General features: G+C 44.1%; 1 protein-coding gene across 1 annotated transcript; it reads left to right on the forward strand.

Annotated features, from left to right (window-relative positions):
- The first annotated feature begins 910 nt into the window (after positions 1 to 910).
- On the forward strand, positions 911 to 240,595 carry PCSK2 (proprotein convertase subtilisin/kexin type 2). Its single transcript, XM_061436282.1, has 12 exons — positions 911 to 1,469; positions 30,043 to 30,147; positions 131,737 to 131,850; positions 134,029 to 134,137; positions 139,052 to 139,089; positions 186,144 to 186,220; positions 200,452 to 200,540; positions 210,894 to 211,069; positions 224,653 to 224,868; positions 226,809 to 226,909; positions 234,101 to 234,328; positions 237,930 to 240,595. The coding sequence occupies exons 1-12, from the start codon at positions 1,293 to 1,295 to the stop codon at positions 238,414 to 238,416; spliced, it is 1,917 nt and encodes a 638-aa protein (XP_061292266.1). The 5' UTR covers positions 911 to 1,292; the 3' UTR covers positions 238,417 to 240,595.
- Positions 240,596 to 250,219: the final 9,624 nt, after the last annotated feature.

Consider the following 250,219-nt stretch of genomic DNA (forward strand, 5'->3'; position numbering starts at 1 on the left):
CAGTCGAGGACACTCAGACAGTGTCATCCCAGTGCCTGGATCTGTGGCTGTGCCTTCCCCAAGACGCACCCTCCCTGTCCTTGGGCCATGTCCCCAAGCCTGAGAAGGCACCTCCAGGCGTCAGTCCTTGCCGAGGCGTCTTGAAGGCGGTCTCCGCGGAGCAGCCCAGACTTCTGGAGGAGTCTCATCTGATCCCACTTGCTGGTGGGGGCGAGCCTGGTCTCCTGCCAGGCTGCCCAGCTGTTTCGTTCCAGATCCGCCTGGAGCCTACAAAAAAATTAAAAAATAGCTCGCTCCTGCACTCTCGCCCCCAAGAGTCACCCCAAGAAGGCTACGTTCCCCCGCTCCCCCACTCCTTGCCTGTAAGGGAAGCTAAGCCTGCCCAAAGTGGCGGGAGGAGAGTTAATGTTCGCTTTGTTATTGAGAGAAGGGGAAGCGAGTAGGATTTCAGTGTGTGTGTGTGTGTGTGTGTGTGTGTTTGTGCGCGCGCGCGTGAGTGTGTGTGAGAGAGAGAGGGAGGGAAAGAGACCGAGAGAGTTGTTTTGCAGCAGAAAATAAACAGGGAAGCAGAGAAGGGAGAGGCCGGTGCCCCAGCTGTCCTCGGGGCCTCGGGAGCGGCGCACACCGTAATTCCCTTTACAGAGCCCCACAGATTTCCACCAACAATGACATCACTCCGGCGCCACCGACCGGATTACAGCTGGGGGGATTTTCCCGGGAGCGCGCGGCCCGGGCGGAGATGGGGGCGCTCTCCAGGGTGCTGAAAGGGGCGGGGGCGCGGGCTCGCCTCACGGCGCCCCCAGCGGGCGGAGGCGGACCGGCCCGGCCGGGGGCGGGCAGAGGCGGGCCCCGGGCGGCCCGGGGCGAGGCCCGCCGTCTCTGCAGCCCTCATTGGCTGCCGGAGGGCGCACGTCACTCAGGCTGGTGCTTTCCTCCCTCCCCGATGGAACTGGAGCCGAGGAGGAGCTGAAAATGCAGATTTAGCATCAAGCACAGATACACTCGCTCTTTCTCTGAGATACACACAGCTCTGCACGTTAGCACCGCTGCGAGCGAGCCGGGCTGCCAGACCACACGGCTTCCCCGCCGGCCAGAGGCTGGAGAACACACACTGATTTGCTGCTTTCCAAACCCCTAATCAGTGTTTTCCTCTACACAAAGATTTTTCAAAAAACAAACACCAACAACAAAAACTACATCTTTTTTTTTTTTTTTAATTTGAACCTTCCTTGTGGGACCCTGCTCCGCCATCCTGCGCGCCTCCTGATACCACTTTTCACTCCCAAAGAAAGATGAGAGGTGGTTGTATCTCCCAGGGGAAGGCGGCCGCGGGGCTCCTCTTCTGTGTCATGGTTTTTGCATCTGCTGAGAGACCGGTCTTCACGAATCATTTTCTTGTGGAGTTGCACAGAGGGGGAGAAGAAGAAGCTCGCCAAGTTGCAGCAGAGCACGGTTTTGGAGTCCGAAAGGTAAGCATCTCCCTTGCATTTCGCATGTTTGTTTCTAAACGGTGGCAGCCCTGCGCAATCTCATTGCAGATTCGCAAGTTTTCTTTCTTGTGCGATGCAGATATTCTGCCATCGGCTCTTCACACGACATCGCCTCCGGTGATCTTTCACGGGTTATGTAATTAAAATGCCCTTCAAATGCTACTCGGAAGGTCATGAAAACAATTGATCTCCCTTTGACTTGGTGGAGAAAACAGGATAACACCTTTCAAACAATGCGGTGCGCCCGGGCTGCTGTCCGAGCGACCAAGTTCTCAAGGCTGCCTGGGGGTGAGGCAAGAAGTGCCCGCCGTCTGGGCTTGGCGTGGCAGACCCGTCGGGGATGTGCCCCCCGCCCCTATCTCCCAGAGAAAGGCTAGTTTCCGAGGGACAGGGCTGGAAGCTTGGACATCGCAGTTCATCTGCTTGCTATTCGAACCCCGCGCCAGGAGGACTTCCCTTGCCTGACTCTGGTCCCGGCTCTTTTCCAGGGAAGACAGCCCCCAGCTCCAGGAGACTTGGAAACAGAAATGGTTTGTCTTTTCAAAATCGAGGGCTGAAACTTGCCCACCTCGCCCCTGCCCACCCACCTCGAAGCGCACTCAGTCGGCTCCCCAGTTTTCAACTTGCAGCGGTAGACGCTGGGGAGGTAGATTTTAATGGGATTTCCCCTCGGAGAAGTCGGGGTATCTCTCCCTGTATGTGGGCAGCCGGCTTGGCTTTCCCACCAGAAAGCGGGGATCCCCATCCAAGAAGTTGTCAGAGTTCAGCCGTTTCCCAGCCGGGATGCCACGGAACTGCTTCGGAGACTCCAGGGTCCCCAGTCTGCAAGGGCGAGGGAGCGGAGAGCACTGAATGGGGGTCGCGGCTGATCTACTTGCTTCCTGCGAACTGTCCTGCCAGGGATCTGAAGTGTCCTTAGGGGACCTGACGAGGGGTGGGGTGGGGTGAGAGGGCAGAGAGAAACCGGGGCGAGCGGAATCTGGAGGACTGAGGGCTGCGTGCGATCTAGCGACCGGAGGGCTGGCCGGGTGGAAAGTCTGTGGGATTCCGGTCCCAGTCCTCCCTCCTGACCCCAGGAAAGACTCTTGAGCGGTGGGCGCTTCGGGTGATGCTTGTGCGTCGCCAGGGCAGCGCGAGCTGGGGACTCGGTCCCGACTTCCCACGCGTGGCGCCTCCTTCCCAGCCGCGGCTCAGGCTCCTTCCACCTGCTGCGGGTTCTCTTGCCTCGGTAGGGCGTTGGCCACCGCGGTTCTGACCCCCAAATGGGTCTGCCAGGGAGTTGGACGGAAGTCCGGGAAACACCAGGGCTGCCGGAGGCGCGCGGGCGGCTCCTGCGGGGGAACTTGTTGCTCTAGGAGGAAGCGTGGGTGGAGCGGGGAGAGGAGACGCGGACCGCGGCATCCCGCGCTGCTGGGGCCCGGGGTATGGGGGCTGTTTCCAGAGTGCCGCCAACACAACAAACAAGCATCCCCTCCTTCTTCCCACCCTCACGCCCCCAAACTTGGCAAGATCCAGGAACCAGGCGCATAAATATAGTACTGATTATTACTAGCTGACAGTCACGGGGGGTTGGGAGGGTGATGGAGTCTCTATACACACTTTTATTTAATACTTTCAACAACTCTGGGAAACTGCTGTTATTATGAAGCCTATGGTTCTGATAAGGAAATTGCCTCAGATAAGGGTCCACGATGAAAACTGTCAAGAATTTAAACCCAGATATTTGCAGGGCAGGAATAGAGACGCAGACGTAGAAAACGGACTTGGGGACACAAGGGAAGAAACAGAGATGAACTTAAGCTCTTCAACCTGTTAGTGTATACCACTCCAAGCTACCTGCTCTGCAGGGCATGCTCGCCTTTAGGGTATGAAAAGAGATGTGGCAGCAAGCTCTTTAAAAACCCCACCTTTGTAAAAGAGCTGCAGTTGGAGGGGAAAATCTAACCCTCTCCCCGCCCTCCGCGCCCGGGCTACCCAGGTGACTCCGTGGTAAAGAGTCCTGCCTACAATGCAAGAAACACTGGGGACTCGGGTTCTATCCCTGGGTGGGGAACATCCCCTGGAGAAGGAAATGGCAACCCACTCCAGTACTTTTGCCTGGGAAATCCCATGGACAGAGGAGTATGACTGGCTACAGTCTGTGAGGTTGCAAAAGAGTGGGACTCAACTGAGCGACTAAACACCAACTCACCCCCTACCAGGCCCTTTCCATGGGATGGGCAGACATCATTATCCTGTTAACTTCTCCTTTTTGAAACTGTGCCCTTAGCATTTGATCTCAGCAATGTAAGCAAACCCAGGTGTAGCTGAGACAGATCATGGCTTAACATATTAATTTTCTAAGAAAGTTATTTCTTTTTTGTATGGTGGTGAACAGCTCAACAAGGGATTTACAGTTTTGGTGATGGGAATTGAGCAACGAGGTGTAGAAAACAATTCTCATAAAAGAATCTGAATCCTCTGCATACACTTACCTTAGAATCTCAAGGAACTCCTACTTTGGGGCGAAATCAGACACCTCAGCCTCTTTCCCATCCTTTGCATTACAGCCTCAAACTTGCAATTCCCATCTAGGAAAGATGGGTTTTTACCTTGCCACATCCTCCTTACTTTTCCACGATCTCTCAGAAGTACTCTTATCCAATGATTTTGTTCTGAGACATGTTTAAGTAAAAGTCAGTGACACTTCCGATGAATTGTTGCATGAAACTACACTTGTTGAGAATAAACGTTCTTCTCCTTCTTTGGATCCATGCCCACCCATCCTCCTAGACTGAGTCCCCAAGCTTCCCTGATGCTATGAGCTTTCCCGTCTCCAAATTCCTGTGGGATGAAAAAGCAAAGACTACGTGACTTAAGCTGTAATGTTTCATTACTTGTTCTCTAGTCAGTTCATGAAACTTTTTGCCATCCTATGGACTATAGCCCCCAGGCTTCTGTGTCTGTGGAATTCTCCAGGCAAGAACACTGGAGTGGGTTGCCATGCTTTCCTCCAAGGGATCTTCCTGGCCCAGGGATCAAACCCATAGTCTCTTACATCTCCTACATTGGCAGTTGAGTTTTTTTTTTTACTGGTAGTGCCCCCTGGGAAGCCCAGTCAGTTCATACATGTAAGTAAACATGGGTGTTAGTGTCTTCCCACTTGAAAAGGTAAATATTCAGGGATGGAATCTTCTGTATTTCTGGTTTTCTTACCAATTCCAGCTATTACTGGATTTGCCAGCCTGTAAGAAAACTTCTTTCCTTACTCCTCTGGGTTTCCCAAACACTGTTCAGTCTTATTTTCATCATGCTGTAATGTACTTTGGTCAACATTTCTTATCTATTTTTCATTTTAAACCCTCAACACTTCCTCTCCCTATCACCCCATCCTTCTAGATGCTCAGTGTAAGACAGCAGAGACTCTCAGCAGTTATTCATCTGAAGGATGGGGGAGGGCCTGCTATTTTACTAAGTTATTTCATCTCATGCATTGGTGAGATAGAAATTATTGGCATCAGCTCTAATTCTCAGATGAAAATCTTTAAAGCTCCAAGAGGTTAAAAGTACCCTCAGATTTAAAGCCCAATGGAAAATAATTTTGTTTTTCTATCATGCTGCCTCCAGGAAGCTTTCCCTGACTGCCAAATACTTTGCCTTTTGGGCACCATTTTAGAATTCAGTTATTTTTTCTTTTCTTTTTTCTATATTTAACACTTATTTGGTATTATATGAGCATATGTCATTAGTATGCTTGAGTATGCACTTCTTCAGGTAGGCTGTAAATCTTCCAAAAGACAATATACTATGTCTTTTTATCATGTCTATATTGAGCACAGTAGCCTATGTCTAAGAGCCTCAATGAATATTTGTCAATTATTTTGCCTAACTCCACAAGACCATGAGCAAACAGTTATATTTCCTCTTGAAAATGGAATAAAAGTACCTATAACTTTACCCTCAGGAAGGTGTGTTGAAACTAAAGTTTTCTATTTTATCATGATGTGGCCCAGATCTGTGAGAGAGATGTATATGTACTTAAAGTTTACAACAATGACAAAGACATTATTCTAAAGATTGCTTTAAAATTTTCAATGCGCTGCCAATTTTAATTCCTTTTAAAAATAAGATGATGGTATGGGGAGCGGGGTGGGAGGGGCGTTCAGGATGGGGAGCACGTGTACAACCATGGCAGATTCATGTTGATGTATGGCAAAACCAATACAATATTGTAAAGTAATTAGCCTCCAATTAAAATAAATAAATTTAAATTTTAAATAAATAAATAAAAATAAAGAATAAATAAAAACTTAAAAAAATAAGATGAAAATTATTTATCAAAGTAATGTGTTGAGGGTTGACTAAAAAGCATGTGAGAATTAAAGTAGAAATCCAAACAGCTGACAATTAAGTTTTTTTCTTTTACTATAATGTTTTATTTTTTGCTCATGAAGGACTGAGGCTAGGATGATTACACAAGTAAAATCATGTGACCACTTTTATATGTATAATTGTTAAAAAATTTTCTAGTCCAGTAGTAATTATACTATTAGGTAATGAAAGAGTAAATTTCTGGTCATTTTAATTTTATTGAAGTATAATTTAGGAAAGATTTCTTTCCCAGATGCTGGGAAAGATTAAAGGCAGGAGAAGAAGGGGATGACAGAGGATGACATGGTTGGATGGCATCCCCGACTCGATGGACATAAGTTTGAGCCAACTCCAGGAGTTGGTGATGGACAGGGAAGCCTGGTGTGCTGCTTCCATGGGGTCGCAAAGAATTGGACACAACTGAGCAACTGAACTGAATTTAGGAAAGAGCACAGCTTGAAAATTTTTTGTTAAATGGGCACACATATGTACCCAGCCTCTAAATCGAGAGATAAACTATCATCAGCATTCCAAAAGTCCCCTTTATGCTCACCTGGATAGTTTTTAGCTTTAGGCTAAATTGCTTAAAAAATATTGCTTCTGTGAATATTGTAGTATATGTATGTTGGTGAATACATTTATACCTTTCTGTTGGGAATATTCTTAGGAATATCTGTTTTCCTTTGTTGTATAACAAACCAGTACAAATTTAGTGACCTAAAACCACACAATTTGGTTATTTCTTTTTCTTGCATAAAGAATCTGGCACGTGTTAGTTGGTTAGTGAAGCTTCTGCTTAAAGCCTCACAGACTGAGCTCTGGATATTGACCAGCTGTGTCCACATCCAGAGGCACAACTAAGGGAAAATCCTCTTCCAAGCACATTCAGATTTTAATGAGAGTTCAACTCATTGTAGTTGCAGACCTGGAATCTTTATTTTCTTGCTGGCTGTAAGACCAGGACTACTCCCAGCTTCTAGAGGTGACCCTCATGGCCTTGCCACATGGCCTCCTCCATAAGCTTTCATATAATCTCACCCTTCAGATCTCTGCTTTCTGGAAGGGACAGTCCCTGGTTTACGTTAACCTGATTAAGTCAGGCCCACCCAGGAAAATTTCTCTTTTGATTCTTTTGAATCAGACTAAACTGATCTGGGGCCTTAACTACATTTGATAAACCTCTTCACCTCTGCCATGTGATGGAATATAATCACAGAAGGAAAATTGTCATAGACACCATCCTGCTCTTACTCAAGGGGAGGGGATTATTTGGGGCACAAGGACACAGGGAGCAGAAACACTGGGGGCCCTCCCAGAATTCTGCTGACCACGGACAAACTGGCAAACAGTTTTCCAAAGTAGTTGTGCCAGTTTGCATGCCTGCCAGCCGTGTGTGAAGATTCCATTTGCTCCACATCCCCACCAACATTTGATATTTTATCCCTTTTTCCTTTTAGCTGTTTTGACGGGTACATAGTGTGTCTAGTTGTGATTTGTACTCTGTGTTTCCCTGATGATCCTCTGAAGCTGAATGCCTCTTCACATGCTTATTTGTGTTTTGGATTTTTTTTTATGCAGTATCTGTTCAGGTGTTTTGCCCTTAAAATATTTTCTTTTGGGTTATCTGTCTCAATTTTTGGTTTGTAGGGGTTCTTTACCTATTATGGATAGGACTCTTTTGGCAGATATATGTATTTTGAATATTTATTTTCACCATTTTAATAGTGTCTTAATACCCCAATGATATTGAATCCATATTGTATAACTTTACTTTCACTTCCAATGCAAGTAATTTTGTCAGTCAAAAGAATTCTCTGGCCATCTTCCTCTGTTTGGGGGATGAAGACAGAAACAATAGGAAATAGATTTGATCCTAAGTGTTTCCAAAAGGATTCCTATTTAAGAAGCCCTTAAGGGATAGTTTTTCTGACTACAAGATCTACTCCCATGCTAGCTAAAGGAAAAGACCCCAGAACCCTACTTCTCCAACATGGCTGCCATGAATTCTTTTCAGACTCCAACTTAATACATTATGACTTAGGTCAAGTCCAAGTTCTTCCCTCACACCTTCTCTGATTGTTCTAGAACAGAGCATTTATCTTTTGGGAATTTCCATTGCACATAATTTGTTCCTTTCCTTGGACCAGTCACCAGTCACATCTGTCACAGATATCACCATGCCCAATGCCCCTCTTGTAGTTGAAGGAAACCAAGATCAGTAATGTCGAAAGGAAAAGATGATGTGATTTGGATTAGACAGCACTGGAGACTTGGCTCAATAATGAAATCCCTCAGAGGCTCATTTTATTTGAAATGGTTAATAAAATATGGGGGTTGTGAAAGATCAATAATATAGTGTGTGTCAAGTTCTGGACACAGTGCTGAGTGCATAGAATAAAGGTCTATTATTGGTGGTAGCAATAGTAATAAGATGATGACCTAGCCATATTTTTTACTCAAGAAAGCTTTTGTGGGTTGTACCTTCTCAGGAGTGACAATCTAATTAAGTGAAGAATTAGACACTCAACCCAATGGCAACCCACCCATGAATCAGCCATGGTCCATGAGATGGCCTGGCCCAGATAGTTCAGTGATCTATAATTCATTATAGACCATGGTAATTATCTCCACCAATCATACCGGCTTCCTTAGGAAATTTGACTCACTAGTTGCTATAGAATGGAGAATAGAGTATAGTTAGCATGAGAGCACCCACCCAGGTCTTGGGAGATGCAAATATTTCATCTGAGTTTCTAATAACTTCCTGCTCAACTTCTCAGCCAAAGAACTCTGTGACAGAGACTTAAAGCTAATCATCAAACTCACTTCCTCTTCTACATGAGCTACCTCATGTAGAAAGATCTCATTTCCCAGACTGCCTTGAAGGTAGATGTGATCATATGATAATCCCAAACAAGGTATTGTAAACAGAAGCGATGTGCATTTCTTCTATGCTTGATGCATAAAAACTACATACAGGTTGATTTTCCACACTCTTTTCTGCTCTGAGTCTTGATGTGATCGAGAACAGTAACTTTGAAAGCAAAAGCTAAAGATGTCAGAGTCAAAAGATGAGAGGAGCCCACATCCCTGACTCTTGACTTAGATGACCTTATGTGAATGAAAAATTATTATATTAAGGCACTGAGATTCAGGATTTTATCTTTAGAACAACCAGCATTACTCAAACCCATACATTCTCAATAAATGTCCCTTTATTGCTAAAATGATTCTCCAAGCCTTGCAACCAAACCAAGCCAAATTATAGCAACAATAGTATTTTTAAAAGACTTATACATATGTATGTCTTCTTTGGAGAAATGTCTATTTAGTTCTTTGGCCCATTTTTTGATTGGGTCATTTCTCCAAAGAAGACATACAAATGGCTAACAAACACATGAAAAGATGCTCAACATCACTCATTATCAGAGAAATGCAAATCAAAACCACTATGAGGTACCATTTCACGCCAGTCAGAATGGCTGCAATCCAAAAGTCTACAAGCAATAAATGCTGGAGAGGGTGTGGAGAAAAGGGAACCCTCTTACACTGTTGGTGGGAATGCAAACTAGTACAGCCACTATGGAGAACAGTGTGGAGATTCCTGAAAAAACTGGAAATAGAACTGCCTTATGATCCAGCAATCCCACTGCTGGGCATACACACTGAGGAAACCAGAAGGGAAAGAGACACGTGTACCCCAATGTTCATTGCAGCACTGTTTATAATAGCCAGGACATGGAAGCAACCTAGATGTCCATCAGCAGATGAATGGATAAGAAAGCTGTGGTACATATACACAATGGAGTATTACTCAGCCATTAAAAAGAATACAGTTGAATCAGTTCTAATGAGGTGGATGAAACTGGAGCTTATACAGAGTGAAGTAAGCCAGAAAGAAAAACACCAATACAGTATACTAACTCATATATATGGAATTTAGAAAGATGGTAACAATAACCCTGTATACGAGACAGCAAAAGAGACACTGATGTATAGAACAGTCTTTTGGACCCTGTGGGAGAGGGCAAGGGTGGGATGATTTGGGAGAATCGCATTGAAACATGTATAATATCATATATGAAATGAGTCACCAGTCCAGGTTCGATGCACGATATTGGATGCTTGGGGCTGGTGCACTGGGACGACCCAGAGGGATGGTATGGAGAGGAAGGAGGGAAGAGGGTTCAGGATGGGGAACACATGTATACCTGTGGTGGATTCATGTTGATATATGGCAAAACCAATACAATATTGTAAAGTTAAAAAATAAAATAAAATAAATAAATAAAATTTTAAATTAAAAAAAAAAAAGACTTATAAAAGAGTTCTTAGATTTTCATCTCATAATGTCAACCAATTTTTCAGGTCCTTGTAACTTGTCTTCTCCAAGAATATAAAATCTACTCAACACTATGTCCCTCCTACTGACAACCAGTATGCCCTACTCATAGTAGATACTCATTATGTGATTCTTGACTGATACAGGCACTTGGGTCACAAAACAATGATTTAGTCACCAACTCAGAGAGAAGGTACTTGAAGAACTAGACTTTAAGAAATTATTCCTATAGTACCCATTTATTTATAGGCAGAAATTTAGAAAATAGAAGTTGTTAACAACCAGCAAATCACTGACTGACAGACTCCAGTGTTTCCCTGAAATTCCCAACTTAGAAATTATCAATACTAGAATAGATGAGTTCTTTGAGCAGAGAAAATAAAGCCTGCAGTTAAAACCTAATAAATATAAAAGAAGGGGGAAATTATACCTCTTTTTCTCAAGTGAGTGAATATCTAGAAATCAGTTTCTATTTCAAAAGGTCTTATTAGCTGTAGATCATAATGTTATAGTACATCAGAGAGTGATGCTGATAGTTAAGTTTGCAATAATTGTATATTCAAGTGTAACTACTCAAAGAAGTCAAGCTTTAAAAATAAATTATGAAACCTGATGTTTAAATGATTTCCCCCGACTACAGCAGAAACTTTATTTTACATTAGAGCTCAGATTCATCATTTTGATAGAAACCCTGTACAAAATTTCTGGAATATATTATTTGAGATTCAAATAACCACAGGGCAGTTGAAAAACAATAATTTTAGTTTGTCTTTTTCTACTAAAATGTATCTGTTATAGCTAAAGATGATTTGGTGGCTAAAATCCTCTGATGGTCAGGGAATCAAAAAATTACATCTGAGTTAACTCTTCTAACCTAAATATAATGATTGGGTATTAGTTGATGGCTTCTACATGGCTTTCTACATATAGAAAAAGTAATAAACTCTCTTGACAAGTTATTTTTGTCCCTAAAGCTATTTGACCATGATTTTTTGGATATTGTTGTGATATGCTATGGTCCTCTGATGAGAATAATTGGAAATAATAAGTTCTTAGGTTGCAAATGAAACATTGACACAAACCCTTAATTTTCTGACATAGAATGAAATAAACTTAAGAATGTTACAGCATGTTAACACTTTCTCCCATTATAAAGTTGATAAGAAAATGAAGAAAATTGTAGGATCCTAGAATGGCCCTTCATTTATAACTTTAAATGTGGCGTTGACTCCCCTAAACATCCAATTCTTCTAGTTTTTCCTAAAATCTAATTTCATCACAAGTCCTTTTACCAGAACTTCTTCAATCCCGAGCTCTTCATTTTCGAGCATCTCCTGGTTAGCTGGGTTTTATTTAAAAGTGAAGGGATGAGCCAGCACATGAAAAAGGAACTCTCCTTTCTTTGATATAACAAAGAGAAGAGTGGGCAGATGAAGTTCAGTTTTTAGGTCACAGAGGAAGATATGGGAAGAATATCCACTTAGGAGTCACAGTTATTTCAAAGATGTAGGAGGCAAGGTCAATGTTTAGAGTGAAGAAAGCAGGGCTGGGATGGGGGCTTCAAAAGAGATAAAGTCTTGTGCTCTGAAAATGAGAATGGGAGAAGATGCTGACAGAGGGCCAGCAATGACTTCTGGCCAGTACCAAGGGGCCAAGCAGGATATAGTATTACCAACTGAGTCATTTTCGTAAATAGCACTCAAATGGGGATGATGGAAGTGGGAAGAAAAAGAAATGGGGTTTTTTAAAAAATGGAATATCAATAAAGTAGAAGAAAAGGTTAATTGAGTTTAGTAGTGAGAGAGCTGAAAGGAAGAAAGATATGGTGAGTAGGGTGTTAAACTCAAGACTCCCCAAATTGAGCACTTTCAGACAATGATAAGGTCTATGGAGGTAAGTTACCAAAGCCAAGAAGAGGTGAAGGTGATCAACTAGCTGAAAGTCAAATGTACAAGCATCCATCCACATGCTCCTCAGTCATGCCATAGCTAAATAGCCATCACCAAGGAAGAGTGTTGAGAGAAAATGAAATGAAGAGGTTTTAGCACAAAATTTCAGGGGACTTTGGACGCGGAGGGAGAAAGAGGAGCCAGAACTTGGACTGTTAGGGATATGGAAGGATAATTGAGAGAGTGCAGAACTGTGAACAGAATGCAGTTGAGGATTAGGAAAGGAGGGATGGGGCAACAGAGGCCACTGGCTTTAGAGATGAGGTCATTATTAAAATTGGAGGAGCCACCTTAGCACATGGGAAGAAAAGTATGTTGGTTTGGGTCCCCAGGAGTAGTCCTTGGGATAAGGATTAAATACAAGTTGTTTATTCGAAGAGTGATTCTAGTAAATATTGGCAGGGGAGTGGGCAATTGAGAAAGGGAAGGGAAGGCAGGAATTAAAGGTATATCGTATAACAAGTTGTCACTATGAGTAACTGGGACTCAGTCCCACTAGGAAACTCTGGGAGCTGGTTTAGAATCATGTCCCAGAGTCATACTGCCTGAGTGGGGAGGGAACTGGGGTATTTATACACCAATTGCAATCGGACACTGATTCATGATTGATAGTTTCTTCTGGGTGACATGGACTCTGCAGCATTTTGACTTGGCAAATGTTCAAACAAAGCATAATTTGGTCGCCAGAGAAAATTCTCAGACAAGTAGATCCAGAGGCTTGCACGCACTAAATGCTGAGGCCCAAAGGGATTTGAACAGGAAATGGATAGTGTCTGCTACAGGAAGGAAGCCAAACTGTGAGGCTGCAGTCAGTAAGATGCAGTAGAAGTATCAAGTGTTGACAATTCCTTTATATAAAGGGGGGACAAGAAGAAAAGTTTTGCTGCTCTCCCAATTTGTCTCACCCTCCACCCACCCCGGAGCACAGCCACACATCTGTTCTCTAAGTCTCTGTCTCTATTCCTGCCTTGGAAATAGGGTCATCTGTACTATTTTTCTAGATTTCATTTGTATGTGTTAATACGTGATATTTGTTTTTCTCTTTCTGACTCTACTCTGTATGACAGGGTCTATCTAGGTCCATCCACATCACCACAAATGACAAAATTTCATTCCTTTTTATGGCTGAGTAATATTCTGTTATATACATGTATCATATCTTCTTTATCTATGCATCTGTCGGTGGACATTTCGGGTGCACTGAGAGAACAGCATTGACATATATATATATTGCCTATAAAATAGGCAGCTAGTGGAAGCTGCTGTGCAGCACAGGGAGCTCAGCTTGGTGCTCTGTGATGACCTAGAGGGGATGGGGTGGGAGGGAGGCTAAAGAAGGAGGGCATATATGTTCACATATAGCTGATTCACATTGTTATACAGCAGAAACTAATATTGTAAAGCACTTATACTCCAATAATAAAATTTTTTTAAAAACTCAAGAAAGAGGAAAAGTATTATTATGGTGACTTAAACGTCTATGCTTCTAATGACTTTTATGATAATGATTTCTAAACACTTGTCAGACCACTCACCAATTGGTACCCCACCAAAATATTGTGAGATACCTGCTGGTTATTCTAGCTGGTTTATCCAGACTCATTTAAATTTTGACAACCAATAACTTAAGTTATGGAATTACAGCTTGTCAGAGCAGGAAGAGATCTTGGAAAGGCATTAGATTAACCCCAAATTTTACACATGAAGAAAAGGAGATGAAATGTGATGTTTATGTTCCCAGAAATTTGCTATGAGCATTGGAACCCTTTTGCTTCCTGCTGTGGTTCAAACGATGCATTCACACTAGACAAGAGAGAGAACCAGACTGAACAAGATTTCTTTGAGTGATTAGGCATGTAAAGCAACTTGTTTGCCAGTTCATTTCAGGTCTTCCTGGTCTGCTTTTCAGTTTTGCTCCTACATTTTTTATGGATTCCATGTTCCCAAACAAAACTGCTCATAGATGCAGAGATTAAAACAATGATCTATTGGATTTATACTTGATAAAAGGTAGAATAAGAATTTTGTATTTCTTTGACTGCCTCCTTAGTGTCTAACACAGTGCTGTACATTTAGCAAGCACTCAATAAATATCAAAATATGTGGTTAGAAAAAATTCAAAAATTTCACAATAGCATTAGATACTCAGTAAATGATAAACAGATGTGTTATGCGATACTGTAATCAGGAAAATCAAGCATGTTAGGAACAGTTATAAGAATATCCTAATTTGTGCCTGTGTTAAATGACTTCAATTAATTAATTAACATTAATAGTCTAAAATCTTGGGACTTAAGGAGAAATTAAGAAGCCAGCAGCAGAAAACAGCAAGGAGATCCACAAATTCTGTTTCCTCGCCCTTAGCTTGTTCTCCACGTCTCTGAGGGCAGGGGTTGGGGATGGGGGGAGCAATGTCAGTTTCATCAGGACGCTATCAGTTCTCTTAAAAAATGATGGAGTTTGCATGTAAAAAGGTAGTTGGCATGAAACAGTTTATTCTAGTCAGTTCTTGTTGCCTGTGTCAACCAAGAATAGGAGACCAAGTAAGACCTTGCAGAGCCCAAGATGTGGGGAAGAGTTTGGGAAACAAGCCACTGTTGGTCTCTTGGAGTCCAGGAGCAGTACCATCAGGGAGTGGGATGCAGAATCAGGCCAAGGGAACCTTGGAGAGTTGTGTCTGCAATGAGGCAAGGTGTGAGCCAAATTTGGACCCAGAAGCTGAAGCCTGAAACAAGCCATTCTGGCCATGAACTTAGAAAGGAGGAAAGGACCAAAAAAAAGTTATGGGAGTTTGAAACCAATGGACAAAGAAAGTAACAGGAGCCACAGCCTTAGCAGGGTAAGCATACAAGCAGAAGGTTTAGTCCATTCAATAAACATGTGCCTAGCATACTCAGGCAAGTGTGATATCAGACCCCAAGACATGGACTTGGGGACAAGTAAGAAAGGTTTCAGATATAGAGAAGAGGTCAAACTCTTGTGTGCAAACACTTTTTGAATCTTTGGTTGTGTTACATTTATTAAGTCCCATTGGCCAAAGAAAGCCATCTGGTCAGGCTCAAAGTCAGTGTGGGAGGGAACCATCCAAAGGAACTGATACAGAGAGACATGAGCAAAATGAGGGGGACTTCCTCGGTGGTCCAATGGTTGGGACTTCACCTTCTGATACGGGCAGTGCCAGTTCAGTCCCTGGTTGGGGGACTGTGGTCCCACATGCCTTGTGGTCAAGAGACCAAGGCATAGCACAGAGGCAGTGTTGTAACAAATTCAATAAAGACTTTTAAAAAATGGTCCACATTAAAAAAAAAATGAGGACCACTTCTGCAACATTCTCCTATAGGACACTCTGGGAGCTATAGCAACTCTGAGTTATCCCATCCAAGGAGGAGGAAGCCAGAAAATGTAGCCACCAGCCCCTATTCTTCATCAGATTACACCTGAGGGGCAGCAAATCCCTTGTACTTCTGCCCACCCCAAGCAGACCAAGCATGCATCCACAGTCAGAGAACCCCCTCAGCAGAGAGATGCATGAAGACTTTGGCACAGAGAGACACGGTCTACAGTGATCTCCAGGGCAAGGAGAGGGGATATAGGAAGGGCATTAAAACAGTGTCTACTGCACAAGCAGTGGAGACACAGACATTGAAAACAGACTTATGGACACAGCTGCAGGGGGGTGGAAGGAGAGGATGGGATGTATGGAGAGAGTCACATGGAAACATACATTACCATATGTAAAATAGAGAGCCAATGGGAATTTGCTGTATGACTCAGGGAACTCAAACCAGGCTTAGGTAACAACCTAGAAGGGTGGGATGGGGAGGGAGGTGGGAGAGATGTGCAGGTAAAAGGGGACATGGGTAAACCTATGCCTGATTCATGTTGATGTTTAGTAGAAACCAACACAATACTGTAAAGCAATTATCTTTCAACTAAAACTAAATAAATTAAAAAGAAAAAAAAATTGTCTGCTGCACAGAGGGCATAAATGAAATACAGAAATAGAGAAATCCCGGATAAATTGGAGTGTCTGTCATAGGCAACCAGAGTCCTGACCGTGTATTTTGTGATGGATCTGTGATATCCGACATGTAAAGCAGAAGGGGAGTCTTCACAAGGCAGGCAAGGTCAGGTTGAGGTGATTTTCAGTGAGGCTCAAAATTTCAGCAAGTAAAAGGGAGTTTATAAATGTTCAAGCTGGTTTTAGAAAAGGCAGAGGAACCAGAGACCGAATTGCCAACATCCGCTGGATCGCCGAAAAAGCAAGAGAGTTCCAGAAAAAACATCTATTTCTGCTTTATTGACTATGCCAAAGCCTTTGACTGTGTGGATCACAATAAACTGTGGGAAATTATGAAAGAGATGGGAATACGAGACCACCTGACCTGCCTGTTGAGAAACCTATATGCAGGTCAGGAAGCAACAGTTAGAACTGGACATGGAACAACAGACTGGTTCCAAATAGGAAAAGGAGTATGTCAAGGCTGTATATTGTCACCCTGCTTATTTAACTTATATGCAGAGTACATTATGAGAAATGCTGGGCTGGAAGAAGCACAAGCTGGAATCAAGATTGCTGGGAGAAATATCAATAACCTCAGATATGCAGATGACACCAACCTTGTGGCAGAAAGTGAAGAAGAACTAAAGAGCCTCTTGATGAAAGTGAAAGTGGAGAGTGAAAAAGTTGGCTTAAAGCTCAACATTCAGAAAACGAAGATCATGGCATCTGGTCCCATCACTTCATGGGAAATAGACGGGGAAACAGTGGAAACAGTGTCAGATTTTATTTTTGGGGGGCTCCAAAATCACTGCAGATGGTGACTGCAGCCATGAAATTAAAAGATGCTTACTCCTTGGAAAGAAAGTTATGACCAACCTAGATAGCATATTGAAAAGCAGAGACATTACTTTGCCTACAAAGGTTCATCTAGTCAAGGCTATGGTTTTTCCTGTGGTCATGTATGGATGTGAGAGTTGGACTGGGAAGAAGGCTGAGTGCCGAAGAATTGATGCTTTTGAACTGTGGTGTTGGAGAAGACTCTTGAGAGTCCCTTGGACTGCAAGGAGATCCAACCAGTCCATTCTAAAGGAGATTAGCCCTGGGATTTCTTTGGAAGGAATGATGCTAAAGCTGAAACTCCAGTACTTTGGCCACCTCATGCTAAGAGTTGACTCATTGGAAAAGACCCTGATGCTGGGAGGGATTGGGGGCAGGAGGAGAAGGCGACGACAGAGGATGAGATGGCTGGATGGCATCACCGACTCAATGGACGTGAGTTTGAGTGAACTCCGGGAGTTGGTGATGGACAGGGAGGCCTGGCATGCTGCAATTCATGGGGTCGCAAAGAGTTGGACACGACTGAGTGACTGAACTGAACTGAACTGAAGAGAGGATGGTGTAGCAGGTGAAACAAAATGCACTGGAATTGTATAAGGTTTGCTATTAGTATCACCTGACTAGATGCTAAGAAAGAGGGGAGATGAAGCCACAGAAGTGGACTGAGGACAGTTCATGAGGGGTCACCCACACCATGTTAGGCATTGGAATTTTGTGCCTAAATAGAAAGGGGCATTGAAAGATTCTTGAAAAGTGTAATCAAGTGGCCACATACAGGAAACCCTAGGATAACAAGTTGAGCTGATAGTGAAGTTGGGGGTAGAGGCTGCCTTGTTCCTTTGTCCTAAGAAACCATTCATATCCTGGAAGCAGGTAGCACCATCCCTTTTGACAGATGTTGCTATTAGGGAATCAGGTTACCTGTCTTTTATCCCATTGCCACTGGATCATGACATCAGAGATGCTAATAGCCACAGTGAATGGCTCGTAGAGGTGGCCAGTTCCATCCATGAAATTTATTCCAGCTAAGAACAAAATGATTCAATGCATCCCACTTCCTCTTAAATACACAAATACATGAATCTAAAACTAGCCCCCTAACTTACAAATCAAACAGAAAAGCCAGGACAGAAATGTCATCTCAGCACACCGGATAAGCCCCTTATTCCCTGATGTTCCAAAGGAACAGTGCCTATACTAGATTTTTATTTCTGAGATGATACATGGAAATTTTTCCTTAGTCTAGAAAGGAACTGTCTGTGTGAGTAAGGCTGAGACTCAGCTATTCTTCACCTGTCTCATTGTCTGTCATTTTAGATTTGATATAAATTAGTTGTGTAGTTCTTGGGGATAAATCAGAGTTTGAATCCCACTGTGGACTAGTAGCTCAGTCCTACAGAAATAAACAATCATGGGCATCCCAAGCTGTTTTGCCTTTTGGTGCTCCTAGTTGTAGGCAAGAGAAGCTCTTAGCATGACAGAAGAGAATTGAGTGTTGTCCATGGAGAACAATGCTTAGGACAAGCTTAGAAATGAGCTGGGTGGGTTTAGAACCAGCTGTCCTGAGTGCTAGATCAAGGATTTTCCCCTTTCTCATTTATCTTCCTCTCAAAGAGCTGATCCCCTCCTCTTACAAATAGCTAATTCCAAAGGAACATCCATCCATATAGTTATATTCTATTGACAAGTTTTTATTGAGACCTGCAGAGACAAAGTGCTTTAAAAGGGCTAGGTTCTACAGACAGCAATGTGACATACTCAGATTTATGTGCAAAGAAAAGCATATTATAGTTCTCTAGCTTATAAGACTTCACTTGATCTGATGGCTTCATCCAGCTCTTACAAATACCTATTTTAAGTGTTGAAGTGTGGAAAACTCTGTTTAGCAATTGGCTTCTGGTTCTACACACAAAGGGCTTTCTCAGATCAGGTGACCCTTACAATATGCCCTGATAAGTTCGGGCTGAGTAAGATTTTCTGTCACATCTGGTTACTGAAAGACATGACATCCTCACACCACAGGCTTCCTCCTGTTGACAGAGGAGCTGAAGGCACAAATAAATAATTAGGCTCCTCTTCTGTTTGAGCGGCATCTGTTCAAAGGAGCTGTCAAGCCTTCCATTTCTCTAGTGAAATCATATTTACTTTATTCATCTAAATAATGTGGCTTATTTGCCTTCAGTATGAAATTGTCTTGGTCTGTTTCTTGTTGATTGATTTTTATGAGATAGCCTGTCATTTGCTGTGCATCCCTATGCCAGTCTGCTAAGAGTGGAATGACTTCTTATTGAATAGTTCCAATTATTATCTCCTTTTATAGTTTTAGAATCACTGGATTTATTCAAAGTGCCCAAGTCCTCATCTCCATGCTATTCACTGCCCAAACATGCCCCTCAAACAAATAAAAGGAAAAGAATGATCAAGAGAAATAAAAATAATAAATAAAAATTGAAAAAAAGAAAGATACATACTCTATATTCCTGGAGAAGGAAATGGCAACCCACTCCAGTATTCTTGCCTGGAGAATCCCATGGACGGAGGAGCCTGGGGGCTACAGTCCACCGGGTCGCAAAGAATCGGACACAACTGAGCGACTTTACTCACTCACTCACTCACTCTATATTCCATTTCCAACACGCTGCTTTGTTTGGGTAATTATAGCAATTGAAATCCACTGAAATGAGCGTCTTTCCTGGTGGCTCAGATGGTAAAGAATCTGCCTGCAATGTGGGAGACCCAAGTTTGATCCCTGAATCAGGAAGATCCCTTGGAGAAGGAAATGACAACCCACTCTAGTATTTTTGCCTGGAGAATTCCGTGGACAGAGGTGCCTGGCGGACTACAGTCCATGGAGTCACAAAGAGCCAGATAGGACTGAACAACTAACACTTTCTTTCTTAAATGGATTATATTATTTTTAAGACTATTTTTAAGATTATTTCTTTTAATTGGAGGATAATTACTTTATGATATTGTGATTTTTTTTGCCATACATCAATATGATTTGGCGATAGGAACATGTGTCCCCTCCATCATGAACCCCCTCTCATCTCCTTCCCCACCCTATCCCTCCAGGTAGTCACAGAGCACCAGCTTTGTGTGCCCTGCTTCACACATCAAACTCGCACTGGTTATCCATTTTACATACAGTAATGTATATGCTTCATTACATACAGTAATGTATATCCATTTTACATACAGAAATGTATATACATCAAACTCACACTGGTTATCCATTTTACATAAGTAATGTATATGCTTCAATTTGAGCTATTCTCTCAAATCATCCCGCCCTCTACTTCTGTCACTGAGCCCAAAAGTCTATTTTTAAGACTATTTTTTAAAAGCAACTTTAAGGCACTTCCCTGGCAGTCCAGTGGTTAAGACTCTGCACTTCCAATGAAGGAAGTACAGGCTCAGTCCCTGCTTGGGGAGCTAAGATCCTACACGCCACATGGCCAAAAAATCAAAACAAAAAACAGAAGCAATATTGTAACAAAATCAACAAAGACTTTTAAAAAGGTCCACATCAAAAAATCTTTAAAACAAAAGTATACTGCTCTTTTTTAAAAAAAGCAATTTGAAGTGTACAACAAAACTGAGAGAAAGGTACAGATAGTTCTCATATATGCCTGCCCCTACACACATAAGCTGTCTACTTTTATCAACATTTTTCCTCATTACTCACCAGAATGGCACCTTTTTTTACCAAGGATGAACCTATATTGCCACGTCATAATGCCAGAAATTCATAGTTTACCTTAGGGTTCACTCTTGGTGCAAATTCTGTAGGTTTGGACCTGAGTATAGTGACATATCTATCATCATAATATCATACAAAATATTTGGACTTCCCCCATATTCTCTGTGCTCTACCTGTTCTTCTCAGCCCCCACCACCTCTGGCAGACACTGAACTTTTTTTATTCTCTGCAGAGTTTTGCCTTTTCAAGAATTTCAGATAGTTGGAATCATACAGTATGCAGACTTTTCAAACTGGGTTCCTTTGCTTTAGTAATATGTCTTTTCGTGATTTGATAGGTCATTTCTTTTTAGCAGTGCATAATAGTCCATTTAGAGAAGGCAATGGCACCCCACTCCAGTACTCTTGCCTGGAAAATCCCATGGATGGAGGAGCCTAGTAGGCTGCAGTCCATGGGGTCGATAAGAGTTGGACACGACTGAGCGACTTCACTTTCACTTTTCACTTTCATGCATTGGAGAAGGAAATGGCAACCCACTCCAGTGTTCTTGCCTGGAGAATCCCAGGGACAGGGGAGCCTGGTGGGCTGCCGTCTATGGGGTCGCACAGAGTCGGACACGACTGAAGTGGCTTAGCAGCAGCAGCAGCAATAGTCTGTTATCTAGATATACCACAGTTTATTTATCCATTTACCTACTGAAGGACATCTCGAAAGCTTCCAAATATTGACAGTTATGAATAAAGCTGCTCTAGACATCTGTGCGCAGGTTTTTGTCTGAACATGAGTTTTCTACTCATTTGGGTAAATACCAAGAAGTGCAGTTGCTGGATTATATGGAAATAGTATGTTTAGCTTCTTAAGGTGCCAGACCATCTTTCAGAGTGGCTATGCCGTTTTGCATCCTCACCAACAATGGATAAGACACCCTGTTGCTCCACCTTCTCACCAGCCTTTGATGCAGTCCGTGTTCTAGATTTGGGTCATTCTAATAGATGTGTAGTGATATGCCACTGTGGTTTTCATTGGCAATTCCTTATGACATATGATGTGGAGTATCTCTTCATCTGCCTGTTTGCCACTTGTGTGTCTTCATTGCCAAGGGATCTGTTATGGTCCTTGATCCATTTACTTTTTAACAATTAAAAGAATATATATACACTTAAATTTATTTGGCTGCATGGGGTCCTAGCTGAAGCTGCAAGATCTTTGATCTTTCGTTGTAGCATGCATTATCCCTCTTGCTCTCTCTCTTTTTTTGTTTTTGCAGGAAAAATAATACTAGTTTTTGGTTTTGTTTTTAACAACAGGGAATCCTGCTTAATGCACTCTGGTAAGCTGAATGGGAAGGGAGTCCAAAAGGGAGGGAATATATGGATATGTATGGTTGATTCATTTTGCTATACAGTATAAGCTCTTTGTACACAACATTGTAAAGCAACTATACTCCAAAAAAATTAATTTAAAAATTTACACGTGTGAACTCTTTTAGTTGTGGCATGCAAACTCTCAGTTGCACCATGTGGGATCTAGTTTCTTGACCAGGGATTGAACCCAGGCCCCCTGCATTGAGGAGCGTGGAGTCTTAGTCACTGGATCACCAGGGAAGTCCCCTTGGACCACTTTTAAATCAAGTTCTTTATTTTCTGATTGTTGAATTTTAAAAGCTCTTCGTGTATGTTGGATAGCAATCTTTTATGTATCCTTTGCAAATATTTTCTCCCAGTCTGTCACGTGCTCTAAATTCTCTTGATATATGAAGTCAGTACCTGAGAGGCCACTCAGTAAGCTTAAATTTTTGATCCAGGAAACTGAGCTAAATAATCGGTTTCTGTTTGGAGCTACTAAGATTTCAGAGAAGGAAGTAGCAACCCACTCCAGTAATCCTGCCTGGGAAATCCCAGGGACAGAGCAGCCTGGTGGGCTACAGTCCCTGGGGTTGCAAAGGGTCAGACACGACTTAGCAAAACAACAGCAATAAGACTTTCTGTGGTTTGTAACACACATTATCATGATACATGACTGAAACCCCTGTGCCTGAGAGGCTTTCTCTAAGATCAGAGAAGCTTAATGAGGACTCCAGGGTCTCCTCAGCCATCAGAGCCACAGACTACCTCCCTGGGTTTGCTGCTGTCTCCATGCTTAGCCACTCATCATGCTCTCTGAGCTTCTTTGTTAATCACCCAAGAGCCTGACAAGAGCTACAATTTATGTTGGTCCTGGGGAAGTGGAAGACAGAGAAGGAGTCTCATGCAGGAGAGGTGGTGGTCTTTACTGATATCCCTCCATACCCACTTTCTGCCCATCTCTTTTCCCAAAACAAGACAGAAAGAGGTGAGAGTATTCAGATGGCTGAGGTGTGTGACCCTAGGTCCAGACTTGAAGGAGGAGGAACCTTGATTGGGGGATAAGATACAGGTTAGCACAGATGAGCCATGAGAACCTATTAAACAAGAGATTATTCAGGCTGAAGCATGGGTATAACATAGGCAGGAATACACTTTGGTACCGACCCTGCCCCAGCCCCTGCCCCTTGTCCCCCATCCCCATAAATTCTCCTCTCTTCCTTTCTGGACCTCTGACCCTCCATCCCATCAGCAAATTTCAGTGAGGCCTTTAGCTGACCATGGCTTAGGGTGTCATCCTTCCCAGAGATAATTGGATTTTCACTCAAGTGTTTGATATGAAAAAAGAATTAAATTTAGGATGGAGTTGAGAGGGAAACTTTGGTGGCAAGGAGAGGCCTTTTAATGCTAAATCATATCAACTGAGCTTGCCTCTCTCCAAAATGTTCTCGGGGTACCCCTTCCTCTCTCTTTCTCTTTTTTTCCTTACCTTCTAATTGTGGCTGTAAAGCTGCAATCTCCCTATTTCTGTCCATCTCTGTTTCTATAATATTATATGTTTTTGTCAATTGAACATTGTAATTTTCCTGTGTGTTTCTTCATTGGCCTGTAAGTGCCAGTAGGGCAGAGTCTGGGACCATGTCCCTGCCCCCGCCCCCCCAGTTCCCTTTCTCCCTCCTCCTTACTGCAAAGTGAAATCCCCCACCCCTAAGAGAGTGCATGCAATCCAGGGAAATTAACCATGGTCTCAGGAAATGTCAGTAAAATGAAGAACTAGGCCCCCTTGTGAAATGCAGAATTCCTCACCCCCCCACCCCATGGAACTGTTATCAGATGGGCCAGTTTTCAATCCTTGATGTTTTATTTCCCAGATTTTACTCCTTGAACCCCGTACAGGAGCTCCCCTTGCCAATAGAATTATAAAATTCTTTATATGTGGAACGAAGTCCAATATTCCACCAAGCTTGACTCTCAAATAAACATGACTAAGCATCATGAAAATCAGCATAAGGGAAAAACCTGCCAAAGGAAAAGTGATGGGTCAGGACCAGAGACCTCCCACCACCACCATGTTTGGGAGTTCCAGACCCATTTGAGAGCCTGTGAGAAGCAGTGGTCATTCCTAAAACAGCAAATGCACAGAAGCACAAAATTTGAGGTGGAGACTGTTTTCGCAGACCAGCGTCCCAGTGGGTGCCTAAGGGGAAGGGACCCTGGTCTAAAGGGAGACAGGTGTGGGCTCCAGGAGGATTTAGCATGCCTTTTTATCTGTTCACAATCAGGAGCCAGTTCTTGCTGTTGAGGAAAGTGAGCGTGTGGGTTCAAAGAGGAGCTTTAGCTCAGAGCCATGGTTATCCATGGGAAAAGGAGGCAAGAGAGACAGAAGAGAGGCAATGAGAAGCGTTGCTGGGATCCATAACATTCCGTGGCATAATGAGAATTTCTAAAAACTGCAAGTCTGAGTTAGCAGCGTTATTATACTGTCACCCAGCCTGAACCTTCAAGCTGACAATTTGCTGTGAATTCTTCGTTCACTTCTGTTTTCTCCTTCCTTCTGGAACCATGCATAGTTTGCCTTAAGAGACAAAGGTGATGGTGTAAAAGAAGAATAGAAGGGTATGTGTGTGTGTATGTGTGTTTAAATGAAGATAACATTGGTCCGGAAGATCCCTGGATGAGGGCATGCAACCCGCTCCAGTATTCTTGCCTGGAGAATCCCCCTGGAAAGAGGAGCCTGCTGGGCTACAGTCCATGGGGTTGCAGAGTCAAAAACAACTGATGCGACTAAGCATGCAAACAAGAGTTGAGATATATGAGAAGTTTCTTACTGGGAAACAAGTGAAGCTTTGAGGACTTAAGATTGCTTTTAATATATCATTCCTATTTGGAAGATCAGCATCTACTTAAGAAATGGAGGAATGTACTGAGGTCTCTATGGACAGCAGGTACCTTGCACTACTGAAATGGGCATGGCATCTGTCTTTCCCTGCCTGACGTAGGCTCAAACTTGCTCATAATCTCCTCAGTCACTTCTCAGAGGCTCGGAGGCCTGTGGATTTGGAGTCTACACTCCAAAGACAAGAGGCAAAAAGGGCTCAGAAAAATAGCCAATGCCTGCAGGTTAATCTTCTGTTTAATCTGTGATCAGTCAATTTACCTCTATATTGCCCAAGTTTCCAATATCAGCTCTATGAGACCAAGTATTAGTAACTCCAGGTCTTCTCTATGAGACCAAGTATTAGTAACTCCATGTCTTCTATAACCACGATAGTGCTTCTAGTCAAAGAATCTGGGGTCATGGGTCCCCAGGAGGTCACTCACCAGCTTGGCTGTGCTTGAGTCACACTCCTCTTTGTCAGGAAGTCCAGCCTTCAATCTCATGAATTCATAGCACTTGTTACCAAGGGGATGGGACGTACATAGCAAGAGATTGCAGTGAAAGCTGTGTGGTGTGGAGGGTCTGGAGGAACAGTCCAGAGACCGAGGATTTCCTTTAAAAGCTCCCCCCCTCAACTAGGAAGTCCTGCTCCTCCGTAAGCCACAGTGTCTTTTTCTATAAAATGAGGCAGTTAGACCAAGCCAGGGTGCCACTCAACTGCCCTCGGTTATAATCATGTGGAAGGACTTCAGGATGTGATAATGGGAAGTGGTGGGACCTCCAGCTTGAACTTTTTAAACATATGATCCTCTTAAGGCCATCCAAATGTAATTTTAGAAAAATATTTTTACATTGTAAACACTTTCAATTTGGGGATCATTTTAGACTTAAAAATTTTGCAAAAAATTGCACACAGGTACACCCATGTTCACAGCAGCATGATTCACAATAGCCAAGAGGCGGAAGGTGTCCATCAGCTGGTGAATGGATGGACACAACATGGTACATACAAGCAATGGAATATTATTCAGCCAGAAAAAGGGGACGGGAATTCGGGCAATGCTTCACACAGATGAACCTTGAAGCTATTCAGCTGAGTGAAATAAGTCAGTCACAAAAGGATAAATATTGTATGAGTCCACTTACATGAGATACCTAGAGTACTGAAATTCTTAGAGACAGAGAGTAGAATGGTGGCATCCAGGACCTTGGGGAGAAGATATGAGGGGTTACTTAATGAACATAGAGTTAAATGTGCAGGATGGAAAGAGCTCTGGGTATCAATAGTAGTGAGGGTTACACAACAGTGGAGAGATACTTAGTGTCGCTAAACTGTGCACTGAATACTTTAAAATGAAAAGTTTTATATTATGTATATTTTACCACAATAAAAACTACTCTTTTTTAAATAGCAGAAAGTTCCCATATACCCCTTATCCAGCTTTTCCAAAGTCAACGTGGACAAAACCATAGGACAATTATCAAAGCCAGGAAAAACATTGCTACAACACTGATAATTAATCTACAGGTTTGGTTCACATTATTCCAGTTGTTCCACTAATGTTCTTATTTCTGATTTAGGACCCAATCCAAGATAGGAATTGATTTTTTTCCCTGTATCGTTAGTCTCCTCCAGTTTTGAACATTTCTACTGTCCTGATTTGACTTTCATGAACTTGAAGGTTTGGAAGGGTAGTAGCCAGCTAAGGGCTTCCTCTGACTGAACACAGATTACCTTTTTTGGCAAGAAAATCATATAAGTGTTGTCTCCTTCTCAGCGTATCGTATCAGGAGGCACGTGATTTTGATGTGTTTCATCTGTGGTGAGATTAACTTGGATAGCTTGGTTGAGGGGGTCTCTGCCAGATTTCTCCACCATAAAGGTATTATTTCTCTTTGTTTATCATTAGATGTGACCCACTATTTTAGCATCCTTTGGTGACACTGGCCAACCACAATTATTTGTGTTTTTTTTAGTGGAGTGTAATTGCTTTACAATGTTATGTTAGTTTCTGCTGTACAACAACATGAATCAGCTATAAGTATGCACATATCCCCTCCCTCTTGAGCCTTCTTTCCCCCACTCCACCATCCCACACCTCTAGGTCATCACAGAGCAACCGAGCCGAGCTCCCTGTGCTATACAGCAGCTTCCCACTAACCACTGTTTTACAATGGTAGTGTATATATGTGTCAGTGCTACTCTCTCAATTCCTCCCACCCTCCTCTACCACTGACCGTGCATGTCCACAAGTCCATGCCCCATGTCTGCGTCTACAATCATAATTACTCATGGTGCTTCCAAATGGTGATATTCAGTTTCCTTTCATGACTTCTACTTTTGTTAATTGGAATTCTACTGTAAGAAAGAGTTTTCCAGTTGCCTCTATTCAAATTTAATTTAAAAAAAATCAGTAAAACAGAGCCAGAACAATGTCTGTCCAAAGCTCAATGGTGCTTGATAACCCCAAATTTCCTTTCTTGTTAAAAATTCACAGATTCTTCATGCCTTCCAGAATAGGAAATAAAATTCCCAAGTTTTTACCACCTGATTGTGGTCACAGGCACAAGTCTTTAGAGAGCAAAAGATGAGCACACCTACATTTTTTTTCCCCTTCTCCATCTTCCCTCTTCCTTTCTGATAAATCTTAACATTTCCCTGAGTGCATCAGCAGGGTTAAGTAGAGAAAACATTCAAGAACCTTTGAGCCTGGAAAGATGCACATGAAATATTTATGTTTAATTTGCCCTGAAGAAGGTGGTTTTAATGAACAGAAACTAAATCACAAATGCTACAGTGTTCTAAAAAATTTTCATTCGCACACCCCTAGCCAAAGTTGCTATGCCCTTGAAGTTCATCCAGTATCTGCTTCCTTGGCCTCAGATCCCCTCCTCCAGTGCCAGGAACATCCCTTGAAGGCCCTTATCTGGGCTGCTCCAGGCTGGTGTCACCAACTGACAGACAGAGCCAATACTATTGTAGAGTTTCAAATACGCACAGTCCTAAAAATGGAAGGAATATAAAACTTTTCTTTTCAGCTACCCATTTGTTCCTGTATTCCATTGCTGAGTAACAAACCAACCCCAAACTTATTAGTATAAAGCAACAACTATTTTTTAAACTTTTTATTTAATAATGGACTATAGCCAATGATTACCACACAACTGCACTCATCTCACATGCTAGTAAAGTAATGCTCAAAATTCTCCAAGCCAGGCTTCAACAATACATGAACCATGAAATTCCAGAGGTTCAAGCTGGTTTTAGAAAAGGCAGAGGAACCAGAGATCAAATTGCCAACACCTGCTGGATCATCGAAAAAGCAAGAGAGTTCCAGAGAAACATCTATGTCTGCTTTATTGACTATGCCAAAGCCTTTGACTGTGTGGATCACAATAAACTCTGGAAAATTCTTCAAGAGATGGGAATACCAGACCACCTGACCTACCTCTTGAGAAATCTATATGCAGGTCAGGAAGCAACAGTTAGAACTGGACATGGAACAACAGACTGGTTCCAAATAGGAAGAGGGGTCGTCAAAGCTATATATTGTCACCCTGCTTATTTAACTTATATGCAGTGTATATCAGGAGAAACGCTGGACTGGATGAAGCACAAGCTGGAATCAAGATTGCCGGGAGAAATATCAATAACCTCAGATATGCAGATGACACCACCCTTAATGCAGAAAGTGAAGAACTAAAGAGCCTCTTGATGAAAGTGAAAGAGGAGAGTGAAAGTTGGCTTAAAGCTCAACATTCAGAAAACAAAGATCATGGCATCTGGTCCCATCACTTCATGGCAAATAGATGGAGAAACAGTGGCAGACTTTATTTTTGGGGGCTCCAAAATCACTGCAGATGGTGATTGGAACCATGAAATTAAAAGACGCTTACTTCTTGGAAGAGAAGTTATGACCAACCTAGACAACATATTAAAAAGCAGAGACATGCCAACAAAGGTCCTTCCAGTAAAGGCTATAGTTTTTCCAGTAGTCATGAATGGATGTGAGAGTTGGAATATAAAGAAAGCTGAGCGCAGAAGAATTGATGCTTTTGAACTGTGGTGTTGGAGAAGACTCTTGAGAGTCCCTGGGACTGCGAGGAGATCCAACCAGTCCATCCTAAAGGAAATCAGTCCTGAATATTCATTGGAAGGACTGATGTTCAAGCTGAAACTCCAACACTTTGGCCACCTGATGCGAAGAGCTGACTCATTTGAAAAGACCCTGATGCTGGGAAAGATTGAGGGCAGGAGGAGAAGGAGACAACAGAGGATGAGATGGTTGGATGGCATCACTGACTCAATGGACATGAGTTTGAGTAAACTCTGGGATTTGGTGATGGACAGGGAGACCTGGCGTGCTGCAGTCCATGGGGTCGCAAAGAGTCAGACACGACTGAGTGACTGAACTGAACTGAACTGATAGCCAATGAACAATGTTGTGGTAGTTTCAGGTGGACAACAAAGGGACTCAGCCATACATTTACATGTATCCATTCTCCCTCAAACTTCCCTCCCACCCAGGCTGTCACATAACATTGAGCAGAGCTCCCTGTGTTATACAATAGTAGGTCCTTGTTGGTTATCCATTTTAAATATGGCACTGTGTACATGTCCATCCCAAACTCCCTCTCTTTTCCTCCCATCCTTCCCCTCTGGGAACTTGAGTTTGTTCTCCAAGTCTGTGAATCTATTAATAAAACAACAACTACTTTATTATGTTCACGGACTTGGGATCAAAGATTTATACAGGCACAATGGGGGGACCTGGGGATGGTCCACATGGGATCCATTTTAATGGCTAATGGCCTGCAGTTTCCTTTTCTTGTGATTGCTAAGAGAAGAGACTAGAGAAGTTGGTGTGGGGATGGACATAAAGGGAAGTCCCTATGGATGAGAAGAGAAGATGAAAAGATAGACGAAAACTACAATAGTGGAAGAAAGAATGGGTTTGGGGGAGAAGGGAGGTGAACATATTACATCAGAGAAGTGGGGAGATGGGGAAGAGAACAGTGACAGAGAACCAGAGGGTCACATGTGGAGTCCCATCCCAGGAGTCCCAGCATGCACCCCGGCTCTGACATCCCTGTCCAGGGGCACCCCCAGAAGCTAACCTTGCCTGTGTCTGTCTGACTTTTTGCAGCTCCCCTTTGCTGAAGGCCTGTACCATTTTTATCACAATGGCCTGGCCAAGGCCAAGAGAAGACGCAGCCTACAGCATCAGCAGCAGCTGGAGAGAGACCCCAGGGTGAGTCTTCCTAGAAATCTGCCTTCTAACGTCTGCGGCCACAGATGAGCCTGTGGAGGGAGTGTGCAAGGGTGGGGCTGGGGGCAGGACTGTGGAGTAAAGGCACTCAGTGGTGTGTTGCAATCACCCACATGGACCCTTTACAGAGTGGTCCTGGGGACTCTGCTCCTCTGTCTTATACATAATACTTTTACCCTCAAGAGGCCAAGGGAAGGGAGTAAACAGGGATACCACCCCTTTTCTGGCCTTTCCTCTTGCATTGTTATGTGAGGATTTCAGGTTGCCAGGGGATGTGTTTTGGCCTCTGATGGATGGGAAGACACCAGCAGTTTAATGAGTCGTTTTATGGGAGGTTTCTCCTGGTGAATCCACATGCCCTGAGGAGACTGCCATGCCCCATGTGGTGAATGGGAACATGAGAGGGCCAGCAAGCCATCAGCTTGCAGGAGACAGCTGGCTTCTCCTGTCCACACATGACTGAGTCCACGGCCTCCTCTGCCCATCTGCCCATCATGGCACTTTCTGGTCTATGTCACCCAGGCCCCCTGTCTTCCTGATGCTTAGGACTCCCACTCTGAACTCCAATCTTTACCTTCTCTTGGACTCTAGGTCTCAATTTCTACTCCCTTCCCCTCCCTGGAAATTTAAATCCATTTACTTACAACCAAACTCATCACCCTGTCCAAAAGCATCCTTCTCCAGTGTTCCCACTTCTTGTTTTCTCAGAATAGAAACTTTGGGCATCGTTGAACCCTCCCCCTCTAACCCCTTCTGCTTTCCCCACTCATTCAACTGGGAGGTTCTGATTTCTTATAGACAGTTCACCAAGAGGGAAAGTCATCATCCAGGCAGCCTGCTATCTGTACACTGAAGGCTTCATGCCCTCTTGCCCAGGACATGGGGGACACAGATGTAAAGAGGACAGATGTTTGAATTAGACATTTACATATGAGACTCCTTTTGAGCTGGTGGAATCTAGAATCATTCTGGTGGGGCTTTTCATGGAAACATGTGACTGTGCTGAATGTGGACTTTAATTAGGAATACAGATGAAGCAGATTCCCCCAGCCGATCACCAGCTGACATGCCACAGGCAATTTTCCTGGAACTCCTCAACCCAGGGGATCCCACATTCCCTAGAACGGAAACACTGCTTTGAGAATCCACTTTATCTTTGCTTTTGCAGTAGGTTTAAAGATGTCTGTACTGTCATCCTAGGCCAAGCATTCTTAAAGGGTCTGTTGTAGAAGCTGGCACCCTTACTTAAGAGAGAAACTCTTTTCTGTCATCACATCCTTGACCTTGACTGTACTAGTTCAGTGTCTGGGGATGTCCTTGAGAAGCCCATGGGCAGGGAATCCTGCCTGTCTCACCTGTGTACCCAGAGAATGTACCAGTGGACCATGACCACCCTGGTACATGTGACACTGGTTTTCCTTATGCTTCATGCCTGCCCCATGGTCTTACCCTTTATGGTCAATTATTTACTTTTATTTATATAATTCTTAAAAGTCCCTTATGTGTCTCTCCTCTTCCATGATTAAAGACAGTGCCCCGAGATCATTCAGAGAGAAACAATAAAAGAAACTGGGAAAGAAGAAAAATGATGCCTAAGAGGTTTGGATGGGGAAAGAGAACCAAGAAATAGTGAAACTAAGAAGCCATCGTTTGGTTCAGAGAGACACCTTGAGCCCATTAGATTAAGATTGTTTTATTCTTGCACTTACTTGAAACGGTCTTTGAAATGTTGATTCTTGAAGTGTACAGAGATGTTTCTGAAAGAGAAGACAATATGATGGGATGGGGAATAAAGAAGGAAATCCTGCATTGGTGATTCCAGTCACTTGTCTTTCATCTCAAAGTAGTATCTATTTTATCCAAACGGAGCATCCATTCTCTCTCCATTGCCCATTATAAGGGTCCTGGTAGCCACTTTCCTCTGCCTGCTGGGGGTATCCATCTGCCCTATCCACAGAGAACAAGAGAAGATAACAGTGAAATTGAAGATCATAAATCTCCTGTATCTTTTATCTGCCTTCTCATACAGGTTAGGTGTCAGGGCTGCTGTCATTAATACAATCATTTTAGGAAAAGAAATAAAGCATAAAATCTCATAACTGTTTGCAAAATGAAAAAAAAAAAAAACCCTGCTAGTAATGATTGCCTTGTTCCCAAATGTGAGATTAAGGCCTGAGTCTTTTCTGCATGACATGCTTGGGGTCATCTAGTTTTGGCATCAGCTGATGCCAAACATGAGGATGACTGCTCTTAAACAAAAAAACGTTGACCATGCAGAGTACAAAAGCCGTATCATAAGGCTGCTGTGAGGCCTGTGGACTTATAGACTTCAACAAAAGACAAATACATTGAGTTAGGATACCTCAGTTTGGGGGTTCCCAAGCACATTCAAACAAGGTGCAGAAAGAGAAGAAACTGGAAGAATAGGAGAGGGGAAGGACTGGGTAGATGAAAAGGATGTTTCTGTCTCTTGCACAGATGTTGCAAGTTACTTTTCATGAATCAAGATCTTAAGAGCAAGTTGTTTTAGCAACTATATTCCAATTAAAAAATAAGTAAATAATAATAATAAAGAATAACAGAGCCACAATATGGAGAAAGCTTGGGTCCCTAAATTACCACATGGAGGGGAAACAAGGCACTGGCCTGAGTTCCTTACCAGGACTGTTTTAGAAACAAGAATAAATATTCTATGGTTGGAATCATAAAATATTAATAAATAAATGAAATAAAATTTTATAGTTATTTGAACACTAGAACAAAATATCTATTTCATCGCTTTTCTACACCAAAAATGAGTCTCACCAAGAAAAAAGGCTTGATTATTTAAAATACTTGGTGATATTTCAGTGAAAAAGGGCACAGGTAAAATAAAAGGGCTTAATGAAAGGGAAAAGAAGACCAAGTTATTTCATCCTTCTCTGAAACATGTTATCTCATAGACCAATCGACTTGAATCATGTTTACTGCCCCAGCTTGCTTCTTATCCCGTCTCTGCAATATTTCCTGGCCACCCTCACTTGCTATTCTCAGGCTTGTTAAGGCAAATACAGAGTCCGAGGAGCCATGTACATATTCCCAGGATGGTTTTAGCTTCTACAGGCTCTCAGGGCTCAATCTACCTAAGTAGATTTTTAGCGAAAGAAACCACCAAGCTCTCCTATCAACCCAAGAAATAAAGAAGACAAAGATAGAGGACCAAACTTCTGATCAGAAATTTCAAGGATGTTTGTCCTTCATTTCACTACTAAATTTTTTGTTAAAGGAAAAGAAGAAAAAGACTAGAAAGGGATAACATGGGCTTTTGCCCACACCAACACAGTGCTACTTTCAGTATGCTTACCTTTGTTCATCAATATGGAGGGAAGTAGCTAAGACAAATATTCGGATGCAGGACTGTTTTAAAGGTGCTCCCTTGTCTTTCCGCTTCTTTCTGCTAAGAGGATTAGCATAATGCTGTGTAACATCATTTAGATGCTAAAAAGCAAAAATTGCGTCTTTATTTCTAGGTATCTTTCTATAGTACCATTCTGAGTACACAGTAGATGCTTGATAAATGACTGTCAGATGAATAGATGGATGGTTAATATTTTTTCTTCAGGGTTTTAATCCATGAAATAATATTGTTCTTCTCATCTTATGTTTTCATTATTATTCTAAAGTGGAAACAGAAATATTGCTGTCTTTCCCGGGCCTCCTTTAAATACATTCTTAATTGTGGATGAAAGAAACCACTTCATTTCATCATTTTCAAGTATTGTCACTGAGAATCCCATGAACAGCCAGCTTTTAATTTCCAAAGTCACTCTGTGTTCCTGCTCATATTCAAAGTCACAGTGCAACCACTGAAGCAAGAACAATGTGTTTGGAAAGTACGAATAGCTAAAATAATTTGAAAATGTAATAAATAAACCCAAAGCTAGAATGAAATAAGAAAATTGAAAATTCCTTCTCAGCATCAAGGTCAAGAACAATTAATCCACGTTCAAAGCCTCTGTGACATTAGTCAAACTTCAGCTAAGAGCACCATCAACAAATCTTAAAGTCAAACTAAACTGTGGTCCACAGTTTACATATCAAACCCCATACATTCAACAAGTGCTTGAAAAGCCGCTGGGAAATACATTTATTTAAAACATTTGTTTCACAGTCCTTCACATCTGCTCATCTGACATAGCATTGAAATGAAATATGTTCAAAAATTTAAATACTCAGTTACTCAATGAGAAACTCCCACTAGTCATATGGAAGCCAGATAATTTACCAAAAAAAAATAATAATAATAACCTGAATGTCATTTGTTGAGAAAGTTATATTTGATTTAAGAATTTCAAGCATTTATTTCCTTTTCTCAGCAATGATACTAGACCATCCAATTATCTCTTGGGGTTCTCTTTAAACCTGTTTCAAGTCAGAAACTCCTATCAGTCCACTGAAACCTTTTCTTATTTCCCCTGGTCTCAAAGAATATTACATGTTTCCTCTGCATTCTTTACATTGGAGCTGCTTCTTCCTAGCTTGTTCCACATCCAAGAGTTTTGACAAGTCTTATAACCACAGGTGTCAGCACATGACCCCATAGTGAGTCAGTTTTGTTCTTTAAGGATCTATTCGGAGCATATGTGTGAGTTTTTAGGGCACTCCAAAAACCTACAAAAGTTAGTTTCACTGGATAGTACTTCAAAAATCTCACAGACCATGCAACCTGAAAAAAAAAGAGAACTTTGTCTATTCTTTAAAACTAACTGGACATGTCTGGTGTGATCTGTTTGTAAAAATCTGAATAATGAGTGAATCAGGCTTTCTTTGTTTGTGGGACTTCATAATACCATAATTGATAATGCTTTTTTAATAGAGTCATTATGGTAACTGAAACTCAGGTGGTTGACAGAAGCTGGAAATGGCTTGCAAGTGCCATTTGGGTCCTTCAGCAATTCAAACAAGCAGAGAAATTCATCTACCCTCTTCCTCCACGAGTTACATGAAATTTTGTCATAATCACTAAGCTCTTAGCTTCCAAGCATTTTCAAACACCTGGCATCACTCACAGTAATTTGTAATGATAATGACAACCCACCAGTATGTTTCATGTCTTTCCTTTAATTAATATAACTATTTGATCACAGCCATCCCTCAGTTTCCATAAGGAACTGGTCCCTGGACCCCCGCAGATACCAAATTCCAGATGCTCAAACCCTTTATGTAAGCAGCATCGAGAAGCTGGCCATCCATATCCGTGGGTTCTGCAAGGGCGGATAGAGAAGACTGACAGTACGTAGATTAAAAGTTGGAGAAGAGAAGAATAAAACACAATTATCTTCTGGAAAATTTACTTTCAAATTGAAAATGTCGTGGAGAAAAATGCCTTCCCTCACTTTTCATTTTGGTTTTGACGAAGCCTTCCCCCAGTGGGTATGTTCTGTCCTTATGTCACAGGGACACCTGAGAACATCCCAGCCCACGGGGCTGGTGAAAACAAAAAATCCATCTTGTTAGTGCCTTTTAAAAAGAATTTTTAACAATAGGTTGATTTATTTGGTTGGTTGATTTTTATACCCTAGAAAAATTGTTTCCATTTTGTACATTTCTTTTTTTAATAGGTTGTTTTTTATCTTCATCAGTTCAGTTCATTTCAGTTGCTCAGTTATCTCGGACTCTTTGTGACCCGATGAACTGCAGCACGCCAGGCCTCCCTGTCCATCACCAACTCCCGAAGTTCACTCAGACTCACGTCCATTGAGTCTGTGATGCCATCCAGCCATCTCATCCTCTGTCATCCCCTTCTTCTCCTGTCCCCAATTCCTCCCAGCATCCGAGTCTTTTCCAATGAGTCAACTCTTCACATGAGGTGGCCAAAGTATTGGAGTTTCAGCTTTAGCATCATTCCTTCCAAAGAAATCCCAGGACTGATCTCCTTTAGAATGGACTGGTCGGATCTCCTTGCAGTCCAAGGGACTCTCAAGAGTCTTCTCCAACATCACAGTTCAAAAGCATCAATTCTTCAGCACTCAGCTTTCTTCACAGTCCAACTCTCACATCCTTACATGACCACAGGAAAACCATAGCCTTGACTAGACGGACATTTGTTGGCTAAGTAATGTCTCTGCTTTTTAATACATTATCTAGGTTGGTTATAACTTTTCTTCCAAGGAGTAAGTGTCTTTTAATTTCATGGCTGAAATCACCATCTGCAGTGATTTTGGAGCCAAAAAAAATAAAGTCTGACACTGTTTCCACTGTTTCCCCATCTATTTCCCATGAAGTGATGGGACAAGATGCCATGATCTTTGTTTTCTGAATGTTGAGCTTTAAGCCAACTTTTTCACTCTCCTCTTTCACTTTCATCAAGAGACTTTTTAGTTCCTCTTCACTTTCTGCTGTAAGGGTGGTATCATCAGCATATCTGAGGTAATTATATTTCTCCCGGCAATCTTGATTCCAGCTTGTGTTTCTTCCAGCCCAGCGTTTCTCATGATGTACTCTGCATATAGGTTAAATAAGCAGGGTGACAAAATACAGCCTTGACATACTCCTTTTCCTATTTGGAACCAGTCTGTTGTTCCATGTCCAGTTCTAACTGTTGCTTCCTGACCTGCATATAGGTTTCTCAAGAGACAGGTCAGGTGGTCTGGTATTCCCATCTCTTGAAGAATTTTCCACAGTTTATTGTGATCCACACAGTCAAAGGCTTTGGCATAGTCAATAAAGCAGAAATAGATGTTTTTGTGGAACTCTCTTGCTTTTTCCATGATCCAGTGGATGTTGGCAATTTGATCTCTGGTTCCTCTGCCTTTTCTAAAACCAGCTTGAACATCTGGAAGTTCATGGTTCACATATTGCTGAAGCCTGGCTTGGAGAATTTTGAGTATTACTTGACTAGCATGTGAGATGAGTGCAATTGTGTGGTAGTTTGAGCATTCTTTGGCATTGCCTTTCTTTGGGATTAGAATGAAAACTGACCTTTTCCAGTCCTGTGGCAACTGCTGAGTTTTCCAAATTTGCTGGCATATTGACTGCAGCACTTCCACAGCATCATCTTCCAGGATTTGAAATAGCTCAGCTGGATTTCCATCACCTCCACTAGCTTTGTTCTTAGTGATGCTTTCTAAGGCCCACTTGACTTCACATTCCAGGATGTCTGGCTCTAGGTGAGTGATCACACCATCGTGATTATCTGGGTCACGAAGATCTTTTTTGTACAGTTCTTCTGTGTATTCTTGCCACGTCTTCTTAATATCTTCTGCTTCTGTTAGGTCCATACCATTTCTGTCCTTTATCGAGCCCATCTTTGCATGAAATGTTTCCTTGGTATCTCTAATTTTCTTGAAGAGATCTCTAGTCTTTCCCATTTATCTTCATACTTGACTCTAAATTGGTGAGATTTGTGGTGCTGAGATCCTGCTCTAAGAAATGGATAGGAATTCCTTGGTTTCTCTTCTGAATGTCTTCTTGAGGGAAAGAATTAAAGCTGATAGATTTAATCATTTTACTTATTTAGAAACACAGACACAGTGAGTTTATTATAAATAGTACAGCAAGTACAATAGTATTTTGAATTGCTTTCATGCTTTTATTCCAGAGGGCCTTCATGGCTGCTTCTCTTCATCTTCTCATTACCTTGGAACATGAGTTGGACCAACAGTTGTTATTCCTTCTTGAAATAAAGGTAACAAACAGGTGGGTGTGCGCTTGAGTCACACACGAGTTTGAAAGCCAAAAACTGACTCAGGTCCCCAATATTGGCCCCATCTTTTCCACCCTGGATTTAGGTCTCTTGGTCAGCAAGGGAGCAACCTATTTGGAATTGAGATTCTTACAAGGAAAGGACCATCCAGGATGCATGATTATAAGAGCTCTGGGGTCCACGGATATGATTGTGTCCGACTCTTTGCCACCCTATGGACTCTAGCTCGCCAGGCTCCTCTGTTTCTGGTGATTCTCCAGGCAAGAATACTGGAGTGGGTTGCCATGTCTTCTCCAGGGGATATTCCCAACCCAGGGATAAAACCCAAGTCTCCTGCATGGCAGGCAGATTCTTCACCATCTGAGCCACCAGAGAAGCCCAGGAATACTGGAGTGGTAGCCTATTCCTCCTCCAGGAATCAAACCGGGGTTTCCTGTATTACAGGTGAATTCTTTACCAGCTGAGCTACCAGGGAAGCCCATGGTCCATTGATAAAGTCATGCAAGTAGAGAGTTAGCCAGTGGTGAGGTTTGAAATTCCTTTAACTCTTGAGGCCTCGGAGACACAGATTAGCTGGAATTCCCAAGAGACACTCCTGAGCAGGATAACAGGATTCATGGGTGCCTCTGGCATGTCTACTGCAAACAGAATAGTAAACTGGGGACATGGGGAATTGAAACAAAGTGAAGATGATGCCAGAGGAAGATAGAGAAGGTGAGACGAGGCCCAGAAAACACATTTTTTAATTATTGGTGAAAATTGGATGAGACCCAGCCCCAAACCCACCCCTCAAGGATTGTCTCAATAACACTTGAACCATGTGACCCCTTCAGTGACCTGGACCTTTCTTGCTCTGTTATCGGCTCAATTTTCTATCATGAAAAAAGGAACCACATTGACCACTTTGAAGAGGCAAATCACTTCTCAAGGAGTGCACAGAAAAACTTCGCATCGTTTCTCCCTTTTTCCTCGGGTTTTTCCTCCCTGCTTCTATGCACGTTTCCTCTCCTCGAGAACCCTGAAGTAGCAAACACACACTTTTAGAATGTGGGTCTCAGGGTTCGAAAGCAAAGCTCCTTTACAAAAAATGAACCAAAAATGCAAGGGAACCACTACAGCAACATCTAGTAGGAAGGCATTTGGGCTTATACCTCTCCACACCCAACCAGCCAGCCAGCGACCTTGTGGACGTAAGTGGGGAGAAAGCACTATACACGGTCTTTACACAGTCCTTCAAGATCCTGCTCATGACACTTCTGTAGGACTCAGATGGCTGAGGAAGAAGAGCCCAGAGGGGAGTCTCTCCAGGGCCTCCTCTCAGTTTAATTTCATAACGGTTGTTAAGATTGGTTCGTGTCTGTTGAAGGCTGCTGTCTTAGTTTGGGTTCCTGCAAAAAGCAAACCCTGGGACAAGGACCTGGAAGAGGGTCACTTATTTGGGAGGTTGATCCTCAGATGCACAAGAGGAAGAGTAAATTGATGGAGGGAAGTGACAAAAGTAAGCAGAGGCTGAGATTTACAGCAGGTCTGCATTTAGACAGCTGAGCCTCGGTTTCACGGGCACGCTTCAGAGCTGTCCCACCAGAAAGACAGTTGCCCTTTCTGGTGTCTCTTGTTTCCGAGCTGTCTGTTTCTGAGCTGATCTGAATGTTAAACCCCTGGTACATCCTGTGCATGAGCCTCAGAATGCGGGAGAGAGTCCCCAAGCAGAGGTAGAAATGGAGATGCTTCATGGAAGAAGCTGTCGGCAGTGGCTGATGATCTCTCGCTACAAATCCTGCTGTCCAACCCATGCTAAGGATTAGCAGGCACCATCTCATTAATCCTCAGAGATCTCCTGTGCATTAAGTGGCATTGGATACTGAGTCTACAGGCGAGGAAACAGGGGCTTAGGGAGGCTCATGACGTACTGACCATCCCGTGGTTTGTGAGGGGTCCCCACGCTGCATGGTGCTGCTGTGTCACTGACTTAGATTTCATAATTTCCCTGGTCCTCTGCACAAAGAGAATTGTAGAACAGGAAGATTCCATAGGAAACATTGATTCAACACTCTGCCTTCCAGCTTTAAAATATCATTGAGATAAAATAAACCTAAGAGGGTGACTTCTCTGGGGTCACACAGTCATGATTGATGGGGAAGAAATAATAAAACTGATGACGCCTCTCAATACCAGAGATGATTTAGATAGCAAGCTAAATGAGGATTGATACTGCTTATGAACTTGTGATTCTTTAAGAACTCGTTCTCACTCACGAGTAATTGGATTCCCTCAATCAAAAGTAGTGTAATGGGAAACTATGAAGATATATCATCAGCTTATGTGATTTATGTGAATTCAACGCCTGAGTTATAAATGGAAATGTGAAAAAGGAAGGGAAATAACAACAAAGTGGGCACTTCTGCTCAGGAGTCTGCTTAACCCATGTGTGCCCTCCAGGGGCCAGAATAAGCAGAGTCATCTGAGGATGCAGCCCACATCCTTCCCTCCCAGGTCATAGTGGGAGCGATTCACCTTTCTGGGTGAGAGCCTTTAGCATTTATAGATAATACTTCTTACGTCAGAAAGAGAAAAACAAATGTCGTATATTAATACATATATATGGAATCTAGAAAAATGATACTGATGAACCTATTTGCAGGACAGGAATAGAGCCTCAGACATAGAGAACAGACTTATGGACACAGCAGGGGCAGGAGAGGGTGGGACAAATTGAGATAGTAACATGGAAACATGTACGTTACCATATGTAAAAGAGATAGCTAATGGAAAGTTGCCACATAACACAGGAAGCTCAATGTGATGCTCTGCAACAACCTAGGAGGTGGAAAGGGATAGGAGATGGGATGCAGGTTCAAGAGGGAGGGAAACACATGTATATCTATGGCTGGTTCCTGTTGTTGTATGGCAGAAACCAACACAACATTGTAAAGCAATTATCCTCAGTTAAAAATAAATTAAAAGATAATGATAAAGATAATACTTCTGACGCAAAATATTTCCTAAGTACAAGCTAGCTTGTTCATCTGCTGTGTGAACAATGAGACAGGATTGGGTTCCTTGTGGAAGGAAATTCCACACATTTGTGATGCATTGAGACGCAGTATATTGATTTTTAACTTTCCTAAGAAATGTCCGAAGTTCATTTTGACCATGCATAGTTTACATGTTACCTACTTCAGAGCTCTGTCCCTACAGCGGGATTTCTCTACAAAAGAGTAAACAAAGATCGGGCTTTAGCTTGCATTCTGTGGAAACAGACTCTGAGGCGGGGAGTTGAGTGTATAAAAGATGTTTCTGAGAACGGGGTTGCAGTGTCTTCTCCCGTGACTCCTTCATTCTCAGATCAACAACACACATCTGATCCTTCTTGTCTTCACATCCCTCTGCTTCTCTTCTGCTTCAGGCTTCTGGGACTCCATTGGACCCACCCAGATAACCTAACATAATCCCCCTCTCTACATCTTAGCAGATTAGTCACCTTAATTCCATCCCCAAAGTCCCTTTTACCATGTGATATATCACATAGTCATGAGAGTGACACCAGGGTCTGGAGACCATGGGGACCAACATTCTGCCCTAAGCCTTGCCTTTCTGGCAATGTTGGCATGCCTCTAGGGTTGGCAACTTTCTCTAGGCAGCCCAGCTTCCCTCACTGCCCTCCTCCCAGGACTGCATGAGCTCAGAGGGAAAAGTAAATCTGTAGACACGCAACTTTGACCACACTTGGAGCCCAAAGGTTGAGCCTGAGAAACCCACATGGAGCAGATACTGATTTAGCTTCCCAACTAGTGACCAGATTAATTTTCTAGACCCCTCGTTAAGAGATAGGCTCAGCAAGTATAAACCTTCATGGGGTGCACATTTTTGAGAGTGATGAGAGCATCTGGAGAAGGAACAATGTGTTGGGGGAGGAAGCAAAAGAGAACCACCTTTAGTGATGTTCTAACCCAAGGGAAACTGAATCTGCCCTAATCTGCTGGCTTCACGATTCAGCAGGGAGCACTTTCTGTGTCTCTTCTGGGCGCTGCAGATGTACCTGGCTTCCTGCCGCAAAGAGCTGCTGAGAGAGCTATAATTAACTCTTTGTGGGGAACAGGGGAGCTGTGTTTACTATGGATTCAGAAAGGCACAGGGAAAGTTGCTAAGGAGTAAGTCAGGCTTTTTCTAGATGTTGTGAGCTTATTTTAAATGATCACTTATGCTGACACTGCCTCACGGCCAAAAGAGAAAGAAGAACACTGGAAGACACCATTCTGGTAGACTTCTGGGGAGGCATAACTTTCTTTCTAAGAGGTTCTAAGGCAGAGAAAAGCAACATGGAAAGAAGAAAGTGCTTTTGTATCATCTTAGTAATTCACAAGATGATAACTCTCAGAAGGCGAGCTGGCAAACTTTTAGGACTTTCCATCAAAATCTTCAGTGTTTTTAAGGTGAATTTCCCCTGACCTGCCTCCCATCCAGGGCATGTTTGATGTGTTCTGTGAACAACAAGGATGCCAGTAAGACTGGGAAGATGTGTGCCGAGGAGAACAGGAAAAGAAATGAAGTCAGCAAGGAAGCAAGATCACATAAGACATTATAGGTCAGGATAAGGACTGAATCGACTGACTGAATGAATGAGATGGGATTGCTCTACTTTGGGATGAATGATAGACTATGAGGTAGGCATGGGGCTGCACACTGGAAATTAGGAGATCAGTGCAAGGTGATGTCATCTTTTAAGAATGTTGGTGGGGAAAGGATGGCAGCTTAAACCAGGGTAGAAGCTGGTCAAGGTGGTAAGAAACAAGTCTGATGTAGGGATGTTTCGTGAAGGTAGAGTCTTCATATTTGCTGATTCATTGGAGAAGGAAATGGCAACCCACTCCAGTACTCTTGCCTGGAAAATTCCATGCACTGAGGAACCTGGTAGGCTACAGTCCATGGGATCGCAAAAAGAGTCAAACACGACTGAGCAACTTCACTTTGTTGATGGATTAGATCAGGAATGGGAGAGGAACAGAGAACGCCAGGGTAACTAAGGCAGTTGGCCTGAGTTACTCGGGCACAGAGTAGATAGACTTTTATGTAGATGGACAGATGGGAGGAAAAGCACATTGATTGGGAGTGGGTAGGGAATCAAGAGACAAGTTTTAAGCATGTTAACATCTGAGAGTTGCTTGGAGCATCCAAGTAAAATAAGCAAGTACATTTAAAAGTTTAGGATTGAGGTTGGAGTTGATGACATAATTTGGGAGCCACCATCTACTAATAGCATTCAATGCCATGAGACAAGTTGAAATTATCTGAGAAATGAGTGCAAATAGAGAAGATAATTTGTGTGGGACTGAGCCCGGGGCATTCTATTAATGAAAGTTAGAAATCTGGAAGATGACTGGGAGCCAGCAGAGGAAATAGAGAAGTGACAGATACCAGAGAAAAAGGGTCAGAGGTCAAGCAAAGACCCATGTAGTCAATGTGTCCTACTCATTCACTTTTACCAGAGTATCAAGATATAATTATATTTGTATATAATTCCCTATAATTATTTCTTGCTAAAACCACCTAGAAATACCAATGGAATATGAGTTTCTTCAGTTTTTCCATCTCTAACCTATTTTTTATGAAAGAGTATTGAAATTCATGGCACATGCATGAGATTATGAAATAAAAATGGTGGCATGAATTTTAACTCAACCGGACACTGCTGTATCTGGGATGGATGGTGTATTTTTAAGCAGGGAGTCACATTTGACTCAGAATGGATAAGAACCAATCTAAAATCTCAAGGCCAACGAGGCAATATCTCAGAGCCAAGCCAGTTCTGTGAGTTACTAGGCGGAGTTACCCAGAAATAGCCTCTGTTTGACATGGCAAGAGGGACATCTGAGTTGGGCACTTATTTTTAATTTTGCTGCTGCTGCTGCTAAGTCACTTCAGTCGTGTCCGACTCTGTGCGACCCCATAGACGGCAGCCCACCAGGCTCTGGGATTCTCCAGGCAAGAACACTGGAGTGGGTTGCCATTTCCTTCTCCAATGCATGAAAGTGAAAAGTGAAAGTGAAGTCCCTCAGTCGTGTCGGACTCAGCGACCCAATGGACTGCAGCCTACCAGGCTCCTCTGTCCATGGGATTTTCCAGGCAAGAGTACTGGAGTGGGTTACCATTGCCTTCTCCGTCTTTTTAATTTTAAGAAACTATAAAAGCTATGAGACAGATCAAGTTGGACTGTAGACCCACAGGTAAGAACCTTAATCACCAATTCAGAAATGCAAAATCCAAGCTCTGTTGATTCTGCCTTGATCACATTTTCATGTATTTCAGAAAGGTAGAGTTCTTAAAATAATTCCCTGTTAAGATATAAAAATCTGTCTAGAAGGTAGACAGATCTGAGCGGTTTCCTCACTCTGGAAACCACTGCTCCAGAGTGAGCTGTATTCAATGCTTAGTTGAAGGAGGTTCTCTGTGCTCCTTCATGATGACACAAACAAATGGTTAAAATAAGTATGTCTATCTGGCTATGGGTTTTCCTAAGATCATGATTCATGGATAAGCCTAAGAAAGGTTTAAAAAAAAAACAACCCACTCTGAAACTCTCTTGGAGTATTTTGAAACTGGTTTAGCCATTTTGCTTTTATGATGTCCATTGACGTGTTTGTGATCACATCTTCATCCATAAGCAAGCTTGTGCTCTTCAGTCCAAGTCAAAGGAATTTAGAAAAATGAGAGGAAATGAATTCCTACCATTTCCAGTAGCTTCAAACCCTTGTGAGTGGAGTAGAGGAAATGACTGAAGCAGCTAGACAAAGAGATTCACTTCTGAATAACAGTCCAATTCCTAGAGATTATCCAATTGGTTTCCCATTATCTGTACTGAAAATATTGTGTTTCCCATCTTTTCTACGGCAAGTGTGTCCCAGTCAGCAATAAAGAGCTAATTGCCTGAGAGAAAACAGGTAAGACAAAACAATTTTCTGCTTTCCATTCCCCTTGAAAAAGCAGAGCAGGCCCCCTCATATAAAGGACTGCTTAATGGATGTCAGTTTGTAAGGACACCTTGGAGAAATGACAGGGGAAAGCCCTCCCAGAGAACAGGAGTCATGCCCAACTCTTTGTGACCCCAGGGACTGTAGCCTGCCAGGCTCCTCTGTCCGTAGAATTCTTCAGGCAAGAATACTGGAGTGGGTTGCCATTTCCTTCTCCAAAACCAGAGTGGTTCACAAATCCATTGTGTGCAAACAGAATCAAAGAACTGCCAAGCGAGGAGCAAAAGGAGCATGATGGAGGGTGTGCCACCCAAGGTCATTCTTGGGTTCTGACACCAGCTCTGATAATAATTAGCCATGTTTCCTTGTCAAATCATTTTATCCCCCTGTCTTCAGTTCCTTGTCTACGAAGTGAGGAGTGTAGACTGGTTAGCCTTCGAAGGTCCCTTCTGATGTTTATATCTGAGGTTCCTCCATCTGGTTGATGTGCAAGTAGTGAAAGTATTAATCGCTCAGTCACTTCTGACTCTTTGCGACCTCATAGACTGTAACCCACCAGGCTCCTCTGTCCATGGGATTCTCCAAGCAAGGGTAGTCATTCCCTTCTCCAGGGGATCTTCCAGACCCAGGGATCGAACCCAGGTCTCCCACATTGAAGGCAGATTCTTCACCATCTGAGCCCTGGTTGATGTGAAGCCAGAACCAAAACCCAGATTTCCTGCTAGTTTGTGATCCTTCCTTTGCATATCTTTATTTTCATATGAGAAATGGGAATTTTCTTTAAATGACTACTATAAAGCAGGGGTCCCCAATCTCCAAGACCTAAGGCCTGATGATCTGAGGTGGAGCTGATGTAATAATAATAGAAATAAAGTGCCCAGTAAGTGTCATGTGCTTGAATCATCCTGAAACCTTCCCTCTCTCCAGTCCGTGGAAGGATTATCTTCCGTGAAACCGGTCCCTGGTGCCAAAAAGTTGGGGACTGCTACTGCAAAGTGTTTGGAAGAACTACTGCTTATGTTAGTATCCCCAGCTTTTAGAAGAAAATTTCACATCATGTGTTGTTCAAACCAGGTCATCAGAGCCCTAAAATTCCATTTCTTGCCTCAAGGGAAACAAGAGATGATGAGATAGAGGCTTTTCATTCACTTCAAAGATAATAGATTTTCCTCCTGTTTTTTTTTTTTTAATTCATTTTTTAATTGGAGGAAAATTGCTTTACAATGTTATGTTGGTTTCTGCTGTACAACAATAGAAATCATCCATAATTATACATACATCCCTTCCCTCTTGGACCTCCCTCTCCTCCCCCGTCTCACCCTTCTAGGTCATCACAGAGCACCAGGTTGGGCTCCCTGTGTTACACAGCAGCTTCCCACTAGCGATCTGTTTTACACATGATAGTGTATATATGTCGATGCTACTTTCTCCATTCATCCCACTCTCTCCTTTCCCCACTGTGTCTGCAAGTCCCTTCTCTACATCTGTGGATTTGGTGTGAGATTTCATTTGTCAAACTGGGTGGCAACGAGCAGAAGTATTGTTATTTCAACTAAAAAAAAAAGTTTGAAAACCAGTGATTTATAACTAAATTCTATTCTCCAACACAGTCAATCAGATCAGGATAACAAACAGAAGGCCTTGAGAGGCTAGGCAAATAAGTCACCAGTTGAGATGGGTTGGGTGTAAGCAGAGCAGTAACTCAAGCAAGTGGACACATGATCACTTCTTCTTCTGCCTCTAGGTGGGGACACAACAGGGAGTGGTGGGGAGTGTGGAGAACCAGGGAGCATAATCCTTTCACAGGAGGAAGCAGAACAGCTTCCTCAGATGGTTGTTATCTCACAAAAATGGAGATCCATGACTACCAGATATGCCAATGTTTCAAGAAAATCAGAAAATGCCAACCTTAGTACAAAATCTTTGTGCTTCTTAAATATATCAGTGGCTTAGTCAAGGATTCTTAACACATGAAAAAATAAGTCAGCAGAGCAAATTTGTCCATGGGGCTCCATTTTTCAATCCCTCCTCTTCAACTTCCCCAAACAGGATGACTCAGTATCGGACAAGTCACCTCTGTGCAAGCTTCCCCAACCTCTCCAACCCCTCACTGACCTCACAGTTTGCAAAGGTGGTCCACATAAAAGTTCTTCCTTGGGATTTCCCTGGTAGTCCAGTGGTTAGGAATCTGCCTTCCTAGGTGGGGATACATGTTTGATCCCTGGTCAGAGAACTAAGATCCCACATGCCATGGGGCAATGATAGAGCCCAGGCACTGCAATGAAGATCCTATGTACTGCAATGAAGACCAGATGCAGCACCCCACCCCCCCCAAAAAAAAATCTCCCAGGAAAATGAAAGCTTAAAAAAAAAATTCTTCCTTAAGGCAATCCCAATGCATTGGGACACATCCAGGTTCTGCTTTCCGGGGCTAAATGATCTCTTCCTCCATGTGAGAACACTTTAAACATTTGAATATACTTATTATGACTCTGGACCTGCTTCAGAATAAACATTCCTGGTTCTTGAAGACACTTTAATTTGGTTTGACTTCCTGTCCTTCCTCATCCCACCTCTCTGAACATTGAGAACTAAACACACAATCCAGCTATGATCTGATGTCAGAGTAGCCCTGGAGTCTCATTCCTCATACTTTGAAGGCTGTTCTATGAACACACCATTGGATCACTTTATCCTTCTTTAGAGGTCACAGATCTTATGTTGACTAATACTGACCTTTCAACTAGTCAGAACTTCTAGTGTCTTCTCGGATGTGCTGCAAATCAATCCATCCTTGGAAGATTGGTGTATTGGTCCTAAAGCAAAGACTTAGGTTTAATTTTTGAACTTTTCATCTTATTTATATTTATCTTTTCATCTTATTCATATTTCAGTTTATTATGACCTGTTAAGTTTGTCTTGGATCCTGATTCAGTATCTTTCCCACCTTCCTGTCATTCCTTCCCACAGAACTTCCTGTCCGATTTTGATCAACATCAATATCCTCAACCAGTTCTTAATAAAAAGGTTGAATAGAACAGAAAAAAAAAAAAGACAAAGCTCAAAAGCCTTTGTCCAGGATGATATAAATCTATTAATATAAACTCCACGGAATATCTCACACTGACTTCATATTGAAAGGAAATTATAAAGTACCCACAACCCACAAACATCATTCAGGTTAAATGAAAAACAGGGTCTTGCCAGCGAGGCTATTTGAAGACTGGGTTTATATAGCTTAACAGCATCACTTTGAATCTAGTTGATTTGTTTGTGTGCACTGCTCTCTGAGCAATCAGTTTCTTTCCCAGGGAGCAATCTAATTCAGCTGTTCACATGACCAAAATCACCAGACCAACCAGTTTGCAATCTGGTCTTTAGAGGTAATTTGAATTCAGTTGATAATTTGTCCACACATCTGCAAATGGTTGATGTTTAATCATGAAAATTTTTAATCAAAAAACCAAAATCAATGAGTAATCATCAATGCTAATCATGAGAGTATACCAGGTGGCACTCAAGTGTAGACCAAATCAGATTCTTCTAAAACTTAATACAGTGATTCCTTTTTAATGAGTAAGTTAAACCATCTCAGAAAAAAAATAACTTGGCCAAGGGTCATATTCTCCATGGCTAAAATATAACTTGTCATTTGACTTCTTCAGAGCATTAAAAAAAAACTCATCTCCTACTTAGTCATGCAACATGGACAAGTCACTTAACCCTTACTAATTGCTTCTATTTTACCATCCGTAGCATTAAATAACAATGAAAGTCCAAATATCTGAAATAAATTGTCTCAATTTGTCATCTCTATCATGGAGTCACAATGCAAGTGCAAATGGCTACAAATGAATGCTCAAGCATTTCAAAGCTATGAGGGTGACTTCATCTTTAAAAATACATATTAGTTTCACAAATAACAATGACTTTTGCCAGAGCAGAAAAGCTAACATTACCATCTACTACTTTTGTGTTTTCTCCCTCTTAATTCTCCATTTATTCTCCTTGCTTGCCTCTACTCCATGAAAAATTTTAGTGTGAATTAGAACAATGTTCCTGAAAGTGTATTATGTTGGGATTCTCGCATTTCCTACCAGAATGTTATGAATAATAAAAATATTAGTTAAGATAAGCTGGATCATGTTGCCCCTAAGTTCCAACAGTTTGATGTACAAATGTTTACTGTTCCTTCATACTGCATGTCCAGCATGGGTCCATGGGGGCTTTGATTCACATAATCTTTCAGCAACTGATGCTGTTGAAGATTCCAGCATCTTGAGATGCCTCTGCTCTAATATGGAAGAGGAAGGGGAAGAGGAAGCATGATGAAATCAACCCACTCTTAAATGCTTTGTTTTGAGAAGGACACATATCATATCTCCTCATCACCTATGGGCCAGAAGGTGTGTGACTCAGTTTGAAGAAGCTGAGATGGATACAGCGCCCACGTGCTCCTGAAGGAGAGAAAAACTGGACATGGGCACAGTAGAAATGCCCTTATATGGTACATTTTTACTCAAAACAGTAATAAAAATACAAATAAAAGCATGCTCTAACTTTATGGGGGACTCCTTGGGACAGATCAGGAGCCGTGAGTTCTGACCACAACTCTGTCATTGTCGTCTTGGGCTACAGAAAGCCGCTTGGCTTCGTGGTCCTCATACCCCATCTGTGATATGATGAATGAACACCCTGCTCATTTTGTGTGTTCCTGTGGCAATCAGAGATGAAAGATGGGAGATGTTGATATTGTTCACAGAGATTCAGGGTAGCATTTTAAGTTTCATGCTGAAAAATCTAAAAATAACTTGATGAAAAACGTGTAGGAAGTGAGCTTAAAAGAATGTCAAAATTATTTTTTTTAATGCAAACCAGTGCCTTATCAAATAGCAAATTACATTGGATTTGAATGCTCTTTGAAGTACAAAGAAATTTGCCCTCTGCTGGGATGCTTGGTCTGGAATAGAGGGTGAATCTAGAGTTCTGGCCATTCTAGAAATTCCTATATCCTCCTAGTCTGTCTGGAATGTAGACTCGTGGCCAAGTTTAGGAACTTCGGTAGGTTCAGATTTTAATCACAGGTCCACTAGTTCATTTTCCAGCTGCATAAATTCACATAAGTTGTTTAGCCTCTCATAAGCTCCTCTATGAAATGTGGTTAATATTAACAGCACCTATCTCAAGGGTTGGTGTGAGCATATGATGAGATGGTGCTAATTTGTGATCAAAAGATGATAGCTGTGATTAGCAATATTTCATTCTGTAGTATATAATTACAAAGTGACTGATACTGATTTCTGAAAATTACCTGTTTTAGCTCTTTTATTCACTGTTGTCCTTTAACAATTTTATACATACGTCATGAACACATTTAGTTGAGTAGGTGATTTTGTTTTCCCTGTAATTTTGCCAAAACAATACAGTTTTAAAAATTAAATGCAAGCCCTAACATTATCGATGGCCCCCCTCTGAGGGGCCCAAGTCTCAGCCCCTCAGAGGCATTATTCATCAATGCTTAGCTGTTCCTGTGTTAACTCCATATTTTAAAATAATCTATGTATGCTGGAATGTGCTGTTTCATCTCAGATGTAGTCTATTGGCTTTCTTCTATGGAGGATGAGAATTTAACTTCTTCAGATTCAACACACACACACACACACACACACACACACGTTTGTATTCCAGTCTTTGAATACCACAGTCCCCATTATACCTGGGGAATACAATCCAACATCCTTAGTAGATGCCAGAAACCACAGATAGTACCAAATCCTACAGATACTATGTTTTTTCCTATACATACATACCTATGATAAAGTTTATTAGGCACAGTAAATTAACAATAATAATAAAACAGAACAATTATAACAATGTACTTTAATAAAAGTTAAGTGGCCTCTCTTCTCTATCTTACTCAAAAGATCTTACTGTACAAATTCAATGCCTTTTCTATCTTAACAAAGCTTTTATCAGTCACTCTGGGCATAACCTTTATAGTTTGAGGTGCCACAGCAAAACCAGCACAGATTTTTTTTTTCTTCACAGTTTCATAGATAGAAGATTTGTTCTTACTGGAAATCCTAGCAACTGCATATGATTTTTTTTCTTTCCTTATTAAGTATATAGCTTTCATCTTTTCACTTAAGGGAAGCACTTCGTGGCTTCTCCTTGGCTTATTCAAATTGCCAGCATCACTACTCATGTGATTTGGGGCCTTATTAAATAAAACAAAAATTACTTAAACATAACCACCAGGATACCTTGACAGTCAGTTTGATAACTGAATGACTGAGGGATAGACCCGGGATAGAGTGAGATGTTGTGAGATTATTATTGCTACTGATGTTATGTATTATTATGATAATGATATTATTATTTTAATAATTTCTTTCTCTGTTTTCTGGAGACCTATCAGTTAGCTGCTGAGCAAATTATAGGATTAATCTTTATGGTTTTGTTATTTTTCCTTGTTTCCTTTCCATATTCTTTGTCTTTTTGTTCTACTTTTTGAGAAGATTTGTGTGTGTCCATATATCCACCTGGGCTTCCCTGGTGGTTCAGTGGTAAAGAATCCACCTGCCAGTGCAGAAGATGCAGGTTAGATCCCTAGGTTGGGAAGATCCCCTGGAGAAGGAAATGCCAACTCACTCCAGTATTCCTGCCTGGGAATCTCATGGACAGAGGAGCCTGGTGGGCTACAGTCCATGGGGTTGCAAAAGAATCAGACACGACTTAACTAAACAACAACAACAAATATATCCATGTATATGTTATCTGTATGCATACATACATGTAACTGAAGCAACTTATCATGCATGTATGCATATAGATAACATGTATATGGATATATATGTTGTTGCTGTTTGTTAAGCTGTGTCTGACTCTTTTGCAACCCCATGGACTGTAGCCCACCAAGTTCCTCTGTCCATGGGATCTCCAGGCAAGAATACTGGAGTGGGTTGCCATTTCCTCCTCCAGGGGATCTTCCCAACCCAGGCATCGAACCCTCGTCTTCTGCACTGGCAGGCAGGTTCTTTACCACACTAGCGCCACCTGGGAAGCCCATGTTGTGTGTATATATCTATATTCACACATTATTTTTTTTAAGCAAGATTTCTTCCTGTTCCTTTTGTATGGCATCATGCTCTTGTTTCATTGATGAGACTTCTATTCCCTGTAGAGTTTTCCTCCTAGTTCTTTTAAACTTTTGTTCTATACCCTGCATTTTCTCTTTCCCCTGAATTCACTATTTTATGGTTTTACTTAGTATATATTTGCTTAAACTTTTAGATTACTTTTTCAAATGCCTGATTATCTTTAACTGTCCATTCATTTTTAAAAATTGATTTGAACCTCTACGTGCCCTAGTGGAGACAACAGCCATTTGTGAGGAGTAACTCCCAAAGAACTACAGGTCCCATCTCTTGATCATACCAGTTTCCCAAAGAGGCATACACCTACATCCAGCCTGGAGAGCAGCATCTTGCTGCTTGCACTCTGGGGTCTGGTCATGGAAAGGGAATGTTATGGTACAGTGATGAGATCATTTTAGTGAATCCCCACTTTTAATATGACACCTCTTCCCAACTCTTTATATGTTTGTTATCTCCAATATGGAAACTTTCTGGCTCAATAACCAGAAGAGTAACCCCAGTCGTTCTTCATGCAGACTTTCAATCCCTCCCCTCACCATTGACATAGCCGGTGCCTATGATTGTGGAATCTTCCTGGGATGCCACAGTGTGAGTCAGCTTCATCTTCTTGGCTCTCCCTCAGCGCTCACTTGAGTTCCAGCTTCTCAATTCAGCTACATCAGTGATACATTCTGTACGTGGCAAATAACACGTCACATGAAGTTGACCCTATTAACAAACATTTAGGTGTGCAGTACAGTGCCAGTAACTATGAGCAGATCTCTATAATGTTTTCGTATTGTGTGGCTTAAACTCTCACAGAACAGCAACTCTCCTTTCCCTCTTCCCCAAGCCTCTGACCACCACCATTTGACTTTCTGCTTCTATGAGTCTGGCTACTTTAGATGCCTCCTATGAGTGGAATCGGGCAGCCTTTGTTCTTCTGTAAGTGGCTTATTTCTCTTAGCGTAATGTCCTCAAGATTCACCCATGTTGTAGCACATGACAGGATTTCCTCCTTTTTTAAATTTGTTTTAGACTTTTCACTATGTGTTTTATGCCGCTATGTGCACACCCACTGTTACTTCTTTGGGGTAGCCACCAGAAACAGAACTAATGGGTCAGAGCTGTATTTTGGCCCTGGACTGAGAGTGAGGCTTCATCCTACAGGAAGTGGATGTGGGTCCTTTGTGTTTCAGAAAGTGTGACAGAGCCTTCCTCTCACCCTCGGAATCACCCGAAGGAAGTTCGCTGGTGGCCTTACTCATTACAACGTGTCCTCATTTCCCCTCCTTTTTTCTTGTTTGTCCCCATTTAACTTTATCCCATTTTGCAATGAACTCACACCCCAGCTGTTGAGATACTTGGTCTCCAATGTCCCCAGCATATCACCTGTTACCGCTGTCCATTAGGCTGAACACCACACCCGCTACACCCAGCGTCGTGAGCAATAGAATAGAGTAATGAGTCATAAAAGTCACAGGGGACCCACGCCTGAATGTTGTGGAGCATATATAATAAGTAGATGACTTTGCTCCAGAATCCTTTGGTTGGGGAAATACTCCAACATCTTAGATCTATCCAAGACAAACAGAGGATTCTTCATTTATTCATTCCTCCCTTCAGGAGGTGATAATGAGGTACACTTAGTGTCAGGTATTTAAGGTGAAAAATATAACTAAATAATTGCCCTTCTCCATGTCCATGAGGCTGTCTAGTCATCCAAATAGTTGTAAGTAAGGCATAGCAAATAAACTCCCAAGTCAACAGTTGGGAGACCCTGTGTCTCCTGCAAAAATCAACTGTTTTCTCATTTGCTTCTAAGTAATCTGGCCAGATTATTCCTCTCTACACACTGAACTTTAACTTGCTCACACCTAGCAAGTGATGCAAACGCTACTTGGAGTCAACTCCGATATTCTGCCACCTTTGCCTTCTCTCTGTCTTCCCCGGAGACTTTCTTTATAGCCTTTTTAAACCATTTCACTTGAATGTGAAGTGGCCCTGGTGAAGCTCACCATCAAGCCTCTTGATTTGGGTCCAACCCCTGCAGCTGATTGACCACCATGTTGATGACCCATCTGCTAGGCAGACTTTGGGGAAAACCTCTTTATCCTCCTAACTGTGCAATAGAATTAGACATCTCCCCAGCCTGCAATAGATCTACACCCAATGTCAGTCCTCCTGGAGTACCCTTCTTGTCTAGACACTTCCCTGGGCCCTGATGATGAGGGAAGGCCAGAAGAAAAGCCAATGAACTTTGAAGTCAGGTGCACATGTCCCCTTGGAGGAAAACCTTAGTAAGGTCAGAATCCCAGACTTGGGTGCTTTTATAGAACTAGTTCCAGCCTTTGCTGCAGCTGCGTCCCCACCATGATGCTGAGAACGTCTCAAAGACTTCCCATCTAGTTTGTTATTCTTCCAGGTGGGGCAGCTGGTCCAGGCATGTAAGTGACCCTATGCAATGTTCCTCTTTGTTCTAATTCATCTGCCCATTTAACATGGCTGGGATGGCTTCTTATCTTTGGACAGTCTTTATCATATACGCAGTTTTAAATCAGCTACTTCCTGCAGGTCACTGTGAATCCCGATGCCTACTGCATCTGTTGGCCAAGCAGGGTATTTAAATACCTTTTCTTCAGTTCAGTTCAGTTCAGTCACTCAGTCATGTCCCACTCTTTCCAACCCCATGGACTGCAGCACTCCAGGCTTCCCTGTCCATCACCAACTCCCAGAGCTCGCTTAAACTCGTGTCCATCAAGTCGGTGATGCTATCCAGCCATCTCATCCTCGGTTGTCCCCTTCTCCTCCTGTCTTCAATCTTTCCCGGCATCAGGGTCTTTTCCAAGGAGTCACTTCTTCGCATCAGGTCACCAAAGTATTGGAGCTGCAGCTTCAGCATCAGTCCTTCCAATGAATATTCAGGATTGATTTGCTTTAGGAAGGACTGGTTGGATCTCCTTGCAGTCCAAGGGACTCTCAAGAGTCTTCTCCTACACCACAGTTCAAAACCATCAGTTCTTCGGTGCTCAGCTTTCTTTATAGTTCAACTCTCACATCCATACATGACCACTGGAAAAAACCATAGCTTGGACTAGATGGACCTTTGTTGGCAAAGTAATGTCTTTGCTTTTTAATGTGCTTTCTAGGTTGGTCATAGCTTTTCTTTTTTTTTTAAATTTTATTTTATTTTTAAACTTTACATAATTGTATTAGTTTTGCCAAATATCAAAATGAATCCGCCACAGGTATACATGTGTTCCCCATCCTGAACATAGCTTTTCTTACAAGAAGCAAGAGTCTTAATTTTACGGCTGCAGTCACCATCTGCAGTGATTTTGGAGCCCCCAAAAATAAATCTGTCATTGTTTCCCCATCGATTTGCCATGAAGTGATGGGACCAGATGCCATGATCTTAGTTTTTTGAATACTGAAATGTCTCTGAACCTTGAACCTTGTCCTGCCACTCTTACCTGACTCCCACATATGCTGTTCCTGCCAATGGACAGAGGCTTTCTCTGGGAATTGTAGGCAAATTCTCCATGATCCTGCTTGACTGTTATTATTATGATGCCCCAAATCAACCACTTGACTACTGTCCTTGGATGAACTTCCCTATCCCTGTATCCGTTCTTGAACTCTGAGCTTCCCTGTGTTGTGTGCACAGCCCATAACAGTACTCTCCTGCCCTGTAATATTCTTTATTACTTTGGCTTCATCTTTCAGAAATTTCCCATGGTATATGCTCTATCAAGGGAAGGGAATATTTTCTTATTTTCCAATGTAGTTAAGGGTTTTTAAAAATTATTTATTTATCTATCTATCTATCATCCTATAATACTTAAGAACTTGAAGGAGGCGGGAAGGAAGTGGCTCTCAGATTGGTATTTGTGCTGATTCCTAAGTGACATTAAATATGGAACATTGATTTCTTCCCTTGGCTTGCTTGCCTTTGGCCCAAATATAATCTCCAGGATATGGCAAGCTTGCTCAAGGAAAGAAAAAGGGACGTGACCCGTTGTTGAATCAAATGCAGATAAGTGCACACCAGATAATACCTCCGCCTCATCTTTTTTATGTAGCTCAGGATAAAAAGAAAATCTCCAAAGGAGGCCTAGAGAACAGCCACATTAATTAAAGGAAAAAAATTTTTTTTTTCCTAAGAAGGGTCTAATAATGAATGGACCAGCAAAAGAGACTCATTAGAGGAAATATTTCCTTTGAAAGGGCATACATGCTGTGAAAAAGTGTCATGCCAGTTTTTGTTTGTTTGTTTGTTTTAATGAAGTAAGACCTTTTGCCTTTTTCCTGTTTATCACACAGGCTGGAGAAAATTAATCTGTGTGAGTCTCGTAGATATAGATAAGCTACCATGACTTGAATATTATTCACATCCCAGGTTACTTATTTCTCCCTATTCTTAGGGAAATTTTTTCTTCACTGTTCATGGCCTTGCCTGAAGGATGGTTAGAACAGGGAAACCCCTTTAGGGAGTCAAATCTAAGTGTGGGGGCTTTGACTCCATCATCCCTGTTAACTGATCCACCACTTGCCAATAGTGTCTTTTGTGGGTCTTGCCCCACTGAGCAACTGGGTGGGAACCTGATCTCATCGCTCAAGATGCTACAGTCAAACAGGAAAGGAAAAGATGCTACAACAGAAAAATGTATGAATGTATGTATAGATAGATACAGAGATACAGATACATAGATAAAGAGACTAAAGAATAATTGGAGAATAAACTCTGTAGAGGACCTATAATTTTAAAAAAGATATTCACAGGTAAGGGAGCTTAGAATGAGTGAATCCTTAAGGAGCTTTCAAGGAGGTAGGGAATAATGTCTAGTATTTGCAGGGTAAATGGAGATTGCATTTGGATTTCATTTTACCACCCCACTCCCATCATGATGGTTACACTCAGAAACAGCCCTGGAATCTCCAGAAGAAACTGGCCAGTTCAATGAGCACAGTTACTACTTGACCAAAGAAAGAGATGCCTCACATTGAATACCTAGGCATGAGATCAAGCCTAATTTCTATTTCTCTACCAAGCCAGAGGATGACCACTGTATGATTTTAAGGATGAGCAATTTTTGACAGGTGTTTAAGCCTTCAGTTTCTTGGGCTGAAGAACGAAGTCTATAGTGATCTTGTCACACTAAGGAAAAAGGCAGAGGACAATTAGATTTCAGGTGTAGCTCTTCCAGCTGCTGTGCATACTATGCTAAGTCGCTTCAGTTGTGTCCAACTCTGTGCGACCCCATGGACTGTAGCCCTCCAGGATCCTCCGTCCATGGGATTTTCCAGGCGAAAGTACTGGGGTGGGTTGCCATTACCTTCTCCGTTCCAGCTGCTACCGCTCCCTAAATTAAATTAGCAGCTATACCCGGACCAGGATCAGCAGGCTGAGAAATTACTAATCTACTTTAGTTCTATGCAAGTCTTTCTTTATGGGCACAAATGAGCAAAATGAGCCTCAGAGAAATTTCGTGACTTTCCTGAGATGATCCAGTTTGCCATTGCTGGTTCCATAGCTAGAACCCACATCTCCCATCTCCAGTGTGTATGGCTCCTCTGGTGTTCTCAGTTGGTATTTAGATCTTTGGCAGGCATCCATGTATATCCATGGCGCATCCATGGTACATTGACGGAGTATCCATGAAGCAGCCACATAGTCCTACCTCTCTTGGGCGTTCCATAGTATTAGCTCTACCCCCAGCCCCATCACCATCTCGGTGAGTTTAGGAGTTTATAGAGCTCTTCATCTCCCTGAGCACTGTGTGAGATGAGCCAGGAGGTATCATTGTCCCCACTTTGGGAACATTGTTCCCACTAGACAGAGACTGAGGTTTGTGGAACCAGCAAGTCAAGGAGTAAGAATAGCATGCAGGTTTTCTGTGATACCAGTCTTGGCCTCTGACTACTTCTTAGCTAACAGGACTGACTCTAATCTCCTGAGACTGCCCCTCATACTTGGCTAACTATAAGGTCCAGCATGCTCTTATTGGCAATAGTTTTCATCCTATCCATGAAAGCGTTTCTCAGTTTTCCCTGAGCCATTTCCTAATTGCTACCAAGGCCATTTGATTCTTCATTCCAGGAATTACATCCTCTGCCTTTTCCCTGTCATTTCCTCATGGGAAAGAGCAGGCTCACGCAAGCTCTAAGTCTGTCCACAGGGCTGAATTCTTGAGGAGACTGTGTTCTGAGCTCCCCCTTCAGAAAGAGTGGACAGAGTGGACCCATGAGAAGAGTAACCTTTCAGACCAACACTTTGGGGAAGTTCCAAAGCCTGGCGCAAATGCTGGACCTCTTTGGTCCCTGGCAGCTATGACCCATCATTACAATGAAAGAATTAGGAGTGGAATTTTCCTTCTTCCCAATCTAGAAGTCAGGCTGTGGTGTCCATCATCCAGGCTCAAGCACATCACAGACCCACCTGAAGCTCAGCACTGGGTCCTCAGAGGACACTTGAAAAATAATCTTACTACCAGAACCCATAGGAACTGCTGCAAATATTCCCATATGACAGCAGCTGCAGATTTATCATTGGTCTTTTCAGTTAAATTATATTTTATATAAATTTTAATTGATAGAAAATATAATTTTCAAACCCTGCAGAAAACGCATACATATAAGCAAAGATGGTCGAGACTTTGTTCCCAAAAAAATCTCCACTCCATCATTCCTGTTTTCTCCACTGTGAACAAGCTTTGCATAATGAGGGAACGGTGCTTGCTGGAGCCCCGCTGCCAAAAATTAGCAATAAAAGAAGACCTCACTACCTGGCACATGCGGCTACTCAAAAATTATCTGAAATAAAAACAAGCCAGAATCAGGATAATAGTGTATAACAAAACCCAGACGTCTCTTGAATAAAAGGTTAATCAAATGCTAATGTTAAATGAAAGAGCTTCAAAGGCAGGAGGAAGAATGTTGAAGATAAATGGGAAAATTAAGTGCAGCCTCCATGCACTGGAGAGCAAGCTCTCTGCACAGAATATTTTTTTTTTTAAAGGAAATTAACCTTTTCTTTAACACCTAGGATGTGTCAGATGCTTTATAAGAAATGTACTAAATACCATTCCCGGAGTTTAGGCTTAAAAAAGAAAAGCCACTAAGATGCATTTGAAGGGAGAAAAATGTAACAGTTGCTGCAATGCTTTGAATATTACCCTTCAGCCATATCTCAGATGTTAACATATAAATCCTGGTTTTGTCAAAAATTCAATAGGAGTTTGCAGTGTCTTTAAGCCCACCTGTTCTACTTCCTGGATTGCAGACTCGTCCTGGCCTCACTTCCTAGCACTCCCAGCCTTTGTCCCCACCTTGCTGGAGAGGTCATGTACATAGTGTATATGTCAGTATTCTCCAGAGAAACAGAGCCAACAGGCTGCATATGTAAAGAGACAGAGATTTATCTTAAGGCATTGGCTCACGTGACTGTGGGGATGCAGGGGGCTCACAGTCTTAAATCTGAAGGGCAGGATGGCAGGCTGGAAGTTCCAGCAAGAGTTGATGGTGCAATCTTGAGTCTGAAGGCACCCTGGAGGCAGAATTTCCTCTTCTTCACGAGACCTCAGTCTTTGCTTTTAAAACTTTCAACTGATTGGACGAGGCCCACCCACATTATGGAGAGTAATACACTTTACTCAAAGTCTACTGATTTAAGTGTGAATCACATTTAAAATATACTCTCACAGCAGCATCTAGACTGGTGTTTGACCAAATATCCGAGGACCTTAACGTAGCCAAGTTGACGTATAAAATTAAAACCGTGACGTGGTCCAGTGGGCAAGGTCAGCAAACCAAAATAGCAATTGATGTGTGGGAGTGTTTGGGAGGGTAGCCAAGAAAGGGTGATGAACTGGAGAGTAAACCACAGCAGAAAGGGGGTCAAGAAGGGCATTTCAAGGATTTTCAGGTTCAGAATGTTTTTTTCTATTGCAGTATAATTGTTTAACAATGCTGTGTTAGTTTCTCTTGTAGGACAAAGTGAATCAGCTTTACATATGTATATATCCCCTCCCTCTTGGACCGCCCTTCCCTACTCCACTCTACCCAGCTAGGTCATCACAGAACACCTGAGCTGAGCTCCCTGTGCTATATAGCAGCTTCCCACTAGCTATCTATTTTACACTTGGTAACGTATTTATGTCACAGAGTGTGTGTGTGTGTGTGTGTACATGTGCGCTTGCACATGCTGAAGTGGGAAATGGACTCCTGTGATACAAATGACCCGGAAGAAGTAACAGGCCAAGAGGAGGAGGGTTATCCTTTTGTGTCCACTGTGATTTGCTCCTCAGGCATAGAAGCAAACGTGGGTGGATATTTTTTAACAAATGGATTAGGAATCTCCATACTTACTGGAAGTGAAAGAGTGAAAGTGTTAGTTGCTCAGTCATGACTGACTCTTAGTGACCCCATGGACTGTAGCCCACCAGGCTCCTCTGTCCTTGGGATTCTCCTGGCAAGAATGCTGGAGTGGGTAGCCACTCCCTTCACCGGAGCAAGAAGACCTCAATTCTCCAAGAACCAGGAGCTTCAGGAGCAGCAGTACCACTAGCAGCCATAGTTGGGCAAGCCATGGTAGAGTGAAAGTGAAAGTCATTCAGTCGAGTTGGACTCTTTGTGACCCAATGAACTATACAGTTCATGGAATTCACTAGGCCAGAATACTGCAGTGGGTAGCCTTTCCCTTCTCCAGGGAATCTTCCCAACCCAGGGATCGAACCCAGGTCTCCTGCATTGCTGGTGGATTCTTTACCAGCTGAGCCACAAGGGAAGCATGTTCCATGGTAGCCAGGCACCAAACCCACAGCTCCTTGTAGGTAAAATTCCTGTCTGTAGCCACCCAGTGTTTCTCAAGACACCCTGTGGGGAGGCCTGGAAGGCTTAAGGAGGCCTAGGGAAACCAGGGGAGGCTCAGCAGCCTCTCCACTACCCCCCACTCTCCCCCACACAGGCCACAACATGTGCCTGTGTTATGGGCTAAACTGTGTCCTGCCAAAATCTAATGGTTCCTTGGTAAAGAATCTGCCCACAATGCAGTTAACCCAGGTTCCACTCCTTGGGTCAGGAAGATCTCCTGGAGAAGGAAATGACAACCCACTCCAGTATTCTTGCCTGGAAAATCCTATGGACAGAGGCTGGACGACTATAGTCCATGGGGCCAGAGTCCTATACAACTTAGTGACTTAAACAACAACAGCAGCAGAATCTAATGAAGCAGTCCAAACTCCAGTATATCGGAATATAACTCTTATTTAAAGATAAGGTCTTCAAAGTTCTACTTAAGTTAAAATGAGGTCATTGGGATGGACCCTACTCCCATATGAATAGTGTCCTTATAAATGGAGGCCATTAGGACACAGACACACCCAGATATAAGACTATGTAGAAGGAATCTATGAACAGCCATCTACGAACCAAGGAGGAAGACCTTAGAAGAAACCAACTCTGCCACCACCCTGACCTCAGACTTCTGACTTCCAGAACGGCAGGAAATTAAATTCTGTTATTAAGACACCCCAACCCATGGTATTTTGTTATGGCATATGGCATATGCTGGGTAATGTCCAACTCTTTGCGACCCTATGGACTGTAAACTGCCAAGCTCCTTTGTCCACAGGATTTTCCAGGCAAGAATACTGAAGTGGGTTGCCATTTTCTACTTCAGGGCATCTTCCCGATCCAGGGATCAAACCTGTGTCTCTTGTGTCTCCTGCATTGGCAGGCGGATTCTTTACTACTGAGCCAGCTGGGAAGCAACCCTAGCAAACCAACACACCCAGCTTTACTCTAAATAAGATTACAGTTAGCAGTTGAAGAAGAATGCAGGAAGCTGTCCTAAAAGGCTACAAGAAATAAAAAGCTGGGTTCTTGGGCTGTGCTATTGGATCATAGAAGGATTATTTCCTTCTATGAAAGGAAAACATACACGTATTTCCACAGAGCACCTTGTGCCTAGAAGGAGACGTCTCATTTCCTGCAACAGAAGAACAGCAGCAGAGTCCCAGGCGGTGCTGAACAGACAGTGATCAGATTCTTTGCCATTTTGAAGATAAATTTATGCAGTGCTATTGCCTTTCAACTTTGCTTGATCTTATGAGCTGGTTGGCTTAATCAATATTTAGGTTGAAGAGCAAAATAGGTGGTGGAGTTGGTCTTTTGAAACCCAAATTTGTACACCTAAAATGAGCCTAATTAATTTTGTGTACAAGAAGTACAAGACCCTGATTCTGGGAAATATTGAAGGAAAAAGGAGATGGGGACAGCAGAAAATGAAATGGTTAGATAACATCACTGACTTAGTGGACATGAATTTAAGCAAATTCCAGGAGATAGTGGAGGACAGAGGAGGCTGGCAATGAGAGTCACGAGTCAGGCTCAACTTAGAGAATGAAAAACAATACAAGAGGTAGTAGATGCATATTGGAGGGTCTATATGACCCTCTCTTAAAGAGTAACACCCTGATTATAAGAAATGTTCTGCCGATTGTTAATAGTTGGGGAAGTTGTACATGTGTGTGGTGTGAGTGGGGATACATGGAGCCCTCTGAACTTTCCACTCTGTTTGCCTAAAACCTCTCTAAATAATAAAGTTTACTAATTTTTTAAAAAGTACCAAAATAGTAACAATTTAAAAATACTTTCACTATCAAAAAAGGAACCCTTTTATTTATTTATAAATCAATACGTATTTTTTAAAAGTCTAACTTTTGTCTTGATTAGCACAGGCTGTTGTAATAAAATACCAGACTCGGTGGGTTAACCAACAGACACTTATTTTTCATGGTTCTAGAGGTTGAAAGCAGCTTGGGTTCTTGATGAGGGTCCTCCTCCCAAAGCAGCTTGGGTTCTTGATGAGGGTCCTCCACCTGCCCATAGCATCCACAAGGGCTCCTGTGTCCCCTACCTTTGGTCTCCAGCACTTGTCAGTCACGCTAAAGCTCTGCCAGTACCAGGTCTTCCCAGGCTGAACCCTACCTTCTGTCTCCATCAATGTGCTCTATCCACAAGAGGTCCTCCCCAAGGCTCAGATCTAGAAATGCGATGCTCCAAAGACCTGGACCTTTCATCCAGTCTCCTACAATGCAGACAAAGACACTCGGTGGAAGAGACTGGCCCAGGACCCTCTGCAGTTAGGGATGTCTGGTCCCACGGCTGTTTCTGCATAGACCCAGGACTGTGTGCGTGCATGCTAAGTCACTTCAGTCGTGTCCGACTCTGCGACCCCATGGACTGTAGCCTGCCAGGTTCCTCTGTCCATGGGATTCTCCAGGCAAGAATATTCGAGTGGGTAGCCATTCCTTCCTCCAGGGGATCTTCCAACCCAGGGATGGAACCCATATCTCCTGCATTGGCAGGCAGATTTTTTAACACTAGTACCACCTGGGCTTCCCTGGTAGCTCAGCTGGTAAAGAATCCACCTGCAATGCAGGAGACCTGGGTTCGGCTCCAGGGTCAGGAAGATCCCCTGGCGAAGGAATAGGCTACCCACTCCAGTATTGATGGGTTTTCCTGGTGACTCAGATGGTAAAGAATCTGCCTGCAATGCGGGAGACCGGCTTTGATCTCTGGGTGGGGAAGATCCCCTGGAGGAGAGCATGGCAACTCACTCGTGTTCTTGCCTAGAGAATCTCTATGGACAGAGGAGCCCACAGTCCATAGGTTTGCAAGGAGTCAGACACGACTGAGCAACTAAGCATGCAAAGCGCCACCTGGGAAGCCCAGACCTAGGACTAGCCACATGCTTTCCAGGGCCTCTTATTCAAAAATTATTAAGAATTTCAATGATAGTGACACAGAACCAATTAAACCATGGGCAGGGTCCTGTGTGAACATACGAGTCACACAGGGGGCACAAAACCCACCTGTGTAGACCCCTCCTCTCCCAAAGCAATCCCAGAGAGGCAGGTGGGTGCTTTTGAATCAAGGGCGTTTCGGATATAGGAGCTCGAGTTGGACCCCAGCTCTGCTTCCCACATTCTATGTGCCTCACAGGAAGTGCTCACCCCTCTGGCCTGAGTGTCTTCACCTGCAGAATGTGGGTGAGATGGCAGGAGCGTGGCATGTGAAAGGCGCTGACCGAGAGGGGTTCTTTGCCCTCCCCTGACCTTCCTCCACCATATCAGTTACCAGTTTCTTCCCCTCAGGCTAGAAGAACCAGGACATTAAGCTTATCCATTACTGGGAAAAGTTGAAATTCATAGCCTTAAAATATTGGGTCTTCCCCTTCAAGATCACACTATGTTTCCCAATTTATTTACATCTTTTTGTGGGTTCTTCAGTAAAATGTCATACTTTTAGGTTTTTACATATTTCCTTTATTCCCAGGGCTTTTATCATTTGGATTGCTAGTATGAATACTTTCTTTTTACTATTTTTTCTCAAAGACTACAGTCGGAGGAGCTTGGTAGGCTGCAGTCCATGGGGTCGCTAAGAATCAGGCACGACTGAGCGACTTCACTTTCACTTTTCACTTTCATGCATTGGAGAAGGAAATGGCAACCCACTCCAGTGTTCTTGCCTGGAGAATCCCAGGGACAGGGGAGCCTGGTGGACTGCCGTCTATGGGGTCTCACAGAGTCGGACACGACTGAAGCAACTTAGCAGCAGCACCAGTGTGCAGGAGAGCTATGAAGTTCTTAAATGTCGACTTTCTCCAGTTTGCTGAAGCTTACTATGATAGCCTGTGAAATGGTTCTCTTGAATTTTTTAGGAAGAAACTCAGATGAAGTATATAGATAATGATCATTTGACATATCTTTTGTAATATTTATATCTCATACGTTTTTCTTGACATTTTGGTTACAACCTCCAGAGAGAAATGAACAAGAACTGTCAGTAGGGACGTCCCTGTGTTGTTCATGATTTTAATCAGAGTGCCTCTGTTTTGTTTTTTTATATCCTTTGGTAGTGGTTTCGTCACTAAGTCGTGTCCAACTCTTGCGACTCCATGGAATGTAGCCTGCAAGGCTCCTCTGTCCCTGGGATTCTCCAGGCAAGAATACTGGAGTGGATTGCCATTTCCTTCTCCAGTGGATCTTCTCCACCCAGTAATTGAACCTGAGTCTCCTGCATTGCAGGCAGATTCTTTACCAATTGAACTACTAGGAAAGCCCTTACATCCTTTGAACCTTATCAAATATATCAAATATACTTGAAATATTTATCTATATGATTACAGTGTTTGTTTTTCTTTTAAACAATTAATTTAATATTTCCTAAATATAAAAGCACACCCAAATTGCTAGATTAAATTTTACTTTGTCATGAGATATTATGTTTATTATGCTCTGGATTTAATTTATCGATATTTTATTTAGAATTTTTGAAATCTGTATATTCCTAAAAGGTATTTGTCTGTGGTTTCCCTTTTTGTCAATCTTTTTCTTAAGAACTGTTAAGTCTATAAAATGAACTGGAAGCTTTCTGTTTTGTAATGCTTCTTAACAAAAGAACAACATGCTCTTTGAAATTTAATGTAACTCATTTTAAAATAGGGTTATTCTTGTCAGTCTTTAGAAATGTATCTTTGACAACTTTTCTGCTTCTTTTTAAATGCATATTGCCTATTCAGACTTTCTACCACTTCCTGAGCCCATTTTGGTAATTTATATATTTCTTGAAGAGTACTTATTCATCTCAATTATCAAATTTGTTGCTGTAAACCTGTGTATTTTATCATTTAAAAATCCTTTTAGTATCTATAATTATATGCTTTTATTTCTAATGTACTGTATTGCTACTTTTTCTCTTTCATTTTCTTTTTTATTATACTTTCAAAAGGTTTGTCGAATTACATTAGCCATTACAGAAAACCAAAGCTTGGGTTTATTTATCAATACAACTCTGAGGGGGGAAGGATTTGGTTTCTGCTTTTATCTTGATAATGTTTTATATTATTATTTTATCTTAATATTTCTTATTTCTCTTGAAATTATTGCTCTTGTTTTTTGAGCTAGTGCTATTTTGTTTTATTTGTTATTTTATTTGCAGTAAAAGGTGTATATTTCCTATTTATATATATACTTTATTAAAATGTTTTCCTTTGAATCAAGATTTGGATTCATCTCACAGACTTTGTAAAGTGATCTTCCATCATTATTCCCTTCTCCGTAGCCTACAATTATTTTGAAAGTGATATTTGAAGAAAATTTGCAGTAACTCCTTGACAATTGCAGTTTTCCACATAGTAAAATATAATAGTATAATAAAATCTGATGTGTTCCTTGTGATACATAAGTTCTCTGTATCCTTATGGTTCTTAGCTCTTCCTAGATTGCCAGTGTTTGAAGGAAGTATGTAAAGTCTCCACAGTAACCGAGGTCCAGGTGACCCTTCGTTTTATTGCTAGGAATGTTGATTTGCAATCCCAAAGCTATGATGATTGTGTAAAAGTTTTTGATTGTTGTAGCTTTTAGATCAGGGTTCCTTTTAATATGAAATATCTCCTCTCGTCCCTTTTAGTCCTTTTCACATAGTTTCTCTTCTGATATTAACATCACCAGCTCTGTGTTTTGAGAAGGTCATCATTTTGCATTTGTTTGGCAAATCTTTCATCATCTGTTTTCAGATTTTCTTATATAGATGTGTCTGTTGCTGAGAGTATATAACTGGCATTCCCTTTGTTTTATTCAGCTGGACAAACTTGTCTTTTATTAGGTATCTAAATCGTTCATATTTATGATGATCACTGATTTACATGTATCTTATTCCTCTCATACTAAGTCATCTGTATATTATACTTTTCTATTATTTCCTTTTTTCCCTTTCTAATCTTATGCTAGAAAACCAACTTTAATGTTATTGCTTCTACCCTCACACACAAAGCTTAGTTCCAAATTAAATTTAGGGGTGGTTTTTGTTCTTCAGTTGCTGAGTTCTGTCTAGCTCTTTGCGACCCCATGCACCACATGCAGCATGCCAGGCTCCTCTTTCCTCCACTCTTTCCCAAAGTTTGCTCAAATTTATGTCCATTGAGTTGGTGATGCTATCTAACCATGTCATCCTCTGCCATCCGCTTCTCCTTTCGCCTTCAGTCTTTCCCAGCATCAGGGTCTTTTCCAATGATCGGCTCTTTGCATCAAGCAGCCAAAGTATCCTATCGGAGCTTCAGCTTCAGCATCAGGCCCTCCAGTGAATATTCAGGGTTGATTTCTTTTAGGATTGACTGGTTTGATCTCTTTGCAACCCCAGGCAGGAACTCTCAAGTCTTCAACACATAATTCAAAAGCATCAATTTATTGGCACTGAGCCCTCTTTATGGTCCAACTCTCAAATCCATACACGACTACTGGAAAAACCATAGCTTTGACTGTATGGACTTTTGTCAGCAAAGTGATGTCTCTGCTTTTTAATACACTGTCTAGGTTTGTCATAGCTTTCTTTCCAAGGAGTAAACGTCTTTTAATTTCATGGTTGCAGTCACTGTCTGCAGTGATTTTGGAGCCCAAGAAAATAAAATCTGTCACTGCTTTCAGTTTTTCTATTTGCCATGAAATGATAGGGCCAGATGCCATGATCTTAGTTTTTTGGATGTTGAGTTTCAAGCCAGCTTTTTCACTCTCCTCTTTCACTTTCATCAAGAGACTTTAGTTCCTCTTCACTTTCTGCCATTAAAGTGGTATCATCTGCATATAAGAGGTTGTTGATTTCTCCCAGTAATCTTGATTCTAGCATTTGAGTCATCCAACCTGGCATTTCACATGATGACTTCTGCATAGAAGTTAAATAAGTGGGGTGACAATATAAAACTTTGTTGTACTCCTTTCCCAGTCTGGAACCAGCCAGTTGCTCCAGGTCCAGTTCCATCTGTTGCTTCTTGACCCACATACAGGTTTCTCAGGAGACAGATAAGGTGGATAAAGTGGTCTAGTACTCCCATCTCTTTAAGAGCTTTCCTCAGTTTGTTGTGATCCACACAGTCAGGGTGGCACAGTGGTGAAGAATCCTCCTGCCAACGCGAGAGACGCGGGAGACCCCAGGGACATGTGTTTGATCCCTGAGTCAGGAAGATCCCCTGGAGTAGGAATGGCAACCCACTCTAGTATTTTTGCCTGGAGAATCCCATGAACAGAGGAGCCTGGAAGGCTACAGTCCATGGAGTCACAAAAGAGTCAGACATGACTGAGTGCACATGTACTCACACCAAGGCTTTAGCATAGGCAGTGAAGCAGAAACAGATATTTTTTGGAACTCCCTTGCTTTCTCCATGATCCAATGAATGTTGGCAATTGGATCTCTGGTTCCTCTACCTCTTCGAAACCCAGCTTGTACATCTGGAAGTTGTCGGTTCACGTACTGCCAAAGCCCAGCTGGAAAGATTTTGAGTATAACCTTACTAGCATGGGAAATAAGCACAACTACACAGTAGTTTGAGCATTCTTTGGCATTGCCCTTTTTGGGGATTGGAATGAAAACTGACCTTTTCCAGTCCTGCAGCCACTGCTGAGTTTTCCAAATTTGCTGACATATTGAATGAATCCAAGGTACACAATCTCTTTTCCTCTGAATTCTGTAAACCTTATTCTGTCTTGTCCTAGCATTTAATATTTCAAATAAAAAATCCTAGAATCTAAGACTGTCTAGGTCCATACTGATTCTCCCTCCTTGGCATAATTTCTGTCTAAAAGTTTACATAAGTTTATCTTTACCCTGAAACTTTAGAAATTTCCCATGGCATGATTTATTTCCGGTAACCTGTCTATCATTCAGTGAGATTTCATTCTGTGAAACAAAGTTTCTGAGATCAAAAATATTTTGCTTACTGTACTCCATTACCTCTGTTTTCTCCTTCTCAGTGACATGTTACAGATGTGAGATACTCTGGGTCCATGTCTCTTACCCCTACTTTCTTTCTTTCTTTCTCTCTCTTTGCACTCTTCTCTGAGAGAGTTCCTTCAGTTCATCTACTTATTTATTAACTTGGCTTTTAGCAATGTCTATTTTATTCCTGAATTAAATCAGGAACAGTAATTGTTTCAATTTTTTTTAAAAGGTTCTCTTTTTCCTGTTCCTTCTTTTCTCATAGCAAATGGTTCTTGTCATTTTGATAGAAATACGCCTCAGATTTCACTGAGGTTATGAATTCAAAATTGGGATGACCTCCCCTGCTTTTGCATTTGTTTCAGTGAGGTTCACACTTATATTCAGGTAACATTTATGGAGAGCTTAATGTACTCCAGTATTCTTGTCTGGAGAATCCCAGGGACAGAGGAGCCTAGTGGGCTGCTATCTATAGGGTCGCACAGAGTTGGACACGACTGAAGGGACTTAGCAGCAGCAGCAGCAGCAATGTGTTCCAGAGGACTCCCCAGGTGACTCACTGGTAAAGAATCCAACTGCCAAGGCAGGAGAAGTGGGTTTGATCCCTGGGTCTGGAAGATCTCCTGGAGGAGGAAATGGCCACCCACTTCAGTATTCTTGCCTGGGAAATCCCATGGACAGAGAAGCCTGGTGAGCTGCAGTCCATGGGGTCACAAAGAATGGGACAACAGCAATGTGTACCAGATGTTGTTTGAAATGCTTTACATGTGTTAACGCATTTAATCCCAACAACCCTTGCAGTTATTATTACCAAACTTTCACAAGCAAGGAGAGCAGGGTAGAGCCTGGGTGCCAACCTGGCCATCTGGCTCCGGAGCCCTGAAAGCCCCACCACCCACCGAGAAAAGCTGGTTTGCTCTTTATGCTCAGGTAGGTGTCTTTTTTCAAGCTGCTGCTTTTATAGACATATGTCCATGGTTTTCCTGTTATCTGCCTTGTTTTCTTAAATAAAATGTAAAATGTATTCAGATCCATAAGCAGTGTGACCTGCATGCCTGCCCCTCCCTGAGTGAGATAAAATGACCCCAGAGAATCTGGGAGGTGCTTGTTCCAAGGATGTTGAGCCCCAGGGCAAAGCTGTGCAGCTTCCAGGGTGCAGGGCTCAGAGCCCGTCCAGAGCATACTGCCCCCCCACCCCGGAATCTGTTGTCTGTCCGATTCACGGCTCCTGCCCTTGATGCCTGCTGGCAGAAATGCACCTGTTAATGCAAAGCAGCAAGGCTGCCTGAACAAAGCAACAACTCCCTTGGGGCAGAGACACAGTGTGAGGAGGGTTAGTGCCGGGGGCAATAAGTAGGACAGCACCAGAGTCCGCTGCATCTCACACCAGACTCCCAACATCCCAGAGCAAGACAGGGCAGATCTCTGATTCACAGAAATCATGAAACCTAAACCACAGGGTCATTTTTATCTAAAAGTATAAAAAATATTACCAATTTTTAAAGATAGATAATAAATTCAGAGGCCCCTAGATATGACAGTTTGTTGACACCCCACCCTTGAGGCAGACAAACCATATGTGCCCATCACCCTTCACCTGGCCTCACCTTGATGCCATCTGTTTCCCGTCTCCCAGAAATTCTTCCGACCTGGCCTATCAAGTTTGTCCTTCTGGATTTTCAGCTCTGCTGCATATTTAATTTTACATTTACATTCATTTGGTTATTTCAATAGAATTTTTTGTAGGGGGGAAAAAGAACTCCTGAGCTCAAATCATTGCTTTGAAAGTGGGTCTTGTTGTATTTCTGGCATGTTTTGTGTTGCATATTTTTAAATTAATTATCATAATTTTTCTAATCAGAAGGAGAAAGTGTGGGAGGGATTTCGTTACACAAAATCAGTCAGTCAGTCAGTTCAGTCGCTCAGTCATGTCCATCTCTTTGTGACCCCATGGACTGCAGCACACCAGGCCTCCCTGTCCATCACCAACTCCCAGAGTTTACTCAAATGCATGTCCATTGAGTTGGTGATGTCATCCAACCATCTCATCCTCTGTCATCCCCCTCTCCTCCTGCCTTCACTCTTGCCCAGCATCAGGATCTTTTCAGTTCTTCGCATCAGGTGGCCCAAGTATTGGAGTTTCAGCTTCAACATCAGTCTTTCCCATGAGTATTCAGGACTGATTTCCTTTAGGATGGACTGGTTAGTTCTCCTCACAGCCCAAGGGACTCTCAAGAGTCTTCTCCAACACCACAGTTTAAAGGCATCAATTCTTCAGTGCTCAGCTTTCTTTATAGTCCAACTCTCACATCCATACGTGACTACTGGAAAACCCATAGCCTTGACTAGACGGACCTTTTTTGGCAAAGTAATGTCTCTGCTTTTTAATATGCTGTCTAGCTTGGTCATAACTTTTCTTCCAGGGAATAAAAGTCTTTTAATTTATTGGCTGCAGTCACCATCTGCGGTAATTTGGGAGCCCCCAAAACTTAAGTCTGTCACTGTTTCCACTGTTTGCCCATCTATTTGCCATGAAGTGATGGGACCAGATGCCATGATCTTCGTTTTCTGAATGTTGAGCTTTAAGCCAACTTTTTCACTCTCCTCTTTCACTTTCATCAAGAGGCTCTTTAGTTCTTCTTCACGTTCTGCCATATGGGTAGTGTCATCTGCATATCTGAGGTTATTGATATTTCTCCCAGCAATCTTGATTCCAGCTTGTGCTTCATTCAGCCCAGCATTTCTCATGATGTACTCTGTATATAAGTTATATATAAGCATGGTGACAATATATAGCCTTGACGTACTCCTTTCCCTATTTGGAACCAGTCTGTTGTTCCATGTCCAGTTTCTTCTTGACCTGCATACATATTTCTCAAAAGGCAGGTCAGGTGGTCTGATATTCCCATCTGTTTAAGAATTTTCTAGAGTTTGTGGTGATCCACACAGTCAAAGGCTTTGGCATAGTCAATAAAGCAGAAATAGATGTTTTTCTGGAACTCTCTTGTTTTTTCGATAATCCAACGGATGTTGACAATTTGATCTCTGGTTCCTCTGCCTTTTCTAAAACCAGCTTGAACGTCTGGAAGTTCACGGTTCACGCAGTGTTGAAGCCTGGCTCGGAGAATTTTGAGCATTACTTTACTAGTGTGTGAGATGAGTACAGTTGTGCAAACTACCACACAAATGCAAAATCACCTCAACCCTAATAGTTTTGGTGAATTCACTTCTACTTTAAATGGTAGACAGGAGGCCCATTGGTGATAGCTTCTAACACGTTCACGTGTGTTTCAAAAAGCTCTGTTCATTGGCCCAAAGGTGCTGTGTGAGAGTAAAATATATTTTGTTGCAGATCATGCAGTAATATACTGAGAGAATGACCTTAGCTTAAATGATACTTGAAGTGGCTCCTTTGTATTTGTATATTTATTTTTAAGAGTATTTTAGAGGATCAATGTCTTCATGACAGTGGAATTTAATTACAATTGCATATGTCCCTGGTAGCTCAGATGGTAAAGAATCTGCCTGCAATGCAGGAGACCTGGGTTAAATCCCTGGGTCGGGAAGATCCCCTGTAGAAAGGAATGGCAACCCATTCCAGTATTCTTGCCTGGAGCATTCCATGGACAGAGAAGCCTGACAGGCTATAGTCCATATGGTCACAAACAGTCGAAAACGACCAAGCGACTAACACACACACAAGCTATAGTAACTAAGCATTGGCATTTGAGCAGAGAATTTAGTGAACGCACAGAGTTGCAGAGTACACGCTGAGTGTTGTACACAATGGGACAGTCAAGTTCAAAGTCAAAAAGATCTGTTTATGTTAGAGACATAGGAAGAGCCAGGCTGGCAGGAGTAGAGGGAGCAAAGGACGACAGGGGACTGAGTGTCTAGTAGAGACCTGGGATCTTGGAAGCCATGGCAGTGAGCTGTGATTTACTTTGGAGAAGGAAGTGAGAAGAGATGGGATTTGGAAGACTAGATCATTGACTCCCCTGAGACTTAAGAAGAGGGTGGAAATCACAGGAAGATACTGGTGTGTGGCAGGTGCTGTGGTTGTCTTTCTGGGAAGAGAGGACAGGGAGATTGTTCAGTGAGAGAGCATTCTCTGGACAGCTGGGACCAGATTTGTCAGGAGAAGGCCAGACCCAGGGCCACCATATCTCCAGTGCTAGCTGGCAGTGAGCCTGAGGTGGGTGGCTGGGTGCTTCAGCCTGTGGGCTGGGTTCAAGTCCATCCGTGAGTCCCTCTTTCCCAGACTAGTGGCTCCCTGGAGCCTCCCTTTTCATGGTGCTTCATCAGCTGAGGCTCCTATAACAGAAATACCACAGACTGGGTGTCTTAAACAACAGACATTTCTTTTTTTTTTCTTTTTTCTTTCTTTTAGTCTCAATTGACTTTTATTTATTTATTTATTAAACTTTTTATTTTGTATTGCAGTATACCCGATCAACAATCACAGACATTTATTTCCCACAATCTGGGGGACTGGAAAGTCTGAGATCATGGTGCCACACAAGTCAGTCTCTCTAGGGTCAGCTTCCTGTTTCATAAATGACTGTCCTCTGTGTCCTCACTTGCCAGGAGAGCGAAGAACCCTGTGGGCACTAATGCCATTCCCAACGGCCACACCCTCATAACCCAAGCACCTCCCAAAGCCCCGCCTCCAAACACCATTGCATCACACTGAGGGTTAGGATTTCTGCATATGAATTTGGAGGGGAGACAAACGTTTAGTCTATCACACATGTCAAATGCCAAGAGTGGACTGTGTACTTTGACACAGTATTATTTGGCTCATGCTTACCATTCTCATATCATCACTGTGAACATAATGCCTTAACAATAGAAAGTCACATCATTCAATGCTTTTTGCCTTCAAGTCTACTTTGTCCAACATTAATATATCACCACCCTTGCTCATATGAGTACATGAACCAGATTTGTCTTTGCTAATCTCTTTATTTTTTGCCTACCTGAGTCAATTTCTTTTTTGGGTAATTTTTTTAAATAACGCATAATTCAATTGGGGGTTTCAGTCTCAACTGAAAGCATTTTTCTTTTAGTAAAGCACTCTAAGGCATTTTTATTATTAGAACGAATACATTTATTCTTTTGACTTTTAGACAGCTCTTTTTTTTTCCATTTTTAATTGTATGGGTTTTATTTGTATTGTTCCTTTTTCTTCCTCTTGTGCTTTAAAAGCTACAATCCATCTTTATTCTCCTCATGGTTACTGTAAAAAAGTTTAAGTATATAGATCCATTTTATCCTAATTATAACATATAGGACTTCGCTGGCAGTCCAGTGGTTAAGACTCCACACTTAGAATACAGGGGGTACCAGTTCGATCCCTAGTGGAGAAACTAAGATCCTACATACTTCATGGCCAAACAAACAAACAAAAATATCTAATTATAAAAAGTCTACATCTAACCCATATTTATTAAAATCATTCCTGAGGCAGATAACAGGTTTCTGCCTGCTGTTACTTCCTCTCTATTTGGCTACCTTCCAATTTAAATTGATGTTGATGGGGGGCAGGGGGTTAGACTTAGCTAAAATCCACCCCATCCCTCGCTGAATCATGGACATTTTATAATTTAGCTTTAGACCAATTGGTCTCACCAGCAGGCGAGGTGATGTGGGCCCCGAGGAGACAGTCGGCAATGCCTACAGACAGTTCAGATTGTCCAGTCGCTCCTGACATCCAGGAGTAGAGACCAGGGATGTTGTTCAGCCTTGTCTAGTGCCCAGGACACAGCCCACAGCAGAGAGTTACCCAAACCCCAAAGGCCAATAGTATTGAGCTTGAGAAACTGGGCTCTAGAGGTTTTGTTCCTGTGATGGTTATTTTAAGTTAATATTACATACCATACTTAGATTACTTTTACTGCCAGTATTTTAATGCCCTCATTCTGAAAGTTTTTAATTGCTGTTTATCCCGTGACTGGCTAGAAAATGTTTTCAAGTCATGTTTTTTCAGAGACCTTAGAGAAGAGCTGTATTTTCTGAGGCTCATAGTGCTGGAGTGTTTCCCACAGACAAGCTCTCCTGAAGGAGTGTGAATCGTGCCACTATGAACACAGGGATACATGCACCTTTTCAAATCAGAGTTTTTGTCTTTTCTGGATGCTTGCCCATCTGTTGTCTCTTATGCAATTATATTCTCTATGGGTAGTAGCCTGAGGTCTGACATATGTATTAATACCACAAATATTTAAACTATGATGTTTAAGATATCATTGACACCTTAGTTGTATTTCAGACTTTTTATGTACAGAACGTTTATTTTTTAATTTACAATCTCTTCCTTTACTTTCTTTTTTTATATAAAGGTTATTTATTTTTGGTTGTGTGGGCTTTTCTCTGGTTTCGGTGAGCAGGGACTACTCTCTAGTTGCAGCATGCAGGCCTCTCATTTCAATGGCCCCTCTTATTGCAGAGCACAAGCTATAGGGAGAGCAGGCTTCAAGAGATGCAGCACGCAGGCTTCAGTGGCTGTGGCTCCCAAGCTCTAGGGCTCAATAGTTGTGGCACACAGGCTTAGTTGCTCCAGGGCATGTAGGATCATCCCGGACCAGATATGGAACCTGCATTGGCGGGAGGATTCTTTACCACTAGACCACCAGGGAAACCCTCCTCCTCCTCCTTTACTTTCTTCCCAGAATGCCCTTCTTCATCCTGAGAAGATATTTTCCTAGTTGTCTCGAGTTACATGTTCATATGCAATAATTTTCAGCTAACAGGATTCATCTGGGTGTTTGTTACAAAATGATCTCAAACAGTTCGCAGTTCTCACAATATAATCTAGTAAACAATCCATCCTTGCCCCTCTGATTTGAAATGCCACGTTTATGACATGCTAAACACAAAGGCCAGTTTCTGGAGTTTATGTTTTGTTTCATCAAATCTAACTTTTCTTGCGCTAATCTCTGTTTTAATTATTTTGGCCGTATAATGTTTTCATAGCTGCCAGTCGTTCTTCACTACAATCACTGCTAGCAACCGTCCTTTTTAGCTTTTCCAACTCATTTATTCTTCCAGAAGAATGCCTGTAATTTTATCCAATTCCGAAAAATATCCCTTGGAACTTTAATTAGAATTGCATTAAATTTTGGAATTAATGTGTGAAGCATTGACCCCTTTTGCAATACTGGTTTATCTTCCATTTCTCTTTTCTACCTTCATTTTTATATCTTCATCATTTCCTCTGAGTTCAGAAAGAATTTTTCAAATTTACCTTCTCTCTGTCTAATCCGATTTTCTACATTATCTGCCCTTCTCCTGGCATGGCAGTGTTGAATTTAATAATCCTGTTCTGCTCTTCATGCAATCTTTCCTGATATCAGAGCAGTCCCTTTTGAGGACTGTCAGCTCTTTCATAAACCTGGTTGGGAATTAGAAACACTTCACTCTCCCATCCCTTGCCATGGATGTGTTTTGGCAGAGAGCATCAGCTCTAAGTCTGTCATGAATGACCCAGGCTTCCTGGGGCCTGCGGAAGCAGGTGTATCGTCCTCCCTGGCTCACACCAAATGCCTCCCCGAGAGACTGCGGTCCATGTACCTCAGGCCTTAGGGAAGGAAGGAGTGAAAAGCTGAGATTCACTCTGGTTTGATCCTACCTGTTCAGAGACCCAGGGGAAGATGCCGAAGCTGGAGGCACAGTCATTCAGCCAACCCCCTGTCCCCTTGGCGGAGCAGCCACGAATTAGCCCCAGCAGGGTCTTCCAGGCTCCTGGAGGCAGCTGTCCTCATTACAAGTCTGCAGGCCTGTCCTCCCAGCAGGGCCATCTGCGCCCATCTGGCTCAGAATCTGCACTGCTGTGGGCGCCTGCTCCCAAGTGGGTGGCATTGATGGGATTAAAGTGCATCTCCCAGGGCCTGGCTGGGGGAGCCCTCCCTGAGGGCTGCTGCCCGGCCCATCCACAGTGAACCTGCCAGAAACGCCCGGCAGCTTCTGGAACATTCCTTAGTTTACAGCCTATGCATTGGTTTCTCTGTTAACATCCCTTCTAGTGATCTCCCCAGCAGTTGGGGAGGATGAGATTTTGGTCTCTATGTCCAACCCAGTCTGTGGACACTTGAGAAGTTCAGCGGTGGTCAGGGGGAAGTTGAGCTTTTACTTGTGTTTCAATGGTTATATATATATAAAAATTAACATATTATCATTCTTTTCATTTCTTATTTTCATACTTTTTTGATTAATAATGAAATATTTCAATAATATTTTCAAAATAATTCATAAAATATTGCAGTTATCCTAATGTAAGTTCTGATTTTACTTACTTATAAACAAACCTTTGAAAATCAATTTAAAAAGAAAATGAAGTAAGTCCGAAAGAGAAAAACAAATACCATACATTAACACATGTATATAGAATCTAGAAAGATGGTACTGATGAACGTATTTGCAGGGCAGCAATAGAGACACGACATAGAAAACAGACTTGTAGACACAATGGGCCAAAGAGAGGGAGGGATGAATTGAGAGAGTAACATTGAAACTTATATGCTACCATATGTAAAATAGATAGCAGTGGGCATTTGCTATATGACTCAGGGAGCTCAAACCCAGTGCTCTGAGACAACCTAGAGGGGTAGAATGGGGTGGGAAGTGGGAGGAAGGCTCAAGAGGGAGGAGACATTTATATACTGTTAGTCTCTCAGTTGTGTCCAACTCATTGCAACTCCATGGACTCCTCTGTCCATGGATTTCTCCAGGCAAGAATAATGGTGTGGGTAGCCCTTCCCTTCTCCTGGGGATCTTCCACACCCAGGGATCAAACCTGGGTCTTCTGCATTGCAGGCAGATTCTTAACCATCTGAGCCACCAGGGAAGCCCAGACGTATGTATACGTTCTGGCTGACTCATGTTGTATGGCAGAAACCAACACGATATTGTAAAGCCATTATCCATTATCCTCCAAATAAAAATATATTAAAAAAAAAAAAAAAAAGGAAGACATTGAGTGTGGAGATAGTGGCCTACAGGATAAATGAAAAGAAGAAGGCTGTTTGATGTAGTATGAATAGGAATGGGGACTTGGGATAAAAATTCCGACACTGGCATCTTATGTGGATTCAAAAGTGCTGTATCTCAGATACTCGCAGGGGCAATGGAGATGTTAGAAGCCCTGCCTGACACTGTGATGACTCAGAAAGCATCTGGAGGAGGAGGGTCAGGGTCAGAATCTGCTGTCCGAGGCACTTGCAAAGAGTTTGGAAAAAACAGGGTGACAGACAATGGGAGTGAAAAAGCAATGGTTTTAAATCAATACTCCATAGGTGTCATTTTAAACATGAGTAAACAAATAATCTGATTACCCCACGGAGACATTTGACTGATTCATCTATAGTTCAAAAAGCTTTTAAAGTCACATTGCCCTTAAAACATTTTTGGAGATTCTTCTAGGGAAAATGAGGCCTCGCCTTAGATTTGAGGTCACCTTTTATTTGGACAGATTCAGTATAAACACTGTCATAAAACCTAAAATATTGCAAGGCAGAAGTGGCCCTTTCATTTCATTTTACAACCCAATTCTGTTCATGACCTTATAAAATACCAAGGTTATGAACAATATATAGTTGGCTGTGTCATCCTCTTCACTTATTAGCAAGTTGCAGTATATTCCCAATGTGCAATATGTCTTGATGATTTTAATTTCAATTAAGGAGTTTGAAAGATGATGGTTATTTGGTGCTGGCCACAAAAAAAAAAAAAAATTGCTGATGATGAAGTTGTTTGGAATCCTCAAGCTGAAAGATACCCAACATTTTCCAACAACCAGGAGCCAAGAGATCAAAAATAAATATGCGTCCAGATTTCTCCTCTTTCACTCACATACTGGGTACTGCAGCTTTGACCTTCACATCCAAGTCAATGTCTGTGAAAGCAAAAAAAAAAAAAAATCACACATCTATCTGACTTCTCTCCATAAGCCATCTCTGCTTAGCCCAGAACTGCAGGCAACCCAGGCCTTGAGGAAACCAAGAACTTTCCTGTTGGAGTCCAACAGAGGCTCCCTGCTCATGTCAGCACAGCTCTCTGATATTAAATTTTCTTAAATCCTAGAATTTCATGACCCAATACCTACTCCTCAGCTCCCCTCCAATCCATGTCAATTTCCATCAATTATTTTTTATCATTCACACCTGGGCGTGATTAAACTGACTTAGGCTAAGATTAAGTCAACTTAGATTGTTGACTTAGATTGCAACTAAGATTGTTCATTCCTGCTGTTCATTCTGGCTTCTTGTGCTTCATTCTTTCTCTCCAGACCTTTATTTCTTGCTTTAAATTCCAACTTGGCCACTTTCTAGCCATGTGGTCGAAGCTAGTCACTGTTTTCTCATCTTTTTTTTTTTAATCGAAATATAAGAGTCTGCCTGCAATCCAGGAGACCCGGGTGGATCCCTGGGTCAGGAAAATCCCCTGGAGAAGAGAATGGCAACCCACACCAGTAGTCTTGCCTGGTGAATCCCATGGACAGAGGAGCCTGGAGGGCTACAGTCCATGGGGTCGAAAAGAGTTGAACACAACTGACCAACTAACATTTTCACTTTCACTTTTCATAGTTGATTTACAATATTGTATTTCGTTTCAGGTGTATAGCATAATGATTTAATATTTTTATAGATTATGCTCCACTTAAAGTTATTCAAAGTTACTGGCTGTATTCCATTTGCTGTGCAATATTTCCTTGTAGCCAATTTATTTCAAGCATAATAATCTATGTCTCTTAATCCCTTACCCCTATCTCTTCCTCCCTTCTTCCATCTCCCCACTGGTAACCACTAGTTTGTTCTATCTGTGAGCTTTTGGTTGCTGTTGTTGTTGTTGTTATATACATTTTTAAAACATTTTTTAGATTCTACCTTTAAGTAAAGTCATGCAGTATTTATCTTATTTTACCTATCATAATACCCTCCGGGTCCATCCATGCTACTGCAAATGACAACATTTCATTCACTTTTATGGCTGAGTAATATTCCATTGTATATATGTACCACATCTTCTTTATTCATTTCTCTGTTGAAATGGCAACCCACTCCAATATTCTTGCCTGGAAAATCCCATGGACAGAGGAGCCTAGCGGGCTACAGTCCATGGGGTCACAGAATTGGACCCAACTTACAGACTTCACTTCTCTCTAGGTTGCTTCCGTATCATGGCAATTGTAAATAGTGCTGCTATGAACATCAAGGTGCATGTATCTTTTCAAATTACTGTCTCCATTTTTTTCTGGATATATATCCATTAGTAGAATTGCTGGGTCATCTGGTAGTTCTATTTTTAGTTTTTTGAGGAAGTTCCATACTGTGTTCCACAGTGGCTGTACTAACTTATATTTCCACTAACAGTGTATGAGGGTTCCCTTTTCTCCACGTCCTCACCAACATTTGTTATCTATAGATCTCTACTAATAGCCATTTTGACAAGTGTGAGGTGATATCCCATTGTGGTTTTAATTTGCGCTTATCCGATAATTACAATGTTGAGCATCTTTCCACGTGCCTTTAGGCCATCTCTCTATCTTCCTTGGAAAAATGTCTATTCAAGTTCTCTGATCAATTTTTAATCTGGTTATTTGTTTTTTTGATATTGAGTTGTGTGAGGTAGTTACATATTTTGAATATTGTTCTCTTATTGGCCACATCATTTGCAAATATTTTCTCCCATTCAGTAGTTTGCCTTTTTGTTTTGTTGATGGTTTCCTTTGCTGTGCAAAAGCTTTTAAGTTTAATTAGGTTTCGTTTATTTTTGCTTTTGTTTCCTTTGCTTTAGGAGACAGATCCAAAAAAATATTGCCACAATTTATGTCAAAGTGTGCTTTTCCTATGTTTTCTTCTAGGAGTTTTATGGTTTCCAGTCTTAGATTTAGGTATTTAATCCACTTTGAGTTTATTTTTGTGTGTGATGTGAGAAAATGTTCTAATTTCATTCTTTTACATGTAGCTGCTCAGTTTTCCCAGCCCTACGTGTTAAAGAGACTGTCTTTTCTCCATCATACATTCTTTCCTTCTTTGTTGCAGATTAATTGACCATAACTCCAGGTATATTATTTCTGGTTTCTCTGTTCTGTTCCATTGATGTATAAGTCTGTTTTTGTGCCAGTACCATCCTGTCTTGATTACTGTGTATTTATAACATAGTCTGAAGTTAGGGAATGTGATACCACCAGCTTTGTTCCTTTTTTCTCAACACCTATGGTACAAGATCCTTCAAGGATCATTATAAGAACCTAATCAGAAAAAGATGAAGCATACAGCCTATTAAATGTGCATTCAGGACAAGAAAGAACACTGAAAACATAAAATAAGTACAGAAAGCTGTCTTATTTACTTATTGTTTGCATTTTTAGCACTTGACATGGCATCTATAATAGTAGACATTTATTAAATCTTTGTCAAAATAAATAAATGAACAGAAAAGCTTTATTAATTCACTGAATGGGTAATTCATCAAACCTTTGTAAGTTTAGCAGGATGCCATATACACAAACATTGAAAAGAATATTACCATTGTCATTAAACTGAACATGATGCATTCCATTACTGTTAGACATTCCTGTTGTAACTGCCACAGTATTGTCCTAGCCAGACATTTTTCTGCAAAAGTGTCATTTCCAAAATAAAAGCAGAATTTGCATGAATAGTGTTTTAGTACTAAACATTAGATTTTGAAGATGAACTATTTTTATAGAGCTTTCTAAAACATAGTGACTGGACATAAAGATGGACAATACAATCTCATCCCCCTTTAGCTAAGAGGATAGTCAATACCATTTCTCCAGAGTTGACATGAACTTCTAGTCCCACTGTTCTTTCTTAATTTGCAGTTAAATTATTCATGTGAAACAGATGATTTGCTATCAACTTGGCACTGACACTAAATGAGTGAAGTGCCATGACTAAGTGACTAAGCACACACACACACACACACACACACACACGTGCCAAAATAAATAAATTAATTAAAATGAGCCCTTTGGTGAGTAACCCACATACGGGCTGATTATGAAAGGTGGGAGCTTCCTGAAGAGAACTATTTGAATCCTCAAACAGACAGCCCCATACTGGTGATGACTTACTGTGTCTACAGGGCATTGGATTTTGAAAGTGAACCTGCTTTCCTCTAAATTTGAATGTATGTTCCATGGGAACAATGTCCTCCTTCCCCATCAGTGTTTCTCATTAATACTCCATCTATACAAGGCCCAGCTGGACCATTGGATTCATTAACAGAAACTTCAGTGACTTCAGAATCCTTAAGTCCCATGTAAAGAGCTCAGAGCAATATGTAGTGAGTGGCATACAAGCTTTCTAAGTCTTGATACCTTACCTGGAGAAATTGCTGTCAGAATAATTATAACTCTGCCATAAGTCTTAGAGCAAAGTCTCTCTTAAAACTGTATTGATACTTAGAAAAAACTTTGAAATCTAAATGTGAGGTGTCACTCATTTAGATAGCTAATTTGGAAGTAAAAGTGTTCTAAATGTGGCTCACTCATTCATTACATTAAGACTGCTGTGAGATGTTAATTTTTAAAATATTTTTACCCAGCTAGGTCAGCCCTAGAAACAGCCACGTTAAATTGTATGACTACAGTCCCCTCTGCCATGCCGAGTTATTTCACAGATTGTATATTGTTTAATTTGGCAAATGCATATTTTGGGACAGCCTTCTTGCCAAGCACTGGGAATGCAAAGTTAAATAAGTAACAGTCTCTAACTTAAGTGAATTTTCAGGCTATTGGAGAAAATTATCATAGAAACATTTGTGATGAGCTCTAAAAATGTAAAAGAATAATTAATTCTCCTTGGTGACAAGAGATGAGTAAAGGAAGAAACTGAAAGGTGAGCCAAGATCCTTGAGGGTTGGATGGGAGTGTGTCAAAGGCCATTCTGGAGTGGAGGCCTGGTCAGGAGTAATGAGCCATTAGGGAAAGTGACACAGGGCCCAGTGTGGCCAATGGATGGTGGTGTACAAAGAGTGAAGTGTACAGAGAGAAGTGAAGGACTGTGGCCGGTTTCACACAGTATCCCCTAAAATTGAAAAGATTGGCCTGAGACAGATCACAAAGGGTTTAGCAACCTCTGCTGCTCAACTCATGACCAGCAGAGAAGACAGTCAATGAACAGAGAGACTCTTTGCATTTATTGCATAAAATGAAAGTTAAGACTATGGAAAGGAAGAGACAGAAGCCTTAATGATGATCATGATATAATTGTCAAGCTGGAAGAGGCTTTGTTGATCCGAATGCAATTTTTTCCTCCTCACTAAGCTCCAAAGAGTTAACAGATGAGCTGACATTGAAAAGCAGGTCCCCTAATTTCCATCCAGGACTCATTCCATCCACCGTTCTGTCTGCTTAATTAGACACTCTGCAGTGTTTGCTGCCACCTAATAGGCTGGGAAATGTGGAAGCGACGTCTAAAGTTTGACCTTCTTCCCCCTGGGCACTATGTCCGGAAGTTTGGTTGCTATCAGAAAATGGAAAACATTAATGGTAATAAACAAGCTTGATAATATTTCCTTTATGTGGAAATTTTATCATCTGATATCCTCACCATTTAAAAGAGCTAATGAAATAATAACATGATGATTGCTAACACTGCTTGAGAATTTGCCTTGTTCGTCTTACCTTGACCTCTAAAATGCCAAAAATAAATGCTAATCCATGCATGTGGGATTGTTCAAACCAGATTTTCTTTTATCGAAACATAATTCTCAAAATTGGTCTGTTTCCTCACTGCGTCTCAACTTCCTTGAGGTCGGGGACTAGGTCTCATCCATCTTCATGTGCCCAGTTGGGTCCTCAGAAAATGTTTGTAGAATAAATGAATGAAGTTTCCCTAAAGAACAGGCGAGATAAAAATAAAAAGCCATCTGCACTCCAATGTTCATAGCAGTGCTTTTCTTAACAGCCAAGACACGGAAGCAACTTAAATGTCCATCAACTGATGAATGGAAAAAGAAGATATGGCACATATACACAATGGAATAGTACTCAGCCATCAGACAGAATGAAATAATGCCATTTGCAGCAATAGGGATGAACCTAGAAATTATCATACTAAGTGAAGTAAGCCAGAGAAAGACAAATATCATGATATCACTCATATGTGGAGTCTAAAAATACAACACAAATGAACTTATTTACAAAACAGAAGAAGGCTCACAGACATAGAAAACAAACATAGTTACCAAAGGAAAAAGATGGGGAGGGATAAATTTGGAATTTGGGATTAACAGATACAGACTACTGTGCATAAAATAAACAACCAGGACCTACTGTATAGCACAGGGAACTATATTCATTATCTCGCAGTAACCTATAACAGAACAGAATCTGAAAAAGGTTCACTGAATCACTTTGCTATATATCTGAAACATCATAAATCAGCCATAACTCAATTTTAAAAATTAATTTAAAAAATTTTAAGCCATCAGAAAGATTCAACAATCAGAGTAATTTGAGGTCATTAAGTGCAGGGCAAATATCCTTGGAGAAACTGCGATTTCATCACTGTGTATTATTTGAGCATCTTAATGGGATATAAAAGGTAGGTATTTTTCAGTGGAAATCTTTCCAAAATCTGTTAGAATGCAAAATGGACGCTAAGGCCATGTCTTCATGAAGACAGTCTACCTTTAAGAAAGGTAAGAAAAAGCCTTAGCACCCATTTTGCATTCTAACAGATTTTGGAAAGATTTCCACTGAAAAATACCTACCTTTTATATCCCATTAACAATAAGTAGATAAGTTTCAGTTCCTGGAGAAGTCACTTATGTGGAATAATCTATTTCCTGATAAATATTACAGAAATATCTCATGTGTATGTATTCATTAAAGAGCTTAAACATAAATAACCAGATTGTTATTCCAACAGGAGCAGTGAAGGGCTGGGTGGTGTCAGTACCATTTAACTTGATGCTGTAAGCTCCTGGTCTTCGCAAGGTGACCCAGAAAGTAGATGACGGAATCTAAAAGTGGGTGATTTATCATTTCATTCTGGGGGAATGAGAAGAAGTTCTTGGCTCTTTGGATGCACCTTGGGTCATTAAAGAGCACGTTGACAGTGATGGATGGTCCTTCAACTGTGTGGTTTATATGGATAGATCAGGTCTGGGACAAGAACCCAGGACTTTGGGGTCTGATAGAATCTCTTTTTAGGAAGCATCACTCCCATCGATGATCCTGCAAGGAATCTGGACTGGAGTGAAACAGGCTGTGGGGTTACAAGACAGAAAACAATGGCCCCAAACCTGGTTTTATAGGTTTAGCAATATCTCTAGGAAATAATTCTCTTTCTCTCTCCCTGATCTGTAATTGGCATATACTCCAAATGCCATTAGAACCAGCTTGCTCAAAAGATCTGTGGAGATAGCATTTTTTCTGGTTCTTTATTCAGTACTCACCCACGGCTAACTAAACAGAGGGACCCAGATAAATAAAAGACGTTTCATTCAGATGTTATAACCTGGCTGCTTTTCTCTGCAACCTCTTTTTCTTGAGAATTATCTATTTCGACTACAAACACATCATTTCAACAAAGCAGTTGACATTGAAATGCCGTCTCTCCTTTTTCCATTTTAGAGATTAGGTTTTATGAACTTCAAATTCAGACGTCAGCTCTCCAACTGGGCCAGTCCTCTGGCCAAGCGTAAATTCTGAAATCAGAGTGATGACAACCTCAAAGCAGGGAAACGGAGAACTTCTGATTTCCCGTAATTTCTCAGGGAGTAAATTCTCTCTCCTTCTGGACCATCACTCATTAAGAACCATTTATTACTTGCCAAAATACTTCCAAAACTAGGAACTCCTTTGATCAGTTTTATAAGGTCAGTAGGGCAAATACTAACACTTAGTGAATGAGTAAATGAGACACAGTGTTTAAGGGATTAAGCCAAAAATGAATAGAAAAACCAGAGCATCTCTAGAACAACAAAACTCTGACCTGACCCCTGACCAGGAGGTTTTCCACTTTCCCGAAAACAGTTTCTCTTCAAGACTGTGAGGGGGGAGGCGCAGTCTTATGACTGTTTCAATATAGCAATGTCTCAGCAATGGCCATCAACTTGCCCTGAAGAATTGCATCTCAACTAGAGAATGGAGCAGGTACAACTGTGTGTCTGGGCTTCTGACTCTGTTAGATTTATTGGTCCCAAATTTAGGTCTTTCCCCCCCTCCCATCAGACTCTTCCCACAAGCACTAACTTTATTTCCTAAAGGAGCATTTGGGTCCCCTGCTCTAGTCAAAGCATTTTCCCGAATTCACCAGTATAACAAATACTGTCCCTGAGTAAAGTAAAGGGAGCCACAAAGAGGGTCTTAAACTTGCCAGCAGGCACATTTTAAAAGGGGAGACAAAACAAGATGTAATTTTAATAATAGGTTTTATTTAACCCAATACACCCAAAGTACAATCATGTCACCATGCACTCCATCTTTTCAAATATATTCATGAAATATTTACGCTATCATTTTTCATCTTGAGTCTGAATAAGCAGGTACTCCACACTCAGAGCATAGCTCAGTAGGGGCCGAAACATCTCAAGTACCGGAAGCCTCAGATGACATGGTCCGTGGTCGACAGCAACAGCTCAAGAGCTCTCGTGAGCCATTCCTCATCTCTTTGGGGCTGTGCCCACCCTGCCCCTATCACCCCGACTGCTTCATCATCAGAGAGGACCCCAGATGGTCTCATACTGTTGTTTCTAAGGAGACCACGGGTAGCACTAAGCCCAGAGGTGGGGGGACAGTTAGCATTAGACCTCAGAGCGGTGTCTTTGTGGGGAGGGCAAAGAGAGGCTGGTGAGCAAGGCAGCCCCTCACCCTCACCCACCACGTCCACAGCCTCTGTTCCCCCTGGAGGGGGGAGGCCTTCATAGCCCCTTTCTGGGTCACTGCTGGTTGAGCCAAACAGTGGACTGTAATTTACAACGCCTCTCTCTGCAAGTCAACTGTGGCTAATGGTGGTTCAACATTAATGTTGATGCTGACAGACTGGAAAATAAAAAGGTGCGTGTTTGTTCCGTTGAGAAACCAGGACCCAAAGCCATTAAAATTTCCTAACAGATAAATGAGACACAAATCATGTGTACCTGATGGTCAATGAATAGCTCACATGCACAAAGTAAACTCTGAAAACTCCATTTTTCAGCCAAGAGAGCATGGATGAGTGACTCGTTTTTGTTTTTACCAAAGATTGAGGGCTTCTCTTGGGGAAAACAGACCTGTGTTTCCACCCCACCCAGAAAGGCCAGTGACTTTGAGCTCTAACATATGTTTCCAAACAAAATGCAGGTGACCAAACACCCAACAATTGTAGCCATTTAAATTGTCTTAAAACAGCACCTCACCAGATAGATAGACCTCCCACTTAGCAATTTCCAGGATTTCAAATCACTTTAATTTCCTTCCTGTGTAGCTTTAAAAAAGAAAGAAAGAAAGAAACTATTTATTTGGCTGCACCGGGTCTTAGCTGCGCCTTGTTGAATCTACTTCTCCGACTAGGGATCAAATCGGGGCCCCCTTCATTGGGAGCACAGACTGAACCACCAGGGAAGTCCCATCTACATAGCTTTTTGATTTTGTGTTCCATCGAGCACCAACTTTGAAATATCAAGGGAAAACTGGGTTTGAGAACAAGGCCAGGACGTTGAGATTCAAACCTAGAGCACAAGTGGGCAGAGGTTTCCACATCCACAGGCAGTGAAATACTTCAGTTCTGACTGTTCACCGCCCCTGTAGACTAACAGGGTGTTTGTCCCTGTTCTCCAGCGCTTAGTCTCTGCCTCAGGTGTGACTGCCTTGGGGAGGGAACGAGTTCATGTGTGTGACCTATGGGGAATACAGGAGGGTTTCTAGCTGGGCTGCACAGGTGGGCTTGTTTTTTTACTGCACACTAAACCAGATAAACTCAAAGATGATGGTTTTTGCTTTTTGTATGATTTTTGAAACAATTCCTCTAATAGAAGATATTGATTTACTCTAGATTTTTTAAAAAATCTCTTCCAGTTATCTAGTCTATGCTAGTCATTGGTCTCAAGAATTAAATTTTCCTGTGTTGCCTTTGGGCTTCCTAGATGGTGCAGGGGTAAAGAATCTGCCTGCCAATGCCAGAGATGCGGGTTCGATCCCAGGGTTGGGAGGATCCCCTGGAGAAGGAAATGGCAACTCACTCCAGTATTCTTGCCTGGAGAATTCCATGGACAGAGGAGGCTGGTGGGCTACAGTCCATGGGGTCGCAAAGAGTCAGTACGAACTGAGCATGCACACACGTTGCCTTTGCCACTAACGTTATCAGATGTTTCTTAAACATTTACTGATCTAAATATGACTCTTTTCATGTTTGCTGTGTCTGAGTTTCTTTTGTGTTTGCAAATTTGTTCTCTGGGGATATGCTGATTGTTAAATTGCAGCAAGAGAGATTTAGAGTAGACGTAAGGAAGAACTCCTTTACAGCAAGAGGTATTATATGCTGAAAAGCTTCTCAAATCCTTTCTAAAGTAAGCAATGGGACCACTCTACTGAGGCTCCCTGAGAAGTCCCCATGGTGCTCTCTGTGTATCCCCCAAGTTGGGAATGCCAGCTTGAAACCTGGGAGTACCCCAGGAGTAGTTCTTGACACAACTGCCAGCCTCTCAAAATGAGGCCTGATCCTGCTGGTGATGGTGATCATCTATGAATGTGAAGGGGAAGGTGGGAAGGGCCAAGGAAAGGAGTTAAGTTGGAGAAGTGGAGGAAGGAAGAGAGCTGGAAATTAGTCTTTTCAGAACCTAGGAAAACACAATAAAGGTTGGTCTTAGCAAAGTCATTTACTTAAGTGAGCTGTGAACTTGGTTAACAGTTGACCCTTCTCCCTGCCGGGCAGGTCCCTCTTAGAGAAGCAGGTTCATGCCTCCAGACAGGGCTGCTCCTCGGCGGCAGCGCTGGGGGGCAGGCTTCATGTCCCTGTGGCCAAAGCAAACGTGCTGTGAGACCCCAGTGATGCTGCTACCTTTCCTTCCCTTCCCTGTGTCTCCACCCTTCCTGCCCCATCCATGCTTCGGACACAGCACTGCAGGCTCCAACAGGCTAGAGAACCAGAGCGGTGCTGCTAGCCTTCCTCGAAGCACACCCTAGACATCTATTTGGTGAATAATTGAGAAGAAGAAAAACCAAGCATTAAGGTAGACAGGGAGCTGCTGAAAGTAAACTGACCTCAGGGCCTCTTGTTGGGCCTCCGGCTCCCCTGATGGCCTTGCAGTCCTGTGGGTTCACCTCATGGCCAGTTACCTCTCCAGTATGAACCCAGGCCTGCGGACACAGCAGAGGCAGGTAGCTGGGGGTTCTCTAGACACGAAAGCCATGTCCATTCCAGGAATTAAAGATTAACCACAGGGCTTTCCCTGGGTCTCTTTTAACAGCTCCATCATTCTTGCTGAACAGCCCGGCTCCACTTCTTAGCCTTCTTTCCCTGGGAGCAGGTGCCTCATGGGGTTCAAGGACTCAGCCTCTGACGTCTGACTGCCTGAGTGTCACCCCTAAATCCCATCCTCTCGCAGCTGGTTTATCAGCAACCAGGTGGGAACCCTGACTTCACAGGGTCACTACAGCACCCAAAACACTGGGCACCATGGTAGGCAAGCTACTTTTCTTCCCCCTTCCCCTGTGTCTCCCATCCCCATCTTAGCTCCCATTCCTGCAGCCTGCTCTCTGCTACCATCACTCGTTTCCATTCCCACTTCCAGCTGAACTGTTCCTGACCCATAGTTAGGCTGTTGGAAGCAAAAAACATCAGGAGGGCAAAGTACTGTATCCAAGTCATTCAAGGGTTTTGAAATTATTGGGGGTGTATGGATATGTCTGCACACACATAAACATGTATGTTTGTATATATCAGCCTCTGTGTTTCAGTCACCGTACAAGTGTGTGTAGGGGTGAAATAGCAGTTCAGCAAGGCTTTGCACAGTTTTCTATGATCCCAGACTTGGAAACACACCCTCCCTTGCTTTCCCTGCCTTCCCTGGCCCTTCCTTACTCCCCTCCCTGAGTTGCCTTGACTTCCTCCAAATAAGCTCCTTCCTCTGGAACCCCAGGTCAGGGTCTGATTCCATGGGAGTCTAGAGGCTGGCAACATAGCATCCTTTCCCATACTCTAGGATGATAGAAAACCTGCATCTGTGCGGGAGAAAGGGGGTCTTAAGACAGCGTGAACCTACATTGACCATTCAAGGAAGAATAGCCCTCCGTTGTCTCTGTGTTTCTGATATTATGATGTGTGATGTGCAGTGTGCGATGTGACAGCTGGGCTCTAAGAGTGGAGCCAGGAGGTTTTCTGTTACATAAGTAGCTCTCAGGCTCCACACAGTCCAGTCTCAGCCAGCACTGCATGCCCAATCCAGTTTAGCTTCTTTCCAGTCTTTCCTGATCTCTCACGAAGAATGTCAGTGGGGGCATTTCCACAGTCTGCTTTTCTCTCCTCTCTACTTTCCTCCACTTTGTCAGGGTGTCACATCCTCTCCCCTTGCCCTGATGCCTCCTAGCACCCTGAACACCATACCCCAAAGGCTTTTTTTTCCCTCTCTCGACAAACTCTTTCTCCAGCCAGCTCTCAGGTAAATCACTTAGGCTCTCCACAGGCATTAATTTTTCTCTCAGTTCCCAAAGTCTCTGTAATAATGAAGACCTTGGGAGCTGACTTGACTGATCCTCAGAAGAATATGGTGAGCACATAAATGGAGAAATGTTAATATTTACACATTAATAACTTTTGCCCCATCAAACTTTCCTCCCTGGAGCATCCTTGCTGGTTCTGTGCATCAGGGTCCAGTGGTCACATGAATTCTTCAGAAGCTCCATCCGTTCCTTTGAGTGTCTCTCTCTGACATTTCTGGGCATCATTTCTCGTAGTTTCCTGCTTTGTTGCCTGGCTGATTCTGACTGTGTGCATTCATGCCCCTACTGGCAAACTTGAGTTCAGAAAATGGGTAACTAAATATTCATTTATTAGAGGTGTTTTTCTTTCACTAGCAGCTGCCATCTGTTCCTCTCCACCTCAACATAATCCCCACCGTTCCCTCCAACATCCTCTTGAGACATTTCTGTTCATTGTTCTTTATTCATTTGTGCATTCAATAGGCAGCCAATTTTTGAAAGAAGAGAAATAAGTAATTCAAAAATAGAAATAATAATAAAAATATTACCCTTAAGTAAAAGAGACATGGAAAGAGGTTTTTATTTTTTAAGAACATATAGACAATACATGAAATATTGGGAAGTAACAAAGAAAGTGAATGTTTAAAAAAAAATTATCTAGATGCAGGAAGGACAATTAGGGCATGGCTGGGAAGATGAATAATTACTAAAGAGCTGGAGGACAGCCCATGACAAAGATGAAGGGTATAAATCAGAAGCGGAAAAAAATGTTTGCCTGATTCTATTTTACAGACAGTCCTTTAAAGCATGACATGTCACTCGAATTTGTTTTGATGTGCCAGACTTCTCTGGCGTCCGTTCTGGGCTTCAGATACAACTTGCGTGCTCAATTGCTCAGTCGTGTCCGACTCTTTTGCAACCGCATGGACTGTACCCCTCCAGGTTCCTCTGTCCATGGAATTTTCCAGACAAGAATACAGGAGTGGGTTGCCATTTCTTCCTCCAGGGGAGCTTCCTGACCCAGGAATTGAACCTGGGTGGATTCTTTACGCACTGGGCCACGGGAGAGCTGCTTGGATGCGACTTAGGATATGTCTTAAGAGCTGCCATTCAGGTTACCTCCTGACTTACTGGCAGACAGTGAGTTCCCAGAAGGAACATAGTTCCAAATGCCGAAGAGAGCTGAAGACCCAGAACACGTCCAGTTCCACTTCTATCCACCACGTGGAAACTTAAAAACACGGTCCTCGGAACGGCACTCTGGTCTGTTATTTGCCATTTAGAGTTTCTGCAGGGATGTGGCTTCATGCCTGCCTCTGCAGAGACGAGGGAAGAGCCTGGACCATAATGAATAGTAGGCATTTGAGATTCAAAATGCACTGAAGTTGATGTGTTTGTCATCATGTTTTCCCTTTGTCCAGGTCCCATATAGACAGAAAACAACATTACCAGCCCCTGTTTCAAAGGCAAAATGCATTCTACATTGTATATGAGCCGTGTGATGTCAAGTAGCTATGATTGCAGCGTGGGAGTTGTTTTCGTTTGCTTTGTTTTGACTTAAGTCAGGAAACAATGAGTACGCTTGTCATTTTCTAAACATTATAGCCCCAAACCACTTTGGGCTGGTGGTCTTTCATCTCTATGGGGCATTCCACCCAACAGCCACCTCTGCAGGGATGCCTACAAATGTCAGAGTTCTGCTGGCTTTCTCTGAAGCCCGCCTCTGCTTTCAGAGCTCTGAATAAGCTGCAGGGCCACAATTTACTTCTATTGTCATCTCTTCAGAGAGACAGAGAGAAATACAGCTGCCACTTTAGACGAGGAGCCCATGGGAAGAGTACACACACAATCAGAAAGGCCCAGTGCAGGATCATTCAATTCAGCTGCAATCAAAAGGAAGGAGGGAAAAAAGAGAAAATCCCCGTCTCATTATTTCTGCACCAGTGTTTGAGGAAGGAGCATGCTGCTAACTCTGTGAGGGGAAAAAAAAACTACTTTCTTTTTTCATTTAAATAGAGTATGGTCAAGGAAGAATCCATCGTTAGAGTGGGCTGTTAAAGGGTCAGTTGTAAAGGGCAGGGCACTAATTTCTAATGATAAAAATGACATATTTTATCTCCATTGTAAATAACTTTCAACCCCATTGAAGAAGTTGTAATAGAGAATTCAAGATAAAGAAGCCATACCAAACCGTCTTTTGCTGTGTAACCAACCATCAAGGTGCAGTAGCTTACAACCAGCTTTTTTATTCAAGGTTTGTTTTTTTTTTTTTTGATGTGGCCCTTTTTAATGTCTGTGTTAAATCTGTTGCAATATTGCTTCTATTTTATGTTTGGGGTTGTTTTGGCCAGGAGGCATGTGGGTTCTTAGCTCCCCAACCAGGGATCAAACTTGCACCCCCTGCATTGGAAGGGGGAGTCTTAACCACTGGACTGCCAGGGAAGTCCTGACAACCAGCTTTTATAACCTCCTGATTATCTGGCAACCTGGGATGGTTCAGCTGTGCAGATGTGCTCCCCTGGACTGGGGTTACTCAAGAGGGTGCCATCAGATGGGGGCATGGCTGGGAGCTGATCTGTCTTAGAAGGCCTCACTCACATGTCTGGTATTTAATGCTGGCTGTTAGCTGAGCTGGTGAAGGTGACTCGGCCCTGCACCTCCAAGAGTCTAGCTGAGTTTGTTCACGGGTTGCTGGCCACACGGCTCCCAAGTGCAAACCCCAAGATACAAGCACTTTTCAAGCCTCGCTTGTGGGATATTTGTTGTACCCCACTGACCAAAACCTGTTGTGCAGCCATGCCCATGATCAGGGTCAGGCAGGCAGGAAACACTCAGTGCTGTGTTTATAGAGAGGGATGAATTGGGACTGTCACTCTGACAATCGACCGTGAAAGTATTCTTGGGAATATTTTTATCTGTTTCTATCAGACTGAAATTAGGGGACTTAGAATCATGCAGTCATGGTACAGAAAGGATCTTAGGTGTCTCTGAGTCTAAACCCTTCCTTTGACAGATAAGGCAACTTAAATTCAGATAGATCACCTTTACGCCTAAGATCACATGATGAACTTGATAATCCACTTGTTATGAAGACACGGGAAAGCATATGGAATCACTGAGACAGTAGTTGATTTAGTGTGTAGAATAAGTTAAAATGGTTTTTACTGGTTAAAAAAAAAAAAAAGAAAAACATTTCCTCAGGACTAGACAGTCTGGAAAATATTTTAGGAAAGAAAAGATGGAGCTCAGGTCAGCAGGTGAATAGTTAGATGTAATAAGAGAAAACCAACTGAAAGCTCAAGGTATCATGTTTTCCTCTTATTCTTTTAGATTCACAAGGTAGTGTTTCTCAAATTGTTTGCATATGAATCACCTGGAATCTTGTTAAAATGCCAATTCTGATTCAGGAGACAGAGCCTGAGGTAGCAACAGTAACCAGTTCCCAGGCCAGAGCTGATGCTGCTGGTCTAAGGACCAAGATAGTCCAGAAGCTGGGCTCCTCTATCCAGTTCCTCACCTCTCATCTCTATTTGGGCTTCCCAGGTGGTGCTCGTGGTAAAGAACCCACCTGCCAATGCAGGAGATGCAAGGGACTCAGCTTCGAGTCCTGGGTTCGAAAGATCCCCTGGAGGAGGGCACAGCAACCAACTCTTGCCTGGAGAATCCCATGGATATAGGAGCCTATAGTCCATGGCATTTGGAGTTTCCAGTAGAAAGAATTCTCCAGCACATTTGGCTTTTGGAGGCAGGAAACTAGCATTTGAGAAAGGCCTTCAAGTAGTGAGTCACTGGAGACTGTTTACAGAGGCAGCTCCCTACTGTGGAGGAGAGAGCAGAAGGCGGTGGGCAAGCCTCAAGTCCTCTGCCTCAACTGTCCTGGGCGAACTAACCAGAAAGGCAGGAGGAACTTAAATGTATGAAAGCTGGGACTAAAACCTAGGGAAGTGCAGGAAAACAAAACAGTATTAAAATGAGCTGACTCTTAAAACCATTCGGGTTATTTTTATTTTTTTCCCTCTTGGAATTGACAGCGGTTTATGTTGGTTGGTTAATTGGTTCCGTCTATTTTGTTGTCAACATCATTGTTTTTATGTGAACTAAGAATGCCTGACTGCCTTAAATACATGCTTGGTTGGCTTTCAACTTGATCTACCTAAATCACTCAACAGGCAAGCAAAGATTTCTTTTCACTGCTTTCTATTGGAAAACGATAGTAGACCTGCATTTCATTCTATCCTAGTCATTTGCCTAACCGATGACCTGGGCCAGGTTACCCTCTCCAAAGCTTCAGTTTTCTCATCTATTAAAAGAGAAGAGCAATTCTGCCTGCACAAAATGGTGGTTAAGGACTAAAAGAAAAGATATATTTGAACCAGTTCACCCTCCTCCTGCTTTACTCTCTAAGACTCTCCTCATTGCTAAAGACTAAATTCTATTCTATTCCATCAATTCATATTGAAGTTTCACTATATGCAAAAAAAAAAAAAAAAATCAACGAAGATTCCAGGGGAAATATAGAGCTAGTAAAACATAAGGTGGTCATATAAAGAACTCTAATAAAATCAGATAGTGGTAGGTATTACTTGCAATATAAAGCATGCTATGTTCTGATTTTACACAGAGAAATTACTCCCTATTTTCCTGTAATTTACATAACAGAAGTTGGTCCCATAATTCACACTCAACTGCTGAAGTGTGCAAAATTCCCAGCAACTGCCACATTTGATGGAATTGTATTACACGCTGGAAAAAAAAAAAAAAAAACTTTGAATAAGCTCTAATTGAGTCTGACATTCTGAAGATTACAAGAAAGAGTTGGAAATAATTTGGAAACTGCCGATTTGTATTAGGCATCAGATCAGATCAGATCAGTCGCTCAGTCGTGTCCGACTCTTTGCGACCCCATGAATCGCAGCACACCAGGCCTCCCTGTCCATCACCAACTCCAGGAGTTCACTCAGACTCATGTCCATCGAGTCAGTGATGCCATCCAACCATCTCATCCTCTGTCGTCCCCTTCTCCTCTTGCCCCCAATCCCTCCCAGCATCAGAGTCTTTTCCAAAGAGTCAACTCTTCGCATGAGGTGGCCAAAGTACTGGAGTTTCAGCTTTAGCATCATTCCTTCCAAAGAAATCCCAGGGCTGATCTCCTTTAGAACGGACTGATTGGTTCTCCTTGCAGTCCAAGGGACTCTCAAGAGTCTTCTCCAACACCACAGTTCAAAAGCATCAATTCTTCGGCGCTCAGCCTTAACAGTCCAACTCTCACATCCATACATGACCATAGGAAAAACCATAGCCTTGACTAGACGAACCTTTGTTGGCAAAGTAATGTCTCTGGTTTTGAATATGCTACCTAGGTTGGTCATAACTTTCTTTCCAAGGAGTAAGCATCTTTTAATTTCATGGCTGCAGTTACCATCTGCAGTGATTTTGCAGCCCAGAAAAATAAAGTCTGACACTGTTTCCACTGTTTCCTCATCTATTTCCCATGAAGTGATGGGACCAGATGCCATGATCTTTGTTTTCTGAATATTGAGCTTTAAGCCAACTTTTTCACTCTCTACTTTCACCTTCATCAAGAGGCTTTTTAGTTCCTCTTCACTTTCTGCCATAAGGGTGGTGTCATCTGCATATCTCAGGTTATTGATATTTCTCCCAGCAATCTTGATTCCAGCTTGTGTTTCTTCCAGTCCAGCGTTTCTCATGATGTACTCTGCATATAAGTTAAATAAACAGGGTGACAAAATACAGCCTCGACGTACTCCTTTTCCTATTTGGAACCAGTCTGTTGTTCCATGTCCAGTTCTAAATGGTGCTTCCTGACCTGCATACAAATTTCTCAAGAGACAGATCAGGTGGTCTGGTATTCCCATCTCTTTCAGAATTTTCCACAGTTTATTGTGATCCACACAGTCAAAGGCTTTGGCATGGTCAATAAAGCAGAAATAGATGTTTTTCTGGAACTCTCTCGCTTTTTCGATGATCCAGCGGATGTTGGCAATTTGATCTCTGGTTCCTCTGCCTTTTCTAAAACCAGCTTGAACATCAGGAAGTTCACAGTTCACATGAAACAGAGATTAAAAGTTTTCAAAGTGAGATTATTTTGTCAATTGGACATGACAAAAGAAGAAAATATAAATTATTTTTCCAAGCTTTGAAAATCCCGTTCTGTTGTGATGAGATTGCACTAGGAGAAAAAAAATAACATTTATTGAACATCTCGAAGTTCCAAATATTAGGACGGAGTCTTCATTTATCATTTTATTTGATCCTGTTGATGTCCCAAAGAACCCGAGAAAGCTATTGATCAGCAAAGGAACACCCATTAGACTTGCTGCAGTAAGGAAGAACTCAGTCTTGAGAAAGAATGGTTTTAGAGCTGAGCTGGTGACTTTGAAGAGGATCTTGCAAGAGAAAGGATTTGTTGGAATTGGGCAAAATTTACGATTTATTATTATTTACTTCAGATTAGTAAGCACACTAAGGGGAAAATTCTGATGGGAATTGCAACAAGCAGGCTGTTTTTTCCCTTTTCCCTGAGTCTCCTCCTCACCCCTAGTGTCTCAGGATGAGACCGTATTTGGAGGTGGGGACACCTTTGAATAAGACATCGAGAGGGTAAGCGAGGTCATATGGGTGGGCCTTCATCCCATTTGACTGATGTCCTCATAAGAAGAGAATACTGGAACACAGACACACACAACAGGGAAGTCCACGTGAAGACAAAGGGGAAGACAACCATCCACAAGCCAACGAGAGAAGCTTCAGAAGAAACCAAACCTGCCACAACTTGACCTTGGACTCTAGCGTCCAGAACTGTAAGAAAATAATTTCCTGCTGTCTAAGCCACCCGGGCTGTGGTACTTTGCTATGGCAGCCCTCGAAAACGCATACAGCAGGTTCAGAGTCTTTTCTAGATGTGGGCACTTCCAAAGAAGAAGGTTAAGTAACACACCCAAGATGACATAGCTATGAAGGTGACCCAAGAATCCTAACTTCAGTCAACCGGACCTCAAAACCAAGTTCTCATCTATGCTGAACTTTAAAGCAGAAATAATTATAAATACGGACTAAATAGAAAGTACTGGGGCTTTGCTGTACCTTTTATCAGATGGTCGGTTTCATGGGGCAGGAAAACAGCACTGGATGCCCATGGGTTTTTTTCCCTACATCCTCCAGGCTAGGTTAGCACTGACTGTTCACAGGATATAAGGACCAGAAAGAGAGAATACTCTTGTGTCTCCTGCCCTCCCCCACCCCAACCCCAACACCTCTTCAGCCCTGACCTTTTGTGAGTGCAGAGACTCTGAAACTTCCAACTGCCAGTACCTGCAACTCATCACCTGAGTGGGTTCCCAGGGCCCTGGAGCCCATCTGGCCTGTGTTCAGGGCAGACAGGAGGCTCTGGGCAGTGAGTAACCCTGTCTTCCTGAAGCAGCTCTTAACCAATGACCCATGGAGTTGGTGGATAAATTCCCCAGCACTGTCCTCCCTCAAGCAGAATAACCCTATTCCCACAGCTCCCAGTAGGACTGACCCCTAGAGGTGTCATGCCCATGGAGGTAACTGGCTTGATGATTCCCTCTTTATGGCTGCCATCCCTCCCCTACTGGTGCTTCCAGGATCACCTCCCAAATTAGCTGTTTGCACTCAACTCCTTGTTTTCGTGTTACCAAGCCCAAGCTCGTTCTGTTCACCATGCAAAAGGCCAATAAATCAGAAGACAAGTTGTTGGAGCAAGGAATGATGACTTTAATCAGAAGGCCGACAGACCAGGGAGATGACAGACTGGCGTCTCCAAGAACCATCTCATCTCGGGATTCAGGGCTTCCCTGGTGGCTCAGACCATAAAGAATCTGCCTGCAATTCAGGAGAACCAGGTTCGATCCCTGGGTCAGGAAGATCTCCTAGAAAAGGGAATGGCAAACCGCTCCAGTATTCTTGCCTGGAGAATCCCATAGACAGAGGACTGAGCAACTAACACTTTCACTTTCTCACTTTATATACAATAGAGAGAGGGGGAAGGGGCATTCAGTGGCCCCTATCAATGGTAGAGCAGAACTATTAACTGGTTTCTGGTTGACAGTTGCTCACTTGGGAGGAGGAGGGGCCCATACAGGTGCCCAACCCATAGCTGAGTAGTACTGTTATAGCCAGGGTCTCTCTCTCAATGGAGCTGCAGGCCAGAGCCAGGGAGGGAAAGGCCCCTTACACCTTGGGTCCCATCTGGGACCACAGCTACATTAGGATGTGAATTAGAGACTTGAAGCTCTAACTCCTGCTCCAGTACCTCTGTGGACCTCTAGTTCTCTTAGGCTAAAGGCACATTCCTCAGGCTGACCTTGAAGACCCAGCATGACCCAGTCCTTATCAGGGTTCTCACCTTTAGCAACAGAAATAGACCCTGAGTAACTAAAGCAGAAAAGTCATTTATTAGAAGGGCTTCCCGTACAAAATCAGCTGGAAGGCAGGGGACCAGGCTTGTTCAGAGCTAAGCAGCCAAGGCACTGCTGAAAGGAGCACCATGTAGGACACCCCTGGGGACCCTGTGGCTACCTTGGTCCTGATCATTCTCCTGGGGCCAGATTCTGCGGCCAGACACCCCTCCCCCCCAACAACTGAATGCTTGGCTATCAGCAGCCCCCATGGGAAAGTCCCCATCCAGCACGTGCCTTCTTGGCCCGTACTCGAGTTATGGCCTGTGAAAGAGCTTTAGGCCTGCATGCAAGCATGGTGCCAGGATGTACACATCATTCTCCCTGCTCCAGGGGCACGGGCAGTGAGAGTGTGTGTCAGTCGCTCAGTCATGTCCAACTCTTTGCAACCTTATGGACTATAGCCCGCCAGGCTCCTCTGTCCATGGGATTCTCCAGGCAAGAATACTGGAGTGGGTTGCCACGCCTTCCTCCAGGGGATCCTCAGAGCCAGGGATTGAACCCAGGTCTCTTATTTCTCCTGCACTGGCAGGTGGGTTCTTTATCACTATCGTTACCTGGGAAGCCCACAGTGGGAGTGGGGACACCCCAAATAGGCAGCTTGTGCTCAGATAGTGGGTGATCCAGAGCCAGTGCCCTCCTATCCCCCAGACCCCTCCTTGCCCTGAAGTCCAGCCCACACCTCCTTCTGCCATAAAAAGTGATATTCTCTGTTCCCCTCTTCGGTCCCGTCAATGCCCAGTGCTTCAGAATTGAGGTCAGCCTTCCTCTCTGGGAAGCTTTTCCTGAGACTGCGAACAGGTCAGATCCCCCACAAATGTAGGCACAACAGCTGTCCTCTGAGAACCACAACCCTTGTCCTCGCATCCATACTCAGCCCTTCCTTGAGGTCAGCTCCTTGGGGACGGGGGCCGTGGCCATCACCTTTGCTCACCTCCTGTGATCAACGCCAAGCAGAAGTCCCAGCACAGATTAGGCACCAACTAGATAGCTGCTGAAGAAATGCACGAGCACATTCTTCAACAGTTCAGTTTAGATTCTACTCAAATCACAGCTTGTCAGTAGCTGAAAGCATTGCCCTTTGGGCTTGGAGGTGAGGCAGCTCAGATTTTGCTCCCCCCCTTTTTTTTTTAAAGCCACTGGTAATTTTTCAAAAAATGGTTACTAATTTATTTGTTCATTCATCTCTGTAGTTTATTTGGCTGTGCCAGGTCTGAACTGCTACATGTGGGATATTCAGTCTTCATTGTGGCATGAGGGATATTTAGTTGAAGCATGTGAACTCTTAGTTGCAGCATGTGGGATCTAGTTCCCTGACCCAGGATCGAACCCCAGGCACCCTGCCTTGGGAGCGTGGAGTCAGCCACTGGACCACCAGGGAAGTCCCGAGGCAGTTCAGATTTTCAGTGACATACCTGTCCTTGTGACAGACACTAAAATAATCCAATGAAACCTGTGGCCCTCCTGATTGCTGCTGCTGCTAAGTCACTTCAGTAGTGTCTGACTCTGTGCGACCCATAGACGGCAGCCCACCAGGCTCCCCTGTCCCTGGGATTCTCAAGGCAAGAACACTGGAGTGGGTTGCCATTTCCTTCCCCAACGACTGCTGCATAACAAATCTCCCCAAAGCCCAGAGGCTAAAAATACCAACTGATGAATATAGTCCATTCATCTGTGAGCTGGGTGGGGTAAGCTGTTCTAAGCCGGGCACTGATGAAGGTGGCACTGCTCCTGCCAGCAGTGGGCGATCCTGGACACATGCTCCTAGTGACAACGACCAAAGCAGAGGAGTCCGGGCCCCCTTGAAGCCGCAGCTCAGTTTGGTCCCCGGTCACATCTGCCCACTTGCCTTCGATGATCAAACCCAAAGTCAAGAGGTGGGGAAATATATTGTATTTACAGTGAGGGGTGAAAAATCACGGCCACCAAGGCAGTCAATCACAAGATCAGAGGTCAAGTACCCGATGAGATGCACTTAGAACAACAAATGGCCAGTTGACATTCATCTTCTCAGTCAGAAAGTAGGTTAGATTTCCTTTGAAAAGCAATATCCTTCAAAACTGTCAAAGAGTCAAAAGTAAGAAAAGTTTATAAATTGTCATAGCCAAGAAAGAATAAGGAAACATGAAGACAAAAAAACATAAAATGTGGAATTCTAGATGGGATTATGGGACAGAAAAAGGACATTAGATAAAATCTAAGAAAATTCAATTAACTTCCCAGGTGGCACAGTGGTAAAGGATCTGCCTGCCAATGCAGGAGACACAAGAGACTCGGGTTTGATCCCTGGGTCAGGATGATCTCCTGTAGGAAGCAATGGCAACCCACTCTAGTATTCTTGCCTGGAGAATCCCATGAACAGAGGAGCCTGGTGGGCTAAAGTCTACGGGGTCACAAAAGTCGGACATGACTGAGCACACACGTACAAGTATGTGTGTGTACAAGGGCAGATTATTATTGTCAGTTAATAAAAATGCTTAGTTGTGAGAAATGTACCAAACTAATGTGAGATGCTAATAGGAAAGAGAGTGTGGGGAACATGGGCATTCTCTGTACTTCCAACTTTTCTAAAACTGTTTAAACAAAAAAGCAGTCAGGTATGGAATATGGTTTGTGATAGCAAGAAAAATCTGTCCCTCAGAGTCATCAAATACATGGCCTTACTACTGTTTTACAAATGTCAGATTTGCTGCCTAATGGGAGGATGGTGGAGGTGGGGACCCCCTTTTCTGGGACGCTATGACCAGTGATTACTTTCACCTGAGAGGCACTGGACCTATGGGAGTAGGGAGTAGGGAGGGCTCCCATCTGCCAGAAGGAAACAGCTTCCTGCAGTTGCCCGGGAGGTCATGAAGCTGCCTGCCCTGCCCTGCCCTTAATCCTATCCCTAAAGTGAAGTGATTCTGCATCCAGATTATTCAAGAGACCCCTGCCTCTATTTTCTCAACTTTTAAAAAACTACTCTCTAAAACCTGTAGTAGCTTTCAGTTGCTGCCAAATTATAAAGACCTTTTGGTTACTCTTGCCTGGAAAATCCCATGGACAGAGGAGCCTGGTAGGCTGCAGTCCACGGGGTCGAGAAGAGTCGGACATGACTGAGTGACTTCACTTTCACTTTTCACTTTCCTGCATTGGAGAAGGAAATGGCAACCCACTCCAGTGTTCTTGCCTGGAGAATCCCAGGGACGGGGGAGCCTGGTGGGCTGCCATCTATGGGGTCGCACAGAGTCGGACACGACTGAAGTGACTTAACCTAACCTTAAAGTGAAGAGAAACTCACTCAGTTGTGTCTGACCCTTTGTGACCCCATGGACAGAAGCCTGCCAGGTTCCTCTGTCTGTGGGATTCTCCAGGCAAGATTACTGGAGGGTGCTGCCATTTCCTTCTCCAGGGGATCTTCCCAACCCTAGGATTAAACCCTGGCCTCTTGCACTGCAGGCAGATTCTTTACTCTCTGAACCACCAGGGATTTGAGGACCCTAACCCTAATCTTAATCCCGGCCCCGGGGCCTTCCTTTGGGCTCCCTCGAGCCTTGTCCCGCTGCAGTCTTGCTCCTCTGGGCACCGGCACCCTCTGGTCATTCCTCTTCTTCTCCTGTTTCCTCAGCTCTACATGAAGTCAGACTGGATAAGTTCTAGACCCAGCACCAAACTTTGAAGATTTTGGAATAACACAATGCAAACAGGCTGACTTAAAAATCCACACCTACAATGTGATCAGGGGGGCCACTTCAGTTTCATGTATTCCTCAGAATCTAATTTAAATCCTACCTCCTTCTGAGATGGCTTCCTTGACTGCCCCAGCCTTCATCATATGTGCTTCCTCTGGACACATGACATCCTTACATTACAGGATAATATACCTGTGTTAGGGCATCTCAGCCTGACTGTGAGCTCCTTGGAGGAAGGGACCAACTTGAATGCAATATATATCCTCCAAAGATTAATGGGAAGCTAGGTCCTCTGCCCCCAACCTCCACCTGCCAAACACCCAAGGAAGACCCATGCTCTGTACCCCTTCCCTGGGGCAAAACCAGCTGTCTGAGGCTGCAGGCAGCTCACTGGCATTGCTGCTGCCATGGCAACCAGCGTCCCTCAAGCAGACCATGCTCCATGGAGTCCTGGAGCAGCTGCTACCACTGGTCTCCACCAGTGCCATTTCTGCTTCCCTGAATTTGATATTTTCTGGGATAATAATACAAATTAAGGTATTTGCTGGTTTCTATTACCAGTTTTTGGTAAATTGCTTTTTCCATATAAATGCATGGGAAAGAAATTGTCAGCAAACATACCATTTATTTTACTGAGAAAAAGCTTTAAATGCTCAGTCATATTTTTCTAATACAATTCAGCGCTTCCAAATTTATTTACTGCCGCCTCAGTAAGTCCAAGTAAATCATTCTTTTATACACACACGCCATGCCCTTGTTGAGAAGAGATTTGTTAATAGTCTGTTTGTTGGGTCCTGACTATACACCTAGAACAATTGTAATGAAATTCTAGTTTATAGTGGAATGAATGCTAGCAAAGAATTCTTCCTTCATCCTTCAAGGAGTTCTAGTTTAGAGATGCTGGGGAAATGGAAAAACAAAGCAGGCTAAAGGGAATTTAAGCTGACCATCCAGTCCCTAAAATTCAGTTTCCAAACAACAGTTATAAAACATTTTAAAACTTAGGTTTTATTGCATATTTAGAAATATAATTAATTTAATAGTTTTTTCTTTGACTTCTCCCAGAGAAATTTTTGGAGCCTGGGAGTTTGTGCATGTTTTCCACAATTAAGTTTCTTCCTCATGTGTGTCTTTTTAGTAAACATATGCTTATATTTACATATAGCATATGATTATATGTAATTATATATAATATATGCTTTTATACACAATATAAGATATATAAAATATATTTTTAAGGTAAATGTTTATATTTTGCTTATATTTATATATAATTTATATTATTACATATTTGATAAATCATATTATTAAAATGTAATACAAGATATAATATTTTGTACATACTTATATATAATTTAAATGTTAGTCTATGACTTAACATATAATGTAAATATAGAGTGTGTGTAACTAAATAAATAGTTCATACAAATTAATATACATTAAAAGAGAAAAGTGAAAGTCACTCATTCATGTCCAACTCTTTGCCATCCCATGGACTATACAGTCCATAGAATTCTCCAGATCAGAATACTGGAGGGGGTAGTCTTTCCCTTCTCCAGTGGATCTTCCTGACCCAGGAATCAAACCAGGGTCTCCTGCGTTGCAGGTGGACTCTACCAACTGAGCTATCAGGGCTTCCATTGTGGATCAGCTGGTAAAGAATCCTCCTGCAACGTGGGAAACCTGGGTCCGATCCCTGGGTTTGGAAGATCCCCTGGAGAAGGAAACAGCTACCCACTCCAGTATTCTGTCCTGGAGAATTCTATAGACTGTATAGTCCATGGGGTCACAGAGTCAGACACAACTGAGGGACTTTCACTTAATATACATAATGCATATATTTTAGTAGTGAGGACATCTCTAATGTAGACAATTAACTGGCTTTAAATGTCAGAAAAAGCACTTGTTTTACTAATTACATTTGGAGAAAGAGGGTGATACAGAGGGGAAGGAAGAGGAGAGTAGGAAAGGCCAATTCAAAGCTGGAAATGGTTTTTGAGATTATGTTTTAATGGCCTGGAAGATGAGGTCCAAAGCAGGTATCACTATCATCCAGCTTGCCTGTGACTGAGCTGTAGTAAACAATGAATGATTCTTACCTTTTTTTTTTTTCTTTTTTTTGGCATGCCGTACGGCTTACGGGATCTTGGTTCCCCAGTTCAGTTCAGTTCAGTCGCTCAGTCGTGTCCAACTCTGCGACCCCATGAATCACAGCACGCCAGGCCTCCCTGTCCATCACCAACTCCTGGAGTTCACTCAGACTCATGTCCATCGAGTCAGTGATGCCATCCAGCCATCTCATCCTCTGTCGTCCCCTTCTCCTCTTGCCCCCAATCCCTCCCAGCATCAGAGTCTTTTCCAATGAGTCAACTCTTCCCATGAGGTGGCCAAAGTACTGGAGTTTCAGCTTTAGCATCATTCCTTCCAAAGAAATCCCAGGGCTGATCTCCTTCAGAATGGACTGGTTGGATCTCCTTGCAGTCCAAGGGACTCTCAAGAGTCTTCTCCAACACCACAGTTCAAAAGCATCAATTCTTCGGCGCTCAGCCTTCTTCACAATCCAACACTCACATCCATACATGACCACAGGAAAAACCATAGCTTTGACTAGACGGACCTTTGTTGGCAAAGTAATGTCTCTGCTTTTGAATATGCTATCTAGGTTGGTCATTACTTTCCTTCCAAGGAGCAAGCGTCTTTTAATTTCATGGCTGCAGTCACCATCTGCAGTGATTTTGGAGGCCAGAAAAATAAAGTCTGACACTGTTTCCACTGTTTCCTCATCTATTTGCCATGAAGTGATGGGACCAGATGCCATGATCTTTGTTTTCTGAATGCTGAGCTTTAAGCCTACTTTTTCACTCTCCTCTTTCACTTTCATCAAGAGACTTTTTAGTTCCTCTTCACTTTCTGCCATAAGTGTGGTGTCATCTGCATATCTGAGGTTATTGATATTTCTCCCAGCAATCTTGATTCCAGCTTGTGTTTCTTTCAGTCCAGCGGTTCTCATGATGTACTCTGCATATAAGTTAAATAAGCAGGGTGACAATATACAGCCTCGACGTACTCCTTTTCCTATTTGGAACCAGTCTGTTGTTCCATGTCCAGTTCTAACTGTTGCTTCCTGACCTGCATACAGATTTCTCAAGAGGCAGGTCAGGTGGTCTGGTATTCCCATTTCTTTCAGAATTTTCCACAGTTTATTGTGATCCACACAGTCAAAGGCTTTGGCATAGTCAATAAAGCAGAAATAGATGTTTTTGTGGAACTCTCTTGCTTTTTCCCAACCAGGGATCAAATCCGTGTCTCCTGTGTTGGAAGTGCAGTCTTAACCACTGGAGCACCAGAGAAATCCCCAAACCATTTATATCTCTACTTGAATTGTGAGAAACCAGGAAAACACTCAAAATCTCCACTGTACACACCCAAAGTCAATTACCAGAGCTTTGGCGGTACCCAGCAATCAGCAGCCAGGCTGCCCACAGGCCCTCCTCTCTTCCCCCAGCCAGCCAGGGGGCTGTCCACCACTGGTTTCCAGAATCCTCGATGTTACTTTCTCCTCTAGCTCCATGAGCAGATTGAAAATCGTGTGCTGACTTTTTAATTAAAAATAATAATAATTAAAGGACTAAACACAGAGTTGACTAGAAACAAACCATTATTCTTCCTTAATCACTTAAGGCTGAGCAATTTATCTTTCTATTTGGCAAACTCTCAAAAAGAATAAATCAATGTTATTCTGAAATTCAATGACTCGGAGGTTTTGGAGAAAAATAAACCTCCCAAGGCATCACAAAAAGGCAAGAACCAGGATGAGTTCCACCAGTGAAAACAGATCATCAATTTTACTAGATATATACGAGCTAACCCCAAAGCACCTTAACTTCTTTATGCCATCTTTTACATTTTTGATATTGATTTCATAAAAATGTCCCCAATTATTCAAAAGCAAGCTCACTTTACATATAAAGTTTTCTGATAAAAAGCAGATACATTCTGTTTCATCACCATATTGTCTAACATTTCAAGTTGTAGAGATTTAAAATGCCTGGTACCAATATTCAAGCACAAGTAATGTTACAAAACAGGTGATTATCAGCTTGGAAGTCTTTCAACTTGCATATGCGTGACTTCACAACTGACATAGCATGATCAAAAGTGTTAATTCATTTGTTTTTATCATGTCCTATATTCCTAAAACTCACAGAAGTAACCTACAAAGTATTGCTCATTGTAGAAAATTCAAGAAATATATGTAGGAAGAAAACCCTCCATATCAAGCCCATCTTTCACTTTTACCTCCAGGGGTGACCACTATGATAAGTTTGTTATCTCTCCTTCTGAAAGCATGCTGCCCTAGAGGATATAATGTTAGCTATAAAGGGCTACATGATATTAAATAGCCACATTTTTTAAAAGTAAAAGTGAAATTAATAGTATATTTGGTATAATCCATTATATCCCAAATATTATAATTTTATCATGCGGTCAGTATAAAACTATAGTGGAATGTTTTGCATTCTTTGCTGGTACTGGGTCTTCAGAACCCAGTGTATGTTTTATACTTGCAGAATATCTCACTTCAAACTGATCACATTTCAAGCACTCAGTAGCTACATGGGACAGTGGCTATCTACTGGACCATTTGGCCCCACAAGTTTCTTCCTATATAGATCGAGAGTATGGTGTGTGTGTGTGCGGGCATGCGCGAAAAAGAAAGAAAGAGAGAGAGGTATGGGATGGTAGATCAGTTAAGAGGTCTTTGCTGCCAGTAACAGAACTAATAATAGCTTAAATAATAAAAGCCCTAATTAGCCTGTGTAACAGAAATCAAGATTTCCAAAGCTATCATTTCCAAGTCTGGGCCAACAACTAATAGTCAAGGCTCTGGTTTGGTGTCTCTGAAGGTCTCTCAACCTTTCTCATGGTTGCAGGATGGCTGCTGTCAGTTCAGAGAATGCATCTTCATCTACCAGCCTCCAAAGACAGGAAGCAGGATGGCTGGGGAAGTGAGAATCGGCCCTCCCTTTATTCATGGAAGGAAAAGCCTCTCCTAGATTCCCACTTGATAGCTCATGGGCCAGAACACATCACATAGCCTTCCCTAATCACAGGAAAACTGAGTAAACAGGTGTCAAGGAGAGTGGGGTCAAGAAGGTAGCAGGTAGGCCCCCATAGATCAAGTACAGCTCTAGGAGTGGAGTTCCCAGCTAAAACGGCACATTCGCTGTAAAGTCAGACAGACTTTAAACACACAACCCACATGGGCTGTGCCAATTTACACTTCCTCCAAAAATAGATTTAAAAAAAAACTATGTTTCACCACATCTGCAGCAGCACTGGCGTGATTGGATTTTCAAATATCCCTTTACAGTTTACGCTTTTATGAGCACAGCCTTCATTCTGCCCAGAAGTTAGATGACTTCCCCAGGTCATAGCAAGCAGAGACTGACCCAAGAACCACATCTTAAATCCAGGTCTTCTGTTGACATACTGCTTCTTCTATTCTCAGCTGAGATCTGCCTGACAAGAATCGTTTATGGAAACTGAATGCATAATTACAGAACCTTAAACTTAATTTTATGACCAGTCTGAACACCCAGTGTAAGTTTCAGTCCCTTTCTAGCATAATCTCTGGCCTTTGTGAAAACCTATACACCGAATCCTCTTCTGAGCACCAGGCAGACAGATCCTGGGACCCTGAATGACCTTTCTGTTGTGATCTGCTCAGGATAATTTTTATTCTTAAATAAACAATAAAAATCTCACAGTGCTTTGTGCTCATCATCTAATGTGATTTGAAAAACAGAAAAAAAAATGTAAAAACCTGTAAGATTGGCATAAATGTCCAAATTTACTTAAGTCATCATCACTGAGACTTAGAGAAGTAGAGTGATCAAGATCAAATATGTGAGCAGGAACCCAAGTCTTAGATTCTTGAGCATGAAAGAAAGGCTTAGATGCTAGTGGTGAGGAGAGGATTCCATTTCTCATATTATCAAAACCTTCCCAATGGTCTAGGCACTGGATGTAGTAATAATTACAGCTCACACCTACACAGCGTCTACTATGTGCTCATCACCATTCTGAGCCCTTTGTATTTGTTATCATACTGAATTTTCACAGTAGTTTTATAAGGTTGTGTATCAGTCAGCTATTTCTCATAACAAAGAGACTTTCAGAAGCCTACAGTAGGTGTTCAGTTCTCATTAATGTGTATGTAGCTGGGCTGCCGTTGAGTTGATTAGAGGAGGCTCAACTATATGTGGCTCTAAGCCAAGGACTGGGTTCAAGTTTGTTCTGATTATCTTATCACTTAATGACCAATGGGTTATCTGACAGAAATCAAAAATTTCCAAAGGAAAAACAGAAACACCTGATTCCTTATATATGTAGGTTTCCTATGGTCCCCATAATTATACTCACATCCTATTGGCCTAAGCAAGTTACATGACCAAGCCCAAACTCAATAGAATGGGAAATATGTTCCACCCATAAAGGCTGACGAGGACAGAGGGTAACTATCTGCTGTACAATAATTTACTTTAGGAGAATTTTATTATTATTCCTTGTCTTTAAGGTGCAGAAACTAAAGAGAGATTAAGAAACATTCTGAAAGTTTCTGTGCAGCTAAAAAGTTCTAGAGTTGAGATGAAGTAATTGTAAGATGAGTAAGACTCACTCTGTCTAGAACATGCTTCTCTTTCTTAACTCTCACATTCATCGGCACAACAAAAAAATTCTGGTGCACCATCTCAATTTCCAGCTTTACTTAATCTTTTCAGCCACATCTGTTGTCATGTCAACAAATTCACAGAAACCAACCCCCATCGTGTGTCTGTCTGTCTAACTCAAAGGGTTCACACTCATTGGATTGCACATAGAAATCGTATTTTCTCAGTGTTCCTAAATAGGAACTGTAGTCACTCCAGTGTCTGGGCAGAAATGGGAGGTCTCCAAAAAGCAGAGAAATTCCACAATGTCCATCTGTATCACAGGATAGAATGGAATTGAGAATAGGTCACTAGATTTGATACATAGGCGGTTGCTGATTGAGCTGTCCTGTGAAATTCCTGGGTGAGGGCATCACCTGACGTGGGTTTCTTTAGAGCAATATGTGTCAAATTGTGGTCCGCTGGATCAGCACCAGGAGCACTACTTGGGAACTTGATAGAAATACACAGTCTCAGGCCCCACCCCAGACCCACAGAATCAGAATCCGGAGGCGGGAACCAGCAATTTGTGTTTTATCAAGCTCTCAGAGGCTTCTGATGCTGCTTCTAAATTTAAGAACCACTGCTCTAAGGGATTCTGAGCACACAGAGAAACACAGCTGCTACAGTGTTACAGGCGCTGACCTGCTAAAAAGGTTAACAGCTTTCTACTCTACTGTAGCTTTCACACTCTTGGTTCCCTGAGCTCCGCCTTCACTTTACAGCATATACAATGGATGGGTTTGCTTCCAGTCTTAGCCAGTGCCTGCAAGGAGGACCCCACTCTGTGTTAACTTGGGGTTTGGCTTCTCTAGAGATGGAAAGTTGGCAACATTTTCCTTTTTGAAAATTATGTAAATCATCTTGGATTGGATCTGAATCATTTTTTTTTCTTTTGCCATAAAGAATTTCAGTAGGATAATTGATGAAACTTGAATAAAATGTGCAGATTAGATGATAGTGGTGTTTCAATGTTAATTTCCTGATTTCCGCAATTGAAATGTGGTTATGTCAGAGAATGTAATCGTTTTTAGGAAACACATGCTGACATATTTAAACTTAAAGGGGCATACTATTTACAACTTACTCTCAGATGGTTCAGGAAGAAAAATTGTGTGTATCTGGGTATGTGTGGAGACAGAAAAAATAATGATAAAGCAAATGTGGTAAATATAAGTATTTGGCATGTCTAAGTGAAGAATATGTGGGAATTCAATTTTGCCAACTTTTTCTATTGTTTCAAAGTAAAAGTTTAAAACGGAAAAGCAAATAGAATCACCATGACAGTATGCATGCAACCAATTTCACAGGCTCTCAAGTTATTATTACCAAACGTGTCCTCATTATAAGCCACTTCATATACTTGTGGCTTCAAGTCCAGACAGTTGTGAATCCATAGTGAGTTCACAGCATGTTCAGATTTATCTGGTTCACTCTCTCATTTTACACCTATTGAAAAGGAAACCCGACAGGTTAAGTCTCTCCCCGCAGGGGAACAGAGCCTGTCAGGATGACCTACCAGTTCAAGTCATCTGTGCCTGGAATTGCCTCTGCCAACACACTCTCAAGGTTAGGGGTGTGGAAGAGCATGGTAAGGGCGCTCTTTGGTTTCCAGAGAAGGTTTTCAGGCAGGAAACAGCTTTGTCTTAGTATGAGGCACCCCTTGAAGTGAAAATACTATTTCTCAACAGAGTCATCAGAATAAGAAAGGGCCGGGTACTTCAGGAACACTGAATTCATGTTTTTAATGTTTAGTATTTTTGAGGACTATGGGAAGGAGCACAGTACAATTAGAGTCAGAAAACTGTGGGTTAAAATTTACTAATTAGCTTGAGCAAACGGCTTCATTTCTCTAAGCCCCAATCTCTGCATCCACAAGAGATGGGTGGCAGTACTTCTCTCAGTGCAGTGACTTAAATCAAATGAAAGGATCCTGGGGGGATGTGTCTGGGGCCATGGTGATCGATGAGTTCTTTGCTCCCAAAAAGAGGATGGCTGACTTTGGGGCAGAGAAGCTGATGGCAAAGATCCAGCTTGCAAGGGTCAAGAGGAAGATGCCTGGGCGGAGGGTGGGGGTGGGACAGGTAGGGAGCAGTTCCTAAAAGGAAGCTTCCGAGGTTTCTGACCTAAGACCTAGGATCGCAGGACAAGGACTTTTCATTCACACACTCATGGGTGTGGGATGAAGACCCTCTCCACCACCTGGATCTTCAGTAAAGCATATAGAATAGTGAGATTTCATTTTTAATTCATACATCCTCAGTGGTGTTGGGTTTCCCCCTGCAATTCCCTGACTAATTAGAAAGGCATTACAGTATAGTCAAGTGCCTTGGTTTCAAACTAGGACAAATCTGACCAAAAAAAAAAAAAAAAGGCAATTTGAAATTGTGTGATGTGGGGCAAGTTCCTGAAATTTTGTGAGGTTCAATATCTTCTACTCATAAAATGGTGGGTAATTGTTCCGGTTACCAATGCTGTGTCATAAGTCACCCCTGAACTAGAGATGTGAAACAATCACAATTTCACTTTGGCTCATTGTTTCGTGGGTCAAGAATTTGGAAAAGGCTCAGCAGTTCCCATCAACAGGGTCCCTTGTGGTCCCACATGGCCATAGTCAGATGGGCCCCTCCCACATCCACGGGGCCACAGGACCCATGCATGACCTTCAAGCACAGCAGCCTTAGGGTGGTTGGACCTCCTTATGTGCAACTGGCTTCCTAGGTCTATAGGACCAAGTGAGCTTTCTGACCACCTGGTGATACTGGAAGTCAGGGAGCATTTCTTCCTCCACGTTCTACTGGTCGTATTGGTTTACAAGTCCATTCAGAGCACAGGGAGGATGTGGGTTCTACCTGTTGCTGAGAGGACCACTGAGGAACTTAACAGATGTGTTTTAAAGCTGCCACTGCCCTGGTGGCTCAGATGGTAAAGAATCTGGCTGCAATGCAGAAAGACCTGGGTTCAATCCCTGAGTCTGGAAGATCCTCTGGAGAAGGGAATGGCAACCCACTTCAGTATTCTTGCCTGGAGAATCCCATGGACAGAGGAGTCTGACAGGCGACAGTCCATGGGGTCACAAAGAGTCATACACGACTGAATGACTAGCTTTTTTTTTTTTTTTTTAATAAGATTACTGAAATCACTAGACATCCAATAATTGTATTCTACACATTGAGTTATTTTTGAGATTTTTATAGTTACCGGGTTATAGCAGAATAACAGGGTGCTACTTCTCATCAGTCAGAGAAACGTATGTTATGAGAGAAACATGGGTAGATCGTATCATTTCATCAAGCCACAGTTTAATAAAAACCTAGTCACTTGAAACCAGGCTAGTGACTAGCTGAATGCCGTCGATTGCTCAGATAACCAGACTGAATGACTTCTCCAGGTCCTTACAATGCATGGATCGCTAGTGTCCCTCCCCGGCGCTGTGTGAATGTCACTGAATGGTGAGAGGCTGTCTAAATGGGCAGAGATATTGATTTTCTTTTCTACCTTTTCTGAAAGCTCTTTGCTTACCAGGTGCTGAGCAAACATCAGGCAAATAGCAGACCATGTAGAAACAGATCAAGTAAGCAGCAACGAAGGCATCCATGGCTTTCTGACCATGAGGCTGGTTAAGTTCAGGAGCCCAAAACTCTGGTTTTCTATTGGAAAGTACACACCTTTATTCACACTCTGCTCTCTGCCAATTGATAATACAACTCACCTAGTTGGTACTAAGTATCATCATGGAAAATGTTCCCAACCAACCCACAGAAATGAAGAGAGGTGAACATCTGTTCAGAGTGTGAAGGACAGGGTGTGCTGTGCGTTTCAGAGGATAGGGTGTGCATGCCAGGTGTTGGGGCAAAATTGCTTATAACCTTGGACATGGTAAGAAAGGTATGTCTTAGTCTATCTCAGTGGTGACAGATAAACCAGGATTTCTTTAATATAGAGGACATTGGAGAAACCACCCATAGACTCTATATTGTCATTGTCACCCAGGGAAATTGAGTTGTGGTCATCTATTCTCAGGAAGAAAAGTCATCGTTTCCCCAGGGAAGCCAAGGGGAAGCAGATTAGAAGTCACCTGCTACTCACACCATCGAAAGGAAACCAGTGACTAGGATGGAGAAGGGTCCCTCTGGATTCTAATTGGCTCTGTTTCCAATGTGAATTCCTAGAGAACCACAAAAGGGAATCTGCAAAGAGTGATACTTTTTAGTGATTTCACCAGATTTTCTATGGACTATAACTTTCCACAATATGGTAAAAAGCATAATGGCCCATTCAAGGGCTTGGTGTTAGGTTTTTGCAACATTCTTTAAGGAAAATTCCATAAAAAGACAGGTGTGCTAGGCTCCTCCTTTGGAGCACATTTTTGGCACTTGGTTTGAAGATCATCAATTTTGCCCTCAACTGTAGATAAGAACAGGATGCAGTGATTTCATTTCAAGCCCGAAAACAAAGTTTGCATTTTCTGCCCAGTTGCTAGAAGGAGCAAAAGAAGAAAGCCACCTTGTCTGACCTTACGAAGATGGCAGTCTTGCCTTCCCTGAAATGAATGGTAAAGTTATTTAAAAGTGTTGAGAGAGAAAAAAGAATAAGGTCTAAATGTCTCCATTCTGTATGTTATTCCTTGGCTTCAAGGACAGAAAACCAGAGATCAGGCAGGCACAGGACCTCTCCCTGAACCCATACACTTCTGCACCTGCCATCTCTCTGCACTCAGGCTTATTCTGCTGAAGATAAACTTGATTTCTTCATGCTATTCTTGTTGCTGTTTGGGTTGTTTTTTTTTTCTTTTTAAATTTTATTATTTGTTGGAAAACAATTGCTTTACAATATTGTGTTAGTGTCTGCTGTACCATGAAGTGAATCAGCTATACATATATCCCCTCCCTCTTGACCTTTCTCCCACCCACCCCCATCCTACCCCACTAGGTCATCACAGAGCACCGAGCTGAACTCCCTGTGCGGTACATCAGTTTCCCACCAGGTATTTCACACATGATAGTGTATATATATCAGTGCTACTCTCCCAAGTCGTCCCACCCTCTTCCCTCATCCCATGTCTGCACATCTGTTCTCTGTGTCTGCATCTCTATTTTTGCCTTGGAAATAGGTTCATCTGTACCATCTTTCCAGACTTCATAAAGTGACCTATTTGCTTTTTCTGTGGAATCATTTCGGAGCATAGCAACCCTGAATAAGATTCCCTTTCTCTTCAATAAATCTTTCATTTTAAAAAATCAAATAAATACTTAATGATTTCCTACTGTGCACCTGCTACATCTGAGAACTGAGAAACAAAGGGGATCAGGGTTCATATCTTCCAGGGCTTTGTCTGCCACTGGGAGGCACAAGTGTACCTTATTCGTAGAGCAATTAATAGATGATGTTGCAGTGGTAAAGAATCCACCTGCCAATGTGGGAGATGCAAGAGACCCAGTTTCAATCCCTGAGTTGGGAAGATCCCTTGGAGAAGGAAATGGCACCCCACTTTAGTATTCTTGCTTGGAAAATTCTATGGATGGAGGAGCCTGGCAGGCTATAGTCTATGGTGTCGCAAAAGTCAGACACAACTGATCACACAGGCACATATGTTGAAATTCAAAGAGAAAACAGTCTCAAAACTCTAGGAGTCTGCTGCTGCTGCTGCTAAGTCGCTTCAGTCGTGTCCGACTCTGTGCGACCCCATAGATGGCAGCCCACTAGGCTCCCCCGTCCCTGGGATTCTCCAGGCAAGAACACTGGAGTGGGTTGCCATTTCCTTCTCCAATGCATAAAAGTGAAAAGTGAAAGTCTAGACTCACCTAGAAGTCTAGGTGAGTCCAAATTGACAATAAAAACTTTGAGCAAACTGCCCTTCCTTCAAATTCAAGATAGTAGTCCCAGAAAGGCTGTGACAGTGTTCACACAGCATCTTGCTTTTGGGGTGATTTTGCAGAACACATCAACATGCCATGTGTTTTTTGCCAAGAGATCTATTTTTCAGGAGATCTATTCAACAATTAAATAATAAGAACTTACTCTAAAGACACCTTAAGGGTACATAGAACTTTTCAGTTTTCATATAAATTGAATGTGTAAAAGTGATTGAGAGACTTCACTGGTGGTCCAATGATTAAGATTCTGTGCTTCCAATGCAGGAGGCATGTCTTTCAGCCTGCAAACTTCTTGGAAAGGGGTCAAAGTCCAAATTCTTTTATGTGAAATAAAACATGATGGAGCTCATCATGGGCTTCCCCGGGTGGCTCAGTGGTGAAGAATCCGCCTACAATGTGGGAGACACAGGAGACTCAGGTTCGATCCCTAGGTCAGGAAAATCCCCTGGAGGAGAGCATGGCAACTCACTCCAGGATTCATGCCTGGAGAATCCCATGGACAGAGGAGCCTAGCCAGTTACAGTCCATGGGGTTGCATTCATGTTTGGAAGTAAAAAAAAACCAAAAAAGTGAATAGAAATCATGACCTGTCAGATAACGTCAGGCTCCCAGTGCAGACGAGGTGGTGGTGGAGCTGGTAACAGAGCTCTCACAGGCCCACTGCTCCATAAATGCAAAACTGTCATACGGAAAGGGCAGACTATTTGTTCTCTGAAAGTGAAACAAAATGTACTTTTACAATTGGTTTTGTCTGCCCCTAAGAAATTACAGTTTAACAGCGGGTACCATACCCAAGTTCAAGAACTGTGTGATGGTGCTAAATGACTATTCAAGTCCCAGCTGTATGGTTTAAACAACTTGTTTTCCGGGGGGTTACCAAAAATGCCAATGGCTGTGATCAGGAAACACAGCAGACATCACAGAATGGGGAGGGTATGGGCAATGGGATGTGTGTGGATTTTCTGACACACGAACGTTGAGGCACGAGTGCCTGCGCCCTAGATAGGAGGCCTGTGAGGACACGTGCAGATTTATAGGGAAACCAGCCTGGCTGGGTCATGGCAGAGGGACTGCAGGCTGGGCAGAAGGGGTGAGAACGCTCTGGCTCCTCGAGTCCCAAACTAAAGCACCTCTGCATTCCCCAGAAGTGGTGCTGGTGACTACAGAGAAAAGTATAGAATGTAGACATGTGACAGGGTGACAGCAACTTCCCTAGCTGACCCTCTGCCTTCCCACAAATCTCTGGCTAGAGAGGAAACAAGCCAGGCTGCCAGGAAATGACGTGTTCTTCTGGCCGGATCTGCCTGAGCGCCTAACCCAGGAAGGACCATCTTCACACCTGAGGCAGCCCCAGCCCTCTAATCACACCCAGCATTGGAGTCATTGCAGCTGAGGCCCCAGAAATAATGTCACAAACACAAGTCCCATCCCTCTGTGCCATCTCCAAATTCCTGACCCACAGCATCCATAAATTAATGGTTGCTTGAAGCCCCTACACCTCAGGGTAATTAGTCAGCTGAACACAAACACTGACCTCTTGACCTGTCTCCATTCCCTTCTTGGCTTCTGGCATTTTTTATTGCAGCCCAGTTTGATTTTTCATACCTTTGTGGTTAATACGGTTATTTTTTTTTCCTGCTTAGATGCTTCTGAGACTTTGTCTCTATTGCTGCAATGCAAATATTCCCTGGAATATGACTAAGTATATATAGATCTCACATTATGACTCTTGCTGAGAATGTGGTGAGCCTTTCCAATTATAAAATCAAGTGTTTTGCTTTGTGTCTCTTCCAGTGGCTCCGAACAGTTTCTCCCGGCAGGAGTACTGTTAGCAGCACTGCCAAGCTGAGGAGCCAGCTCCCTGGTAAATTGGGAACCTTCAGTCTGAGTAACTCCCCACTACTGCGTTCCTCCTGTTACTGCCCTAGGTCTAAGGGCCAGCAGCAGGAGACAGTCAAGCAGCTTCTGAGCTGGACTGAAGGCTCAGTTTACTCTTCATCACAGTGAACACAAGCAGTGGAAGGGTCACCAGTTAACATTCAGATCTCTCAGGACTGGAGGTTCAACCTTCGTCCTTTCTAATGTCCACGTAACCCACCCCTACAGGATGCTGCCTGTTATACAGTCCGTCCGTTAGATCTCAGAAATGATGCCTCACTGGCTATAAACTCTAAGCAAGATAATCCATCCAGAATGCTGGCATCAATACACACAAATAAGACAAAAAAGTCTGGGATCCCCCTGGTGGTCCTGTGGTTAAGACTTTGCTTCCAATACAGGGGGTGAGTGCAGGTTCAATCCCTGGTCAGTGAGTTAAGATCACACATGCCTTGCAACCAAAAAACAAGAACATAAAACAAAAGCAATATTGTAACAAATTCAATAAAAACTTTAAAAATGGTCCACATCAAAAAAAAATCTTTAAAAATTAAAAAAAAAAAGATAAGAAAGCCCACCCTTATCACCTCCTTTTGAGGCTTTTTAGTAAGGAGTTGAAGCTTCTGAAGTAAAAACACACAGGCAGCTTGAAGATGGAGATTTCCAGGGCACCAAGAACTGGTTATTTGACCTTAAATTACTCCCATTAGATATCAGTTGTGTTTGCTACTGAGCAGGCATTCAGGAATGTTCCCATCCCCCCATTAACTAGAACTTTTATGTTGAATCTGTTTCTCTGTTGTATTTCCTGTGTGCGTGCTTAGTTGTTCAGTCATGTCTGACTCTTTGCAACCCCATGGATTGCAGAGTCTCTCACACTGCAGGCGGATTCTTTACCATCTGAGCCCCAAGGGAAGCCCTATATCCCATGACATACACATCGACAATTTTCTCTTCACTATTTTTATCTCTTTCTGATAAAACTGTGAAAATTTACCTTTATCATGACCAATCTGTTTCTGCATTGTCAATTCTGCTCTTTGCTGCTTTCAGAAAAATGTTCATTTTGCTTTTGTGCTTGGTATCCTCTTATTTGTGCTAGTTGTGTGACTCTGCGACCCCATGGACTGCAACCCACCAGGCTCCTCTGTCCTTGGGGATTCTCCAGGCAGGAATACTGGCGTGGGTTGCCATGCCCTCCTCCAGGGGATCTTCCCAACCCAGGGATTGAACCCATTGCAGGAGGATTCTTTACCAGCTGAGCCAGTAGGGAAACCTGCTGGCTCATGTTTGAGTTGTTCTATGTTTCATCAATTCACTTTTTGTTTTCGTCCTGATGTGTTTTTTCCTCTCAGTCTTACAAATTTGTAGCATTAAAATCCTGATTTATGTCCTAATCAATATATCGAAGAATATCCTTCTGGCTCTGATGTTGAATCACTTTTTTGTACAATGCTTCTGCCTGAGTCTTCAGCATGACCTGCCTACCTTGTTCCTAGTATTTTTCTTTCCAGTTCTCCTATATGGGTTCCTTTTCCTCTGGGTCTTTTGTTTGTTTGTTTGTTTGTTTACTGCTATTTCTGAATGAAATAAGCTCTATCCAGATCCAGCATTTGCCCTCTGACTCACTGTTGGTTTGCACTTGGTCCTACCTAGCAGTTATACTACCTTCTCAGACACAGTGCTGGGAGCACATAGTTTGCCAAATTTCCAATGTCTAAAGGACTTTCAGGATTGAGATGGAATCTTCTCTTACACTCCCTGCATACTTCCCTGACACTCTGAACAAATGTCATGGCTAAAAATAGTGTGAACTGCCACCAGGGCTCTTCCTGGAAGTTTCTACTCACACAGATGGCACTCGGCTTTTGGGATTGACAGTTTCCAAAGTGAAATGCCCACCCTGGGCATTATTCTTCTCATGGCCATGACTGGAAGGCAAGAAATCTCACAGTGGACAAGGATATTTGTTCCAGCATAAGTCCAAAGCAATACACATGGCCAAACCCATATCAGTGGAACAGAGAAATACCCCTCCTTTAAGTGAGGTGGGAGGTCAGAGGCGGGTAAATAAATAAAAATTGTATAGTTCAACCAGTGGACATTTCTGAATCAGGCCTTGGAAGATTGTGCCCAACTGGGTCACTGTCAGGATACTCAGTAGCCCCTCCCCATCTGAGTGCCCCCCCACCACTGCAGTCTACCCTATGAACTGAGTTTCTATAACCATCTCCACTTGCCTAATGTGATGTTTCTAAGATTTGTCTTCACACTAGTTCCTTTCCTCTGGACACCAAATCTGCAAAATGCCCTGTTGAAAGTGGACTCCAGAACCAGACCAGATGTCTCAAAAACATCTGCTCTATCCTTTACCTAGGACCCTATTTCTCCTAAAGCATCCAGAGTTTGACTTTTCTTTTTTAGCTATTGCTCATTAACTATTATTCTTCTTTCATGTTAAGCTATGTGCATGTATGCTCAGTCATGTCTGACTCTTTGCAACCCATGGACTGTGGCTCCTCTGTCTATGGGATTCTCCAGCAAGAATACTGGAGTGGGTTGCCATTTCCTCCTCCAGGGGATCTTCCCAACCCAGGGATCGAACCTGAGTATCCTGGATTGGCAGGCACTTTCTTTATCAGTGAGTCACCACGGAGACATCTGAAACCCTCCCCTCCCACCAAGACACTCTTCTCTTCCCTGTAATTGTACAATGGATTATTTTTAACCTAAGAATAGCATTGGATGTCCATTTGCACTGTCATATTTTATTTAGTCCATATAAGCCAATCACTTCAATATGCTAATGTCCTTTGGTGTGAAGATCCTCGTCCATGAACTGGACCATTCCTCCTGAATTAGAATCATGCCTCAGCTGTTGATAGAAATAGTTCCAGTTACCCCACTATGGTCCTTCTACTACTAGATAAGTTTCATCGGCACCTTGATTCATCCAATAATATAGCTGCTTTGTTTCTTTTTCCAAAGAATTCTGGGTGCTCAGTTTCTCCATCAAACATCCTTCTTTCCTGTATGGGTATCTTCAGTAGAATTGGTCTACACACAGCCTCACTTTGCCACCATAGATGTTAGCTCCTGTCCTGCATGTGGTAGGAAAAATACTGGCCCCCAAAGATGTCCATGACCTAAACCTTAGGTCATGAATCCTTAGGTCATTCATGAGAGCCCATGAATATGTTATGGTACATGGTGAGAGCTAAGTAAAGTTTCTAATCAGCTGGCTTTAAGATAGGGAGATTATCCTGGGTTATCCAGAGCTCGATCATCACAAATACTTCATCAGATGGAAGCAGAAGAGGACGTGGTGCCATGTAAGAAGACTTTGATCCACTGTTGCTACCTTAGAAGTTGGAAGAAGGGTTTGTTGTTTAGTCCCTAAGTCGTGTCTGACTCTTTTGCAACTCCAAGGACTGTAGCCCGCCAGGCTCCTCTATCCATGGGATTTCCCAGGCAAGAATATTGAAGTGGGTTGCCATTTCCTTCTCCAGGGGATCTTCCCAACCTAGGGATTGAACCCATATCTCCAGCACTGGCAGGTGGATTCCTTACCACCGAGCCACCAGGGAAGACCTAGAGGAGGGGGACCATGAACCAATGAATGCATGCAGCCTGTAGCAGCAAAAAAAGGCAAGGAAATAGGGCCTTTGGAAGGAATACAGCCCTGCTCACAGCTCAATTGTAGACTTCTAGCCTTCAGGACTGTAAGAAAATAAATTCATGTTGCTTTAAGCTACTGAGTTTGGAGATGTGTTAGAGCAAGCATAGGAAAGGAGACTTCAGAATGAGAGGCTGTTCCCTCCTGGCATTTCTCAGAGTGCAGATCTAAGCACATGATGGTTTCTGTACCTTCCAGGAGCACAACTGCAAAGTCGGTGCGTGACTTTCTTCATTTGTTCTGCATTGCTGGGCTGGGGCTCGTTAATGCCGCGCACTGGGTGCTCTGTGCATTAAGTAGAAGAATCGATCACTCTGACCTTTATTCTTTGTTGGTGTTTCGTCATTCGTGGGCTGCTTGGCTTGACATATGAATTACTCTCCAGCCTCCTGGTGCGGGGGATGCACAGTCACCAGCCCCCGTGTATTTTAGACATATGCCAGTTGTCATTTCTACACACATCTCCTTTTCCACTCTTTCAATCTGGGATTGTTCCACTGGCAATTAATGAAATATGGATAAGAGGAAAGAACCGACAGGGCATTGCTATTGACAAAGAGGTTAGCCTTTGAGGAAGATGAAAAATACATGCCCTTTAGGAAGAACCCACGGAGAAATGGAATATTCAGTCCCCCCTTGCCAGGACTGAACCCTGTTCCTTAATTCATTGGTCTGTGGTCCTAACCCCCAAAAACCAAACTTCAGTGTGTGTGAGTTTAAGAAAAGGAGATTGTAAATTTTCAAGACTCCACTTATGTTCTGTAGCAGACTACTTTTTGGCTTGTTCGCCAACTGAAAACGTATAAAGAAACAATGCAACCTATATTATAGCCAATCAACAGTCAGCATATCCTTCCACGCTGAAGACATACCAGGCGTAAAGAATGTCTCAGGAAGCAAACAAGTCTAGAGGGTTTTCACTGCCCTCTCACCTCCTTTGTCTTAATCCTCCCTCTTCCAGGGCCTCCCGGTTCTAAGCCCTGCATCCTTTGTTATTGCTTTCAGTAAGCACTTCTCCCCGACTTGCAAGAAACTGCCCGAGAATTTGAAAATGACCTTTTCCATAAACTCCCATTCCTTCCTTGCACCAATCTCAATCAGCATCGTCAAGAAAAGCCGTCTCACTAATGAGCTCCTGCACACGTGTTGCTAAGTGGTAACACCTGGATGTGTTGCCGTCCCCAGAGGACTTGTTCTCCAAATCTTTTCAAGCAGAGACATAATCTGGATGCTGAAGGCTTAACTCTTCATGGCTGGAACCCAGTCAGTGTGCCCGTGTTCAGGGGAGGTGATCTGAATCATCCCCGGAAGCTTTCTTTGTGCCCCTCACATCCCACCATTTGCACCGCTGCTCAGAATTCTGCCCCTGCTTCCACACTCATAGATGAGGTGGATCCCATAGACACGTTATCCATCCTCTGATAGACAGGAACATGTAACGTGTGCCACATGGTGTCCACCAAGGAACGGTCATTCCATATGATCCTCACCATCAGCCTGTCTGGTCAAGAATTCTACCATCTCGGTGCTATACACTGGGGGGTCCACAAACTTTCTGTAAAGGGCCAGAGAGCACCTACTTCAGACTTGTGAGCCCCATGGCCTCAGTTGTTTGCACTTGCTCAGTCTCCAAGCAAGGAGATTGGAGTGGATCGCCATTGCCTTCTCCAGGGAATCTTCCCGACCCAGGGATCAAAGCTAGGACTCCTGCATTGCAGGTGGATTCTTTACCATCTGAGCCACCAGGGAAGCCCATGGCCTCAGTTACAACCACTCAAATCTGCCATTGCAGTGAAGGAAGCCAGAGGCAGGAGATAAACTAATGAGCACAGCAGCATTTGACAAACTTTATTTACAAAACACCCCTGACCTAGATGAGGAAATCGTGACTCAGAGACCTGAGGGAGCTACTCAGAACACCTAAATAAGAAGCTAACCCCTTCCGCCAGGACTGAACCCGTTCTTTTCGGTTCTGAGTCCTAGGGCTGGTTCACTGCACCACAGTGCACGGTCTTTCGCACTCAGGTAGAGCCATGACTTGAACCGAACCACCCACCCTCCCCACCCATCCTCTTTTTCCCCACACACATTTGTGGGGCAGCATCTGGGCTGGGATATCATCAGTACCCTGTGATCATGGAAGCAAAGCGAAGGCAACAAACCCATAGGACCAAGCCAGGTGCCCCTGACACTGCAGTTCTGCCTAAAGAGGCGACCGGCAGTAGACATAATTCATGAGACTTGCATTGTACCTGATATCAGATTCATCTGTTCCTTCCAGAAGCACACTCTTGAACCCCCAGTCAAGTGTAGAACGGGGACTAGGGATCCTAGGGACATCCTTCCCAGCATCCTCTGTTTGGCCCATTAGCAGAAGTGGACCAGGTACCATCATCACTATGGAGGCTGTGCAGGGGAGGAAGTTTCTGGAAGCTGTGTGTCTAGGTTCAGCTGCAGCCACTCCCTCCCAGCTGGGTGCCACGAGCACCTTCTCTGTGGGCCCTGCTGGCTTCTCTTCACTTCTTACCTCTGTACCTTTCCAGGAAGACGGAGCACTGAGTGGGCGAGTCATGTGTGAGGACACTTGGAGGGGCCGCAGCTGGCGTGGACAGGGCAGAGCCTTCGCCTCACTCCTCCTCCTCCCCGCTTATGACCTCCTGGGAGCCTTCTGTGTTAGCCTGAGGTCCTTCTGCCCTTCTGCAGTGGGAATCAGAGCCGACCACCTGGCCAGCAGACTCTGCATCAAGTCATTATGTGTGTAGCCAAAAACTATTAATATGCTAAAGCCACTGAGCCTTGCTTTGCTTCTTTTCCACATTTCTCAGGAGAACCTCATTGAAAGGGTCACATCATTGTGATCCCAGACAGCATTTAGGGGTTCCTGGCATCCTCAGAAAGTCATCTTCTCAAGTGTACCTCAGTCTAACCAGCCCTGCCCCAACACCTGGCACAGCTCCTACCATCTTTTAATGTTATTTTTTGTAATAAAATCCCCGAAACCCAACTTGTGACATTCTCTGTGGAAAGAGAACGTCAAGAGGAAGATTGAGATCAAGACGTTACACACACCTTCCAGCTGTAGTTTACCTCCTACAGGCATTCCCATCTCTGGTCTCTGTCCTTGGCTCTGCTAGAAGCATCTTTTGATCCCTCCCTAATTACACTGACTTAGCTCAAAGTATATCTTGTATACACAGCTTTAGATGATAGATAGCAATTTGTTAATATCTTGTCACTGAGAGGCAGTGACTGGAACTGTGGCCGGAGGCACACAACCGTATCCTCTCTTCTCAATTGATCGCCTTCATTCTTGAAAGATGGGCAAACCTCTCTAAATGAGGGAAATCAATACCGTGCATTCAACCATCGTTATGGCTTAACTCCCTGTTCTTTGAAAAGTTAAGCCCTGTGATTTGCCTATAATTGGACTTGCAGAAAAGTCATACCTGCCTACTCAAGGAGGAAATTAAGCCGCCAGACTCTCTGAATGTTCTCTGCCAGCTCCCTGCCCCCACCTCGGGTGAAGGACACCCGTGGGTCAAGTCTTCCCTCCACAGTCCTCTGCCTCCAGATCTTGACAGCTAAGGCCAATGATGGGTGGAAAGCGATGAATTGGAATATCTGAATTTATGTGGCCTCCCTCTTCCCTAATCTCCCACCTCATCCAGCAGTGATGGCCTTTCTGGGTTTCTTGTTTGATGAACTGTCTTCAGCTCCTTGGTTCAAACACAGAGCTAACATGCTGCCTTGGAAATTTACCGGGAGAGAGGTGGTTATGTGCTTTTCCTGCAGGGGGTCTTCTGCAGTTAAGACACCCATGAGAATGACTTCAACTGGTTACTCTCGCCATGTTGAACTTGATTTGTCTTCCACTAGCTAAGAGCAGGAAGAGTGAATTAAAGACACGCTGAGCTGCTTTGAGGGGCTTCTCTGGTGGCTCACATGGTGAAGAATCTGCTTTCATTGCGGGAGACCTAGGTTCGACCCCTGGGTCAGGAAGATGCCCGGGAGAAAGGAATGGCAAACCACTCCAGTATTCTTGCGTGGAGAATTCCATGGACAGAGGAGCCAGGCAGCTACAGTCCATAGAGTTGCAAAGAGTTGGAGGTGGCCATCTTCATCCTATCCCTTTGTATCATTCCTCCATGGGTCCTTGTTCAGATTTCCTCTTCTTATAAAGGACACCAGCCATACTGGATAAAGGCTCACCTTAGTGACCTCATTTTAACAGAATTATCTAAGACATTGCCTCAAAAAAAAACAAAAACAAAAACCCAATCACATTCTGACACACTGGGGGTTAGAGCACTGACATGTGACTTTTTTCAGGGGGTCATAATTCAACCTGTAACAGATCTGACTCATGGCTCCTCCTTTGGCTCCCTGCATGACTTTTCGTGCCTTCACTCCTAATCCCTCTTCTGCCCCAAGATTGTTGTGAAAATTATCTGAGATGATGTATGTAAAGGTCTGAAACACCTCCTGGCACACAGTCAGCTCAATCAGTGTGAGTGGGTACTAGATCTCACGTCCATTTTACAGGTGAAAAAAACAGCCTCAAATATTTTCTGTAGCTTGCTTGAGATCTCATGATAGTGAACAGTAGGTATATCAGAGTCTCTAATTCACACCTGTCTGTCCCAAAGACCAGCTCTTGTCCACAATGCCACACAGCCTGTTCTTCCACGTTTTATATTCAATAAAAGTCAAGCTATATCGTTCTTCCCATAAGATGAAGACCAACTCAATACATTTCAATTCTCCCCAGCAGCTCAAAACTTAAAAGGACAGCCCCCCAGCATGGCTCTGGCATCTCATGCACCAGAAAGGAGGGTCCTTTCCCCACCCCAGGAGAGTCATGACAGATAATCAGGCCAGGGGCCAGAGGCTGGGAAGGGGTGGGGAGTGGGAAGAATATCCAGAATGCAGCAAATTGTCCAAAGAACACAGCTCTTAAAAATAAAAATTAAAACTCTCTTAATTTGTACAGTAAATTACCTAGCCTGTATCAGCTGATGATTGGGCACAATGTTTCTGGAAGAGCTATTTTTGTTTTGTCTGAACCTATCAGAAAAAGAAAGTCCTCAGCCTCCGCTCCCCCGCCTCCCAGCAAGCAACCTGAGATGAATAAGGAGAGATTTAATTTTTTGTAAGCAAATACAATGTATGTTCTTATGGGTTTGGGTTTGGTCTCCTCCAGAGAGCACACCCTTGAAGTTGCTTAGTATAGATGCACTTTGTCCCTCTCTCATCCGTAGTTCGATTTCGTTTCTCTGTGATGTGTCAGAACGGGGTCAAGAGACAAGAAGCGGGGGGTAGAGGAGTCTAGCACACAGCTGCTCAAGCCCCGGGCTCTTAGGAATCACCTGGAAAGTTCAAGAGACATGGAGGCCAGGGCTGAGTCTACTGCTCTGTTCATCCAGGCTCGGAACCTCTGCTTCCTGCATCACTGATGCACCAGAGAATCAGGAGGGGATCTTGGAGTTTGGAGTCTCCCAGAGACCTCAGTCCAGGACACACGGCGTGGCCCTCTAGGAGTTCTTCAAGAACAGGTTCCCAGGCGGCACCCCAGGCCCCCAAAACAGAATAGCCATGTTAGGGTGTCTGAGGGCCACACATGCTCAGGTTCCCCACACTCTCATGCACTGTCAGTGAGCATGCAATTCAGTATAAGCTTTCTGGGGGTCGTTTGGCAGTAACTGCCTGATGAGAATTTAAAGTCCTACCCAGCGATGAGTTTATCCTGATGACATAGTCCATAAACATCACCACAGTGTGTGTGTGTGTGTGTGTGTGTCTCCATCCTCTTCATATGAGGACACCAGCTGTACTCTATTAGGACCCAGGCTGCCCTCACCTGAACTAATCACATCTACAATGGCCCCGTCCCCAAACTCGATCACTTTCGGAGCTACCAGGGATGACAACTTCAACATGTCTTCTAGGGGACATAGGTCAACCTGTAATAGGCTCATTGGTAAAGAATCTGCCTGCCAGTGCAGAAGACACCAGAGACTTGAGTTCAGTTCCTGGGTCGGGAAGTTCCCCTGGAGGAGGGCATGGCAACCCACTCCAGTATTCATGCCTGGAGAATCCCATGGACAGAGGAGCCTGGTGGGCTATGGTCCATGGGGTCACAACATGTCGGACACAACTGAGCAACTGAGCATGCCCATGACACAGAAAAGCGTAGTGTGACACAATCAATAGCATCACAGATCACAAACCAAGTGCCCTCAGCCCCACGTTAGTTCCGTGTTTTATGGTTTTTCTTCACAGGCTCACTGCAAGCCTAGATGTTCTCCTACTCTTTGGAGGCAGATTCCTAGATTGCCCCCTTTCTCCTGGCCTCTCCCTTGCCCAGCACAGTCAGTGCTAATTATCAGCTATTTAATTATCAGCACAGCAGGGAAGTGATCCCCGCCCTGATCCTTAGGAAGTTATAGGCGGTGAAGGTCAGTCGTGTCTGACTCTCTGCGACCCCAGGGACTGTAGCCTACCAGGCTCTTCCGTCCATGGGATTTTCCAGGCAAGAGTGCTGGAATGGATTGCCATTTCCTTCTCCAGGGGATCTTCCCGACCCAGGGATCGAACCTGGGTCTCCCACAGTGCAGGCAGACGCTTTACCGTCTGAGCCACCAGGGAAGCCCATTTAATTATCAGCCCGGCAGGGAAGTGATCCCCGCCCCGATCCTTGGGAAGTTATACTCGGTGAAGGTCGACTATGTTCCATGCCTCAGGGAGAGGCTGTGTGCTTTAGCGGAAAGTTCACAGCATTTAGAACTGATCAACTTGGGTGACTGCCATGTTTTCAATTTTTGGCCAGTGGTCTCTGAACCTTTGTTTCCTCAAGTTCCTTTGAAACTGAAAGTGTTAGTTGCTCAGTTGTGTCGGACTCTTTACAACCCCATGGACTGTAGCCCACCAGACTCCTTTCTCCATGGGATTCTCCAGGCAAGAATACCAAAGTGGTTTGCCATCCCTTCTCCAAGAGGTCTTTCCTACCCAGGGATCAAACCCTGGTCTCCTGCATAACAGGCAGATTCTTTGCCATCTGAGCCACCAGGGAAGATTAAATGTAGTGAAAGTACCTTGTTAATGCAACTTGTAAAAGAGTATGCCAACATGCAGGGATGTCTGCCTCACCCTAGTACCGTCTGTAACTAGCATATTGTAGATTCACAAAAATGTTTGTGGACTGAAAATCTCTTCATTGAGGGGAGACACAAGGAAGGGAAGGCAGTAGGTGGAGTTGTTCCAGCAAAATCTGTGTTTGTACATGTTTCCAATTAAGGTTTAAAACCTGAACCTGAATCGTAGAATATCCATCTGTTCATTTGTAATAAAATAATACCCAGTAACACATACACCTGCTTTCTCATATTTTTTTATTTGTATAAATGTTTAAGTCAATGAACCAACTTGGGGGAGCATTCTAAAACTAAATACCGAAGCTAACTGTATGTTTTATATATATATATATTTTTTTTTTTTTGAAAAGGCGAGAAGCCATGGTTAAGTTTTATGCGTGTCATTGGTCCTACATCTAAGTGGTAATGAAAGGAATCATCTGTGAAAGGTTACAGTTCATAGGAGGAAGAAAAGAGAATAAAACTGGTCTTTTAGTTATAATGTGAGGGAAGATTATAGATGCTAGGAAATACTTCTCTGACATTAAGAGCTTTATCACACGTAGAATTGTAACACTGAAACCTTCCCCAGAGGTCTTTAAAAATAGTTTATAACCTCATCTCTCTGCTCATGGCAATTTCACTTATAATAGAAAACAATTAAATGACCACTAAGAGGGAACTCGTTGTATAAGTTATGGTACATTCCCCTATGGAATGTTTAGGAAGCCATTAAAAATTGAAAGATGAGAGCTATGTAGCAATGTATTAAAATTCTTATGGTCAGATACTCAACAAAGAAAGAGTGCTCTCTTTTTTTTTTTTTTATCAATTTTATCAATGATGTGATTACTATTATGTAAAAATTAGGTTTAAATGCAAGTTAGGATTGGACAAGAACCAAAACGCAAAAGTGACTGATGGCAGTATATGGTACCATTGTAGGGGAAACGCTGTTGTCTAGTTTTTTGTGTAATAAGTGAAAATATATGTCTTAAAGGTGTTCATCCCTCTTGGAACTCTAACTGTGATCTTCACTGAGGACATGATTCAGAAAGCACTCTGCAATCTTAGGATTCTTGGTTTTTGATAACATAAGGTGCAAAACTATAGACCTCTCAAGTCATACTGTGGCGCTTCTGAGTTACAAGGAGGATGCTGTCCAGTAAGCATGGCATTCCAAAGCATCGCTGGTCTCCATTAAAAACTAATTTATGAAATTAAAAATTAATTTTATGGAAATGAAGTTAGACAGCCTTTTCATCTGAATGCACTTGGTCTGAGTTTGAAGTGACGTTGTGACAGCCATTCCTCTACTGTTATTCGAAAAGATGGAATCTGAGATAGTCTTCCTGTTCTCATGCTTCTGGGAACAACCTGCAGAGTTTTCCAACATAAGTCTATACGATGGGGCCACCGCCAACCAGGGGAGGCCAGGCAAGGTCCCCATCTGAGAGCAGAGCAGGTGAAGACTTGGGTGTGGAACCAAAATGGGTAGATGGGCACTCAGGGTGGGCAGGCAAGCTCCAGTTCCTGTACTGGAAATTCCAGTAACCAGAAGCTTTGAGAGGGGGCATTTGGTGGCTCTTTACAGGTTGAGAGTGTAGGGGAGGAAGAAACCTCCCTTGTGCTACTCACAGGTTCCCATGGCTGGCCTAATACTAAAATGGACTTGAGACAGATTAATGGAAGAAAAAGAAACAAAATTTAATTCATGCACATGGAGGTCTCATAGAATCCACAGGACCTAAGAAGTGGCCAAAGCAGGCAGCTTTTTTTAGACAAAGAAACAATAAATTTGTGAAGAATTGTCAGGACAAAGAAATTCAGGTTTGGAGTGCCCAATCTGTGAAGAATCTAAATAGAATTGAAGCTTGAGGTAGTAAATAAGGGCTTCCCAGAGTTTCAGTGGTAAAGAGATGCAGGTTCAATCCCTGGGTGGGGGAGATTGCTTGGAGTAGGAAATGGCAATCTGCTCCTCTATTCTAGCCTGGAGAATCCCATGGACAGAGGAGCCTGGCGGGCTACAGTCTGTGGGGTCACAATGAGTTGGATACAACTGAGTGACAAACACTTTCACCTTACTTTCAAGGGGTAGGGGTTAACTGTATCACAGGGAATGTCTCTTGTTGGACTCCCCACTCCCCAAAAAGAAGTCACAGAGCAAATGGCACACCCACTACTTCTCTACATGGACAGTTTCTTGAAGAATTGAGAATTTTTCTGGCAAATAAGCCCGGGCCTTCCTGTGTCCACGTGTGGAGCAGGAAAGTGAGGAACTGCTCAGCCGCAGCCTCCCTCACCTCCCAGGGCAGCAAGGAAGGGGAGGGTTTTCAGTCACGCCTATGGTCTCTCTATTCACCCCCTTCCAGCTTCACTCCTAACGTGGAGTCTTCTGTTTTCCCTCATCCCGTATCTGAGTTCATACGGTGTAGGCAACAGAAATTGATTCTGGATCATGTAAGTGAAAGTGAATCTGTTGGAAAGTGGTGCGGAGCTCACGGTCTGTGGGAGGCTGAAGGATTGGTCCTGGGGGGCTCCAGGCTGGGCTGTGGCTAACAGTGGCAAGGATCCTTTAGGGGGTGGGGTCTGGTGAGTGAGCTTCTGAGATAAACACCCTCCAAGGGTCCTTTCTGCCCTCACACCATTTCCCCATGATGCAGACCCTGGAAGAGAGACACCCTCTGAGGCAGAGAGGCTTCGGTTCCTTTACAAGAGGTTGGTGCCTGGAATTTCACTCCCACAAACACAGAACCCAGTGGGCTTGAGGTCATCCCCCCAATATACTGGGGAACATGGCAGAAGGAGAAATGAACCTTTGGCAACAAAATATAATTGTAAAAAATTAACAGCATCCAGAACATACCCTTTTACCCATTTGCATAGTCCTGGAGCAGGTAGATGTTCAGCTACAGCTACTGCATGATGAGTTCGTTTTTGCCCAAGTGGAAAGAAAGCTTCCCTTTGGGACAAAGCCCAGCTGTTGCCAGGAGCCTCCTCATTCAGCCCCTAAGTTTCATTTCCATCCAAGGGCTTGGGGTTCAATCTGACTGTCCCCAGATGAAGTGTCATCATTGCAAAGAGAGCACCAATTAATCTTTGAGGTTCCCTCACTCACCTTCTAGAACTTTGTTGTGGACTTACTGGCTTGTCGGGCAGGTTTTTCTTTTTTTCTTGTTTTGATGTTTCGTTTTGGCTGATTCCCAAATGTGATAGTACAGGACTGTCAATAAAAGTGGCTACTGTTGTTGCGGAAACCAGTACTGGAGAAACCAAGCACCACACTCGGAGAGTTGGATAGTCAGGTTTATTACGCTGGCGGGCTTCCGGAAGAGTTAACACTCCAAGCTCTGAGCCCCGAACAAAGGGGTTACGGAGCTTTCTATACACAGACAGGCATGATTAAGCAGGTTTGCAGGGGCTAGGGCGATTGCAAAGAGCAGGACAAGGGTGAGTGAGATAAGCTCCAGTTCCTAGTATTCTGAGTCCCCACTTTCTGAGACCTATGTGATCCAGACTTTGTAAGGAGCAAGCTGGGTTACAGAGGCAGAAGGAGCAGGAGGTAAAATGTCTGTAAAATTTTAACTTTTCCTCTTCATTATGGTGCCTCCAGAAAACTAGGCTGTGATGGGTCCACCCCCTCCCTCTCTGAAATCACATTCATTCCCTTAATGCAAGTGTTTCATTGTTTTATTTCACCTAATGCCCCATACCACCTTATCTCCACCTAATTCTTATTCTCACAAAACTCCCTGAAGGCCATCCCCATGGCCTTTTTGTTCAAAGCAAACAATAGTAAATTATCTTAGGAAATAATCAGAAAGTAAGAGTGTTCATGAGATGAGCTCAGCTTCTACTGAGGGAATGAAAAAAAAAACATTATATACAAACGGAATTTGAATTTGTGGAAATGAATTCTAGAAGAGGGGTGTTCGGCCAATAGTCAGGTAACACTCAGGCATTGTCATTCCAGGTAAAGAGGGCCTTGCAGCAGGAAGGATTCAACCGGAAAAAGCGAGGGTACAGAGACATCAACGAGATCGACATCAACGTGAATGACCCTCTTTTCACGAAGCAATGGTACCTGGTAAGCATCTCGGTCCCCTTCATAATGGTTCCCATCCTGGGACTTCAGACAAAAGATGCATTTCTATTTCCTCATTAGTCTGTGGGATGCTAGCCAGCGCCAGCTTGGGGGAACTTTTCTGTCCCCTCTGATCAGTATTGATTTTCCATCACCTTCCACACATCTCATTCTCTAATCGGCTTTCTTTCTGGAACTGCTAAACAGCCATAACCTTCTGGGTTCAAAGCAACTACCAAGAGCTGCTTGGTTTCTCCCAGACCAGTGTATAAGTGAAGACTTGCAGAAACATGTGAAAGTCAAGTCAACGTTCTGGGAGGAGTAACCAGGGCCTCAAAAGGTAGAGGACTGGGAGGCAAGGATGGGGCCACAGGTGTAAGAGAAAAGAGTGGGGTGACTTCACAAGGGACAAGCAAGAGAACTCAGAGACTAAAGTCGCAGGAGTACCACCTATTGGTGCTTCCTACAATAAAGGCAGTCAATTCAGTAGAGCTTAACTGATGTAGGATTCAAGGCACAGAATCCTAGTCTGTCTGGTGAAACGAATATATTTTCACAATCTATTTGGGTGGGTTGGGTTATGTTTAAAAGAGACGGGCTCACGTGCCTCCAAACCAACACAAACCACAGAGTATATGGAATGGAAGGGGTGACTAATTTGTAAATGTTTGTAATTTATAAACAGCCCATTGTAGGAATGCATCACAATTTTTCCCTTGGAGTTTCAGAGCTGGACTATGCTCTAGGCTTCAGGGCAGGGAATTCTATAAATCCAGTCTGGGTAACTGAATGAGTTTATGTGTGTTAGGATTGCCTAGGTATCTTACAATAACAAACAACCCACAAATCAGAGTGGAATAACAACATCAAAGCTTGTTTCTCACTCACGTTATGCATCCAACACTTTGAAATCCCTTAGGTACCCAGGCTTCATCTTAGCTGCATCCCAATCCCTGGTTACAGGAGCAACTCAATGGCGGGAGAAAAGCAAATCACGCGCTGGCTCTTAAAGCTTCTGCCTGGACGTGATGAATGGCATGTAAACTCACATTCCATTGGCCAAAACCAGTCACATGGTTCTAACTTCCAGGGCATGAGGTGTCATCTTCACATGTGCTTAGGAGAAGACAAGTCATTTCCATAAAGAGCGCTAATAAGAGTTGACTCATTGGAAAAGACTCTGATGCTGGGAGGGATTGGGGGCAGGAGAAGAAGGGGACGACAGAGGATGAGATGGCTGGAAGGCATCACCGACTCGATGGACATGAGTTTGAGTGAACTCCGGGAGTTGGTGATGGACAGGGAGGCCTGGCGTGCTGGGATTCATAGGGTCGCAAAGAGTCAGACACGACTGAGCGACTGAACTGAACTGAACTGAACTGAATGATATTTACATGTTTCAGCAGCATCATACCAGCTACTTGTCACTGTGGGCATCAGTCAATACCAGCTCTAACTTCCCTATTTTTTTTTTTAATGATTTATCTTTGAGAGAATCTCCGCAGGACAAAAATGCATAAGAAGAGGGTAGTGAACATATTTGTATGGAATTTTTCTTTTTTCCTTTTCTTTCTTTTTTGATTTTTTTAAGGGGGAAGGCTTTTTTTATTTCTTATATTAGAACTTGCACTAAAGGTGAGGCAGCTCTCTTTAATTCAGTTCAACAAATAATTTTAAGCGAGACTTGGTGTGGGGATATTGAACTTAAAAGGTAAATAGAGCATGCTCCCTCTTGCAAAGGATATTATTATTTAGCGAGGAAATTATTCAATCAGAATAAAGCAAAACAATACGAACTAAATTCTGAAAGTGAGGAATAAATACAGAGCTACAAGAGTTGTGAGCACTTAATTCTAAACTGGGGAGGGTTTCTTGCAATGTTGGTCCTCAGGAGTTTAAAGATGATGATCCAGTAATGAGGTAGGGAGACAGAAATTGCATTTGAATATTTCCATGAGACAGAAAATACCAGTGTTCTGTGTATCAAAAAACAGAAGGAGCAGACTAGAAGAGGTAGATGGAGGGAACACCCCTAAGTCCTGTTTCATGGAAGACGTGACCTCTGATCTGGCCCTGAAATATCAGGTGGCTGCAGAGTGTGTCAAGCAAATACTTACCATCTGGTACTTTACCATCTACACCAAACTAATAAGAGCCTCTGCTTTGGCATTCCTGAACCAGATCAATACCGGGCAAGCTGATGGTACTCCCGGTCTCGACTTGAATGTGGCAGAAGCCTGGGAGCTGGGATACACAGGGAAAGGTGTTACCATTGGAATTATGGACGATGGTGAGTATTCCAAAAGCTTCATTCATCTGGAACCAAGTGTGTCTTTTGCATGTCTTTGGAACGGAAAAGATCCATCGTTTGGGAGTCAGAGGTAGGAGGGCCAGAGGCTGGGCATGGTCATGTATACTGTGCCGACATCCTCAGCCTCCTCACATCAGTGATCCTCAAGCCCTTCACCAATATGTACTGAATTAATAAGTTTACATTTTTTTAATGAACAAATGAAAGTTGACAACCACTGAATTATAATTTCTCACTGGGGCCACTGGACTTCCCCTGGTGGCTCAGTGGTAAAGAATCCACCTGCCAATGCAAGAGACGTGGGTTCGATCCCTGGGTTGGGAAGATCTCCTGGGGAAGGAAATGGCAACCCACTCCAGCATTCTTGCCTGGGAAATCCCACAGATAGAGGAGCCTGGCAGGCTACAGTCCATGCAGGTCACAAAAGAGCCAGACAGGATTTAGCGACTCAACAACAGCAGCAACAAACACTGCTTATATCTCACCTTGAAACAGCTTCTAAACTGTTTATATTTACCACCTATGTCTCTAGATCCACACTGTTCAATGTAGTAGCCACTAGCCATATGTGGCTATTTACATTTAAGTTTTAATTAGAGTTTTAAATACAGTTTTAAATACAATTAAAAATTCAATTCCTCAATCACATTCACTTAATTTCAAGGTCTCAATAACCACATGGGGCTAGTGGCAATTCAATTCCACTTCATTTCTATCATCACAGAAAGTTCCAGTTGGCAGTGTGGCTCTAGATCCCCAAAAGCATTTTGATTTTATTGCTGCTTTCAGAATGAGCCCTGGTAAAGCAAACTGATCACAGTTTACTATTCTTGCCCCCCTGTAATGTTAATTCTATCCCACATGCCTGCCCGACAAAGATTTAGCGGAGCTTTATTTTTTATATATCATGATATGAAAGCCAAAGGGTTTGATGAACTGCTGTTTTTCTAACATGTGCCATTGGCTCTGCCGAGATTCTGGAGTACCTCTACCCTGCAGGCTTCTCATTGGGGATGCACTTTCACCTCTCATCAGCCGTCTGGATCCTCCATAAAAGCTCCGCTGGGCAGTACTGGTCCAATTACATATAAAGTCTGTACAGAAATGAAGCAATGGAGCCTTTCTCTTCTCAAGATCCTCAAAGAATATGATGTTCTCTAAAGCAAGCCTTTGAAGCAGGATTGATGGGAAACAAGGACAGACAGCGTGCTTAAAATCAGCGTGTCTTTGTGTGGGCTCAATTAAATATCGACATGAAAACAATGCCCAGTGCTTTCTGAGGTGTGAGATGTTTTGAAGTGGAGGCAAAAGCTTTCTCCAGTGGCCAAGGGCTTTCACAGGGAAAAAAAGGAGTTCTCACAAGAGTGAGTATATGTGTATATGTGTACGCACACACTCATGCCATTGTGGGCAGCTTACCCGTTTTTCCTTCCTGATGCTTTGGCTCAGAAAGCACCACGGTTGAGGCCAGCTCACCTAGGAGAAAGATGCATGTAGGTTTGGGGGGAACCTGCCTAGATTATACTGGAATCACCATTTCATCACCAAGCATCTGGGGGATCAGAGCAGCACCCTTAAAAGGGGTCACAGGCAAGTGGTTTTGCTCTTACAAAACCTCCAAAGTCTCAACTGAACTGTTAACATTGTAACTAAGGATATGTACATGTAGCCCCTTGTTGATTCCCTGAGGGCTCCACAACTGCCAGCAATTCCTGAGGATTTGGACTGTTGTAGAGAAGACTTTCAAACTAATGACAGGATACCAGTGATTTATGAACTAAAGTATAACCAAGTATTTGTCATTTGTGCACCATATTGCATCATGATGGTCTGGTGATGAGTCAGCGCCCCCTGTAGACTGCAAGCCTTAGGTGGCTGTTCAGCTCAGGTTCTGTGTCTAAATGGTCTGTTTTTCCAAGACCTGCGTAGCACCTGGCATTCATTGCTGAACATAAACCTGTGAATGAAAACAAGAATGAATCCATTAATAATACAAGAATTGAAAAATAAATAAGCTGATTAAGAAGATGTATTCAGTGTCTTCCGCCTCAAAAGATAATCAAATATACCAAAACATTGAAATACTATTTAATTACCAGGTTATCGTTTTCATGCTTAGTTCATTATTATTTTTCTGGATCATGTCTGTCATCCTTAATCCATCTGTCAATAATCTTCCTCAGACCAAAGTCTGTGTCTGTTCTAACTTAACATTCAGTCTTCCACTTAACCTAATTAAAGATCCTTTATTTTAATTAGGCTAAATTTATCTTGTTTTAATTCTGATTTCCTTCAGTCTTCAAATTATCTCTGGGCTTTTCCCATCACAGAGATGAGACTATCACATCTTAGAAAATTCCTCTCCTAAGTAAATTGAATCATCAGAACAGGAAGCCATATTTTAAAAATTAACTGTTAGGGAAAAAAGAAACTTATTCTCTGCATGTGTGTGTATCTTTTCTTTTAAACTTATCTGTTTGTAACATGTTTTGCCTAACAACGAGTGCACAAAATGTTACCAATTTCAACAAACATATAGGACAATTTAATTTCAACACAACACTCTAAAACCAAGTTGCTGCTGTTGTTCAGTCGCTCAGTCATGTTGGACTTTTGTGATCCCATGGACTGCAGCACACCAGGCTTCCCTGTCCTTCACTATCTCCCAGAGTTTGCTTACATTCATGTCCATGGAGTCGGTGATGCCATCCAACCAACTCATCCTCTGCCACCCGTTTCTCTTCCTGCCCTCAGTCTTTCCCAGCATCAAGGTCCTTTCTAATGAGTCAGCTCTTTGCCTCAGGTGGCCAAAATATTGGAACTGCAGCTTCAGCGTCAGTCCTTTCAATAAATATTCAGGACTGATTTCCTTTAGGATTGACTGATTTGATCTCCTTGCCGTCCAAGGGACTCTCAAGAGTCTCCTCTAACACCACAGTTCAAAAGTATCAATTCTTTGGCATTATAGTCCAACTCTCACATCCATTCATGACTACTGCAAAAACCATAGCTTTGACTAGATGGACCTTTGTCAGCAAAGTGATGTCTCTGCTTTTTAATATGCTGTCTAGGTTTGTCATAGCTTTTCTCCCAAGGAGAAAGCATCTTTTCATTTCATGGCTGCAGTCACTGTCTGCAGTGATTTTGGAGCTCAAGAAAATAAAGCCTGTAGACTTTTTGAATTATTTCTTCTTTCTGCACCATCCACAAAACTCTAGTAATGTGGTAAATGAAAGTACTGATGAGGATGCAAGGAATATAATTGGTTACGTGTTTACTGCAAGCTAAACACTTTCAGTGAACTGGCTCCGACCTCGAAAACTGCTTTTCGAGGAGAACAGTACTTCCGTTTCAAAGATGAGGAAGCTGAGACTCAGAGAATCTATGCGGCCAGAGTCACACAAACATTTCGGTGCCTGAGCCCGGATAGAACTGGATCTGGAAGCCTGTGCTTATCCCCAGCTCCATCCCACAGCCTACACTGACATCTCTGAATCAGGGTTGAGAACAAGGGTCTTAAACTTTAAAAATATTAGCCTTTTTATCTTCCTCCCCCATCTTCCTGCAGTTTTGAGGAGCAGGGTAAAGGAGGTGAAAGAGAAGGGCCTGGCTATCGTCTCCCAAACTGTAGAAAGCAGAGTAACATCAGCAGTTGCTTCTGATGTGAAAACATCAGTAGATCAGTGACTCCCAGTCCAGGAATTACTTGTGCAACCAGAAAAAAAAAAGGAAAACTTCCTTTTAAAAATACAATATTTGGATGCAAGTTCTTTTTGGCAGGACAAAGCTACAATGTGGCCCGGCCTTGTTATGCATGCAGCAAAGATGACTGACACTTAATCATGATCAAGACTTAATGATGCCTCTGGCTTGCAAATATTGCAACCCAATAGAGTTACTGATGCCTCTGGAATAAGACCACACTGTTTTCACCCCTACCAGGTTGAGAAGAATGCAAGCACAGAGAAGCCAAGTACCTTGCCTGAAGTCACTCAGCTAGTCAGCAGCATGGTTGGGATTAAAACTCTGGTCTTTGACTCCAAAGACTACACTCATAACCATACTAGGTAGCGCAGGAACCCAGCCAATTTCTGAGAGGGCTGGATGCTCTGATGTTGTTGCTGCTTTTCAGTGATTAGATACTACAGACCTGGATGAGAGCTTTGCAGTTTGCCCTTTGAAGTTCCTCAGTGCTTTCTGAGATCTACATGTTGATGGATCCCAGCAGCATCAGGGACCATAATCCTACTGTTGCAATGACCCTGGACAAGATAGGCCGCATGCGGGAGAAAGCACAGGACTCCCACCAGAAGATTCATGGTCTCAGGCCCCCTGGAAAGCTTTCTGCAAAAACAAGAACCAGTTCCCACCTGGGACACCTCCAGGAAGCCACTTGCCCTTTGCCTAATGGCTTTTCTCGCCAAGCCATGTTTCTCTTGTTATTTCCGTGCCTGGCAATGCTCTCCTAATCCACTGCTGTCTGAGCCCTGTTAAATAATCATCGCTTTTCCTCCCCAGGGCAGGCTTCACTTCAGAAGAAATGCCAGCTGATGCTTTAGAAATGTCAGCACTTCCACAAATCTCTCTTAGATCACTTCTCTGATGAGACGTCCATCTTGGGGCCACTAAGCTGACATATGTGTCAGAAGTGTTATGCTAGGGCCCTGAGCTGTAACTGGCTTCACTCCTCTGACACATCTGGTGGCCACTGGCTCTGCATCTGGGGTGTGGGGGTGGGCAGTGCCCTCCCCCAGGGGTACCTGAGGCGGGGGCCCAGTGCTCACCCCATCCCCATCTTCTGATGCCCACACAGAAGGTGACTTCTTGAGCAGGTCTCCTGAGGACGCGTGGCAGGTATTAACCCTCTGTTCCTGTGCTCTTGTCTTTTCACAGGAATTGACTACCTCCACCCGGACCTGGCCTCGAACTACGTAAGTGTAAGCTGCCCTGTGTGGGGAATCGCGCGTGTCCTAAATGCTCTGGTGCCCCTGGTGGTGGGAGGACACACGCACACACACACATCTGCCTGCACATAGGCCACACCCAGGGCACACAGGTACCCTGCACATGCACGCATACCAGATGGCCCATCTTATGGAAGCTGCAGCTCGTGTCAAAGACAGACGAGGTGTGGGGCCTGGACTAGGCAAAGGTGAGTGACTTGGGAGAGAAAAAGAAGGAACTGAGGTCTGAAAGGACAAAGTGTCAAGAAAGAAAAGGTAAAGGGAGCAGGGACAGAGCCTTGGCAAAGTTTAAAATCAGCTCCAGCTGAGGACATTGACTGGAGGGTGGAAATGAGCCATTTGGGTTCTTGCTGGACAAAACCTATGGCAAAAAGCCCAAAGGGCAGCAACTTGCACAAAACCCACAGCTTTATGAGAGCAAGCATGCCACCTTCTTAAGATTATCTTTGTCCTGATGACTTTCCCCACAAATTCAAATATGGCATATTGCTTCCCTTGACAGAGGAGAAATATTAACAGGGAATCACAGTAAATGTCTGGGCTCTAACTTTTGATCCAGCAAGTCACCTACTGATTCCTGATAAGATTTGCAAACCCTTTAAACTTAAGTGATCAGTTTACTATAACCCCAGGGAGTATACCATTAAAGCATCAGTGTAGTCACTCAAAATAACCCAAACTATTACTAAGCTATATTTCTCCTACAACTTCCAGATCTAGGTACTTTTTTTTTAGTATTTTGTTTGCTGAAAAGACTCCTATATTTAGAGAATATAGATTTAAATAGAGGAAAGATGATTAACAAGAAGTATTTGGGGATCCACGTTCTTCCTGGAACGTGTGAGTGTCCACACTGCAAAACAAGAAGGGAGATTTTACATGCGTGTGGTGGACAGGAAATTAGGAAGCAGAACACAGACGTGCTGGGTTTCTATTGATCTCGTGGGTCTTATAAACCTAGAAGAGTGTACATTGGGCTGAGCATCTTTTTTAATGGAAAAAAAAAAAGTTAAATTAATCATTGGTGTTGTCCAGCCAATGTGCCTCCAGAGAGAAACAACAGGCATCAATCCAAATCTCACTGGATGAATGAGAATCCACTCTGCTAGATCAGGCAATAAAGAACTTGGACTTCCCTGGTGGTCCAGTTGCAAAGACTTCACCTTCCAACACGAGGGGTGTAGGTTCGATTCCCTGGTCAGAGAGCTAAGACCCCACGTGCCTTGGGGTCAAAAAACCGAAAGGTAAAACAGAAACAATAATGTAACAAATTCAGTAAAGACTTTAAAAAATAGACCAAAAAAAGGAAAGAACAGTCTAGGAGCTGTTTCAATAGATTCAGACTCCCAGCCATCTGCAGAGTCTAAGGACAGCAGGTGCTCGTCCTCTCAGGCCTCCCTGCTGGCACATGGAGCCACTGCCTGGCTGTTCCTCTGCTTCCTTAGAGGGACCGCCCTACGCAGGGCCTTGTCTGTCTCCTTGAAAGCCCCATGTGTGCATTCACATGTCCAGCTCTTCTCGACTCCATGGACTGTAGTCCGCCAGACTCCTCAGTCCATGGACTTTTCCAGGCAAGAATACTGGAGTGGGTTGCCATTTCTTCCTCCAGGGGATCTTCCCCACCCAGGGATGGAGACATCTCTTGCATCTCCAGCATTGACAGGCAGATTCCTTACCACTTTTGCCACCTGGATTACTCCAAAGCCCTGCCTCCCCCAGAAATGCAGAACCATGGAGAGTTTGCCAAGAAGAGGTGGGGAGATGCATGTGCCTCGTTTTCTCCCAGGTTCTGATCTTGGAAGCCCTTCCTTGCAGAGAAATGGTAGGGAAACCAGTTGCAGGTGGAGGTTCGGCCTCAGGGCTGCCCTTGCAACTGAGGCACTTCTAGTTTCCTCCCTGAATGAATTCCTCTTGCAACCTGTAGAGCATCACTGTGGAGTGGCTGCCAGTCAGGCTGGACAGTGGGCAGCACATGCCTCTCTCTTTCTAAGGCTACTTACTGCCCTTACTGGAGATTGACCTGGCCACCCCTGCCCAGCCCAGGTGTTTCTGTGACAGCTGTTCCCAACACCAGTCACCAGACAAAAAAGAGATAGTAATTCAACACCAGTCACCAGATTAAAAAGAGACAGTAATTCAAGTGGGAAAAAAATTCTTCCGGGGCTCTGGTGAATGGTAGGTATAATGCCAGTGGACAGTGTCATTCACCTGCCAAAAACCCTCATCTGAATCAGGAAAGTGAAAGATACACATTGAAGGGTGTCAGCTCCCCTCAAATCTGCAATATCAGAACACATCTGAAAAGTCTATGAGTTCTTTGAGTGCCATTTTCTTTTTTCCTTTTCTTTCCTTTGTTTCTTTCCAAAACAAATGTTTATAAATTAAAAAAAAAAATGTCCTCTATAGAACATGCGGAAAAACATAAAACAGATTCAGAACTAGCTATATCACCATTCTTAACATTTTGACATATTTTGGACTTCATTTCTATGTGTATATTTCTAATAAAACTGGGCTCTTGTTGCATATACAGTATCCCCCCTGCCATGTGTTATGTCATGATATTTTTATATTATCAAATAATCTTCAAAGCCTGATTATAGAAGCTATACAGTATTGCCTCATGTGATAATTTACTTAAACTCTGCCATCCCCAATAATTGGACAACTAGGTTGCCTCCAATGGGCATCTCACTCTGAGAGAGGTAGTGACAGATGGTGACAAGGGTGGTTGAGGGTCTCCAAACCACAACAGGCTAAGGAGAGTGAAAAGAATTGGGAAAACACACACACACACACACACACACACAACTTAAGAAGCACATTAAATACGTTTTCAAATATTTCCAGTTCTCTAGAATGGATGAGGCATTCAACCTGTTCAGTAGTTTCTCCCATGGAAATTCCCACCAATGAGTGACCACTGCAGGAGGATTTTAGTTCAGTTAAAGCAAAAACTAATGATTAAGGAATAAATAAAAAGCATTAGCTCTCCCAGGAAGTAATGAGCTCTCCTTACCTGAGAATGTTCATGAAGAGCATTGATGGCCATTTGGCAGGGTTGTTGAAGAAATGACTTAAACTAGATGACATCTAAGACCCAAATGGAAACTGTGAGCTCTGGACAGAACCGCATGATTCAACAACTTCCAACCAGAGGAAGGGTCCATGTCTTCAGCACTCACCAAAACGCTTTTAACTTTATGAAGTGAGTATGTCTAACTATACTATGCCTTTGAAAATGTCCTCTGTCTTTGGTAGAAGTGAGAAAACTGAACACCCAAATAGCCCATCCTTAACTCCTCAGCGGAAAACTTGAACCAGCTAGTTTTCACCAGTCATGCGTCTCCTTCACCCTGGGTAGAGTTGAGAGTGACAACTTTAAAGCTACTTTAAAGCAACTTTAAAGCTGCCAGATTTATCTTCTTTATTTTTAATTAAAAATTTTACACTACAATTAACAGAATGAGGATGGCAAGTGGAGTAGACCTGCCCAAGAGGGCAGTGAAGTCAGTGGATGGTGATAAACTCAAAAATTGTTTGAGCAAAGGATTAACAGGCAGCTTCACACCTTGTTAGGTGACTTAATGGCTTGGATTCAAGAGCTAGCCAGTGCTCTTCTAGAGAAATGTACTAACTTTGGGAAAGTCCACGTTTGGGTTCCGGCCAAAGCAGACCTGAGACAAGGGTTTGAGGGCAAGTGTTTTATTTGGGAGGTGACCTTAGGAAGCAAGATGAGAGGCAGACGGAATGAGATGGGAGAGGGAAGGCAGCGGCAGGAGGTGCATTTCAAGCAAGTCACCATGGCAAACCAGCCGGAACTTAATCCCACTGGGGCATCTGTGAGCACATGCTGGGCACCAGAGTTCTCCCACATGGGATGGGACACCTGGAAGCTGGGGTGTTTATACTGCAGCTCCCATCAGTCACTGCTGAGGGCTTCTCCCAGGGGACATTAAGACCCCAGCACCTCTGCCCTCCCCAACATCTCGAGAAGAGCCCTCCACAAACAGAAGTGGGAACAGGCAGCTGGAGCCCATCAAGGGTGTGGAAACGACAGGCTGGGTCCTGGCAACATCTGTCTGAGGGACGGTGACTTGGCAACTTATTAAAGGTTAAAATAAACAGAAACGTGCTCAGTGAGAAGTAAAAGCCCCTATCAGAGGCTCTTAGACAAAAGGACAAAAACTTCTTCATAATCAAGCCAAGAAAAACATTTCCCGGAGCAGAATTATTATCAAAGCTTGTTTATTCTGCATATTAAAAGACAAGACTCAAGGTAGGCTGGTCGTCCAGCATTCTTTCCATTTAAACTGAGAATTTGAATCCTCTGAAAACTGCAAATTAATATACAAATGTAAGTCACTAGTGTTAATTTAATTCAACAACTCCACCCTGAATCTGTTGAGTGTTAGGAGCAAGAAATGATAACAGCCACTTCCACTGTTGCTCTGTTGTTCTATGATTGAATTTAACCTGAGGATCCACTCTCCCTGGTAAACGCTCACTATTCCAAATAAATAAATTCTCTCTTCATCTCAATAGTAACAACATGAAATGAGTCTTGGCCAAGTCCCTATTTCAGACCAAGCTGAAATCAGTGTTCCTTTACCCAGCCTCTCTGGAGAAACAGTCTGGATATGGGCTCCAACTCAATCAGATGGCCATACATTGGACCCACTGTGGGTGAACCCCGAGGAAGAGAAACCAGACACAGGTTCTTCAGAGGAGCCTGTGGTCCGTAATGACATAGGCCAGGGGCATGACTTGCAGGTGAGGGGTGGGCAGGCAGCGGGGGTCACTGTCTTTGTGCTGGGTGGTCCCCTGCAGCAATGATCACGTGTTCACGGTGCAGGTCCAAGCCTGTGGTCCTCCCAGGCCTGCAGAATAGAGGGAGACTTTTGTTCAAGGACAGGCAGGTGCGACCGAGATCGCAGCTTTCAGGGTGTGGGACAGGTGAAGCCGAGCATCTCCCGCTTTGTTCCCAAGCCCGCTCTGCTGAAGCTGATGGGGTGAAGCAAAGGCTGGCGGCTCTGTAAAATCCAGAGAGGGCCTCCGTCTGTGGTGGGGGTTTTCTCAGAGGCAGACTGAAACAAAGACTTGAAGGCAAGTAGTTTACCAGGGAGGAGACCCCAGTGGATGTCAGCCAGTTCTCCCCAGATTACCCGCCACCCATACAGAACAGGGCCAGGCAGGGCGTGGGGCTGACACTGGCGGAGCAGCCAGCACACCCCCAGGGCCAGTGTGGAAACTGAGTGAACCCTGAGCGTGACTCCCGGCTTCCCGGCTCACAGACGTGCAACCTTAGACTCACCGAGTAAACCTCTGTGAACTTTAATTTCCTATCAGGTGTGCTGTGAGGTATCGTGAAAGACTGTGTGTGTATCTCCTGATAGATAATGTGTGTGCTCAGTCACTCAGTCGTGTCCAACTCTTTGCAACCACATGGACTGTAGCCCTCCAGGCTCCTTTGTCCGTGGGAGTTCCCAAGTAAGAATACTGGAGTGGATTGCCATTTCCTTCTCCAGGGGAACTTCCCAACCTCGGGATCAAACTCGAGTATCCTGCATTGCAGGTGGATTCTTTACCACTGAGCCATCTGGGAAGCCCCTGAAAGATAACAGATGCTCAATAAACATCCATTTCTTTCTGAAGAAAGTTGAGATGACACAGGCAGCCTGTCCCGATGGAGCAACAGGGACATGAGCTTAGTGTTATCAAAAGAGAAAACAGGGTACCTCCAGACTCCGTGTAAGACTGTGAGGCTAGGAAAGCAGAGACTGAAAGGTGAAGGTTACCCAAGTCAATCTCAAAAATGGATTTGAAAAAGAACATCCAAGGCAACAGAAGAAACAGGGAGAGAGGACCCTTTGCTTGAAGCCAAGATGGAAGGAAGAGGTCCCACTGACATATTAGGGTCATTTTATGCAGCAGCTCTACAGTTTCCCATGCTAGACTCTCTTCCAGGTCCTCTCACAGTCACTGAGGCCATCCCAGCCTAAGAGAAAACAGATTTGTCTGGCCCCATCCCAGACCTACAGAAATAAAATCTCTAGGAATAAAAAAGCCTCATCACATGTATTTCTTTGACAATATTCCCAGATTTTGAGTGCTGAAGAACTGATGCTTTTGAACTGTAGTGTTGGAGGAAACTCTTGAGAGTTCCTGGGACTGCAAGGAGATCCAACCAGTCAATCTCAAAGGAAATCAACCCTGAATATTCATTGGAAGGACTGATGCTGAAGCTGAAACTCCAATACTTTCGCCACCTGATGCAAAGAGTTGACTCATTGGAAAAAACCTTGATGCTGGGAAAGATTGAAAGCAGGAGGAGAAGGGGATGACAGAGGATGAGATGGTTGGATGGCATCATCGACTCAATGGACATGAGTTTGAGCAAGCTCCGGGAGATGGTGAAGGACAGGGAAGCCTGATGTGCTGCAGTCCACGGGGTGGCAAAGAGACATGATGACTAAACAACAACCAGATTCTGATGGTTCACCTCATCATTTGTTTTGACACTTTCCTCATTCATTCATCCATTTATTTATTCAACAATGCTATTTCCAACAAATGTATGACCCTATTGCAACGAGATCACAAGCTCTTTGTAGGGAAGTGAGTACCTCTTCAATTTTGTGTCCTTCTTAACGTTTAGCACAGCACTGAGCAGGCATTTAATAAATCTGTGTCAAATTTCATTGCATATTAATCAATCACAATTGCATATTAATTAATCAATCCTTTTGCAAATGAAATCAGGACCTCAGTCACGTCTTGGGCCTCTGTTAGTGGTGATGGGAAATGCTGGTATGCAGCTGTCATCCACCCCCATCCCGTGCTGCACCACCTGTGTCACTCGTGAGGGGCACAGAGGACTACAGAGGTTAACTGAGGCTTCCCCACCACCCCCAACCCTCCCCTGCGGCTGAAGACCTGGAGAGAATGTGATTCTCAGCATGGATAATCCACCTACAGATAACCAAGAGCTCCTTCTTTTCTGTAATGCTTAGAACTCCGGAGGTTGGTAGGAATGAAAGTAAGTTCTCAGATGGGAGAAGACAAATTATGCTCTTTGTTTCAGTTCAAAATTTGGAACATTATTTATGCTCCAGGGTTGTAATTTCACCAACGGAAGTTCTTGGAAAAGAAAAGAGGCCACCCCCTAGGACCTGTACTTTTCCACTCTTTTGATGGGCTCCTGACTGTGACTGGCTTTGAAGAGGGGCCTTTGGAGCGCCCTGAAGGGCTGTCAGAACGCAGCCTGCAGCAGGTAGCTTTGAGCTCGGGCCCTGTGCTTGCTGGGAAGCCGCCATGATGAAAGGGTGGCGGCCGGAAGTGACCAGGCCTCAGTCCTGAATGACTCAGATGCTATGAAGTATTGATTGCATGCATCGCTTCAGGCTTTTAGGCTGATTAATATTTAAATAAAGCACATTAATATTGCATATGCAATTGAGGTTGAAACAACCTTGTTGGAAGAAGGAGCTGGGTTTCTTTTGATGTACTCATTAATGCTGGCCAGATCACCATGCGCAGTTGATCACCAAGAGGCCAGATTGAATACTGGGGGGTAAGAACCTTTCTTTTCAGTCCTTTGGACAGACCATCAGTCAAATGAATAGGATCTGACTCAACCCATGTACTAGAGGAATCTGTCCATTTTTAGGAACAGACTTTGACATAGAAATGGAAGAAAATAGAATCTTGATTAATGGAAATGAAGTTACTTACTCGGACCTAGATTTCCAACTCCAGGCAAAAGCCAAGAGGAAAAAAAATCTGGTTAATCTTTCTGTATTGCTCAGTTGACTGGTTTCTTTCCATTGAACTGAGTCAAAGATTAAGAGAATTGTATTGAATTTCTACTGTGTTGAAGATACTGTGCAAGGTGCCTGAATGGTTGTATGAAAAATCTGGTCCCAGCCCTTGGGGAGCTCAAAGTTCAGTGTGAGAGGCACACCTGTAGATGTGACATGATATCATGACATCATGACACCTGCAGTGCTGACCTGGAAGGAAAAACACCACCCACAGTGGGGAAGCAGAAAGGAGAACAAGCAAGTGGGCCCTGAAAGCTAGAGGCAGGAAGAGGCTTGAATGCATTTAAAGAATGTTTTCCTGCATTGATATAACATGGGAACTCATCTAGAAGCTTTATCTACACAATATTGAACAAAGGGTCATTGGCTTCTAATTGGTTTTTCATCTGGAGTTCTGTTTCTACCAAGAAGCCTAGACTATAAGTAACCTGTTAAAAAAATTTTCTTATCCCCAAATTTCCTAAAGGCCTGTGACAGCCTCTTCAACTAAATGTAAGTGACTTTAAGAACAAGATAATATATTCTTATTCTTTTGTTCATGAGAGACTCAACCAAAGGCTTCATTCCCCAAGGAGATCATTAATAGAAACTCTTCTGTTAATGAATGACTGAATCGATGGGTGGTGATAGATGGATGGTTGGATGGATAGATGCTAATAATATTATTAGGCTTTGAGAGGTGTTTGTGTAAGTCCCTCACTTACTGCAGGAGGAAACTGAGGCCCAGGATGAAGGTGAATGGCCAGAGGCCACACACCAGGTTAAAGAAGAGCTAGTCCTGGACTCGGGTCCCAATCCTGTGAACCCCACAATTCACACCACATGACCAAGGCGCACATCCGGCCAAATCTGGCTGCACTTGGGGAAGCCCCTCTGAGTCCCTCTGCCGGAGCTTCAAGGCCCTCGGCCCCTCCCAGCCAAGTCCTTCTCTGCCAAGTCCTTCTGACCCACCCTCTGCCACTGCCACCCCTGCCTTCAGCCACCCAAGGGGGCCCTCGGGAGCAGAGTCTGCCTCTCCCACCCTTTGAACCTGATTTCTGCATGCCCCGACCCTGGCAGCCATCTGGTCTTGCCTCAGCTTCCAGTAGCTGTTGCTCTTCTTGGAGGATTGCCCCGGGGCTCCTGGAACCTGCCCTACCCCTCATACGTGGAGAGCTGGTGAGTCCGGGAATGTCCATCCGGTCTTGGCACACCTCAGCTGCCTACAGGAGCATAAAGGCCTTTGGGAAAATGCTGGGCTGTAACCAACCCTCTGGGGCCCCCTGCTGGACGCGCCTGAAATCACACCCAGGTTTGCCTCCCTTGCCTGTTCCAGGCTGCTTCCCCACTCCCACCCTCCATCACTGGTTTACCCTGGGAGCACATCTTCAATAAATCACTTGCCCACAAGCCTTCATCCCAGTGTCTGTGTTGGAATCCTGACCTCCTTACATTTGAACAGTCTGGAGCTTCAGGCAAAACAGCATTTTCCATCCTGCATGGCCAAGGCAGAGGGAATCTCTGACGTAGCAATAAGATTAGCTTCTCAACCATGGTAACCCTGCTGGCTCCCAATCTATGGGAAATTATTTTTCACAAAGAAAGAACCGGTAATTACTAACCGATATTTAAAACCTGAAGCCACGTTCAGGACGCCGGGCTCGGCTTGGAGTCGTGCTGCTCACCACCCGTCCCCAGGACGGCAGGGAGGTCTGTACCTTGAACATCGGGCACACAGCCCCTCCACACTGAGAGCTCTGCTGGGCGGAAGAATAGGATGTATTACAGTGTGTGGGAGATATTTTCATTAAGCTATGGAAATAGGAGGCTTATGTTTTATAGCTCAAACGTTGCCAGTTTTTTTAAGTAAGAGGTTTAGTGTAAATCTCAGCTATTCAAGGAGCCCCAGCTCTAGGGATCCCACTGAATCACTGTGAGCAAATAATGCCTCCTTCGATCTTTGCGGTCCTCCGTTTCCCCCTCTGTAAATCAGGGGTGACCAGCTTCCCTGCTTCAGAATCAAAGGATTATAGTGATTGTCCACATTACTGATAAGAACAGTGAGTCTTTGCCCATCTATCCAAAAGTATACACTGAACTCCTCAGAGCTGCTGCAGGGATGGATACCCGTCTGGTGCTGAACCTGGGCCTATCTCCACCATCCCCCACAAACACACACACACATGTTCTCTCTTGTACTTGTAGAGAATGTTCCAGAAGACTTAGCAGGAAGGAGCCAGTGCTCTGTGGGTGCTGGCATGGTGACCAGGCAGGCACTGAGTCACTGGGTACAGTCAGTACCATGTTGGGATTCTTCCCAGGCACCTTACAAATAAATATATATATATATATTCCTGTGAATAAGACCATAGCTCAAGTTCATTAACACTTCAAAAACTAGTCACCTGCAAGCTACTGCAATTATCCTGTCCTACAGGATGGTTTGGTTTGGGAGTTTTCACTGTTACTTATTTCCACGTGGTTTCCTTAGTGTAGTGGTCTTCATGTTTGCCTGACACGTGTTTGTTTGATCTTGGCTCACACATCCTTATATGGAGAGTTGGTTGTTGGCAAGAGAGGGTAAGATCCCTCTTTTCTCGCTGCCTCAGTCCTGACATGTCCATCCTTTGGTATCGAGCAGCTTCTTCTGAACTGCAGAGATTCTCCACCCAGCATTTGTTAGAAGGTGCTGTGTGCCTGGCTTTGTGTTTTGCATGTATTATCACATTTAATCTGCATGTTAAAATAATAGAATAGACGGTAAAAGAATCTTCGTGCAATGTGAAAGTCCAAGGTTCAATCCCTGGGTCAGGAAGATCCCCTCAAGAAGGTAATAGCAATCCACTCCAGTATTATTGACTGGAGAATTCCATGGACAGAGGAGCCTGGTGGGCTACAGTCCATGGGGTCGCAAAAAGTCAGACACCACTGAGCAGCCAACACTTTCCCTTTTTTCAGACACTTTTTACCCACCTCTCAAAGATAGGAAACTGAAGGTCAGAGAGGTTAGTCATCTGCCCTAGCTCATATAGTCGGCAAGGAGTGAGATGTGAAGTTTACCATCTGTCACACGACTTTTTGAACTTTGTTCAACTTAGCTCCCCTCCAGGCTCCCACCACTCAGCAAACAGCACCACCATGGACCCAGTGATGAAAGCCCTGAACACGAGAGTGGTCCTTGCCTCTTCTCTCCTCCCGGCTCCTGTCATCTGGTCCTAGCCACGCTCTGCAGCACACCTGCTTCTCTGCCTCCACCACAGGCATCCTGGACCAGGTCAGCATTGCCTGCCTCCTGGACCTCATAGAAGCCCCAGCTTCCTGCCACCACTTTTCCCTCTACAGTGCCCTCTCCCTCAAATCGCCAGTTATTGTAGAGGACAAAAATGACAAGAGGCCACGTCACTGCCCCAGTTAAACCATCTGGAGGCTCTTCCTGCACCCAGAGTCACACCCCTCCTTCCCAGCTCCAGCCACCCTTTCAACCTGTCTCCTCCTCCCTTGCTATATATCAAACTCTACAACTGCAGGATTTGCCCTGATTCGAGACTTACAAGGCTCATACCCTGAGTCTGTTTCAACCTCTGGTTTAGTCTCTTCCTAGTTCTTAAAGCCATTTGTAGTGAAAGTCTCTCAGTCTTGTCCGACTCTTTGTAACCCCATGGACTATACAGTCCATGGAATTCTCCAGGACAGAATACTGGAGTGGGTAGCCTTTCCCTTCTCCAGGGGCTCTTCCCAACCCAGAAATTGAACCAGGGTCTCCTGCACTGCAGGCGGATTCTTTACCAGCTGAGCTACTGGGGAAGCAGTGATTGTTTATTGTGCCTTCCACTGGAATGTCAGCTCTAGGAGCATGGGGACCTTCTCTGTCTCATTCATCTCTTCGTCCTCAACAGGGCACCATGACCATGGCCAGTATGTGTTGGATGACAGGCTAAAGAAGAAATGCTTTCCTTTTCCTTTTCTTTAGCCTTCATCCCTAATTTCTTCTGGCCGTGCTTTCCCCTCACAAAACCCCTCTCCACAGCTTTGTTAGGTTCTTTCCATCCTGCTTATAATAGAAATTATTTATGTGCACCTTCATAAACACGGTGACAGGAAGCTTCTAGCCAGCACCACCAGGAGGGTGCTCTACACAGCAAATGAACATGCGTTAGTACTTGCTGGCTTCTGGGGAGAACTGCTGTATTTCTTCATAGCCGCGATCCAAGCCACAGGAGACCCCTCTATCCAGGCCGACCTATGTTTCTTAAAAGAGGAACTAGAAAAAGTGACAGCCATGATTGTCTTGATGTTTAACTCATTCGTTTGTCTTAAGCAATGAACATAGCCAATCGACTTCAGCAAGCATGCATTTTCAAGCTAAAAAAAAAAAAATCAACCTAGCTTTTTTCTACTCTGTTAAGTATCTTAAAGGTTTTGAAAATTGGAAAACAAAGCTGTCTGTGGACGTGTTCTTAGATAATAACTTTGCTTATCCACCATTCCACCAGGAGAAGGGAATTCTGAAATATAGGAATGCTACACACAGGGCTCGGAGAAGGAAATGGCAGCCCACTCCAGGACTGTTGCCTGGAAAATCCCATGGATGGAGGGGCCTGGTGGGCTGCAGTCCATGGTAGGTGGTAGTCCTGGTAGGCGGCGTGTCCACTCTTAGTCCGACCGCTAAGAGTGGGACACGACTGAGTGACTTCACTTTCACTTTTCACATTCACTTTTCACTTTTGTGCATTGGAGAAGGAAATGGCAACCCACTCCAGTGTTCTTGCCTGGAGAATCCCAGGGACCAGAGAGCCTGGTGGGCTGCCGTCTATGAGGTCCCACAAAGTCGGACACCACTGAAGCGACTTAGCAGCAGCAGCAGCAGCACGCACAGGACTCTCTTAAGAAACATGTGGTGTCACATGTTCTCATTATTAATATTAAACTCCAGGCACCTTATATACAAAGCCTTCCAAAGGAAAACAAACCTGCCCCAGAAACAGAGCTCATAATTATAATCACAGATGCCATTTGTTCCTCACAGGGAATGCTTAAAATATCAATTTAAATGCAAATGAATCTTATCGTTCCAAATGAGGCTCATTCTATTGTGTTGAAATTAATATAGAAAATAATTTTGAACACTAAATTATGACTAATTAATATTGACACTGCAAAAAAAAAATACACTTATTTCGATATTCCGAAGCAGAGCAGACTCGTCTGTTTGCTGTGTATGCTGCGAGCAGCGCCCGGCAGGGCTAATTTGTGGGGTTAATACAACAGAAAGGAGGCGCGGGAGACACATGGCAAGGATACATCTTAGCTATTCTTGGATCCAAAGAAAGCACACTTACGTGATACTCATTTATTTTATTTTGTTCTGGCTGCACCACGCAACATGTAGAATCCTAGCTCCCCAACCAGGAATGGAACTCATGTCTCCTGTGGTGGAAGCACAGAGTCCTAAATACTGGACCACCTGGGAATTCCCACTTTTGTGATATTTAAGAATAAATTATTCCAGGAATACTAAAGAGCTACATTTAAAGAATTAAAATCTTTCTCTTAAACATTAAAACAAAAAGGACCTTTGTCTCCTCTACCATCGCATCTAGAGGTTGGCAAATTACCATCCATAGATCACCCACCTCTTTTGGCAAATAAACTTTTATCAGACATACCCATCTGTTGATTGATTGTTGAGGACTGCTTTCATGGTACAATGGCCATGTGGGGGAGTTGGGACAGAGACCATCCGACCTGCAAAGCCTGCAATTTTTACTATTTGACTCTTTAGAAAAAGTCTGCCAAAACCCCCTGACGGAACCAGCTGTGTATCAACAGTTTTTTTTTGTTTGTTTTTAAAAAAAAAAAAAAAAACACAACAGTCCAGTGAGTTGCAATGAAGGACCAATCATGGCTGTTTCACTTCCTAGCCATGGGGAATCTGAAAAAATGCTACTTGTGTTGGAAGCATAGCCGTCTCATTTGTAAGCTGAGAAAGTTGGACTCTTGCCTGCTGTAACTCTAAAATCTTATAACGCTCTCCCCCTTTCCAATAAAATCACTGATTAAGAAACAGAAGCTGAATCGGTTTTCTAAGGAAATGAAATTGTCAAGTAGTTTGAATCTCCTTAACTTGCTTTTGAGAATGACAGACATAAAGTCAAAGTTATGCTCCTTTCCCACGCATAAAGTTCTCTGCATTCACCACGGTGCCTGAGTGATTTCAGAGAGTTTTGCACTCATTTGCTGTCTTAGTTCAGCTTCCTCTGGAAACCCAGCCTGAGGCTTGTTTATCGTGGTCCAAGGAAGCAGGGGTGGGAGGAGTCCAGACAGGGTGTGTATCAAGTTAGTTACCACTGGGGAGCTCAGGTGTGCTGGGAAATGCTGAGCTGTGGGTTAGAACTTGAGGAGGGAAGAGTTGGGGTGTTAATACACCAGCTCCCATCAGTCATTGATTGCAGGTTGCTGCCAGGATTGAGGGGAGAGTAGTCTCCGCTTCGGGGCTGCCACAGTCATGGGTAGATTGGGCTCTGGAGATACAGAGATGAAAATGTGACAGAGGAAGGTTGAGTCAATATGCATTGAAAAGCTAAAAGCAAGAGTCATGAATGGGATCTCCAGCAGCATTTGCTCACACAAACCACATCTCCAAACTTTCAAATCATGCATCCCCATCTGTAAAACTTTTAAGTAGGCTCTCCAAATATATCGTTATTTATTCACACAGTGTATGTGCTACTGTAATAGTTAACTGTGTTCAGTTCAGTTCAGTTGCTCAGTCGTGTTCGACTCTTTGCGACCCCATGGAATGCAGCACAACAGGCCCCCCTGTCCATCACCAACTCCCAGAGTTTACTCAAACTTATGTCTATTGAGTTGGAGATGCCATCCAACCATCTCATCCTCTGTCATCCCCTTCTCCTCCTACCTTCAATCTTTCCCAGCATCAGGGTCTTTTCAAATGAGTCAGCTCTTTGCATCAGATGGCCAAAGTATTGGAGTTTCAGCCTCAACATCAGTCCTTCCAATGAACACTCAAGACTTATCTCCTTTAGAATGGACTGGTTGGATCTCCTTGCAATCCAAGGGACTCTCAAGAGTCTTCTCCAACACCACAGTCCAAAACCATCAATTCTTTGATGCTCAGCTTTCTTTATAGTCCAACTCTCACTTCCATACATGATCACTGGAAAAACCATAGCCTTGACTAGACCGACCTTTGTTGGCAAAGTAATGTCTCTGCTTTTTAATATGCTGTCTAGGTTGGTCATAACTTTCCTTCCAAGGAGTAAGCGTCTTTTAATTTCATGGCTGCAGTCACCATCTTCTGTGATTTTGGAGCCCCCAAAAATAAAGTCAGCCACTGTTTCCCCATCTATTTGCCATGAAGTGATGGGACCAGATGCCATGATATTAGTTTTCTGAATGTTGAATTTTAAGCCAAATTTTTCACTTTCCTCTTTCACTTTCATCAAGAGGCTCTTTAGTTTCTGCCATAAGGGTGGTGTCATCTGCATATCTGAGGTTATTGATATATCTCCCGGCAATCTTGATTCCAGCTTGTGCTTCATTCAGCCCAGTGTTTATCATGATGTACTCTGTGTATAAGTTAAATAAGCAGGGTGACAATATACAGCCTTGATGTACTCCTTTTCCTAATTATGTATGGTGGTGCTAATGGTAAAGACCCCACCTGCCAATTCAGGAGACATAACAGACGTGAGTTCGATCCCTGGGTTGTAAAGATCCCCTGGAGGAGGGCATGGCAACGTACTCCAGTGTTCTTGCCTGGAGAATCCCATGGACAGAGGAGCCTGGCGGGCTACAGTCCATGGTGTTGCACAGAGCTGGACATGACTGAAGTGACTTAGCACATGCATGTACATTATAAAACATATTCAAGGAAGAAAATTTTAAAAGATAAAATAACAATAAATAACACTCGTGTTCATAACAGCACTGGTGACGAGAGCCAAAAGGTGGAAGTGACACAAGTGTTCATCAAGAAAAGAATAAGAATGAATGGACACAAAGTGGTCTGTACATAGGATGGAATATCAACCAGCAGCTGAGGGAACCGGGGATAGGAAGTTATTGCTTAATAGTTAGAGTATTTTGGGGAGAAGGCAATGGCACCCCACTCCAGTACTCTCGCCTGGAAAATCCCATGGACAGAGGAGGCTGGTAGGCTCCAGTCCATGAGGTCGCTAGAGTCGGACACGACTGAGCGACTTCACTTTCACTTTTCACTTTCATGCACTGGAGAAGGAAATGGCAACCCACTCCAGTGTTCTTGCCTGGAGAATCCCAGGGACAGCGGAGCCTGGTGGGTTGCTGTCTATGGGGTTGCACAGAGTCAGACATGACTGAAGCGACTTAGCAGCAGCAGTAGACTATTTTGGAAGATGAAACATTCTGGAGATTGGTTGCCCAGCAATGTAAACATACTTAACACCGCTAAACTGTGTATTATGCAAGTGTTAAGATGATTCATTTAGGCAATGCCTTTTTTTTGCTATAACTGAAGACAAATACATAACTTAAAATCAGGTTAAAACTAGGAAATTATAATATTTCTCCCCACAGAGGATCTTTTTGCACATCCTCTGTGGTGGGTGTGCCCACTTTAAAGAACTTTGCATTCAACAGCCTGTAATCCTGTCCACAATGTGGTCAGTAAAAGCTTCTGAATAAAAACTCCTTTGGGGTCTTTGCTGGTTGACTCAGTGGTAAAGAATCCTTCTGCCGGTGCAGGAAACACAGGTTCAATCCCTGGTCTGGGAAGAGCCCACATGCCGCGGAGCAAGTAAGCCCGTGCGTCACAACTGTTGAGGCTGCATGTCACAACTATTGAAGCCCGCTGGCTCTAGAGCCTGAGCTCTGCAGCAAGAGAAGCCACGACAATGAGAAAACCACGCACCACAACTGGAGAGCAGCCCCCGGTCGTCACCGCCAGGGAAAGGCTGCATAACAAAGACCCAGCACAGCCACAAATAAATAAATAAATTTATGGGGAAAAAACTGCTGTGGTCAGCTCGATGTGAAGAGTTCTCTCTTCAGGCAAAATAAAAGAGTACAAAAGAAGTGATGCTGAGGAGGTCATGCAAACAGGGGGACCAGCTCCAATCCTGCCTCTAGCTTTTAGTTACCAAGATTTGAAGCAAGTTAATCAGCCTCTCTGAGTTGTATTGGGTTGGCCAAAAGCTTGTTCTGGTTTTTCCATGAGATGTAATGGGAAAACCAGAACAAACTTTTGGCCACCTCAATACATCCCTCAAATGTAGAAGAGAGATAGTAACGGGTTTTCATTTATTCATTCAACAACTATTTATTGAGTGCTATACTATGACAAGATCTGTGGTATATTGTTACCTAATGTATTATTTTGTCATTCAGTTACCAAGTAGTGTCTGACTCTTCGTGATTCCATGGACTGCAGCAGAGAAGACCTCCCTGTCCCTCACCATCTCCCACAGTTTGCCCAAGTTCATGTCCATTTTATCGGTGATGCCATCCAACCATCTCATCCTCTGTCACCCCCTTCTCCTCCTGCCTTCAATCTTTCCCAGCATCAGCGTCTTTTCCAATAAGTCTGCTGTTTGCATTAGGTGACCAGAGTATTGGAGCTTCAGCATCAGACCTTCCAATGTGTATTCAGGGATGATTTCCTTTAAGATTGACTCGGTTAATCTCCTTGCTGTCCAAGAGACCCTCAAGCGTCTTATCCAGCAGCACCACAGTTCAAAATCATCAGTTCTTCAGTGCTCTGCTTTCTTTATGGTCCAGTTCTCATGATGTAATATTTAGTCTATAATATTTGGTATGTTAGTCACCTATATTGTATTCGCTGCTTAAAAAATTACTCCCCAAACTTGGACATGCAGTATCTGTGGGTCAAGGATCCTGGGACAATTTGGCTGGATGGCTCTGTTTCATGGTCTCTCATGAGGCTGCAGTCAGGGCTGTGTCATCTGAAGGCTTGACTGATGCTGGTGGTTCTGCTTCCAAGATGGATCACATGGCATGGGGCTGCCGGCATCAGACCTCCTTTCCTCGCCCCCATGTGGGTCTTTGTGGACTACTTGAGTATCCTCACGCCTAGGCAGCTCACCTCCCCTGGAGCAAGTGATCTGAGAGGTCTGTCTCTCATGACTCAGCCTCAGAAGTCACCCACTGCCACCTCGAAGAATCCTCTGGGTTGTACGTGTCAGTTTTGTTCATCGTGGGAGACTGTGTGCAAGGTCATGATGCCAAGAGGCAGGACTCCCTGGGGGCCAGTTGGATACATCGATGAATAGAGTGGACATGGTCCCCACCCTCAAAAACCTTTTTGACCGAAAGTGTGTCCCCAGATAGACTCCATCCAAATAGTTACAGAAATTACTGTTTATTTACGACTGCGGTACTTGCCTATGATTCAAGAGTCCTAGATCCTGTGAATGTGTGTGGGTTTTTTTTTTTTTTTTTTTTTTGGCTGTTCTGGGTTTTCATTGCTGCACACAGGCTTTTCTCTATTTGTGCAGAGTGGGATCTCCTCTTCATTGCAGTGCACAAGCTTCTCACTGTGGCGGCCGGCTTCTCTTGTTGCCGAGCACGGGCTCTGGGCACATGGTCTTCAGTAGTTGCAGCTCCTGGTCTCTAGAGCACAGGCTCAATAGTTGTGAATGAGGGCTTAGTTGCTCTGAAGCATGTGAGACCTTCCCAGACCAGGAATCAAACCCATGTCTCCTGCATTGGCAGGCAAATTCTTTATCACTGAGTCATGAGGGAAGCCCTGAAAATGTGTTTTATGTGAAGAACCTGACCTCATTTGCTGGGTGAGGGAAGAGTTCCCTGCAGAAGAGACACTTATGCTGATACCTTAAGGATGAGGAGGAGTTAGTCAGGTGTCTGGCAGCAGAGGAAACAGCTGTGCAAAGGCCCTGAGGCAGAAATGTGCCCTGCCCTTTCAAGGTTCTGAAGAAAGCCAGTGTGTATGTGAGCAGGAGGAGGAGCCAGGAGCGTATCAGTCCAGGGAGAAAACAGCCTGAGTGACACTGGAGACACAGAAAGAGACCCGACTGTGTGGACTTCAAGAGCTGTAAAGATTTTCTGCTTCATCCTAGGAGCAAAGGAATTTTTTTTCCTTTGGGTGACAGTGTGGGGTGGAAGTGTGACATCAAATTATATGACTGGGTTTGAAATTTTTCAAAGATCTGTTTGCTTTGGAAATGGATTGGAGGTGGGAAGGAATGGAAACAGGGAGACCCCATAAGGGGACCTTTCTAGGGTAAGTTATTTGCAAAAGAGCTGTCGTGTTTTTTGTTTTTTTAAGAGAGAGCAAAAGAAAATATAACATACTCTGAATTTATGAGACACTCACCAAATGTTACCTCTCTCTTCCTCTTAAAAAACAAAGAGCTTGGGAGCATTTAAAATAAGGTGGTATCTTCAAGACCTGTGTGTGCATGCTAAGTCACTCAGACGTGTCCGACTGTGTGCAACTCTATGGACCGTAGCCCACCAGGCTCCTCTGTCCATGGGATTCTCCAGGCAAGAATACTGGAGTGGGTTGCCATGCCCTCTTCCAGGGGATCTTCCCTACCCAGGGATCAAGCCCACATCACTTATGCCTCCTGCATGGGTTCTTTACCATTAGCACCACCTGGGAAGCCCATCTGCAAGACAGCTATCTTTAAATAGAAGACAAAACCATCATCCAACTGAAAGCCTCACTAGCCACCTTGTAAGCTCAGGGTCCAGAAGGAGCCTTGTCTTGGAAACAGGGAACAAGATTCAGCAGCAATTGGAATGCCTTGCTCCACTGTCAGCAGGAACCCAGACCAGCCCACAGAGAGCTCTGAATAGCATTTATGATCCTTAATCAGCAAGCATGCAGCGTTGATCTGGAAATTAATTGGATGCTCGGGTTTTTCACACACTGTGGAGAGTTAGATATTACAAAGATTTTGACCGGAATATATTTAGTAACAGCATCACTGATGCTCTATGGCATGCAGAGACCCACATCCACTTTGGGACTCATTATATCCTGAGTGACAGTGGATGCTTAGCAAATCTCTCTTGATTATGATGATTAACCACATTGCTCAGTGTCTTTAACAGCGAGTGAGGAGCTGGACCAGAGCTGGGGTTTTCTAAATATGACCCACTCTACTATTATTTATTTAACCATCTTTACTTAATTGACTCATTTATTAGATTGTTTTTAAGGGTAATTGTATGTTTCCACTATAATGGAAAAACCTCACTTGCCATGCAAATAGAACAGTCTTTAAAAACAGATACAGTCCTCCCCTAATCCAGAGCGTGGCCCATTGTGGGTGCGTCACGCCCCAAGAACTGCTGGGCTGGGATGGGCTTGCAGCAAAGGAACTCAGAATAAAGAGCCAGGGTCATGTGTTCCCACAGCTGTGTGAGTCTGCCGCACACAGCAGGTGATACAAGGAAGGGATAAAGAAGGAGAAGGGGACAGTTTCTCAAGTGAACAGAAGTGAAGATCTGTTGCAGTTCCTGGGAGCACCAGCTAAAAGAGAGAGAGAAATGGGTCTTCTGGACTCATCTCCAGGGATCAGAACTCAGTTGTTCAAGGAGGCAGGGACAGAAATGGACAGGGGCTCAGGGTCGTGTTTACTGCTGCTGGAAGTTTCCTTTAGCCTTTACTCTGTTAAAAAATATTTACAAATGTACATAAATGTAGGTTTCTTCAGGGGCAAAACACTGCTTCAACTTCATACATTGCTAGTAGGAAGGTCAAATGGACAACCCCTTTGAGAAGAGGCAGGGTGATTTCTTACGAAGTTAAACACACACACAGCTGCCGTATAACCAGCAAGCCCCCCCCCCTAAGTATTTACCCAAGAGAAAATGAAAACATATGTTCATTAAAAGACATGTGCAAAAATGTTCACAGCAGCTTTATTCATCTTTGCAAAAAGTGTAAATAATTCAAATGCCCATGTGCAAGGACAAATAAAGTTGAAACATGGTCATACGATGCAACATGGTTCCACACAACCAAATAAACAAGCCACTGATGCGGACAGCAAAGTAGGCAAATCTCAAAAATGTTATGTCAGGTAGAGACGGCAAACATGAAAAGTACATGCTCTCTGTTTCCATTTACATCAAGTTCTAAAACAGGCAAAATTAAGCTACAGAGATAGAAAGCACAAGACTGGTTGACTGAGCGGGTGGAGACTCAGAGAACTTTCCAAAGAGGCGAAAATATTCTGGGTTTTTATTGCCATGATGATTACATGGGGGCATATGTGGCCAAAACTCTTTGAGCTGTGTATTTAACATTACATATTTTGCTAGAGGTAAAATATACCTCAATTTTTAAAATTAGCTATTAGCCAAAGAGTCAATGTATAAATGAGGTATTACTGAAAATGTCTAGTGAATGTGAAAAGAAGCCAAGGGGAAGCTGCTCGTCTCCTAGGAGATACGCTTTCTCATTGGCCTCCCAAAAGAGGTTGCATGCCCCTCCTTCTCCCCAGGTCATCTCAGACGCAGCAGAAAGTAAAACATGTCAAGACACTTGGAAATCCTCCATTTGATACACAGACTGCAAGGGATGCAGTTTAATGATCACTTTTTTGGGGCTCCAAAATCACTGCAGATGGAGATAGCAGCCGTGAAATTAAAAGATGCTTACTCCTTGGAAGAAAAGTTATGACCAACCAAGATAGCATATTGAAAAGCAGAGGCATTACTTTGCCAACAAAGGTCCGTCTAGTCAAGGCTATGGTTTTTCCAGTGGTCATGTATGGATGTGAGAGTTGGACTATAAAGGAAGCTGAGCACTGAAGAATTGATGGTTTTGAACTGTGGTGTTGGAGAAGACTCTTGAGAGTCCATTGGACTGCAAGGAGATCCAACCAGTCCATTCTAAAGGAGATCAGCTCTGGGATTTCTTTGGAAGGAATGATGCTGAAGCTGAAAATCCGGTACTTTGGCCACCTCATGCGAAGAGTTGACTCATTGGAAAAGACTCTGATGCTGGAAGGGATTGGGGGCAGAAGGAGAAGGGGACGACAGAGGATGAGATGGTTGGATGGCATCACTGACTTGATGGACGTGAGTCTGAGTGAACTCCAGGAGTTGGTGATGGACAGGGAGGTCTGGCGTGCCGTGATTCATCGGGTCGCAAAGAGTCGGACACAACTGAGTGATTGAACTGAACTGAAACTCTTAGAACAACATCACTCTGTATAGAATACTACTCAGTCATAAAGAAAGCTGAGCACCAAAGAACTGATGCTTTTGAACTGTGGTGCTGAAGACTCTTGAGAGTCCCTTGGACTGCAAGGAGATCAAAGCAGTCCATCCGAAAGGAAAGCAGTCCATCCGAAAGGAAATCAGTCCTGATTATTCATTGGAAGGACAGATGTTGAAGCTGAAACTCCAGTACTTTGGCCACCTGATGTGAAGAACTGACTCTTTGGAAAAGACCCTGATGCTGGGAAAGATTGAAGGCAGGAGGAGAAGGGGATGACAGAAGATCAGATGGTTGGATGGCATCACTGACTCGATGGACATGAGTTTGAGCAATCTCTGAGAGCTGGTGATGGACAGGGAGGCCTGGTGTGCTGCAGTCCATGGGGTCGCAAAGAGTCAGACAGGACTGAGCATCTGAACTGAACAGCCGTAAAAGAGAACAAAATGTTGCCATTTGCAGCAACATGGATGGACCTGGAGGGCATTATGCTTAAGTGAAATAAGCCAGACACGGAAAGACAAATATTATATAATATTTATATGGGGAATCTGAAAAATACAACAAACTAGTGAATAAAATGAAAAAGGAGACACACAGACATAGAGGACAAACTAGTGTTTACCAGGGGCAGGTGGGAGGTACCAAGTACTGGGTATAAGACAGGCTCAAGGATGTACTGTACAACACAGGAAATACAGTAAATATTTTGTATTAACTGTAAATGGAAAGTAGCCTTTAAAATTGTACAATTTTTTTTAATTTAAAAAGAACTGCATCACTCTTGTTTTTTTTTCCATATTTACATTTTTTAATACAGATGGAGGCTTGCTCATCATAAGATTCAGGCAGTACAGAAGTGTAAATAAAATTAAACTTTAGGTCCTCTTCTCTCCCTTCTCCCACCCATCCTCTACAAAGCCTACTCACTTCTCAGTTTGGGTGATGTAACTATTTTATGTGGATCTTTCTAGATTTCTTTCCCTCAAATTGGAATCACAGTACATCCTATCTTGCAGTCCAATGTTAATGTACCAATGTCTTCTCTCCCATAGAATGGATATACTATAATTTATTTAATCAATCCCCTAAAAAATGGTCTTTTTTACTCTCCTGTAATGTTTGCCTCTGATAAACTGTGGAATGAATATATTTCCTTGAAATAGATCTCTGAATTCTTATGTGAATATCACTGTAGAACAAATTCCTAGAAGTAAAATTTCTGGATCAAGGAGTATATGCGATTTTAATTTTGATAAAGCTTATCAAATTATTCTCTGAAAAGACTGAATTAATTTACAGTCCTCCCAAGAAGATCATTTCTTGTTTTGATCTCTGGGAGAGGGAAATTAAAGTGAGGAGAATATTTTCAGTGTTGAAAGGCTCTCCAACGCCCTTGAAAAACAAAGGTGATGCAGAGGTCAGCACATCCTTGTTTTCACTGCTGACTTGAAATTTCCATAATGAGGACATAAAACACATCATTTAAAAACAGCTCTTAATCTGTGAGATTAATGAGAGTTGAGAGCTATGACTTGAACATTTGCTGGTTAATAGATTTAGAGATAGAAACACAGTTGCGTCAATTACAGTAATTAATCAGAGATGAAGATGAATTGAAGGGACCCTCCTTTGCCAGCCAAACCTCAATCTAAATGCCGAGTAATGAGCTGCTGGTGGGGAAGGAGCGGCCAGAACTGGACCGGCTGAGAGAAGGATGAGGCTCTCATTCCCCAAAATGTACTGTGGGTTCCCAGAAGCACAGGGCTCCATCCCACCTCGGCTTTCCAGAAAACCCCCATCTCATACAGCTAGCCCTTCAGGCGATAAACTCCTCTTGGCTGTATCCCCAAGGTGTTTTTCTTCCTTAAATGGAGTTAAACTCTTTCTGAACCCGAAAGAATATGACCCTGAAGGAAATGAGCCTGTTCCAGTGATGAAATGCATAAACAGGAAACGCCAGAGGCAGCACTTCCGCATCTTGCCCACCCGGTCAGAGTGAATTCACAACCCACTCATCTAATCATGTTGGAAACAGTTCTACTGATGCTCTTTATAAAGTAGATAACAAGTGAGAACCGACTAGATCACTCAGGGACCTAAGTGCTCTGTGGTGACCTAAAGGGGAAAGAAATGCAAAACTGACAGGATATAAGTACACGTATGGCTGATTCACTTTGCTCTAAAGCAGAAAATAACAAAACATTATAAGGCAACTAAACTTCAATCAAATAAATTTTAAAAAATAAACTAATATGAGATTGAGAATACCATATATTTTTAACAACCTTACAATAAAGAATTATTTACACATTTAAAACATAAAAAAGAATAGGGGAAAAAAAGATTTGAGAGAAACAGTGGTACATTCCAAAGCTATAACTACAAGGCATATTATATACTCCACCAGGGGAAGAGCACTTCACTTATTATCACTTAAAGTCACTCTAGTCTGGGAGCCAATTGCTATTTTTTCCAATTCCCTTTTTAGTTACAGAAAATAAAATGTATTCTTTTTGGTGCACGATTCTACGAGTTTGACAAATGCATAAAATCATGTAACCACCACAACCATTGATAGACAGAACGCTTCTATCACCCCTCAAAGCTCCCTTATGCTGCCCCTTTTTGGTCAGTCCACTGCAAACCCACTCTCAGCCCGTGGCAGCCACAGATCTGATCTGTTTTCTGTCCCTGTAGTTTTGTCCTCTCTAGAGAATGTCATGTATAGGGAATCCTACAGTTAAAAAAAAAAAGTAAGTCTTTTGAGTCTGGTTGTTTTCCTGCATTTATGATCCATCCATGCACTTGTGTATTTCAGCATTTGTTCCTTTTTATCACTGTATAGTATTCCATTGTGTGGCTGTACCACAGTTTGTTCATCCAGTCTCCACTTGTGAGACAGTTGGATGACTCCCAGTTTGGGCAATTATAAATCAAGTCACCATATACATTCACATACAGGGTTTTGTACAAAACTAAGACTGCCTTTATCTTGAGATTGCTGTGTCATATGCTAACCCAACTGCTATTTAATCTCTAGAAAATATCACTATCCTGAGAGTGCAAGGAGCCTGGAAACAATTCATTTACCTCTGGGGTGAGCATGCTCTTGTTCAGGAAAACTGCTGTGCCACAGCATGGGTCTGGGGGTGGACATCCATTCCAGCCAGGATAAAGAACCCAGGATCTGAATTCCGATGCCTGCAGTCCAGTTAGTTCAGAAAATCAATTCCCCATTCTTGTTTTAGGCCCTATGTCAAGCTAAACCAAGACACTTTCATTTCCTTTCTTTTTCCCATCAACATTTGTATCTTAAAAGTTTCCTTAAGATTTACACACATATACTGGAATTTTTAACTGAATGAAATAAATTTAAATAGAAGTCGATCAATTTTTTTTAATATATGCATTCCCTAAATTGGAACAGTAAATGGAAATTTATGCCATATATTTCCAGAAAGCTAAAAAAATTCTAAATCACCATAATTTTACAATCGTTATTATATCTCATCTCTTAAGTATTAATTTTTGATGGTTTGTCCTCAAAAAGATAAGTATTTCAAATATTTCTTTTCTGTCACAACTGAACACAGTGAAGGCTCACTGAGTTAAATCCAGTGAAGGCTCAATTGAGGCTGAAGTTTTACTGAAGTTCTGCTGTTTGTAGCACAGCTAATGATTTCTATCTTGCTTCAATTGAATTAAGTTTATGAGACCTCTATTTTTATCTCTAGCATCAGCTTATTTTATTTTTCCAATTTCCACTTGTTTTTCTAAAATAATAAGGGCAAAATGCAATTAAAATATGCAAATAGTGCTGCTGACAACACCATCGTGGCTCAATGTGGTATGAAGTGGTGTGACACTGCACACAAAAGGAGGTCTGGGAATATCAATATTTAATGTACAAAAATGCAAGCAATGAAAAGGTGACTATTTAAAGGTTTAGAAACCCTTGGATGCATGGTTGTACCATTTTATCCAATTCCATAAACAAATGATCTTATTTTAATCATTTTGTTTATGGGCAGAAATTGAGCACACTCCACCTGATTAGTCCCGTGATGTCAAACGATACTGGATCAACAAAATGATTTAGACAATTCTTGTCTTTGTGTGTGCATGCTCAGTCATGTCTGACTCTGCAACCCCATGGACTGTAGCCTGCCAGGCTCCTCTGTCCATGGGATTTCCCAGGCAAGAATATTGCCGTGTGTTGCCATTTCCTTCTCCAGAGAATCTCCCTGACCCAAGGATCAAATCCAGGTCTCCTGCATTGCAGGCAGATTCTTTAATTGCTGTATCACGTGGGAAGCCCTCTTGTCTTTAGTTCATTCACTTATTCAACATGTACTGAATGTTCGCTCTTTGTCCAATAGCACCAAAAGACCCCGCCTCCTTGAACCACTTACAGTGAACTGGAGAGGGTGGCAAGTGAGATGAGGGCTGTGGAGGGACTTCAATCCACAGCAGAGTGTCATGTAGCGGGGGATCTCTCCCTAAATGGGGTAACATCTGAGCTGCCTCAGTGAGCATAATTGAGGGAGGAGAGAGTTCCAGTCATGATCAGCATGGAGTTCAGTCACGGACGGAGAAGTTGACACTAGAGCCATGTGTGAGCTTCTAGGGCTACTGTAAAAACACCACCAACGGAGAGAACCGCTTTGGCGATTCTGGAGGCCGGAAGTGCAAAATTAAGCTGCCAGCAGGGCTGGTCCTTCTGGAATGTCTGAAGTAGAGTCTGTCCCCAGCCTCGCTCCTGGTTTCCAGTGGTTGTTGGCAGTTAATTGAGAGACATCACTTCAGCATCACAGGGGCCCATCTAACCCTGTCATCCTCCTCCATGTGTGTGTGTTTGTGACACAGTCTCTACACTGACCTTCTTATCAGGATACCAGCCTGGGGACTTAGGGTCCACCTTAATCTAGCTCGACCTCATTTAACTTCTTTACATCTGCCAAGACCCTATTTGTAAATAAAGTCTTATTCACATGGGACACCCAAAGTGCTCAGTCTCATAATTTTTTCTTTTTATCATAGAAAACAGTTGTAGATGCTAGGCACTACAGAAAGGAATGTGACATTATTTGGAAATAGTGGAGATAGGGGGTTAAGTTTTCCATACCCGAGTTATGACTTCAGCATAGCTTTTGGGGAGGGGCTTCCCTGGTGGCTCAGACAGTAAAGAGTCTGCCTGCAATGCAAGAGACCTCAGTTCCATCCCTGGGTCGGGAAGATCCCCCCTAGAGAAGGGAATAGCAACCCACTCCAGTATTCTTACCTGGAGAATTCCATGGACAAAGGAGCCTGACAGGCTACAGTCCATGGGGTCACAAAGAGTCAGGCATAACTGAGCGATTAACACTACCTTTTTGGGAGACATGTTTAACTCACAACAAGAAGGGCTCTGCAAACTACAGCCCACCCACTCCTTTTGATTGCTGTTATTTGTAAATAAGGTTTATGGGGACACAGCCACACCCACCAGTTTACACATCCCTGAGGGAGCCCTACCCCTTAAAAGGCAGAGATGGGTCTTTGGTTCCACAAAGAGACCAAGGCCTAAAACACTTATCACCTGGTCCTTCCAGGAGAAGGTTGGTGACTCCTGAGCTAGAGATCAACTGGTAAAGCACTGATCATGATCTGCCTTGGGGGTGAAACTAAGGGGTGAAAACTTGACCCCCAAAACTCTGGGAGATGCAGTCCAGTCTTGATAGGAAGTATGCAAAATGAGACGGAGATATGGCAAGAAGGAGTGGAGTGGGCAAGGGGTTTGCAGGCCCTGACAGACTGCTGGGTGATTAGAGGAAGAGAGAAGGAGGGGACAGACAGCAGACGGCAGAGAATGAAATGAGGGCTCTGTGATTTCAACAGAGTCACTGTTTTAGGTTATGACAAGATGAAAGAAGGTGCTGGGGTGAAATTGAAGAGGAGTCGTTGGAGCCTGGGGGAGAGGCCATGGGATTGGAAGGCCAGGAGGCCACATGAGCACCCCCATGGTTCTTAGAAATGCTGGCAAAAGGGATGGTCAGAGGAACATGAGTCAAGGGTGTGTTGTCCTCAAAAGGACCAGAGCAGAGTATTTTCTTTCCAAGTGACCAGTGTCCACAATTCAACTGCAGCAACCCCCGTGCACAGACCGTGTGATTAACATGGAGTGTGCTGTTCCACCCTTGTAGCAACTTCACAAAGGTATGTGCACAGACTCCAAACGAAGGCTGTGATCACTTTTCCATAGCTTATGAATTATGAAGTTGGATTCCCATCACAAATGCTGTCAGAGTTTTTTGGTTTCAAAACCAATTAAAATGATGAATAGCTGTGAAAGGAACCACAAGCACATTTAATCTTTCTCCAGAACGGGTGGGGATCCGTCCTTTTTTGGTGTGTGTCACATTTCACATCAACTGAGAATATAAACCTGGCCTCATTCAAAGGTAAGATTCAAACAACATCTTCATGAAAGGGAACAGATCCGCTTGGCCTTTTTCTCAGCCATAAACACTGAGATACTTGCAACGTGCCACGTCGCCCTTTCTGCTTATCTTCCAAGGTCACGGCGCTCTCTTTCCATCTCCTTCTCTTAGCAAGGTTATCCTAAAAAGAATCACCAAAGCAGAGATTAGCTGTTTTGAAGCAAAAAGAGACAAGCAAGAAGGTTGCTGACAAGCTTTTGAGTTTGATTTATTGTGGATTTGAAGCTGTGTAACAATGCAGAGTTCTTGCATCCCCACGCCTCATCTCTCTACCATTTCATGTGTCTGAGGTCTTAATGCTCCCACTCAGCTCCAAGGGCATTGGGACAAACAAAGTGCTAAGTCTCATAATTTTTTTCCTTTATTTTTCATCATGAGAAAGAGCTGTTGGTGCCATGTACTACAGAAAGGAGAGGATGAGTCTGAGTCAGAAGACTTAACTTTTAATACTAACTCAACCACTCTAGCTGAAAACCTTGAGCAAATTACATGACCTCACTGAGACTCAGTTTTCTCAACTGTTGCGAGGCAACAACTAGGTCCTACTGTACAGCTCAGGGAACCATATTCAATACCATGATAAATCATAATGGAAAAGAATATGAAAGAGAATATATATATGTATAACTGAGTCACTCTGCTGTATAGCAGAAATTAACGCAACATTGTAAATCCACCATTCTTCAACAAAAATTTATCAAAAAAGAAATAAACTTCCCAAATGGCGCTAGAGGTAAAGAATCTGCTTGCCAGTGCAGCAGATGCAAGAGACATGGGTTTGATCTCTGGATCAGGAAGATCTTCTGGAGGAAGGCATGACCACACACTCCAGTGTTTTTGCCTGGAGAATCCCATGGACAGAGGAGCTTGGTGGGTTACAGTCCCCAGGGTCTCAAAGAGTCAGACACGACTGAGCACACACACACACACGCACACCCGAGGCTCAACTGAGTTCAATTTGTGTTGAATTATGCACTCCTTAATTTATACGTAAAACTGACGTGTGATGTGTAATAGCAGCAGACGCCTGTGTGATATAGTCATTATTCACAGAGCTATGCTTCTGACAGAAGGAAAAACATTGTGTAAGTGTGTTTAAGACAAAGTCTCCAATAAATAATATTTGGACAGAACAACTCCTTCGAAGAGGTGATTCAGCTATCAGTGAACTCATCTCTGCTATTTTTAGGGCTGGAAAAGCAGAGGCTGGTGGTGCTGAAGCTGTGTAACCAGTCGCACAGGGTGGCTTCTCGAAAGTGGTGGCCTTGACCTCGGTGGCCTTTCACAGGGGAAGTGGAGCAGCAGCCCAGAGCATCTCGGCAGCTCCGTAGAGCCCGGTCTGAGGAGGAGAGGGAGACACAGATTGCCTTGTACCTCACCCCCTCGACAGTGCTGAGTTAGACCCCGGCGGCTACATTATCTCCCAATTTCCTTTCCAAAACCGTGTCTCTGTCTGACTTTTAGGGTGGCTGTCACACGCCCTCGACAGCACACTCAGTCTTTGTGGAACTGAGCAAATGGGTTTGAACCGCCTTTAGCCGGACGCTGCCAGCCCTTCAACCTCCTACCCGGGAAGGTGGTGAGAGCAGGTGTGGGTGCTAAGTCGCTTCAGTCGTGTCCAACTCTATTCGACCCCATGGACTGTAGCCCGCCAGGCTCCTCTGTCCGTGGGATTTCCCAGGCAAGAATACTGGAGTGGGTTGCCATGCCCTCCTCCAGGGGATCTTCCCCATCCAGGGATCAAAGCCTTGGCTCTTAGGTCTCCTACATTGGCAGGCAGGTTCTTTACCACTAGTTTCCCACCTGGGAAGCCATGAGAACAGCTACTTGAGCCCAACTGTTGGCTGCCCCTTTCTGTCCCAGAACCTAACCTTATCCTCTTAGGATATCATTACTGTTAAATTCAGCTGCCTTTCTCAAACCCATCAAAGAAAACCATCTTTTCATTACACCTGAAATTAGCCATTGCTTCTGCGGCTGCCTCTCCTGAAGTGTAAAGTCTCCCAGCATGGTCCAGAGCTGCTTTATCCACCTTGCTCAAGGTCACCTTCATCACTGTGGGGCACAGAGACCTCAGCAGTAAAGGCCATGGGGGAACCCTGCCGGGCTGGCCTGCAGCTGGGAGGACTGGCCAGTGCTAGGGCCTTTGCCTGAGTGAAACCAGTTAGGAGCTCAGATGAGCTTCGAGCTGCATCCAAGCACAGATTCGGACTGTGAGGCCAAGCAAAGACCGAGCACAGACTCTCTGCACCCCTGTGGTTATCTATGTGTGCCCTCTTTTTTACTAAATCCAAATTAGATCTTACAACACTGCTCATGTTAGCTTGTTTATACCATGTGTTAGAATCCAGGAAACACATATCATTTCTTTTCAGAAACATAGGCAGGGCATAGAGATAAGCACGCATTGTGATATAAACACATTTTTTAAAGTTTTTAACTCCTATTTGCTGTTCAGGCAACTTAGCATTTAGTTTGTCTATAATTGGGTATGGTTTTTAAGTTTTGACAGGAACTGCATTTTAAGCAGCAGGAGGCAAAAATAATTCAAAAGTTAATATTCATCAAAATTTATCTAACAGCAGGAGACCCTTCACTCTGAACTCATTCTTTCTTGCAAAATCAACCACCCCCCTCAAGAGCTCTCACCTATCAGAAGCACAGAGAATCCAAATATATGATGCATCCCAGCCACACACTTTATCTTGCTTCTTTTGTTTTCTTTGGTTCATCAGGTCCTTCCTTCAGAACCAAAGGAATCCATAGCAATAACTCTGTTCTTAGAACTGATCTTCTCCATTGGAAGAACTTCAGTCTAGATGCCAAGAAGCTTCTGATGCTCCCAAATCCTACCCTTCAATCTCTGCTATTAGGGACTGAGACCTGTAAAATTTTCCAATGTCCATTCTCTTTTGTTAAAGCAAATTATATTGGGAAGGGCTATGTACTATACTTATCCATACTGAAGTCTGAATGGCTTATCAAACTCAGTTTCTTTCTGTTGTAGAATTTAGGCAGAAGAGGAAGGAAGGAAAGCAGGAGAAGATTCTAACAAGGAAATTATGGATATATTTATTAAGGGGGATGAATGGGCCAAAGGCCAACATGTCCCTATGCAAGTATTTTATAAACAAAAGAATCAAGGTGCACACATGAATTCCCCGAAGATCCTGCTAAAATGCAGGTTCAGATTGTGCCAGTCTGGAGTGCAGCCTGAAACCCTGCGATTCTAACATCTTCTCTGATGATATCAGTACTTCTGGTCCACAGACGGCACTTTACGCAGCAGGAAGGCAGGAACTAGAATGGTGAGCAAGGTGTCAGCTCAGTGGTTCTGCATCTTGGCTTAACAGAATCACCTGACGAGTTTTAACATTTTTTTTTAACTACTGGTGCCCAAGCCCCACCCAACATCAATTAAATAAAAATCTAGGGATCACTCAAGTATTTATATTCCTGAAGGCTCCCCAAGCTATTCTGTTGAGCAGCCTGAGTTGAGAACCACTGTTAGCTGATAAGTTCACTGGACCCTCAGTTCATGAGGGCTAAAGGCAAGATACCCCAGTCAAGGGCATCTTCCTCCCCCGTGGGAGCTTGCTATCACACAATGCCTGGCAAGCGGTTCAGTCAGTTCAGTTGAGTTCACTCAGTCGTGTCTGACACTTTGCGACCCCAGGGACTGCAGCACACCAGGCCTCCCTGTCCATCACCAACTCCCGGAGTTGACTCAAAGTCATGTCCATTGAGTCAGTGATGCCATCCAAACATCTCATCCTCTGTCGTCCCCTTCTCCTCCCACCTTCAATCTTTCCCAGCATCAGGGCCTTTTCAAAAGGGTCAGTTCTTCACATCAGGTGGCCAAAGTATTGGAGTATCAGCTTTAGCTTCAGCCCTTCCAATGAATCTTCAGGACTGATCTCCTTTAGGATGGACTGGTTGGATCTCCTTGCAGTCTAAGGGATTCTCAAAAGTCTTCTCCAACACCACAACTCAAAAGCATCAATTCTTTGGTGCTCAGCTTTTTTTATAGTCCAACTCTCACATCCATACATGACCACTGGAAAAACCATAGCCTTGACTAGATGGACCTTTGTTGGCAAAGTATGTCTCTGCTTTTTAGTATGCTGTCTAGGTTGGTCATAACTTTCCTTCCAAAGAGTAAGCGTCTTTTAATTTCATGGCTGCAGTCACCATCTGCAGTGATTTTGGAGCCCAAAAAAATAAAGTCTGACACTGTGTCCACTATTTCTCCATCTATTTGCCATGAAGTGATGGGACCGGATGCCATGATCTTCATTTTCTGAATGTTGAGCTTTAAGCCAACTTTTTCACTCTCCTTTTTCATTTTCATCAAGAAGCTCTTTACTTCTTCTTCACTTTCTGCCATAAGGGTGGTGTCATCTGCATATCTGAGGTTATTGATATTTCTCCCAGCAATCTTGATTCTAGTTTGTGCTTCATCCAGCCCAGCATTTCTCATGATGTACTTTGCATATAAGTTAAATAAGCAGGGTGACAATATAAATAAGCAGGGTGGCAAGCAGTTGGTACTCAGTAAACATAAGTATGTCCCATGAAAAAATAAATGACTAACTGAATGCATGAATGACTTAAGACCTTTGAAGGCCAACAGTCTACAAAATGTCAAGGATTGAATTCTCGTTGAAATGACAATTGACAAGGCTAAAATTTAAAGACAGGAAGTTTTTTCCATGGTTCCTTCAAATACCCTAAACAGATACTCAATTGTCCGGACACTCCTAGGGATGATTCTGCTGACAACTGGAGAAGTCCAAGCCATAAATATCACCTTTGCTTTATTCCAGTGTTTCCTAACCATCCACCAGTCATAACACACTCACAATTTTTTGCTCTCAGTGCTATTATTTACCTAGCTTTCTTCCTTAAATTGACTCACTTTTTTCACAAATGGATGTATTTTAAAGGGAAACTATAAATCGCTATTTCAAATATATAGAAAAACAACCAATATCCCTCCACATAAATAGAAGTATCTGTCAAAATAAATACAGTGAAAGCAACTCAAGAAGGATGTTGCTGCCTGCCAACGCTTGCCTCTGTCAGATAAGAAGATGGATTAACCAGGAATAGGATGATATTAAAGACAAGGGCGCTCTTTATGGAGACTTGTCACTGGCGTGGTAAGAGGGATCGAAGGAGTGTTTTGCAAGAAGTCACAGTCAAATTCTGCAATGCCATGTTAGCAAAGCCACCATGCACAAGCATCTCAAAGAATACCGATCTCGGCCAATGATATTCAAGTTGAGCCCAGGAATCCAAGGGCCACCAACTAGTGCTGAAGAGGCTCTGGGAGATAAAAGGAAGTATTTCCAAGATTTCAGTTTCTGGGGAATCCAGTCATCAATGTGATTTGTCTGTACATAGGGTGATGTTTGTTTTCCTACTTCTAAGAGGAACAATATAATCAACAGAGAAATTCAGAACAGGTTGGACCTTGCTGACAAAATCAGGGGAATTAGCTTTCTCTTTGAAGGCATATTTGTTGGCTTAAGGCCTTGGAAAAGAAAAATTCACTAAATAAAATCATGCTGTTATCAAATGAATGGATCAGACAATGTAGCTCTCTAGTGAGGGGTGTCCCAGGGTGGGGGTTAAATTGTTATGTTCATACACTTGGATTTGGACGGCTTGGCCCATTGACATTTTAGGGAATAAACCCACTAAATGATTCATTTTTATCTGCGGGTTGTTTTTCTTTTAAACAACACGTGGAGAATGCGACATTATGATTCTAATGCAGAGGCAAGACAGAGAAGTTAGCAGGGAGGCCTCTGGGACCAGGCTGCCTGGTCTAAGTCCCTGCTCTGCGCCCTTTCCACCTGTGTGGCCTCAGGTGAAATACTCAACCCCTCCGTGCCTCATGCAGTCTCCTTGCTCAGAGGATGTGAGTGATAACAAGGGTACCATCACGTGAGGACATCACAGGAAGAGTAAAGAATCTGAGAGTCCTTTGCACAAAACAAGCACTCAACACGTGTTACCTTTTTCTCATTACCTTCGTATTGTTATTATTATGCTCCAAAATACACAGAACAATAGGTTATGCAATGAAATCTCTTCCACCCCGTGCCTCCCTCTAGACACAAAACAGAATAAAAAAGCTTTTATTTATGTTTATTTATGCATTTATTATCAAGTATGTTTTTCCTCTTCTGTGCTCACGGGGGCTCACCACACACTCTTTTCTCCACTTAACATATCATGGGAAGGAACGATACCTTGCAATCACTTCCCTGGTTCTTTGCTGGAACTGCAGTTTTGATTGTGTGGCTGCACCGTCACTGATGTAGGTCATCCCTCACGTGGGACAGAAGCCATTTCTGGTTTTCACTTTTACAGTCATGCTGCCATGAACACACTTAAAAATTCGAATCTTTCATACACGTATAAGTATACCATTAGGGTATATACATCCAGGGCTTTCCTGATAGCTCAGTTGGTAAAGAATCTGCCTGCAATGTGGGAGACCCCAGTTTGATTTCTCGGTTGGGAAGATCCGCTGGAGAAAGGATAGGCCACCCACTCCAGTATTCTGGCCTGGAGAGTTCCATGGACTGTACAGTCCATGGGGTCACAAAGAGTTGGACACTACTGAGCAACTTTCACTTCACTTCACTTCATACCGTTAGGATAGATTCTTTTTTTAATTAATTAATTAATTTTAATTGGAGGCTAGTTACTTTACAATATTGTAATGGTTTTTGCCATACATTGACCTGAATCAGCCATGGGTGTACATGTGTCCCCCATCCTGAACCCCCCTCCCACAACCCTCCCCATCCCATCCCTCAGGGTCATCCCAGTACACTGGCCCTGAGTGCCCTGTATCATGCATTGAACCTGGACTGGTGATCTGTTTCACATATGGTCATATACATGTTTCAGTGCTATTCTCTCAAACCATCCCACCCTCGCCTTCTCCCACAGAGTCCAAAAATCTGTTCTTTATCTCATGTCTCTTTCACTGTCTCACATATAGGGGCATCTTTCTAAATTAGGATAGATTCTTACAGGTGGGATTCCTGGATCAAAAAGTCTGTGCATCTTTTATTCTGATAGACATTGCCAATTTCTCTTCAAAAAGATTACACCCATTTGCATACCACCGATCAAGGTAGACAGTGTGTCTTTCTTCTCATATTCAGGAGTATTTTAAATGCATAAGATAAAATCCATAGGATAATCAAGGAAAAGCAATTATACTGAAACAGTTTTCAAAAGATTTAAAATACACTTTTGTGACGTGGTAATGTGTATCCTTCTTTATATATACACTATATTAAAAAAAAAATCTAGTGCCAGATAGGAGTGAGTAGAAAAGATATTTCAGCAAATCTACAACAGTTATAACCTGGTAGGAAAGTACATATTAGTGACAAACTCGCAGGTCCTACTAGTAATATTGTGACTCACAGTCTACACCCACAATTGAAGGAAAGACTAATTTTGAGTTGGCAGCTGGTGAAAAAAAAGATGTAAATTTTTTCCAAACAAGTGTTGGACCCTGGGCAGAGTCAGCTCTTGGAGATTTATTCCAATGAGTGGCAGCTTCTCCTCTCCTTCTTCTCCTCAGGTCAGCCCCAGGAATTCTTGCTTTTAGGGAGCTATTAAAATTCATGTGTGGGAACTAGCCTCAATCTAGCCTGGGACAGGCTTCATAGACCTTCTAAAGCATTGAGAGGAGAGAAAGAAGGCATGAGCAGGCAGAGACACTGCTAAAGGACCATCCAGAGGTGCTGCCTTGAGTGTGTCTTAGAGATAGTAACAGACCCACTTCTGCTGTCAGTATATCTGCTTCCCTACCCTACAGAGTTTTGGAGCATGTTAAATAAAGTAAGAGAACGTAAAGTCCTTTGAAAAATTTAAAGGCACTCTATGAACTTAGGGTGGGGAAGGCAATGGCACCCCACTCTAGTACTCTTGCCTGGAAAATCCCATGGACAGAGGAGCCTGGTAGGCTGCAGTCCATGGGGTCACTAAGAGTCGGACACAGCTGAGCGACTTCACTTTCACTTTTCACTTTCATACATTGGAGAAGGACATGTCAACCCACTCCAGTGTTCTTGCCTGGAGAATCCCAGGGGCGGGGGAGCCTAGTAGACTGCCGTCTGTGGGGTTGCACAGAGTCGGACACAACTGAAGCTACTTAGCAGCAGCAGCAGCATGAACTTAGGGTGCTATGTTAGCCATTAGGAATTAATATTATGATTATCTCTTCTTATCTTTAGTGCAGGCTTCCCTTGTAGCTCAGCTGGTAAAGAATATGCCTGCAATGCAGAAGACTGCAATTCGATTTCTGGGTCAGGAAGATCCCCTGGAGAAAGGATAGGATATCCATTCCACCATTCTTGGGCTTTCCTGGTGGCTCAGATGGTAAAGAATCCTCCTGCGATGCAGGAGACCTGGGTTTGATCTCTGGGTTTCGAAGATTCCCTGGAGAAGGGCATGGCAACCGCCTCCAATATTCTTGCCTGGAGAATCCCCATGGACAGAGGGGATGACTAGACTGAACAACTGAACAGCTTAGACTGAACAACTAAGCACAGCACAGCATATTTTGTGGCCAGAACCTCCCTTACATCTGCCAATAGGAGTAACATTAGAGGGACTTCCCTGGTGATTCAGTGGTTAAGACTCCACACTCCTGACACAGGGGGCCCATGTTCGAGCCCTGGTCGAGGAGCTAGGTCTTGCATGAACTAAGACACACCACAGCCAAATAAATAAATAATTTAAAAAAAATTTTAAAGAGTGACATTAGGACCAAAGGATGGAACTGCACAGCTTTGGAAACTAAAAAGCACAATGGTTCAGACATGGCTTGGACCTACATTCCTCTTACCTGGAGCATAGTCCATGCCATGCTAATTCGCTTCAGTTGTGTCCAGCTCTTTGCGACCCCATGGACTGTGGCCCACCAGGCTCCTCTTTCCATGGGATTCTCCAGGCAAGAATACTGGAGTGAGTTGCCATCTCCTACTCCAGCGCATAGTCCAGTGAATAGGTTAACATGCTGCTGAAATCTCCTGGTGATAGTAGGAAGTGTCCAATCCACAGAGAACATTCTGTCACTGGAAAAACACATGACTCTGGAAATCTTTGGAGTATAGAAGAAAGATTTCCAACAATTTTCTGACTATTCACCTTTTAAAAAAATTTTTTTGAGTGCTAGAGAAATGTTAAATTTCATTAAGTTTTACTGCTAGACTTAAGATATACATAAATCTCTTTAATGTTGGTTTCAGTCAAAAGTGAGCTGAACATGATCGTTAAACCAGTGTATGTGGGAGAATGAATTGAGGAAAATTCAAATATGCACTGTTGGAAAATTTCCAACGTGACCACATCAGATGTAAGAAGGCGCAGAGCAAAATTCTCCAGACTCTAGTGGCCTGGGCACTTTTCTGCTCAATTTCCATACAGATGAGCTTTGTTCTAGGACGATAAGGTTGCAGTTTGGGAGTCTATCTGGGAAGCTTGCTCCTGTCTCATTAGTCCCTAAGCACAGAGCAATTTCAGCTGATACTGTTACCAGCTTCTAGCTGGGTTATGTGGTTAAATGCCTTGAGAGAAAAGAGCAAGCCAGAATAAAGGGACAAATGCAACCTACGCTCTTGTTCTGAGTGCCTATTGCTGAGAAATTACACTGGCAACTAATCATATGCCATAATGTACCATTAGCACAAACTCTCACTGCGTGAGATATTATTTGAGTCTGGAATTACCTGACATCTCACAGGGACACATTGTATCCCTGGTACAATTCCTCTGCGGTCTTGGCTTATACATGACTGTAACTAGACAGATGTATTTCTTGCTGTGGCTCAAACACATACTAGTCCTTACCTGCGTTCTTGTGAAATTGAAAAAAAAAAAGCTCCCCCTACCGGTGGGTGAGTTGCAAAACAGTACCTCCTTCTGGGGAACTTTGACTCTAGGGACCTTTGCCCGCAAGGTGATGTCTCTGCTTTTTAATACACTGTCTGGGTATGTCTTAGCTTTCCTTCCAAGGAGCAAGTATCTTTTAATTTCATAGCCGAAATCTCTGTCCACAGTGATTTTGGAGCCCAAGAAAATGAAATCTGTCACTGCTTCCACTTTTCTCCCTTCTATTTGCCATAAAGTGATGGGACCTGACGCCATGATCTTAATTTTTTGAATGCTGAGTTTTAAGCCAGCTTTTTCACTCTCTGCTTTCACCTTCATCAGTAGGCTCTTTAGTTCCTCTTCGCTTTCTGCCATTAGAAGAGTGTCATCTGCATATGTGAGTGTATTGATATTTCTCCCAGCAATCTTGGTTCCAGCTTGTGATTCATCCAGCCCAGCATTTTGCACGATGTACTCTGCATAGAAGTTAAGTAAGCAGGGTGACAATATACAGCCTTGTCATACTTCTTTCCCTATTTGGAACCATTCCATTGTTCCAGATCCTGTTCTAACTATAGCTTCTTGATCCCCAGATAGATTTCTCAGGAGACAAGTAAGGTCGTCTGGTCCCATCTCTTAATTCTTCAGTTTATTGTGATCCACAAAGTCAAAGCCTTTAGCATAATCAATTAAGCAGAAGTAGATATTTTTCTGGAAATCTCTTGCTTTCTCCATGATCCATCAAATGTTGGCAATTTGATCCCTGGTTCCTCTGCCTCTTCGAAACCCAGTTTGTACATCTGGAAGTTCTCAGTTCACGTACAAGCTAGGGCTTGAAGGATTTTGAGCACAACCTTGCTAGCATGTGAAATGAGTGCAATTGTGTAGTCATTGGAACATTCTTTGGCACTGCCCTTGTTTAGGATTGGAATGAAAATTGACCTTTTCCGGTTCTGTAGCCACTGCTGAGTTTTGCAAATTTGCTGGCATGTTAAGTATAGCACTTTAACAGCATCATCTTTTAGAATTTTAACTACTCACCTAGAATCCCATCACCTCCACTAGCTTTGCTCATAGTGATGCTTCCTAAGGCCCACTTGAATTCACACTCCAAGATGCCCAGCTCTAGGTGAGTGATCACACCATCATGGTTATCCAGGTCATTAAGACCTTTTTTGTACGGTTCTTCTGTGTATTCATGCCACCTCTTCTTAATCTCTTGTGCTTCTGTTAGGTCCTTACCATTTCTGTCCTTTATTGTGCCCATCTTTGCATGAAATGTTCCCTTGTTATCTCTAATTTTCCTGAAGAGATCTCTAGTCTTTCCCATTCTATTGTTTTCCTCTATTTCTTTGCGTTGTTCATTTTAAAAGGCCTTCTTATCTCTCCTTGCTGTTTTCTGGAACTCTGCATTCATTTGGATCTATCTTTCCCTCTCTCCCTTGCCTTTTGCTTCTCTTCTTTTCTTGGCCATTTGTAAGGCCTCCTCGGACAACACCTTGCCTTGCATTTCTTTTTCTTGGGGCTGGTTTTGGTCAACATCTCCTGCACAGTTTATGAACCTCTGTCCATAGTTCTTCAGGCACATTATCTATCAGATCTCATCCCTTGAACCTACTATTCACCTCTACTGTATAATCATAAGGGATTTGATTTAGGTCATACCTGAATGGCCTAGTGGTTTTCTCTACTTTCTTCAGTTTAAGCCTGAATTTTGCAATAAGCAGCTGATGATCTGAGCCACAGTCAGCTCCAGGTCTTGTTTTTGCTGACTGTATAGAGCCTATCTTTGGCTGCAAATAACATAACCAATCTGATTTCGGTATTAACCATCTGGTGATGTCCATGTGTAGAGTCATGTCTTGAGGTGTTGGAAAAGCACGTTTGCTATGGCCAGGATGTTCTCTTGACAAAACTCTGTTATCCTTTGCCATATTTCATTTTGTACTCCAAGGCCAAACTTGCCTGTTCTTCTGAGTATCTCTCAACTTCCTATTTTTTTATCCCAATTTCCTATGATGAAAGGACTCTTTTTTTAGGATATTATTTTTATGTTAGTTCTAAAAGATGTCGTAGGCTTTCATGGTCAGCTTGGTCAGCTTCAGCTTCTTTGGCATCAGTGGTTGGGGCATAGACCCAGAATACTGTGATGTTGAGATGGTTTGCCTTGGAAATGAATCAAAATCATTCTGTCGTTTTTGAGGTTGCATCCAAGGACTGCATTTTGAACTCTTGTTGACTATAAGAGTTAGTCCATTTCTTCTATGAGATTCTTGTCTGCGTAGTAGATGTAATGGTCATCTGAATTAAATTTACCCATTCCCATCCATTTTAGTTCACTGACTCCTAGGATGTCAGTGTTCAATCTTGCCATCTCCTGCTTGACCACATCCAATTTATCTTGATTCATGGACCTAACAATCCAAGTTCTATACAACATTGTTCTTTACAGCATTGGACTTTACTTTCATTGCCAGACACATTCACAACTGGGCATCATTTCCTGTTCAGCCAAGCTGCTTCATTCTTTCTTGAGCTATTAGTAATTTCTCTCCACTCTTCACCAGTAGTATATTGGACACCTTCCAACCTGGGGGCTCATCTTCCAGTGTCATACCTTTTTGCCTTTTCATACTGTTCATGAGGTTCTCCTGGCAAGAATACTGGAGTGGATTGCCATTTCCTCCTCCAGTGGACCACAATTTGTCAGAATGGTCTTATGTCCATCTGTCTTGGGTGGCCCTGCACAGCATGGTTCATAGCTTCATTGAATTACACAAGCCCCTTCTCCATGACAAGACTGTGATCCATGCAGGCAAATTCTTTCTGTAAAAGATAGTAAATATTTTAAGATTTGCAGGCTTCTGTCACAACTACTTAAATCTGCTATTACAGTGTGAAAACAGCCATATGCAACCCATAAGCAAATGAACATAATTATGTTCCAATAAAACTTTATTTAGAAAAACAAGTGGTGGGCTGAATGTGGCTCAGGAGTCATATTTTGTGACTTTTGACATAGATGCTAAAAGAAGGTAAAGCAGATGATAAAAGCAGAAGTGTGAGGTCATCCATAGGGTGCTTCCTGGCTCATATCCCTTCCTTCCTCCCTTTTACCCTCATAGCAATAAACAGTTACCATTTTGTCATTTGCATTTTAAAGATGAGGAAAATTTCAGTTTCCAGAAACTATGAATATTGCCAAGACCAAATAGCCAAACTATGAATATTGCCAAGATCAAAACCAGATCTGTCTGATTTAATGCCTCTTTTCCTTCCCCTACTCCAAGCTGACACCTGCAGACACATCCACTTGTACAACCCAACAAGGAAAATCCAATGGTCCCAGAGCAGGTAGAGTCCAGATTGGGAGGTCAGGGTGGCCGTGCCAGAACTGAGTTCAGTCTCAAAAGTCTCAGAAGCTTCTCTGAAAACGTTAAAGCAATTCAGACATGGTTGCTACCAGGCCCACCACCAGCTTCCACGGTGAGACCAGCCCAAGCATCAGACATGCCTTTAACGGCAGTACCTCAGATATAATGGGGTCAGAAGATTTTGTGAAAATGTGTAAGTCCTTTGTCCTTACTAAGCCAAGAGGGCAGGCAAACCAATCTTATGCGAAATGCACAGGGTAACAGGCAAACCCGTAAGTATTACATTTCTTTTCTGAGAGCTAATCTAATATTTTTTGTGCTCCAAACTCACTGCAGATGGTGACTGCAACCATGAAAATTAAAAGACACTTGCTCCTTGGGAAAAAAGCTATGACAAACCTAGACAACATATTAAAAAGCAGAAACATTACTTTACTTACAAAGGTCCATATAGTGAAAGCTGTGATTTTTCCGGTAATCATGTATAGATTTGAAAGTTGGACCATAAAGAAGGCTGAGTGCCAGATAATTGATGCTTTTGAATTATGGTGTTGAAGACTCTTAAGAGTCCCTGCCTTGGACTGCAAGGAGGTCAAACCAGTCAATCCTAAAGGAAATCAGTCCTGAATATTCATTGGAAGGACTGATGCTGAAGCTGAAACTCCAATACTTTGGCCACCTGATGTGAAGAACTGACTGACTCATTGGGAAAGACCCTGGTGCTGGAAAAAGATAGAAGGTAGGAGAAGGGGACAGCAGAGGACGAGATAGTTGAATGGCATCATCAACTCGATGGACATGAGTTTGAGCAAGCTCCGGGAAATGGTGAAGGGCAGGGAAGCCTGGTGTGCTGCATGCAGTCCATGGGGTCACAAAGAGTCAGACATGACTGAGTGACTGAACAACAACCTATTATTGGGGCTATTCAGGTGGTGCTAGTGGTAAAGAAGCTACCTGCCAATGCAGGAGATGTAAGAGGTGAGGGTTAGATCCCTGGGTTGGGAAGATCCCATAGAGTAGGAAATGGCAACCCACTCCAGTATCTTGCCTGGAAAATTCCCTTGGACAGAGGAGCTTGGTGGGCTACAGTCCATCGGATCGTGAAAGGTCAGACATAACGAGCATCTGAACAATCTAGCTTTGCTTTCTGACTATGCATTCAAGTATTCAGAAACTGAGACTTAGATAACTAATTACTGGATGTATTTTTTTCCCTGCACTCAACTCTTAAAGAATAAATGAGCCATTATCAGAAGTTTCTTTCAGAAATAACTTGCAGAGATGCCCTGAGGTCATTTTGGATTCAACCCAATCTTCCAACTTTCTCCACCATGTTACTCTTAATGGTGACTCTGAATCAGCCTGAGCCTGAATCATCAATGATTAAATTATGTTCACTAAACAGCTAGTATTTTCTAAAGGAAAATAGACTAATGTATTTTTGGACAATGTTACAGAATTCAAACCAAAACAAGCTTCTGGCTTAGCCTTGAATTCCCAATTATTAAATCTACAGAGACTCTGCTTACTCCCAAACATCCATGTTAATGGATATTTTAGAAAATTCCAGTATAATCCAAGGCCAGTTTAATTTATTCCTGTACACAGACAACTTTATGGATGACAACATTGTAGTTCAGATCAATAAATGATTCAGTTTGGGCTATAAAATTATAAACAGAACACTTGCAAAAAGTTGCTCAGCCTTTCTTGCTATAAACCATTTGATTTTTAGCCAGAAAATACATGACCAAACAAAAACAACTGTTTGCCTTCCTTAATACGCAGTCTCAGCATAGACTATTACACAAGGAATTAGCATTAGTCATCAAATTAATTGTAAAGACAACAAATTAAAGTTCCTATATCTTTGTCCATTTCAACCTTCAGAGGTGAAGCTGACCTCAGATAATACATGGTCTTTCTTCTTGCTATAAAAGTGGTCTCAGAGTCTGTGGCTTCTCAGAATCAAACTCTGTTGTCAGAATTCTCCAGTTCCTCCCTCTGCCCCAAACTCACCTCATGGCAAGCCATTTCCTCCAGAACCAAGACTTAGAGCCAAAGACCTCAGCCCAGACCTCGGGAGACAATTGTGAGTGAGAAACCTGGAGAAATGGGTCAGCTGCTTAGGCAGCAAACACAAAAGTGCAGAAAATACTGACTTTAATTTTCCTCTAGTGGAAGTTAATTTCTATCCAACAAGCTACTCTACCGATGGTAGAAATTTGACATTGTCCTGCTCAAGTTGTGCCCCCACCCTCCTGCCTCCACCCTCAAGCTTCAAAGGACTAGCACAGAATCAAGAAGAGGGGGTGGGGTCCTAGAGCTCATGTCTTATCACCTCTCCACCTTGGAACCATCAGCTGCAGCCCCACCCCCACGGGCCTCAGTCATCCCTTCTCGTATATTCTCTCTGAACCCTGGATCCTCACTGTCCTGACCTCTGGACTTCCTGGGGCAGCCTGTTCCCTCATCGTGTTCTCACTAATCTCAGCCTCCCAAGATTATTCCACTGCTTCCAGCTCTGCGCTGTGTATCACAGAGCACAGAGGGGGGCCACCCCAAGTCCCTCAACTAAGACACCCCATAGAGCTGCTTCTGGTCCTCAGCTACTGTCCTAGAATGAGTCCCACACCTCTCTGAGGTTCAACATTCCAATGCATCCCCTTCCGACTCCAGGAACCCAGCTCAGAAGAGAGAGGTAGTACTCAGGATCCCCTCTGAGGGCCTCAGGAGGGCTAGTCCATGAATTTTCCATTCAGTTCACCTTAGACTGGGGCCTTTTAATCTCTTTTACATAGGAAAAAACCAAGCTTAGCAAATAACTTCTTCCAAATCAACTGTTTAAAGTTTCAACCTTAGCTTTGAAACCCAAAGGATAAACTATTACCTTGTATTCCTCTTGATATTCCCACTCCACCAACCTTACCTAAGGATGCTCTTGTCTCAAAAATTCAGGGAAGTTTAGAGGTAACCAAACATACTTAGGGAAGAGAAAGAAGTTACTTTTAAGATAGTATCCCTTGAAAGAACTGACTCTAAATAGCTCAAGAAAAGTCAAGGAGAAAAAAAAAAAAATACGCCAAATCTGAGAGGGTCTCCCAAAGATGGGATTATATTAACGGTGAATGCAGGTGATTTGGGTATTTGCCAATAATTATGGCCAGTGGAGACAGGACGTTATCCTCTCTAAAGCCAGGAACTGAAGGAAGACCTAGATTCTAGAACACAGATAGCCATGTTCAGTGTCCAATATACAATGACTGGTCCAAATTTTGAATGGAATGAGGAATTGTTTTTCAATGAATATGATGTTTCCTTTACACAAAAGAATAAATTCTAGACCTCTGTCATGTAACAGTCAACAATACAGTATTATATACTATCAAATATGTTCAGAGGATAGATTTCATGGTAAATGTTCTTACCAAAAAGAACACAAGGATGTTTTTGGAGGTAATGGGTATGTTGAGTACCTAGGTTGTGGTGATGGTGTCGTGAGTATATACACATGTCCAAACTCAGCAAGATGTACACATTAAATGTACGGGATATTTTGTGTATCAGTTATACCTCAATAAAGCTAAAAACTTTTAAATGAAAAAATTTTAAACAAATTTCAAGGTGACTTCTGCCCCAAGCACATTTATTTTAATACATTAGTATTACAATTCAGGTCGTTCCAGCTACTGATGGCCCTTTGCCTTCCAACAAATGGAAACCCAGACTCATGGAACTGGTCAATTTGCTCTTAAAAACATCATGCAAACATCATGTAACACTATTACAAACTATAGTGTTTTGTCTCATAAAAGGGCACAACTCCTGAAAATGTCTCAGGGTGCCTTGGAATCAAGACATTTCCAAGCTGGAATCCGCACCTAACCCAGTGATTCCCAGCCAAGTGGATACTGTGAACCAGGAAACCATCTGGGATCTTGGTTGCAGACCTCAAAAACAAAGGAGGGAGGGTGGGATGAGAAGAGAGGAGCTTCATGGAACTCTGCATCCCTGGGCAACCTACAAGGCAGAAAGGAGGAAGGACGGGATTAGCCACCCGATGGTGGGGGACCATCTTCCATCATGGACCAAAATAAAAGACTGAGATGGAAAAAATTAAAACATGAAATCACTTAGAGACAAATAAAGTGAGTACATTATTGATTTCTGAGGAGCAAGACTCTTAGTGGGAAAAATGGAGGTGCTGGACTGCATAGAATTTAAACTCCTCATTGTAACCTGTAGGGTTAAGAGGACCCTTGTTTGCAATCCTGTATTTACTTGTTGGATTGATATCTGTCCCCCTAATCAGGCTGTAAATTACATGCGGGCAGGGATGTCACCACTGTATTCCCATCCTTGGAAAAGTCCTTGGTATACGAAAGTGAAAAGTGAAAGCGGCTCAGTCGTGTCCAACTCTTTGCCACCCCGTGGACTGTCCGTGGCATTCTCTAGGCCAGAACACTGGAGTGGGTAGTCATTCCCTTCTCCAGGGAATCTTCCCAACCCAGGGATTGAACCCAGGTCTCCTGCATTGCAGGTGGATTCTTTACCGTGTGAGCCACCAGGGAAGCCCAAGAATACTGGAGTGGGTAGCCTATCCTTCCTCCAGTGGATCTTCCAGACCCAGGAATCAAACTGGGGTCTCCTGCCTTGCAGGTTACCAGCTGAGCTACCAGGGAACCCCTGGTATATATTAGGCTCAATGATATTTGTTGAATAAATAAATGAGGTTGATATTGTGGCCAGTGTTTGGGTCTTGGGTTTAACACTCGTAATTGTAAAGGAGACAAGCCTCTGTCAGCCCAAAGCTGGGAGCTGGGAATGAGTTCTACATAAAGCAAGAGGCTTCCTCACTTGTGACAAGAGAACTAGAACCTTCTGGCCATCAGTCCAGGGAAGCTTAATGTGAGTCTTGGCTCCAAGTGAGCCCCACTGACCCACAGTGGTCCCTCAACTTAAAATGGAGATGGTTCTGGGTAGCACAGAACCCAAATTTGCTAACACTTTGAGAACCTGGAACAGGATGGGGTGAGGGAGCTTGGAAAAGAGGATACTAGGAGAGGATGGAAACCTCCATGGACACACACCTGCTCTGTCGCCTCTTCAAGGGTTGGTCCAGAAAGCAGGTTGACATAGCCCTGGGTGAGGGACCGTCCACATGAGACAGTTGCGTCTCTTAGCATCTTCTCATGCCCGTGCTCTGGATTTATGACCTGGTGATGCACCTTGTGTTTTGCAGAACGCTGAGGCGAGCTACGACTTCAGCAGCAATGATCCCTATCCGTACCCTAGATACACAGACGACTGGTTTAACAGGTAAACTGGGCCTCTGGGGATGTCTGGGACATCAGGAGTGGGGTTTTAGTTCACTCTGTTCTGTGTTTTAAGGCTTGAATATCACCAGAAAAATAATCTCAGTGCCTCACGAAATTATACTGTGACTTTTTCCTTTATTGTGGCTATATTTTTTAACTTCTCGACTTTTTTTTTAATATGGCAACATTCTTCTAGAATTTTCTTTCAACCATATTGTTCAGTTGAATAGGAATTACTTGCCACCTTATTAACGATAAAATAGGAGTAATAAGAAATCCTTTCTGAACTCACCACAAGGTGAATGTAAACCTATGAGTTTCACTTATCTCTTGCAACTGTTGCAGAGAACATTTTTGCCCCTCAGGTCTGTGTCTATATGTTTTTGAAAAGTGTTTTCGCTGTAACCTTGTACAAGCTCATACTTTTGAGAAAACAGTACATGTAATTGGCATAGGTTTGAAGTATTTTTCACTAAGGCATAATTAGTGTCAGGTATACAACATAACGGGGCTTCCCTGCTGGCTCAGTGGTAAAGAATCTGCCTGCAATGCAGGAAACCGGTGTTCTGTCCCTGAGTCGGGAAGCTCCCCTGGAGGAGGAAGTAGCAACTCACTCCAGTATTCTTGCCAGGACAATCTCACGGACAGAGGCGTGGCAGGCTACAGTCTGTGAGGTCGCAAAGAATCGGACACGCCTGAGTGCACATGCATACGACATAAGGATCCCATGTTTGTATATACTGCAAAATGATCACCACAATAAGTTCATTAACATCTTAGTCACATTAACACCCGTAGTCACATAAAAAAATTTTTTTCTTGTGATGAAGATTTTCTGTCTTAGCAGTTTTCAAATACACAATACAGTATTGTTAATTTAGGTGTGATATACTGTTTGATATACTATTATGCAACACTACCCAATGGTAGTATGACTTTTCTTCAACCTATTTTTCTACTAAACATGAAAATATAGCCTCTTTCTTCTCCAAGTAAAATTCATGCCTAATTTCTCACATGTAAGAAATATCAAGAAATTGAGACAAGTGGTTTGTCAATCAATATCGATTAAGTTTGAAACCTAATACTTCCCCATTATTGATGTTTTTGAGTGAACTTGATAGAACATATGAACTTCAATTAGTGACTGAAGCTCACTTTAATCACTTCTATTTCTTTATTCACTTTACTCATCTCTTCTACTTCTCGTGACAAACTTATGGTAATTGAAATAAAGGCTGTCCTCCTCAGTTTAGTGATAAGGAAACAGGCTCGGAAAGACTGCCTGACTTGCCTGGTCAAACAACCAGTAAATATCAAAGCCAACACTGGAACCCAAGCTCTGTGTTTCTAAGTCCAAGTTGTACCATTATTTTATAAGCATCGTTTTTATTATAAAAGACAGAGTGTATTATAAAAGACCAAAGAATGGCCAGGGACAGGTCCTGAGTGGACCAGGTAGATCAGACTGTGTTCCTACAATTACTGAATTGACCAGAGACTGTCTGGGGCACAGACAAAGCACACAGGGCTTGGTCATTACCGAAAAGGCAGAAAAGAGTAAAGGGGAAAACACAATTCCAATTTGTAGCATTTTAAAAAGATCATTGCTAATATGCAAGACCATAGTCCCCACTCTCCATTAACCTTCAGTTCAGTTCAGTCGCTCAGTCGTGTCCGACTCTTTGCGACCCCATGAATCACAGCATGCCAGGCCTCCCTGTCCATCACCAGCTCCCAGAGTTCACCCAAACTCATGTCCATCAAGTCAGTGATGCTGTCCAGCCATCTCATCCTCTATCATCCCCTTCTCCTCCTGCCTCCAATCCCTCCCAGCATCAGAGTCTTTTCCAAAGAGTCAACTCTTCGCATGAGGTGGCCAAAGTACTGGAATTTCAGCTTTAGCATCATTCCTTCCAATGAACACCCAGGATTGATCTCCTTACTTGCAGTTTAAAGTCATCATGCAGAATTTGTAAGTGTGTGTTTAGGATTGGTAAAAGTGAATGAGCTTGAAAGTGTTAGTCACTCAATCATGTCCGACTCTCTGTGACCCCGTAGACTATAGCCTGCCAGGCTCCTCAGTCCATGGGACTCTTTAGGCAAGAATACTGGAGTGAGTAGCCATGCCCTTCTCCAAGGGATCTTCCTGACCCAGGGATCAACAGGACCCAGGAATCGAAACCAGGTCTCCACATTGCAGGGAGATTCTTTACCATCTGAACTACTAAGGAAGATATATTAAAAAGGTTGGAGAACTTTTGATTTGAAGTGTCTCTTACTCCCTGTGACTTACAACCCTAGATCCTTGCTAATAAACCACTTTCAGACACAAGGATGTGAAGTCATCAAATCGAAGTCACTAAACCACGGACAAGACATTATTATAAATGGTGCCTGGAACCTTGCTCTGAGAAGGACCATGAGCGTGGGCCTGGTTTCTGCACTGTCAGTCACCAGCTGTCCACAAGCCATCAGAAAAGGCAGTAGCTATATAGGACAGGGAACTCTGCTCAATGTTATGTGGCAGCTTGGACAGGAGGGGAGTTTGAGGGTGAATGGATACATGTATGAGAGTGGCTGACTTGCTCTACTGTGCACCTGAAATTATCATAATGTTGTTAATGGGCCATGCTGCTGCTGCTATTAAGTTGCATCAGTCATGTCCAACTCTGTGCGACCCCACAGACGGCAGCCCGCCAGGCTCCCATCCCTGGGATTCTCCAGGCAAGAACACCGGAGTGGGTTGCCATTTCCTTCTCCAATGCATGAAAGTGAAAAGTGAAAGTGAAGTCGCTCCGTCGTGTCTGACTCTTAGCGACCCCATGGACTGCAGCCCACCAGGCTCCTCCATCCATGGGATTTTCCAGGCAAGAATACCGGACTGGGGTGCCACTGCCTTCTCCGGGGTTAATGGGCTATACTCCAGTATAAAATAAAAAGTTAAAAAAAAAGAGCAGTAGCATTACATGTGCCAGCTAATTGCCTCCCCTTCTACAGCTGCTGCTGCTGCTGCTAAGTTGCTTCAGTCGTATCCGACTCTGTGCGACCCCATAGATGGCAGCCCAATAGGCTCCCATCCCTGGGATTCTCCAGGCAAGAACACTGGAGTGGCGTGCCATTTCCTTCTCCAATGCATGAAAGTGAAAAGTAAAAATGAAGTCTCTCAGTCGTGTCTGACTGTTAGTGACCCCGTGGACTGCAGCCTACCAGGCTCCTCCGTCCATGGGACTTTCCAGGCATACCAGAGTGGGTTGCCATTGCTTTCTCCCCGTCTACAGCTAGGAGATACTAAATTCATCTCTGATGGATTGATCCAAGCACAAAAATATAAACAACAGAATGGTTCCCGTCCCACTCATTTTCTGAACCCGAACACAACCCCCCCACAAGTAAGTCTTCCCTTGTAATGAGCTATAAGAATATTCTTTAAACAAAAACAAAAGCAAAGTGGAAGTGTCCTCTATCTTAAATAATTTCATTTGCAAACTTGTTCTTGAAAGTTCAATTTTAAACAGCCTAAAGTCCTCCAGGACTAATGAGTTCTTAGGGTAATGAAATTCTTCATTGCCAGCAGTGAAATCCCCAAGTGTCCAATTGCCTCAGACACAGTCATCATGAGTCAGGCAAGGATGATCCTTGCCTCCTAAGGCGCCAATGACTCAAGGCACAGTGGACACTCTGACTGGTAAATGAGATTTTTCTCAATTATCAAGTGATTTTCAAAGATCTTCATCCATCATGGCTTGTTATTACAAAGCCTGGATGGCACCACAGATCAGATCATGGTCTTTGTTTACTGGTTTACAAAACCAATTTTGAAAAAATTAATTAAAAATAAACAAATAAAAACTACTATTGCAAGTGATTATGGGAGGAAGGCAGGTCAAAGTTCAGGCCCATAGCACTGGGAGGCTCTGTGGTCCAAACAGTAGGGTGCTGGAATCCTGGAGGTGCTTCCCACTTGGCACAAGGAGAATATATCATCCTTCCCAGGAGTATAGGATAAGTTCATTAAAAAGTCGCCCTTGGGAGAAATGTTATGCCCAGTATTTCCTTCAGTATAGCTAGGGGCCTGGGGAAGAGGAAAACAGAGTAAGGGGGATTAGAGAAAATAAAACTAGCCATGAGTTAATAATCATAGAAGCTGGATGATGGTATTTACAAGAGATTTCACTCTAGTTTTGTGTATTCTGATGTTTTCTATAGCAAGAAGTAGATTTTAAAGGCAAAGGGCACAGGGACTTCCCTGGTGGTCCAGTGGTTAAGACTCTGTGCTCCTAATGCAGGGGGCCCAGGGTTCGCCTCGGTGAGGGAACCAGATCCCACGTGCTGCTACTAAGACTCAGCACAGCCATATAAATTAAAAACATTAAAAAATAGTAATAAAGTTTTAAAATTAAGTCATAGGGCATAAAAAGAGATAAAGAGAACTGGGGCTTTAGTGTGGTGCTCATGAAGCTATTAGTTTTGGTGGATAAGCTTCTGAGGAGCCTGCAATGTCCCGTGAAGAGGCCACAGAAGCCTGAATCACTGATGCTAAGTATACCCACGGTTGAAACGATACAAGGAACCATAACGCCTGTTAAGCAGTTACTTGGGCTTCCCTGGTGGCTCAGACGGTAAAGAATCTGCCTGAAATTCAGGAGACCTGGGTTCAATCCCTGGTTTGGGAAGATCCCCTGGAAGAGGGCATGGCAACCCATTCCAGTATTCTTGTCTGGAGAATCCCATGGACAGAGGAACCTGGTGGACTACAGTCCTTGGGCCTGCATAGAGTGAGACACAACTGAATGACTAACAGCCACACGTGTTTAAGGCACTGTCTTCGTGTTTTGTGTGCACTAATTCTAAACCTAACCTCCTGAAATAAGTGTGGATGTTATAACCCCCATTTTGGAAACTGAAGCACAGCAAGATTAAGTCATGTGTGCAAGGTCACACAATTGATGAGTGGTGGAGACAGGACTTGCCACCAGTGAGGGGGATGGTTACAAGCACTGCCTCGTAGTAAAGGAGAGTGTGGAGAAATGCAAAACTCTTGTCATCTCTGCCTGGGGAAATGGGGACAGGCCTCCTTGAAGAGGTGGCTTTTGGTCCCGGATCTAAACGAAGGTACTAGGCAGACTTTGGAGGAGGGGTGAGTGTATTCTGGGGTGAATAGGGTATTAATAGAAATTTGGCAAAGAAGCAGAGGCAAGGGGTACAGATGTGTTCAGTAGCTAGGTAACTGGTCCCGGAGTTAGAGACTGGCGCACAGGGCAGCAATCCGAGAAGGCTCCATGGAGGAGGCAGGCATGAAAGGTTTGGATGATTGCTAGGAGAAGAGAAGAGCTCTTGTGGTTGCGTGGGGTGGGCACAGAAGAGGATCCTCCAGGCATGCTGCTGCCTGAGGTTCTGAGAGCATTGAGCCCTTGTCTCTGGCCAGAGCAGTGTTTCCTGTCCAGGAGGCCTGAGCCTCTGGTTAGCTGTGCAGCCCCGAGGCCTGCCAGTTTCTTCAGGCATTCTCTTCTGGGCCTGGAGAAGGAAATGGCAACCCACTGCAGTATTCTTGCCTAGAGAATCCCATGGACAGACGAGCCTGACGGGCCACAGTCCGTGGGGTAGCAAAAAGTCGGAAGCAACTGAGCGACTATCACTCACTCACTCTCTGTCTTCTGGGCATGGGCATAAAACCCAACACCCTATCTTTGCTCTGCAGACTCGGGCTCTTGGATAAGATAGTTTCAGCATCAAAATGCCCATGAAGGGCTGACAGGTGCTGATCGGCAATGGGCTTGCTGCTGCTGCCGCAGCTCCAGCCAAACCCCCTGGCCACAGAGGCTGGTCAGAACTCTGAGGCAGTAGCTGCCCAGGAAATCTCACGCTCTCCATCACGGTCTCCTCACCGCCATGGAAAGTAAAGGAGAGGGTGGGATGAATGGAGAGAGTATCATTAAAACATATACACTACCACGTGTAAAATAGATAGCCAGTGGGAATTTACAGCCAAGGACTTTTCTGAAGGCAAACTTCATACATGTGCAGGACAGCTTTTAGAGGAGATGTGTATTAGAATCCCTTGCCCTGCGCTTAATTTTATTTTGTTGGTTTCTTCCTTTTTCAGCAGAGAAAGTATATTTATTCTACTGCGAACCATTTGATAATCACATGTGGCATCTGTGCTCCAGGGATGTATTTGAAACACAGTTGAGGAATTTGGAAAAGGAGTGTAATTTCCTCCTCGCTTGCAGTCAGAGAAATACAGACTTGGGCCAAGCAAAATAATAATAGTAGCCACAGTAGCAACAATAACTCGAACCACAAGAAGGCAGAAATAACACACATTTAATAAGCCTCCATAATACCCAGCCCAGCTACAGCTGATATGTCAGGATCCAGCATCACATTTTTTTCTTGCTGGCATTCCATAAATATTGATTGGCTGGTTGATGGATGGGTGGCACACCTTCTCAGCCGGGCCAAGATGTTGAGTGGCCTTGACATCTGTCCATTTGAGAGCTGCCAGCTTCTCCCTAGGCTTGCAGCCCATGCTTTGTCAATAATCTTCCAACCCTGCTGGGTTTAGGTCAGTGTTTGGTGATGCATTGCAGATCCGAAGTCTATTACCATGCTGCTGTCCATAAGAATCTCTCTTGCATAGCATTTCTTTGACAGGTGTGCACCACTGAAATGTCATCCCCGCCATCAGAAATGTTCAGGGAGCATCACCGAGTGCAGCGTGCTCTATCCATTACGCCCTAAAGAGTCAGAGATTCTGGATTTGATGCAATTCCGATGCAATTCCTGGTTATGAAAAGTTTACTATAAATTCAGGAAGAGAGAAGACATTTATTATTCAACCAAAATGAAGGGAAGGGAGGATAAATGGATGAGAAGGATCATCTATCTCTAGGTGAATGTATTTGATTGATAGCATTAGTTAAACCTTCAAATAAGAAAGATTTTCAGTGATTAACTTTTTTAAATTAAAAGTCATATTTCATTTTGAATAACCCAATGCAACAGGCCAAAAAAGAACATGTGAGAAAAATGTCCTCTCTGGTTGGCTATTAGCACAGTGATAGAAACCAATACTTTACCCTGGTGACATCTAATGGTTTAGAAATAGATGAACATCTTTCCCTTTCATCTTCATGGACTAATTCTAAAATCACCTCCTGGATAATAAAATCCAAATTGCCTTCAAAGACCTAATCTAAGTTTTTCTTTCATGTGAGCATTGAGACTACCTCATAAGCTGATATTAGCTCAAACTTTGCTGTTTGTAATCAACCCTCTCTCTATCCAAACCAAAGCACAGTGAAATCCAACACAGTTTAATGTGGAGAGCTCTTCTGAGCCACTGAAGAAATACCACTAGGGCTTCCCTGGTGACTCAGATGGTAAAGAATCTGCCTGCAATGCAGGAGACCCAGGTTCGATCCCTAGGTCGGGAAGATTCCCTGGAAAAAGGAACAGCAACCCACTCCAGTATTCTTGCCTGGAGAATCCCATGGACAGAGGAGCCTGGTGGGCTATAGTCCATGGGGTCGCAAAGAATTGGACACAACTGAGCAATTAATACTTTCACACTTTCTGAGTCACTGGAGAAATACCACAAAGTTCCGAGTTTTTCTTTTTCTATTCCCCTACCAGGATTATGCAAGTTTTCATCGTTTAAGTTTTCCCCTTCGGCTAAAAGAAACAGACATAATGCAGATTTAGGAGTAACGGAGAGAGTGATGTGGATTGCAATAGAGATATACTGGTATAATCATTTCTACTTTGGAAACTTTACCATATAAGGGGGATTTTATGATCCCCAGGTGTTAATTATTCTTAACAGAGAAAAATTCAGTAGATTATAATAGACAAATGCTGCTACTGCTGCTAAGTCACTTCAGTCGTGTCCGACTCTGTGTGACCCCACAGACGGCAGCCCACCAGGCTCCCCCGTCCATGGGATTTTCCAGGCAACAGTACTGGAGTGGGTTGCCATTGTCTTCTCCACAGTTAGGCTCACTACAATAATAAAAAATGGACAAATGCAGTAGTATAGTATTAATTGCTTGGTATGAAATAAGAGATCCCTGAATTGAATCTGTTTTTCTTATCTGTAAAATGCAACTAAACTCCACCCTGAAGGTTTGCATGAGGTACTAAAGGTATGCATACAGCCTTGATACAGAGTGTGGCAAATGGTAGGCACCCTCTAGGCGCCAGAAAATGTAATTGTGAAATTCATGGAGAGGATTTCTATAGGATCTAAATCAGAGGTTCTCCACCTAGACAGAAAGTGAGGCAAGTTATGCCAAAGGGATAAATGAATGTTCCCACCATTTTTCCTCAGACATCCATCCTCTCATCTGAGCTTTTGAGGTTTGTTATTTCTTTAAAAAAAAAAAATCTAGGGAATTCCCTGGAGGTCCAGAGGTTAGGACTTGGCACTTCCACTGCCAAGAGTGTGTGTTCAATCTCTAGTTGGGGAACTAAGATCCCAAAAGCCACACAGCAAGGCCAAATTTTTTCTTTAAAAAATCTCTACCAGAGTGAAGTAAGCCAGAAAGAAAAATACCAATAGAGTATACTAACGCATATATATGGAATTTAGAAAGATGGTAACAATAACCCTGTACGTGAGACAGCAAAAGAGACACAGATGTATAGAACAGTCTTTTGGACTCTGTGAGAGAGGGAGAGGGTGGGATTATTTGGGAGAATGGCACTGAAACATGTATAATATCATTTAAGAAACGAATCGCCAGTCCAGGTTTGATGCAGGATACAGAATGCTTGGGGCTGGTGCACTGGGATGACCCAGAGGGATGGTACAGGGAGGGAGGTGGCGGGGTGGGGTGGTTCAGGATGGGGAACACATGTACACCTGTGGCGGATTCATGTTGATGTATGGCAAAACCAATACAATATTGTAAAGTAAAAAAAAAAAAAAAAATATATATATATATATATATATATATATATATATGAGACCTCTAGTCAGTCATTCAACTGAAAGGACTTCATTATAAAAAATTTTGCAACAACCTGGACAACATTCTTTCGACTTGTATGATAGCTGTGCATCAAAATTCACTTGACATAAAGAGGTCTGCTATGCTTAAATTCACATTAAATTTTCTAACATAATGGATTAAAAAAAAAAATCTCTACCAGTATAAGACAGAGGGATGTGCCCTTGTAATTACTGACTCCTTTGGCCACAGTGAAGTCTGGGATGTCCTAATGGGTTGTGTTCAGAACCACACACTTTGCTTTGCTCAGGAAGGTGGGAATTGGGCTGGGGACCATAACTTCACCACATATTTGCTCTGCTTTTTAACTTTCTTCTGTGAACAGTGTCTCCATGACAAATAAGGTAAATATTCTTTACCTGTCCTTTGTTCCCTCAAGGGTTCATTTTCCTCAAGGCATATGCTTTAAAATTAAAACCATCTGGACTACAACAGGATACAAGTGGGTAACATGATCAAAAGATCTCATTTACCTTCCCTGGAAAACTGAAGGTATCTTAAAAGAGCCACAATAGAAGTGCTCGTTATAAGCTAAAGTTCTCTGAACAACATCCCTAACTGTCCATGGCCTTAGTTTTCATCCTTAGCACCTCAGCAATGACCTTCTCATCTTTAAAAAAAAAAAAAAGAAAATACTTTATTGATTAAATAAGTACATTCTGTTTAAAATCAAAACATTAGCCAAAATAATTTTGAAGCATCAAAAAGCAGATGCAATAGAACAGACTACTGAATCAGCAACACGGAGGATAAATAGAGAACCGTTTATATAATTCAGAAGAATTTTTTTTAAGATACATAAAATGTAAATGAAGGCAGCAGACATGAACAGTCTATAATAGAAGTTTCTGCTGTGAATGACTCTCTCTTTCTGCTCTTCCAGAAAAACAACTACCATTTTGTTAATTATGTTATATGGTTATTTAGGATATCATCATTTTTTAGAGATATATATTGAACAATTTGGGGGAAAATAACATCTATATTTTCCTTTAAACTCATTCACAAAAATGATTAATCAAATATGGTAAATATTAACTGTGCATGTATACACAACGTTAATCATTTGTATTTAACAAAAGAATGGTGATGGTTTAGTAGCTAAGTCTTGTCTGACTCTTGTGACCCCCACAGACTGTAGCCTGCCAGACTGTTCTGTACATGGGATTCTCCAGGCAAGAATACTAGAGTGGGTTGCCATTTCCTTCTCCAAACAGAAGAAAAAAGACACCCACATGTCTATTATTAATAGGGTTCTGATGAACAAACGATAGTATACTCACAAAAAATCTAAGTTATGAGAAGCCCTTGACTTTTATAGACTTGAGTGTTGGCCATCTGAGATTCATTCTGTTATTCACCGAATTTGTCTGTACTTTTTCAATATTTCCTGTTTTTTAAATAATAAACTGAGCTAAATCGGTTATCCCTCCAGCTTTGCTTGTCCAGCGTATCAGTTATCTGTTGCCTAATAATGCTGCATAACAAATCCCAAAATGAATAAGCACCGACATTGCTCACAAGTCTGTAGGTCAGCTGGACAGGTCAGTTGATCTGGCTGCCCGTGCATCCACAGTTGGATGGCAGGTGGGCTGGCGACTGGCCAGCCTAGGTTGGCCTCTCACATTTCTGGGGGATGGCTGGCTATCAGCTGGAGTGACCGGCATGAAGGGTTACCGTCTCTCATCATCCAGTGGGGCAGTCTGGGCTTGCCACATGGCACCTGGGCAGTTTCAGGAGAAAGAACAGCTGTGGTCCTCTTGGCGGCCAGGCTCATCTCTTCCACCACATCCTTTTGGACAAAACAAGTCACCGGGCCAAACTTAAGAGAGAAATGAGCTTCATCTCTTCATGGAGGAGCAAGAAGACCACACTGCCAGGGGCCTGGACATGGGGGAGCAGAAGAACAGGGCTACTCTGGCAACATGACATACTCCTGACTCCTGTCACTTGCCCCCCGATGATCTTTATCAGAAGAAGGCCAAACAAGCCACCATATGTGTCCCTCACCCCCACCAACAGCTATTCCCACTTTTGACAGATCATGTTTTATTCTAGAGGCAAAATGGAGCTACTGAATGTTCTCGAAAGCCGAGGGGCCAGGTGAACATGGAATCGGAAAATGATTTTCCTAACATTCAGGGGAGCAAGGACATTTGCCTGAGATGATCAGGAAAACAGGACTGAGGGAAAGACATCCAAGGCTGTGGGAATGAAGTCCACAGAGGCCTGGAGCCTGGTGAAGAGGCCTGGTATCACCAACAGGGAGCCACTGCCACTTATAATTAATTGGCATCACCTAATTTAGCAATGATCTCCCTGATAGCTCAGTTGGTAAAGAATCCACCTGCAATGCAGGAGACGCCAGTTCAATTCCTGGGTCAAAAAGATCCCCTAGAGAAGGGATAGGCTATCCACTCCAGTATTCTTGGGCTTCCCTTGTGGCTCAGCTGGTAAAGAATCCACCTGCAATGCGAGAGACCTGGGTTCTCTGGGTTGGGTTGGGAAGATCCCTTGGAGAAAGGAAAGGCTACCCACTCCAGTGTTCTGGCCTGGAGAATTCCATGGACTGAATATCCATGGGGCTTCCCCGGTGGCTCAGCAGGTAAACAATCTACCAGTAATGCAGGAGATGCAGGAGATGCAGATTTGACACCTGAATTGAGAAGATCCCCTGGAGGAGGAAATGGCTACCCACTCCAGTAGTCTTGCCTGGAGAATCCCAAGGACAGAGGAGGGGAGCGGGCTGGAGTCCATGGGGTCGCAAAGAGTCAAATATGTTTCTTCCCAAATGTTCCTGTGGAGGAACCATGACCAGCATCTCCCCATTTAAAAGCCAAAATTAAAGACACGGAAGCCTTCAGTGTCTTTAGTCTGCTCAAGGAAGTTTGCACAATTTTGTCCTCCAGGTTTCTGTGAGCACTTTTAGGGCAGAGAAGGTTTGTGCCCTGGGTGGGAGGGTGGTGGAGGGTCCAGTCTCAGTCTCAGTGGGTCACTGAGCCTCAATCTCAGACCTGGCCCAGGTCCGCTGAGACTCAACTTGGACATTTGTGAAATAGAACAGTGCCTGCCCGCACAAGGAGTAGAGGCAGTGAGGCCACAGAGGCAGTGAGCATGTCACGCTCAGTCCATGGCAAGAGGCTGGTCATCCTCTCACCCCTCAGAGCTGAGCTCCCTCCGCAGCAATGGTGAGGTCTCCTCCAACACAGTCATTCTTGTTCCCGAGGGAATTCGGAGTCCCTGTGATGTGTAGCTTTCATGGAGGCAGAATTTGCTCTTGCTCATGTAGAGAAAGAAAATACGTATATTTCAATCCTCAGATGTGATTTCTTTTAATGGACTGATGTGGTAGGTTTGCATGTCCCAGGAGAATGTATTAACCAGTCTACACTGCAGAAATCAGGACTTTCTGGGCTATGCAGCCAATAAGCCCCTTCCCCACGTGCCCTCCTGCACCCGCTGTATAAATAGCAAGCAGGCAGCCCTCACTGCCATCACCTCTGCGGGCCAATCAGATGCTATTCCAGCCGACTTCAAATTTGGCTGCTTCTTGGAGTGTAAGGAGGGCCTTGCAGGGTTGGGGCTGGTGGCTTGCAAGGACATGAACACTAGGCTCCTCCACAGCTGGGATGCTGTTTGGGGTCCAAACACACATTCTGATTGACTTCAAGCTTACACTTGGTTCCGTTGCCATTTAACAAAAGGCACGAAAACCTAGTGGCTTAAAAGAGAACAAACGCTTGCTTGCTTGCTCATCATGCGGTTAACGTAGGTGGGGTACCTGTCTCTCTCCATACGCTGCTAACGGGGCGATTGGCTGGGTCTGGAGGAAGACCTCCAGGGGCCTCCCCTGAGGTGCTGTCTGGTCAAGCTCCCCCCGTGGCCTTGTCCGTGGCCCAAGCTGCTCTGCACACTCCACTGCATCCAGTGGGCCCAAGCCAGCCACCAGGCAGCCTTGCTCAGGGAAGGAGAAGTGCTCACAGGAGGGAGAACTGTTTGGATCCCTTTGGTCTAAAGGAAAAGGGAGCAGAAGGGAGAAGCTTAATGAAATTACGGTGTCTATGGCAGAACTATGTAGCACCCAGTGCCCCCTGGGCCCCTGCACTAACATGAGCAAACAACTTGCATGCCTTCAGTGATGGTGAACTCACTCCCTCAAAACGAAGTCTGTTCTGCCTTTGGACGTAAGACAGTGTCTAGAACTTGAGCCCTAAGAAGGCCTTGTTCAGAATTGTAAGCTTCAGGCCAGCAAACTTCAGAAAGATGGATCTAATGACTGTCCAGGGTTCTTAATCTGGTCAGCCTCAAAGTTTCTGTGGAGCCCTTCAAATTGAATGTGAAACGTTGCCAGTGTGTGCTTTTTTGGTTCCCAGAGGAAGGTGGAGGTCTGTAGCATATATCTTAAAGGAGCTGTGTGTACTCAGTCGCTCAGCGGTGTCCGACTTTTTGCAACCCTATGGACTGTAGCCCGCCAGGCTCCTTTTTCCAAAGAGATTCTCCAGTCAAGAATACTGGGGTAGGTTGCCATGCCCTCCTCCAAGGGTTCTTCCCACCTCAGGGATTGAACCCCCAGTCTCCTGTATTGAAAACGGATTCTTTACTGTCTGAGCCACCAGGGAAGCCCAAGAATACTGGAGTGGGTAGCAGTTCCCTTCTCCAGGGGATCTTCCCAACCCAGAGATTGAACTCAGGTCTCCCGCATTGCAGGCAGATTCTTTATCATCTGAACCACCAAGGAAGCTTTAAAGGAGGCTAGAATCCAACAAAGGTAAATAAGCTTTGTCCCACAGCTGACGGGCAGCATTCACTGCCTGGTGGCCACAACCAGCCTTGAAAATAAACACTAGCCCACAATTCTAGCTGTTCAAAAAAAAACAAAGTCAGCTACTTCAACTAGCACCAATCTGTCCATCTCGTTTTTCCTTTTCGCAGCAAGCCTATGACTGCCTTCTGCAGGAAGGCACTTCAGATTTAAAGTAGAGATCACCTTTCAAGGTTGAAATGTCCTGAGAAGACTTCACGGTAGAAACAAGCCAAGGGCGGCTGGGAGGTGGAAGGGGTGAGAGGAGAGACACAGACAGAAGATGTGGTGGCCTGGACTGGCTCCAGGCTAACAGAACCACTCAAAAGAATCAAACTGCTTCAACTGACAGAATTTAAGAAACCTTCCCCAAGTCGTCTGACCCTCTGTCTGACCCATCTTCACTTCTCTCCACAGCCACGGGACGAGATGTGCTGGGGAGGTCTCTGCGGCTGCCAACAATAACATCTGCGGGGTCGGCGTGGCCTACGGCTCCAAGGTCGCAGGTAGGCTGTCCCGTCCCTGCCAAACATCCCCAGGAGGCATCACACCCAGTCTCCATCCCAGCCAGGGCCTGGCAAAAACTCCCAGTGGGGCAAGAGGGCAGGGATTGGTACAATTTAACAAGGGTGAAAAAAAATTTTTTTTAACTTAACCTGCATGGCAATATCAGAAAACTTAAAAAATTTTAAGGTGCACAGACTATAAGCCCACAGGTCAATGAAATTTCACAAGCGAACCACACACACTTAACCATCAAGAATCAAAACATTATCAGCACCCAAAGCCTTCCTTGTGTACCCCTCAGTTGCTGCCCATACACACAAGAACACTCCTGACTCTGACTTCTAACAGCAAACATGGGTTATTCCCAGTTTTTGAACTTTATATGAATGGAATTGTCCTGTCTGTACTCTCTGTGTATCAGTATCCTTAGTATCTTTTTTAAAAAAATTTATCAAAGTATAGTTGATTTACAATGTTGTGTTCATTTCTGATGTATAGCAAACTGATTTGGTTATACATGTGTGTGTGTGTGTGTGCGTGTGCATACGCATGCACGAGCGCTTAGTTGCTCAGTCATGTCCAATTCTTTGCGACCCCATGGACTGTAGCCCACCAGGCTCCTCTGTCCGTGGGGATTTTCCAGGCAAGAATACTGAAGTGGGTAGACTCTCCATTCTCCAGGGGAATCTTCCTGACCCAGGAATCCCACCAGGGTCTCCTGCATTGCAGGTGGGTCCTTTACCAGCTGAGCTACTAGGGAAGCCCATATACATATATACACACATAAATATATTCTTTTTTACATTCTTTTCCATTATGGTTTATTACAAGACACTGAATATAGTTCCCTGTGCTATACAGCAGGACCTTGTTGTTCATCCATTGTATATATAACAGTTTCATCTGCTAATCGCAAACTCCCAGTCCTTCCCCCTCCCAACACCCTCCCCCTTAGTAACCACAACTCTGTTCTCTACGTCTGCAAACCTGTGTCTATTTCATAAATAAGTTAACTTCTATCATATTTTCTATTTCACATATAAGTGATCCCATGTTACACTTACCTTTCTCTTTCTGACTTGTTTCATTTAGCATGATAACCTCTAGGTCCATCATGTTGCTGCAAAAGGCACTATTTCATTCTTTTTTATGGCTGAGTAGTATTCCAGTCTATGTGTATGTGTGTGTATATATATGGATATACCACATCTTCTTTACCCAGTCAACTTTCAGTGGACTTTTAGGTTTGTCTCCATGTCTTGGCTATTGTGAATAATGCTTCTATGAACATTGGGGCACCTGTATCTTTTCAAGTTATAGTTTTGGCTGGGTATATGCCCAGGAGTGGGATTGCTCAATCTTGTGGCAACTCTAGTTTTAGTTTTTTGAGAAGCTTGTGTATTGTTTCCATAATGACTGCACCAATTCACATTCCCACCAACAGTGGAAGAGGGTTCCCTATATTTTCAAAGTATAGTTTTGTCCACGTATCCATAAGACATAAATAGGACTCAGATAAAGATGGTAGAAAATGAGGAATGCACAAATTATTGCAAACATACTCCAAACTCTTCAAAATGCTTTTGGTGGCTTGTTTCGTTTGTACCAAGCATCTCATTTTTAAGGGAAAATACTCTACCTAGAAGAATCTTTTTATTAAGTTCTACAGGAAAGATGTTTAACAAATTCCCCTTTATGGGGTCTTTAGAAACCGAGGGTGGCAGGTTACTAGAAACTTAGAAAGAAACGCCTTCCCCCTGCCAAAAAAGAAAGGGAGAGAGAAAACGAATGAGGGGATAAGATGCTAGAGAAGGAAGTGGCTCCTCATTCATTCCAAGTTTTGCATCAAATTGGCTTCTTAATTTATTCAGGCTGAGTCACCCAACCTTGTTTTTCTTTTTTTACAACCATCTCTATGTGTTTTTTTTTTTTTTCCTGGTGATTTAATGGAACCATAAACATACTTTGTGCTGACACTTGCATTTCCAGGGACCTAAATAAAGCAAGAGAAACCTATACAAATCCATCATTAACCTCCTTCAGCGCTGTCTGCTAAGGTCTGCCTGAGTTGGGTGCTGAATTTCATAGAAGAATATATCCAGAGCGTTCTGAAATATAACTAGGGAGGCTTTGCCCCTCGGGTTTCAGCGCTCTGTGTTTGGTGAGCCTCCAAAAACCTGACATCAAAATGTCAGAGGCTGCTATGAGCTCAGGGGAAAATATAGCACCCAATTAATATTTGATAAGGCAGGCTCACACGTCGGGTGCTATCTGAATGGGGGGAGGGGCAGTTTCCTATTCACAGGACAGAGTGGAGGCAATGGAAAATTTCAAACCTGGATTCCTCACTCACAGTGAGGTTTTCCAAAGAGTTTTTAAATTTTCTTTATGCCCACAGTAACTGGGTTTTTTTAACAAGGGATTCTTAAAAAGTACTTACTGCAAAAATGAAGTGTTGCAATTAGTTCACGGCATTCAGGGATCCATTGGAATCTTTTTCTCCATCGGCTTCTTTTTCTCTCTTGTAATTTGTGCTCTGAAAGCATTTGAGTGTTAGTCGATCAGCTGTGTTCAACTCTTTGCAACCCTATTGGGCTGTAGCCCGCCAGCCTCCTCTGTCCATGGGATTCTCCAGGCAAGAATACTGGAGTGGGCAGCCATTCCCTTCCCCAGGGTATCTTCCTGACCCAGGGATTGAACCCGGGTCTCCTCCATTGCAGGCAGATTCTTTCACCATCTGAACCACCAGGGAAGCCCCAAAGGACCTAATTCTCCAGCTCTTTTTGTTTGAATTCCTTAAAAGCAAACCTGAGGCAAGGATCTGGGTGCAAGGAATTTATTTAGGAGGCAACCCGGGAAGCCAGTGAGGGAAGAGAAAGGAAGATAGTGGGAGGACAGACCAACAGAGGGTGTGTAGGTGAGCTGGGGCTTAAGGGACTGTGGGGACGCCCCCTCAGCATTGCCCTCCCTGAGGGGAGGAGGCTGGGAGTTTAACCACCAACTCCCATCTGTCTTCAGTGGAGAGGTAGGGGTGCTCAGCCATGAACCCCTGGCCTGTCCAGCCTGCAGCTCACATGGACTGAGCTCCACCCCAAGGCAGAGGACACGCCCCAGGCAAAGACCCACCCCCTCCCACTCACCCCAGACAGGGCCAGCAGGGCCAGGTGGGATGTGCCAGCCTCTGACTGATCCCCAAGGTGAGCGAGTGCAGCCTGGCACCTCAAAGACAGAACCTGACTGGTGTCTGTGAACCCCGACACCTCACAGGTCTCACAACAACACTCTGAAAATCCAGAAACTAAGCCCAGAGCCAGTGGGAGGCATTGCAGCCACACAGAGACTCTGAGCAAAGGAGCCACCTTTTCCACTCCCTTAACCCAGCTTGGCTCCATTGTATCCATTCCTATGGGTCCTAAGTGCTCAGAGCCAGGCAGGTCCAGTCCCATCCTGTGTGCATCCAGACATCCCAGGGACCTCTGGGCTCCCCTAGAGGAGCAGAAGGAATTCTTGCTGACGAACCCCTAGAGAGGCACTCAGGAATCACAGCAGTCTACCTTTCAGACTTGGGGAAACATTTTGCTCATCCTGGCTATCAGTTCCAAACGTTGGCTGGTTTTCATTCTAAATAAGGAATCAATTCCAAAAGTTGGCTGGTTTTCATTCTAAATGAGCTATCAATTCCAAAAGTTGGCTGGTTTTCATTCTAAACGAGCTATCAATTCCAAAAGTTGGCTGGTTTTCATTCTAAGCGAGCTGTACCCTCTAGAGAATCTTTCTTTTCAGGAGCTTTCTGAGCTGGGGTCTGGGGCGCCACCTGGTGGCCAACCAAGATCACCGCAAGTCTCAAAGTGTTGAGTTAGGGGGACAACGTCCCAGAGGACCTCTGTGTGTGCTAAGTTGCTTCAGTCGTGTCCAACTCTTTGCGACCCTATGGACTGTAGGGGCTCTGGCGCGCTCTCTCTCTCTTTCTCTCTCTCTCTCTCTCTCCTAGTCGCTAAGTCGCGTCTGATTCTTGCGAGGACTGTAGAGTCGTGTCTGACTCTTGTGACCCCATGAACTACATGTAGCCTGCCAGGCTACTGGGTCCATGGGATTCTCCAGGCAAGAATACTGGAGTAGATTGTCATTTCCTTGTAGGGGCTCTAAAGTTGCCTTATTCTGAAGACCCACTGGCATTTACATAATGATAACAACAGTAAGACAAGGCTGTGGTCCTAGTGTGATTAGATTGACTAGTTTTCTGTGAGTATAGCTGTGAAAAGAAGAGAAGCGAAAAGCAAAGGAGAAAAGGAAAGATATAAACATCTGAATGCAGAGTTCCAAAGAATAGCAAGAAGAGATAAGAAAGCCTTCTTCAGGGATCAATGCAAAGAAATAGAAGGAAACAACAGAATGGGAAAGACTAGGGATCTCTTCAAGAAAATTAGAGATACCAAAGGAACATTTCATACAAAGATGAGCTCAATAAAGGACAGAAATGGTATGGACCTAACAGAAGCAGAAGATATTAAGAAGAGATGGCAAGAATACACAGAAGAACTGTACAAAAAGATCTTCACGACCCAGATACTCACGATGGTGTGATCACTGACCTAGAGCCAGACATCCTGGAATGTGAAGTCAAGTGGGCCTTAGGAAGCATCACTAAGAACAAAGCTAGTGGCGGTGATGGAATTCCAGTTGAGCTATTCCAAATCCTGAAAGATGATGCTGTGAAAGTGCTGCACTCAATATGCCAGCAAATTTGGAAAACTCAGCAGTGGCCACAGGACTGGAAAAGGTCAGTTTTCATTCCAATCCCAAAGAAAGGCAATGCCAAAGAATGCTCAAACTACCGCATAATTGCACTCATCTCACACGCTAGTAAAGTAATGCTCAAAATTCTCCAAGCCAGGCTTCGGCAATACGTGAACCCTGAACTTCTTGATGTTCAAGTCTGTTTTAGAAAAGGCAGAGGAACCAGAGATCAAATTGCCAACATTCGCTGGATCATTGAAAAAGTAAGAGAGTTCCAGAAAAACATCTATTTCTGCTTTATTGACTATGCCAAAGCCTTTGACTGTGTGGATCACAATAAACTCTGGAAAATTCTGAAAGAGATGGGAATACCAGACCACCTGATCTGCCTCTTGAGAAATTTGTATGCAGGTCAGGAAGCAACAGTTAGAACTGGACATGGAATAACAGACTGGTTCCAAATAGGAAAAGGAGTTCATCAAGGCTGTATATTGTCACCCTGTTTATTTAACTTATATGCAGAGTACATCATGAGAAACGCTGGACTGGAAGAAACACAAGATGGAATCAAGATTGCCGGGAGAAATGTCAATAACCTCAGATATGCAGATGACACCACCCTTATGGCAGAAAGTGAAGAGGAACTAAAAAGCCTCATGATGAAAGTGAAAGTGGAGAGTGAGAAGGTTGGCTTGAAGCTCAACATTAAGAAAACGAAGATCATGGCATCCGGTTCCACCACTTCGTGGGAAATGGATGGGGAAACGGTGGAAACAGTGTCAGACTTTATTTTTCTGGCCTCCAAAATCACTACAGATGGTGACTGCAGCCATGAAATTAAAAGATGCTTGCTCCTTGGAAGGAAAGTTATGACCAACCTAGATAGCATATTAAAAAGCAGAGACATTACTTTGCCAACAAAGGTCCATCTAGTCAAGGCTATGGTTTTTCCTGTGGTCATGTATGGATGTGAGAGTTGGACTGTGAAGAAGGCTGAGCGTCGAAGAATTGATGCTTTTGAACTGTGGTGTTGGAGAAGACTCTTGAGAGTCCCTTGGACTGCAGGAGATCAAGCCAGTCCATTCTGAAGGAGATCAGCCCTGGGTTTTCTTTGGAAGGAATGATGCTAAAGCTGAAACTCCAGTACTTTGGCCACCTCATGGGAAGAGTTGACTCATTGGAAAAGACTCTGATGCTGGGAGGGATTGGGGGCAGGAGGAGAAAGGGACGACAGAGGATGAGATGGCTGGATGGCATCACTGACTCGATGGACGTGAGTCTGAGTGGACTCCGGGGGTTGGTGATGGACAGGGAGGCCTGGCGTGCTGCGATTCATGGGGTTGCGAAGAGTCGGACACGACTGAGTGACTGATCTGATCTGAACAACAGTAATAATAGCATTTTGACTTTTTCAACATGCCAGGAAGGATGCAAAACCCTTTACTCACTTTACTCTCTTTGCAACTTTATCATACATTGTTACATATTTTATATATGTGTTCCTGCTAAGTTGTTTCAGTCATGTCTGACTCTGCATGATTCTTTGCCACCCCATGGACTCCTCTGCCAGGCTCCTCTGTCCATGAGATTCTCCAGGCAAGAATACTGGAATGGATTGCTACACCCTCCTGCAGGGGATCTTCCCAACCCAGGAATCAAACCTGCATTTCTTATGTCTCCTGCATTGGCAGATGGGTTCTTTACCACTAGCACCGCCTGGTAGAACATGAACATGTTTACTATCTATTATTATCCCTATTGAACACGAGACCACACAGCTAGTAAACTGTAGAACAGTGTAGCACCCAGAGCAGCCTGGGCCCCTGCATTAACGTGCATCAACAACTTGCATGCCGTCAGTGATGGGGAAGTCACTCCCTCACGAGGAAGTCTGTTCTGCCTTTGCACGTGTGACTCTTAGAAACTTCTTCCTTAAGACGAGCTCTCTGTTTGATTTTTGTTGTCTGTTCCATGAGCACAGTAGTTTCCACCTCTTCTAGGTAGCACTTGGCTGGAAGGGAGGAAAATTCCAATCAGTCCAATTCCTATAAATTCTCTGTAACATGCAGACCTGTGCATTTGAGATGTCCCAAAGTCTTAGCGCTGTCTCAAAACCTTCAATTCAGTTCAGTCACTCAGTCATGTCTGACTCTGCAACCCCATGGACTGCAGCGTGCCAGACCTCCCTGTCCATCACCAACTCCCAGAGCTTGCTCAAACTCACATCCATCGAGTCAGTGATGCTGTCCAACTTCAATTTTTTTGAAAGTTTAATTATTTACATTTCCTTACCCACTTATTTACTTTATAAATTTTGAAGGAAAAGTTAATTTCCATTTTTTAAAATTTTAAACATGGCTGTCTCAGACAGTAAAGAATTTGCCTGAAATGCTAGAGATCCGGGTTCAATAACTGGGTAGGGAAGATCCCCTGGAGAAGGCAGTGGCAAACCACTCCAGTATTCTTGCTTGGAGAATCCCATGAACAGAGAAGCCTGGTGGGCTACAGTTCATGGGGTCCCAAAGAGTCTGACACGACTGAGCGACTAACACACTTATCAAAGTAACTCTTTAAGAAGACAGCCTATTTCTTTCCTTAGTTTTAGCATTTAAACCAATGTTTGGCATTTTCAGTCAAAGGGATCAAGATAAAATAATCAAAATTGAAAACGTCTTATACGAATTCACAAAGTCCAATAAATGGACATGAAATATAATGAACTCTTCAATTGATATTTCTTGCAAGTTTGTCAGATATTTACTTCTAAGAGTATTAAAAATGCTCAAACTGCATCAAGCCTTTTGGGAAATACTGTCTCTTGCCTCCAGTCCCTTCCAGGACTCAGCAGTCATGACCAGGGGGTCTACCATATGCCAGTCCTGCTGAGGGTGGGAGGATGCAGCCATGAGCCAGAAGACAAGATACCTACCCTCACACAGCTTTGAGTCTAAGGGGGAGACCCAGACCAGGAGCAAACAGACACAATAATATCAGATCATGACGCCAGCGTGCACAATAACCAGGGGATGATTCGAGGGTGGGTTCTGTAGCATCATTTCTGCGGAGCCCCTCAGAGGAGCCCTGGGAGGGGGCCAGGCCAGGTAGCATTGGCCTTACCTGCCTTCCTCTGAAGGCAGAGCAGGTAGACTTATGCACCTGCTGTGATCTCCGTACAAGCTCATAACAAGCTCTCCTTTCATAACAAGAGGAGAGGCAGAGGATTTAGCACAAATCCTTGGGCCGAGGAGGCCCTAGAGCCCAGGACTGCAATCCTGGGCAGCAGGCAAGACGCTCAGACTCTGAAAGGGAGGAGGGAACCGCCCAGTCACCACGAGTCAGGATGGTGGGGACAGAAACGCTGACTTGCCTGTCGTCTTGCCATCACGTCGCATCAGCCAGCAGAGCATTTTGCAGATGCTAGGATGCTGAGTCCTGGTTGCCTGGGCTTCCTTGTTTCTCTCCCTTCCCGTGGCCCCGACTCCATAGCTCCTAGAGCACTCAGGACAGAGTACCTCCCTAAAAACCCTTGGGTCACTCTGAGCCTTGGTCTTGGCCCCTAATGCTGCTGTTGCCTGCAAACATTAATCCTGTATCTCATTCAATTTATGCATACTTCATTCCTCCCAAGCTTAACGAGATTAAAAGAATGCCCGGGGCCTGGCCCCTGAATACAAATGAGAACTTGGCTCCCAGCCTGTGGCCGTCCCCGCCTCCCTAGATGCCAAGAAGTCAGAAGATGAACACACAACAGCGCTGGCATTCTGGGAGGCACAAAGGCAGCCAGGGTGGGATGGGGGGGGGAAAGAGGCAGAGGACAGGAGCTGCAAAGACAGGGCAAAGGGCACCAGCCAGTGACAAGATTCAGGGGGGACAGTCCAGGCCCACTTAGGCTGGAGTTGAACTTCTTTTTGCCCCCTTCCTGTGGAGGCAGGCTGCTCAGGGCTGGTCATCTGGGCACTGGATGACTTCAAGACCATCTGAGCCTTCTCCTGGCAGTGAATACCTGTCTCCCAGCAAAGTCTCCCCATCTACAAAGTGGATATGACTTAGGAGAAGAAGCTGTGCTATTCAGTTGATTCTGTAAACTGGTGGCCACCTTTGTTAAATAGGTTTTTTTTTTCCCCCCTAATGAGCAGAATATAGTTGGACCAAGAGCAAAATGTGGAATTTTAGATTTTCCATCCCTAGTGAAATGAACCATAAAAACTTAGCTTCTGGAAAGTTCAAACCAAAGACTATGCTTATTCTGTAGGAGATTTTTTTCCAGGAGAAAGAATGTTAACTAATAATTAGTTAACACTGGCAAAAATGGTGACCTGATCTATGGGTAGAGGATGGAAAAGTCTGGACCTGTTATCTCTGTTTGGGGGAAAATCAACTAAAAGGTGGCCCAGGCACAGTATTTAGGAAATACTTTCCAGATGATCCTATAATTGGCTTTAAGATAGGTAATGCTATTACCTGCAACTAGAAAAGGAAAATCAAGGCGCGTCTCTAACTTTGTTCAACTATCAGCAGTTAGTTCTCAGGAACTGTCTGTAGATTTTGGGGAGTGGTGACATGTACATAGATCAACATACATGAATCTTCCTTCTTTAAATTGGTGCACACACCACGTTTCAGGCTGGCCCGTGTGTAATAAAGTCCTCGGACCACTGAGGCTCCGCCTGTATACAGCTCAGGCCTTCACTCCAAATTCCAGTGAGAAGAATGACCAACACTCACCAACACTCTAGGCTCCTTGACTTGAAACAGTGTATGGAGCAGAGAACAATACTGCTTCCAACAGCCGATATTCTGTGGGTAACGATGAAGGAAAAAAACCCCTCTCCGTTGGCTGCTGCTCAGTGAACCCCCAAGAGGTTTTTTTCTAAGCGGTCCCAGGGAGGGGGGGTGATGTGAACCCCAGTTCCCCAGATGCTCAGGCCTGAGAACAGAGGACCTCTTCCTCCAGAGTCCCTGGACACACAGACACACAATCATGTAATCAAAGAAAAGCTCCCAGCAGGAAGTCACTCCTTCCAGGCATCTGGGTAGCACAAACTTTACAAAGGTGACCCGGGGAGAAAGGGGTGTCTTCTGCACCCATTTCAAGTATACTTTAGAATTACCTCTTGGACATTTCTGTTGCCCCAAAGCCCCTTCTCAGTTATAATGCAACTGAGAGTTCCTCTTAGACCTTACCCTTCTCTCCTCAAATATCTGAGAGCAATTGCCTCCCGCCACACTGTCATGCACAGTAGCTTTACTTCTCCTCTGAAAGGTGTCCTCCATCAGCCCCCCAGTCCCTGGAGGCCAAGCTTCCACTTAGAAACTGGCCTCATTTAGGAATTCTAGCAACCTTTGTCGGGGGTATAGAATTGCCTCCCAATAGGGACATAAGAAAAGGGGTGGGTGAGGTGCAAGGAGATGGGGTGGGTAGTTCTGTGCATCTTCCTGACCCCCTGATCACCCCACTGTGTGAGGCTGGACTCAGGGTCGCCCCACTGACTCCAGGGCACAGGGACCTGTGGCAGACCCCCCAGCCACATCCAGGACCTAGCCCCCTTCCCCACCTTGTCTCCTGCGAACCCAGGACCTGCCCACAGTGCTTCCCTGCCCCCGCGTGTCCGCAGGTATCCGGATGCTGGACCAGCCCTTCATGACAGACATCATCGAGGCTTCCTCCATCAGCCACATGCCTCAGCTGATTGACATCTACAGTGCCAGCTGGGGCCCCACCGACAACGGGAAGACGGTGGACGGGCCCCGGGAGCTCACGCTCCAAGCGATGGCGGATGGCGTGAACAAGGTAAGGTCACTCCTGTGTCCTCACGGGAATGGGGCAGAATGGGACTGGGTGGGATGAGGTGTGTGGGGGTGGGGAATGGAGAGGAGGTAACGGTGGAGTGGAACAAGGGCAGGGCAGGGGTGGAGGTGGGAATCGACACCTTCTGCCGTCACTCAGGTCCTTTGAGAAACAGATCCCAAAATGGGGTTCAGGGTGCAGACTTATTGGAGGAGTCGCCTGTGAAAGACAAAAGGGAGCAATGGGGCCCTTCAGAGGGCGAGGCTATGCTGGTCCCTGCGAAGAGGGGTGGGCAAGAAGGGTGTCGCAGAAGGGCTGGACTAGCGCCCCCACGGCACAGGCATGGCTGGGAGCAGCCCCGGGAGAGATGGATCTTTGTGCAAACCAGGGGACTTCAGGGCACAGCAGGGGAGCTGCATCCAGCTGCTCCCTTGGCTGGACTCAGCCACCCGTTTCTGGGATCAGCCCGGGAACGGACAGAGCCACGGAGAAGGGATCAAAGCAGCATCTCAAAGGGAGGCAGCCAGAGCCTCGGGGTCACTGAGCAGGTCAGCAGCCCCTGGGGAGGGGAAGGAGGTGGCCTCTGGGATCTCTGGGCAGAGTCCACTGCTACTTAACATAGCCAGGCACCGGGGCAGAGTCTCCCTGGGTTCAGGCCCCTGGTCTGCTGCACAGGGTCTGAGTGTCTCTCCGAAGTGACCTGACCTCACAGCGTATCAGTGTGCCTGCCTGTAAAACAGTGACAACGGTGCATTTCTCCTGGGGTCACCATCAGATGTGAGATAGACATGCAAGTGTTGGGCCCTGGGAGGTGCCCTGCTAACCACAGTGTTTGTCAGGGTCATTAGGGACCCTTAATCAACTGCCCCCAAACTCCAAGGCATAAAGCGGCAGGTTTCCCTAGGCTTGTGGACTCTGTGGTCCAAGAATTCAGATGGGATCGTGGGGAGGGACTGTCTCCGCTCCAATCCCTGAGCCTTGGCTAGAAGGCAGGGGACTGGATCTCCAGGCTAGGTGTGTCCACTTGTCCCTGGGAGGGACTGGATTACTCACTCTTGATTCCACTGCAGCAGCTCCTCTGGGCACTTAGTCATTTTGTCTAAGTCATCTTAGTCTTTTCCCAGGAATGGACTTGCCCTCTGGTTGATGTGGTGCCCCATCCCCACTCTCGTCTGGTCTGAGACGCCATGAAGGTCCCTGACACTGGAATGGCACAGTGCAGTATACAGAGGGGTTACTGATAACATTGGGGGGTGGTGTAGGAAGTGATGCCGCTACCCCATCTCAGTGCCCAGACCCTTAGGAGTTTACAGGGTGAGACTTCTGACATAGAAACAGCTACTTCCTTATTGAGTTATTCACAGTTTTAAGGAGAGAGAAGGCTGCCCATCAAGCCCAGGATCAGGTGACAGCAGGGACCCAGGGGAACACACCCCCCTCCCCATCAGACACGGTTTTTCACTGAGAAGCATTTTTTTTGACACCCAGAGGCCAAGAGAGTCAGGGAGGAGGTGACATTTGGCCTCAGTCGGAATTTACAATGCAGATGGGCTCAATGGAGTACCTCCTGGGGCAGCTCCTGTCATTCTCCAGGAGCTTCTGAATGGCTCCATCACATCCTCGGGCAGGGGAGTTCTCTCTCTTCCATCTGCGATGTCCCCTGCTGCAATTAAAAAGGCTCTTTCAAGTGTGATCGTTCTGCAAACATGCCAAGTACGCCGAAACTTAAGAGAAAAAAAATTGTTATGACTTATCGTCAGACAACAGCATGTAAATATTTTACAAAGTGGAGAGTGGTGAAAAACACACAGTTTCTCATTTGAATCTCCCTCAAACTGTGGGAAAGACTCTCTCCTGGTTTCAAGGTAAAAATACTTTCGGACAAGTTTACAGACGTGTGTGAGCAACGGGGTATTATTACACATGAGCAGAGCCTTCCTCCCGCTTACTCAGCTATCTGGTCCAGTCTAAAGGAAAGCACGCTCTGAAAAGTGATCTCTACCTAAACAAATTCCCTGGTGGCTCAGCTGGTAAAGAATCTGCCTGGAATGCAGGAGACCTGGGTCCGATCCCTGGCTTGGGAAGATCCCCTGGAGAAGGGAACGGCTACCCACTCCAGTATTCTGGCCTGGAAAATTTAATGGACTGTATAGTCCATGGGGTTGCAAAGAGTAGGACAAGACTGAGCGACTTTCACTTGGACCTAAACAAAGGTGTCAGACAATTACCTATTCCACTAAAGCAGTTCTGATGCTTGTCGTTGAATTTTAGCATCTTGCAGACAGGTTTGCTTCACCAATATCATAATGATGAAAAGCAAGAGGAAGAGGGACTTACCCGGTGATTTGGTGGGGGTCTGCAGTGGACGTGGCTTCAATCCCTGGTTGGGGAACTGAGATCCTGTGGGCCGCATGGGGTGGCCAAATGCATAAATAGATTTAAAAAATTGTTTTTTAAAAAAACAGGAAACAGAGGATAAGAGAACTTTTCAGGAATGTACCATTTGCCACAAACCACACCACTCCCAATCATATGATACCTTCTTCTCACATGCACATCACATACCTGGCTCCTTAGGGATTTAAGTCAGTGTTTCCTAAATTTGCTCAGTAAACACTTTAGGGAGGAAGCAAGAAGCAGGCATGAAGGAAGAGAGGGAAGCCATTCCCCCTTTATTTCCCGTCTTTCCTCTTTATAGTCTACGTGCTGAATTTCCAGTAAAGACATTCTTCACATTACATATGAGAGTAGGCGACAGACAGAGATCCCTGAATTATGATAGCCAGGAACTGACTACTCGGTTCAGGGTAACTCAGACGTGGACCCTGAGACAACAGCTGAGTTCAGGTGGTTACTTTGGGAGGTGAATGGGACACCAGGAGTGAGCGGGGAGGTGTAACCGGGAAGAAAGGGGCCAATAAGGGATTTGTCTTCCAGTCAGCTACCACTGAAGCTGGGACTCAGCTTGGATTAACTGGAGCTTAATCCCATGGGAGAACTGGGAAACTTTGCATAACACACGCTAAAGCTAGCAGCACAGTAGCTGGCAGAAAAGTCAGTGGTTGAGGAGGTTCCCAAGTGGCACCTTCAGCCCAGAGGCAGGTGTGCAAGGCAGCCTTCAGCCTCTTGGGAGAAATCCCTTACACGAAGACATGCCTGCACTGACATCTGCTGACGCCCAGCGTACCAAAAGCCATAAGGTCGAAGGAATATGGGCGGCAACCACTACCATCTACCACAATCTCCAGACTGCAGCTTGGGCAAAGCCTAGTTGAGCTTGGAGTCATCTTTCTCTGGGTGATAAAGGACCAACAAGGGAATGCATTTGTCGGTTAGAAAAGGATGTAGCCCTTGCAGAGAGGCTGATGGAGAACAGAGGCCTGTGGATACAGAGCACAGCATGTGACATCACTCTGACAACCAGAAGAGGAATTCAGAGACCACTGGAGGCTCTTGAATGTGACAACTGACTCATGAACTTCTTTTCACATCTTAAGGAAATGTACCCAGGGCAACCTTGGCCCATGTTTGGCTCTGATGACTATACCCCAACCTCTTATTAATCACACCTCAGGGTTGCTATCAGAGGGAACACCTTAGGAGTATTTAAAGGTGAAGCAACAGAAAATGTCTGAGGCCCAGATGAGACAAAGCATTGATTGTTTATTTCCTGAGCATGGCAGGGAGGGTTGCAAAGAGCACGGACACAGGTCCCAGATCTTGGAACTGAATTGTACATGGGGTCACTTGCAAGACCCTGGCTTGAAAGGCACCCTCCAGGAAGCGGGGGTGGGGTGCGGGCAGGCTTCCCAGGGAGACAGTGATTAATCAGGATGAGCAAGGATAAGCCTGGTGACCCTGCTGAAATTTAATCAGAGCAGCGGGTGGACATGGTGATGCAAGTGCCGGGCCTCTGGCCACAGTGATGCCTCGTGCCAAGGAGCTCTCAGGACTCCTCCCCAAGCTCTGATTAAGGCTCTGAAATGAAGGTTTCAGACAGAGGTTTTCAACTGAGTGGCAGCTGCTGCTGTGTGGAATGCTTATCACAGTTACAATCCCTCCTTTCATTTCTGAGAAGGAGAAACAGGAGCAAAAGCTGGTGGATTTCTAGTGGCCTTTCCTAAGTACCAGCCAGCCTCAGGCGGAGTGGTCAACCACCCTGGTTGCTCAACGCTTTCCGGATTTTAGCACTGAGAGCCCCACTTTTTGGGCACTCTCCAGCTCTGGACAAACCAAGGCGGCTACCACTCCCCTTAAATAAGCCTTCTTGATGGTGGTGATTATCTGCACCCAGGGAGAAACCCAACTACCTGCTTTACAGATTGATGTGAATGTCAGCCTTCGACAGCCCCCATGACATCAGAAAGGCTCGTCACAGTGTGTCTGGATCTTGTTAGAAAGAGACAGGATGGTATAGGAGCCTGACCTCCAAGGTGGATGTACAGCAGGAGAAGCCATATTTAAAGGCAACCGCAGGTGCAGTGAAACACAGGCTCGAGTGATGGATATAAGCAGAGGCTACAGTGCCATCCTCGTTTGGCTTTCTTGGGACTCAGACACCCCACCCACTCCTGCTGAGCTCCGAGGAACCCATGGGGCACCATGCAGATGCTGGGATCCGGTGGTCTGGCTGCACCTGCCCGGGTGTGGCTTCCTACCCATCACCAGCTGGCCTCTCCCAGTGCTGCTTGTACTTGGGACCTGCTAGCACTGTGGGGGTGGTCCCAGGCCCCGTGCACACAGCCCAGATCATGGGGGAAGGTTCTCAGGGGTCTCCAGGGGCTGGGGGTGCTCCTCATCAGCTCAGCCCTGGTTGGCCTTTCTCCCACTCCTTCCCCGACTCCCATCTTGTACTCACGTGTGCTTCCTGAGGTCACCCCCAAGTCCTGGTCTCAGCAGCTGATTTTGAAGCCACATAAATTGGAACCAACCACTTCTCCCTGTAGATATGGCCCCGCTGTTCTCCAGAAGTTAACCACGCTCCCAGGAGGGGACCACTCATCCATCATCCTCATTTAAAGCACTGTGTGACTTCACCCCACACTCCCAACACTCCACGTACAGAAAGGAAGGAATAAAGAATGAAAACATAGAACAGCTACACGGAAATATAATTCAGTCCCCGATATTGTGCCAGAGAGGGACTTCCTAAACATACAAGAGAACATATTTACCCCCAATAAAGAGTAATAAATATTACTCATAAAACCTTTCAAAATTTCTGCAAGTCTGGTTATTGTCAAAGCTGATCAATAGATACATGGGGATTCATTATACTAGGTACTCTAATTTTTGTGAAGCTTAATGTTTTTCAAATTAAAAGGTTTTTATTCACACTAAAAAGAAAAAAAAAAGCAATTCAGTAGGTGGTTAAGTTGTCAAGAGTTAGAATATACATCTAGGGAAAAGTGAGAATAGGAACTGTGCTAATATTATACAAATGGCTACTTATGGCTCAGGATAAAATTTTCAGAGACTGCATTATACAAAGTGGGTTTTTTTTGGTGGGGGGAGGTGTTTTTGTGCAGCATGCAGGATCCTAGTTCCCCAACCAGGGATGGAACCCTCACCCCCAACATTGGACGCACAGAGTCCTAACCACTGGATTGCCAGGGAAGTCCCCAGAGAGTTTTTTAAATGCTGTATGTTTTTTAATGTTACATCTATATAAACTGAGTGGAACTGAACACGACCAACTGTATCAGTCAGGAGAGGCTCTCTCATCCTGCAATAACAAACAGCCCCAAAAGTTCAGAGATTTGAAAGCACAAAGATTTTTACTCAATCAGTGACTCATCCACCACAGTCAGTAGAAGGCTTTGCTCACCACAGTCTCCTGGAGGTCAGAGCTGACATCTGAAACATTGCTGCTTACTGTGCAGAGGGAAGGAAGAGCTCTGTGGGTCTGGCATTGACCAGTAAATGGTTCAGAATGTCTTACAGGATCCCATCCAACCACAAGGGGATGCTATCATGGGCCCAGACAGCAGGCAGCTAGAAATACTTGGCAATCAATTCAAAAGCACAATAATGTGCCCAGAAAATCTGCTCGGTGACCCAAGATGTAATCAGTGATCTTGTGAGGAAACACACAAGTGTCAAAGGTATTTATGAGTAGTTTGAATATAATTCTTCCATGAACTGTGAGTACAAAAAAGCAGTACTTGTAAATCAATACATTTTTTATGTTATTTAAATATAGGTGTGAAAAAATAGACTAAAGTCATTAAAAGGAACATTTTCTGCAAGTCAAAATGTAGGCAAAATACAAAAGAAAAGAGTATATCTACATATGTATATAAAGACATATGCAATATTTGATGACAAAAATTTGGTTAAGTTCTTTAATATAGGAAGAGCTCTAACAAATCAATAAAAAAAAGATATGAAAGAAAAGATATGCATAGGACATATCTTTGGAGACATGGTGCTTTGCTAAGGTATTTATAAAGAATACAAATGAGCAGCAAATATAGAGAAAGAAAAACTCAACTGATAGTGGGAAAAAAAACACAAAAACCTCAAAACAGTGAGTTTTGTTTTTGTTCACTCAGTTGGCAAAACTATTTTTTTTATGATTCTAAATCTTGACCCAGATGAGCTGAATACTGAGTTCTTGTGCAGTACTGGTAAAAATATAGATTATTATTAAGCCTTATAAAACCAATAATATGGCACCATGGGTCAAAAAGCTTCAAACATTTGTTCCTTTTCACCCTACATTCCCTATTTTAAAGACTCTGCTTGAGGAAATAAATAGAAATACAAAGACATATATAGAATCATGTTCATGTCAGCACTTTAAAACCTAGAAACAGCCTTCTAAGAACATCTAAGAAAAAGAGTAAATAAACTATGGAATGGCTATCTAAGAAGATGAATAAAAACTTATGGTATAGAAGAGTATTTAATTATGTGAGGAAATATTAATGTAATGGTAAGTGAGAAATACATTTTAAGCAGGGCCACAGAGATAGATGGATTTTATGATCCCATTTTCATTCTTAAACCTGTTCTTATGCTTTGCATATATATATAACTGGCAGGAATCCACCAAATATTACCAGTGATTTTATATTCATGGAAGATTACATAAGATTTTTATTTTCTTCTTCACAGTCTAGATCCCAGTCATTCTACAAAGAACATGATTTTCATAATACAAATACAATGACTTTTTTAAGTATATTTATGTTCTATTAAGATGTCAAGGTGACTGGAAAATAAAAATCGGTGTAATTAAGTGTCTGGGAAAAGGCAAACTGTATCAGGCTGGCTTCATCAGTATCTGCAAGCAGATACCACCACTGGGTCAGGGCCTGGCGGGGGTGGGGGTGGGGGTGGGGGGCGTGGGGGAGGGTAGTCATTCCTCCAGGTCACTAGGCATTGGGTAGGATGAAGGGACCAACTCACTTCAGCCTCAAGCTTCTCAGAGCAGGATTTCCACCTCCTGGCACAGGTGATATGCTGAGAGTACACTGAGCCAATGTACCAGCCTTGAGCTGGAAATTTACATTAGCCAATGGTAAGCAATTTGTGCCATTATTTTTTTTTATAATAATAAATTTTTTTTTTTTTTATTTTTTTTAAAAAATGATTTATTTTAATTGGAGGCTAATTACTTTACAATATTGTATTGGATATTTTTATATTAAAAGTGAAAGGTTGTTGCTGAGCCATGAAAGACGCTGGGATTCTTAGCCTCTGGAGGAGGGGAATTCAAGCCAGGGCCAGTGACAAGGCTTGATCCCTCAGAGCTTTTGTGTAATAGAATTTTATTAAAGTATAAGAGATAAAGTTTCTGACATAGACATCAGAAGGGGGCAGAAAGAGTATTCCCCTGCTAGTCTTTAGCCAGATGTTTTATAGCTACTGGGCTTCCCTTGTGGCTCAGCTGGTAAAGAATCTGCCTGTGATGCCGGAGACCTGGGTTTGATCCCTCAGTTGGGAAGATCCCCTGGAGAACGGAAAGGCTGTCCACGCCAGTATTCTGGCCTGGAAAATTCCATGGACTATATAGTCCTTGGGATTGCAAACAGTCGGACATGACTGAGCAACTTTCACTTTCTATATAGCTAATAGCAGTCCGCTAATTAGAGAAAGGGAATGTCTCAAAACTCAGAGACTGGAACCAGGCCCTTCACCCACAACATGCATTTTGAGATAACATTGGCACAAGGTGAGTCATCCCAGGCCATAAGACTATTGACATGACTCTTAAAGAAAGGCAGGTTCCAAGTAGATATATAGTTTCATTAACATAGATTAGGAGAACAATGTACGAGTAAAACAAACTGGTTTGTCGAGCCCTTATCGGTTCTGAGTCTTAAGCGGAACCAACTTGAAGAAAGACAGAGTCTAGGGTAAATACATAGCTCATTCAGTTCAGTTCACTTCAGTTGCTCAGTCGTGTCCGACACTTTGCAACCCCATGAACCACAGCATGCCAGGCCTCCCTGTCCATCACCAACTCCCGGAGTTCACTCAAACCCATGTCCATTGAGTCGGTGATGCCATCCAGCCATCTCATCCTCTGTCATCCCCTTCTCCTCCTGCCCTCAATCTTTCCCAGCATCAGGGTCTTTTCCAATGAGTCAACTCTTCACATGAGGTGGCCAAAGTATTGGAGTTTCAGCTTCAACATCAGTCCTTCCAATGAACACCCAGGGCTGATCTCCTTTAGGATGGACTGGTTGGATCTCCTTGCAGTCCAAGGGACTCTCAAGAGTCTTCTCCACCACCACAGTTCAAAAGCATCAATTCTGCACTCAGCTTTCTCTATAGTCCAACTCTCACATCCATACATGACCACAGGAAAAACCATAGCCTTGACTAGATGGACCTTTGTTGGCAAAGAAATGTCTCTGCTTTTTAATATGCTGTCTAAGTTGATCATAACTTTCCTTCCAAGGAGTAAGCGTCTTTTAATTTCATGGCTGCAATCACCATCTGCAGTGATTTTGGAGCCCAAAAAATAAAGTCTGACACTGTTTCCCCATCTATTTCCCATGAAGTGGTGGGACCAGATGCCATGATCTTCATTTTCTGAATGTTGAGCTTTAAGCCAACTTTTTCACTCTCCACTTTCACTTTCATCAAGAGGTTTTTTAGTTCCTCTTCACTTTCTGCCATAAGGGTGGTATCATCTGCATATCTGAGGTTATTGGTATTTCTCTCAGCAATCTTGATTCCAGCTTGTGCTTCATCCAGCCCAGAGTTTCTCATGATGTACTCTGCATGTAAGTTAAATAAGCAGGGTGACAATGTACAGCCTTGACGTACTCCTTTTCCCATTTGGAACCAGTCTGTTGTTCCTTGTCCAGTTCTAACTGTTGCTTCCTGACCTGCATATAGGTTTCTCAAGAGGCAGATCAGGTGGTCTGGGATTCCCATCTCTTTCAGAATTTTCTACAGTTTATTATGATCCACACAGTCAAAGGCTTTGGCATAGTCAATAAAGCAGAAATGTTTTTCTGGAACTCTCTTGCTTTTTCGATGATCCAGCAGATGTTGGCAATTTGATCTCTGGTTCCTCTGCCTTTTCTAAAACCAGCTTGAACATCTGGAAGTTCATGGTTCACATAGTGCTGAAGCCTGGCTTGGAGAATTCTGAGCATTACTTTGCTAGCTTGTGAGATGAGTGCAATTGTGCAGTAGTTTGAGCATTCTTTGGCATTGCCTTTCTTTGGGATTGGAATGAAAACTGACCTTTTCCAGTCCTGTGGCCACTGCTGAGTTTTCCAAATTTGCTGGCATATTGAGTGCAGCACTTTCACAGCATCATCTTTCAGGATTTGAAATAGCTCAACTGGAATTCCATCACCGCCACTAGCTTTGTTCGTAGTGACGCTTTCTAAGGCCCACTTGACTTCACATTCCAGGATGTCTGGCTCTAGGTCAGTGATCACACCATCGTGATTATCTGGGTCGTGAAGATCTTTAAAACCCATTAGTTAGCTCAAGGTTTGAGGAAAGTTAAGTTCAGGTGGAACCAGGTGTCATCATGGCAACAAAGAATTTTAAGAGAAACCTTTTAATTTTGTATAGAGAAGGGAAAAAAATCTGACACTACTAGTTTGTTTCCTCCTGCCGCTTAAGAGAGATAAAAAATGTCTGACACTTGCAGCCTATTTCCTCTGGTTGGAGACCCTTAGCCTTCCTTCCTGTTACTCTCTCAAAAGCACACTACAGAATCCATATGAACTTTTAAGAAACTTGGGATCTGTGAAAGGCTGCTTTAGGTTATGCTCTTAAAATCACTGCCTTTGCCAATAGGTTAGAGCAAAGACTCAGCCTCTTCTCTATTGACACTTAGTCCCCCTCATTCTTAGTTGTAGCTGGTGGGGGCAGGGGGAGAGGCAGAGGGCTGTCCTCTGCGTTAAATGTTTAGCATCCTTGGTCTCCACCCACTAGATGCTGGTAGTGAGCACCAAAATGCCTCCAACTGTGCCAAATCCCCCCTGGGATACAAAATCACCCCTGGTTGAGAACATCCGTGGTTAAATACCCTCAATAGTGCCTCGGTGACAAATTCTCACTTAGTGAAATCTTTTAAGAGAGATTAATCCTGCTAACCTGCAAAGACTAATACAAAGAGAGAATTCAAAGTGGAGTTGCACCACATATTAAATTTCATCTAAATGCACTTGCCTTTAAAAAATGAGGGGGAAAAAAAAGAGCAGAGGGGTAGGAGAGGCAGAGAAGATAATTCCAGCCTAAACCAGATAAACATGGAGGCAGGTAGACAGCCAGTCTGCTCCAAGCACGTGCTGCAGAGTAAGGGCGGGAGACCCCAGCAGGCAGCCCACCCTGAGCAGTGCAGGCTCCTAGACCATCTCCTCCCTAATCTCTGGGTGACCCCCACACCCCAATTGGGGTTTAGTAAGTAGTAAGTAGGGGCTTCCCTGGTAGCTCAGTGCTTAAAGCGTCTGCCTGCAATGCGGGAGACCCAGGTTCAATCCCTGGGCTGGGAAGATCCCCTGGAGAAGGAAATGGCAACCCACTCCAATATTCTTGCCTGAAGAATCCCATGGACGGAAGAGCCTAGTACTTACTCCCTGGATAAAATTCCCTGTAGTGAACTGCCCAGCATGGCAGAATCTGCCTGATTAAGTCCCAAATGACACAGTGCATCTGTAGGGACCAAGTTAAATTTGTAAGTTAACTTGGGGAAAATCAACAACCCTGTGATGCTATCTTTCTCTCCACTGGTCATATTTTCATCTGCATCCCTCCCCAGAATTTCAAAGTCCTACTTAGCTCTTTTGTTTGTTTGTTGTGTTTCTTATGTATTTTGTCTTCCGTGTGGCTGGTACGAACGGTACTGCCACGCAGGACGGCTGTAAGGATGCAGTGAATGACAATGTAAGGTATTCAGAGTGGTCCCTGCTTCACACTAAGTGCCCTAGAAGTGTATGCTGTGATTATCATCCTAATTTCTCCCTTGTACCCTCCAACTGATTATTTGAATGTGAGTCACAGTTGCTCTGTTTCAGTTTCATCCCAGCTGTGGTTCAAGTGAAGCTGGGGGACAGAACTGGATCTTGGGGTATTGTTTTAACAGGACAGTATGGTGTGCCAGTAACAGACTCATCCCACAGTCAGCTCTCAGCCCTCTTATAGATGCCCCTTCCCCACTCAACTGCTCCCAGAACTAGGGTCTTCTCTTTAGTGGCCCATCTTGCCCAGAAGTCAGGGACTATTTGCTACTGATACCCAATCATTAGAAGCAAGAATATAATTATTATCGCCCTCGTAAACACACACACACAAACAGCTTAGGAAAATGAAGTTTAAAATTCCTAGCAATCAAAATATTCCTGTGGGTTAAGTCTTACAGTCCAAAACAAAACTAATGTTTGCTGCTGACTCTTCAGAAACATGGTGATACTGCTCTCTGTGTATCAGGGAGCAAAGCCAGATAACACACTTCCCCAAAACTCGGTAAGTAACAACCACTTAACTCTGATCATGGGTCTACAGGCCAGCTGGGTTGCTCTGCCAACCTGGGCCATCCTTGGCGAATCTCAGGTGGCCTCACTCATGCATCTGTGGTCAGCTGGAGGGTGAGCCACAGACCGCCTGGTCTAGGGTGGCCTCCCACGTGGGGTCACTGTTAGCTGTGGCAGTGAACCTGACCAGACTATCTGTCATCAGCCACACGCTAACTCAGGTTGGTTCCCATGGTCTCTGAGGGAAAGCGGACATGGGTTGGGCTCCTTGAGACTCATGCTTAGAATCGACCCAGCACCACTGCCCACCACATCCTGTTTGCTGAAGCAAGACAGAAAGCCAATCCAGACTCAAGGGTGGGAAACAGGCCCCTCCTCTTGGTGGGCAGGGCTACAAACTCTAATATAAAGGGGTCATGAACACAGAGAAACCTGACAGGTTAGAGTCACAACCAGTCTCCCGACATCAAGGTGAGAATGCTTTTAGCATTGGTTTCCTTTTAGCAAAGGTTGCCTGTCTCACTAGCAGCCCACCTGCGGGCTGGTTCAGGGGAAGGTTCCCCAGTGGGTAGCCTCACTCACTGATGCTGATTCATGTCTGTTTCACTTTCCAAGGGCAGCATCCTCGACACTGAGCCCAAATCTGAGCCTGCTTGAGAGGGCTGCACCCTCTCGCACCCTCTCAGTTGTAAGGATGCTACGGTTCCTTCTGTGTCTTGGTTTCTGCGGGCAGTTGCCTGCTTGGATGGAGTTTTCCAGGACAGATTTACCAAGACACTGAGGACACTTCTCAGCCAGTGGCTAAATCAATCTTTGTTGATGTATCGACTCAGCCAGTCACAGGCTAATTAACTCCAAGTCCTCTTAGAAGCAATCAAAATGTCACTTCTCATTGTCAGGAGGCAGGAGACCTTGGAGGTAATTCAGACATCTCCTTTCCTCTGACGTGTGTGCGTGCTCAGTTGCTAAGACTGTCTGACTCTTTGCGACCCTATGGACTGTAGCCCTACAGGCTCCTCTGTCCATGGGATTCTCCAGGCAAGAATACTGGAGTGGGTTGCCATGCCCTCCAGGGGATCTTCCCAACCCAGAGATCGGTATCATATACATATATATATAAAATCTGTAAGTGTGTATTATAATACTCACAATATCTATATATATATGTAAACATGTAAAATATACATAATACCTATAAAATGGAAGCTATATATAAATATCTTTTACATCTTACATAGCTAAGTATAAATTTACAGGTACATTTGCATTTTTGCTAAAAAATGCCTGAAAGAATATGTAAGAATTACATGCAGAGGGATTTGTTTTTTTCATTTTCCTTTCCATATACTTTGACTTTTTACCATGAGGATTATCAATGTTTAAAAAGCAGTCCATTTGTCAGTTTTAAGGAGATTCTTCCAGTCCTTCCCACCTTGTTATTCCCAGATTAAATGTAAATTGAGATGACTTTATATTGAATCCTTCCTGAAAAGAAAAATTCTCAGGGTGCCTGTCCAGAAGGACAGTGGTTTTCAAGGACAGATAGAAACCAAGCCAGTCCTTGGGTTCAACTGCTTAAGAGGCCAGGCGGACCCCGCTGCAGCCCGCACATCCCTCTCTGTCCCCCACCCCCAGGGCCGCGGGGGCAAAGGCAGCATCTACGTGTGGGCCTCGGGCGACGGAGGCAGCTACGATGACTGCAACTGCGACGGCTATGCATCGAGCATGTGGACCATCTCCATCAACTCGGCCATCAACGACGGCAGGACCGCGCTCTACGACGAGAGCTGCTCCTCCACGCTGGCCTCCACCTTTAGTAATGGGCGCAAGCGGAACCCCGAGGCCGGCGTGGTGAGTGAGGGCCGGGGGTGCGCGAGGACATTAGTGACATCAAACGCAGACACGGTGACGTCATGGAAGGAGGGCCTGCCTTCAAAGAGTCAGCCTCTGTTCCGAGGGGAGATGCACCCCTCTTCTGGGCTGATGATGCTTTGTTATCAAGGTCGAGGCCTCACGAAAAACAAGAGCGCCATTACCTCCTTCCCACTCATGGTCCATAGATTTTCCTGTTTATTGTTCTGGCTTACAAATAATGATGAACTCTAGTTTACCAAGATGTTGCCCCAGCATATTGCTTATAAGGTGACTAATATTAAGAACTGGAGCATCATACCTGCACCCCATCTGAGCCAAGAACATATCCATTTATTAGTGTAATTTAGAAATGGCATCCACGGATGGATTTTTCCCAGTCCCTAGACCTCCCCCAAAGTGGGCACATGTGTGTTTTTGCAAAGGAAGAGTAGTGTGTTTCATAATATTTTAAACCGGGTCCTCAGTTGAGAAAACCAAAAGGTTAAGAATCATAGACATTTATTGCACTCTTCTGAGCAACTCTGCCTTCCTGGGCCCTAGGTTTAACAGTGAATTTTCCAAGTCCGCTAGGCATACAGCCTTTTCTCAGTCCTCCAAGCTAGGAATTTAGTGGGTGACTCAGTAGTCAGGCTGGGCTACATTCTGCCTGGCCACCACCTCCTCCAGGGTTGGGAAAAAGGCAGGAACAAGAATGCAGTCATCAGTACCAGCTAGCCCTTCAGTCCCAAGGTCCTGCCTGGGCTCCACCCGACCAGCTCTCACATGAGCTGGCAGAAGTCCCTTCCCTGCAGGAGACCCAGACCTTAGCCTGGCTCCCCCATGAACCCCCCTAATTTCTCCCATGAGTCTGCTCAGCTCCCCTTAGTCTTGGGGAGGATGGAAAATGTGTCAGCTCCTCCCAAGTGGAAAGAGGCTTCATTTTCTCATCTTCTGAGCTGTATGAGCAGAAAGGGACGAGCAAGTGTGGCCCCAGTCTTGTTCTGCTTGTAAGCCTTCTCCCAAACACCCCCCAGAAGCTCCCCTCCCTGGCTCAAGGGCCTTCCAGTGGTATCACTCTGTCCTCAACCCCTGTCTGTGACGCTACTCCAGCTGGGGAGGAGCACTGAATTCTCTTTGAATATAGTCACTTTCCCCAGGAGATGACTTTAAACTGCCCGGATGCTTTGTCCCCCAAAATAATAGACCCACTCAAGGAGCCTACAGACAAACAAGATAAATGAGTCTTCTCATGGTTTATAAACAATCTTAATGAAAACCCTGTCTCTCACAAACATTGAAGATGAGGACTTTCTCTGTAAAATCCTTTAAAACTCAGCTGATCAACCTCCCCACTTGGGGTAATCACTGATGTAGCAGTTGTCTTGTTCACTGTGTTCCAGAATCTCTTGGTGGATTGTAGATGTAGAGAACGTAACATTTTCTCTTTAATGGCTGTCCCTCTAGGCAAACTTTAGCTGAACTTGTTTCATTTTTCCTCTTTAGGAATGCCACCCTTTTTTCCTGAAGGGAAAATAATTTGTTGATGAAGTGGCCCTGCGCTTTCTGAGCCAATCTCATTTTAACAAACCCCACCATTGCATTGAGTATGGTGGTGGTATTGGCTTATCACTTTAAATGTCTCTTTATTAGAATAGCTGCAAAGTTGACTCTCTAAACAGTTGACTTGCTTGTATCTTATGGACACTGTAACTATAACTGATTGTGTTTCCCTTTTTGCATAGGCTACTAGGAAGCTCAGATAAAAATGTGTGGCAAAATAAATACATGAGTGCTAAGCTTATTCTTGCCTTCATCTAAATCATCTTCAGAACAAGGCAGACTTTAAGTAAAAGAAACAGAAGATCTTCTGCTCTGTGTTGTTTTGAGTTTAAAGCAATGGGGCTTCTTTACTCATTCCTCACTCTCTTCCCCTCCAGGCAACCACAGATTTATATGGCAACTGCACCCTGAGGCATTCTGGGACATCCGCGGCTGCTCCCGAAGCAGCCGGAGTGTTCGCACTGGCTTTAGAGGCTAAGTATGTTTCCAGCTTGGGACCAAGGGCCAACTCTTCAGGGTGAACTAACACAAGTCTCCCAACCCAACACCTCCAGTGTCCATGGAGGCAAAAGTGGGTGGGAGAGTCAGTAAAAAGTCAGGGCCAATGAACTCTGCTGGGTGTTGCTAATGATACACACACACACACACACACACACACACACACACACACAAAACTACATCCCTAGAGAGCACAAGAGTCCAACACCCAATCACACATGGGGTCACAGAGATATTTTCTTTCATCTGTGGATTTCATGGCTGTTTCACTCTAATAATACTCCCAATCAGGTAAATGAAAGATCATTGCCAAGCTGGTTATCTAGCAAGGTTTTCAGAACATGTCATGGAAACAAGATGCTCTTGCTCCAAATTTGTTAACTTATATGGTGAACTCACTTTAATACTGAGACAATGTGGGCAAAGTCACACAATGTAGTCCAAGAAATGGGCTTTGCTACTACCTTCCAGCTACCGGTGAGAGACCCCCACCCTCTCTGTTCTCACCATCCCACGGAGAAGCCACACATCACTGCTGCTGGACCCACCTTGGATTTGAGCACCAGCAGAGGTCCCTGCCCACCTGCTCCCCTGTCTTAGTGCAAACCAGAGACTTGCCTTTGGTTTGAGCAATGATTTGTGGCTTCAGGCAACATCCACGTGGTGTAAGTGCACATGCCCACTGTGCAAGGAATTATCCGAGAACACAGAACCAGAAACTTGTAAGAAGTTGGATTCTGGCTCCTGGGGAAGGGAAGTTGAGTTCCCATCCCTGTCAGCTGTTGCTAGGCAACCAGAGCTTCTAGCATCAATCTTCAGGCAGCCTACTTGACTCTCCAGCGATTCAGTGCATTTTCTGACTTGCAAAGGAGGTAAGAGCTGATTCCTAGAATAGGAAAGGACTTCAAAAGATTATCTAGTCCAACCCCTATGCCTTCAAGCAGAAAAAGGCATCGTTATCCTCCTTTTACAAATTGGGCCCCAGATTGGGGATGACTTCTGTCTTTGGGCCAAGCCAAACTTTGATTCTGTTAACAAAACTCAGGTGGAAAATTTAAGAAAGAAGAAACGGACACTCTCTTCCTATTAAGTACCAAGACCAAAAAAACCTTACATATTATGTGCATTTCCTAAAAATGAAACTCTTCTTCTCAGGGCCTGTCAGGTCCTAAAGTCTGAGTTGGTCTCGCTCACTCTGATTGGGAGCAGACAAGCAGAGGGAGGCTGGTCCTGCCACAGAGTCTCACAGAGGACAGGGAATAAGGAGTTTCTTGTCTCCCCTTAAATCGAAGAGGAAAGAACTCACCTTAAAGTCTCCCTGGATTCTGACAAGCAAAAAAGTCACTTGCTCAGGCATATATGCCAACAGCTTAGCCTACTAGTCTTCTCTGTCCATGGGATTCTCCAGGCAAGAATACTGGAGTGAGTTGCCATGCCCTCCTCCTCCAGGGGATCTTCCCAACCTAGGGATCAAACCCACGTCTCTTATGTCTCCTGCATTGGCAGCAGAGTTTTTTTACCACTGAGCTACCTAAGAATCCTATATGCCAACAAAGTGACACCTAGATCCATCAAAGTGCTTGAGCAGGCTTCTGGAACTTTCAACAGATTTGTGGGCTCTGCAACAATTATTCCTCATTCTTTACCATGCTTGCAGCTTTCCTTACAGAAAAGAATGCAGTCACTGCTTAGGCATACTTCATTTTGGAGCAGTGGTCATCAACTGAGCACTCTCTTGCCATAAACGGCGGGGGGGGGGGGGGGGTGGAAACAATACCAGGTAGTAGGTGGTTCAAACCCATCTAGGAAGCCAGTCCTCAGATTTCTCAGGACACCAGCCACCTGGGTTGGAAACCCTGAGATTAGAGTTTGGTGCGATTCATTAAGAATGGGCTCCCAGCAGAGACCATTGGGAAAGAGAGGAAGTAGGTTAGAGATGGAAAAGGATCTGAGCAAGGATGCTTTTCCAAAGGTTCTGGCCTCAGCCTGACTCCAGGAGGAGTTCTGGAATGTAAATCTTGCCTCAGAGTTTATTCCAAATCAAGGCAAGGGAGTGGGCTGCATAAGCCCTTCCTGGGGTGGTAAAGCCCAAGACTTTTCAGTGGGCAAAAGGGCTCTAATATTCATTGGAAGAATGAAGCTGAAGCTCCAATACTTTGGCCACCTGATGTGAAGAGCTGACTCATTGAAAAATATCCTGATGCTGGAAAAGATTGAGGGCAGGAGGAGAAGGGGTCAACAGAGAATGAGATGGTTGGATGGAATCACGGACTCAATGGACAAGAGTTTGAGCAAACTCCCGGAGATGGTGAAGGATAGGGAAGCTTGACGTGCTGCAGTCCATGGAGTTGCAAAGAGTCAGAAACTGCTGAGCGATTGAACAACAACAAAGCCAGGAGTTAAAACCTCTGATCAGCATGAAATAGCCCCGGGAGACAGCCCAGAGGAAGGAGGCCAGAAGGCTGTCTTTGTGAACACTTCCTGCAGCTCACCTCTCTTTGTGTTCAGACGAGGCTCGTGGGAGTCCTTGGGGACATATGTGGCAGCAGTCAGGGCTGTTTCCTGCTCAGAGGGCCAACGGGAAAGCTTTTCCAAAACAACCTGAATTCAGTAAACAAATTATCCTGTCTAAAACATCTGCCCATCAGGACCATGAAAGAGGGAGAAGGACCATCTCTGTGGCTCCAGGGGACAAAGGGAACCCAGTCCTCTGTCCTGACCAGTCATCACCTTGTTGTTTAATCTCATAAAATGCTTTTCTGCCAAATGCTTGAAAATACCTTCTTGATTCCCCAGAGATCATTGCTCACATTTCCCAGGGAGTCCAATATTAGTTTTGCAGGATATCTCTAGTGGGGGTTAGGTGGCACTATTGGTAAACAACCCGCCTACCAATGCAGGAGATGTAAGAGATGCAGGTTCGATCCCGGGGTCAGGAAGATCCCCTAGAGAAGGTAATGGCAACCCAATCCAGTATTCTTGCCTGGAGAATCCCTTGGATAGAGGAGTCTGGAGGGCTGTAGTCTACAGGGTTGCAAAGAGTTGGACAAAACTGAAGTGACTTAGCACACACACACACAGCTATCTTCCCATATGTGGGGTTCTCTCCATGACTCCAGACTTACTGTGAGGTTCTGAGGGGATCATAAGGAGGCAAACTTATGGCCCAGGAGAACCATCCATAGTAAAGCAGCCCACATTCTGGGCTAGGGCAGTGTTTCCAAAAGTGACCTTCCAAGGAATGATTTTGTCATGTAAGCCCCATCAAAGTATAATAAACACAGAGACAAGTGCACACATGTTAGGGAAAGCTCAAAGACTTCTTATAAAGTTAGCACATCCATGTAGTATTGGTGTTAGTCACTCAGACGTGTCTGACTCTTTGAGACCCAATGGACTGTAGCCCACCAGGCTCCTCTGTCCACGGGATTCTCCAGGCAAGAATACTAGAGTGGGTACCCATTTCCTTCTCCAGGGAATCTTCTCCACCCAGGGATCAAACCCATATCTCCTGTATTGCAGGTGGATTCTTTACCATCTGAGCCACCAGGGAAGCCTTACACATCCATGTAAGCAGCACCCAAATCAGGAAACAGACAATCACCTAAGTATCAGTATGAGCATTTTGGTTCAACATTATGTCTGAGAGATTCCTCCATACTGCTGTTGAATATTACTTTCTTCCAGTCCCCCACATCTTAATTGCTTCTCTGGGTGATGTTTCTGAAGATCAGCTTAAGCACCTCTGCCTTCATATCTGTTCCTCAGATAAAGTTCTGATGTTCTAACATGTGGTTCTCTCCTGCCTCAGTCCCTGGCTCTCCCTCCCTGAAACTCGGGGCTCCTGACCTCCTGTACTTTTTAAAGTTTATCACCTGAGTAATGCTTGCCTTCTCCCACCTCTGGATCCTTCAAGCCTTTGGCAGATGTATGGACAGGTCCATGGAAGCAACAACTCTGGGTCCTGTCTGACGCCATCGTTGTGTTCATGCTGTCCACACGTGCAGCCGAGGCTGTGAACCACCATCTCAGACCCGTGTTCTCAAACCCCGTGTACAGAAGCATCACCTGGGCACTGTCCTAAGTGTGCATCCTCAGGCCTGCAGCCTCCAGGAGGTCCGATGCCGGAGACCTGAGGTTGAGACCAGGAATCCGTGTTTGTCACAGGTTCCCACATGGTTCCAGAGCTGGTCCACGTTCTGTGAGATGCTCTCCTTGGGATAACTCTGGGACCCCATTGTTGGCTCCCTCGGCATGACAGGGAGGGAGCTCAGCTCCCCCCTTTTTAAATATTGAGCTGTCTGTCTATCTGCTCCCCAGACTATAGGCTCTGAGACCTTTACACAGCCTGCTCATAACCAGTGCAGAGCCTGGACATGATACACACTCAACAGATGCTCATAGAATCACTTCACTGTGCAGTGCTTTTCCGTAGGTCTGTCTTACTTTTCCAACTCTTATATACACTATTTAAAAGCGTGACCTATTCCTTGCCTATAACACTGAACACAGTGACTTCCATACTGCAGGTGGTCTGTATGTCTATTTTGTATTAGTTAATAAGTGTCACCTACAACCCTTGAGCTGCCGTAGTAGGATTAAAGCTTGAAGCAGGTTGTGAGATCCCTGTTTTACACAATGGGGCTTCCCTGGTGGCTCAGACAGTAAATAATCTGCCTGCAATGCAGGAGACCCGGGTTCGATCCCTGGGTCAGGAAGATCCCCCTGAAGAAGGGAATACCAGCCCATTCCAGTATTCTTGCCTGGAGAATTCCATGGACAGAGGAGCCTGGCAAGCTACAGTCCATGGGGTCCCAAAGAGTTGGACACAACTAAACTACTGACACTAACACACTGTCTTCTGTCAGGTCTTCCAGGTGGTGCTAGTGATAAAGAGCCCACCTGCCAATGCAGGAAACACAAGAGACGTGAGTTTGATCCCTGGGTTGGGAAGATCCCCTGGAGAAGGGCATGGCAACCCACTCCAGTATTCTTGCCTGGAGAATCCCATGGAGAGGAGCCTGGGGTCACGAAGAGTCAGACACGACTCAAGCAACTTAGCATATATGCACATCTTCTGTCAATTCAGAAGTTGCTCAGAATGTAAAAATAGGAGGGACTCAGTGTTACTTTTCAGGCATAGGCAAATGGTTGTTCAACCAGTGTCACAAATTCTGACACTGGAGTATGGGCCTTGCTCTGATTTAGTTTAGAAATGAGAACATCCTTGTTCTAACACATTCTTTCTCTCTCATGTGCCCCATGAGAGTAAATCCATGCAGAAAGGTCTAATGGGGTCCCTCAGGAAGCATATCACATTATTGTGGCAGAACCCCTTGCAAAGGTGAGAGCTACTCCACCTGCCAGCCAGCCCTCTGATTACCCTGAAGTTAGCAGTTTATCAACACATTTGGGTTATCAACACTATTTGGGTTTATCAACACTTTTGGGTTAAATGAATTCAGAATCCTGTTCCACCAAAGCACTGAGCTTTCAGCCACAATCAACATCAGGGAATTTCACGCTGTTCACCTAGTCCACGTGTCCAGGGGACCGTATGTCCAAAATAAATATGTTCTTAAATTTCTCAAATAAGCATTGACTTTCCTTGAAACTTTCTCCTTAAAACCTGAAAGTCTACATTTCAAGAGTGTATGAATCACAAGTGTCTTCTGACTCTGACTCAAAGTTTCGAACCAATGAAACCTGCCCATGATGAGATTTTATCAAATGAGTGATGTTCTTTGAATCATTTGATTCTGAGGAGAACTGTAGTACAAGGTTTTTCCAACATTGTTGACCATGACTCTTAGTGAGAAATACATTTTGCATTCCAACCCAACACATCACACACATACACACACACACACTTTCCCCAATTACAGTCACACTGTCATTCTCTTTTGTTCTCTTCCACTCATGACAGCTTCATTCATAAAGAACCTGGTTCTCAACCTCAGCTGTCTCCTGGAATGCCCCAAGAAGTGTTAACAATTTCCCAAGCCTGAGTCCCCCTCCCAGAAATTCTTATTTACTTAGTCTAAGATGTGGCTGGAGCGGTTTGGTCTTAAATGTCCCACAAATGATTTTACTGTGCAACCCAGATACACAGCCCATGCAGTCAGTCTACCTTCTGGCCCACAAACAGGTCATGGCTGACATTTTGAAAAACACAGACAGTGAGTAATAGTAGACACTAATTTCCAAAGACACTTCTGCAAGCCAACTTGTTTATTTGCTGAATGACGAGTGTGCCGAGGAGGGCCATCCTAGGCCTTGGGGAGACAGATATTGTGGCTGTTGTCTCTGCTCTTGAAGAACTGGCAGCCCATGTTCCCAAATGGAATGCTTGCAAGTAGCCAACACTCAGGTCCAAAAACAAAGCTCAGCTAGCACCCAGAAGCCCCTTGTGTCCCTTCCAAACACCACCTGTGCAAGACCCACCATTAATCTGACTTCTGACAGCACACATTCGTTGCGCCTCTTTCTCTTCTTTAAGTGACTGTAATCATATAGTTTGTTCTCCTCTGTGTCTGACTTCTTTGGGTCGGCATTCTCTTCATCCCCATTATTCTGAGTAGCTATAGTTCATTCTCACTGCAGTGCAGTGTTCCATGTCCAATAAATATGTCTCATTTGGCTTATTCACTTTACTGTGGATGGGCATTTGGGGGCTTCATAGTTTGGGCGTATGGACATTTCCAGTACATGTATGTCTGGTGAATATATACACACGTTTCTGTTGGCTACACACCTAGAGATGGAACTTCTGGGCCACAGCTTAAACATGTAGGCAACATTAAAAGATAGAGTCAAACTGTTTTCCAAAGTATTTGCAATAATTTACACTCTCATCTGCAAAATACTCAGTTGTCCCTCATCTTTGTCAACACTTGGTACTATCAGCCTTTTTCATTTTAGCCATCCCGGTGTGTGTCCGCTTTTGCATTTGAAATATATTTAATTAGGAAAGGCAAGACTTTTAACTGATGTACAGCTATACCTATATTATAAATAATGCATGGATAATCCTCCCTTGACTTGGGGGTTCACAGATGTTCCAAAATCTTACTGGAGGTCTACGTGCTATCTTAGTCATTGTGTCCCTTTTTTCTTCTCTTCACCCCTGTCCCATGCCCTTGTCCTTGAATTCCCTGCCTCCGGTCCACAGCCTGGGTCTGACCTGGAGAGACATGCAGCATCTGACTGTGCTCACCTCCAAGCGGAACCAGCTTCACGACGAGGTCCATCAGTGGCGGAGGAATGGGGTCGGCCTGGAGTTTAATCACCTCTTTGGCTACGGAGTCCTAGACGCAGGTGCCATGGTGAAGATGGCCAAGGACTGGAAGACGGTGCCCGAGAGGTTCCACTGCGTGGGCGGCTCCGTGCAGAACCCAGAGTAAGTGGGGGCAGCAAGCTCTGCCGCTACTCGTGGAAAATACCCTAAAGACACTAGCAGCGTGCTGGCGACCGTGTCAGATGCCCTCTTTCTGTCCTCCCAAGATGCACTGGGTTTGTCGGGGACAGCCAGCTTCCAGGCAGAGCTGTAGCATTGGGCAGTTTCAGAGTATCCAGTCTCCAGAGTCCTAGGGCCTGGAACTTCCATTCCTTATTGCCAAGAGGGAGAGATTTACAAAGAGGGACTTTGCTAAGGGGGAGCCCTTCAGCACCTGTGCCTGTGTAGGCTCTGGGCCACAGCAGGTGGGGGCCGTGGGCAGTGTGACGAGAGCAGGATGTAGTCAGCTGCGTCTTGGCTTACGTTCCCAATTAGCAGAAAGGTGGTACAACCGCAGTATTGAGGAGAATGAGCACTGGGGCGCCGCTTAGTCATGGTTTGTGTTGACATCAGACCTTGTTCTCCACGATGGTCCCGGACAGGAAGACTGGGTTTCTGTTGATCCTCATGCTCTGTGCTTTTGCGGGGAGCGGGGTGGGAAATGGAGAGCGTATGCCAGGATGAATGACGGTCTCCCTCCCAGGTCCAAGTGCACTGAGCACTCTGTCCTAATTCAGATACTTTCTGGAATTTGGAGCCAGAGGCAACACTGGAAATAGGCCATCTGATGCCCTCATGTTAGTCAAGGAATCTGAGGCCCTGAAGTGTGACCATCCCAGAGACTCACAACCAGCTGGGAGCTTACCCAGTGTTAGCAGCATTATATATATTTTTTTAATCTGGAAAAGTCTTTTATTATGTTTCAGCTGTTCAGGTTAAATTCATGTCACTATATATATAGATGTTCTTGCCTATATGGTTCTTACAGGGTTTTATACAAATTCATCAAGAATTTCCCAAGTGATCTGTTGAGACAGTTTTATTCTCAGCAAAATACACATGTACACATATACTATGACAGCAATTTTAAACTTTAAAATATATAGAAATTTCTTAGGGAAAAAAAAAGGGGGACTTCTCTGGTCATCCAGTGGTTAGAACTTGGCGCTTCTGCTGCAGGGAGCCCAGTTTTGATCCCTGGTTGGGGAATTAAGATCCCACAAGCCACCCAGTGTGCCCAAATAATAGAAAAAGAAAGTATATAGAAATGTGTTGGTTTGTGTGGTAAAATACATCTCTCAAGGCCCCACTCCTCAGAGGTTCTGATTTCTGAGATTTTTAGATAAGGTCCAGAAGACTGAATTTTGTGGGTGGTCTCAGAAGCATTATTTTAATGAAAGGAAACTTGAGATCTCTTTTTTATAAAATTTATTTAATTGGAGAATATATCCTGTACAATGTTGTGTGGGTTTCTGCCATACAACAAGGCAAGTCAGTCATGAAAAGTGAAAGTGTTAGTCACTCAGTCATGTCAGACTCTTTGAGACCCCATGGACTATAGACCGCCAGGCTCCTCTGTCCATGGGGATTCTCTAGGCAAGAATACTGGAGTGGGTTGCCATTCCCTTCACCAAGGAATCAAACCCACAGTTCCTGCACTGCAGGCAGGTTCTTTACCATCTGAGCCACCAGGGAAGCCCCAAGTCAGTCATAACTATATGTGTATATCCCCTCCCTTGAGAGCACTTTCAGCATGAACTCAGTTGGGTTTCCCAAGGACAGGAGCCTAGCCTGTCCCATTTGCTGGTATGTCCTCAGGGCCTAGAACAGCACCTGGAATTTAGCAGTCATGGGATCAATATTTGTGGAATGAATGACTATTCAGCCAGCTTCACCTGGGCACAAGGAAGGCATCTAAACAGTGGTGATAGGCAATAGGGCGGTCAGACCAGCCAGGGAAATTTGGGGTGGGGGAGGTCAGGCCTTGTTGGAAGGGCTCTGGTCTCCTGGGTGCCCTCTGCCCCCTCACCCACCCCTTTCCACCTGAACTTGATCTCAGGTGCTGATGAGCAAGGTCTGGGGCAGATGCCATGCTGGAAGAACTCAGAGGCTGGGCAGCGAGGTTCCAGGGGCAGCACCCAGACCAGCTGGGTCTCTGGCAGAAGCAGCCCTCACTGTCAGGAATCAAGCTTCTCTGGGGCCAGCCGCAGGGCTCCATGACCCCCCGGCAGCGGCCAAGTCTATGCGGGGCTGCTCGGAAACGGGCTGGGAGCCGCTGAGTGGCGACTGTCGGGTTTATGAGTCTCCTCAGTGCTCATCTTCCCAGAGAAGCGGTCAACTCGAAAAGCAGTTTTCTAAAGAGACTTGATCAGGAGAATCCATGAAGGATGCTTGACTAAAATAAAAGGGAAAAACAGACCTGGCTGTGAGGCACCTGCGCTGGACCATCCAAGGCAGTGAGCAGAGGCAGCCTGGCCCACCACCCCCGCCCCGACAGCGCGTTCCCCGAGCATCCTGTCTGGCTCAGCCCCCACCCTCCCCCGCCCACTCAGCTTCTTGAGCAAAGTGTTAGTTGCTCAGTGGTGTGGGACTCTTTGCAACCCAATGGACTGTAGCCCACCAGGTTCCTCTGTCCATGGGGATTCTCCAGACAAGAATGCTGGAGTGGGTTGCCATTCCCTTTTCCAAAGGATCTTTCCCATCCAGGGATTGAACCCGGGTCTCCCGCATTGCAGGCAGATTCTTTATTATCTGAACCACCAGGGAAGCCCCTGAAGGTCATGACAAACTCTGAATTTTAAGTGAATTTGGAAATCAATGTTAACACTTGACCTGAATAGCAGAAGCAGCTCAATAGAGAGTGGAGGGTATGCTCAACTGCATACCGGTCAGGTGTGGCTGTGACCAGTCACTTCTGAGCTGCAGTCACATTGTTATGCTAGTCATAGCAATCACTTTAGCAATAATTTCTCTTTATCAAAGTACTTAGTGCTGTAAAAGAAAGAGTTCTGAGCTCCCGTCTCACTCTCAGTTGCCCTGGTGGGACTCAGGTGCTGACAGTCGTTTTTGTTTTTGTTTTCTTTGAGAGATGATCTCAGGAGACACAGGTGAGGAGGAGGGGATATAGACAGGGAAAGAGAGCAACCAGTAGAGAGGACACTGAGGATGCACTGACTGGCACCTCGCTGCCCTGGGTAACTAGGCTCAACCCCACTGGGGACACTGAGTTGTCCCCACCAGCAGTGAGGAAAGCAGGCTATATTGACTCACCTCCTCCTGTCAATCATTGGTTAGGGTTTTCCCTTCCGGATCAAATCCCTGACATTTTGCCGTCAGAGCCCACAGGGGCCTAGGCTGCAAGAGAACCCAGCAGAGACCTGGGAGAAGTGGGAAGAGGATCAACTGCATCGGCTGCATCCTACATCCAAATACATCAGAGACTGCAGGTGACTTTCTCAGGGTCACACAGCTGGTATAATAATTAACCCCAGAGTCCCTGCTCTCCCCACTCCCCAGAGGGGCCTTCAAAACCCTTAGGAATCCCCAGTCAGTCCAGTGATCAAGACTCCGACTTCCAATGCAGGGGGCGTGGGTTCAATCCTTGGTGGGGGAACTAAGGTCCCACATGCCCCAGGATGCAGCCAAAATTTCTTTTAAAAACAACAAAAAACCCTGGGATAGTGTCCCCACCCCTCACTGTGTCTCCTCGCCACTCTGCCCTCAGGAAAATTCCGACCACGGGCAAGCTGGTGCTGACGCTCACGACCGACGCATGCGAGGGGAAGGAAAACTTCGTCCGCTACCTGGAGCATGTCCAAGCGGTTGTCACGGTCAACGCAACCAGGAGAGGGGACCTGAACATCAACATGACGTCCCCCATGGGCACCAAGTCCATCCTGCTGAGCCGGCGCCCCCGGGACGACGACGCCAAGGTGGGCTTCGACAAGTGGCCTTTCATGACCACCCATACTTGGGGGGAGGACGCCAGGGGCACCTGGATCCTGGAGCTGGGCTTCGTGGGGAGTGCACCCCAGAAGGGGGTGCTGAAGGAGTGGACGCTGATGCTGCACGGCACGCAGAGTGCCCCCTACATTGACCAGGTGGTGCGGGATTACCAGTCCAAGCTGGCCATGTCCAAGAAGGAGGAGCTGGAGGAAGAGCTGGACGAGGCCGTGCAGAGAAGCCTGAAGAGCATCCTTGGCAAGGACTAGCACCTGGCCCCCCTCCCCCATCCCCGCTGCCCCCTCCAGGAACCTAGCAGTGACCCTCCCCCTACACCAGCGATGCCCACGTCTAGATTTGAAGCTTCGCTCACTGTCAGTGATTCTTTTCATTCCCATGGAAGCAACCTTTTCTATTCTGTGCCCCAAATACAATGCTCCCACCCATACCTCTGTCCTGTTTGTGACTTCAAGGTCTTCATTTCTATCCTTCAGATAGGTGATATCGTGCCAACCAACCCAGGACAGCTCTCCCCCTCCATTTCTTTCATAGAAGAGAAGAGAAAGCATTTAAATAAGCCAGCCCTGGGGACTCCAAGGACGTTTTATTCACGAGCTCAAGGGAGGACCCATTATGTAAAAGGAGGAGCCAGGTTTATGAGAGGTGAGCTCTGAGTCTCTTAAAGCTCAGATGCTGTAAATCCTTTGGGGAAAGATGTGTTGATTTTTAGCAAGATTTTCCAGGGATGTAAATGAAGGTGGCGCGAATCGAAAGGTCCCCTAGTTACCAGATGGGGAGGAGAGAGTCCAAAAGCATGAACGCAGGAAATCTTACCACCACGGTCAGCACTGTAGCTTGTCCGGCTCGCCAGTGTAGTAGGCGTAAGAGCTCAGAGGCCTGGCTGCCTTTTCATCAGCCTCTGCTCAGAGTTATGGTAAACTCTGGGAGATGCCCCCTTCACTCTCCGTGTGCCTAGTCTTTCTCCAGCCCCAGTTTTCTGGGGCTCCTCCCATAGTTATGCCAAAAAAAAAAAAAAAAAGGAAGGCAGGATGGAGACACATCTAGGAAAGAGTAGCTTAGTAGTTCTTAGCACAGGGATGTTCCTTTCTGTTGCTGCTCTGGGGCTTCTTAATCTGATGAAGGGGAGAGAAGGTGAGCATTTTCTAGAGCTTTCCACACACGATTGGAGGAAAACAGCTTCTACAGTTGATGAGTTGGGGAAATAGCCTCTGTTCTGGAAGAGGTGTGTGAAGGCAAGGGGTCAGGTTTGGAGAGGTGGGCAGCCACTTCACAGGAACCCCCATTTGTATGGAGCTCCTTCCCACTGAAGGGGGAAAAGCCAGCTCATCTCCCTGTAACTTGAGACCCGAAGGAGGCAGAAGCCCTTCGCACAGAAACCACTACAGTCAGCTACAGTTGTGGCAGCCAAGCAGTCCAGGAGGGGCTTTAACCTGCAACCCAAAGGTAACATGCCCCCTTCCCCCAGTCACCCCCAGAGACAGCATCTCATCACCAAGTAGAAAGGCTTTCCGAGAGGCTGTCACTTTGTTCTCCTACCCAAGGAATAGCTCACCAGTTCCCCCCCAACCCCCCAGAACTGATGTGTTGGTTTGATTTGATTCCCAAGAACTGATCCACCCCTTCTGGCTACATTTCTCCCTTTCCGTGGGAGTAGCCTGGAGTTCCTCATCTCTAAGTTGGCAACACAGAGCAGGAGGGCCCTTCCTTGAAGGTGGGAAAGCCTGGAAAACCCAGGTTCTTTCTCTTTTCTCCCATGTTGGCATGGATTTCTACCTTCTCTAACACCATATGATCTTCTCTATAGAATGCTTTATGATGTAATAATATTTATGATTTTTAAAAGAAATTTATTACATGTTGCAAAGGTCTTTTTAAACCAGTTTAGACTTAAAGCAAAAATAAATGGAAATCATCAAAATTTCATTTCTCATTAACAGTCTGAAAATAAACCAAAGGACATTAAGTGTGCATGTATGTTTAACTGCACACAGAAATATATATACATATGTAGACTAATACACGTGTGTATATATGTGTATATATCTTTATATACACTTGTATAACTCTATATACACACATATACCTAAAATGTGTGTATGTGTATTTACTGAAGAAACAGATACCACATTCATTTCTAAAAGCATATTCAGAGGATATCAAAATGATTCTGGCTGAAGAAAAAGGCCAGTGGAAATTCAGGTGAAATGTTCATGAATTCCCATTACTTCACCTCTGTAATTTTGCACCTTTCTGTATAAACTTTAAGTATCTTATATAGCAGCACAGATACAAAATAGTTGTCCATATTTTCACAGTTGTGGTGTAATTTATGAAATTAGAGAGTAACTTATCAGCTTCTTAATAGAAATGGCAAGTTTTGATATGAGTATACAGTACATAAAATATATATAGTGCTATTTAAAAATATTTGGTCTCTATTTCATTTTTTGCATCAGTATTAACACTAAAATATGTTCAGCTAGTGAGGTTTTTATGATATCCTGATTCTAATGCAAGAGATAGTTATTTATAGTCATTTATTTTAAAAAAGAAAATAAGTGAATAATAATCACGTTCATATTGTTATTCCCTGTGACAACATTTTATAAGTAAACTTAAAAATACATGATGTAAATTAGGAGATTCAACAATAAAACATTACCTTCCAGAAATTATGTGGGATGTGATATGTATTACATAAAAACACTTCCATCCATTCTGGGAGAGAAAATTAAAAGTTGCCAGAGAAAGAGCTAGAAAGCTTGCTTTCATAAATATGCACGAAAGATTTAAAATTAGCAAATAAATCATACACAAATTATGATCTACAGCAGCATTTTTTAGACTCAGGTTATACCACATTGGCAGTTGTCATATAAATTTAGGACGTTAAAACCAGCATTTTGGAGTAGAATAGGCTAGCATAACAACAGATCATGCATATTAATGATAACAATTGTTTCCTGACTTTTTTTTTCCAGAAATGTGTGTGTGTGTGTGTGTGTGTCTGAGTGTATTTGTAATACATTTCTTATTGGAGTCATGGCCAAAGATCTTTCAGAACACTCTTCTAGAATACATTCACCAAGGTAGACCAGTTCTACTGTAGTGAAACAGCCTCCAGATCTCAGAGGTTTCACACAACAAAGGTGTGTTTATCATTTACACAAATTTCATGGAGGATCTGGGTAACTCCCCAAGACCATTTGCCACGCAGTGGCTCAGAGATTCAGGCTGCTCCAACCTTCACCCTTAGGTTTGTCATAACAGCACGAGGCTGTGACGGTCAGTAGGCGAGAGAAAGAACCCATGAAGACTCACCCTCTTCTGCGTTCAGTACGAAGGAGACACACAAGTCATTTGACATAGTGTGCGCTCGCCAGTCCTGGTCAATGACGCTGCTACACAGGAAGCGACCGAGAGATAACAGGACAACCAGTAGAATCCTCAGTGAGCACCGGGGTCTCTACCATGGAGAGGACTTGATAATCCCTTAAAACATACTCTTACATATTGATTTACATGGCAACCTGTTCATGAAAAGTCTCTCAAACTGGCTCCACCCATGTGACCACACACTATTCTAGCAAATCTGGAGAGTTATTCATAAAAATACAAATATCTTACATTTACCATATTTGTTGTAAAAACAATTTTCAGTTTTGTCCTGTGATCCACTACTTACAAAACCCAACTAGTAAAATCTTAAAAAAGCCTGTGGCTGAAAACACATACTGAAAGGCATAAGATCCAATCTGATCTTATGACAGAATGAATGCTGCTTTTCAACACTTAGGTCCAAAGAATGATTTCCCAAAGATAAAATTTAAAAACTGATCATTCTTGGGACTACCCTGGTGGTTCAGTGGTTAAGGCTTCACCTTCCAGTGCGGGGGCTGAAGGTTCGATCTCCTGGTTGGGGAGCTAAGACCCCACATGACTCAGGGCCAAAAAACCAAAACATACAACAGAAGTGACATTGTAACAAATTCAGTAAAGACTTTAAAAATAGTCACATCAAAAACTATTTTTTAAAAAACTGATAATTCTTACAGACTCACTACCATGCATCATTATTGTCGTCACTTATAAATTACGAAGAGCGGTTTTCATGAGAGTGATGCCTTCATGGATTGGCATCACCTGAGAACCACACGTTACAAAACCTTTAGGAAACGCAACCAAGCATTTCCTATTTAGAGATAAAAGTGCATTAGGAGGATTGGTGAACTCATAGCCAGGGTAAGTTTTATGGATGCCAAGAGTCTAATTTGATAGAAATTTCTAGAACTCAGAATGCCAAGATTAGAGACACTGGCTGTAGGAGAGGACAAGGGGATTGAAAAACACTGGGAGTTTGCCGTGAACACAAGCACAGGCTGGGTCTTGGGCCAGCGAAGGTGATTTGATTGTAGCTGCCATGTGGTCTTCTGTCAAAGAAGGACAGAGTTGCGGCGGGGCGGCGGGGGCGTGGTGGGCATGCAGCACATGGGAGCTTAGGAAATGCAGAGTCATGATGGAAGCTGGGGACAGTATCTGAGTGCTCAGTGTAGGGGAACACAGAGGCCGGTATCAAGGGGGATTCTAGCCTCTGAAGAGCTGACGTCAGTTGAGGACCGGGCATGGAGAGGCCCGCCCCAGGCAAGCTCCTGGAAACCCCTCCACCCCCTCCACCTGCCAACGGTGAATCCACGCCCACGCACAGCCTCCCAACACTTTATTCGGCTTCCCAAGGACACTGGCAGCGGGAGAGAGGGTGACCTGCACCTGGACGTCTAGGAAAGAGGCTCCCTCTTTGCTTTACAAATTTATCAACTCCTACTTGAGTTGGTCCGCTAGTCTCTTGGGCATTTCATTGCCAAGAGGCCCTTTCCTTGGGTTCAAGCACCTCTCTGTTGAATTTGGTTTTGAGCTTATAAGGGGCCAGGAATCAAAATCTAACCTGAAGTAAATTTCCCAAGCCAGCCTGCCAGCTTCATTTTTCTTCTAGAACTTAGAAGACACGCACTGTCAATCTGGGGATAGAATAAACAAACTGATGATGGAGAAATGCGCTCGGCCCCAGAGATGAAGACTCTAATATTCAGTCCTGGGCGGTTTGGGATGGGATGGGGGTGATTAGAAATCTCAGCCCACAGGGTTTTACATGCCCAAACAGCCAAATGAGGCTGGGAATTCCTTAGTTCTAAAGTGAACTGTTACCAGTTCCCACCTGGATGGCTTCAGGCCACCCCACCTTCACCATCCCAGCATGGTGGTCTCATGTCATAGTGCCCTGAAAGATGTTCTGGTTCACCCAAGAGGACAGCCACGGGCTCCTCCAAGCTGGATGGAAGACAGAGACTGCAACTTATCTTTTTCTCTTTTGACCCTATGTCCTGGAACTGGCCACAGGTGACAGAGAAGCTGCCACAAGCACGCTAGCATGCAGGTGAAGGTGAGTTATTGACTAAGGATGTATCTCCTGATAGAATATACATCTCCACTCAAAACCCCATTTATTTGAGTAAAACATAGGTCAGCATGGCTTCTCTGTGGCATTTATTTGCTTTCATCCAAGCACACGGGATCAGAGTCAAGCATTTGCAGTAATTGTGGTACTTAAATGATGCTCTTCATCATCAATGTGCCAAGTGCCATACAAGTTTTGAGGTGACTTTACTCACCACTAACAGTCCAACTACAAGTCCAGGATATAGTACTTTAGGATAAACTTGATCATAATGGTTGCTTGGAGATTCTTTCTTATAATAAAGCTTCAAGTCAAGGAGAGACTTAAATGGAATTTTCCAACATGAAAAAGAAAAGGAAAAAACCAGCAGCAATGCCAGGTAAGCAGTGTCTTCTGATGCAAGTTGGATTTTGTATGAGACCTTGTTGATGCGTGTGCCCTACAGCAGGGATCAGCAAACCTGGTATATAAATGTAAATATTCTTGTTTTGTAAATACAGTTTTATTGGAAGCCATCACATCTATTTGCTTTTGTGTTGTCTGTGGCTGTTTTGAGGCTAACATGGCAGAGTTGAGTAGTTATTAATACAAAAGAGCCCAAACAGCATATAATCTGGCAGAAAAAAAGTTTTCCAACCCTTACCCTGTATCTCTCTCCCTGGACAGCCCCGTAGGTCACCATACACACCAAGCATGCTCTCTCTGTTAGGGGTGTCCTCTGGCTGCAGAGGTGCATAGGACCTCATGTGCAACAGGCAGAAAAGCCAGGGAATCAGTGCCCCAGAGCCATGCTCACCTGGAGAAGGAGGGGGAGCTGATCCACAGACACCCCAGCTTCCTCACCTCCTGTAGGGATGACTGATGATGCTCTACGTGGCCTCTTCCCTGCAAGTGGAACACAAAGCAATAGCCCGAAGTTAGTGCAGCCTGAAATACCACCAGTGATATTAACAGACAGAACTGAGTATAAGGCGCTATTTGTGTTATTTAGTTGCTAAGTCATGTCTGACTCTGCGATCCCATGGACTGTAGCCCACCAGGCTTCTCAGTCCATGAGATTTCTCAGGCAAGAATACTGGAGTGGGTAGCCTTTTCCTTCTCCAAAAGCACTATAAACAGAGCATAAAGAAGCATTATCTTCTTAATTAGAAAAGCAGAAGAGACCACTAATGCACCACATGGACAAAGCACCTGCATCGAACAAGCAGGCTTGCCGGACACCACCACCCCTGCCCAGAGGTGGAGCGTGAGCACCCCTGGCAGGATGCCCTGGAAGACCCAAGTCTCTGAGGAGACCGTAGTGAGGCCGCTTCTGCAGATGTTGGAAAGACAGAACTGGCTTCAGCTGTTGCTCAGGGAAGGAAGTGCCACGACCAGGATGAAGTAGCAAACGAGGACCACAGTCTCTCTCTTCCTGCCTTCCCTCTCCCCGACCAGGGGGATGATGGCGTATCAGGGATAAGACCGCAGCTTCACAGCCCTGGCACCCACCGGAGGATAGACAGGCTGGCTTGGAGCTAAAAGCCTGGGCTTTCTAATAGCATGCCCAGGCCCTGTGATCACCACTCTACAAACCATCCGGACCTGAGATCTTGTTTAGGGTCTGCTCTGGGGGCAATCCCACCTAACTGAAACCTCCATGAATCTCCACCTTGATACCAAGCCTCCTTCACTGGAGGTTTTCTTGGGGATCTCTGGGGTTGCAAGAACAGAAACCAACTCTGACTCATAAAGACACGGAAGCTGCATATCCAAAACAGGCAGTATAGCACTCAGAACTGAAGGGAAGCCTAAAGAGCCAGCCTGAACCAGCCTGGAAAGGGACAGGGGCTATAGCGAGCCCCGGGACCAGAAGGCACAGTGGGAACCATGGGGACCACATCAGGACTCCCCAATCACAGGGCGGCTCCTGCATGTTCATCTTGGCTCCACTGGACTTGGATCTCCTATTCCAACAGTGGGTCTGGTTTGGGACACTTGCCCACCCACAGTGAGAGGAAGGCGGGGTCTCGTGGGTCTGATCAGGGCTGTAACTTGTGTGAAGGCGCAGCTCCTCAGGACAAGATCAGGGCTTCCCCCACCCAGCAGTGGGGAGGGAGGGGTGTTTGCTAGGCAGATGCCAACCAGCCATCTCAGATTGTTCCTCCCAGAAGCTGACTCTGACACAGGAGTCGAGGTCAAGTCATTTATTTGGAAGGAATCATCTTTATGTAGGGAAGCAGGCAGTGGGACAGAAGAGGAGGAGTCCCATTTGGACCATGGGGATGGGTGGGTCTCTCCACCCACATCTGCAGCTGACACCCACTGGAGACCATGTACAACAAGCCTCTGGGTGGTCCCAACGGAACAGCAAGAGAGCTGGGGTGTCCATGCACCTGGACATCACCATTCTAGATGAGGGCCGCTCCCGGAGCCCCAGTACTGACAGCCTGCCCCATGTGTGGACTGAGCTCACTCCTGGGGCTGCAGGAACCCCCAGCAGAGTCACACGTGCCTGCTCTGCTGCTTATGCCTGAACCAGACCAGTGAGGGCTGGAGGACCAACCTGGGGGCCAGCTCCTAACTGCGGCTGAAACAACAGTAGTTACTGGTCACCGTGACTCAAATGCTTGAAAAATGGTGGGTCCTGGGAACTGGGAGGCAGTTTCTTTATGGAGGAGGTGGCTCTGGACAGTCTCGGTCCTGGGCTTGAGGCTGAGTCAAAGGGGAGACCAGCCTCCTCCTGCTCCCTGATACAGCAGTTTGGACCAATCATTCCGAGCACTGGCACTTTGGGGTCTCGGTGTTTGGCAAAGCTCCAGCGTTCTCCTGTCATCCATGTTGTTGGGGAACCTGCTTTGGGCCCCTGTGTTTATTTTTTATACAAACTTAAGTGCTTGTTTTCAGAGACCTCAGGAGAGGAAAGCCTAGGAAATGAACCCATTCTGCAGCTCTCCCGGGGAAAACAGAACCAGGTAGGAAAAGTGCAGAGGAGCAGCCAGGAAAATGAGCGAGTGGGGCGCTGGGGCAGGGGGAGCGGGATGGGGGGAGGGGGCGCGGGGCGTCGAGGGTCAGAGAGCCCGCCGAGACCCCAAGGAGCTCACCGCAGGCTTCCCTGCACTTCACACTGCAACCCTGGCTTCAAGCAAGGGGGGCTCCGTGAGACGCTGCTCATCTGGTCCCTTGGTCCCCCTGGACCTACCGCCTTCCTCCCCTCCTCCGGTTTCTCCCACACTCCCCCCTTTACTTGTCTTCCTTGAACAGCCTAGTCCGTTCCTGCCCAAGAAAAGGCATGGAAGTAATAAACCCACCGGACTCATATTTCTCGGTTCTTTCACCTGCCCTGGAGTCTAAAGGTGCCCAGGGATGAAAGGTGCTTGGAGTCTAGGTGATGTGCATGGTTGATACTGCGAAACCACCTACCACGGGTGTGAGTTGGGCTTTGCTAGCCGGCACCGCCCTGGAATGGGCGGGGCCGGGGCCCTCGGGGGCGGGGCTTGAGTAGAGGGCCCGTTTCCCGGGTGACGGCCGCGCGGAAGAGGCGGGGCTAGGGCCTCCTGGCTCCCGCGGCCGCGACCTGAAACCGTGGCCTCCGACAGTCGGTCTGTAGTAGAGCAGAAGAGAGCGCCAGAGGCCAGCGGCTCTGGACCGAGCAACTCTAGTCGTGGGGACGGGCGACCGAACGGAATGAGGCTTGGGAGAGGCCGGTCCGAGGGACAGGCTGGGGGCGTGGCCTGTGAGACCCGGAAGCTAGCGAGGCGTGAGTGGGTGTGCCCGGCTCTGGGCAAATAGCAGTATATCGGTAACCCGGAGCTCCAGCTGTGGTCCCGCAGGTCCAAGTGAGCGACCGCGCGTCTCGGGGGCAGCGGCGCGGGCGGGCCATGCCTAGGGACTCCCAGTCACTGTGGGAACTGGTAGAAGAGCACGTTCCGCTCCCGGAGCGGCCCGAAGTGAAGAGGATTCTAGGGGAGACGACAGTGGATCTGAGCCTGGAGCGGGCAGAGGTGGGGCGTAGGAAGGTGGGCCCCACGGCAGACCTGTCCCACGACTTGGATGCTTTTCTCACCTTTTACGGGTCCTTAGCCCTCCCCAGTAACTCTCGAGCTCTTGTCGGATCTCACTGTCCCCCCAACCCTCTCCAATTTAACTGACCGGCCCCTCATTCCCCCAGCTTCCCTGCCTCCCTTCAGTTCCCTCCGCAGTCGCCGAGGTGCCCCAGCTCTCCTTGCAGGTAGTGATGTTACAATCATTGCTCCAAGAGGCCCGATCTATCCAAGCCTCTGGATCGCGCCCCACCTCTGACCTCTCCTCCCTTCTGGCACCACCGCCCCTCTTAAGAGATCTTGTGTGCCAGGAACTGCAGCAGCTGCTCCAAGGTCTCCCCCTGAAGGCCATCTGTGAGGGCAGGTGGAGCTCCAGACCTGGGTCTGAGCCCTGTCTCCAGAACTCAGATGGGCTAGCCTGGCAACTGACAAGGGGCCAGGGTCGCCTTTTCTGTGGTTCCCTGGAAGGAGCCCCTGAATTGCCTTTATGAATCTTCTGCAGGGACCAGACCCACGCGTGGGTCCAGTATAGCCCCAGCGTCCTGTGCTTTGCCTTGGAGGAGCCCAGGCGTGATTTGCCAGAACAGGAGATGTTCCAGATGAGAGCTGGTGAACCCAGGTATAGTAGTAGGAGAGGCGGAATCTGTCCTTGCTAGGAAAGGGTCCCCAGCCAGCTGGTAGGTCCCACCTGCGGGCATAGAGGAGTTCCTGGTCTGGGACTGACACTTCTACAGCTACCTGTGGTAGAGGTCAGCCCATGAGGGCTGCAGAAGCCCAGGAAACACATCAATCCTGAGAGCTTGGTTCCAGCTGGGTTTTAAAGTATGAGGAACAGACTTCCAGACAGATACAAAAAGAAGTGCTTTGCAGGAAGAGGAAGAAGTACACGAAGATATGAGTGGAAGGAAGGACTTCATCCAGGGGCCAGTTGTCCCTCAGGCTGGGATAGCCAGGCTGCGAGGACTGGGTTAGAGAGGGCTAGGGACTGAGGGAGATAAATGAGCAGCAGCGTGTTCATCAGTGAATGGCAGCAACTTATGTCTCACACATCCTTATGAAGGGGGTGGTGTCCCCATTTTGCAGATGAGGATACTAAAGCTCAAAAAGGATGATTGCCTTTCCCAGACTCACACATAGGAAAAGGCAGAACCCATGCGCAATCCCAGGCTCCAGATCTCCTCCTTTTAGTACCATCGTGTATTGCCTTTGTGAGAAAGCACAAAATTATCTAGGAGAAATGGCGATTTTGTCCTGAAGGCCTGGGGTGAAGCAGCATGGGAGAGTGAGGTTGACTTCATCTGCCAGCAGCTGTCACTGGGACCTCAGCGTCATCAAGGACCAGCTGAACGTGTCCCACACTGACCAGGCTGCTGGCCACCTGCGGTGAGGCCCCCAAGTGTGTGCAGTGGGGGTGGAGACAGGGAGGGTGGGACTGCGGATGGACCCTGATGTACTGGGACTACTGGGAGGAGAAGGGACAGAACACACCTGGCTGGGAGACCCAGGAGAGAGGGGCTGAGAGGTGGAAAGGGCAGGATGCTGATGAGGTTGCTGCCAGGAATCAGTCAAGTACAGATGCCTACATGGCCTTGGCCTGAGGACTTTTATCCTGGGAGGTGGGGAAGAGATGACACACAGAAGAGTTTTTAAAGCAGGGATGGGGCTGTGATGTGAGAGAGAATGGAGGCAGGAGGACCCGCAAGTCTAGTCCTATCATGTAGAGAGAATGCTGCTCCTCAGGGTGGGCACTGGGAGGCGGGCAAGGAAAGAGGACACACCCTGCCCAGGAAGAGGCTGGCAGGGCTGCAAGGCTGTGCTGGAACAGCATGAGGGCAGCAGAGGAAGAGGTGGACTGAGATAGGAGGGCGTAGAGGAGGCTCCTGGGGAGGCTGGGGGTGGGGACCTAGTGGAGGGCTCTGCTGAGACCCGGGCCTGCTTCCGGTGCTGCACTGTCCATGTCCCCGGGCCCTCCTGGAAGAAGAGTGCCGTGCGCTGGAGAGGGAGATTCCCATCCTGCAGGTGAGCTGCAATCCTGGGCCGCCCCGCCCCCAGCCCTTCTGCTGAGCGTAGACACCTCAGTGTCTTACTCAGGGCATGAGATTCACACACATGTGTCTGTGTGTCTGTGCCTGCAGAGGTTGTGTGAACCCTGGGTCCGTTTTTCCTGTGTGCACACATATGTGTGTCATCCTTAAGTACGTGAACCCATATTCCAGTTGAGTCCCAAAGTCCGAGGTCAGCACTTTCAGATCAACTGCTGGGTCTGCCTAGGTCTTTTGCCTCCTTCTCTTCCCCAAGTCTGGGTTCAGGCCTGCCACTCCCTTGCCAAGCTCAGCTTTTCAGGGAGAGGCTGGTGTTCCTCTCAGGAGTGCCCCCAGGTGGTTGGGAGGAAGAGACTGCACGGGCTGGTTCCTGTGCCTCACACTGTGGGGATCCTGGCCTGGGCACCCTGCCCACTCCTGTCCCACCCCTGCCGTAAAGCCAGGCACTGAGCCAGCCCTCCGTGCAGCGCTGCCTGGAAGATGAGTATTCAGGGGCCCCTCGGCCCTCTGAGGCAAGCCTAGAGCCCACCCTAGC

Source organism: Bos javanicus, chromosome 13 (assembly GCF_032452875.1).
Source record: "Bos javanicus breed banteng chromosome 13, ARS-OSU_banteng_1.0, whole genome shotgun sequence".
NCBI classification, from domain to species: domain Eukaryota; kingdom Metazoa; phylum Chordata; class Mammalia; order Artiodactyla; family Bovidae; genus Bos; species Bos javanicus.

Coding starts and splice junctions, on each gene's coding strand:
- PCSK2 (XM_061436282.1), top strand. CDS start 1,293: ATGAGAGGTGGTTGTATCTCCCAGGGGAAGGCGGCCGCGGGGCTCCTC. Junction 186,221..200,451: donor ACAGACGACTGGTTTAACAG/GTAAACTGGGCC, acceptor TTCTCTCCACAG/CCACGGGACGAGATGTGCTG. Junction 234,329..237,929: donor GGCTCCGTGCAGAACCCAGA/GTAAGTGGGGGC, acceptor CTCTGCCCTCAG/GAAAATTCCGACCACGGGCA.